This window comes from Chaetodon trifascialis, chromosome 12 (genome assembly GCF_039877785.1).
Source record: "Chaetodon trifascialis isolate fChaTrf1 chromosome 12, fChaTrf1.hap1, whole genome shotgun sequence".
NCBI classification, from domain to species: domain Eukaryota; kingdom Metazoa; phylum Chordata; class Actinopteri; order Chaetodontiformes; family Chaetodontidae; genus Chaetodon; species Chaetodon trifascialis.
This window is the reverse complement of record NC_092067.1, coordinates 19,743,605-20,005,751: the sequence shown is the minus strand read 5'-3', so window position 1 is coordinate 20,005,751 and position 262,147 is coordinate 19,743,605. Positions and strand designations below refer to the sequence as shown.

The following is a 262,147-nucleotide window of genomic DNA, read 5'->3' as shown; positions in this document are numbered from 1 at the left end:
CAAACAAACAAACAAACAAACAAAAAACTAGCTTAGACCCTCAAAATGAGGACATTTTGGGCAGGTCTTCTCTTCTTTATAAGATTATTTAAGGCATAAGTGTTGCTTTTTAAGGTCAAGATTAGAATTTGTATTATAGGTGACAGTTTTTTGGAAAGGGCTGGAATAGACAACTAGTACTGATGGTTGAGGTAAGAGTTAGAATGAATGTAGTCATTCACATGTCACATGAAGGACCTCATATAAGAAGAAATGCAAACTGTGTGTTGGGGAGGTGTGCTCATCATCTGCCCATTATAAGCCTATAATCGTCCATATTCATAGGCTAAACACACAGAAAAATTAAATAAATAAAGGAGTCTTGATATAATGCAGCTTACATGATAGATGAAAACCCCAACTGCAGCTCATTCTCAGCCAGCCTTCACACTGTCTCTTCTGTCTGCTTCTGATGTTTCTCGTCTAGCAAACACAAAGCAGCTTGGGGTAAGCCATTCTCTGAAACAATACTCTATAATGGCTCCCTGTAGGCCTGTGATAACTAATTCCCTTTCAGATGGATGGACACTGTTCTGCAGAATGAGCGATAAATGGCTCCTCTGCACCAATCAGTCTACATTCATGGACAAAGTACAGCACAGTCTGTGAATGTTTGCACTGTATAGTGACGACAAACACCAAAACAGCTACTTATGTAAGTCAGTTTGGGTTCGGTCAAATATACCGTAAACACAGCAGCAAAATGTCACATTCTGATTCTGAAGCCTACATCAAATGTCTTTAATATCATAGTGCTGATACTCTGACCCATCTTGAAGTAGAAGGGATGGATGATAAGATTGCGGTTGAAGAGATACTGGGATGCTTATCGGGAATTTAAGTCAGTTTAATTCAAGGGCAGGGAAACAGGCTTTACTGAATGTGTCCACGGACAACATAGTCGAACACTTCAATAGCAAGGCTAAGGAAGGATCATTTAATTGCATTCATCTTCTTTTAATTCAGTTAGCAGGCGTTGAGCGCAGTGTGAGCTACTGGTGACAATAAATACAAAGCTTTTTTAATTTCACATCAGTCATATTTCTATTCTATCGTTTGGCTTCAGAGTGAAAAGCAGTGAATACCTGCTTTGCATCTTTGTCCTGTTCAATGTGTTCATAGCCCTCTGCATGAATATCTGCTTAAACAATGGCCGTGACAATCCCCTACCTCCTATCTACAATACTGTTCTAATTAAGAAGATCTCAAAATACCATTGATATTATTCCTGACAAGTATTCAGTGCGTTCAGTGATGAAGACTGATACAGACAGGACTCATGAGCGGGAAGAAAAAAGGCTACAGAGACGAGATGAGCCCCAGTGACCTTATCAGAACATGGCCATACAGATGTCGAGAGAAAAATTGAGTCTGACTTCAGTCTCACTTTTTCCCAGTGTCTTGGAAATAGTCATAATATTGAGCAGAGGAGATGGTAGAAAACCCCAAAGATTCCAATTTCATCTAATTTGATTAAATCTAAGTAATAAAATATATGGTAATGCCCAAATGCAGAGTGAATGGATATGGAAAATAGCTATTAGTTGATCAGATTATGAGTGGTCCTGATGAAAGTTCAGTATTCACAGGAGTGTTCAACGCAAATCACACAAGAACTATTGTTGTAACTTAAACCTTATGCATAACAACATGAATGCATTGCATTCTACTGTATTGAGTCTGCTGTTATATCAGAGAAATACATCCCTCGGTCTTGTCTCATTGATTTCTCTGTGGATAATGCCTGAATTTTGAAGAAGCCCTTGATGTTTGGTTCTGAGGGAATGACTCTAAAATATGACAGTGACTGGTGATTTTTGACATAAGTGGAGATCTTATTATTGTCTGTATATATTTTATATGTAAGAAAAAAAAAATACACCATCAAACAACAGTCAGTATACACTGAAAGTAGCTTTTACATGTTCTTTATCTGAACATGGTTTGATGAATCCAACAACATGGAGTGACAATTATTCTGTAGGCAGTCATTAACATTACCTACTGCATCACCTTGAATCTCCTTGCCAAACTAATCACTGTCTGACAGAGAATATATGGAATATTTCATGAAAAATATGCAAAGTGGAAAAATGAGTCTCTCCTTTCACTGAGAAGATCAGCTTTCACTCTGTGACATCTGCTGTGTCCTTTACGTCACTTCAGTGCGCATCAGAATTTTGCATACACTTTTGCACACCTCTCATCTGTTGCCTGTATTAATGACACTGAAATACATGTGACATATTAATCTTTATCATTTGGTTTCATAAGCAGCTAGAAGAAGTTGCTGTGAGGTTTAGCATTTGAGAGATGCCAGTTCTGTCATGATTTTAGCTACAGCTTTAGCTAAACACCCAGTGCTGAGGTGTTTTGCGCGTTGAGTCCCAGATATGGTGGTTATTGCTGTTCATAGTACTAGGATGCATACTATAATCAGTATTCCTTCTATGTATCGCTTATGTTGGAGAAAAAAGGACAAATATTACACTGCCTCAGGGAAGCCCACTCTCTACTATTATCTTCATGAAATTGAGGTAATCTTTTTAATGCACAGCAAAACACAGCAGCAGTTGGAGTCAAGCAGCATTTCTGTGTTTGCAGTAGTCAGTTTCCCACGTGGACTGACTGTAAAGAGTTGAAGTGCTCATAATCCATGGACAGATATCTGAATAACTTCATACATAATTAGCTTGATCCAGTGTAATCCATTTTTTCCCCGATCAGCCATGCGTACGACTCCTTTAATCACAGTAACAATTATGTTGGATGTGTAGCACAATGCCACACTGATGACTACATTTATGCACTGATGATTCACCTCTTTGAAGTACACTGATAAGCCAGCCATTCAGAAACGAAATGTAAAGTTCAAAAGAAATGGTTTTTCCAGCGTTTCACAGAAGGTAACTTATAGACCTAGACTTTACTTTATTGATTCCAATTTGGGAAATTCTTTAATTTCTCTATACTCACCAGATGAATTCACTCTTGTGTCACGCCATCGGTGAAGGTCTGGGTTTGAATTTTGTTGTCACTGAAAAACTGAAATCCACAACACAATACTACTCTCAGTGCCCATATTTAAAATGTGCGGCTCCATTGAACCTGAGCGCTGGACCGGGACTCCTATACTTAGATGTAATCACTGAAAAAGCTTTGAAAACCTTTTTTCCCTCTTATGTGTAAGACCCTCCCACTAATGAAAAGAGATTTTGCTTCCTTCAGTGAGTTTGCTAGATTCTGCTAACTGAGCTGTTCAGTAGGACCTCCATTGCTGCTATATATTATGCTTTGTGAAATAAAACAAGTGGATGGCTGAAAAAAAATCCCTTTAGCGCTTGAAGCTACATTGTAAAGTTACTGTCTGTCCCCAGAGACAACCTGTTAGTGATTCTGAAACAGCCAGAAAACAAGACTTGTTTAAAAATGTGACAATTTAAAACTAAATTTGCAAACTGTATGATGCGCCAAATATCTCCAGGATTATAGCACCTGAGTTTAACACCAGTAGGGAGAAAATTAACTGTGAGGGGAGTGCAAGAGGGTGAGTGTAATGAAACTGCAGACAAGATTAAGCTGCACTTTTTTTTTCTCTCCATTTTCATTCTCCTTAATTAAGTGCTTTCCATGTTTTCCTTCCCAACAATCTTTGAGCCTTTTCAGGATTTTGACAGGGCTGATTATGTAGCATGAAGCAGATGCTCTGTTGCCAAGATGTCCATTGACAATTATTGCTATTCTTCAGAACTCATTTCCCATGGAGCAGTGAGAGAAATTGCACACTGGCTGCATGTTATTAATAGTGCCGCTTGGTATGGAAATGAGACACTAATTTACCCAAAATGCGCAATTTTTATTCTGGTTTGATTATCAAATGAACTTTGACATTCTTGAAAAATGTATTGCAGTTATTAGTTTTATAATTAACCACATTCTTCCATATTCATTTGATTAGAGAGAACATCTCTAATGTGATAATCTGTCCATGTTTCTTGGTGCATTTGGCATCTCGGTCTTGCACTGAGCCAGTTGCACGTCTGTTTACTCGTTTGTGTGTCTCTCAAACAGCAGAATACAAATACATCTGGTTAGTCAAACTCATATGGACTGAAGTGCTTAGATGTAATCACTGAAAAAGCTTCTTTGTCCTCATACACTCCCTTTTCAAGTATGACAAGTATGAGCTCAATTTTGACATTTATAAAGGCAGCAGCTATTTTAAAGCAACTTTTGCACAAGATTTAAAGTGACATTTGTGATTAAATGTGATATAAACACAACATCAAAATAAAAATATGAAATCTCGATATTGAATAAAACATTTTCATTTTTTTTCCAATCAGTTTTCAATTAAAATATTATAAACTAAATAAAGAATATATATCCCATAAATTGAACTCTATGTACTTTATACTTGACATAATCCAAAGGGGAAAAAAGTTGAATGTTGCTTCTACACTGAAGCTCATACAGTATTAGGACAAAGGTTTGTTTTGTTGGCTCTGTACCACCAACACACTGGTTCGAATTAAAATGGCAGTAAAATGCCAAACTGCAGCCTCAGTTTGCTGCTATTTCCAACCACATCAGATGAACAATGCAGGATCAAACTTATAGATGTGATCACAATGTACAACATTATTATCATTCTTCATTATAGTGTGTTTTATTGGAGCAGAAATATTAAAGTATAAAGAAGAATAGAGATATGGATCGAGTGTGCTGTTACTTCAAGGACCAACCAGAGAGCTCTTCATTAGATTTGTGCCTATTTAAGTATAAATTTAGCTTTGAAATGCAATTAACTGTTTTTGGATGAAAAGACCAAGGTCACACATTTATATGTCAAATCATGTAAAGGAGCGGCTTTACACATTCAGACTGCTTCTTCAAATGTTTGGAGCGTCAATAACGGCGGCAAAGTGAGGATGTTAAATTTGAGCACGCTCCGCCGTACAGTCAGCGTCTCATATTTGTAAACAGCATGCCGTCTGTCTTGTCAGAAGTGAGGATGATTGCGTGCAAGAGTTGAGGGAGAAATAAGACATCATGACTTGATGATGAGGCGTCTCATTTCTCAAGCAGGGAGCTGATGATAACCTGTCGTTCTTCTGGTCTGCTACACCTGCACGCTAACTGGCTGCTGGGACCGGCTTCTTCCTGACAAGCTCCTGTCTTCTCTGCCCTTTCATCTCCTCGCTCCACAAAAGAGAGTTTAGAAGTCTTTTATCTATGCCTGAGGGTACAGTTCCTTGTCTGCCAAGAGAGGAATTCAACCAATTAAGCCTGAGGTACTATTCATATGAACCATGCATCACAGGAAGGGCTCTAAATGTTTTTCAGTATTTCACTCTGCATAATTGGCACACCTCTTTTGAGTCACAGGAAAACTAGTAAAATTTAACACAACCTGCTGTTTTACTGTGTGTAAATGTGGATCTTGTTCTGTCATCTCAAGGTGCTAGTCTGAATTAACATGTCTGATCGGAGCGCTCACTCACTGCTGTTTATGGGGTAATTTACTTACTTTTTATCAGCTGCTCCGTTTTAAATTCAACTTTCACACCAGCATTTGATTTTTGAACAGAGAAGATATCTAAAAACTTTCCCATTGTAAGCAGTTGGACATTTTTCTCTCTTTCGTGACTGTTAATCAGGCTGACCTGCTAACACAGACATCATGGTGGTCCAGAGGTCTAGCATGTACGTAAACCTGATGTCCTCATTTCGAGCCATCTCTTGCACTTTATACTTCCCCGTTACTTTTTACTTATAACCATCCAACGAAGGTGCCATTTTAAAAATATTGCCTTTAGTAACATTTTAAAGCTTAAAATATTCCTCTTCGGGATGGTACTTGAAATGCCCCGAACTCCCTCCACCCCACTCTCTCTCTTTCTTGTATTCACTCCTTGTATATTTCATTTGCAAAGCACACAGCCGTGCTCCAAAGAGATACCCAGAATGGATGCATTGCTGAGAGACTGTCGGTGAGCAATTGCTGATCCAGGGGAGTGATAAAGAGAGCCGGGCTGTCTGAAACCTGAAAAAAGAACCTGGAGAGAGTCATGGAGCATACAGACCAGGAAGGTCAACAGCTGCCAAAGAAGGGCCGGACCGTCTCCACAATGTCCTCGGCTTCTCCTCTATTTACTGACACTTGCGACATTGGGAACATGCGGTGAAGGAGTGTGTACGGAGAAAGAAGAAGTGTGTGTAGGACAAAGAAAACTGCAGACTGATGCACATTAACACTAAGTTAGACACCTCATGGGCCGCAAAAGCAGAACCCACACAAACACAAGACTGATTTAAAATCATGACACAATGATCTTGGCCTTTACACATGAACGTCACAAGTGGATTGATTAGGAGATATGCAAACGCGATAATCCGCCGGACAACCTCACTATCGCTACCTTTGCATATGGTCATTTTAAGGACGTGCTTATCTCTGGCACCCAAATTTACCATGCTAATAGATTTATTTCCTTACAGCCCTTGACAATAAGTTCCCCGCACATTTGCATTCGTTTGGCCTAAAAGTCACATTTTCTGACGTGAGAGTTTTGCATCAATAGAGAATAGGTGTTGTTTGTTGAGCGCTACGCCTTTTTGCCAGCTGCACCCTGTGTTTCATAAATCATTCCTTTCAAAAGGATTTTACATTCAGTCCTCTGTCATCTCATCATTTGACAGACAATTGGATCTGATTTTGGATCACTTTACTTGTTCTAGCTACCAGGTTTTCAGCAGTGTTAAGCTACTTATTTATCTGCAGGCTTCCCCCAATCACATTTCTAGGCAGGTGCATGGCTGCCTTCCACAAATTACATCCAGGATAATTTCATATTGATTAATGCAGATGCGTTCCTCTTGGCTCTCATACCCTACCTGCAGTCTATTTGGTATAAATTACTGAGGCCATTTTGCTGCACAAAGCCAGCCCTCTCCAATAAGGTGCTGGCTCATGTGTCGACTGGGGCCCCCAAACTACCCCTCTGCCTGCAGGAACCACTAAAGCTTTTAATTGCCTTCTGTGCAAATGGTCCTTATGCACTTGATAAAGTATCTGGAAAGTCAGGCACGGGTTGCTAGAGGCTTAGGGGAGTCTGTGCACTTGCAGTATGTGCAAACGAGATAGAAAGTGTGCGTGAAAGATAGGGTGAGAGAGAAAGAGAGAGCGATACGAGTTTATAGATAGTGAGACTTAGTGACGGCTGGTTGGTGAATCCTATCCATGATATTACAACCTTTATGAGTAGGGTGTTAAAGTTACCCTTTATGAGTGCAGTCACCACTCAGCAAAATACTTGAATAAGCCAGCTAGTGGCCCACAGGATTATTTCCTTCTGTGTACATTTGCTACAGTAGAGTGGCTGATAACCCTGGGTAAAGCGATAAACAATCAAAGTGCGGCTTCAGTGGAAATGATTGCATTCTGTGCCCTGCCCCAGAGATGGGGGCCATTATTAACGTGGGTCCTGTCCTGACAATGCTATTTTCTGGAAGGTAATTGCAGATTCAGATCTCTGAGAAGGCCTGACTGAGAGTAAATGCCACCTCTTTAATTATGGTCTCCTCCACGTCTCCTCTATTGAGCCGCGGAGATGTCTATCGCTCCACGGGATCCTGGGGAAAATGACTCTAATGGGAAATGACCAGTGTCTGGGAAGCTGGCTCAGATTAGAAGCGACGTTTCTAATTGATGGCTAAAGAAATCCCTGGCCGGATGACTGGGAAAAGTCACTTTGGAGCAAATGTAATTGGAGTGATTGGAGTTCTAACAAGAATCAGTGGATAATCTCTCCTGATTTAAGCTGGTGCTAACGCAGACAACAAGCTCAACAAGAGGCAGCACAGCATGGACGGCTGTAGAAATTCATAGAAGTCAGTTTGACACTCCATATGCTTCAAACTGTAGGATCAAGGGGATGTGCAAAGTTTCACACTGTATTGTGTTCTAGCTCAAGGTGACATGCCACATCAGGACACATGAAGGTGGATCGGTTTGAGACCATCTGGTACCATCTGATACCAAAGTAGAAATCAAACATTTAGGAGGTTTTAAAGGATATGTTCACCTTAAGACACTTACAGATATATCATAAACCTGCTGCCATTTCAGTGATTGGTGGTGAAATGTTTTATTCCCGTTGATAACTTGAAGGGGGATTGTGAACATTTGTCGGAGAAAATTATATAAGTTAGAGTCTGTGTTCTGCTGTTCAGACTGAGAGAGTGAGGCTTCACCCGTGGTTTTCTGCTTAGCATTGATGTAACACAGTCACACAAGTATAAACACATTAACAGGCAAAGCTGACACCCTCTCCTCAGTAGATCAAGACATGAAACCCATATAATCTTTTGAGTTTTATTTATTTATACATGAATAAATATCCTGGCACGCTGCACTTCTGCCTCAGATATGAGGTATGACAGTAGCTCTCACACCATTCCACACTAGATTATAATCTATTAATTGATTTATCCCACAAGCTCAAATCAATTAACATTTGGACATGGGTCAATTTCATCAAAACTCGTAGGTTAACTAACTGTTAACTTACCTAAGATAATTAGTAATGTATTAATGTATAATCTTTGAAAATTAAAAGGTTTGAAGTCTTTGTAGGATCCAGATTTGCAAACCATCCATCCATCCATCCATCCATCCATACCGCCTACCGGGGCTGGAGCCTATCCCAGCTACCATGGGCACCCTGAACCGGTCGCCAGCCGATTGCAGGGCCACATTCAAGGACAAACAAACATTCACACTCACACTCACACCTACGGACAATTTAGAGTCATCAATTAACCTAATGAGCATGTTTTTGGTCTGTGGGAGGAAGCCGGAGTACCCAGAGAGAACCCACGCATGCACGGGAAGAACATGCAAACTTCACACAGAAAGGCCCCGCCTGACCCGGGGATCGAACCGGCAACCTTCTTGCTGTGAGGCACGCGCACTACCTGCTGCGCCACCGTGCAGCCCGATTTGCAAACCATGTTGCCCTATTTAGTCAATATTATTATCATTAGAAAACACTTGTAATTAAAGCCTTCCATTCAGAGAATACAGTGTTTGGCTTAAGACAGGAGAGTCAGGAAAAGTGAGTATACCAAAACCAGTAACACATAACAATCTGTGATTTACTTATTTTTTCATTTCCAATCTTTTGCTTCATATGTCATCCAATTAGAACACTGAAGACGACCAATGTGACGGATACAATTACTGCATGTAAGAGGGACTATTTATATGATTGATGATTATAGAGAATAAAACGATAGAACCTTAAAAAATATTTTATGAACTGGCATAACAAAGCTGGAATCATCAAGCGGTGGCAGAAATCAAGACATGTTCAAAATGTCACAAGAGCATCTTGTATTACTGTGTTTGTATCCATCATCAGGTAAAACCAGTGGCAACAGTGGCAAACATCACTATTTTAGAGAACAATGAAAAGGTCTTTTTCCGTACAATGGGCTTGATTTCTTAATGACAATGTTTGGACTCATCCATGATTTCAAAGTGACTTCTTTCTGTTATTATTATTCTCCCATGTTTGGTGTGTATCTATGGCCGCAGTAACAGCTTGTGCATCGGCTGTGTCACTAGACCTTTAAGACTGTCTGCAGCCTGTTTGTGTTGTGGATGTTCACCAGCTCTTGAATCCATCACTGCTTTCTGTCAGTGGTAACAAATTTGCTGCTCTTTTCCGACTGTCCGGTCATTAGTTGACATTCTGGTGCAGGGAAACAGGATCTCTGAGGTTCTCCAACTGGTGCGAAATGTTGAAATGACAAAATAATAACAACATCTGTCTTGTGTCCAGAAGTATTGACATAACATTACAGGTACCAAATTGTTTGTGTTGTGAAGTGTGTCTCGAAGATACCTCAAGCTTATGACTCTTAAAGCTCCAGACTGTGTCAGGGTTTCATGAGTTGATGGCTGATGGTTGCCTGGCAGACAAATATGTAACAAGATTTGACAGTGGACATACGTGCAGACAGCATGTACATAAAAGTACACGTGACTCCAAGTGTACATATATGTGTGTAAAATTCAGTATTATTTAATATTTACTGTGATGTTTGATTGTCTTAGAAGTAACCTTTGTGGGAATTTGAAGTAAAATACACCATATTAGCACCAACTCAGCCTGTGAGACTGCAGCAGAGAAGAGACTCTCCTCCCAATTAAATAGACTTCTTCCAAATAATTCTCCAATCATAGCAACTGCAACTAGCATTTCTGCACATGGTGTAGCAGTGACATTGGGACTTAAAAAGTTTGAGGTCTTTTCATTTTTTCCTTTCCAAAACAATGAATGCAAGAACACAAGTGTATGGACTTAATGAAATTATGTGTTTATCTGCTCTAATGTAGGCTAAGCTGCAAGTGTTAGCATCTCTGGCTAACAGTAATGTAACCTAAGCCTATACTAAGCAATCAAACAGGGTTATGTTATACCAGACTGATATTATGTATATTTGTCCATATCATACTATAATACTAGGACTGACTCTGCACTGCAATGTAAGCTCATGGAGCTAACATTAGCTTAATTAGCCGAGTTCAGGGGATCAATCAATGGTCATCAGATAGAAATGAGAAGCCTGTCAGTCTGTCTGAAATCAAGGACCCATGTGTGCAGACAGTATGTGCGAGGAAGGAAAACACCTTCGTCACCAGGATCTCTGGTTAAGGTTAAAAATGTTGAAAGCTACACTGCCAAAAGTTGAGTGTAGCTTTAGTGGAAACTGCCCCTCAGTGCAAAGGCTTCATCCACTTCCAAAACTGAAATATGTGAACTCTCCCTCTCATATATATGTTTTGAAATTATTCTCATTTCTACCTGTTTTCAAAGGTCAACATTCACGTCTTATTCAATGAGTATTTACTGACCTTGTCACCTACTTTGTATTGTGTGTGGACAAATGAATTAAGATTCAAGGGCCTTGGTAATGGAAAAGTGTTTAATTTCCCCCTGACATTAAGGTGTTGTGCCTCATAGGCATGTGGTGGCACATTACTCGGCGCCTGCTCTCTGGCTCTGCCGTTGCCCCCCATGTTCCACTTAAACACCTCAATCACAGCAAAAGATCAAAGGAGCTGTTAAACTAATCAAGTGGAGACACAAGAGATGAAACTCCCCCTGTATTCTGTGTTTTTCCTATTAGAGCTCTCCTTCTCTCTCTCTCTTGCTCACCTCCTATAACCCTATTAACGAACACTGTAAATTCAAGGAGGAGGTTTGCTCGCTCAATTGTCTGCAACACATATAGAGCAAACAATGATCCTAAACAAATGGGCGTGTACTCTGTACGAGCTGCATTATTGAACAAGGGGCGAGAATCATCTCGGGAGTGTTCTGCCTCTGCAGTATTTAACGATAGGGAACAGCAATTTCACCGTCATCCTCTGTGCTAGACTCATAGTCTGTGTAGTACCTACATAGTATAGAATGTACTTAGAACTATTTTTGGCGACAGCTCTATTAAAACAGAATACATTTACTTCTGCAGTTATATCTGCACCAGATCAAACGCATGCATGTACTTTCTAGTGTTATTAAATTCTAATGATACAAATAAAGCCATAGGCAATAATGGGAAAAATGAAATGAACAGATCTGACAGTAATACATTCATAAAATTCTGATCTATATCTCCTGTCAGAAGGCAAGCTTAGGAAGCAGCACTGTGAAATATTTCCTCTGTAAAATAATACTGTAAAAAGACAAGACCCAAACTGAATTTGAAGCTGTGTGGTTTCATAATAAAACACTTGGAGGTTGAAGGACAGTTCTTAAGAGTCCATACCCCAGCTTAATAACACACCGGCACAGACCCTCTGCCACTTTTCACTAGCTCTCAAAAGGCTGCCATATTGGATAATAACTTGTTATCAAGCAGCTGAAAAGGAGGTACATTTTGGAGAAAAAGGTCAGGGGGTGAGCTCCATTTTATTTTCTCCCTGAAGAAAACAATCTCAGAGACCTAACACATCTCATTGACTGTTATTTCAAAAAAAGTTTAATAGAGGCTTTACGATACACATCATTTCTAAAAACAATGAAAAAAATATATGCAACCTTAATACAAGCATAATACAAAGCAGATTCAGGTTCAGTAATTCTCATAAACTCCTGAGTGTTATGCTACATTTAATAAAGCTGGAGCGATGCTTTATATGTATCAACATTGCTGCGGGCCATTGCTTTCGCGCACAGGAGCACATGATGACATCTTTGAACAGTGTATTCTTTCTGAGAGCTTCATCAAGCCCAGATTTATCATTTGTTTCAAGTGTGACCTATATACTGATACGCTGTGCCCATGTAAGAATTCATTTGGGTTTAATGCAGAAATGTAATGTACTGGAAAAAAGGTTAATTTGACAGGTCTTTACATTTCAATCACTAATTAAGTGGTTTCATTTAGGAGCCTAAATAAAGCAAACAATCAGTGAATATATGTTATTGCAGAAATAAACATCCGCAGCACCGAAATGAAGCAATTAATGGTAAGAGACAGAAAGTCATTAGTTTAATGGGGAAATTACAAAATAGAATAACGCCTAGGGTGGTTTTTTTTTTGCCATTGTCCGTTTGTTTTTGTTGTTGTTTTTTTAACTGATGATAAATGTGTCTGCATTAATTACATGACCACACTTCTTTGTCATTTTAGCAGGTTTCTTAACTCTGTAATCATAATTGCAACATTTGTTCTATTATTGAATGGCGTCTGGATGAGATTAATTCATTCATGAAACATTTTAAACAATTAACTAAATATTGCATTCCTAGCTTTCAGGAAAGGCCTTTCAGGACACTGTCTTCCATCCTAAGATAGTGAAAACTGAGAACAACAATTAAAAGCAAAAAAAGTACATAAAAGAAGAAGAAGTTTCGATCTGATTACAGAGGAGGGAAAGCGGCTCCTGACAAGGCACATAAACTCTTTGGAGCCCTGCTTTGAGTCTCCTTCTACCAGTCCTTTCACAAGAAAGTTAATGATGCTGGCAGGAAGATGAATCACCTCAGACAGCACACAGAGCAGCTCTGACAAGTGAGCACCAGCGAGTCTGACACCTGCAAGTACCAGAAGAAAGACTAATAGTCATGTCAGCTGCTACCTGTAGAGTTGAGCTATGTCTGTCTGTGCTGAAAGAAACTGTCCCTCCGATTGTAGGTGAGAAGCAGCCTGAGGGATGCGGCTGGCTGCACTCTAACAAAACAGAAAGTCGTAGGCCAATGAGAAGAAATGTTTGGTTTATTGCAGATTTCAGAAGTAGTTTTAGGCAAAGTATTTGTGTCGTGCTCTCCATGGGGATTTTTTTGTGTATTTTCTTCTTTGCAAAATAATTCATTACTTATTTGCTTATGAAACTAGGCTTAAGATGAACAGTCTGACTCTCACAACTGAGATCCTGTTCTGTAGATTCAGCCTGTTTGCACTGGTGAAAATGTGCTGTTTGTGAGGTATAATTTTATATCCAAATGTAATACCTGATCCAAGGTTTGGCCAGAGAAAGCTTAACTTTGTGCATATCTTATATAATGCATGATAGATCGGTACTCATGTGTGTGCTGTATTTTATCTTCTTCAGCCTCATTACAAACAAGTGTGTAACCCACAGAACTTAATTACAGTAATTTCTAGAGGAGATTATGATAATAATACAGATAATATGTGAAAACAGAACTTTCTTTCTTAGCATACTAAGTATGTCAGGCTGAATGTGGGAATGTACATAAATTGATGCAAATGAGGGCTACAGTGTTTCTAGTTGTTATTTTGCAGGCATAAAAATGATGACATCCTAGATTTTAAAGTTTCAGTCAGTTTAATCATCAAACAGATTCAGTGAAGTGTTGAGAGCCTACAGAAAAAGCAATGTTGTGAACACAGACTGTACAAAACAAGGACGTGGTCTTTTCAGCCCTGGAGGTTGCTGCTTGGTTGCGAAATGGTAAGAAAAAGTGTGTTCCTAACTTTACTTAATGTCGAATTTAAGAGGAAAAACTGTGTTTAAACTGTGTCACAGGCTTGTAGATACTTAAGTCATTGTACTGGAAAAGTTAATTGTGCCCTGTTGTTGCTGTCTGTCAGGGATGCTAACAAATGTGAGTTCAAATTTGACATTGCCTTTAACTCTGTTTTGGTTGCCACTGACTCGTGAGGGAAATATGTAGCTGCAAGATGCTGCTCAATGACAGTCAGCCACTCTGTACCTCTGTTTGATGCAGGCAGATAGCATCCACTGGGTTTTATCAGCACATGTTTCAAAAATAGTGGCCCACGGGGACTCGATGAGAGCTTTTTCGACTCAAACATGCTGAAAGTGTGCTGGCAGTAAAACCAAAACAATGAACTCAAAGAGCCCAAAATGCTCCTCAGGGCTACAGTGTTGGTATTAGTGACTCACAGCAATTTCATAATATTTCAGATTTAAAAATACCAGCCTGTCTGCTAAAATCACTTAGTTATGTGTTGCTGATCATGCAGTAGTCACACTGTGGATCTTGCTATCAGATGTGACAACTCCAGCAACAGCTCAGAAAACAAAAATACTTGATGGCCAACTCCATGGAACAAGTGTTAAACTGAAATCATCCCATGCACAGCCACACAGCCGATGGCTGATTAGACATCTGCTCAGGCTGAAGGTGGGTGAAGCTGTGCTCAGGATTACATGAGGTCACTGGACTCCATGAACTCATAAGAATGATAAAGGTGTAACTTTTCCTCCCCAACAGGCGCAACAAAGCTAACAAATAAGTCAGGAAAACATCAGTCAAGGACAGAGTGTACATGCAGGCACAGCCCTAAGAAGAGGTCTGATCAACCAAAATAATTGAAATCACCTGTGTAGGTTTACCAGGGGGTGGGGGTGGGGCACAGGACCTTTAAGTGGAACACAATCAACATATACAAGTACTACAATGCACTAATGTATGAGCACAATAATAATGTGGTAAGACTTTTGCTGCTCTAAACAGCACTCAGCTATAGAGTGATGTTAGTCTCTGAAGAAAAGAAATCAGTAAGTTCATTCAAAAATTCATGGCTCATTTTCACTTGAATATAATCACAAGTTGCATCTTGCAACAGTGATGCAGTCTGCAAGATGAAGAAAACATTTAAGCTACGGTATGCCACAGCAATATCTTGTTCAATATCAGATGTCTCCCAGATCCAGGTTGAAATACTGTATACTATAAAAACAGTGAACATTTTTTCTTCAGTTTTCAATTTTCCAGTTTTTTAGTAATAATCCAACACTAAATCTTTTCAGTAATCGCAAGATCAATTTACGGCTTGTGCCGCGCAAATCTTCAGTATCAATAAAACTGAGAGAGCTGATCCAACTTTTGGGAAACTATTTTGAACTGATATAAAGATATTCAGCTCCTGCTTTCTCGTAAAGGTGTAGGCAGCATGAATGATAGCTGCGTTCCCACCCAAAATACAAAAGTGTAGTCAAACTGCTTTTCAAGGATCTAAATGGTTTCTTCAGCTCGTTCTTGTCTGCATTTTCATCATGATCTTAAGACCAGTGAAGATTAGGCAAATTAGTCCACTGACATCACACACATCATTTTTGACTTGTCAGTCTATCTGCTTTCTTCTGTATCTCCATGCTGATGTGTTGATACACAATGAACAAAAAGCAAACTGGTTTGTGGCAGCAGATTTTTAACGGCGGCTGAAACAAAATGCTGTGAGTGTTAAACCCCAAAGTTCCTGCACTTTTGGCATGTACAACCCCCTTGAACAGCATTTTTTTTTAGTTAAAATGATGGTGAGCATTTGTGACTCTCTGCCACAAACAGTTTCATAATTAGAATTAAAACAGAACTGAAACTTCCATCATGTAAAACTAAAACTAAATTGAAATTGAAATCAGCTCATTCAAAACTAACCAATCACATCTGAAACTCTGATAGTTCTCAGAGCCCTGCAACACCTCCCTCCCCCATGAGCAGGAAGCATCTGTCAGAAACGCCTTGCTCACTCAGCATTTGGGTTAGATTTTATGATTAACTTATTGGGATTGATGGGTTTGATAACATCACGGATTTTCCTGCTTCAGTGCAAGACCTAACCATCCCTGTAACGTTCACATGCCTGCACAACTGTTTCCCATTTGCTTGTTTCCCGCGACTGAAGATTCAACATTTTCTGGTGATCTTTTCTCAAACCATTATGCCTTTTAACTCTGTATGGCTTTACCTCCAGGCTCTTATAACACACACTCATATCTACAATTAATACCTCATATAAGGAAAACTGTATGGATTCAGGTGTGGAAATGTTACTAAAATTGTTGTTTAATGTGTGCATAACAGTACTGACTGGACACGTGAACTCAAATGTGCTGGGTTTGCTTTCAAACTGTTTCACCTTTCTGATTTCAACCAATTGTTTTCACAGAAACTTAACATTAAATTTAAGAAAAAAATCACCTCAGCACAGCACTCCACTAGCACTGGCATGTCTCGATGAAATAAACAACAACCAACAGAGCTGTGGTCTCATGTTAGCTGTATCGGCTCATTATCAGTGTTTTTGATATGACTTACCAGTCTGTTTTCTCATATTTCATAAAGAACCAAACAGAAGCAACAAAAGCATGAAACAGATTGTCGATACCACTCTGCGACAGTCCGGTTTTATTAACATTAGAAGATGTCATCACAGCTAAAATCACAGCCATGTGTTAATGAGAAATTTCTGCATGTATCATCTTTTAAAAGGGAGCCATTATCAAAAGCGGTAAAACAAATGTGACAGCCTCGAGAGCGTCCTTTTTCCCTGGACCCTCGTAAAGTCCCCACAGGGATGGTGTGATGAACGATTCAAGGCCAGCTCTGGCCCAGGGATGCTCCACTGAACCATGCTTTGATCTATCATCCGGCCTTCCCATATTAATGATGAGGTCACAGTGTTGAGGGTCACGGCATTGCTGATAAAAGCGCAAAGCCCGCTATTTGTTATGAGCCCAACTTGACTGATCATAACTCTTTTGATGAAAGGGGACATGATTTCACACCCCCGTGCTGTCACACTCAAGACATGCCCGTGTTCTTTATAATATAATGTCGTTCGAGGATCACAGTGAATGAGCCCTATCATAGTCAATGGAGAAGTAAATGAAGTGGTTGTTATCACTCACAGGACGATGATTATAGTCTTCTGGGGGCACTTTGCGACACCCACTATGCTGATATAACACATGTACTTACTGTATGCACTGTTGAAAGTTTGCAGGTTGGGCTTTTTGTTAGGTATTACTGTAGCTCAGAGCCAAGACGAGAGCACCGAAACAGCACTGAAAACTGCTGTGAACTGATATCTTAAGTTCTCATTTCAGAAAATAAGAAATAAAGTAATTCTACATTTTTTTTTAATGCTAATTTTCTACTTTGTTACGAGTTCTAGAATCAGAAAGTATTTGACATGGTCACTCTGAACCTGCAGTATATGATTTATGGGACAGTCATGGAGAATAATAGCAAGTGCGTAATGCTATCAGAGGCCCAGGTTACTAGGACAAATGAGCTTAATGTGATAGTTGGATTGTAATATTTTTGAAGTATAGTAACTTATAATAATAGTAAACAGGCCCTCACCCCACTTCAGTGCCTCATCAACGTTTCTGCACCTGCAACATGCATCCTCAGATTATTGCTTTTAAAGGCAAACAACCTTTATCGTACACAGTTGCTAAAAAGAAGTCTGATGGATGTGTGGAGTAAACATTGGAGGAGAAAACAAAGTAACCGTGTAGCAGTATTGTACTTTCATTGAGCATGCATTCACAGTTTTCCAATGAGCGATTATTACTGTCATGGGTACACTAACATTTACATCATTTAGAAACTCTGGCTAAACAGTTGGTGTTTTTACTGCCTCTCTCTCTGGAACATTTGGTGAGTATAATGTTATCATAACCAATACGAAAAGATGTCCAGTGCGGTCACAATGGGTTATTTGCTTATAACACACACATCTCATTCAAAACCTGACTATAAGTATTTGCCATATACTTCTTCCATAGCTTCAGCTTGTAATTGCTGTTAACATTTGCCAGTGCAGTGGGTCTGTGTATAGCTTTTGTTGATTTTCCAGACTATTCCCTCTGACATGTTGAATAAATCTGCAGTGTTTCTGACTGATGTTGCAGCCGATGATTCGCCCTCTTTGGAGTTCTTTCAGATGTCTCACGTTGCTTTGAAAAACTCACATATCAAAGTGCTGTTTGCTCCTGGCTGACAAATGCTGCTAACTGGCATTCAACCTTATATGACCCACTTTAGTAGCAGCCACTGTAAATGTGATTAACTTACTCCAGAGTTAAAGTAGCTTCCAAGTGTTTCTCAGGATGTACGTTCATACAGTGACTCACTGCAACCTGCTAAAAAAACTATCCCAAAATGCCACTATCACTCCTCTATGTACTGTAATTAATTTACACATTTTCAGATTGTTTATAATTGTGTTCATTAAATCTGTATAAATGTATTCTAACTTGTATATACATAGCTACTTTGTCTGAAACAATACATAAAGTCAAAGTGCAGCCAGTACATCACACACATGACTTTGACAAGCATGCTGGTATTTAGCTGAACATGAGAAATTCCCTGATATTTATTAATATATTCTGTGCTCCTGCCAGAATCAGCCTGTGATAGAAAGCTAAAATCTAAAACAAAGCATTTCAACTCGGGATGATGCCGACAAGAATAAGCATAAGAAAAAGTGTATGCATGCGTCTGAAAGCCAATCAGAATATTAAACTAGGTGAAGGGTTTCCCATAGACAACCAGTACATGTTTGAACAATTTTACAATGTTTGTTATCACACCCGACATATCAGAGGCAGATGACACAGACTACCTGTTGTCTTACAAAAAGCAATAATAATAAACATATGGCTTCATCTACGGGGAGTCAGATCTCTCTTGGAATGCTAATGAGATCTGCTGGATGTTGAGTCAGTGAGGTTGAATGAAGATGGCCTCTGCTAACACTGAATATTGGTGCATCAGTGTGAGAGCTGGCCTTGAGGCTACATGCATAACTCTTCAAGGTCAGGACCTAAACGACTTCAAACCATTTCCGAAGCAGCTTTTAATACTGTGCCATTAGTGCCAGCTGGTATCATCAGTGACTTTGCCCACTTCCTGCATGTCACATAGGTCTAACACAACTAGAGTTGGAAGTATCTAAAGTCATCGTTATACCAGTGACCACAAGAAACAGACATTGTGAGAAAAAGCCATGCCACCATTCAGCTTTTGGTTGACACTTAAAAAAGTTTGAATTGTAAAATGGAGAGAAGGAAATGAACATCTGAACTGCATTTTTTAAAGTAACGTTTTTACCGGGAGGTCTTGAAGCACCTGACAATTAAATGACGTAAGCTTCCTGCATCCTTCACATTCGCTTCTCTTCCTGTGTCGATGGTACAGTAGGTCAGGTAATATCTGAAGGCTAGTTTGCTAATGAAAGGATGAACGCACCGAGCTCTCTAATGGTTTGCTGTGAATGTCAGCAGGACAATAAATTAGGCCGTGACACAGCACTCTGACCCAGACGGGCATGCTTTCCAATCAAGTGGAAGTCATCTAACAGGATCATTGCAATTTGTACACATTAACTCATTGATGTTTGGTATATTCAGCTCTCAACGTTATGGTTGGGTCTTGTCATAAGGCTAAACTCATTACTCTTCAGAAACACCGTCCGTGGAGCTGTTTGACGAGCCCATTATCAGCAGCTTATGCTTCTGTGTGCATGCAAGCTTTACTAAAGGCGCACAACATGGTAGATTCAATAGCCTGAGACAATGTTGAAATGCTACCTGCATCACATTGTGAAACAGGCACTGCTGTGCCTTTCTATCCTAATGTCCTTTCCAGTTTCTAAACCTTAATGTGAACTTTTAATGTACCATAAAAAATGTGTTCATTTGGACTGATGTTAAGCTTGGCAACGTTATAATCCTTTGAAAGTTGCTTCTTCTCCAGTTCTCTGTATTACCTTTCTTACAGCATCATCTTCATACATATTAAACTCTGTCTATCAGATCCATGTAGGCTGCAACCTATTCTCTCACCCTCAGGGATCTATAGGGGTTCATTGAATGAATCTCAAAACATCAGAGCAATCATTGCTCGTGCTGAATGGCATTCCTCTCTGCACACTCAGTCTAGCAGCCATGTTCCGCTTCACTTGAGCCAGCATCCGGCCAGAGAATGATCTGAGCGGCCAGAGGAGTCTTCCCAGCCGTTTTGTGGGCGTCTGGACGTCCTGGGCTCCTCTGTATTCATTAGCAGGCGAGTCACAGCGGTGCGATGGAGCGTATCCTCTCAGCGGCCCGCAGGGACTGTCAGCAGAGTGACGGAGACGGATCGCAGGTGGACCAGCGAGGAGACCTGCCATAGATTAACTCGTCTGCCAGCAGGGGGACTCCGTGGTATCATTTGTTTTCAGCTCAACAGATAATTTTTCTAATTAACCTTTAAATGCATTGCTTGATGTTGCATTCAGAGTGTGGAAAGACCACCGAGCACCTGCCAGACTTTCTTTTAGTCCAATAAGAAATATCTTCTCAAGAACAGAGAAACTAGTGCTTGAACTGTGTGTCTTGGCCACTTTGGGTCAGGCCTCTTTATATGAACATGTTATATGTGCCCACTGCAAAATGTCATCTTGGTTTTGCGGCAAAAGGGAACAATGTAGTATTGATCTGGCATAAATATTGAAGGACCTATAGATGTCGCAAATCTTGATTTTCTGTTATTTAAGAGAGCGAGAATGGAAGAATCGACAGTATGGAAGTGTTTCTATCAGTCCACAGCCATCAGTGTAGCTTTGCACAAGCAATGCTCAACTCAACACTTGAACTCCAAATACAACAAAGGTGAAGTCATTAACAACGGAATATTTAATGTGTGGTGATACAGAAGTTTGGGAAATACATTTAAAGGCCACTTAAATTATGTTTTTAGCCTTGTTAACATGGCCATGGGAGGTCATAGAAAGGGACTGAAATGCTGAACACCAAGGCAGGCAGGTTGAAGAACAAAAAGTGAGTTTTAATAACCAAAAGCTGAATCCAGACAAACAAAAGGCAGGCAAAAACTGCAGGAGCAGCCAGGGGCAAAACTCCAAGAAAACAAAGAAGAAATACAAATGACCAAACTAATATCAAACTGGTGTGGCACAGGGAAGAAGCAAATGCAGAACAAAGGAACAAATGCTGATATCCTGACAACTGAGCGAGGAAATACACAAGAGAGGGAAGACTAACGAGGTACAGGTGAAACTAATCTGCCATCACCAGGGCGGGAAACAGACAAAGGCAGGAAGTAAAACAGAACACGGCACACAAGGAGAAACTCTTTCAACATAAAACAGGAAGTAACTCAACTAAAACCCAAAATCATGACAATATCAACAGTGGAATAAGGAACCAGTCCTGTCCACTTGCAGGGTGGGGCTCTCATTCATTATAACTTAGTCAAGCTGAGGCCTCATGTTATGTGTTACTGTTACATTTCTAATGTTAATGAGAGTGACACATGAAATACTGCACCATTCTGATACATGGGCTTGTAGGCAACCCTGTAACATTTCCTCTTCCTCTTCTTCTTCTTCTTGAACCATACAGGCTCCAGTTCAGACTTGTATGGCTGAATTGCTGCTGCATCAATGTTTGCCATTGTGTGGTGTACAGTAGCTAGCAAAAACAGAAAACATGATGAGCAGGTATGCTCGGAGCTGCAGCTGAGCATGGAGGAGAGGGTGGAGATAGAAGAACTATTAGAGCCGTGCATACAAAATGAAGGCAGAGGTAATGTTTTTTTGGGGTTTAATCAATACCAGGAGAGGAACTTACCCTTTTCATGTAGCGGGAAATGAGTAGATTGACAACACTCTCAGAGATCAGTGCATCAAATTTCTCAGCTAGTGAATGAATAACTGTACAGTATTTCCCAAAATGTCAAATATTCCTTGAAATATTTAAGGATCTCTTCATATTGATAGCATATCTGAATATATAAGACACCAAGTTTATTTCAAACTAACCAGAAACATAGTGATTATTTGTTCAAATCAGCAGCCCGGTTTGTGAGTTTGACTTATCTCTCAGAGTATAACCAAGTGGACTTAGGACATTCAATGTCAAACTTCATATTTACCATCAAATATTGCCCCCGAGGCAAGAGACTGCCTCTTGTACAAATAAATCCAAAATGGCTATCCCAAGAAGATTTCCCCAAGCCTAGAGAGGTTCATGCTTTAGATTAAAAAATGTGTAATTCCATAGCCATCTGGCTCGAGAAAAGGAATTTAAGAGCTGTGTGGATGCCAGCTCGATGCCACATCTTGGAATGGGCTATTGCTTTCCAAATGGCTCTGGGCTGTGTCCCCCTCCATGTATTTGTGCAATATCATTAGCTTGTTTTCTGTCTGCACTCCCCTCTTCCCAAAGTTTAAAAAGTAATCTTTTCTCAGAGCATGACTGTTTTTTGATAAGGAATCTAAACTAGGTCAAGGACTCAGAGTAAAGTCATTGAACAGTAATTAAAGCAGCCGCTGATGCTACAGTTCAAACTGTCTCCACCATGAGCTTTGAGATAGAAATCCATTCAAGGATTTGGAGAGCCATTGTTTCACTTTCCTCATGAGTGAAATCATTTTCTTGCTATTTTTTTTTTTTCTGTGAAGCCGGGCCTGTAATTAAGAAAGCTGAGTTATTATCAAGCCACTGAGGGACTGAGGAAGTGCCGCCTGTTCACCTATAATGTGCAACGTCCACTCGTTCAAATGAGTGGCAGTATGCTGGTTGCTGCTTGGAAACAGTTTGGAATAAACACTAAGTATAGAACAGATTATTCCCTCCACTTGTTCCACAAAGAAAAAAGGGCAGCAAGCCTTTTTCATTTTGTGAGACTTATATTTGTCAACCAAATTAAACAATTTAAACAGCTGATTTCATGCTAATAAGCATTTTGTGACTTGCAGATATATCAGTGTCTGCAACATAATAGCTTTATGGAGAGTTATATAATCATCATTCTATCATCAGTTTCAGTTTTGTTGGCCAACGTGAAAACATTGCCAGAGTGTTTTCTTCCAGTAACTTATTTTATTGGTTCCTCATGTAAGTCCAGAATGAATGTTGTCATTGTACATATCTGCAAAGAACATATTTTTAAACTTTACTTTTCTTTATGTTCCTTTATGTTTATGTTTCTATTTTATGTTTATGTTTCTATTTTATGTTGCGACAACACTGTGGTTAAGTTCTGGTTCAGCTTCGGTGCAAAAAAATGCTTGGTTAGGGTTAGGAAAAGGTCATGTTTTGGCTGGAAATACTCATTTTGTCGCCACAAACACAGCTCGAAAATGTCCCAACATCTTGTTAAAATACCTGCTTTGTCGTTGAACGCTGTTGTGCTGCTTGGCAGTCATCTCGTCTAGCAGTGACACCACCACCATCCCCTTTGCCTCCTGATAAGAAAAACTCAGATCATATAAATGTACTGGTAATGTGAACTCCATCCCTTTGACATCCATTATAGAAACAATATACATATGAAATGTACAAAACATACAATGGCAACATTGTATTCTAGCTACTGTGCTGTGTAAGTCTTAGTCAACATATTATATACCATAAAAGTTTTCTATAAGAACTAAACATTTCAAAATAGTCTGCACAATGCACTCTTTTTCAGAAGGCAACCGCTGCTAAGAAGTTCTGAAAGTCAGGAAAGGAAAAAATAAACAGAAATATATGCAGATCTGGGGAACAATGTGTGAACTAATATTCTCACCAATGGGACCACCATTGCCTTGTGAAATTCATAATCCCTCTCTGTAAGAAGATGATATTTGGCAGCTACCTCCATCTACTGTAACATTGTGCCTGTGGTCTTTTTGTTTCTTTAGGAGAGCCTCTGGCTGAGCATTTGAAGTTTTTAATCTGGCGTTCCAGAGACTAAGGTCACCTTTCACTATCCCCCCGCTCTCTCTTTTATTTGCTCTTGCTTAGTTCTGGCAACCCCACTATTTCACACACTATTAAAAGAAATCTGCTAATGCAAGGAGCAGGGTCCTTGGCTTGTGGAATGGAAAATGATGGCATTTCTGAATTCTGTCTCTAAAAAGACCCTAGGCATCCTGTGCAGGGTTTATGACCCTAAGATTAGTCACTTTTTGGAGCTGGATGTACCGCCTTGGGCTATTTCTGCCAGAAACTGATTTTCATATTGATGTGCGACGTTGAGCCCTCTCCAGTCCACATATTGGCTCATGCATCACCTGGACTCTGCAGCTGTCAAGCCTCAGTGATAGCAAGTGAAGCAGACAATTCCTGTGTTAATAAATAAACAAGTGAGACACTGCTAGTATGCATTATATTCCAAGGGCTCGAGGCATGCAGCTACGCACCGCACACTTCATTACCATTAACATTGCATGATTTCCAATCTCAATTTTGTCCTGATTTCCTTTCACAAAGCATAATTATGACATTTTTATGGATTACTTGCACACCAATCAACAATGCTAATGAATAACTATACATTTTGAGCTGCCAGTGACTGCTGTTTAGCTCACTGGGGCACATTTATTTTTCTTGGGCTTGGTTTTTTAATCATCAGAAAGTGGAAATAGTCCAGATTTAAAAAATAGAAATGTGTTATCAAGCCCCTACTTGTACTTTTGTAGTTCTTGTTCTGTCTTTGGTTTAAGATACTTTTGCTTGGACAAACTACTGACAGTGGTAACAGGAGGAGTAGGTTAAAAACATTCAGTAATAACTTCATACTACTGGCCTTCTTCCCCCTCTCAGGGGAAAAAAAGAGCAGTTGGGGAATTACACGGAGCAGAGCTTTGCATGTATTACACAGTAGAAGACTAAAGAGAGATTATCCAAGGCCAGATGTGTCTCTCTCCAAGGAAAAAACACGCTGTCCGCTAAGAGGCTGCCACATCGTGCCGCTGGTAAGCATCAAGCAGCAGGGCGTCGGCGGTCGGCTGTCTGGAGCATCACGCCGACTGTCTCTGAATATGCAAGATTTCAGGTTTAGGAAGCGGTCGCCTTTTAATGTTGTCGACACATCATCCATCATACTTAAACAAACATTTACCAAGTTGACTGATTGACGGTAATGCAGCATTAGCCTCTGTTTGCTCAGAGGCAAATGTCATGCCTGTTTATGCATTTCTGAGAGGGGAAAATGTGGAGTTCAAATTTGCCTGTGAAAAGACATGTAAAGCTATTTTCCCAGCAAGAAAGAAATATGCTGCACAGGACACGAGAGAGCATGACAAGACTAAACCTCTCTAAAACAAAACTGATATATCACTCTTTATTCCTAATATCATCACACCCACTTTTTTCTGGCTTAATTGTGAGGAGAAAATGTTCTTTGAGGAGCATCTCAAGGCAACGACACCCTGTAGTTCATGAGCTATGACTCCAGAGCGAAGAAACCAGCTTGCTTCTCTCGGTACAGATTGCCTTTTATTGAACCAGGGCTTGTCAGCATTTTTGGTGAGCTGGTAAAATATAATTGTGTCATCCTTTATAAAGCAGTGTTGGGGTGACAGCACCCACAGAAGCTTCATTACTCTGCTTTTTATTGGGGTGTGAAGATGGGACATTCTCTTGGTGATGAATAACGTCTCTCTCGCATGAAGTCAAGGTAAAACACACTCACAGTGGTGGTGTGCTCCACTGGATGTACATGGATCATTTAAAATGAAATCAATTCAGCTGAAGAATTAGAGCTGGTTGCCATAATGGTTTTTATCTGACGCCCATCAATACCTGTATTGATTTGCTAGTAAAATCGAACCTTGTGAGAAGTGAGAGGAAAAAAATGCTATGCACACAAATATCTGAGCAACGCTGCAACAAATGTAGCATGATGTGACATCTGTTAATCCATCATGATTTTCCTCAATCTGCTACGCAGCTCCAGATGCAGGGAAACCCAACCTTAGCGTTGTGAATGTCTGAAAATACCACAGCACCAGAACTCTAAAACCAAAACCCCGTCCTGTTTTTATAATAACATCAGACACGTGCATATGTTCATAACTTGCTTGCCTGCTTTTATGTGCTTCAAAGCATCCACCTGTTTTCTATGACTCGAGCTGTAATGGTTTCAAACAGTCCAGACAAAATGAAAGTGCACAAAGAATATAATAAAATACCAGCATTTGTGGTTTGCATTGATTCTCACTTGGAGTCAGTGTTGCAGGGAAACTCCTCAAATGGCCCCAATCTCTATTAGAGGTGTGCTAGCTTCAGAGTGACTCAGCTCCTAAATGAGGCAGATAATACCCCCATTCACCTGCTCTGTGAATTATCAAGTTAAACAACCATCTTTATTGTGTTCAGATTCTCACCAGAGCTGTAAACACCTTTTTTATGGATGGAAAACAGAACCGTTTTACAATTTAGCAGAACATTTCATTAGAATGGGTTTAGTTGGGAACACCGGCGGGGCGAAATAAAATGGAAGGACCCGGGGATCCTGATCGTAAGTTATTAAGACAGAGGGGTTGCTCCAGGGACCCGCACTTTAAATAGAGCTCCAAAGTTTCCAACTTCATTTCCTATGCACAATCAAGCCCACACCCCTGAGAGGGAGGATATTTAAGATCCAATGAATGGATGTGAGCCAGAAACGGCATTTAATAAAAGCAAAAGACGAGATACTAGTTGATTACTGCACTGAAGAATAATAAAACCACAGCAGATCTGCAGGGAAATGTAAGGTCTTATTTTCTTTTTTTCATGACAGGGATTAAGTACAAATATCCCCGCTACTGGTATTAACTTCTGGCAGGACTGCTCTGTGTCATGATCAGTTTTTAGCGCAAGTCCTGCATCTGTTCACCAACATAGCTGCAGGAGGGACAGACATCATCCTCAGTAATAACAGCAATAAAACACAGCAGATATCATCTGTAGGGTTTAAATGATAAGGATTTTTAGAGGCCTCTGCCAGTACACTGAAGTCACTATAGAAATATTCAGCGTTTTTCATTTGAAGATTTTTATGCCATAATGTGGTGTTTACTAAAGATTCTTATGCTTATTCTCCTCACCAAACCTCCAAACATTAACTTATTTATTTTCTTTTGAATCTCAGACTAATTAAATGTGAACAGCTCATTAAGGCAGACTGATCTACATCACCAATGCAGTGATTAACTCTGGGATACATTAAAGTTAAATATAACTGACTTAGTTAGACTCATAGTTATATAAACATAGAAAATGTGCAAATTAAAAAGAATGTAAACACAATATGCTTTTGGAGGAAGTCACACCACATTAGAGGTATCTGTCAGCTATCTAAGAACTACTCCATTGCTGATAACCAATACATCGCTCTAACCTTAGTCATCTGAGCAAAAACTACATGAGCAAAAGAGGTGACATTGCATAAGGCTTTTTTTGTTTTTTCATCCACATCCAACAACAGTAACTGACAAGCACAGCCCCAAACACTGCACCATGCGAGGGGAACTGGGGTGTTTAGTGAGGGTAAACGTCACTGAGTGTAATTAAGGAGGATCTTGCCCTCAGGAGCTCTCTCAGTTGACAAAGTGAACAAGTGACAGTGAGAGTCACTGTCACTTTTATCAAATGAGCAAATATAGGCTTAAAAGAGCATGGCTTAGAGTCAATATCAAGTTGTTTCTCCGAACTGTTATCACCGTTTGTCAGGCACACATAAAATTCTTTAGAAGTAGCCTATTTTTCACTTGAACTTTTCCTCTCGACAGGAGAAGTTTCACAGCTGCAGCACAAAAACAAAAGGCCTAAACTGGAATATATAATTTCTGAAATCACTAAATGTGCTGAGTTATCTGTAATTGATCAAGATATGAACAGAAGGGGTCAATTAGTGGCATTTTTGCCCTGGTTTATCTCTTGCGCTACTGGTGCAATATGTGGCATGCAGAATAAATATGGCGCCATCGCTTATCTGTAGCAATTCTCCATATTCACACCCACAGGAACAGTCCTGAAAATCTGACTACAAGGCCTCGAATCACTAGATTAATGAGACAGACAAAGGTAAACTTGATTAGAGCAGAGTCACTTCATTGCGCCCTTTCTGATTTGTGGTTAATCGCCTCGGATTGATTTAAGCCTGCGAGGCTATAAGATCACTTTTATGCAACACAATTCAACCTCACTGGCAGAAAAAGACTGAATTCAGCAACTCGAATTTCCACTTTGTTTTATTTATTTAATTGAAGTAAGACAGAATTTTAAAAAGAGGGGTGGAAAAATCCAAAGCATCATCATTCAAATAGCCTTATTCTGCCTGACTCAGACCTGTGGAGGACAGCTGCTATATAACAGCAGCTGCTAAACAGGACTAATTCTCCAGAATGAAATACGCGGCAGAGGCCAGCCATTTACAGGACTAGTATCAGAGCTATATTTCACGGCCCGGCTGCAGCCTCTGCCCATTAAAGTGTGTGTGATGTATTTTAGGGCCACTGTATGTCCTGCTCTGGTCTCAGAGAGGTCTGTACACTGACATGATGGCTGATAAAAGATACTTCTGGTCTGATACTGGCTCTCCATAGAAAAGGGGACCAGAGAAGGGGAGTATTAAAGCAGATAGACATCTGAAGAGTCAATTTGGCCAAACAGTGAGCTTAGAAACATACCAAAATGGCATCATTGCTTCGTCTTAAAGAATAAGTGGGATGTGGGCAGTTATGTGCAAACGACAGATTAGCTTTAATCCTTGTATATTCTCACAGTTTGATATTACAGATGGTGATTTGTTTTCAGAGGCTCTGGAAATAAAAATTATTAGGGGGCGACATGCAGGGAAATGAAGCTTCATGTTGTTATTTGCTGTATAAGGGATATGAACACTGATTACTTCCAGCAGTATCAACATCTATTCACTGTCAAACCATTGGCTGTGAAGTTACCTTCAACAAAATTCTTTCATTTAATATTGGTAATGATTTTGTCAGGTGCAGTGCGCGTTAAGGTGTTTGTCGGTGTCAAGATGTTGTTAATGATGCGTTAAGTGCTATAAAGAATAATGTTTATGCAAGTTTTGGAAAATATGTGTCGCTTTAGTTTTGTGCTCAGATGGTGTAGATGTTATTTCTTTTACTGGGGAAATTTGTGTCCTTTTGATACCTTGGCCCCTTCAGTGATTTAATTTATTCCAGGAGAATTAAAGCAACCTTGGCTTACCTGAAGTCAAGTATCGCCACTGCACTAAGCCTCAGCACTGAAAGGCAACAAGTAGACATAATGCAAAGACTTTTCTAGTCTGCTGCTCGCAGGAAGTCTTTCATTTTAAAACAAGCTTCCTATTTAGGAACGAGCAGAGAGCAAACTGCACGTACAATGCATGTGGCCCAAATTGTCTTTACTGTGTGAAACAAGTCACTATATTAGAAAATAGAATAACTGAGATATACTCGGGTCAAGATGAAATAATAATAATAATATTCACACTTTGAACACATGCCCTGTTTCCTCATTACGCTAAAGATGAATGATGGTACACTGAAAGCTGCTCAGAGCCAGAGGCTGGAGGTTCAGCTCTGCTAGCTGGCCAGATGGACTGAAGGAAGCTGCTTTCTTTTCTGATGAAGGCTTTCACCGGGACGTCTCACACAGCCATGTCAACATTTTGGCACGGCTGCAATGTCTGACCTGTGCACAGTGGCAAAAGATTCAGTATTTCACGCTCACACCACTATTTTCACAGCACAAAACAAAGACAGCGAGCTCCGTAGGGAAACGGAAATTTACATCAAACACTCTGGAGAGACACGGCTTCATTAAGCCATCAACGAATGAGCAATCGGCAGACTGTAAATAAAAACAATATGCAGCTAACAATATAACAGCATCCAGCTGTTTAACACCTCTGTAATCAGTCATCTCAAAAACAAGGTGATCTGCGAACATTTCATCACATTTATCTAGCGGAGAACTTCTTCTCTGATAAGACACCAACTGGCATGTGAAGTAAATAGTTCTTGAAGAGCATTAGCGGCAAACAGTGTCTTGAGGTTGATTATCTCAGTGACTAATGCTCTGTCACTCGGCAGTATGAGAGGGCCCAGCGAGGACCCCCGGTAATGGAGCCTGAGCAGGTGCTGAAAGCCCACTGACATCAGGGGGGAGTACACTGACAAGAATTTCTGATGAATTTCAATTACTGATCTATTAAAGCTAATGAGGTAAATGAGCAGCCAGAATACATTTGCCGGATAGCTTGAGACAAGGCCTCGGCAGTTTGACGGGATTTTGGGCACGTGCAGCCGTGGCAGACACTGTGTTCATGCTACTGTCACAAGTGTCTCAGTGTTCTCCTGCTGAGTGAGGACAGAGAGCACAGGAGGCAAATAACAAATGGCTCCAAAGCAATTATTTTCCACACATTAGGCAGATTGTTTTTGGTTATGTTTAATGTTCCTGTCCTCACTCTTGGCTGTCATGTCATGTCTAAATGTAAGATCAGTGTGCCATCTACTGGATTACAGCAGTGGAGCGCAGCTAGAGGATCACCTGTATCCTCAGACACGTGGTACCATCTGCTGGCTTTAAGGTGAATAGCATGAAGTGGATGTAGTTTGGGCCAGACAACCAAAGACGCTCCCAACGTCTGAGGAAACAGCCTCTGTATTAGCACTGGAGAATGGATACGGTTTCAAAAAGATCATGGCATGCTTCAGATTTTTTTTGTCACAATGTAAAAGTGGCACGAACTGAGGCTAACTGCCGCCTAGCTAGTAGCTCTCTTTGTGGTCCCACTGAGTGAATGTGACAGCCTCAAGCAGGGCTGCCTAGCTAGCAACTTGGAAACTACCATACCAAGTGCAATTGGAAAAAAAAGTAACTGATAGCAGTTTCACTTTTCCAGGCATGAAGTTTCGTCCTGCAATAACTGATTTATTTATTTATTTTCCACTCTGGGGCATCAGGAACAAGCTGCACTGAAAAAACAAAAATCATAAAGACAAACTTGCCAAAGTTGCCAGTTACTACATTACAGTTAAATATAAAAAGCTCCATAAAATGAGCTTACTTGTGTCTCCATACAGTCACAAATTAGGTTTTTTTCAAGGGAAATATGATAGTGTCTAAAGCTGTTGCTTAGGTAAGTAAAATAATGTTTTTCAAAATCATCTCATCACAGCTTTAGTGTGTATCTTTGTCTTATTACATCGTATTGACTGTGAATTTTACGGAACATTTTTATTAAAAATGACTTTCCTTTCCATTTCATTATGGAATTGTTATTAGGAATTTACAGCAAATGTGTATAAAAACATAATGTTCTGTATTTTTTCAATGAATTTTATGCTTTAAGGCATCAAACTTGCCATTTAAAGCCAATTCTATAGATATGGATATAAAGTGGAGTCCCATGTTCATACAGACTAATAAAGCACCATTAGCAACCCAGTCAGTCACTGTGAAAGGACTTAATCTAAGTAAACCTTACCTGTGGTGTGCTTTGATGACAGACAGTAAGTAAGACAGAAACCTGCCAGGCGTCACACTGCATTTATTTAATTTGTGTGAAATTTCACCCACTCTTGTTATTTGGGCTCTTATGTCTATTTCTTGTGTAGTCTTGCATTGTGTCAAACAGATGGTTAAGATTGAAAGACTGTGTACAAATTGTACCCAGCCTGAAGTTTCACAAATCCGGTGTTCCTGTCCTGACGCGACACCCCATATTGGTGAAAAACACCTGAGCCAGCTAAATCCTTCTGTACGCAGCGTGTGAACACAGCTGACATATCACCTTTTGTGTTGATTTTGCAAAACTTGTTGGCAAACAATTGCCCCACTTCCAAATCCAGCAGAGCAAATGGGGTTGTGTTTCTGGCCACCTGAAATAGTTACTCTACATTTAGCTCTTTTCACCTTCTTATGTTTGAGGATAAAATCTGGTCCATTAGCAGCTAAACGCTCCACTATGTTCCCCAGCTAGTCGCTACCTCTATCTGTTTGGCATGTGGTAAGTACGTATAAATAAAAATAATTTCTATAGCCCGTTTCTAGATCAGATGCCGCAAAGTAATTCACAATAAAAGACATAAAACAAAGACACAACATAGTGAAAATAAAGATAAAAGTAAAAACTAAATAGCAACTGAATTGTTTTTATTGATCATATTGATCCAGGTACAGAATAAATGGGGTGAAAAGGCTAAAAACAAAAATCTTAGCATATATACTGCACTTTTGATCGAAATACAAAAGCGAATGCAAGAAGAGGAATCAGAATGTATGAACTCGCTCAAGCATGCACCAGTATACAGCTCATGTTACTGTTGAAGAATACCCTGCCATCTTTCTCCGTGCTGCACTTGTTTCTGAGAAGGTCCAACATGCCCGTTCTGATCTCTGGGGTGAAGGACTGGTAGAAGTCTTTCGCCGTCATGAAATTCAGCAGACGTTGTCCAGTCTGGCTGTTTGGGTCGAAGCACTCGGTGATGTCGAAGGTGTTGGGAATGGCGTGCTCCTCATACTTCAGACCCTGGCTCTTCAGGCAGGCGATAATGTCTCCTGATGAGCGGTACTCTGTGATGACGTCGTCTTGGAGGTCCTTTCTGTATGTCTTCCACAGGATGTCCCAGCCACTGTTAGCTGGATAGTATGAGATTAAATTAAATGAATTAATGCAGAATGGTACATGTCTTTGTGCTTAGGTAAAGATTAATGCGCAGGTTAGGAGGAATAAGCTCTACTTACCTGCTTCAATGATTATCATGAGCTTGCCGTTGTTCTTCAGAAGGCTGTGGTAGAACTTGATTGTATTGGTGAGGTTATCCACATAGTAGATCATCTGTCAAGCAGAGAGTTGTGGGGAAACTTTAATTGGATTTTTGGGATTGAAGCTGCAAGCCCACAGTGCGTTCACTCACTGTAGTTAAATCAGGGAGACGTATGTCGGAAGATACAATATACAGCTATATATACCTCTTAATAGCACTAATAATTATACACTTGTTCGGTAGAAGCTCCCCAATGAATTCGAGGACTTAGTGGTGAGCTAAATAAATCTCATTGCTCACGCAGAGTGAGAAACAGACATTCTAGTTTATGTACTTGCTAAAATGGCCCCCAAAGTAAACTCCCAAATCTCCTTGCCATTACACCATTTTTAAATTGAATGTCCAAAAAGCAAAGTCAGAATACCTGAATCATGTGTATGAAGTCAAATCTCTTCACGACTGCCTTTGCATTGACTTGCCTCTCATGTTCCTCACTGTTCATGATATGCCAAACAAATGGGATCCTCTGAAGGCTGGTGCTCTTTGCTACCAAAGCTGTAAGTTGGACATAAAAAACAAAAATACTTATGTGTATGGTATAATCACAGATACAAAACCAATGCAAAGTTAGCGCTATGTTCAAAAAGAGAATAAAAAGAGAGATCTTTGACTGGATGTTCAGATCTGTGGATCACATGGATTCAGATCTGATGCACTTCAGCAGATACCTCATGCATGTTCCCACATACATGGATGATGGTTTTCCCCTCTTTTACACATCTACCAGGCAGGAAGTTCGGTCTGATTTTACAGCTACACCTGATTTTGATGTATTTTATTAGGAATATACATCAACTTCTGTTTTCTGCATTGTGTCTCATGACAAATTGGTAGCTTGAGAAAATCTACAGACCTCATGGGTTTTCTAACATATACACGTATGGAAAGTGTTACATATGTAGTTATACACACACACACACACACACACACACACACACACACACACACACACACACACACACACACACCCATCCCAAGCTTAGTCTGGATGTGTATTTTCAGCAGTACAGGCGCTAGTGAGTGATCATAGGAATATTACAGGAATACTACAGGTGGCAGTGTGCCTCTACGATCCTCTCACTCTTCCTTGACTACATGTAGCTACTTGTCAAATTTGACCACTTTGACTCGACTCTCTAGAGTATATAGGCTACAATATAGTATATAATTGATTAATTGTAGAATATAGTTTAGAGAATATTATAAACACAAGACAAAAACTGACAGACAGGCGTAATTGCCAAGCTGTCTGCTACTTCAGCACCATGGACAGCTCCATGGATTTATCAATACACAGCACAGTCAGGCTACAGGTAATTACTGATAATTCAGTCACGGACATATAGCTTGGAAATAACACAAACCTCAGTCAGATGAAGGATCAATGAGTCAGGCAGACCAGACTAACATATTAAACTCAGCAACCTCTCTGCACCTGCACTCTCTGCTACTAGTGGATGGAGAGTGGGGATGACAGGCTAACAAGAGGCCTGTATTTAGGTCATTTTGCTAATAAGGGGGTGACTTTTCCCCTCAAATCTCCAACTGGCTGTAGGTAACTGTGTTATTTTCTGACGTTTAATGCACAAGTTATCTGAAAAAGGACTACTACTACTACTAAGACAAAGAGAGAGAAAAGTACAAATCCCGACATTATAAAACCGTAGCATTTCACTGATGGTGTTTTGAATCGTCAATACCTTTGAAGTTGGCTGAGAGCTGAGAGCTGCCCTCCACAATTTCAGCAGTGATCGGGACAGCAGGGAATGTGGACTGCAGCAGAGTGAGCATCTGGGTGTCCACCTCACCTGGAATGAACCAGGAAGCCTCAGTGCATTGCTGCTTCAGTCTGAAAACCCCATTCCCCAAATTCTATTTCAACATTCAAACATTCAAAACTAGTTTAAGGTGGACATGTAAAGTATATTTAGGTCAAGTGTGTGCGTGAGAGTGTGTGTGTGTGGACATGTGTTACTCTTGTTGTGGGGACTCGCCTTTCTTATGGGGACAAAATGCAGGTTCCCATAGCATAAATCATTAAATGTTAGGGTGAAGACTTGGGTTAAAGTTAAGGTAAAGTTAGGTTTAGGTTAAGGATAGGAAATGAAGTCCATGTAATTTCCCCAAACCTGCTGGAAACACAACATATGAGTGAGTGAGTCTTATCATCACAGTCTTATCACCTGGGACATGTGCAGTGACTTTGATCTTGCTGCTGTGCAATAATCATTGTTATTTATGTCCTAAGTTGACATGTAGTGGGACCTTGTACTAACTGCAGGAGCTTTGACTGAACATGCAAAGCCCAGAGGCTCTAAGGTAAACCCCAAAATCTTCTTGTCATTGCACAATTTTTAAATTGAATGTCCAAAAAGCAAAGTCACAATACCTGTCCTGAACTTGTACTAACTGCAGGGGCTTTGATGGAACTGTCCTCCTATAACCTATACCTATCCCCCACAGGCATGGTCTTTGGTCGTGTCTCTCATTATTAGCCCCATGATGATGATGTGCAGATCATTAGTTTACATGGGCCCTTCTGTTTAACGTACTTTACATTTTAGTTCAGTATTTGGACAAACTGAGAGAGTCTGCACACAAACTAGTATTTAGGTCCTACAACAGGAAACAGGACTCTTCCTAATGTGCTTCCGATGTAAGTGATTGGGGACAAAGTTTACAGTATTTTTGTAAAACAAATATGAAGTAAATATGAGGTTTCAGCAGTTTGACTCACTCATTAGACACTTGTATAAAAAATGCTGTTTATTCTGGCTAACTCGCCCCACCACCTGAGTCAACTTCCACCTCCTCAACTGGTAATGTATTAATATTCAGGAGCATACATCTAGCATGCATTTATGTTCAGAGACAGTAGTGACAGGGGTTTGTTATTAAGAAGCCATGTTGTTTTAGTTTGATGTATGCTGAAGAAAGAAAACTGCTAACAGTCAGTGGTGGTACATTAATTCAGGGTCTGTGATTGAATGAGTAAACTCTGGGTACATCCTGTATCTAAATAGGGTATTTACTTCATGTGGATTTGCGTACCTCCTGATTGCAGTAAATCCAGCTGTTGGGGAGATTTAAGTCAAAAGAAATACTGCAGAAGAAATACTGAACATGATAAAGCATAGAACAATGTATTTCCTTCTGGTCTTTACTGTATCTAAAGCCACTTCTTTAAACACATAATGCAATCTTGAGCACTCGTAGATCTTTGCATTGCAATAACAAGACACTGTAGTTAGTAACCACAACAGCAAGTGTCCATACAACACTTAGCAGTTGCTGTATCTCATCACATACCTCCACCACTTCCGACACCGAGAACATCCAGACTGCTCTTATCTGTTCCAGTTCTGCCTCAACACATGATAAATGAAAAACTTAATACATACATTTTCATCATCGATAGTACATGAAAAGTGATATGTATGTGTGTCACTAGAATGTTAATTCGCACCAATAATTTCGTAGCTTCTGATTTGATTGCTGAGATTTCTGACTTTAACAACAGCAGCGTCTTATATTTCCTATTGACATACATTATACTGAATAAAAGACTGCAAACACTACAGTTCACGTTAATCATGTGAGGACAAAAGAAGAGAAGGATTCATCTCAAACTTTGCTCCAAATTAAGAAGATGTTAGTCATTCACCTTGTTGTTGTTTTTAATTTCTTTTTTCCAAGTCAAGAAAACTCATTTCTCTACTCTGTTTGCAACTATTTCAGTGTTATCAGGGTTGTTTGGATAACGAAAACTGGCACAAGCACAATAAAATAGATTTTTGCCCAACAGAAGGTCATTTTGGTTGTCTTTGCCAGCTTTATGCCCGCATGAAATCACTGGCAATTTTGTCTCAGTCTGAAAGGAAAATTCTCCAACTTTTAACAGAAGTGAAATAGTTTTAAGATAGCTGAAAGCTTTTCTTGTTGTACCTTTTAAATAATCCTGGTAGGATGTTGTGAACACACTGGAGAATGGCCTCATGCTCTCCTGACTGTTCCAGGTAGAACTGAAAGCTTTGGACAGAACTGCCCTCATAACAAGTCTGCTTTGCTTCTGCAGCCATGACCGATTCCTGCTGGAATACATTACACATATAGGTTCGTAATCAGACAAATAGCATTGACTCATGCATGCGAAAACCGTAACAACTATGCAAAGCCTAACTTTAAATAAGGTAGACATCAATTATGCGTTGTAAATATTCAATTACCTTGAATACAAGGAGAGTAAGGACAGTTGCTTGCTCCTCCACTCTTGAGTTGCAGAGTTATGCCCCCCTCCCACAGCCTGGCTGGCTCTGCTCTCATTGGCTTTTGTTGTGTAACTCTTGAAAGATGAACTTTGCTTTTCCAGCAGAGTGGGCTGCAGCTGCTACCAGAATCCTATCCATGCATGTATTCCAGCATTTCAAAATCAGCCTCATTAGTCTTTCAGGAGAGTCCAAAATCTCAACAGAAAAATGTTTCAAATGTTTAATATTTAAATTTAACCACTCAACATACTTACAGTGATATATAAGCGCCCACTTTTATGCAGTTAAAAACCTTTGCAGGCAGGATCTGGAGTGTTTTGGGCTTCACACTAATAAGGGAAACATCTTATTAGTAACCAGCTAAAGCTGAACTTCTGCAGCTCCTGCATAATACTAAATATAATACTAAAAATTCCGGTCATTTCTAACAGAGAACCTGACATGTAGCTTTATGTGGACTGACCTCTAAAATGAAAGGTGTTCTAGCAAAGTTGTGAAAAATGAACACATATGTGAAAACATGAGGATGAAGTGTTTAACATGTATGACATCACAAAGCTACCTGTTTCAGCACTTTCAGTCACATTACAGCCTCGTCAAACTTCATGTAAAAACAACATCATGCCGCAAACAACAGATCACTAGAGGGCACGTACCTTCACCAAGGCTACCCAGTCTTTTAGTCTTTCTTCCCAGTTATTTAAAAAACAAAACATCGAATCTGCATTGCTGCAGAACAAGAAGGGCTTTGATTCCATCGGCTGGATGGAGCTTTTTCTCAGGGCACTCCAGTTTCCTCCCACAGTCCTGAAAACATATGCAGATTAGGTGAATTGGCCAGTCTAATTTGCTGGGACTATGAGTGTGTTTGTCTATGTGTGTATGTGTTAACGCTGTGATACACTGCAGGCCTTTTCAGGGTCCCACATCTCGCTAATGTGAAATAGGACTGGCTCCAGCCCCGTGCGACCTTCCACAGGATAAACTGAGTGGTTTAGATCCAAATCTGCATATTCAACCAAAATCACTCATAAGTGAATCAGCACCAGATTTCGCAGGACTGAGCTGATATTCTCCTTCACTTCAATGAAACTTAGCAGTTTGTGAGGAGAAGCCTGACAAAGTAAGAAACACGTACGTATAACAAACTCCTGGGCAGAGGTGAAAATGGCATGGACAAAATAATAGAAACACTTCAGCACTGAAATGCAATTCGGTTTTACTTTTATGAAGGTTGGAAAGTGACTGTGCCAAAGAGGTGTTTCAATGGTGATTTACAAAGGGCAGCTTATTATTTGCTTTAGATTGCTCTACACTGGTGAAGCACATAGTTTACTGTATTTTTCAGTTCAGTCATAACAAGTCAATACCTTTATTATGACTGAATCCTTTGACATAACTCACGACTAAATAACTGCTTAGCATGAGAACTTTTCAGCAGTCTTTTCTGCTTTTTAAAAAAGCTGGATAACATCCAGTTTCTTCCTGTTTTGCCATCATCTCAAAGAGATCTCCCACAAATTAAATTAATGTGCAACGAACTGGCTGTGGAAGAGCAGCTCGTGTTACAGATAGGTTTTACTGCCCTGATTGCATCATCATTTATAACTCAAGTTCCAAATACTAACAAGCCAAAACACAAACAGGTGTGCTCCCTCACTGGTGTATAGCGAGTCCAGTCATTCCAGGTTCAAGGCTGAAAAAAAGATGGTAAGAGTTTTGTTCATTTTCAGTTTTTCCAGCAGTATTTCAGGTATTTTTAGTGTTTGTTGCCTAGTTTTGTGTTTGTGTCAGAAATTTCTTAGCGTTTTTGATGATACAGGTGAGCAGTGATTTATTAAAGTTATTTTATTTGTCCTTGATTTGTCAGCTAGTATTTCAGTTACACAAGCTGCCCACAAGATGGTGCCAATATTTCATATATAAAAGATTATTATTTTGGCTGAAGACAGTCACTAAGTGTTTATCTAACCAATATAATCACATTTACACAGAAGTGGTGCAGGTTGCAAAGCTGAACAGGCATATTTTTCAGAGTATAATCACATTTAAGTTGTGTAGAGTTACTGCAGTTAGAATACAAACCCTGCTGTCCTGCTTACTTGGTTGATATGTTTAATTTTGCATCTATAAGCCACACTAGAGCCCCAAAACCAGTTACAGTAGACAGTTTGGCCAGTACACATCTATATAAACATCCATCTGACAGACTTATCAACTGCATAATAGTAAGTGGTGTGTATTTTAAAGTCTAACAATGATTAATATGGAAATTATACTGCAGCTGAAACAATTATACAACATATACATATAAATATTCTTTTTTTATTTGACAAATGTTAATTTTTCCACACAAATTACAACAACAACAGTGACTGTGCAAAATAGAAAGAAGAGAAGAAACAAGTCCTGGTTTTTAATTTGTCAAATTCTCTCAGTGATGTAAACAAACTTCACTGTGTATCGTTCATAGGCGAGGACACAAAATCCAGACATTTCCACGTGTGTTCACAGTTTATCTAAAACTAACAGCTCAGTCTCCACAGAAAATTAAATGTTCAATTTTCCATTTATTTTAATATTTCCAAAGTATGATGATCCAGTGAGAGCAGCAGTGTAATGGGGTTGGAAGCGCAACCTGCCAGCTGTAGCTCATAAAAATGATATGACGCTCGAATCTGAAGCTGATGTCTGAAGCTGATTAAAACTCTGATCTACACATTTTGTTTGGCTGGCTCATGACAATGAAATAAAACATGTTTAGAGAAAGAAAAATTACAATCAAGCCACTTTCATTTTGCACGACCATGGATTAGACAACTATTGACACTAACATAAACATAAAATTAATAAAAACGGTTTTTACAAAACGGATCATGTAAATCAAGGTGTTTGCACACAGTCTAAAAGCTTGTTCATATGTGTAGTCAAGTATAAGCAGTGCAAATTAAACATGTTTAAAATGAACTATGTTATTGATCTGCTTGCTTCAGATTTCACTATATTACCAGTCTGTTTTTAAGTGAGCTGATCTAGGACTATCACTCCAAGGTTGTTGTTAAACATAATTTTGCCGTTGGACTCTACACTGCAGTCTGGGTGCCTCAGTAACTCCATGACGCCAGCTTTCAGCTCAGGAGAAGCTGTCTTACTGAAGTCCAGCACCTCTGTGAGAAAATCAAGCAGCAGCTCTCCCTTCTCATCGCCCTCAGTGAAACAATCTGTGATATCTAGTTGTGATGGCAGCTCGTAGCTCTGGTATTTCACTCCCTTGGAGTCCAGGAAGCTTTTGATGTCGCTAGTGGTCACACACTGACTTAATTCTGTGTGACAGAGCTGGTTCCTGAAGGTGCGCCACAGCTTTCCGAAGCCGCTCTTACCTAGAACAGGTGACACGAAAACAAGACTGAGAGTCTGCAGCCAAGCCAGTAGCTCTGTGAGGCTGTACTACTTCCAGCTAAATGCTAACATCAACATGCTAACATACTGACAATGACAATGCTAAAATGCTAATGCTAAGCAGGTATGATGTTTAGATGAAGGGCTTCCATGCACATCTTCCAGCAGTATGCAGATAGAATCAGGTGTCAGCGGCACGGCATGCTGACATGTCTGTGGGATTTCGTTTATGTAGGACAAACTTCAGGCTCTAAAGATTTACATATTTGAACATCAAACTGCGAAAAAGACACAACCAAACTGTGCTGCAGCTTCATTAAAGAAAAACAAATCTCACCCTCTTCTGGAGGTGGTGACATAGTCGTGGTATACTGGATGCATATTGTTAACCTTTAGCCTTTTGGCCTAAATGAAGAATTACACGTGTTTCCTCTTAATGATTCCCCTTGATGGATGCAGAATTTTCACTTTTTGTACATCTTTTTAACTTTAAGATAGATCTGTGTTCTTTTTTGACTCTCTGGCATTGGCTATGGCAACTCCCACCCTCGGATCCATTATGCAACAGATCTGAAAGCCTGTTTAACCTGTTCTAGCTTGACTATGTATGTGTTTGTGCCTTATGTCTTTGTCCACTTTGGCTCTGATGACACAGCACTGTGGAAATGTTGGTCTGTTTGCAGTATTAAAGGCTGTAAATCGATCAGTTTGCTGAACTCCTTGTTTTCCCCTGGCAGGTATAATGTTTAACACGTTCATCATCTTAGTTTAGCTTGTCGGCCCGCTAACATTTACTAATTAGCATTAAACATAGGAGCAGCTGAGGCTGATGGGAATGTCATTAATTTTATTTGATCATAAAACAAAAGTCTTGGACAAGTTGAATTTTTTGACCTGCACTGGATGAAAGGGTCATTAGAGTTATTAAAAGACATCCTGAGGTGAATGTGAATGAGTGAACCAAATTTTAGGACAATGCATTCATTTATTTCACTCAAAACAGCCACAAGTCAAGGGTTCAAAGTCCTGAGTGTGCATCATCTGACAAGCATGAATATCTGCAGATTTTTTAGCCCATCCATCCCCTGAATGTTCAGATATTTTACTGGATAAGTAAAACCTTTGCCCTGTTAGTGGTGTTCAAAGTGGCAGCAGAGGAAAAGCCAGAGGATCAGTAGGATTCATCCTTTGTAAACCATGAATGTCTGCATAAAATTTCAAGTGAATTCATCTCAAAAATGCTGATATGTATATCAGTCTGGACCAAAGTGGTGGACCAACTGACTGACTTGCCATCCATGCTGCTGGTGTGGCTCAAAACAATGAAGTACAGCTTACCAATGCAAAGTCACATCAACAGAAGGGTGAGCTTGGTAATTAATCAAATTCAATTTTTAGGACATAATTATGACTAATTGTGTTGCGAGTGGTTGCATTATTTCTCACACTTCCTGAACTGAGCAGAAGAAAATATGTATAAATAGCTGCTTTTCCCACTACCTCCATTATAAATCAGACAAGAGGTTTTCTTATGTTGGTCTATACTAATTCTGATCACCACAGTAGTATTTTTTTACTGATATACACAGTTGAACTAGTTTTCATCCATATACTGTATATATGTCAGCACTAGGTACTGTACACTGACTGCAAACAGCCCAGCTAGCCTGAGACCAAAAGATCTAATGTCTTGATAATTTAAGATTAGATCCATCCACTTACCAGACACTAGAATGATAAGAAGCTTCCCATTTTTGTCGAGGAGACTCTGGAAGAAGCTGATAGTAGCTCCAGGATCCTTCACATAATACAGCATCTGTCAATTTCACCACAGATAATGAGCTGGTAACTGGATTCATAGAGCACCTAATTATAATGCTATGCTAGACAGATGTTCTAATGGGATTAATTGCTGTGGAGCACCACCAAATGAATATGACCTAGATGTGTCAAAAATACAGTGAGGGCCAGAAGCCCCGTGTTGGCAACACCGACCTGTATCATGTGAATGAAGTCAGCCTTCTTCGTCATCTTCTTCACTTTCCACTGCTCCTCAAACTCAGTGGCAGTCATCTTGTTCCAGTTAAATTTGATGTGATCTAAACCTGGTTTCTGTGACACCAACACTGACACAGAGCAGAGTTTCCAAATAAAGATATTTTTTAAGTAATGCCAGCAATAGATCTGTGTTTGTCTAATTATTATTATTATTATGAGTTGATTTGAGTAATTCCCACATCTTTAGATTTACCCCCGCTATGTTTGCTTTCCTTTTGTTTCTCTTATTGGCAAGTTTCAAGATCTGACCTTTATTCTTTTCCATAAAATCAATGAGGTAAGTCTTATGAATATTAACTTCTCTACAAACAATAAAACTCTATTTTAAATGTCATAATTTTCATTTTATTTGTTCCACCAGGATCTCTGGTCCTCTGAGTCTTTTTCAGAATTCTGGTGTTGCACAATATTTACACAAGAATGAACAGCAGGGATAAAACAAACAATAATGCTATTTAATGATGTTTACTGCCATCAGGGAGTGCCATTGACATGAGGGGTATGCTCGGTCTGCAGGTGGGTGTTATGTGTCAAAGTAACATCCACATGAATGCCAGGCCCCCAGGTGCCCCAGCAGAACATTGTAACGACGATCAGTGTTATCCACTTCACCTGTCAGTGGTTTTGTTGTTGTGGCTGATGGGTGCATCTAATTATACATTTAGCTACTAAGAAGCAACATTGAACTTATTGTGTTGCAGCTGTCTTACGCAAACCTGTGACTTTGCTGTGAACATAATGCTGATTCAAAGGAGGCAAATGCAGGCAAAACACAATTTGCAAAACTAAACTCCCAAACAAACAAAACTAATTCTGGCAAAGATGTGTGTCAGCAGATACTGAATGAGCCACTTACAGTACCTCCAACCGCATCAACAGAAAACCCAAGAAATGTGGTGTGAAAATATCATAAACACTCAATGCATGAGAGAAGCCACACAAGCGATAGAAATGACGATCCTCGGGGTCACATCTTCACTTTCAAGTTTCATTATGACAGTTTTGAATACATTTTCTGTATATATGAGAATAACTGGCAGTACTAGAAACATGTGAAACTTCTGGCCAGAGAGCAGCAGACATTTTTTTTTTTACTGGATTTACTCTAAGACTCTTCAGAAAGGTGGATGCTTGCTGACATGAGGGTCGAATCTCCAACGGGTGGTTAAAGGACCATTCACCCACTAATACATGAATAACTGTATTACTAATGCTAAAGTGATAGCCAAGGGCCACTTTAAGATTTATTCGCTGCATTAAAAATACAACAAAAAGTAATGTATATCCCTTATTTGCTGTTAAATTAAATATGAAAACATATTTTGGAGGGCATATGAATACGCACACACAGTATGAATTTGTGGTACGTGAGATAAGTGTGTGCCTATGAAGGAAGTACCTCTGTAGTTATGTAGCTGCTGGCCGCTTGGCTCCACCACTTCGTTATCCACCGTCACCCCCGGGTGCTTCAGACGGAGCTCAGAGAGCATCTCAAGGTCAATCTCACCTACAGGCACCAACAGAGGTTTTATATTGAAACACATATTTTTTGCTAAAAGAAAAAAAAAAACTGACCTACTTACCCAACCCTACCCAAACTGTTCAATAACAAAAAAAAAAGCACTTTTAGTCAACCAGCAACTCATCACAATCCTCTAATTCAAACTGTGCTGCAGAGTTAAGCAGGAAATAGCTAACAGCACTTGTCAGCTCTGCAGGAAATTAGACATTTTATGTTGCAAGAATCACAGTTTAAAAAAAAAAAAAAAAAAAAAAGCTTGACTCAGACCCAGAGAGTTATCACTGTGATATTCCTTTCAATCTCATTCAGCCCCAGGCAGGTCATATTGTTCTCATTGAAGCTGACAAGTTGCCATGTATAAAGAGATACGTCTAAGTAAAGAAGCTGATCTGGACAGGCGCTGATTAGATTGAATAATACCTTACGGGGGAGTTTGTAGTCATCCTAATGGATTTTACAGTCCATTAGAGAATCTGTAACATCGCTCCATTATGATACTGACATGACAGCTCAGGTAAATTAAAACGATTGGGGTTTGACATAAGTGAAGGGTAATAGCACTCATGGGCAAGTCGTGGGTTTGCTCAGAGGCAAATTAACCTTGCTGTATCATGAGCACTGGAAGCAGTAAAACCACGCACTGTTGAGGTCACTTTGCGTCTAAAGTTCAGGATGAACCTGACAGCTGGACAGATGCAAACCCTTGACAGTTATAACAAGGGCAGAGGTTTTTACTGCAGCCATAAATGACAGCACAGCAATGGGAACAGCTCGAGCACGCCGATTCAACAACGCCTCCTCACCTTCGCTGCCTGCCACAGATACTTACTGTGCCACACAGCACATAAGGTAAGTTCAGCAGTGAAAGTGTCCTGTAGTGTGCATTCTCACCAGCTCCACTTCCAACTCCAATGACATTTAGATGGGACTTTCTATCTCCAATGCTGAGGGGAGAGCAGAAAAACGCTTTGAGTCTTCAGAACAGTCAAGTCGGGAAATTCACATCCTCCAACCTGCCAAATGTGGGTCACATTTCTGGGCTTGTAACTGTCAGTTCTGCCTGACACTTGGGTATGTGAGATGTTCTGATCCGGCGTCTGAAGCATCTCCAATACCGAGGCTTTGATTGTTGTTTTGACACGTTCTGTCACTCACTGTCTGTTTTTTTTAATGACGCTATTACACTTTTTAATTAGCCAGTGAGTCACATCTCTGCAGATTCCTCTCTGATCTGCTTCTTGTCAGCAGGAGCAGAGAGTTGGGGTTTAGTTCTCTGCAGCGTGGCACTGGCCTCCTGCAGCTCGAGGTTATATCAACATAGAAGAAATGCAAGAAGAGAAATTTCCATAAACACTCACTCATTGTTATTCACACACGCACACACCTTGCTCAGCTGGTTAATGTATGCACATTTGTGCAGTCAAATATGTGGTTTTGTGGGCATAACAATAACCAACAGCATGATGTAACCCATGTATAATATTTACAGATTCTGGTTTGAGTTTAACGGTTCTGACTGTGCTGGGCAGTAATGATTAACACACGGTGCGTGCTGGTTGACTTTTATCACGTTTCTTTTATCACATTTCTAAATGTCACCAGAGTGACATACAGTATATACAAAAATAAAAGCAATATACTGATAGAAAAAGCTGAATCGTAACACTAGGATGTCCTTCGTTTTGGATTTGGGTCATTTCTCTTTTAACGCTGCATGTTTTGACAGATAAATGCTGATCAACTCATTTTCAACCAATGAATATAACAATGCATGTACAAGTTTCGCAGCATCCCAGATCCCTCCTGATCTCTGTCTTGATTCATTCATTTATTGAGTCTGTCTGTTTTTTCCCTGTTACTAACCCTCCTGTCATGAGCTGTGCCAGAACATGCTAACTGCACCTAATCATTATGCAAGAGACTGCAACGTGATTGGTTCTACACACGGTAAATGTGTAGTTCTGTTTCCTGTGACAATTGTGGGATATTTAAGCATGGCAGAAAAGAGAAAGAAATCATGGTTTGGGTTAAAATAACTTTGTTTAACACAGGGAATGGACCCTGGTCTCTGCTGTTAAAGTCCTGTGTTTATGAACTTCTAAGTGCTTTCAAAGGAAACTGGACTTTGGATGCGTTTCATCCAAAAGGCTTCTTCAGTTCTGGGGATCCAGCAGGCATTTATCCTCCTGCAGGACTGTTCACACCTCGGGAGTCGTTGAAGTCACAAGTGAGTCAATGACTCAGCCGGCCATCATGCCAGTCATTAGTCCTTTTAAGTGCGCTTACAATGCAGTCCTCAGATCCCTCAACAGGTGACTCAACACCCATTCACACCATGACTCACATAAGGACTCATGTGACCTCAGTGACACCCATGGTGTGAACAATCCTGCAGGAGGATAAATGCCTGAGACTCCCAGCAGTCACGAGTTGATTTCTATTTCTATTCTGCACCTTGTACCCTTTTTCATTTTGACCTCTTGATGCCACTGCACTCGCTCTTTGTAATACTTGCTGGCTGTAAAGACTAAATTTCCCCGGTGTGGGATCAATAAAGGACTTATCTTATTTGTAAAGCACATAGCGGCACCATGACCTGGATGAATTGGAGTCTTCAGCCATGTTCTCAGCTACTGTTTTCTCAATACCTGACATACCTCCCCGTCATTGCAGACCCACACACACCTTTACCCTGTTCCCACCACTTTCATCACCTGGCCTGCTCCACCCACTAACTCAGCTGCACTGCACTCCCTCTGATTATCTCAGTGGCATCAAAACTGGGCCACTTCGACGTGTCCTCTGCCATGCTGTGTTTTGCATTTTGATAAATATTCATTGATGGCTATTTTCTGGATCCTGCCTGCCTGAACGTTGCTTGAACCCTGCCTGATTCTTGTTTGATTCTTTGCCTGCCGCTCACCTTGCCAAGTTTGCCCTTCTGGTTTTGATCTCTGCTTGTTTTGGATTAAAGATTTTGGACTTTGCTCTCAACCTGTGCTGCCTTGTGTCATGCAGGTGGGTTTCTGCCATTACACATTTAGAAATATGAAGATGATTAATCAGTTGTTCCTCTCTCACGCTCTCTCTCTCTGTCGTGTCACTATATACTGTACTGAAACCCGTTTCTTCTGCACAGTGTTAAAGGTTAAAACTGCCTCATGGTAATCTAGTTATCAGCAACATAACAATCATATCATGTCATAATATGAGTTACACTTGAGTTATATCTTCAACTGGACTCTGATGTGTTCTATTCTATTGTCAATGTGGCTCATAAAAAGTGTGCGTGTGTGTAAGATTACCTGGCCAGTATATCTGGCAGCAGATTGTGGATAAAGTCCAGCATACACTGATGCTCAGAGGAGCGCTCCAGAAAAAGCTTGAAGGATTTCTGGTATCTGCTATCATCATTAACCAGACTATTCAGTGAAGATGCCATGGCAAGCTGATCTGGCAAAGGAAAAAAAAAGGCAAACATATCCATTTTCGGCTGAGGCAGTCAGAACAGTTATCTGCAGGAAGTGTGTGTTTTTCTTTTATTTTAGCTTCAACAGTTGCTGAACGCTTCTCCCGATCACACATCAGTCAAACAGCGTGGGTGTACTGTGACATCTGTATAGGGAGTCAGCTCAGCTGTCAGATTTGTCATTCTAAGATTCACCGTGGAATACAAACTTATTCCAGTCCATTCGTAATAGACTGAAAATTAAAATGTTCTGTTTTCATATTGTACACTGCACTACACTCACATGCTCCACAAAACATATGTTATTTTTGTTTAAAAATAGAAATTAGACTTTGCAAATCAGCTTTCATTGTACTGACATCATGCACTTGAACTTGGAAGCTGAAGGGAGCGTATCCGCCGACCGGAGCGCAACCCAACATGAAACGAACTTCCGTGTTCAGGGGGAGAGCTGTTATTCTCTCCACAGGAGCGCTTCTCCTGCAAACTGCGTGTCTTTATAGTCGGACAGAGCCTCCCGTGCATTCACATGTTACCAAGAGCAGCGGAAACGCAAACATCCCCAGACAGAGCAACGCACCGCCTGCCGCGTTCCCCGACATGTTTACAGCTGATCGGAGCGCCAAGTGCAAACAACAGGTTGTTTCTGGCTCAGTGAACGCCGTAACGACCTGTTTGACGTCATATGAACTGTGCATGTGGTGACTGAAGTGCAGACAGATCGTGACAAAATGCGACATTTTCACTTACGTGGAGGATACGTGCAGCAGCGCGTGCGTTCGGCGAGATCTGCAGGGCTTGAATAAAACCCTCCCACAGCCTCGATTTTATGGAGGGTCAAAGGTGGCAGAGAAAATGCTCCTGAAAAATCAATCCAATGAAAGAACGCGTCCTTGAGCGCCTGCCAGTGTTTTAAAGCAGGGTACTGACTGTTACATTACAAGTTCAGGAATAAAAGGTAAAATATTTTAAAAGCATCTGCGGTGTTTCTGAATATTGCTTAAGTGCACAAACATTAAATAGCGTTCGATATATAGATTAGGATTTAGGAGGTTCCCATATGTTTTCAGATCTTTTGGTTGGTTTAAAAGGGACAGCTGCGTCAAAGGTGATTGAAAAAAAAAGTTAAAAATATTAATGACAGTAATCTCTATTTGCATTGTTTCATCTGTTGCTAAAAACTTAAGCAGTCCGCCATGTCAATTTCACTTTGGTCAACATTTTTGTTGCATATCAAGACACTTCTCTGTTTGTGGTGCACTTCTGTGCCACCACAAACAGAGAATGTATTTTTGACAAGGACAAAGGCAGACAGTATTGATTGTGATTTAATTCAGCGAGCCAAGGCAATTTTCTCACTGTGCGGAGACCGATGCCTGGCAAGATCTTTTTAAAAACTTTATCAAGCTTTGATAAGGTCAGCAGAAATGTTAGGTCTGATACCGTAATGTGCTTTAAAAGACTACTTTAAGAAATCTGATATATTGTGTACTTTCACAACAGATTATGATCAGTTTGGGATGAATAAACAAGAGTATATGGTTTAACTTCAAGGAGAGAGTGTCTCCTGGCTTGTACATGTCTCCCAGATTTCTCAGTTGTTATAATGTCAGACAGGAATTAGGCCAAGAACTCAAATTAGATTGTAATTAGGCCACAGACCCCATCTGATAAGGATTTAATCCAGGGAGTGAATCCCAAGAGCAGGTTTTATTCAGATATGATTTAGCAGCGAGTTGTCCAGAATGGAGTTGTTTAGACAAACGACCAGCACCAGTCCAAATCCATTTTTAGACATTTACCCCTATGTTTAATATTTGTCAGGGATCCCAGTGAATCCTTGTGACATCCACTTGATCCTCCTGTCTCATCTGACGAGAACTCACACTGACCTTGTTTTGGGACATATCGTTTCAGTGTCACCTGGAGACTGTGGCCATTAAAGTTTTATTAGAGTAAATGCTTTTTTTGTTTGCTTCTGAGTTGAATTTGTGCAATCCACAAATTAAAGCATCACCATTATGACCTTTCAAGCCGCTTTTCATCAGACCAGTGAATTGGTGTCCTTTGCCTCTAAAACCTGACAGAAGCAAACAACAATCAACACATCATAATTTCTCCACCTTGAAAGACAACAACCACATTTTCTGCTCTGTAAACCTGCAGCTGCTGCCAGAACATGAACAATAAAGACAGGAAACGTATTGCATCACTTCAGTCGCTCAGAGTTCAAACCGGACTAAACTTCAAAGTCCTTTTATTAATTACATGATCTTGCACCATCTAATCTATCCAACCATTGTTCTCCATGTGCCATGTCTGTGCTCTCAGATGGCAGGGGCCTGCTCTTTGTATAATTAGGACAATTGTACCTAAAACCAAGAAGACAAAAAGGCAGTGGGCGGAGAAGTATTTCCAGCTTCACATCTCTGGGATGAACTCCCTCTTCCAACTGATGAAGCAGAGATATAGTCTGACTAACTCGAATTCACAGATACTCATTAGGATATCAAAGCAAACAACTGTCTGTCTCTCTGTCTTTCACACACACACATACACACTCCCGTGCATGGAGGACAGTCTTGCTTCCTTTGTTTGTGTGATTATATAATGCTGCACACTAAGGTATTATTTAACGCAAGTCCCCAGTCACACTCGCAGATCTACGAGGCAGTCTTTAGGCACAGTGGTGCTTGGAGCTAAATGATAGCATCAGCATGCTAACATAACGTTCATCTCAGTTTAATGTGCTAGCATGCTAATATTTGCAAATTAGCACCAAACCCAAAGTACAGCTGAGGTTGATGGATCCTCAGCTGCACCTCATAGTGGTGCTTTAAAAGTAGGGGGTTCACCAAGGTCAATAGGGTTCATCACCTGAGGACCCTGAATGTCTGTACAGTTGCATCAGGCATTTGGCAAGTTATTTAATTCTGAACCAAAGTGGACCAACAGTGCTACCCTCAGTGCCATGCTGCTAAACCTTACCCTGAAGCTCCAAACATCTGTTTCTTCTGTAGTAATTTACTGAGTCAAAAGCAGCTGCACTTACTGTTTGATACATTTCATTATTAATCCAAGAGGCTTGATCAGATCTATTGATCAAGCCTGACTGCTGGAGAGGTGCAGGCATTTAAACCTCTTTGGATTTATATACAGTCTATACGAGGGGTCATGTTGATCTAGAGGTCTTTGATGTACAAGAAAAAGCAGCTATGATTCCTGGATGAATTCCAGCTTGGGACTTCTGTGGCATGGCTTCCTATTATGTCTGCTGTCTACCATCAAAAATTGATGATCAACAAAGGCTGAACTCCACATATAGAGCACTAAAAAAATCATTTAAAAAAAAAAATCAGTATTTTTCTGGAAAAATTGCATTTTATATGTGGTATTTTTACTGTATTTAACACATTAATAGATTCATTGTGGGAAGACAAAACCATCACCAGCTAAATGATGAAAACTGTACAAATTTTAATCTCTGTACAAGCACATAATAAATCAGTAATTAATTATAATAATTATTTTAAAAGGTTATGCATTATTCTGCGTAAATATTCATTAAGCTCTCACTCTGCTCTGTCAAAATACAGCCTACTGCACTCCATTAGAATGATCCATGTTGCAGAGACAGATGAATCCTGATTAAAAACAGACACTGTCGTTGTCAATCTGTTCACATAGCTTCACCGAAACCTGCAAATATGTCTTGAGAGCAACTAAAATGAGATGAATTGGACATGACAAGATCAGCCCACGTCTCTGCCACCGATCAGATGGCCACGACACAAGCATTTGGATTCAACCTTCTTTTAAACAAAACTGACAGTCTAAAACAAATGAATTAGATGAGACAAAAGATTTAAACACTACTTCCCCTGCAACCTGCGAGCATCCTGGGATTATCGGGCTGGGAATCTGACTAGAGGGCAAGATGAATCTTATCAGCTGCTTATCATTCTGGGCTCTGCTCGGAGCCTGTATCAGTAATTACAATTTATCAAGACTTGAGAGGCAAGGAGCTGATGAAAATCACAGCGGGTATGGAGCATCCCTCTCTCGAATAGTTTTCACTCACTCTGAAATGTACAACGAAGAGGAAAGAATGCAGTGTTTTATGTTCACATGGTTCCACAATTTATTTGCATTTTTGTCCAGCTCTCCATGTACACACAATAGTAACACAAATAGCATGGTACTGTAAACAATGAGTGAACATTATTTTAGATTTTCTTGGACATAACCCAATAGTATCCTCTTATCAGGTCAGAAGTTGGCTGCTCTTTGTTTTATAATGGAAATGTGGCCAGATAATCGTCAATTAGTTGGTCACATTAATTAGAAAATATCAGTATGTCAGAACTGGATTTAACATTGACTAAACCTTTACCATACAACCTTTCGTTGGCCAAATATAAGAAATTCCTAAAAGAATCTACACTAAAATGTTTGGCAACTTGTAAAACAGAATCTCTGCAAGGCCACTCGGAGCACTTTCTGCCAAAATGGATCAAGCATGCCTACGTACAATCAGCTGTTGAAATACAATTGTTACAACATGTAACAACCATATTTGCACAACCATAAAGATTATAGAGTTACTGGTAAAATACATTCAGAAGGAGGTCAGATAACACAAGACCAAATCTTTAGTTTGTGGAGGCAGAAAGAGAAACAGCATAAACTCTGGTCAGCGCCGAAACCACCAAATATTAGGAGCTTCACTCTCCGCTGGGTCGTATGAATAATGCACTGAAGGATCCATGTCTAAATGATACTAAATGTAAGTGTTTACGGTGCATTAAGATGCTTTGGGATGGTGCTCTGGCAGAAGAAATCGTACTGTAAGTGGAAATCAGAAAGAATTTCAGGGATGAATAAATGAAACAGCTTTACTTTAGAGGGTGAGTTAGAGAAATGCTACAAATACTTGGTACGTGCTGTCATGTGTTGAGCCCTGTCTGTGTGGTGCAGAAATGAAAAAAGCGCAATAATGTCAAAAATGGTTTTCTTCCCTTGCTCTGTCAGCTGATCCTGCATCTGGATGAAATGTTATGAATGAAAAGATGTGAAAAGAAAATGAAGTATGGCATCCGTGTGGAAAAAGTAAAGCATATTTGCTCCAGTAGATAATTCTTAAGTTCTATTCTTCTGTATGTTTTGGTGATCACTGCTGTTTTGTTTTGCATTTGATGAAAAAGTGTGTATGAGGTATGATCTTTGTCATGCTGGTATTTGATAATTTGCATTAAAGGTCTGCGTCTGTTGTTTGACGTTAATTCTTGACTGAATTCCAAAGCAGTCTGCCATGTTTCAGAGCAAATTTCCACAATTTTGAGGTTGTTTCCTAATTTAGTCCTCGGTGGCTGGGAGTCTTTTTGAGGGAGGAGAAATTACTGCATCGTTTTATTGTTAAATTCAAGGCAAGCCTGCTTTTGGTTTCCACATATACACAACATATGGCATCATCAACAAAACACAATCTGACAGCAACAACTTGCATTACAATTGAAACACTAGAAAAGTCATTTGAAAGAAAAAAAGTGAATCAGCACTAACGTAGTGCATAGAGCATCTTGTTTATTCTCAGATATTCAAAAAAAAAAAAGGCTGTTTGTTTACCCAAAAGGCTTGTGACATTTCCTTTTACAAAGATCCAGCACTGATGAGACAAAGTCAAATGTCAAACGTTCTGTTGTTCTGCATCTGAATGTCATGAGTGACGGCTGACTCGAGGTGTTTCTTCTCCCTCACGACACAAATACGAGAAAAATAACCAGGTGGTCCCTCTGATTTTTCACACATACACACACAACTCCCCCCCCCCCAAAAAAGAAATCAACAACTGTAGAGCCACTCTGTCTTTGTCTTTGTCTTCACGATTTGTGGGTTGAAAACAGTGCTTCAACTGTGTGTTCACAATGCTAGCAGTAAAAAAAAGAAAGCAGTGGTCCATTTATTTCCGACGTCTAGAGACCTTTTATCTCATTTTCACCATGTTCGGCTTTGGTTCCTCTTCTGTTGGCTGCAGCCAAAATTCTGGGCTCCATTGCCCTCCGGCTGCAAATCACGCGTGAGCAGCGCTACTTGTCCGCTGCATTTTTTGCAACACGATTGGCACTACAGCAAAGAGTCTCCCAGCTCAAACTGGCCAACGATCAGTGGTATCTGATGGACGTCCTTGTGAGGTATAGCAGCCCGGTTACATATCCATGTCACCATCGTAGGCCAGGGTCAAGGGCTTCTGCGGAGGAGGAGACGTCTTAGTGGTTTTGGATGGCTTGCTGAAAAAAAAAAAAAAAAAAACAGACAAGAAAGAGAAGCTGACAGGTTATCTGACTTAGCAGCTCAGAGCAGCCCAACTTGATTTCAGTCTTTACAAAGAATTCCATTATCTGATAGCAGCAGCAGCACACAGCAGACAAAAATATTGTGAGGAATACAACTCATACTTGACAAGGTTCTTCTCGGGGGAAGCAGATGGTTTGGAATTTGTTTCTCACTGTTCGGTTTGTTCTCATCCACAGTGTGTGCGACCTACAATGGGGCTTTTGTTCTTGAAATTGCACAGTGAGGAATCTCCTAAGAAAGCAATATGGTACGTACCAGACCAGGAACGATAACGCAATAATGAAGAGTATTAAGATGAATCCGACGGCAGTCACGGCGTAAACCCACAGCTTTACTCTTCCATCTGTGCAATCAAAAGGCAGCTTTAATACAAAGTTTTAAATACATGTATGTCTGCATCTTTTGTCTGGAGATCCTTTGAACTTTCTAACGTTTCACAATAAAGCAGAAGGTTTATTCTCTTTCCACACGCACTGCAGAGGAGACAACTAGCGTTTCTTGACGTTTTTATAAGCCATTGATTTTTTTCTAGCATTCTAATAACGAGCCCAAGAAAAAACATTGACCTAGAATGGATTCCACCCCCGGCCCATTGAGCCTAGAGCTACAAAGCCTGGTACAAAGGCGGGAGTGATCTCAGGCACGTCGGCCGAGCTGTAAAGATGATTTCCATTTCACTACCTGGGCCAACAGGTCGTAAGGTCCACTTGTTGAAGAGGTCCTGGGCTTGAGACGGCCCGGGTTTTAATCTTCCAGAGCTGGTTTTCACATCAGCTTTCTTGTTGTTGTCCACCCCCGGGGTTCTGGTGCAGTAGTCCAAGAAGCCGTGCGTGGTCATCACTTCAGTGTAACCCTTCTCACACCCACACACTCCGCTCTGCATGGGGGGAGGCGAGGCCATAAGAACATCATTTGCAGCCAACACAATATGACTGAGATCGTTACTTTCCCATTGATAGAAAACACAGCTGACAAAACGCTCTGCCACGTATGGGGACTACTCTGCTTTCCTCTACTCCTTCAAAAGGCTCTCAATCCCAACACTGACATTAAAATGTGCTCCTCAGGGGGTAGATTACACCAACACTTCCCAGGCATTTCATCTGCATTAAGCACCTAAAATGTTATAAAAAAAAAGAGACATGAATAGAATACAGCTTATTGTCCACCAGAGTGGAAATTTTAATAAAAGCGGTAGCAATATGTCACCAAGACAGACAAAAAAAAGCAAAAAAGCCTGGAGTGCACTACGGTGCACAAACGAAAATTACAGATAAGACACCTAACACAAAGCATAAAACATTCAAATACAACACAAAATATTGTGGGGCAAGATGTGTGGCTCAGTTTTTGAGTTTAAAATGCTGATTGCACTTGGAATAAAAGACTCCTTAAACATATTTCGCGTTGCCAAAGGCTCCCTATAGCGCCTTCCACAGTTCAGAGTCTCAAACGGAGAAAATGAAGGATGAGAACAGTCTGTCAGAACGCTTAAGGCTTTATCTCTTGTCCTCACAGTATACAGCTCACTCAGCTTCATCTGCGGCTTCCCAATTATTTTTGCTGGCAATGCCAACTATTCCAGCCTGATTTTACACTGGCACTATGTTGTGGAACAGCCTTCCTCTGCACACTTTTTAAATGTGAGAGGGGCTTACAGAAGTCAGGTTAGGAGCTTCTTATAGATGAGGATAACATGATTTTAATGAAATTCTTATTTTCGCTGCCCTTACTTTTGAGGTGGGAGTTATATTCTATATCTTACACTGTGGTGATGTGTTTTTGTCCTTCAGGATTGTGTTTTAATGCTACATCTCTTGTGCTTCTTGGGACCATGTTGACACATTAACATGTTTTGTTTTTCCCTTGCCTGCTAATCCATAAATGAAGTAAATCAACCAATCAAAGAATCTAGTGGAATGCCTAAGCAATTTCTAAGATTGACTGACTCACTTGAAAACTGTTGTGTCTCCTAAGAAGATGAAACTGCCTTCATAAATGCATCACTTTTTTTTATTTCTGTGCAGTTACATGGAGGGTACTCAGAGGGGCAGTAAAACTTCAAGCTTAGGCCCTTCTTTGTCATTTTCATGGCTGCTTCTGTGCAGTTTTCCCCCCAGATAGGTGTAGTCCCTAACTGACACTGAGCCCACATTCATTGCTATTAATGTGATCACCCTTGAATGGCAATTAAAAATGTCATCTGTCAAAATCCATTTAACTCCTCAGCTAGAATGTGGTAGCAGCTGGAAACAGAATTGCAGAGATCACAGCAGCTTGATCAAAGTACAGTGATCTTACCGGCGTGCAGTGTGAGAAGGGTTTAGTGCACGGAGGATGGCAGTGTCTGACCGCGGCCGGCCTTTTCTGTGGGAAACACCCCCCTGGAGAAAAACAACAAGTTCTTATTTCTGTTCCTTTACCCATTGATCACTAAATTAATGTACTGTCACACCTGATTAATGGGCTCAGTTGCCTATCAGGGTCCCTGATCAATCTGTGAACATTTTAATTCCAACATGGAAAATTGCATGTCAAAATATCAAAGAGTAATGCCTTGGGTTCTTGCCGTCTCTGCAGAGGGAGGTTATTCCTTCTGGGCTCATATTTGCCAGAAACACTTCCTTACAGCGATAAGATCAAATTCACCCACTATTTACAGCACATGAAGCTCGCCTAAAGCTTCCGTTCCCACAGCACTATTACCTTTGTTCTGTTTCTCTACGCCTGCTTTACTTCCCACAAAGACAAATGCGTGATTATATTTATATGGATTGAAAGCCTCGCAGCTCAGAGTCTGGCTTATTGATTACTTATGTTAAGAGGGAGACGAGAAATCAATAGGGGCTGTACTGAGAACGGGCAGATCAAATAAGGTGTTAAATTCAACTAGAACACTGTACTAAAATTATCCCTGCATGTGTGTGTGTGAGTGCATATACATGTACTGCAGGCCATCACGCGTAATTTTGAAACCATCTGATTTTTTTTTTGCAGGCGGTCAAGTCACAGATCATATCTATTGAAGGATATAACCCATGAAGAGTGCACTAATATTGTAAACTGAGATTAACAATTGCAAAAGACATCGCATCCGTTTTTGTATCCACCCTTCCAACTCGCTTCCAAACGTTTCAATTATCTCCTGAGCCAACGAGGAAATCCATTCTAAATGTATTTCTAAACCACCTGCTACTACCACCTCTGCCAAAATTACCAGTGTGACAGCTTTCTCAGATGAATGAAAGAAGATTCACTTACTGTGATGGCAGCGCTTACAAATTCATTTTCCAGCGATCAAATAATCTGATATTGTAGCGCATGTCCATGTGGTGGAGACTGAATTAAAAAACTGTGACTCCATGCGGCTTTTTGCTGTTCTCACTGATTCAATTTAAGACAGGGTACAAAACTGGGACACTTTCAGTTGCTTATACATTTATATAAGAGTGTGTCTGTGTGTGTTCCCACGAGAGCTTTGGCACAACCCCTCACAGGTGTCCAGACGACACAGCAGCTACTCACCTGTGACATTGACACCATCTGAGCGCTGGCACCACACTGCTCTCTCATTGTTGCTCCATCCTCCCGTCCTCCACTGGTAACTGTGACATTTTCCTCCTGCAGCAGGGGCAGAAACGATGCTCAGCCGCAGTTTGTTTTGGGCATCCAGCCCTGTCATCAGGCTGCGATGGACATTAACCATCGCTTCTTTTGCCGCCCTGCTATTTCATATTATAAGGTAATTACTGTATGTTTGCAGTGAAAGGAAAAGGACAGCTTTTCCTCTGAACTGTTAGACAACAAGACATTTCCTCTTCGGAGGAAATGAGAAAGTGGTTCAAAATGCATCAAAGACACCCCCTTATTTTCAAAGAAGAAGGCTCTTATTTTCTTGAGGAGAGCTATAGGTTAAGATTGAAAGATACCTGAGCCTGATTTTATGTATTGGAGAAAATGTAACCACACATGTAGCGTTGAATTTCATGCCAAGATCACAGTGTGAAGAAACCCCCTACAGACAATACAAACACAACAGGAAAGGACTTTAAAATACAGTCTCTAGATTAAAATTACATATTTAGCTGCACAGGTGTGCAGTATTACAATGAATGACAAGTTCTGGACAATTACCATTTGAAATGCAACTTCTGAAAGCAGCTAATTAATGAGGGAAACGGGAGCTGGCAGGAGACAAATACTTGGTGGCTGATTGGATATATGAAGGTAAGTAGGTACAGCAGTGACGAAAGTACAAGATGTAATGAAACAGCGTGAAAAGGTAAGAAACATGATAATATACATCTAATAAACTCCATCAAAGAGTCAAATTAAAAGCATGAACATTATTCCTCAGTGAAATACACACAGTATGCATCCACCTCCATCTGAACTGGAGAAGTACTGCAGCGGTTCTGACTTTCATTTTCAAATGCAGACACCTCGATAGCCTTTTCAGGATTTTTGTAAATTTTAATCGCACTTGTAGAATCAGATTTTTGACTGGGTGACACCTGTCAGACAGGTTTATGGTTTGTGAAACCCAAAAGAAGCCTCCAGTCTATAACTGTCTGTGATGAGCTGTGGAAGGGCTGATGAGTGCTCTGTCGTGCAAACACTCATTAATTTCCAATGGAACAGTGCTGCGATAGACACTAATAAACATTAGAGTGTGCTTTCAAAGCAGGATGACATCAAACCCTTTCTGTGGCCCTCATAAGGAGATCTGAAGTTTATTGAATGTTTATTAGAGGACGTCCACTCCATTGATCCATCTGGAGGATCAGAGGCTTTGGTTCTTCCATGTGCAATGTTCAAAATCCCCATAGATGGAGAGTAACAGCAGGGAGGGAGGAAGGAGGAATCCAGCTGGTCTGAATTAAAGCAAATGTGGAGCTTCAAGATACTTGATATTTAGCTTGTGCCCCTATTGTTTGTGTCCATTTATAGGGAGAATAAAAGTCAAGTTAACACCAGTTAAAGCCTAGTTTTTGCTGACCTGGCTGCAGTGTGTCACAGCGGGGTGTGGTAACAGGTGTAAAAGCCTTCACATTCAACCAGAGAAGAGGCCAAAAAATGCTTTTCAGCTGAGCGTAAAGTTAGCTTTTAAGCCTCTTTAGCAGATTTTTGGTCTACTTAGGGTCAGTGGAAACAAGCTGTGAACACACCGACAACAGCTGATATGACTAACAGGCTAGCAAACAATTTATTACTTACACATCAAGCTCAAACAAACCAGCAATAGCATTCATTTGTAGTTTCTGTCCAAAATCCACTTTACTTTTTCTTGACTCCACCATGTCTGTCTGGCTCTTTTGCTGCTTTAGTACAGCAGCTACAGGCTAACTTTGCATGTCTGCTGTTTGGTGCTGAAAACAGCTGCAAGAAAACCAAAAGGGAAATACAGAGTGGGGTAATAACTCACTGCAGGTTCATCACCATCAACACTTCTCACAGTAATGACATGATGCATTTTTATTAAAAAATCAATGATTGCAGTTTAAGTAAGGCTTTCAAATGAGGCTACGTTAAGACCTCCCTCACCACTGTCTGACTTTTGTGTAGAAGCGGTTTCCTCAGTACCTTGACAGGGCTGGGTCTCAAAGACTTGATGTGGGCAGCTGCCCTGGTTCTCCATGACCTGAATGATCACAGCTCTTGAGCGAGCTTGGCGCCCGGTGGTCTCAAAGCTGCGCCCCTCCAGGCAGGTCAGCTGGCAAGAGCTCCAAGATGACCACACAGTCAAATGGCAGTCTCCTGAGAGGAAAAAGAGACAGAGAGAACATCAGTGACTGGCTGTCGACGGATATTCAGAATTTGAATATATATTTGAAATGTAAAAACAATACAGATATTCAACTGTGAAAATTAATATTCAGTTGGGAAAAAAGCAGCTGTGCTGAACGCACTGCATGACGGACAGGAGTCACAAAACCAGAGTTTCTGTTGTCTGCTAATTACCATTTTTTACCAGAAAAATCTGTTGAAGTCTGACATATTTAAGTTTCTCTGGTCAAAATGTCCGGTGGAAATAATTTCCCAGTTAGATGTGAAAATATTCCAGCTCTACACGCCGTTTCCCCCGCTGCTCCTCTGATGTCTGCCCTTTCCCTCACTCCTCGTCGTTTGTTTCAACCAAACCAAAGTTGGTGATGATTGTTGGAACAGCGGAAAGACGAACAAAGAAGGTTTTGATGAGTTTTAGTTTGTTTCTGTTGAGTTTGAGTGAAGTGTGCTTCATGATCATAAAATTATTGTTTCTGTGAATTAAAGAATCTTACTGTTTAACAGAAAGTTCTGTCTGTAGAGACTCTTTCCACCATGTTATCAGACAACAATCTGAGCCTGTCGGTGGCAAAAACGAACTCTTTCAGTGGACGTACATCGACGGTTGGCAAACAGAATTACACTGCAGCCTGTTTCGTGCTCTCTCTCGCTAAATACTGGAAAAACTTCTTGTTGTCTCCACTAGTCACTTGGCCACAGAAACATGGGAAAATAGGGTTCATAATCAGATAATATGTGACAGGCATGTCTACTGCTTGTCTGGGATTATCAAGATCTTCTAAGACAACAAGGACTGGCACATGTTTAAAACTCTGCACAAAATGTCGCTTTAATTGACTGAAAATTAAATTAAATATCAAAAATTAAAATAATACTTACGCGTCAATAATTCATGTATGTCTCTCGTTACATTGGTTTTCCCTCTTATGGACACAATGCACAAAAATAAATATTTGAATGCTTCAAACCTATGTGCTTTGGCAGAGGGAATAATCTAATGCAATTTCTGGCCAATTTAGGCAGCCCTACACCTTAGTCAGCAACACTGTGTAACACTTTCTTGTCAGATATTTGAGGGTGTTGTTTGTCAGGGATCATTTTGTTGGCCCCCATGATCGCTCCTGGGACATTTAAAAGACACTGAAAACAACTTCAGCATACATCCGCGGCTGATAATGTACCAAATGCACAAACAAATTACTCAGACAGCCCAGTGGGTATTCCGAAGTAATAGACCAATCAGAGTTATAAATTATACAATCCAAGCTATAACTCTGAGCGCAACTGTAAAGGCAACGGGTAATACTGAATCATGCCTCGTAGCTTAGGAGATGTGAACTTCATTTGGTTTGGGAAATGCTTTTAGTGGATAAAGGCTTGTTGATGTATTTCTGTGAGTCTACAAATACCACACCAACACTTGCTTCCTTGAAGGTCAAGCATTAATATCCAGTGCAATCCTTGATAGGGTCAGCTTGTAGTGATAATATCACCCACTGCCACAGCTCCTCAGCCAGAACAACCCTCTGATTCTCTGCCCTGAACGCCCATTAGTGACTGTCTGCAGATTCACGCATCTCATTATCTTTCATCTTCACACAGATCCACTCAATCAGCTCTTCCCCCATGCTGCTCTGGCTGTGGAAACATGCTGTGGCAAAAGCTGCAGTGTACAGCAAACAGCAACACACACACACACACACACACACACACACACACACACACACACACACACACACACACACACAGTGTAAATCACATACATGTCAACAGCCCCTCCCCAGGCCCCCTGTGCCGTGCCTGCCACCTTCACACCGACGGACACATGAACACAAACACACACACACACATCTGCTCCGGCCATCAAACACTCCTGATCCTGAGCCAGGGCTCACAGCAAAGGCGAGGCTGAGTGATGAATCAAGGCAAGGATCAGAGGAGGGTGAGAACCAGATGAGCAAGAGCAAGCACTGCAAGATGGTGTCTCTTCGTAGCAAAGTTAACAAGAGCCTCGCTTGGTGAGAACCATGCCGAAGGAAATCAGAGCTGTCTTTTTATCAGATGATAATGATTGTGTTTTTCGTTTAAAAATGACAGAAAATCTGATTTATGCAATGCTACTTGTGGAGCTGGCTTGCACGTCAGCTAAGCGTGCAGGACAGTAAAGCTTCGTTGTAGATTTTCGGTGTGGAAAGCCTGACAGTGAGAAGTGATTTAGATCACAGTTGTCAGCTGGCCAGAATCTTCCCTACTGACGGCAAAAGCTTCATTCACAACGTGGCCTAAAAATGGATTTAAAAAAAAAAAAAAAAAAAACACCAATTGGCATCATGGGATGTCAGGCAAGTATGATGTGGTGATTTTCCCAATGATGAGATTGACACTGTGATATAATTAAAAACCATGCTTTATGTTATAGGTCCCTAATTTCCTCAAAATGATCTATTAAAATTGCTGTGTGACATTGTGATTTCAATATAAATGTCTAAAAGGTGAGATTTTCTGTTTGACGCTAATGGAATAGCTCCATCAAGCCTGCATTTGGCATTACACTGAGACGACGAGAAAAGAAACAGGAACATTAAGTGTTTTTTTACAAGACGTCACTGTCAAGTTCTGTCCACCCTGAAGGTACAGGCAGTGCCAAGACACACCATGTTTTTACAGCTACAGTACAGGCAGCGCTCTGCAAGCACTGATGCACTTTTATCATCATCCATCAGAAAACAGCGTGCATGCGGAGTGATGTGTACCGCAGACTGCAGTGAATGCAGTAGCACTGTTCAGCCCTGTCTCTGAAAAACGACGTTTATGTACAACTAATTAGCAACAGCAAGTACGTTTTGAAGGAAACGTAATGCTGATTTCTGGATTCTGGTGTCACAGTCCTGCACTTTGTACACCCATCATTCAAACTGACCACCTCCTTGCAACTCCAGCGCGATGCATAAAATATTGTGTTTCATTCACTCAAAGAAATGCTGACTCTGAACACCATCCAGGCAGCAATTACATTTGTCACCACCATTACATTTGATGTAATTATGAAAGCAAATTAGCTGTATATAAGCCTAATTTCTAGGAAGCAGGGTTGCGCTGTTAAACTTGCAAGGAAAACAAGTTGATCTACATCTTAATGTCTCCAGCAGTGGCTGTAAAGTACAGCTCAAGCACATGAACATGCAGCGCCACTCATTCAAGTTTGGTGTGTGATCTCTGTGTAATTAGCACATTATTTAAATGATGCAGTTTAGCGATGTAATTTGTACAAGGTCAAAATCTGTTGATGCACCTGTGACAGACAAATGCTGCTAATCTCCATTTAGATGCTGCAACAGAACATACTTTATTATAGCATGTCAAAAACTCAAGTGGTTGAGCTCACAGCCAGATATATTTGTTTATGATTGGAATATTATTAAGGGCTTAAAATGCTAAATTAAGTAATCTATTCTAGTGCTTTGAATTTTCAGAATGCTTCAGTACCTCTGAGTGTTTTCCACCTGCATACTGTTTTCATTTTTCATGTAGTTTTGTCGAATAATAGGCCATAACACGTCCCCTGCAGCTTTAATGAGACAGAAATTTAATGGGCACAATCAATAACCAATCTCAGTCCTGGCTAGTTGTTATTTGCCACTTAAAAAATACATATTTGATGGTGCAGAGAGCAAATCTCCCTATTTTTAACATGATTGTCAGTGTTTCCCGTTAGAGTTCCACATAGGATCTCGAAATAAACATTTATTTTTTGGGGCATTTCTACTTTATTTAGACAGTGACAGCTGGAGAGGTGCAGGAAAGGCAGGGGATTACAAGCAGCAAGAGGGCATGAGCTGGAGGTGAACCCAGGCTGTTGCTGTAAGGACTCTTGATAGACGTACGCGCTCTACCAGCTGAGTTACTGCAGCGCAAACTCGAGGTAAACATGATTAGTTTCTCTAGAGGCCGGTGGTTCTTAGCGGTCATTTTACAGATCTCAAATTTGTGTTAAAGTGTGATGAGGTTCAGGGCATCAGTACCTGTTTTGCTGGTACAGGGACAACACATGCAGCTCGTTATTTTCAAGTACCCCCAACACAGCCGTCTTGTACCTTTGGGTACCATCGCTGCTTTTACCATCAGCCCACACTGCTGTGGCTGCACTTTGTGCTGAATAATGATGTGTTGCCAGCAACTTGTAAAATCTTGCCTCTGAATCAGTGTGACGCAAAAGAAGAGAGCAGGCTAAGTTAGAATACAGCCAGTTTAATAGTTTTATTCTATCTCATCGTATGTCGTTCTTATTTAATGCTTTTGCAGCACAGCTGTTCTTCAAACTGGTTTAATTCTGATGCTGGAAAATCGCTGTCTTTGCTCTGGCACACAAGCTCTCCCCATGCTGAATGCTGATAGCTGTTAATTGCATGGTTATCACAGGTGGAGTGATTTCTCTCTGCATTTTGATCAGTTAATTGTTCCAGTTAGCACAGGATTTCTCACTATTTCTATTTCTGGGTTGCTACGTGATGTAGAGTAAAAAAAAAAAAAAAAAACCAACTAAAATCAACGTAAAATGAATCTCTCTTTTAATTACTACTAATCTTTGCAGCCTTTGTGCTCTTATAGGTACCATATTAATATAAGATATGAACTTCGTCTATCCAAGTGGATGTTGTGTCTTTTTTTCCTGGTAGTTACTGGATGTGCCCATCCAGATAATGTAGAGCTGGAACAGTCATTAGTTAATCTATGACTTTCATTGATTTTGCAATAATTATTTAGCAGCTGAAAATGCCAATGACTTGAAGAGGAGAGAATCGTATTGGCAGATTCCAGCAAATGAGTTTGTGTTCAAAAACAACATTATTGATTAGAAAAAGACCCAGGCCAAATAATTATTGGTATTATGCACCCAAAATGAATACAGTAATAAATAATGCATGCAATCATGTAGTTTTGCGGAGCAGATTATAAAATGATAATACACTGTATATTTCATGCAATTACATCAATAACTTAATGTACTGAATGTCAACACATTTGAAAAGCAGAGATGTTAAACGGGTGTGTTAGAGTGCAGCTTTACCCGGGCAGGGAACGAAGCACGGCTGCTCCATCTCCTGTTGAATCCGCTGCCTCAGTTTGTCTCCACAAAGCTCCTCCTCCACCGTCTGAGGAGACGACCCCAGTCCCCAGTGGACCGCACAGGACAGGTTCCGTCTCCGAAGCCCCTCACCACACTCTGCACCCTGCACGAACAAATATGTGAGATTTACCAACAGATGTTTCCTCACTTTGACTCAGGTAAGAGGCGCTCACAGAAGCATTTATTTCACTTGATTAAATATGAATGAATTGAAACTAACTGGGTGTTGCTCCTCTGTGGGATTAGAATTACTCACAGGTTCACACTGGACACCATGGAATATCTAATATGTCACTTAATGACGGCACTTTTAAAATATCACATATATACAACCTGAAAGTTGGGACGCAGTGTAAAACGTAAATAAAAACGGAATGCAAATCATTTGCAAACAAACTGTTTACTGACGTCGATGTCACAAAGTGTTCCTGAGCCCATGTGTTCATCTTTATCCAATCATGTGTTTACAAAGTGGTGAACCTTGCTCCATCTGTGCTTGTGAACGACTGAGCCTTTCCAGGATGCCCCTTTCATAGCCATTAATGATACTATCACCTGTTACCACAGAACCTGTTTACCTGTGGAATGATCAAACAGGTGTTTTTGGAGCTTTCCACAACTTTCCCAGTCTTTTGTTGCTCCTGTCCAAACTTGTTTGAAACAGGTTGCTGCATCAAATTCAGAACAAGCACATATATTAGTAAAAATAAACAAATTGAAAGGAGGCTATTTATGTTGAAGCAGAGAAACCATTCCTCAACAGAGGAGGAGGTTTACGGCACCATTCATCCGCCTACAATGCTGTTCTTTGTTCTCTTCCTAGAAGAGTCAACAACCATTCACATTTGGCCTCATGTGATAACTCCAAGGACTCTAACGACTGCCATTACAACAGCAAGGACCACGAACAAACCAGGTGACCTTGACAACCCCACAGATGAGGTTCAAGGCTTGATTCAAACCTGAACTAAAACACACATTTCGGTGGGTTTTAACACTTTTATGCACAACATTCTTATAAAATTTAAGAGATTAATGGTGCCATGTGGAGTTGCCTTGTACATTTTTTATTCAGTGGAACTCACAAAAATTCTGACTTGTGTGCTTTTGAGGTGTAACAAATATGTTGAATACTTTTAATTCTTCATAAAACATCTGCAAATTATGAAACTTGCATTGTTAACATCCACGTTCACTTGCAAGCAGTCTTCTTTTTCCCTGCGTTTCTCGGTGTGTTACCGCCTCATTTAGCTCAGTAAAATAACATCAGCAGGAATGTGCATTGTGCCACCTGTTGCGTGCTTGTGTGTGCAGGCACATGTGCAAACAAAACAGGGACCATGAAAGCATTGCTCCATGGTGTTATGCCCCAGGGTACCTTTAAGAAATGTGGCACTTCAGAGTGATGCCGTTCCAAACTGCACCAATTAAAAAATGAAGCTATGCATGGAAAAAAGTGCAAGTGCCCCCCCCTTTGTGAACACATGAAGATCAATTAGCCTTAAATCTAACATTCACAGTGCAGGTGATACCTCTACGGTGCATTGAGACCAGTTGCTCAGCAGCCACGTATAGCAAGGCCTTATGGGACATGGTTTGGTCTGAATGAGCTGGTTGGGACACGGCTGACCCTCCTCGTGAGCCTCCTGCAGGATTCTGCGGGTACGAACAGACTGACCTGCAGAAGATCAAGGCCGGAAGAATAATAGATCAGAGGAGACCAAGTACATTTGCAAGCTGTATTTATAGAGCTTCAGAGCGTGAGCTGATCACTTTGCTGCCTTTATATGTATGAATCTCAAAAATAGCAACAATTTTCAAGGCCACTGTCGATATGACAAACTTCTAAAGAATAAAAAACCTGTAAATAAAGAACACAGACAGTAAGATTCATACACTCAGGGCTAAACTACATGCAAGTCAGGGCAAGAGTACATGCATCATTGCACAGACATGAGGCTCCAGGAAATAACAGTTAATAAAATGAGCGGCTGAAATGAATGATGATGATTTATTGAGGAGTGAATGGAGGCTGCGCCTTCTCTTTAGCCAGTGAAACATTTTCCTCATGACAAAGAGGAATTAGTGCAACAGCGCCATACATCTGTGTCACCGTGCCACTTTATGCTCACATCTAACAGTTTCCCGCACAAGTGCTTTGTTCAAGTGAGCCATTAATAATGTGTGAGAGAAAAAGTTTGGTAAATGGCAACACCAAAGAAGGCTGGTCATGGGGTGGCTTTGCTACGTCGTAGCAGCTGGGTCCTCTGAGTGAGGCTCAGCGAAGGCATGGCCTCCACCTGCCATCCCCACAGGACAGAAGCCGTGCTTGTTTGTGTTACGCCGGGGGAGGTGCGGCGCTCCCTGCGCCCCAGGCGGACACGGCAAAAGGACGTTCAGCTCTGCCATCTCAAAAATCAAACCCAAAACATTAACACTCCCATGGCATCCTAAAACACGATAAAACACGATCCTTGCGTCGTCTGACACAGATACGACGCAAATCCCTCGTCAAGGCTGACAGATGTGCTTCACAATGTGTGAGAAGCAACTGAGAGCGCGACAGAGACACACTCAGTTTGAGCAGAGAGAGAGTGTCAGGTTTAAAATCCCCAACCGACAGCCTGTGTTAGTGTGAGCTTATTGGAACGAGGGGTTAACTGTGAGGAGACACAGCCAATGACAAATTAAAATTAATGAACTTAAGAAGACACTGTTGAGTCTCTAATTAGCAGAATAAGAGGCTTTCTCCCTGCCAGATTGGCTTTAGGAGGCCAAAGAAACAACGCATGCATCCAGGTTAAATGATTAACTTTTGTATATTGCATGAGGTCATAACACGCCTTTCTCAAAGTGATACCCAGCATGCCACAGGTTGGTGCTTGCTAATTGTATTTTTGAAATCATGCACAGAAAGGGTATATATTTTATTTAGGAACACTGAATCATTTATGATGTCCATAAAGGTCAGCTGTATAAAATTTAGTTAAAATGAACCTGCTGTTCTTAAAATATCACCTCATAAAGTAAAAAGCAGCCTGTATTAATTAAAAAACACTGGGCTTCATACAGAATGGTAATGAAGTGGGAATATCAATATATACCTTACTGAAAAAAAAAAGAAAAACTCGCCACGCTGTCTCTCAGTATAATAAGGCTTTGGATTGCACATACTCGTAAATATTTTAATGCATTTAAATGTATTCATGCACAATTCAACATCTTGGTGAATGCCTGAGTAGACGGAATAATGAGGTGCTGCACATGTGGCCCACTCTGTGTCTGTTCATCAGGTTGGTGTTCCCATTGGTTTCAGTTTAGGTTGTTTACCCGCATGTTTACCTTGGCTACCACAGGTGTGCGAGCATTCCACCCACGGCGACCAATCGGAGAGTATACAGCTGACAGGGCAGTCAACCACGCAGCTCTCTGCCAGCCTCCACTTGTTGATCAGACCAAACTGCAGAGAACAAGAGCGGAGCTGTGAGGAGGGCTAGTTAATTATTTCCTCTAACAGGAGAGAAGAAGCGCCCACATTTCCATATTTTAAATAGGCCACAGTTCATTTGAGGACAGCGGAGATGCAGCAGCGAAGCTATTTTACCATTAACCTTCCCTCCAAATGTTATTTAGCTGTAGTTGTACATTCTCTGAATTTTTATGAAAGAGAATCACAGTGTTAATGCACATTATACTGAACACAGTGCCTGCATCCCCATACAACTCCCCTCACTCAGCAGTTCAACATGACTGTGGATATCTGAACTCCAGACTGATATCCAGTTTGCAACCCACCACTGAGAAATGTTTAAGCCACTCCTGTTATGCATCTTCAAGGCCTCCACCTACATCAGAATGATTAAGTCAAGGCAGTACAATGAAGTCGTATATGGCTTGGTGGCACACTGCTTAGTGAAACATGAAACATTTACACAAACCTCTTCAAACAATTCAGTACAATTTCGAGCTGTAACATGATATAAATTGCTGTTATTATTTGTTTTAAATGTCATTAACTTCCCCGTGCATAACCAAAAAATCTACACAGTAAATCTGTTGTGGGAAAACACAATTTTGTACAACTTTAAACTGCCACTATGAACTCAAGGTCTGACACACACTGATTACCTGCTCACACGTCTGCAACTCCACAATCTTGGTATCACTGCGAATACAGTCCAAGAGACGCAGCCGTGAACCCTGACCACAGATGGCATTTTCCCTCAGCTGGCATGTGCTCCACTCTGCAACACACACACACACACACACACACACACACACACACACACACACACACACACACACACACACACACACACACACACACACACACAGCATATCTGTACATTAGACTCACTGTCAGACCAGCCCATGCCAACAGGATCACTGTCAGTTCCAACCAGCTACATTGTGCTAAACTCACAGTGCCTTATTTTGGGAATCTCTATTTTTGTCATCTTTGTTTCCTGCAGGCAAACTTGGCTCAAGCACACATACTTCGCTTCACGTTCACTCAGTTCAATATCTTTCCACTGGGATTAGAAACTGTCTCCACTGCCGACCGCTGGGCGCTTTTCCAGCTCAACGCTTCATCTTGTAGCTCAGACCCGCTGTGCTGATCGTCCTACCTGAGACTCTGTACTGGTAGGTGAAGCAGGTGCTGTTGAGGACGCAAGGCTCTGACTGGACCAGCTCTGGACAGGTCGAGTTGTCTGAGGCTGGGAGGCGGAGGATGTGTCTGCTTCTGTTCCTTGTTCCTTGGTCACACTGCTGCACAAAAATGACAACGTCAACAAAAACGTGGGTTTAGTTTAAGACTTAAAGGGGGTGAGACGGAATCAGCTGGAGTCAAGGGATGCTTGATCAGCAGCTCCTCTTGCCTCCTGTATTCATTCATGCGGATAAACTGAAGGCAAATCCTTTAAAGTTATGTAAGTACCTACTGTTGTATGTACATAATATATGTAATGCTGTTTAGTGCAATGTGAATAAATTACATTATGTTTGTGCGACTTAAGAATGAACAAGCTCACCAGTCGTCTCTGCATCATTGTTGCTGAGGCAGACTTTTTTCCCTTTGACTCACTATCAAGTGAGTGGCGAGTAATAGAGGGGTAACGACAAAATCAAAAGTAAAAACATGAGGGGAAAGGAGGGGCCTGTGCATTTCACTTTTAGCCATTATCATTAGAATTTTGTGGAATACTATGAGGAGACTTTTCTCTTCATGTTACTGAGGTGCTATCAAAGCACAGTGCACAGATGTTGGTAATCTGATTTCCAACAGATTGTGCCTTCTTTGAGCAAAATCAACCAAATACAATTTTAGAAGATATTTAAATTATATAAATTGTCAACTGAACAACTTTCATGAAAAAATCCTGGATTTTAAGAGAGAATTATCCAGTGGAAAAAAAAACACTGACAAAAATAAGCAACAATCTTAAAATGCTTTGAATAGCTGCTACGGTATGCAAAAAGAAAAAGAAATCTTTAAAGAGTAGCTGCTACACAGATCAAATAATACTGATTATACGTTGAAAGCCATGGAGAGATTATATCTTATGGAAATGAATGTTTTGGAGTTGACAAAGAAGCTTGTGAACTTGTGGAAACTGTGTACGAGAACAATTTGTGCTTATTTTTATCTTTTAATATGATCAAGTGAAACTTATACCCATAATTTAGCCAATTACAAGCCACCCAAATGCAAAATGAATAGCAAATGTGAAGAAGACCTCTGGAAGTCTTATTAGGACTCTTTTTCCAGCTACACCTCATCATCCCAACACTGCACTTCTTATAATAATGTTTTAATATTAGTCTCTGGCCTGTAGTTTCTCTGTGGTGTCTTGGTGTTGTTTTCACTCCGTCTGGAATGACAAAGGAAGTGAGTTGGTGAATTAGCTCCCCAAAACTTGTTTCAGTTTTTTAAATAATCAATTACTCGTTAATGGTGTTTCCCACCTATAGAAGCCCTTTTCTGCAATAGAAAATACAGAAAATTAGATAATATCTCACAACTGAAGTGTACTGAAGCTTGCTTTTTTTATCTCAAAGTGTGGCGGAATCTGTGTGACAGTGTGTTCACACTTTGGTGCGAACAGCCTGAGCTTTTACAGAGTAGGTCATGCAAATTTACTGATACAAATCTTGATAAACTCCTTTTATATCCCTTCACCGGAGGCCTTGGAAAGAAATAGGGCACTTGTTTGAATAAAATTCAATGTTATTTGTCACATAAACGATAACTGCCTTCATTGTGCTATAAATACTGTATTTTCAGGCTGTCTGAATAAGCCTGCAAAGTGGGCAAACTGGAAGAAAACTGAATTTACTGAAGTATTGACCTTTATGAAGGAACACTGGTGTGATAATAATCGACAGGGCAACTATGAGAACTGTATGGATACAACAAATATCTACCACAAGACAATGGAAGACTGATGAGATTTGCAAATCACTTAAGCCATGAAAATGGAAGTCTGAAAATGTGTGTAGGAGGTGTCAGCCGGTCTCTGGGAAAGAAGAAAGATTGTGTTTTTACTCCTGATGCATCAGGACTCGCACCTCCGTCACTCCCACATCATAATGAGGCCTCTGTGTGAGGCTCATGAACCAGCTGCAGTCATTTTACCCTTAATGTTTTCACACCAACTGTCACGCAACCACACACATGTATTTGTATGCTATATTAAACAGAGGGCTCTGCAATTTGCAGGCTCAATTGCACCTTTGGTTGTTGACAGATTAGAACCAGGTTCAGAACAATTTTCACACCACCTTAAATACCGTAAAACAGCCACACAAATAAAAACTATTAAGTTCACAAAATCGATAAATTAGGTCTGTTTCATCTAATGAGTTGCCGTAGACCGCCATAAGTGCTGAAACACAGTAACATTATGCATATCTTTTGCACACGCTGCCTCACATTTCCGCTCTCTGTCACACACAAAAGCACACAAACTGGTTGGGGATTCTTTGCCAGCGTTGTTCATTATCTATAACTGGAACCAATGCTGTAATCCTGACCTGAGTTAAAATAAGTTTGTGTGTACAGACTGCAGAGAACTCACGAGCTGTGTTGAAACAAGCTGTAACAGGCTGTGCAAGAGGAACAGAATGGGACGTTCGCTGTACCAAACCCCCCCAAAATCTGAGAAATAATAATCCAGCAACTCTTCAAATGTGTTGCACAGATCAGTGGATGCACACAGTCTGCTTGTTTGTCTCCTGCCACATCCTCTCCTAATCTCCTTCACTTGGTACAGCAAAACACAACCTGGAAGGGACAATTACCTTCCTCTACAGAGCCACAGGATGGCCTCTGTGTGTTGATTCTCATCCTGACCATCCAGACCCCCCCCCCCCGACGAAACAGCATATAAATAGACGTCTTTCTGAATGTGAATATAATGTCTAGCACAGCACCGATGCATTAAGTGTTTATTCTTAGAGAATTTGTCCAGTATTGTTTTTTCTCGGAGGTCTATGAGGAAAACGCCCAGGTACCCTCCTCTGAAAATCACAGTTGTTCACAAACCAGCATTTTAACAATATTTAGCTCTACAATTTAAGCATTAGTTACTTCATTGCCCAACATTTTGGTGCGGTGCTGTGTGTTTTCCTGCCTGTCCGGCCATTTGTTTTCTCTTCATTTCATTGCCACTGAATTGCATGTTCACAATGGATGACTGGTTCCTGAAATGATCTCTGTGACCATCATGGAAAAGGTGAAAGAAAAACACATTTCATTGAACTGAAGAGAGAGTCAGTGAATGGGTCTGCATGTGTGCATGTACGCTTCTCTGCTGGTATCCTATGAGCATGATGTAAACACAGAAATTGAATGCAGTGCTTCGTCTGCTCTGGGTTCATTCTTGATAATATGCAATTTGTATTAGTACACAATCTCCAGTGATTACATTTTTATTGACAACGTTGGCTTTACCTAACTAAAGCAAGGCTATGGGGAAGGAACATCACTGGCCATTATGCCATTTTGAATGTATGTGGGCAGTGTGGGGAACCATTGTGGCGTTATTAACCAGGATGCTGTCCTTCATCACTTTGCCACCCTTGGACTCCACAACACTGCTGATCTCATCACAATACTGCACACACTACACAACATCCTCATTGCAGCTGAGTACAGGAATGGCCCACAGCTACACAGCTATCTCCAATTACACTGGACCAGCATATTTTCCACTAAGCGTCACTGTCTTCACTAACACCACACATCTGTGAAGAAACACTCTCCTTCCTGAACGTCAAGAATTGAGATGTGTCTCTTCAACATCTCTGTCTCTCATTAGCGTCTCAGAGCACAAAGTCCCAGACAGGTGAGGGTGAGACATGCTTGTCTGAGAGGGAAATGGAGATGCAGTATCAAGAATGAGTCAGTGATTGGGCTCTGTGAAGGAAAACATGGTGGTTCATTCGGTGCTTTATGAAGAGATTTGCTTTTTGCAAAGGTCAGGTTAAAGAAAGTGTTGAATAGTGCCAGAACTGCACAAAACCTGTGACTTTCATTAGTACAGTGATGTTTTGCGGTTTGCTTTTAGCAGTGACTGCAAATCAGCTTAAACGTGAAGGTAAAACTTTGATAAAACAGACCCGTTATTCATACTGGACATGCATGCATTTGGCAGTTCATTGCATTCATGCGAGCCAAAGTGCGTAAAGTAATTTCAGGTGGGCTTTTGTAATTGTTTAGAGCTCTTTGGGGTACATACAGGACTGTGTTTATGGTATAGACATCTCGACTTTCTTTTTTTACTATGGCATGAGTTTCTCTGCATCCTAGTGTCCAAAAATGAATCCATCCAGCTCCACCATGTCAGTCTAAACCACCACGCTGAATTCTTTTTCATGAACAACTTCAGAGGTTTGTCTTTTGGTTGGATGCACAAACAAACACAAATACCACCATCTCTGCACGCTCCTACTGTGCTGCACGTGTTAAATGTTTCAGGGTTGATTTAACTGCGCAAACAAATCATCCATAATAGGTTTATATGGCTGTTATAATTTAATTGGGTCTCAAGTTAACAGTTTTAACATTGCTATATCACCAAATGTATTCGACGTCTGCATTTTGCTGATGTTGAGCGCTGCCAAAACTTGCAGACTGAAAGAGACAAAATGTTTGTGGAGAAAACTCAAAGTCATTAAGTAATCTGTAGATCTCTTTTCCCACCCTGTTCTCTGTCTGACTCCAGTGTTCCAGTCCACTGAACTGTTATGTTTGACAGGAAACCTATAACACGGCTACATGCCTGTGTGACCAGTAGCCTGTGGCTAGAAACACTGGGGAACATATGCTACATATTTTTAGCCTGAGGGTTAACCTTCAATGAAAAATTGAAGCACATTAGTAGACCCAGTTTAATTTGCAGTCCATGAAATCATTGTGTAAAATGTGACTTCAAACTGTACAAGGTTACAGAACAGCTGTGTGGATGCACACGAGCTCTTCAGACGATGAGCTTTCATTACTAATTATTACAAACACTTCTCTGATGTGTAAATAGGCCGTGAATGTTGTTTTTAACCTTTAGGAAACATTTTGCTTTTTTTAAAACTGTTGTCTCGATGACAACAGAATATCTCTCCATTGAGTAGATATTGTTGAGTATTTAATAGACCTGCAGCTGCTGATCATTTTGATTGATAAATCTTTCAGTTATCTTGAGAATGAAGTCTAGAAAAGTGACAAAAATCAAAAGTTTCAAAATTGGAATTTCTTAACTTTTTACCAGCAGTCAAAAAACATTCATTTTATATGATATGAACATGATTTTAATAGGAGGAAAAGGGAAAGAAAGATGATTTTGGCATATTTTGAACTAAAACTATCACCTACCTCCTACGGAAGCTTTATTTGAGCATGCTTTTAGTGAGAACAACAAACGGCACGACCTGTCAAACAAACCAAGACGACAGTCACTGCTTCTTACCAGAGGGCAGTCGCTCCACGGTCCCCAGGGTGCCACAACGCAGTCGTTGGGGCAGGCCAGAAAGCAGACTTGTGCCCTGGGTGGCATTTCCTCCTGATCACACAGACTGTCCTCCACTCTGGTAGCCTCCCAACTCGTTTTTCCCTTCTTCACACACCTAGCAGAGCAGCAGATGCAGCGGTATAACTAGTCTCTGGGGCACAGCTAAGTTTCTTACTTAAAATAGATTACACAGTTTTCCACAGGTGAGATTTGGCAGCTTGTTTGTTTGTACAGGGTCTCTACAATTTGTCCCACATGTCTGGCTTCTCTGAGCATTTTGCTGTGTAAAACTGAAACATGAGTTCAATAAGATTATTTACTGTTTTCGCAACAAAAATGACAAAACTAATTAAAAAAGGGTGACTGCTAATCCAGATTTTAGTGTAAGAAATTGTCCTTTTTAAAGGGTTTAGGATGTGAGAGAGGTGAAATCATCACAAGTCTTTCACTACTGAGTGTACAAGTGACAAACCTGGAAATTGGCAGGTATAAAACTGCATTTCTGAACCAGACAAAATAATGGACTTTTCTAACTTGCAGAGTTATGGCTGTGTTTGTGTTCCCTGTGCTGTTTGTCCCTTTTCTTCTGTTGTCCTCTCTCGCTCTGCCCACATCTGATTGCTGAATGTGGTGCACCTGATCGGAAATGCTTAAAGCTCCCATGCCAGCATCTGAAAAGAGAGAGGTTCCTGGTGTGGGGACTGCTGGTCTGGCTGCCTCTCGGTCTGGGTTTCTGTGTTGTATTTTGAATTTGTTTTTTTTTTTTTGGCCTTGATTTAGTGTTTGGGTTGTTTCCATGTGGGTTTAGTGGTTTTAAAAGTGTTTTTCTATGGTTGATTTGGGTCACTGGTGGAGTGTTGTTCATTCCTTAGGGCTGCCCAGGGGTGGGGTGTAACACTAGAAAGAGGCTCTCTATAAAAGAAGCCCTCTGGGTGGTTGATTGGGACCAGTGTTAGATCTGTGTTAGTGACTCACACTCAAACGTAGCCTTATTCTCAGAGACCAGTACTTTTGACACAACGGCCCAGTTGCCCAATTTGGCTTTTCTCATTTCTGATGCTGCATGTAAAAAGTCAACACTTCATTGCTTTCCTCTGTGGTTATTTTAAGTAGCACTAAAAAGGCACTGCAAAAAATCAAACAACACTCATTAGGAAGCAGTAGCTTGTTTTGACTGTTTGTTTTCCCCTGGCATTGCAAGTGTCAGGACCAGTGCTCGGTGCCAGCTACAGGACCGTTGCCAGTCTACTCCTCCCAGTGTGTGTTGCAGTGCCAGGCGAGCAATCTGCCAAGTGTAACCCGCTCACTGACCTGATCTTGCGGCTTTGGACTCCCTCCCCGCAGGCTGGCAGGTCGTCCACAGCGTTGATGGTACAAATGGACCAGGGCTCGGTCCTCCACTCGTATTGGCTGCATTCGCTGTGGCATAGCACAGCCTCGTACACCTGCGCGCGTGCATGCGCAAACACGCGCATGGGCAGACACAGACATACACACAAGGAAAGGGACACACGAGGGATTATACAAAGAAAGCAGCCAAGTGTGTTACCTGAAAAAATGGACACGCATACAAATCAGCACACTCACACACTTAAGTATACTACATGTATAGGGTTGGTGCATACACTTCGGGATTATAAGGAATGTAGAAGATATCAGGGACACTCTCTTTTCGTAGTACACTAATGAGGTGTCTCCAGGTTAAAAACAGCCCCTCTTATGGCCTTTTTCGTTTTCCTTGATAGAACAGAGTACCTCTTTGTGGTTTCAGGTATAATTTCTTGCCTCAGTCTCGGAGCTATAACGTGTCAATGCTGTTTTTACATCAAGACCCATGACAAGAACACAACATGTGCTCACATCAAGCATCTGTGCAGTTCCGGACGTGCACATTGCTTCCCTGGGATGCTTTGAAGTCTGCACTACTCCCAGCTGAGGGGAGAATTATTTAGAATCGCCAAAGATGCTGGAGTTTAATATCAGGATGATGTCCCTTATATTTCCTACATCCAGAGTACGACAGGCTGAAAGGCATAATATGAAAGGACTGTGAATCATAGAAATTATAAGGCATGTTCAACACCTTTCATCACAGAGGAGTTCTGAACTAACTGACAGGTACTTAACATGCTATCACTGCAGAAAGATTATTCTTCGCATTGAAATAAATGTATGCATGGTATGGAGAGAACAGCATGGGATGTGCAAAAACGACTATGACCATGGCAATAGGCACTTCTGCTGAGGATGTAATTGGCATGGATGTTGAACCGATTCACTTCTCCCAACTCAACCAGTGACTCTGGCATGTGTGTATAACCAAGGCAACAGCCAGTGCAATGCTGCTGTAAACACATGTTTACTCTCAATCTATGTAACAGTCTGCTGCAGTAAAAGGTATACTCTAGAGAACAATTTGTGGGAAAAGCTATGACAAGCTGTAATGGGTGTCTGTAAGTGTGTGTGTGCAGACTAGAGAGAGGGAATGAGCGTGGAGTAGTCCCTCCCCTACGGGCCACACAGATGCCTATTACACACCCTCATCATCTCCCATCTGTCCCTGCAGATGCCCCTGCTGGGTAAACTGGCAACTGCTCTGCGCCCACTTTCTCTGCGACTGCTGTAGAAACAATTCCAGTTTAACAGCTAATTTTCCTCACCAAAAAAGCAACTTTCTAGCTGCTTTCTGCAATATATATACTATTTTATTTACTTTAACTTACACCATTTGTTCAGGGAGAGATCGCCTCTCAACTGTTATGGTGCCACACATAAGGTGTCAGGTGATGCTTAATCTTTTGCTGGCAAGTAAAAGCTGGGGTGCTACAAGACACACACAGAGCAGAAAAATACAGGATTTGCTCCCAAGTACATCTTAGGTCTCAAACATTTACAAGGAGTTCTCAATGTAAAGAGGCTATCAGTCAGGATGAGCTGGTTCAAACTGGATTCTTTCATTAGTTCTACATTATATGGACAGTCTCTAGCTTCTGCTGATTTGCTATCATTTAGAAATCAAATATATTTTCATTAGATAATCAATACTGACTGAAATTACTTTGAGCACACTCTCAAAAGTTTTGCTGACAACATAATGAAGTCCTACCATCCTTTATAAAATGTCGATCTGAGTCCCTCCGGTTAAAAAGCAGATGGAATATCATCCAAATGCACTTTACATAAATTATGTTGCACTCCCTCCAATCACACTATTGTTCTTTCTCTCGACAAAAAGACCAAAAGGGTCACAGGAGTATGTGACTTGCACAGATCTGGCATGCATTTTGTCTTCATTAGCTAAAGCAGAGTGTATGTACAGAATGAACGGCACTGACCTGAGCCTGCGTGGATGTCCATATTAGCAGTGCATGACAAGCCAGAAGTTGGGCAGGGGAGAGAAGAACAATGATATGATCATTAGTTTAGATTTGGCCTGCAGTGACAGAAATGTATAATTTTGCTTAGATTTGATTCAAAAATACTGCATTCTGTTCTGACTCATTAATGGGGGTAAAGGATGATTAAGTTCTTTATCATCTACAGTGAATCTAGCAGAGCAGGATATTTTGCCAAAGTGAATGATTCATAATGTTGAGAGAATTTTAAAGTGCTGCAGTTGGTTGCAACAGCTGTGCAACGGCCAGACCTTCAGCTGAAGGCAACTCCGATAAATTAATTTGTCTGGAGATGGCGAGAGGGAAGTCTGCGTGAATGAGCATATGCTCAGAGAGGCTGTGTGCTCTGTATCTAAACAAGGTTACGGAAAGTAACTGCTTGGTTGTTGAAAATAAACTGTTAAGGCTGTTCTGATTGATTTTTCACAGCAAAAGGGACGTTTAATAGAATCCCCTGACCCAAGACAGTACTAACACTGTAAACACAGATTGCTTTGAACTGGACATTTACTGGCCTCACTGTATGCTTGTTTGAGCCAAATAATGTACGTTTCATGTAGTGACAAATGATCAGAGCAAGAGCATGCATCCATATGTATGCTTCAAATCCCCCTGGATCCCCAAAAAAGTCACTTTTTCCATCTTCATTCATTTATGACTTTGCACAGCTGAATGGGAGAAGCTCAGGACTGGATTAAAGCCTTCTTTTCATTTCCTTTTGCCTTTTATTAACAGGCAACAGTTAATGCTCACTAAATTTAAAGTATAAGTTGCAGAAAAAAACCCAAAAACATGTGCATAGAAACTGCACATGCATGACATGGGAAGTAAACTGCACTATTATTAAACTCTCTCAACTGCAGGATGAGATAATGGTTGCATCCAAAAATATAAAAAAAAAAAAGCATACACATCTGCAAAGGCTTGATGAAAACCCCATGCAGACAGAGACAGAAACATACATTATAATTGCCCACACAATGATGCATGTGCATACAAAGAAAGCACTCATACACCCATAGACAAATGAACTCAAATAGAAAAGGACACGTGAAGTGCGGGCCCTCCAGCACGGATAGCATTAGAGGGAAAATGGGACAGAAAGTCTTAAGGAGGAGCACTCCTCTATAAATCTCCCTAACTGTCATTGTGTGACTGCAACTTCAAATAAACTGCCCTATTACTGTCAGCAGTCCCGTGGATGAGTTAGAAAACAATGGCTCCTCTGAGAAACACCGTGGGATCTATTCCCACGCGATGATGACCTCTCAAATATACTCACGCGATGATATAGCCAATATATAATGCAGCAATTAGGATGACTGCCTGTCTGAGCTGGATGTATTTTGTGATTTTCAGAAAAGACATATAATACTGCTGCAGAAACAACCTTTGTTTGGCTGAAAACTGAAATATAAGCTCCTGGAAACGATTTAGACAAGAGAAGATTAGATGAAATGCAGCCACAAGGCCTGAAACATTTTGCAAAAAAAGAAAAAAAAAAAGAAAAAGAAGTGTGTGTTGGCTGTCCAAATAACCAACACACTGTGCCAACAAGCCAACAAATGGAAAAGCAATAATTTGGAAAACCCTGAATCAAAATGACAATATCCAACATTTGCGACTGTGAGCAACAAGAGACTCTGTTCCAAGGCGTTAAAAAGTCTGAGTATGTCATCTGCTCATAAGCCCTACTGACACAGTGATCCTGTCACACTTCCTGATGATTTAAGACGAGGGATAATGTAGATGATCTCTGGAGGGGAGCAAGACTCTGCCATGAGAGGAGAAAGGGATGAGAGCACTCATGATTTTCTACAAGCAACTTGAAACGTCTAATGTGGATGCATGAAGCTGCTTGCTCTCTTACTGTATTTGAAGTAAAGCTTCAAGCTTGTTTAAAGTTTCCTGGCAGACATAATAACTCGACCCATTTTATATCCATCTACAGCACAGTATTACTGTACTGTAGGACTGTAATAAATTGCATACTGTGCCTTAATTATATACCAGACACTGTGAACCTGCGATGATCAATCAGCTGTAATTCCATATTCCACCAGTATCACAGAAACGCCTACACGTGGCCTCAAGTGACACCACTATAAGCGCTCTAAAATTGATTTCAGTCCTTGACAACTAAGTTGGTTTGCATATCTCTTTCTCCTACTGTCTTCCAATTAGGACTCTTACTAATGAGGACATCAATGAATTAAAGGCCTGACAAGACTTATGTCCAACATCCTCCTTGGACCCAGAGCTGTGTTGGCTCTACCGCAGGGCAATGGCGTGACTTTCCATAATTACACAAATTATTTCACCATCAAGCTCTATTTCGGGCTCTGAAAGAATCTCCTTTTCTCTTTCACTTTGTGATCCATCACCAGGACACAGCTCAACAAGGCAAGAATGCATTAGATGAGACATTTTGCAGGCACTTAACCCTGCACCGGCTTTTAATAATAGCTATGGTCAAAGATCTTTTTCACATACTTGGACAAAAAAATTTGGAATGAGATCTCCTATCACATCAGAGCCAATAGCTCTCTTTCACAGTTCAAGTGAGTACTGTATATGAGCAATTTGTACTTCAAGGAAAACACTTGACACTTAAAGATGGTCACAACAACACCTGGAGGCCCCATCTGTGACTTTTTGTCTGAGGATTCTTCCTGATAACTGTTTGTCTCTTTGCTGAGTTATCGTTATGATTTTAGCTTTGCTTTAATGCAGTTGGCACGATAAGAAATATGTTCTTACATGTAAATACAAAATGTGTTGATACACTGTCAAATAATGACTATACCAGTCTAATTCAACCAGTCTTTTATTGGACCAATGTAGGCTAAAAACTAGAGACTGGTGGCTATATTTATGCTTTATTAGACTGTGAAGCTCACAGCAAATACGCAACAATTGTGCCTTTAAAAATACCTCATCCCAGTTATCAAATGATGAGCATGTATTTAATATTCACCCAGCCACTTAATATAATTTGTTTTTCTAATTACCAGATAAAAGCTATGATTAACCCTTGGAGTAAGTGCTAAAGGCCATCTGAGTGGCTAGAGGCTTTAAGCAAAGATAGAAAGGCTCCAGAATTCAGCCTTTCTGGGTGGCAGTCTGCCTTAACCATGTGCATTGTTGCAATGCAAGGACACACCTCACTTTTTTGGCTGGGCCTACAGGGGGAGAATAACCCGTGCCCAAGTGCTGCTCTATGTTAATTACACCTCGCTGGCCTCAGGAAGCTCCATCATCAGCTGCTTCTAAAAGTCTTTCATTCTAATGAGGAAGAGAAATGGGTTTAGCACCTGGGTGCCTTCTGGTAAATACCAGAAATCTAACATTTGTTCCCTTTTATGTTTTTCTGATTCTTGGTATTCAACTATTCTGTAGACTTGCTCTGGGCTGTTGTTGGCTATTGACAGAGGGAGAGGATGCAGAGGGATGAAGGAGACAGAAGATTTGGTTAGCTTTGACGTTTCCTGTAGATATTAATGGTTCCCAGAGGATGAATCACAACTTCTTTGGGAACGCCCTTATCTTCAGCTGGAAGATGTAACTTAGATAACTTATGTAACTAACATATTACCTCACACCATCTTGCCCCAACCTAAACCAAACCAGCAGTGATGGTTTCACACGTTAATCACGTGTGCCCAGTAAACCTGTCGCTGGTACTCTCCAATAGTCATGAACATTATGACATTTTCGACAACAGACATATATGTTGTTTTGGCAGACAACTCATTCTGTTGTTCAGGTATGAGGACGTCTTGGAGTTTTACTTGTTTACTGTAAAACCTCAAAACTGCACTTGAATAAGGTAATAAACAGACAATGATAATGCTGAGTCCCAAGACAATGCAGTTAAAAACACCTGGATATTATGGTTATCCTATAGCTCAGGTTTTATTATGGACCCCTGAGGGTAGTGATGGTTGTAGAGCCACAGAATAGCAGGTAGAAGGTGCCTCTTTCATATATTGTATGTGGAGCATCCTGGCACCAAAAGAGCTGGAAAAAAACTTATGGTCCTATACAGTGGGTACCTTTTACACTGCCTTGTCGTCCCCAATAGGCAGAGCGACACTATCCGTTCACTATCCATGTTGTCAATCCAGGCCACCTGGTTTTGAGGAAGCACTCAGTAATGTATAGGGAGAACCTGTATGTCCACTTTGATACTCCTGAAGCTCAGAAAGTAGAGAGTTGGCCATCAACTGCACGGTTGGTTGACTGATCCCCAGCTTCTTCTGTCCACATGTCAAAGTGTCTTTGAGAGAGAAACATAACCCTAAATTTTGCCAACGGTTGTGCCAGTGCCTTCTTTAACTGATGCTTTGCCCTGCCTACACGCTAAGGTCATCCCCTGTATTCCTGTGCATCAGTGATGCAGTAGACACAGGTATGACTGAGTTGTGTGACAGCTTTTGCAGATGCCAAAAGTGAATAGAAAAGGAGTCATGACTGCACACCATCCTCAGGATAATGACTGCATGTCTGGGAGGAAAACAGCAGCAAATACGCAGCTGTGCTCACCATGCAGGGGTCCAAGGAAGGAAAGAACAAACCTCTCCAGAGTCATCATATGCTTGGACTAGGAGCTGAGCACTGGTGTTGTCTTCCCTTATAATGTACCTCCAACCATCAGGGGAAATATACCATCAAGTTAACTGAATAGAGTACATCCACCTGATACACAGCATAATCCTCAGACACATCAGCTTTGCAGAGGATAATTCATTAACTTATTCAAATTATAAGCTCGAGAGTCTTGCCTTAGAGCACACAAAATCTCCTCTATGAAAAGCAGTATCGATAAACAGCAGATGGCCATGAGTTCATTGAGTGTGATCATAGCCCAGCAGCTAATCCAGATAAGTTTAACAAGAGCTCAGCTGTTTAGGCCTAATTTATGATACGTGAACAGCAGAGCAAGCTGTTCTGAAACTCAATGTTTTGACTTTGTGGTAGAAATATGGATGTGATGACCTAAAAAACGTGTTGCATTTGCCTTCAAGCCAATTAAACAGGAGATATGCCAGCATTAAGAATTTAAAGCCAATACACAAATATTATTCTCCACTAGTAACCTCAGTTTACCAAACTAAGACAAGAGGAAACTCACAAGAACAATGCCAACAACACTGAATGAATCATGAATTCCTCAAAACTAACCAAGTGCTGACATGAGAAGTCGAAATGTTCCGCTGTTGTAACCAGTAGCACGAAGCATCTCAGTATATGTTGCCAAGCAAGAACCAAAAGACTTGGCATGGACAGATAGCAGCACCATAAGAGCTTAGCTTGGCAGCTATACCAGCAGGCACCATGACATCGGCCAGAAGCAGCTCTGTGGGAGGCAATAAAAACCCCCTCAATGAATTAATGCCTATAATGGACTGTATTTGACTGTTTTCAAGCCTGTTCCTCTAAAAAAGCAGTGCAGCAAAGCTCAAAGTGTTATGAGAAAAACAGAGAGCATCATCAGCACTCTCACGGCTGACATTTGCCAAGAAGACAAACACCCAGCTGAACTGAGCCAAGACATCCAACGATGATATGTGAGCACAAAGCAAGCAAAAATGCTTTTTTGTGTGTTGACAATGGTGATACATACAGTGAATAAAACCATTTGTGACACTTGCAATGATCCCGTGCTGCCGACTGCACGGGCAGAAAAGCAGACTCGCTGAATGCTGCCAGCAGCAGTGAATGTGGAGCACACGCGTTTATTTCTCTGATAAATCTGTCCTGAAGTGACCTCATCGGACTGTCGGCATGCCTTTTCAGAACATCAGCAGGAAGGTGCAAAAGAAGAGTCAGGCAGCCTTAATAGGTTGTAAAAAGTGCGTTGCAGGAGCACCTTGGTAGCCCAGTAGTTATGCCATGCTGCACAGTCACATGGTTCCAATGCTGCTGGTTCGAATCCAGCTGGTGACCTTTGCTGCATGACATACTCCTCTCTCACCTCAGTTTCCTGTCTGCTTCCGTCCCTGTCCAATAAAGGATCCCATGCAATGATGGATGGAATCCTTTATTGGATGAATCACATCCATCATTGGTCCCCTGGACCCCCTCAAAAACACACAAACAAGCAAACAAAATCCTTAAAAGGTGTGTTGAATATGTGTTGCAGATTTTGGCATGACAGGTATGTCGGGTGTGAACGCCACTTGGCTTGTTTGCCTAATGCTCATAGGCTTGCTGGCGATTCAGATTCAGAATAACTTTATTGATCCTCACAGGGAAACTGCTTATTCCAAGGTGAAAAAAACAGAGCAAAACTCTGTCAACAAGCCTGTTTACAGAGGCACAGTTAAATCAATAGCTAGTAAATATTTACACGAGTAACAACAAAAGAAAAGCACTGAAAAGTAGGAAAAGGTAAGAGAACAAGCCAGACCAAGTGCAACGAGCCGCATGCACGGTGGCGCACGCACAATAGATCGTGATGTGATTTTTGTGTGCTATGATTCACAGTTATATTTTCTTATCTTCATCTGTCATATTACAATGTTTTTGGTAGCACAGACCAATTTTAACAGTTTCAAAACAACCCTGTTCACCTGTGACATTTAATTTGAGGGTGCAGTATTTTGTATTTACACACACGATATGAATGTCCTCTCATGATCCGTGCCCTTGCTCAACATGCGATACACATGGTTTGATTGATGAATGAATGGGGAATAATTATTAAGTACTGATAATTATCCGATAATTATGTTCTGCAGAAACAGACTGTAGCTGTGTATTGTTAAGAGTGGTACTTACTAGAAACACATTTACAACTGAAAGGTCGTATCAAAGCACCGCAGTGCTTATTAAAAGTATCATAAAAAAGCCCATCCATCCATTATCTATACCGCTTATCCCTTTCGGGGTTGCGGGGGGCTGGAGCCTATCCCAGCTACAATGGGCAGGAGGCGGGGTACACCCTGAGCCGGTCGCCAGCCGATTGCAGTGACACATACAAGGACAAACAAACATTCACACTCACACTCACGGACAATTTAGAGTCATCAATTAACCTAATGAGCATGTTTTTGGTCTGTGGGAGGAAGCCGGAGAACCCGGAGAGAACCCACGCATGCACGGGAAGAACACGCAAGCTTCACACAGAAAGGCCCCGCCTGACCCGGGGATCGAACCGGCAACCTTCTTGCTGTGAGGCACGCGCACTACCTGCTGCGCCACCGTGCAGCCCTTGTAAAAAAGTCTTTATTCGCAAATCAAAGCAGTTTCTCTCTGTATGTACAGTAGGTAGCATTTGAAAGACTAAAGCCTTCTTCAGCAGAACAGAAGGCATCAAGACAGAACACCTTAATCAACAGACCCTGTTTCATTTCCCCTCTGACCTGCAGTCGCAACAAGCAGATCACATCAAAGAGCACACATGGACCATCCATCCATCCATCCATCCATTATCTATACCGCCTATCCCTTTCGGGGTTGCGGGGGGCTGGAGCCTATCCCAGCTACAATGGGCGAGAGGCGGGGTACACCCTGAACCGGTCGCCAGCCGATTGCAGGGCCACATGTAAGGACAAACAACCATTCACACTCACACTCACACCTACGGACAATTTAGAGTCATCAATTAACCTAATGAGCATGTTTTTGGTCTGTGGGAGGAAGCCGGAGAGAACCCACGCATGCACGGGAAGAACATGCAAACTTCACACAGAAAGGCCCCGCCTGACCTGGGGATCGAACCGGCAACCTTCTTGCTGTGAGGCACCCGCACTACCTGCTGCGCCACCGTGCAGCCCCCACACATGGACCATATATTGATTTTGCTGGATTCCATAAATAGGAGGATGTGATTCTGCGGAAACGGGGATCTTACAGTGACAGCAGGAGGTGATACACTGAGGCCAGAAATATACAGAAACTCCAACTGGTGATCTGCTCCACACAACTCCAATTAGCAAAATAAACAGGATGTTATGCGAGAATGACTAATCTGCCAATACAACACAGGCTGACAAGATTACTGGAAAAATTGTCCATGTCTGTTCCTGCTGCTGGTATTTGGTGATTATATTATGCTTCTAATTGTTGGATTTATAAAGATAAACTCTGAGATGGCATGTTTTTGAAGGCTGATTTATAACACATTACCTTATAATCAGGTGTATTCACAAGAACACACGCCTATATATACACTCAATAAAACAAAGGTTTAAAAACAAAAATAAAGAAACAAAAGCACAAACAACAATAAGCTCAGCACTGAAAGTAAAACAATCAACTCGAGCTATGCAATAAAAATATAGATGAGTGTTGCATAAGTTACATAATGCAAGAGTTAACTGAAAAACTAAAAAAGTGAAGTCGGTGCCTGATGCCAGCTCATCATCCCCACGAACAAAGGCACCTGTCTTGAACCCTTATAGACCCCTCTCACACTCACACAACACTGCACACACCATATAGCCGAGGAGCGTCGGACGTGGACAGGAGAGATGTTTCTCCATAGGACAGAGTGGATGGAGTAGAGGCCCCAGGTGTTAATATAATGAAAAAGAACTGTCTGACTGGCACAGTATCTGGCAGACAGAAATATAGCACATATACCACTTGATATCTCAGCATTTGGCAACAAACCCTTGTGGGAGGTTTGATGAAATTCAAATGTCTCTTGTAATTATAGATCAGCTTGTGTGTTTCTCCCTGTGAGCTCTGCTTTGACATCTTTGAGCCTTCTGTGGAAGTCTCTCAGGGAAGCTTATATAAAGATATGGGCCCCAAATAGCTGTGTCTGTGAAGATCCAGCACGTCATCAGCAGTTGGAGTGGTACATGTGTGCAATATGTGACGTAATATCACAGCAAAGTTTTGTCTAAATGAAAAAAATCTCATGTTATGGACACACCAGACACATAGGAAGGAAACATCCTGCATGCATCGACCCTCAAACACTGTGCGCAGGAGTGAAATATTCAGAATATGTCACTAAGAAAAGAAGTAATTTATTCTTACAAGACAGTATATTTGGACAGTAGAGATAAAAAAAATAAGTTGCCCTACTGTGACTCTAGTAAAGTAGAGATGTTACAAGTTTGATATTTCACAGCAGGGATAACAGGCATGTCTGTCAAACAGCCCTTAATCAAGACGCCGAAATGCTACTTTCCGAATATGCAATTGTTTTTCTTCTGTCTGAGTCTGATCTAACACGACTGCGTTTGTCTGCTTGCATAATTGGCCGAGAAACACACCGGTTATGATTCGTCATTGTCCATATTTTCAGACAGCGTGCTTCACTTTTAGTGTTACGAGAGAAACAAACTAACCGATGTGTTTGGCGAACGCCGCTTCAGATAACGAGTTTGGGTGGGTCTGCTGGAGTGTGAACTTCACCAAATCTAATTAAGAGCAGAACAGAGCAGATATGGAGTGTAAGTCTTATTACAGCCCTGTGCACACTGCCTCAACATGCGGAGAAATCAAAAACTTGACATGCCTGCCGTACGGATTACGGTTTCTGAGCTATGATTCTCTGTGGGGATTTAGTAAACAGTCAATGGAAAACATACCTACAGTGCAATTAGTTATTTGTTATGTTATTTCCCATTTTATGCTATGCATTCTCCACATCCTCTTTTCCTCCTTGTTTTACCTATTTATTTTCCTATTATTATTAAATATGTCTTATTTCCCATCTTATTTTTGTTTAATTATGTCACTCTATCCCTGTTTAATGTTCATTCTGTCTTTTCTTACGTGAAGCACAACATTTCTTTGTTGTGAAGCACTTTAAGCTGCATTTATTGTACGAAAGATGCTATACAAGTAACTTTTATTATTATTATTATTGTAAAAAGTTTATTCTTTAATTATTCTTTTCCCACTTGAACATTTGATTTGCACAATGACAGTTTTCAGAGAGGTAATGCATGAATTATTCATCTTAATTAAACTTGCTCTTGATCGTATTTACCCAATCCACCAAAATCTTACAAACTGCCTAATTAGCAGCAACAGCTTACATTCTAGCCCACCTCCTGAGTGTGGTCATTTCTGCTCGTTATTTTCATGGTGGCACTCTCTCTCACTATCTTTCTTGCTCACTCAGCTATGTGATGAGAGGATGAGTTTTGCCGCACTGTAAATTTTATCTCTGTCACTTTCTGCCCGCGGCCCGAGGGGAAACATCTGCTGGAGGGAGCGAGGCCACGCTTTGGCTGGAAAGCAGTTCACAGTGGGTGATAAGAGAGTAAGTGTTTGAAAGAGAGGAGGGTAGCCATTAGGAATGTGAGCATCCTCATGCTGCACCCTAACAGAGACTAAACGAAGCATTAAGGACCAAATGTGTGAAGGCTGAACAGCAAAGTGAAGCGGCTCAAGAGAAAGCAGGTTTTTTGAGACCTATTCAAGAGTTGTGGAGTTGCTAAACATAACAGTAACGCTTACTGAACTAGAGTAGAGGTTATAGTATCTTTCCACCCACACTTTAGACAGATGTACTTCACTTTAAATGGCCAATTTGATAATGTTAACAATGAGCCCTAGTCCGCCCTCAGGATAAATCCGTGAGGGCATTGGCAATAGCAACTCCAATTTCAGTGCTGAGGGTTATTACAGGGCATAACTACAGGGGCCATATAGACCTTGTTAGTGGGCACTTAACCATCTGTACACAAATCTCCACTAGAACACACTGGAATATTTTTCACACAGCCGTGCCTCATTTTCATACTGACCTCTACAAACTGAAGTGTCCTTTCAAGCCCATTCAAGCATACAGGCAGCATTCATAAAACACTTCCCCTCTTTAAACCATGACCCCCATGAGAGATGTGCTGTCACAAAATATTCCGAGCTATGGATAAAGCCTGAATATGGAATATCAAAAGCTCCCATCTGTCCACTTTTCCCTCTCTGCCCCCCCCTTCTTTTTGTTACTAAACAGCACCCTGTTTTTATGTCAAGGAGAGGGCATGCCATGCAAGGCAAATGATTCGGTGTGACTGAAGAGACCAGAAAATGAACAGGTCACCCAGGAGCCCCGCTGGCTGATGGGTAAAAAACCTTGTCGTTGAAATGTGAGCAGAATTCAACAACTCCACTGTGTGTTTATGTGGCGGCATTGGGTTGCAACACAACCATGGCGGCAGGAAAAAGTGTCACAAACTCATACTGGAGATGTGGAAAAAATTAAGATGCAAACAACTGCATGCACCAGACTAACGCTCCCAGCAACAATGCTGTCTGTCTGTATGAAACATGGACCACTGTGGACGCTATCTGCTATGTGGTAAATCATTTGTTTGCATTGAGCATGGCCTCCCTGGTACATATATTATGGTGGTGACTGACCATGGATGGACTGCATATTATTATATGGTACTATGTTTCCCTGGAAATGGGAAGAAATGACTTGAGAACAATGTAGATGGAAGATGAGGTCAGCTCTGTTTACTGTGTCTCCATATGAAAACTAAAATGCATTATTCTAATAAACTGTCCATTAACTGTACACAAGCACCTAGATGAGTTCATTTCCACATTAAAGACTGATAGCAGATGTCAGCATGCTGTCACAATAACAGTTACCTTCCACAATTTGTTTCCCTCTTGTGCTGCACAGGATGCTACTGACATACCAGCACTGGTGTGCGTCTTACCTGGTTTTTCAAATCCAGCCTGGGACACGGGCGTCCCCCGTTGAAAGCTTTCTCCCTGAGCCACTTGGACCTGATCTTTAACCCGCCGCCACAGGATGCACTGCAGGCTGACCACGCTGACCAGTCACTGAGCTTACAGTCTAGGGGGCAAGGGATGTGGCAAACCTCCACCATGTAGCCTGAAATTGAACATTGGCAGACAGGAGGGAGAGGCCTGGTTCAGACTTGGTCAGCGTCTGCAGTGAGGATCACATTAATAATGTCAGACAGACGTGCCACTGGCCTGCGCGCCGCCAGACCTTGGACTTGCTCACCGTGACACCAAGAGCTAATTATCTGACTAATGAGTGTCTCATCCTTACACTGTGCCAACACAGCATACTGAAACTGCTGAAGAGTTTTCTCACTGTATTATGTTTTGTTTGCTTGCTGTCTTTGGATAACTTAGCATTATTCAATCAACTGTCTTACACACTGAAATATGAAGAAAAACAGGACAAAGACTCAGCAGCGAAGCATTTCAGATAACCACCACCCACAAGCGGGCATCACAAGTAGGGTTTCACTAATATTGCGGTTTCATTTCTGATTGTTCTGATTACTAATGTCTAGCCTACATACTGAATTAGAAATAGCTAATGTTACAAATGCATTTTGGAAGCGCTGTCACTTGAAAACCAAGTCCTTGAAACCAATACAACACTGTTAGTCTACTTCCAGACCTCTGAAACGCAGCCCACATCTGAGAATTGTTCAGTGAATTGTCTGATGTCGTGCCCACTGATTGTGAGGACAGTCGACGAATCAGATCTTGGTAGAGGGATTGAGAATAGCAAGCTGCAAAGCTATAACAATGAAAAAAGTGACAGAAGAAGCATGGATGAGGTCAGTGAAAACACGTCATAAGTTGACTTACTCTCTTAAATATACACATTTCTTTGAACTAATACAGCTTCTATGTCAGCTGAAAATGATGTAGGATGGATGTGTCACTTTTTATTAGAACCAAACAATATAAAATAACTCCCCCCTCTCAACAGGAAACAACTAACATGAACACAAAGTCGGGCTGAATGAAGAAAAACAAAATGCTGATTCAGTCTCATTATCAGACTACAGTTTTGGCCAACATGTTGCACTAGTGAGATATATTTCAGTACTACCTGAGTCTGTACAGAGTGTGGGGTCGACCAGGTGTCCCTGCTGGTCAATGCAGGCCACTGCTTTGTAGCGCACACCTTGGCCACACTCCTTTACCTCCCGATGGCTCATCCAGCCCTTCAGGGGACCCGGAGCTGAAGGGTCAGGGAGGATGCAAGCAGACCAATTCCCATAGGGCTGAGAGAGAAACTCATCACAGGGACAAGCCTCTGTTTCCTCCAGTGGGTACAACTTCTCATTCAGGCAATGTTCCTTCTTTTTGCTGCGACCTGGGAAGAAGACGGACAAAACAATGGAAAGTTAGTGTTTGCAGCATTTTTTCCCCTCAGTGGAATAAAGTATGAGCTGCTGAATGCATAAATAGATTTATTGTGTGATTAAAACATCAATTGATAAAGAGCCAGGAAAAGTGGGTTGGCAAAAAAGGAGAACTGAGTGAAAATATAGATAATACTATTAAGAGCTTTTGTTCACTTATCTATGATTTGTTTTATAATGCATTTGCAATCATACCGTGTCAGCAGGTCAGAACTATTATAAACTGATTTGGAAATTGATATTTTCAGTGACAGAGGCCACATACAGGCACCAGCAGTCCACCACTCACTTTCACTGCCGGTCCAGTGATGTCTGCAAGGAGGAAAGTCTACCAGGGCTGAAGAGAAGCAAAGAATAAAATATATGGGCTGTTTGGCTCTGACTGGGAGACCGTGCTCCACACCAGAAAACAAGTCCAACTATGTTATTACAACCCATATTTAAGTTTACTGCTAAGTGGCCTCTAGTGGCCGTAATCATTATGTGGAGAGAAACCAAGGAAGTCGGTTTACACATAAAGAGAAAGTCTGCATATGGAGGAGCTGGAGTGGATGAATGGAGCGAACAAACACTGGACTTTCCCCCAGCAGACCGCTGTTTGTGTTACCTGTGAAACTGAAAGTCAACCCAAGTTACACAACGTGCTTAAGTTACATCACGTATGTAACTGTAACATACTTATTAATCCATTACCTTTTCCTGAAAATGACCAAGCAAGTTTTGGTGCCTAAACCTGAGCAAACTGCGACCATTTCACAACGTTAAAGATGTTAGACTGAAGGTTTGGAACGACAAAAAGCTGTTTCCATCATACCTGCTTGTTGCTGGTATTCTCCAACAGTGATATATATGTCGTTTAGGGAGTCGTTGGTAATAAAGCTATTATGAGCCTGTGTTGGCTCCATGCAGGTCATGGCTAAACTTCAATCAATCATGTATTTCATGTGGTTTTAGACCGATAGTATTCCTTCACTGTGATGCACTTAAATTAAGTTTAATTTGCGCTGAGAAAAAAATCCAGTGAATCATCAACATATAATTTTGCATTTTTGTTGCTAGAACAGGCAGTTGAGCATGAATGTTTATGTTTACCACTTCACATCTGGCTCCATCACAGTCACAGTCAAACACATGGCTCTCTCTAGATGTCTGGTTACACAACACATACTGTTGCCAAGATATCGGGGTTGGATTCATTTACTCTCCGGTTCATCTTGCTCTGCTCTTCCCACTAGTTTGACCTTATTTCATTTCATTATTTAGAGGAAACTAACATAGCAAATTAAATTGCCAATTAAATGCTCCATGACCAGTGGTGAAGAAGACCTTTTTTGTAATGCATGTTGAGAAAGCACTGTAATGACCCCAGTGAATGATTAATGCTATTTGAAAGTATGCTAAACTCTAATTTTTCTCTTTTGTCGAAGCCTCTTGGCAATTGTGCACAATTAATGTCTGTGTTACATCACAAATATACGCTGAAGTGTAGACATGGCTAATTGTTTTTCTACACAACATAGAAACATCTCATTCTGCGTAAGCAGAATGCACAATACAAATACGATGATTGCTTTATTCAGCTAAAGGTCTTATATGTCATTTGTATGCAAATGCACATATCTAGGCAGACAGTACAGACACTGTTTGTTAGCATGAAGACCATAAAGAGTAAAAACTGCTGTAGCTGCGTTTGTCCGCCGAGCACGAAGTTCCTTTTAAAAATCTCCTGCCTCCTCTTTTTTCTCCTGATGTGCATTTATTCCCTGTCTTCCTTTTTCAAGCACGACTCCTCACCAGCACACAGTGGCTGCTGTTTATTATTAATGATCGACGTCGCACAGACAGCTTTTGATTCAAGGGGTTGACAACAGTGGAGAAATAGCAGACAACAGCGAGCTGCACAGCTGTCCACACACTGTTATATCATTAGTCAGTGATGTTCAGCATAGGACTTATTTAATGATTAAGTGCTGTAATTCTCTGCCAGTGAACCCATTTTGCCTCAGCTGGCCTCGTCTCATTTTATATCACTTAATAATTTCATATATTTCCCATAATGTCCCTCGTAACTGTGTTAACAGAGTACACTGTTTATTTTTATTTTCTTTTTTTTTTAGTACTGTGCCTACAGCCCACAAAGCACAACATGCCAAAATGTTTCTGTGAATTCAAACAGGATTACAGCGACAGTAGAATCATCATGTCATCAACATTTATCAGCAAATATCAGAAAACAGATGGAGTGATGCACCATGGACAGACAGCAACTATTCCATCAGTGAATTTCTCCTTTCCAGCTCTAACTCTGTTGTCTAATGAGGGTGAAAATGAATTTTTCATCTCAAGCTGAAGACCTCCATTAAGACCTCCATTATGACTATTAGAGCTAACCTCTCAATGCAGTTCACTTCAGGCTTCAAATAATTAGTCCTGTCCATTATATCTGATGGGTATTAATAGATGAGCGTGTGCAGGAAAGTAACATAACAGCTGAAAGGCATGTGTTCCTCTCAGACACTGTCACTTCTGATTTCTGGACAAGTAGCAGATTCATCCTGTCAAGCTGTCCAGCTACTCAAAAATCTTTCTCATGATTGATTGTCTGCTTCGCATCATACTCTTACATAAGAGACCCGTGTTGTTCTGCTCCGACAGCTATTAATATCCTGCTTTTGTCAACATATTACCACGATCAAAGAGTCACTGCTGTTAATGTCTCTTCATGTACATGTCAACACTAACCAAATAATGCATTTGCTATGAGCACCGGCCCCCCTGCAGGATTTGCATTCAGCTCATATGTAATAGAAAGAGACAATCCATGCCAATGCAACTGGCTGGACTGGAGCGTGGCAGATAAAAGCTTTTGACATATCTTTATATTTCACAATTCTGCAATGCAATTGTTCAAATTCTGTTTTATTGATTGGATGGAAAATGTCTTTCAAACAGTATTTAGATCAGCAGGAATCACAAACACGATCCATTAAACCTGTAAGGACTTAAGATGCTTTAGGTTTGAATGAAGAACTAAAACATTATCGTAAAAGCAAATGAAGGGAAAGAAAGCCAAACCCAAGGAGGACTTGTAATGATTTGATACGTTAACTCATCTTAGCGCCATCTTTAGGTCAAAAGCACTGCTGTGCCTCACAGAGCTGCAAGCACAGCTGTAGACTCACTGGTCTTATTAATATAATTACATGTATCAGCAGCGGACTCACAAACTGGCTGGTATTGATTAAAATTTTATAAAATGCAATTATCAACCAGATAATAACCGACAAACTGTTTAACAACATAACATTTCTACAGCGTTATCATTAGATAACTTAAATGTGTGCTCATGGAATGGGACCACAAACAGGAAACACTAAACATATCTCCTGTTGAGTTACGCTGTGTTTACCTCTTTTTTTTTTTTTGCTTTTGTGATAAAACCAGTGAAATGTGAGTCTCTTTCCAAGGTCGTCAAACAGCCACGTTTTGTCATGCTCCTCTGCATCTGTATGAGACGCTCCGGGCTTTCAAATCACTCCAATGTAAATCGATCCATGGACAATATTTGAAGCTCAGAGCAAAGAGATGTAAAGCAAAGAGTGAAATAGTCCTTGGAGGGATGGAGGTCAGGGTAAAGTGATGGGTCATATGGACAACCTTAACCCAGGAGGCTGCAGTTTGTGTCCTGTGAGATTATTCCTGAACCTGAACTGCCTGTGACTGTTTCACAACATTAACCATGTGTTAGAAATGCTTTCCAGCTTTGCACATAACACAGAGGCGCTGTAGGGTACTCTGTGTGATGTGCATCTCTTTAATGGCCGATGGCGATATAATGCATAAGAAGAAGAAGAAAAAGAAAGAAACGTACTTTATTAATCACATTGTGTTAGTTGCACACTCCACGCCATGCTTTCCATGAAATTCTTTTTCTCCGCATTTATCCTCAGTCTGTCGATCCTCTGCGGCAGACCAGGAGCGGTGGGCTGCCATCCGACTGGCGCCCGGGGATCCAATTTCTGGTCAGGTGGTGATCTTCTTGCATGTTTTTAGTGGGGGTTATTAAGGAGGAAACCCCTGTTAAACACGGGGGAGAACATGCAAACTCCACACGGAAAGGCCCCCTTTTTCCTCGAGCAGCTGGCACCAAGGGCATGATGGAGGACACGCCCATAGCGGGATTCGAACCGGGGACATTCTAGCTGTGAGGCGACAGTGTTACCACTTGTTCCACCGTGCTACCAATAATAACATAATGCAGATATCATGTTGTTGTTGGTTTCCATCTGACATTTATGAACATTTATTTAACAGGAATGTCACTGTCTGCATTGTTTCTGTTCGCTTAAGTGGATCTGTGCCGTTGATAAATTTTTTTTTTTTTTTTTTAAATCTATCAACTAAATCTCCATAGATAAAGATTTGGTGCACTTAACAACAACATTTACCAGCAGACAGCAGCATCTCCTTGTTTCTGAGAATTTATAAATTACATTATAAATCAATAAATTATGTCATTATCCCTTGAACACAGAAAAATATTTGAAAATTAAAAATGTGCATTGTTGCATCGGCTGTTGCTGATTATCTCAATATGCCAGATATTAATCAGTCTATTGGAAATATTTGAAGCATGATGTGACAGTAGCACAGACAGAGATGAGCAAACTGACCCAGTAATGTGGAGTTTGTTAACATTAGCTAACATTAGCCACCATAAGAAGCTGGTTGTACCAGACCAAGTAAGGATAACAGCAAGACCTCCCAGTGTAATAAATATGGAAAGGATGTTTTATTGCTTAAGAATCAAACTTTTCATTTGTTAGAGGAATATTGTTATTTTTTCTTTCACACCTGTCATCGTCTTGATTTACAGGGAAATAAATGAGACATAACCTGTTGTTTTTATGTTTGTACAATATTGCTTTGTAAGTGGTTATTTCCTTGTTTGTTTAAAACAGAACAGAGCCAGTCAACACTTTGTGCATCATGCCGAAGCGTGGCTTTAATGTGCAGCCTCCAAAGAACAAGCAAATTACTATATAATTGTCAGAATTAAAGTAAACACCTTGTTTCTGTCCTGTAAAAGAAAAGTCAAACACATCTAACACACAGCCTGTTAAAATAGTTGCATTGCAGTTTTGCTAATCCTGCTATACTTGTGCACCCCTATTTGTTTCATGGATCCTGGGTGTCCTCGGCATCCTGTGCACCCAATGAGCAGCCCATCTGTTTCTGAAGTGGCTCTGATTGCAAACATTCCTCTCAGAGTGTGAACTCACTGCCACCGCACAGCAATTCACCAACAATCTGTTCAATCTATACGCCGCTGCTGGTGGTTGATTGAGGAGCGCCAGTGCAACAACACTTCACTTTGACAACTACATTACAGCCGATAGGACCACACAGGCCAGCAGGCGCCACAAACAATCTGCATTTAAGTCTGCCGTATCCAACTTGTTTTTACATTATGTACTTGAATTAAACATGCGGTAATTTAATAATTCAAAGTGATCTCTATGTAATATTTGTTGAGCTGATGCTCCATTAGCAGCCATAACACTGTGCAGTATAGTGCCCTGGAAAGCATCTGCAAATGTGGAGTGAGTGAAGGAGCCTTAGCTTATTGTGGAGAGGCCAGGTCATGGATGAACTAGCTTGATAAAGATGTCAATAGAGAAAAATCGACAAGAACCTTTCCTCCGCTTGACTGGATGAGTGACCCACACCCTGGTTTCTCACTGATCTGACTCATTTTAATTGATTAAAAACATAAATTGCTATTGACACAGAATCATCTTTAACGTTGTGAAATGCAATGTTAAGTTTTCATACAGTAGCTGGTAGTTAGATTTGCAAGACACAATATCACCTTAATGTTAAATTACTGGTTGATGCATACCTGCGCAGGCTGAACTGATGGTTCAGTGTTTGTTTCAGAACTGAAAATTGAGCGCATCAGATGTTTTCTGACATCTTTGTTTATCACTTCCTGACAGGTGTGAAGCCGCTAACTGCAGCTGTTAGCTGCAGAGCAGTAGGAGTTAACATGAAGAGTGGCATGCAGAGGAAACAAAATGGGTGTGACAGTTCCAACCTTGACAGAAGAGCACTGAAATACATAATTCAAACTTTCAAGCAGTGTAATGTGTGCTCATATTGGGAACACAGCAAACATAACTGATGCTATTCTGTGACTTTATATTGCTACATAATAATTCCTACATATTACAATATCTATTAGCTCATAATGCAGATCAACAGTGTCAGAGCAGTTGACATAAAAGTCATGTCATAAAAGAAGAGATCTCTCTATTCTAAGGCGGTCCTCCTCTGTAATATAATGCCTGATAGTAAAATCCATGTACTGTGAGATAGGTGCATAATAAATCCTGCAGAAATCTCTTCCTGCACTCCAGCCCGGTGCGATACGTTCAGTTAGTCTTTTTTCAGCTTTCTTGTAGGTTTGAGTGGATTCCTCTAGTCAATCAACATTCATAAATAAATACAATTAAAGAATTAAATTAAATAAATGAGAAATAACAAAATAGAGACAATTTATTCCCTTGCAAATTGACCATTAGAACTACAGTATTTCTGCAAAAGGCCAGGCTAGAATGATGCACACGAGGTACTTAAAAGCTTAGCCTGACAAAGAAGCGAGTCGGAGCAATTTGGAATGGCTGAGTAACAAAGCTGGATAGTGGAGCTAAACCATTTATCTGCAGTTAAGCGTTTATAGATACACACATACAAACTCTGCTCCCTGATCTGTGGCAGAAATAATTTACAGAACTTAACGTTTGAACACCCATACAACAGTCAACATGCTGCTTGAGAAACAAATTAGCTGCAACTCAATACTTGCCAATAAAGCAATGGGGAAAAAACATTTCTGCGCGCATCATTTCCTGAACTTTTTCCCTCCCAAGCCAGCCTTGATTGTGACAGGAGACAGATTCACGATTACAGCTGCATCAGAGTAAATATGTACCATTTAAGCATCAATACATTTTTACGCTAGTAATGTTAAGAGATTGGTATAATTAAAATAAACAAAGTAGAAGACTGCCATCCCTTATGCACTTTTCAGGGCTCTTTACAAGGAGTGACACCAAATTTGCAGCAGAAAACCAACAATGAAAATTAGATCGTAATTCTCTGTTTTGCTGATATGTGATAGAAAGGGGCTTTCAATCTTCTTTATCATTTATTCTTTGTAAATACATCAACACATCAGTATCAGTTAAAGATGATATATGATGTTAAAAATGCTACTTGAAGCACTTTTAAAGATGCAAATCATCTGCCGAGGATCATATTAGTCTGCAAAGGGGTCGACTGAGAAGCCTCCACATCCAGCGTGCACTTCTCTTACTTTAGGGCAGTCGCAAGTTCTCATTTAACTGGTTTAGGAGTCTGTCCCAGCAAGCGAAATGCATCTCTGACCACTGTATCGGGTCTGTTCTAGTCTGTGGCCGCTCTCTAACATACAGTGTGTGTAAATGAAAAAGGTAATGACTAAAGACAAATGCAAACAAATCTGGGGGGGATTCATCTTGACGGTTCTCACCTAAAGGTGTTCGCTCTCTCTCAGCAGCCCAAAGTGAACTCTCCAATGCTGCTACACATGAGCGCTGCTGTAAATACACCTGGATCTCTGAGCTAACTGATAAGCCGTGTCCACTTCCAGCCAGCCAAGAAGAAAGAAGGGAAGTCATAATGTGACCTACTGCACAGAATCCAAACACACATTAGGCCAGAAGCATACAGACGGTGTGTATTCTGGACAGCAGACAGGTTCACCTAGACAGACCAATGCATTCACACCTATGGGCAATTTAGAATAATCAGTTCACCTAATCTGCATGTCCTCTTTAGACTGTGGGAGGGAACTGGAGCACCAGGAGGAAACCCGCATGCGATAAACATGCAAATTCCTCCGAAAGGCAGCAGCCTCCCTGTGGACTCAGATCCAGAACATTCTTGCATTCTTTAAGAGGACAGCGCTAACTCCTGAGCTGCCACCGCCGTCCTCATATGGATAGAAAGTCACACATACAGTGCGCACTCATTCACGCAAACAGGTCAGTTTACAGCCTCCAGTTCAAGTGACTCACGCTGTGTTTTGGATAGCAGTAGGAAAATGCAGAGAGAACATCCGAACCCAAACACCAGGAGTGAGACATTCAGAGTCAGAGGTGTAACATCAAATGTGTGAAATCCAAATCCGGTGATTTGCTTGTGTGTGTGAGGCAGCGGGCGGCAGGTTGGGGTGTCACACATTGCTGAGGAGTGACTGCTCATTTTCCTCCTCCTTCCGAGCCCTCAATTTGATTTGTTTGCACCGTTGTTATGGTTGATAAGTGGTTTGATACGACGGAGGATGTTAAATTACGACAGCCAAAAAATGATATATGCAAAACTTGAGAACGTCTGTCATAATGTACTCAATGCAAACTAGAGAATTATATTGCTTGTGCTGCGTGCTTTGTCTGGCACGAACACCTTGCTAATTTGCAACCTTATTTCCATGCATCAGTAATAGGGCTGTTGTGTTTATTCTGTAACATTCACAGCACCTCCCGATGTTCTTTGTATGAATCTCGTTATAGGGGTTCAGCCAATCCACAAACATATTACTTGAGCTGATGAAGATTTTATTGTCTTCTCTCCATTTTCAGGAAATCCAACAGCCTTCTGGACATTTAAAACGACTTTCATACAGACTACACTCTTACATGACCTAAGAAGGCTAAGCTGCCAGCTTCCTTAACTACATACTCGAGCTTAAAACCCGCAGTGGGTTTCCTTTCCATCAATTTACCTGACAGAGAAATTTAAGGAAGTCTTAAAGTTAGCATAAAATAGTTGAAATGCTGATCCATTATGACCATTACGGCCCTCTGAACATGAACACACACAATTTCCAAATAAAACCCACCGCAGAGCTGAGGCTGATTTCATGTGTTGGATTCTAAGAGCATTATAGAAGGAGACAGGGTATGTTTACTACAACCCCTCCGGCATCGGATCAAATATTCATGAAGACAAATAGTATCCAGCCTGGTCTGCAACCACAGCATGTAATTCAGATTTCGCCATCTGCACCGAAATAAGGGATTACAAGCTGTGAGAGACCTAATTTAAGACCTGACATAACACTACAGGGACAGTGGGAAGTTACAGTAACAGAACCGGAAGGAGAAAAGAGGCAGGACTGGATTCCTGTATATGTGTCACAGCACAGGGGCTTTTCAGCACATGAATACGCTGGGGTGACGACAACCCTTGAACATGAAGGAATGTATTTGATTTCCTCATGGAAGAGTGTACAAGGTGACTATGTTTCCATACTGGGTTCTCGCAGAGGCGGATGGGGATGTAAAGCAACATAAACAGCAACCAACGTGCGGCAAAAACACATCGTTTGCGTGGATTGAGATTGTGCATAGGGATCCAGTCATTCCAGAAATGGTTGACTCTGCGTCTCACAATATGGGAGTGAAGGGCTTTACCTGTGAGCGAGCGTCTCCGACTGCGGGAGCTGCCACATCCAGCGCATTCAGAGAACTTGGCCCACGCAGTTAGTGTGCAGTCGTCCTTGCAAGCCACCCGGCACTCTCTGCTCTGAGGAGGCAGGGGGCCAGCCCACCGCAGGCACTCAGTCATATTGGCCAAGTCGCCGCTCTCCTCAACGCAACTGACTCCTGCAAACACAGGTCGAGGCAAGAATGTCACTCTAATTATGCAGAACAGATCGCACCTCACCAGCTTCAGTCATTCAGTTCAGTTCTGTTCAGTCACTGTGTTGCTTTAAATCTTCCTACAGATATTCTCATGGTCATCTGTGTGAGAATAAGCCTGATTTAAGCACTCAGTTACATTCATATTCACAGTTTGATTGAACGGGAGCAGGGACAGAAAGATCTATTAATAATTTTTTAATGCAGGATTTCACGGTCTGCAGAATAGTGAGTGCATAAGTCATAGCGACAGTGTAAAGAATATCCCTGTGCAATTCTCATGTCAAGATCTCGTGAAATGCTAATTCAACCTTCAAGCACAACACCTTTATCAGACTTCTTCAGATAACTATGATTTATTGGACAAAAACAAGGCATTCGTGATAACAGATTAATGTGCAAGCTAAATACTTCTGACAGAATGGTGCATAAACTCTCTAATCAGAGTATTTGCACACGATCAATGAGGAATAAAGAGATCTCAGCCCAGTCTTGTACAGGTAGCTGCAACATGTGCCTGTATGTGCAAAGAATACTCAAAACACACAGCAAGACCAGGTGGGTTACTAAACACCTGATGTAGCATTCAATTTACTGGAGGCAGACTTCTCGGTCCGGCGTGGCCAATACCCCTGAACACGTTTTCTTGACATTCTTTTATATCTCTTACATCAAAATGAAAGCTATGAAAGAATTATGACCACTTTTTGTGAGAAAAAAACACAGCTATCTGTAGTTAAGGAAAAAACTCTCCACTTAAATACGAAATGAGGGCAGGAGGCATAATCAATATAAATCTAAAAAAAATATAATACATCAGAACCGCTGCATAATAGAGCAAAAGTCTACCTTGAAAATGTGAACATTGTCCTTGTCTTTTCTGAAAGAAAAAAAAAACTGAGGAAAAAAAAAGAGAAATTTGGCATGTTCTTGTGAGAGCCATATCCCGAGAATACTAACTACAGTAAATTTCCTTACACCACAGGTTCCCTCTGTAGAGTTGATGATTTGATTTTGGAGCACCTTGCTGCATACTAAAGCAGCAAGGTGCATACTGATGAGGGTTCCTGTGACACTGGCGTAATGTCTTTGCTTTAAGATATGTATTATCTGAAAACATGTGTGTGAGCATACTAATATTTGGTTATTAATGCATAGTTCTAACTAGGCCCTCATTGCACAGAACACAGACTTTTTGTTTTGTAATGTAATAATCTGTCTCGTCCCATTTGATATCTCGGATGTGAGTTTTATTTTGACAAAAACTGAATAATGCATTTGCACCGTGTCTCAGCGTTGATAAATTGTGCTGCTTGGTCTAATGAATGGTTCAACATGCAAGTTGGGGACAAAAAAGATCTAAATTTTCATCTCTGGAAGGATATTTAACCAATTTGTTTTCAACAGAACATAAAGAGACGAAGCAACTTGTGAAATGGATTAAATGTTCATTTCACTGTATCGTTTTTGCAGAATGTGAATAGCGACAGTAATGTTGTGAATCAAATACAACACTTAATTCAAACACTCCCCAGGTAAGACATCATTTCCAACACTGATATTTCAGTCTGCATGGCACTTGGCACGAATGTTTGCAGGAATAATCATCTCAGTGGCTCAGCCCGAGCTAAGAGGGAAGCAAATAAATGAGAAACCTCAAAAATGGTGATAAACCTAATCAGAGTTAATTAAATAAATCAAATAAAAAGGAAAACAAAGAGCAAATCAGTAGGTGTGTGGACACTCTGCTCCTGCACAGTTTGTTAGCTGAGGAGAGAGAGGAGGAGGAGGAGGAGGAGGAGACTTCTGTAGCTTTGTCAGGCACTGATTGAACAGGAGCAGCTGATTGGACTGTAGCTTCTGTAAAGAGGAAATAGGAGAGGAGGCACACACTACAGACAACATAAGAGTGTTCAAATGCATCGTCCCTTCATGGACACTCTGGGATTTCAGTAAAGCAAAGCGAAAGAAACTTCTCCTCCACACGGCGCCTCAGTGTCTTTGAGGCTTTACTGATATACAAACATGCCTTTAATCCATTTTATTGATTTCTATTTGACTTTTAAATTTTGACCTCTGACAAAAACTGTTGGGTTTCTACACGTCTGTCGAGAATGTGTGGGATGGTCATTTACATACAAGGCTTCCACAAAGGCACTGAAAGGGAAATGTTGGCAATTACCGAAGTGCATTTACGTAACAGTGACAATCGCAGCTATATAAAAAAGATCTTGTATTTTTCAGTGTACGTGTTAAAGGCTGATGATATTATGGGGGCCCTTCAAAGGTGAATCTTATTTTCCTTTTAACAAATCTGTTTGAAAAACAACAATTAATTAACAGCTGGTATTGATACAATTAGCAACACTGTGGGATGATTATGCATCCGTGTAGACATTCAGCTCTGTCCGTCACCTTGAATGGTCTTCTGTCTTACCCAACTTACCCCACCAGTTACAACCCCATTCTGTCATCCCCAGTGTCTTGTATTAGCAGAGCCCATACTGCAAATGCTGACATTCTGATTTTGACCTGGATGCCATCCATTTTTAACAATAATTTCAGCCTCTGGTTGCCCAAGCCCATTTATGTGGCCTTTCACATCATCTCCTCTGGAGAATTTTTGTCACGGTATCTCTGCCACCGACAGGGATCGTCTTTAATTACACAGTTACTCAGAAAGGTGAACATTTCTGAGAGCCAGCTGAAAGAAGAAGCTTTGAAAAGGATTGTCACACTCCAGCTTTTTAAACCTCAATTGATACTTTTTATCAACTCGAACCAGAACGTCCTCTATTGTATTGAGGATTTTACCCACATCAAACCCCTCTCAACAAATATAATCTTTATGTTAATCCAGGCGTCCTGCTTGTATACTGTTCCTCTATGTGATGCCTTGGTGAGAGTAATGTGGATTGGATTCAACATGGCCATTAAGTCTCGTTTGTCCTGCAGCAAAAGATCATCAGCATGACTCATTTTCTGTTGAATAATTTCTCAAAACAGTCCCTAGTTCTTCTCAGGGAGGGATGTAACACATCCAGCTGGTTGTGAGCCACAGGTTGGCAGAATTTTGACACAGTGCGTTGTAGTTGCTGTGAAATCCATTAGCTCATTGCATACTCCAAGTTATCAGCTACAACTTATACAACATACAGCTACAACACTCCGAGTTGCCTGTTCTATTTAGTGAAAGAGTTCTTTTTGGCTGTGGGTTAGGATTCTTGGCTTATTTAGTCACGCCTCTTATCCGTGGCCCCCAGCGTGTCAGGTGAGCTCATGTACCACAGCCCACACCTCATTTTACACTTGTTAAACATTAGCATTCATTCAACATGCAGCCTTGATTCTGGCTTGGGACATTGCTCAAGCCAAGGGCATACTGGCTTTGGAAACCACAAACACAATCACACGCACATGTCTGAGACTTGGCTGTGATTCTGACCTTACATTACATGACTGAGCCAACGTGTCCTGCAATCAGACTGCTCCTGACTGTGCTGAAAATCCATCGTCGCTGTTTGAACTGTTCTGTAATTGCTATTTCTTTCATCATCACTTGTCATCCAATTTGCAACCAACACTCCTGTAATTCTCACAGGAAAGCCAACCTGGCAACCAAAATGACGCTTACTTCAAGGAAAATTAAAGAGGTTTCAGCAGTGGTTGTGAGTCTGGTGTTGACTCTCGGTTAGTGTTAGTTCAGACAGAATGTCACTGATGATACTTAACACAAAAACTACCTAATTAAGGCTGAAACACTCTGGTCAGCCCAGAGATTGGTGCAATATACACCATACAGTTTATGGTTTGATGCACTTACATCCTCTGCTTCATGCTGACGCAAACCAATATTCAAAGAAAATGTGAGAAATGCTGTCATTCAGAGATATTCGGATGCAGCATGAATGCAAACAAAGTCATTGTAAAAGATGCAAATGACAGACAGATGCATTAGCGGCACAAATGGAAGCAAAGGTGAGCTGAAAATAGAGGAAGGTTTTGGAGTCACGGTAGGTTGTATGACTCCATGAATGTGCAGAGGAAGAAGGAGCAGAAAAGAGAAGATTTGGGAAACTGACTTCTGGTCAGTTAGATGGAAAAGACTTCTGTTTGTGGCCAGAAGACAGAGACATGATTACACCCCTAAAACAGTACAGTGCTATTCTTAAGGACTGCATTGTTGGTCATGATGAGAGTGAACATATGATGGACAGGATGAGGCTAATAAGTATCCGTAACCTTTTATTCTTTAATGTTTTACAAACATTTTGTTACGTTAATGCATGGTCACTACTCACAGTTGAACCATTTAGTAACGTTATGTTCATATAATAACTAGTCTTGCTGGAGCCAATCCCAGCAGACTAGTCAGTCTGACACACAGAACACTTCACTTGCTCATATTCACACCTACAGGCAGTCTGGAGTCACCGCTCAATCTAACCTAGAGACAAACCAATGCAGGCGGAGGCAAATGTTTTACAAACTGTGTATATGTGTGTGTGTATATATGTATGTATATATGTGTGTGTGTGTGTGTGTGTGTGTGTGTGTGTGTGTGTGTGTGTGTGTGTGTATGTATATATGTATATATATGTATAGAGAAGAGAAGAGAAGAGAAGAGAAGAGAAGAGAAGAGAAGAGAAGAGAAGAGAAGAGAAGAGAAGAGAAGGTGGGAATTTTTCAGCTGAACAGGATGAATGTCTGACATGATAAAGCTGCACAACTTGCTTGTTCACATTCAGTTTCTCAATGAAGAGAACTATTTGAAGTGCATACCATCCCACACTCCATTCCCACCGGTGTGAATACAGACCCTGCAGTGAATACCGAGCGTATGGAAAATAACATAATGTTGAATGTTATGAGTGTAACCGAAATTTATGTCAAGGAAAGCTCAATTTCAAACAGCATAACAGAAAAGCAAGAAGTGTTCCAAACGGAAAAATAAAAAATGGATTTGATTTCATTTATCTGGCACATCAAAAATATATGTATAACAGGTCACAAACACTGCGATGAATACACATTCATTGAAAATGTCGAGGATAACACAATAAAGTTGAAGGATAACCTATTTCCTTTGCGGTCCTCTTTCCAGGAGTACAAGGATAGCAATACAAGTCACAGATGACTGAAGAACCTTGTACTATCACATAGGCTACATTAAAAACTATAGATTTTTACATGTAAAACATATACATCTCTATCTATACTGCATGCATCAGCACACTTACCATACATACATCCACAGGACTCTCCATACATACCGACACATGTCCACCTGTTTCATCCATACTGTATATACAGTCTATGCAAACACCCTGCAGCCACCTCGGCAGGCGTCCCCGCACACCCAGCGTAGCCTCCATCTGTGAGTGTGGCGGCTTTATTAACCCACCACACACAGTCCCCCAAGTGCACATACCTACAAGATTACTGTAAATACACACACACACACTAATGCGTATACCTACATACACCCACATATATTTCTAAGTCATTCTCTCATTTTGACCAATAACTATTTTCCATGGGCATGTTTAAACCTATAAGAGGGAAGGAATTTTGCCCAGAACATGTCTTAAATCTCCTCATAAAGCACAACGTGTAATTGGACTTACAGTTATATGTATGCTGAAAGCATCATCACGTGGAAACTGGACACTTCCAAGAGTAATTACATTTGTTCTGAGTGTGGGTGGATGATGCCATATGGAGAGCTCTGTCAAGGCAATGCAGTCAATCTTTAAATGTCCTTGAATAACATAATTGTTAGACCCATGCTATAACTTGCTGTCATTAAATCTTTTGATATGCCTTTATTCGAAGTTTCTCTGCCCCTAAGACGACCCTATTCCCAATTATTGTGTCCTAATTATGCCCCACTTTGACATTTCTATGTATGTAAGTTTCACTGAATAGGTTCAGGCTTCCACTGAGCAAAGAAAAACCCCTGGATAAATTCTTTAGCTTGGAATCTATATATAAATTCTGTATTTCTACCGACTGCAAATTTCACACTCATACCTCAGTTTTGGAAATGTCACAGGTATTTAACTTTGTCATTTTGTAATCATATTCAAATAGGAAGCTCTAAAGGTCAATGAGGGATGCTCTTAACCTGGGAAAACTACAGACACTTTTCCTCGCCAAAAAGTCATAGAAACTCACTTGAGAAATGCCAGTCATAATTATACTGCCAAATAAAAGTGAGCAATGGTGAGAGCAGAAATGCTAGAAAGTTCAGGCACAGGAAGCTGCTGAAAACTTCACTTGATTCGCATCAGTAAATTAGATGGAACAGCCAGTTTCTGGGATTTATTGGGACATTTGCTTTCCTCTAAAAGAGTCTGAAATGATCCAATTAACACTCGGGCTTTTTAACGATTTGAGACAGTGGCAGTCGTTTTCACAACTCCACTCGGAGAAACACAGTTCTTCATGAAGGGCGCTGCTCAAGACTCGTCCCGAAAACACACAACACAGCACACTCACACACCCAGGAAACACAGTCAGTTAAGGGTGCTAATCACAGGGGCCCAATACAATACTTAAGATATGCTGCCGACAGTCATGATGCATCATGAGCTAATTCTGCTACACAGGCTGCGCTGTACATACACCCAGTCTTGATTTAAAGGCCATCCAGCCAATCACAGCCTTTTGGTCACCAAGTCAGGGAGCAACAAACAGTCATGATTCATGCCTGCAGTCAGAAATGGTTCCTCCGTCACTGAGTGGCTGTGATGACAGATTAGGAAATAAGAACGATCGTATGAAAAAGCTATTTAACTAGTTTGGAACAGAGAATTTTCTTTTGTAACTTTGTCTTGTTATGTGATGTGTTGGTGAAAGCTGCTGTGTGAGTAACGCGTATGGCCGAGCTGGACATCATTATTCAGTGACATTTCCAATACTTTGGGTTATACAAGGATTTACGAGTGAGGGTTTTGTTTTTTGGTTTGTTTTAGAAATGTGAAAGCTGCTGACTTCTCGCTAACTTCCACTTTTAAACTGTGGCCTTCCTGTATATTTTATGCACTGTAGTCTTATAAGTAATATTTTCTGACCTATGACTAGAAATCATTTTGATTTGGCATGTTGTGGAGACAAATGAAAACATCTGCTTTCTATTTTCATCCACATAGGTCGCCAGTGACAAAGTTCCTTACTGTTGATTATGAAAAATGTCTGTTTATAGCTTTGCTTTTATTGTGTGACAATGGATTTTATGCAGTGAGTGTTCGTTTTCAGTGTTTATTTGCAGACTATAAACTGCAGAACTTTCTCAATGTCAGACTTTATAACCCCTGATTCTCAAGCTGTGAGGCACGCACTCATCATTGCATCAAAATCCTCTTTGGGAAGGGCACCGTTATGTGAGCCAAACAGGTTTTTACATAGTTTTTTCAAACTTTATAGTCAGACAGTCCACGCACGTCTGTGTCTGTATGTAATATGGCTGATTGTTTTTTCAACCTGCAGCTGCGATGTGTTTGTGGCCATCAGACTTGCTGCATTCATTAATAAGGAACCAGTGCTGTGATGAGATCATCTAGACAACAGGCGGAAAGGTTCATCTCGTTACACTCTCTGGACAAATTGCCTCCGTCTTTTATGTTTCCATCACTTGCTTGTTAAAGGAGCAGTTCTGAAAGGGCTATTAGGTCTCATTAAATAAGGATGGTAAATAGATGGAAGAGCGAAACTGGAAATATAGTAGCAGTTGACGAGTGCAGAGAATAAAATAGGTCAGCAAAGAAAGAAAACACTTGCCTCTTGTTTCCAAACCATTTCCACAGGCCTCTCCTGGTCCAGATAATCCACGTCGAACAGAGTCTGGAACCAGAGTGCAGCTGTGCCACTTGTGTGTCTTCCACCTACATGGAAACACAAAGACAGAAAGACTTTGGAACGCAAGTGTATTATTCCAGCCTCATTTGTGCGACAGGCAAAAGTTCCCCCAATTTTGTAATTAATCTGCTCTATAATAGCACAACGTGACAAAGTGTGCTGAAGGTGCGACCTATTTTTGCATAATCAGTGTCACAAGGGGGCAATAATGTTGTGAGATGCTTGAGATGTATAAACGTGTTTTTATAATGGCATATATAATGGAATACATTATAATTATGTTTGACACCTACTCTCATACTGCTTACAGTGAAATGCTATTATTGTCAAACATGGCTGCATTTCTGAGCTTCATTGGGCACACTGTGTTGCAGCAGGGAAAAAAAGGGCAAAATTACATGAAAATGCAGGAACAAGCAGCCTGTTGAAGAAGGTAAGAAGGCCATTTGTACAATTTTGAAACATCCCTGATTATTTTGAGTTGACAATGTAAATAGATTATTGCTATTATTATGATACGATACATCTGTGATAGGAATCATTAGATAGGGAGGTTATAATTTCAAACTATAAGTGTCCCAAATTTCTTTTGAATCAGGGATGTGAAAAAGGACAAGGGTTGGTTATAAATGATGCTTTTACCTATACAGTGGACATACAGGAAGTGAGTCACACTCTCTCTCTTCATACAGTGTGTCAGGACACTCTTGACCTCCATTAGCAGACCTCTGGACGATGGTCCTGTATCGAGACTGTGTGGCGGCAGTGGCGTTATCTGTTGAACATGAAACACAATCTTCACAAAAAGGCTGCGTTCAGTGGCACAGCTGAGTTTAAGTGAATGTTTTCCAGGAGGCAGAGAGAGTAAAATAATACAGAGAGCAATGGCTGACATATATGGTCTGGGAGACATGTTATCGCCATCGTAGTCTAACAAACAAGTGGTCTCAAAGTTGATCTGATCATGATGAGCTTGCCCTTGTGGCTTCACTGCAGTCTGTTTTCGGACACGCCACACTGCAGTGGCTTCATTTGGCCCAAGCTCCAAGCCTCATTACACAACACTAATTACTAAACATTGAAAATGGTGCAATTAAGAAACTGATTACATCATCAGCAGACCCAATGGACTACAGCATATTTACAGAGACGAGATGCCTGCTCAATTCTTTCAAAAACAATTACATACTTTTTGATTTCCGAGATACTTACAGTACACATATTGAAACACATTAAATGTCCATTTTCCTCTTGATGTGTCAGCCTAATGTAATGGACAGTTAACACTGTAATTTACACTTAAATGTAATCACTGACATCAGGGGAGAGCACATTTGCGTGGCAGCATTTTGAGTCTCTCGTCTCTGGTGACATTATTAACATACACTGCCAAGCTAAGTGCCTCAAACCTTCTGAGACTTACATCATAGTCTTGATACTGTAACTAAAATGAAATTATACACTGTCCAGAGGTGCAAGTAATTATTATTTTAATTTTGGATTAATCTGTCAATTATTTTTCTCAATTTATATATATCATTTTATAGATATATCAGTCAATTGATCAAAAAAACATTGCATTTTCCATGAGTTGACATATAATATAGGACATGCAATGACCTTTTTTTTGTCTGACCAACAGTCTTCTTAGCTTTAATACTGTGTACCATACAGGTATGTGGTTAAAGGGCAAACCTCATCTAAACTCAACAAATCAAGCATTTTTAACATGCTATTACGATTAGGTTGTGATTCACTCTATCCCTACGCATTACTCATCTACCTTTACAAAAATGTTGATATTTTACATCCACCACCGCTAGTTAGCAACAGTGATACAGTAGGAGGTTGTCTGTATCAGGATATGTGGCTAATTGTCAGAAGGTTGAGGAGCTGTAAGGCAGGCCAACAAAGTTCATAGAAATTCATGAGAAGGGCTACCTGGCATACAGGTTGATGGGCAGGCGGTCCATTCACTGAAGGGTGTCACAATACAGTCTTTCTTGCAGGGATGCAAGCAGGGTCGGACGGTTTCTGGACGAGCAGGATCCGAACACCTAAACATACAACAGACAAAGAGTGGTCTTAAATTCTCTTCATCCCTCAGGCGATGAATGATAAACGTCCCGAGTCTCACTGGTAACAGGACATTGCAGCGAAACAACTGCCCTGTCCTTGACATCACACATCTCCCCACAGAACACATGATAGATGACATGTCCCCCTGCCTGCCCGCTCAGCCAAAAGGTGGACAAATATAAAAAATTACAGTTTTCGCACACATTCAGTTGCTGCCCAGGGTACAAATATTACTCCATGAAAGGAAAAATCCTCCCACCATTGAAATGCAAGTGCCTGTATTTTATGGTTCATATAAAACCGTCAGTTTTAAAACCCAATTATCTTAAAGCTGCACCAATAAAAATGCTTTATACCAACAATGGATCAAAAAACACTACATGTAATGTGAAAGGGGTTGCATGCAGTGAGGAATTCTCACCCAGCTGTGCAGTTCCTCTCAGCTCTATGGAGACTTTAAGGCTGTTCTTGTTTTGGATTTCTGTCCTTTAGCTTCATTTTAATCAATCCCCTCGATCACAAAAGGCAAGTGTTTTCAGCTAAAAGAGGTCTTGCAAACCCATTGCACACTATGAGCCAGTCACCAAGCAGCAGACAAAGTTAGCAACTGGCTGGTGAACAAAGGAGAGCATGGAAAAATGTTTAAGACCCAGAGTCTGAAACAGAGCGAAATGAATCCAAATGAATGCTTGAACAGTTGTCAGATTTATTGTATCAGGATAAAGATCTATCATCTTGTCTTCAAGGGGTCACTCTGAAGAACAAGCAGAAATTATCCGATGCAGTTGTATGTGTTAATTAATCATCATCATATCAACTTTATCAGGCGATAGTATGCAAATGTTGTGTTTTCAGCTTGTTCCATTTCCCCAGTTTGCCAAAAAATTAATTAATTCAACTGTAGGAATTACTCATTTGCATTGCTAATCAACAATATTCAATACAGAAATAATTACGGTACTTGTGTTTGTGTTAAGATACATAAAACATGGAATCGATCTCATTACGAAATTTGTTACCAGGACTGTGTGGCTACAAGTAGGGGAAACAAATTTAGGATCAGTTTAAACAACCAGGTGAGTGCATTTATCTCCCCATATGCATGTACGGAGCAGCCACAGTAGTCTTTTGTTGCCACCAAGGAGACAGAGTGTTCTAGGAGGAAAAATCAATCAAAGTCCACAGCATGGCTGCTAATTAAACCTGAGAAAAGTGGGGATATGCAAACTGTTTACCAATGAATCATTCCTGCCACACCAAGGACACCCTTACCAGGTTTTACAGAGCACTTTGCAGACTTTTACTAATTTTTTTCATCTTATAATAGAAAATAATCACACGCTTCCTCTGTGTTTCGGCTGCTTCACATCTTGTGTAATATATCTGTAATGCACCCTTTGGCTGTGTTGCATTTTATGTGTTGTGCAACCTAAGAGTGGTGTGGATTAATGCAGCTATGTAAAATCAAATAAGTCTGAGCTTTGATGTCTTCATCAACAAGCACATACACACAAACATACACATGAACATCCTTTATTTATTTATTTTTTTCCCTTACAGTGAGTAACTGCCTTCGCTAGACAACCAGATCCAGGTCTCACTAGAGACCCAGCATGGTGCCACATCCTAGCAACTGCAGAAAGCCAGCACGCACAGAAAGGAAATCAAAGTATGCCAAAGCATAAGGAGGCAAGATACATAAAACCCATCCTTCCTCTGCTTTATCCCTCCTCTTCTCTCTCCCTCGTTGCAGTGATGCGTGCCAGAGGGCATGGCAACGCATCAGAGCAGCTGGGGGAATATTGTGTGCTACGCCCAGAATGAGCGAATCAGACTTGCAGTCAAGGCCATGGTGTTCAGCTGTGACATGCTTGGAAACATTAAATGTCTCTCTCTCGCTCCTGATTAGCTCCTCAAAACTGCAATGCCTAATTCATCATTTTCATAAGATACCAAGTTAGTTACAAACTTCTCCAGGTTAATATTTTAGTTGTTGTCACAGCGTAGCACCAACTGTTGTGCTTTTTCGACTGATCATAGTTAATACCAACAGCAGGAGTCCAAAAAATAATTAGAAACTAAATATTGAGTAATATTTCTTGGGGGAACTTTTAAGTGGAGTCTTGATGTTACCACTTACAATTATCATTACAGTGTGTCATTATGAAAAAAAAAGATCATTACCCATATGGTATATAATAAAAATAGTTAACACTCTTATTTCCACTGCTTTAGTTTAATGAATATTTTATCTTCAATATGTGACAAAGGGAAGGACAAATTAAAGTGAAAATCAATCTGCGGTTGTCCTGAGGGCTCCATACTGATACCAAGAAACACCTACTAACCTTTTATTGAGCCACTGCTCACTGCAGAGATTATTGCTAAGCATGAAATCCTTAGATGTTTACTGACTGAAGTGACCCTTCTCAAGTAGCTCAACTTCAAATATATTCAGGGGGCCTGTGCTCCTCAGATGGGAACGATTTGGAAATATGAAGGGCATTCCTGTATTTCGAACACAGTTTAAGGAAGAAATGGCAGAGTCTGAACACTCCTGTCAGTCCAGGAAACATGCTATCACTGTGTATTAATCTTTATGGTGGATTTGCGCAGTTTTTTGATGCCTGATCATGTCTTACACTCTGCACATGTTGGAAAGACAACATGAAGATCAAGTAACATGTTCCTAACAGTCAAAATCAACCATAATGAATAGCAACATGCAGGGCCACGTGTTGGGTCCCTGTTTCATTAAATGAACGTGCTGCAGCTCGCTATGAATAGCAAAGAAGTGATTGAATTCACAGGCATACTGTACAGGCGAGATCTGTTGGTGGAGCAGAAATGACAGCTTTCATTAAAGCCTCTGTAGTGGGAGATAGGACATTCATAAGAAAAAAGCCTCTCCATAATCCACTTTATGGCCCTGTCAATAATATATCGAGCTAAAGAAGGGCAAACTTTGTGAATTATTTATAAATCTATCTTCCTGGTGTGGGCTATAACATCATTATAGTGACAGCACAAAAGCCCTTAGCAGTGTTTGATATTGTATTGCTGAAAGAGGAGTAGATAATGGTGGAGCATAAGCAAAATGAATCTCAGGTTCACATTAAAAAAAAAAAAAAAGAAATCCTAAACACAGGTGCAAAGCACAAAAGAAGAGCTCAATGTACAAAACTCAGGGGATATAATTTCACAGTGCCTTGAGTCCTCGGGGTCATTTGTCAGTAAGTAAAAGCATACACTACATATCCTCAAGTTAGACGCTTTTGGAATCTTAAAACTTAAATGATTTTTCTGTGAGAGAAACATGATCACCTCTAAACTCGTCCCCCAGATTTCACAAAGCCCTTTTAATCCTCACCCATAATTTTACCCTTCATTTCTCTCGGGACCCATTTCCTGGTATCTAAAACTAAGCAAAGCAGCAGTGTCAGATACGGCTAGAAGAAAATATTCTGGTGTAAAGTACTATTCTTATAGTGGCATAATGACTCATGAATAGGCATTTTAAATTGGCATAAGAGAAATACAATTCTTATTAACTATGCTCAGAAAAGGGAAAACACTGGTTGGCTTCTTTTCTTCATGATGTCACATACTGTCACATATTACTTTGAAAAAGACTGGTAACAGGTGAGAGTATCATGATTGGGTACGAAAAGAGCGTCCTCGAAAGGCTCAAAGCGAGGATGGAGCAAAGTTCATCACTGTGAAAAACTGCGTCGACGAATAGCTCAGCGGTTTAAGACCAACCTTTCTCAATGCACTGGGATTTTCTTATCTTCAATGCATGATATCATGAAAAGAATCAGAAAATCTGGAGACATCTCTGCATGTAAGGGGCAAGGCTGAAAACCAACATTAAAAGCCTGACCTTCAATCCCTCATGTGGCACTACATTAAAAACTGACATAACTGTATAAAGGATATTACTACATGGGCTCTACAACACTTTAAGAAACCATTGTTGGTAATCACAGTTCATCTCTGCGTCGACAAATGTGAGTTAAGACTCTATCATGCAAAGTGAAAGCCATATATCAACAACGCCGCTGACGTCTCTGCCCTGAGCTCGTCTGAGATGGACTGATGCAGAGCGGAGATGTGTGCTGTGGTCTGACGAGTCCACATGTCAAACTGTTTTTGGCAATAATGGACGTTGTGTCCTCTGGGCTAAAGAGGAAAAGAACCATCCGGATGATAACCAGTGCAAAGGTCAAAAGCCAGCATCTGTGATGGCGTGTGGGGGGAGGGGCTGTTAGTGTTCATGGTCTGGGTAACTTGCACATCTGTGAAGGCTCCATTAAAGCTGAAAGGTTCATACAGGTTTTAGAGCAACATATGCTGCCATCCACATTCTGCCCAATTAACAACAGCATTGCTTCACGGTAAAACAGCGCAAGCACCAGGCTGGTCTGCCTGCAGCCCAGACCTGTCCCCCACTGAAAATGTGTGGCACATTATGAAGTGCAAAATAGAACAAATGAGACCTCGGACTGCTGAGCAAATAAAGTTGTATATCAAGCAAGAACAGGAAAACATTGGACTTTCTAAACTTCAACAATTAGTGTCCGCGGTTCCAAAACACTTACTGTTGTTAAAAGGAAAGGTGATGTAACACAGTGGTAAACAGGCCCCTGTTCCAACATCCCATCCAACATCTATTACACAGCCAGTTTGGCATGCCCTGTTTAGAAATGGCTGTTATGTGCCCTGAAAAGAAAGTTGGGGATTTAAAACTACATGTGATGCAGCAAATAAACTAGATATTGGTTTACAGTCTCATAATGTGTGTTTGTATTGATTACTGACGGTGACTGATCAGGCTAATTATCAGCTAATTTTACTCACTTTCTAACAGCAGCATGCAGTAAATGGTTGTCCTTTGTGTACATGTGTTAAACTACTTTCTTAAATGAGACATGCTTGATGGTGTCATTAATGCCTCCCGATTAAAGCTCATCAATCTTCACCCGTTTTTAGCTTCCCTTTTATAAATTACATTGACATTTATTCATCCAGAAACAGCTAATATTTCCCTGTATAATATGACCTCCTCTTTCTGTCACCTGCTGTGTGTCTGCAGTGTCGAGATGAGACTCGTCGTCTCGTCTGGAGAAGTTTCTCATCAGTGTGTTTAATGTTTAATGTGTAGAAGTCTTTTTACGACTGCTCTTATGATCTCAAATTCTGACAGTTGAAACTTGTTCAGATTAATCTTGATCACCCTTAGCCCATCGGCTTAATCATTAAAACACAAAAATAGCTATTAATATAATGACATATAAAATGATATATAAAGTCAAATATTCAGGTTACAGTTTCAATAAAGTACTCTTTTTCAATACACTGACTCATAATTGTTGATTATATACTGTTTTGTCTTCATACAATGTAATTATCAGTTATTGTTATTGCACAATTAGTTTTGGCCCATTGTCCCATTAAATTTGTATTAACAAAGGCCAAAGTGGCCTTGCCTAAACATGATTTACTTCCAGGCCGGTGAGTGTACATTTCCAAAAAACATTGAGGTTTTAACACAAATATGTTGTTGTACTGCACTCAATTTGGTTCCCTGGGTGCCGGTTGGATGGTAGCCCACCGCTCCTGGTCTGCTGCGGAGGAAGGACGATGGGATAAATGCGACAAGTTTCACCGATTGCGTGGCGTGTGTGTGCATGTGCATGTAACATCGTGTGACAAATAAAGGGGATTGTCCCTCCGATTCTTCTCAATTGAATATAGGTCAAAAAGGATTTGCAAATCATTGGCAACTTTCTTGGAATATGGTTTTCTAGTGAAAAGACGACACAGAGCTTGAAATCTCGTGGGGACAATAAAAAAATCAATATGACAAAAGCAGCAGGAAAAGCCAAGTGTTACAAAAATGTAGCCAACATTCAAGCACATCTGACTCAACACTTTGTAAAGCTTAACAGGGGAAAGAAAGGAAGAAGCTTATTGATCCAACAGACCCTGAAAAACATGCCTGTAACAACATGCTTGCAGCTGAGAACATGAGAGAAATCTCACTTTTCATATGGAAAATCATTGAAAGTGTACATATAAAATATATCTAAATATGCACAAAATCCAACATTGACTTATACAGTTGCAATAATATATACATTATGCATATATACAGTAGAAATAAGATGCTTAAGAGATGCCTGGACAGAGCGTGTACCTTTTACTCATGACAGGTCCAACGTTCATCTTCATGCAGCTGACTTTACGGATCTGAACACCCACAGCACAGGTTGGGGTCCCATTCCAGAAGCTGGTTCCATTGAGACCCATGGAGGCATCCTCAATACAGGGACCCCAGGCTGAGGCCTCCCAATAGAATACCATGCAAGGGTGGTCATTGCAGACTCTCCACTCCTCCAGGGCAGGAGCAGCTGGGCACTCCTTCCCTCCTGGCCACCACCGAACAGGAAAGAAAACACAGGGTCAAAGACCGCAGCAGTAGTGCTACTCCATCAAAAATATCATGCAGGGTACATATGATTTTCACAAAATCTGAAATGATTTTTTTCCTAAATTAACAAGCTGTAGTGAGTTGCTGTAAGTCAAATGCTAATATTAAGCTGGCTGCTTAGCGACAAAACAAATGTTTGTTCGGCTTTGCTGACGCTTTACAAGTTACAACTTGCAAAAGTTTGAATCACAAATGAAAAGTCACAGTGAGGTCACTCTAACACGATCCACGGGCCATTTCAAACAGTGCCCACAGGCACATCATAAAAATCTTTCCCAGTTCCGGCTCGCTGTACCCTCGGTGTCTTCTATTTAGTCATTATTTGGACACATACTGTACAGTTCTATATACAACCTCAATGACAATGAGGCAATGGCAACGCTGAAAGCTGTGAAAAGTTGGTTGTGCAGAAGGGTACCACAGCAAAAATAATATCACAGTTCAACATTATTATTGCACCAGTATGTGACATTTCTCCTCTCTATTTGAGAAAATTGGCACTGTCGGTTTAATATAACCACTGTGAAGCAAAAACTCAGCTGAAGGTACATAAGTGTGACGTGTGATTGAGCACATTATCACCATGAAAATAAGAAATTATAACATTTAGTACAAAAGTTTTCACACTGTCACCTTTCACTTTTATGCAATGACAGCCTGATTGTGTGAAGCTGCTTTTTGTGTTTTGTCTGTTAATCCTATTTTTCCTATATTTCACATCTGCACAGGCGAATGCACTGTGTCTGTACTACATACACATATATGCAAATATGTGCACCTAACATACACATTAAAGGGTGTGCTGAGATTTAACAATATACATAATGTGTACTGGGACTACATCAGTCAGTGCAGGGTCTGTACGATCTAAATGGAGGTAAACCAAGGGACAGATCACATAAAGTCAGATCATAGGTGTCATTTGGAGAATGGAAAGTGCACTAAAGTGAACTGTGAGTCACAGAAGGGCTAAAATGAGTTGTCACTGAACCATGGCCGAATAAACACCTGCACCTTCCAGCCTGTTTTGCATTCTCCAATTCTTCTGTGCTGTCACACAGACTTACAAACAAGTAGGCATATGAAGAAAATACAGCACACACACACACACACACACACACACACACACACACACACACACACACACACACACACACACACACACACACACACACACACACACACACACAGCACCTCTGCCAGCAAGCAGATAGCCAGCAACATGGTAATAAACAACACAGTTTGGAACCTGACTTAAGCTGTGAGATTCTTTCATCAGCTGTTATTGCAGATATGTGTTTGGTTACAGGGATTAATGGGTAGTAGCTGGCTGCCAAGGCTCTGCTGTCTGACTTAAAAACACACTCGCAGAAAAATACTGGCTCAAGAAAGAGCCCTCGATAATGGATGGTCAACTCAAACCTCAAATGTTTTTGAGATGAAAAATGTCGACAGTAAACAAGACTCCATAAGAAATCCACAGAAATAAGAGCCAAAGTAAACCAGCAGTGTTGGTGAAAAGCATTCTGATAAAGAGTTTGGCTCAATCAGTCTTTATTTTTTTTATTTGGTGAGTTAGTCTATGGGTTTCTTAGATTTGATTCCCAGGGACAACATAACATTTGTTTTCTTAGCACAGCAATTTCTATAAATAAATTACAATTTAAATGGGTGTTTTCAGAAATCAGTGTTGTGATGTGGTTTTTCCTACACTCTATTTTGTCATGCAGTAACAATATTACTAAACTAAATATTTCACATGTACCAGAGAAGTCCAAAAACTATTCTTAAGGTGTAATTTATCCCTGTCCTCCAGTCTTAGTAATGGTGGCACTTTATTTAATTAGTACCCCTTATGGAACAAAAGTAAAAGTTGTAAATCAAAACTAAAGTTTAGAATCTAAAGCAAAGCCACCTACAAAAAGCCATGCCTTATTAACAGACAATATGAGGAAAATAAACTATCCAAGTTGTGACAGTTTGTTTGCCTGAAAGCTGTTATCACATAAACAACACAGCAAGGAGAGAAACTGATTGTCACAGGGTGAAAAGCCAAACAAGTCACCTTTCCCCGGGAGCGCCAACACTGTGCGAGTGCGGCTCTGTCGGCCCTCCGCGGTCTTGGTGGCACAGCTGTGTGAGCAGGGTGACCAGGAGGACCAGGAGCCAACCACACAGTCTGCAGAGCAGGCCACCTCGCAGGCCACTTGTGTGGGGGGAGGATCGTCATCGCAGTGGGAAGCAGGCACATCTTCCCCTGAGAAAGGCAGGTTGAGATAGGAAATGGAGACGTCAGCGTCAGATGACCTGATCTTGACCTGATCTGACAGCAATCAGATAGTGATGCAACCTTGTACAAGTGGTACACAAATGGGCTGCATTTAAATCCACATCCCAGAAAGGGATGCATGAAATCACGAGTTTATATAAGAAGCACAGCGAAAGTATAACATTATAAGACCACTATGCATCTGGGTTGATCAGATTAAAACTTAGATGGCAGTGTGCACCCATTTAAAACGTGAATGAAGACAGATGACAGTGATCCAAATCCATGAACCACCTGCAGCGGCGAGCAGGTTTTCATTCTGATCACATCGAAAGAAAGTGTAAATGCAGTTCTCATAGAGCACAACTAGAAATATACAGTATGGCCAGCTGCTTTGATGCTCTGTGCCTGTCTCAGCTGTCTCATGTTTCAGTTGTTCGCCGTTTTCTGTGAAGCCTGTATTTTCTGTCAAGGGCAGAGAGGGATGTGTGGTCCTGGAGAGGTGTCCAGCTGTGATGTGGACATAGATCAGGATGTGATCTCACTGCTGATGCATGTTGATGCCAATGTACATATAATCACAGTAAATCTGGATACAATCTGAGTGTGAACAGGTGGTTATGCAGCCCTGTAAGAGGCCTATGTGGGTATTAATAGGAGCACGTTCACAAACTGGTGGCTATAATTTATAGCATGATCATTTTTTCTAAATGATTTTTTTGGATTTTTTTTTTAAAATCCCTAAATATTATGTTTGTCTATATTGGCAAAGTTTGCCAAACGTCAAACATTTTTGATGCTTTGGGGGGAAAAGAATTTCCTCCTCAATAAAAGATTCACAGCAAACTTAAGCAAGCATCCTGCTTAAGTCTTCAGGAAATTCTGTCAAACACAAATAGAATTTCATTTTATCTAAAGAAAATTATGAGGCCGTCGCATTGGTATTCTGAGCTGGTTTTAAAAACTATCCTTCAGCCTTCATCTTGCAGTCATGTTATGAAATATTTATCACAGCTCCCTGTTAACTCTTCTTTCAGGAGTGGGACAGCTACAGGAAAGACAGAGCCTTTCCTCTTCACTGTACTTCCATGATAATGACTCTCTTATTGTGTGATTAAACACTAAAATTACAGAAAAGTATTCTCACATGAATGTTAATGACTGAATAATACCCTTGGTAAAATATGATCCTCTATATTTTTTGGTTGGAGCCGGCCCAGAGTTAGAGTGCCACAGTTTTCTTTAAGGTCTCTCTGTCCACAAGAGAGAGAAACAGAGGGAGATCAATTTCAGAAACAGGGGTGCCATCCTGATGTCAAAACAATGCCAGCGGCTGCCGAGGCATTGTTTCAGGATATACGCTCACACACAGCTGTATCATTAACTTGGTTGAACTCTGACACTACATCATGGAATATGGTTTAACAATAACAACCCCAGGGCAAATTTGTCATCAATTTGTCTTTTATTCCTCTCAAGGCGAATCCCCTTGACGCACAGGAGGGCAGAGGAGAGAGAAAACGTAGCTATCGCCTCATCAGATAAATGTGCAAGATTCCCTTTGGGAGGTTGAAAACCTTTCGCCCATAAAGTTGCACATCAACTGCAGAGGGTGATGATTCAGGCTACTGTATTGTATGCATTAGAACCTTTTATTAGAAACATATAACTGGACATAAGATGGAGAACTCGCCAGCTGAAACTCTCATGCATGTGGTGCAAGTGATTCATTTTCACTGTTGGTATTAGCACAGTGTGACTGTAGTATGGGAGACATGAAGGAATTATGTGGGTGATGATGAAGTTAGGTTTATAAGGTACAGTAAAATGACATTTAAAACTCTGGGGAAAAGAGAAAGAAAGAAAGAAAGAAAATTACCTTTGCGCAACCACGAAAATTATTTATAATTATATATATACACCAACTGAGCAAAGATCTGGAGGCTGCAGCACTTGAATTGGAATTGTGAGCGCTCATACTTTACATAATTGTTTTGAACTGGCAGGGCAATTTTAAGCTGTGGGAAATATATTGTCTTGGTTCACCATGGCTCCCACCCAGGTAATTATTTCAGGCATTTGTGCTTTATACAAAGTGAGCATAAAAGGAAGCAAGGTATGCACCAATCGATTCTGTGATCCACATTCAGAGGGACAGACTGAGTGCTTTATATTCACCATCTATAAAGTTTCTGCGCAAATGTTATGGAGATAAGAGACCCATTTTGCACTTGGAATGTGAAAATGGACACGATAGAGCAAGTTGAATAACTTTAAAAGGAAACTGAAAAGTAGAGAGTTCTGTCTAAAGTTAAGGAAACATGTATTACTTGTATTACCTTTACAGGAATATCTGGATGACCAGTTTGTCAGGCACAGAGAACTCAAACGTATTGCTTTAAGGTAGCGGACATGCCACATAGAAAGCCTTACCAAACAAAAATGTGACAAAACAATATTTTCAGCATTCTTTCAACAATGACACTTGACACTGAAAAAGTGGAGTTTGTAAAGGTAGCATTTCCTTTTGTTCACAGCATTACACATTCAAACATTCGATTTAATGCCTTTCTGAAAGACTGTGCTGTGGCCCTGAGGTGGAAAGCACAACACGATTGGCCAAAACAGAAAAACAAAACAAGAAGATTTCATAAAATCCATGACCAGCAAGCAGGAATTTAGATAACGCATTAACAAAACATAAAACAGTGTAACAGCGTAACATGACCTTTTAGAAACAAGTCAACATTTAATAAAACATTAACAAATTATACAAAACAAAAACTTTAAAACACAATATTTCAGTATATTGAACTATTGCATATCCATTGCTATGCAAATGCATACGTCTCACCTCCTACCACACATCACCGTACATCCCTATTTTCACACATGTGAAATTAAAGCCTTAGCTTTAACGTTGAACAAACATACAGATGAATACTGCAGTATGCACCGTCATAAAAAATATAACAGGTTTCCCTGTGCTCTTGGCATATTTTAAGAACTGTTTAGATGTATTATTACTGACAGTAGAAGTATTTGCTATCCCCTTACAAACAGTAGATGATCAGTAATTATTCAACAATTGTAATGCTTGAAAATCACAAAGGACTAATGAATATGTTAGCAAACAAACCTAACAAAAGACTCACAAAGCTTTGCCTCCCTGAAAATACTGCCTAAAGAAAAATGGTATGATAACATGAATCCAGAGCCACACACTTTGTGTGTGTGTGTGTGTGTGTGTGTGTGTGAGAGAGAGAGAGAGAGAGAGACAGTGTATGTGTGAGACTCCATGTTGGGCTCTGCAAATAGATGGCTGCCCTAGGGGTCCTTTTGCATTATTAATACAGGGATCTGTAGTTGGGGCTCTTACTCAGATATAATACCACTGCCTCCTGCATACAATTTCAACATGATTTCTATTCTGCTCGCCCACCCACCAATTAATCTTATTCATTGTTATTATTCAGGTAGATGTAGAAAAAAAACTAGAAGTCCTCGCCTTTGCTTAAAAGTTAATAATGACATCCTCTCTGTGCGGGCAGCTTTTAAGACAAAGCTGGTGGGCAAAAGTAACAAGGTAAATTGGACAAAATCACTGTGAATATCAAAGTGGGCTCTGACAAACTAGCTGGGGTCACTAATTAATGTTTTGGCTGTATTCGCCTGTCAGTCATATAACTTTACGATTGCATTATTAGAGACTGTCAGAGAGCCAAGTTTAGGGCTGCTTTCCTGAGTTCATCCTCGCCGAAGAACTGTTGACCAGTCTATCAGAGCTGCTGTAGTTTAGACTGATTGTACCTATTCTACTGACTTATTGTCGTTGGCTTCTGAAATGTGTCTGTAGGTTTGGGAAGGTTGGCCGGTCTGCATATATAAGGGGTCAAATCTGACATATCAGATGCCAGTCACAGGTGCATCTAGTATGTTTGATTCAGTCTGCCCTGTGGTTGGTAGTTTGGGAAATGGAGCTGACTACTCTGGAGTGAATGGTTGCTGTGTGGTGATTTGCTGTCAAAACAACTTTACTAAGCCTGGGGCAAAAAGCCAGTGGGTTAGGGTAACATAGTTTTTTTTTTTTTCTTTGCTGTAGTTTATAGCCCAGTTAAGTTATTGTGGAAAGCAAGAAGTGCCTGTTACCTTCCCTATTATTTTAAACTCATTTAACTGCAGGTGGACTTCTTTCCATCTCAAAACTACATGTACTGCAACTTCTTATTCACATGGCTTCCGTGGATAAGAGGATGATAGTTTTATTCTACAAAGTTGAAAGTTGAGAGTTTGGAAGCTTTCGTCTCTGCATGATTGCCACATGATGAGACAGGAGGGATTTTCTTAATTGGATAGAACAAGCTAACTCTCTCTGCTGTCAACATAAGACCTGCCTTATGTCAGTCATAACCCAGTCAAGCTAAGAGGTAAATAAAAACAGATGCAGATCTGATTCTCAGAACTCTGCATAGCAAATACAGCTATATTTTACACAATTACAGGTCCTTCTTCACTCAGCATTGACAGACTCATTATTAGAAAAAAACATGCTGAATAATGAACCACTGTGAGGGGAAAACTGACAATATCTCACAGAGTAAAGCGCAACATCAAGTAAACGCCAACCAATCAGTTCATGAGGTGTGTTTAAAAGAAAATTAATAAAGAAAATTTAACCAGGCTGGAAACTTCCCATGAGGGACAACACAAATGGTGACCAGGATGAAGTTACAGCGAATATCTCATAGACACAAAGGAGTGAGGTAGCCCACTAAGTAGCGACATTAGCATAAAACGGACTGTCCGTGCAACAGGCCAAAACTGGAGAAAACTGGAGCCTGTCATGGTGGGAAGGTTCTTCTTATAGTCAAACTCATATATGGACAAGATATCACAAATATTTTTTAAGTTAATGGGATCACAAATGCAAATCAGGAGAAAGCCATTTGCTCAGTTCAGAGGACAGTCAAACTTACAGTCTTATCAGGAACCTCATCAGCCCCGTGAGGCTGGGAGACGACTCTGATGAGCTTGTTAAGCTGCTGAAGGTCAGTTTTAACCCCAAACCCTGAGGAAATTTATCACAACTTCAACTCTGGAGAAAGGTTATCAGAATTGGTCTGGGTGAGCGGAGATGATCGTATACGGTGGCAGTTGTTTTCAGAGCTGGAACTGACCTTTGACAAAGAGCTGGCCAAGACTATTGAGATGGCCATCAAGGATATGAAAGACATACAATCGCTGGAGTCTGCACTCTTGCACATGAGGGCACCTCAGGCAGTGAACAAAATGTCAGCAAAGCAGGGCCCTAGTCAGCAGCAAGAGCATAAAGCTTGCTACAGTTGTGTGAGAGAGCAGAACAGAGATGAGGACTGTAGGTTTGTTAAAGAAACATCTCAACAGCGTAGTAAGTAATGTAGCAAATAACTGGCAATATTTAGAAAGCATGCAAGTCCAAAGGCACAGGTAGCACAACAGACAAGAAAGCATGTGAAACTCAGGGAGCAAACTATGTCAACCATGAAGACACAGACAAAGATGAGGTCATGTTGATACTGTACTGTGGGGAGCACCTGTGGTTCACCGGTGGTGTTGAAAGAAGATGACTCAGCAAAGCTGTGCAGAGACCAACCCCAGAATTTACAACCCCTTAGCCAGCTATTTAAGATGGACAGAAATTTGCAAGATTAGGTCTAAGTCAAACACATCACCAAATCCCTTTTGACAAGGAAGCGAAAAAATATGTGGCCATGGTGCTGGTACATTATGACCGAGGGAAGGACATCGTGTTATCATGTGAGACCTCACCATACGGAATAGGAGCAGAGCTGTCACATCAGATGCCAGATAAAACTGCAAAACCCAGAGGATTTACATACCACAGGGTAGAAGTACTCACAATGTGATAAGGTAGGACTGGCAGTGAGGTTTGGAATAACATGCTTCCACAAGTACATTTATGGACAGAAGTTCACCATAGTGACAGATCATAAACCCTTGTTGTCACTTTTCATTAAGTTCAGAGCAACACCACAAATGGCATTGACCAGGTTCCAACAGTGGTCTTGAGAGCCCAGAAATACACAATGGAGTACAATGAGCAATAATACTACCACAATGCAGATGTCCTGAGCTGCCTACTCTTATAAACCTAACTTGAAGAGGCCAAAAGGCAGGGCTCTCGTACTGGATAGCTCAGTGATGGCTGATCAAGTGAAAGTATGGACAGACAAAGATCCAATACTCTTGTTGGTGTAGAAAATGGTACACAGGGGCTGGTCATCAGAACTAAAAGGGACTGAACTCAGTATCTGCAATTGGTGTGTGTTGTGGGAAATGAGAGTAACTGTATCAATGCCAGGTCAAGACAGTGTCTTAAGACAGCTTCATCAATGTCACCTGGGAGTGTCAAAATGAAGGCACTGGTCAGGAGTTATATATGATGTCCAAAGCTGGACTGGGAGGATTCTGTCAAGGCTTGCATGTCAAGAGCACTGAAATATTACAGCTCCATCACACCCCCTGGGACTGGCCTGACATGGATCCTTGTGGATTATGCCAGACTGTTTACAGGAAAGATGCTTTTTCCACTCATAAATGCCAATTCAATATGAATGGACGTGTATCCAGTGCGTTCTACCACTTCAACTCTTGGTGTCTGATAATGGCCCTTGCTGTCAGCACATTCAAAGACTTTCTGAGAAAAGAAATAGTATCTGTCCTGTGGCCTCTGCACCCCACCATGCCTCCAGCTATGGGTTAGCAAAGAGAGGGGTGCAAACAGTGTGATGAAGAAAAAGTCCAGAAGGTATGCTGACTGCCAAGGTAGCCTTAGCTAGAGAGTCACAGCTTTCAAGTGACTCCTCAGACTACAACAGTCAGACTACATGTTGCACGTTGGATTTACTCCAACCAGACCTAAACATGAACTTGCAGAAAAACAAAGACATGACAAAATAACCACACAATGGAAAAGGTTGAGAACTGACCCAGATCTTCAGTCTTGGATCTAAGTGGATTCCAGGAATCATAGAGTTGGTTAACCATCTCATACAAAGTGATGTTGGGAGAGTACCGTAATTTCCGGACTATAAGCCACTACTTTTTTCACATGCTTTGAACCCTGCAGTCTAAACAACGAAGTGGCTAATCTATAGATTTTTACAGGCTAACGGCCTCCAGGGGGCACTCTAGCAGGAAACGCAAGAGCAAGACAGACGCGTGGAAGAGATAATGCACCGAGGAAGACGCTAGTTTTCTAGCCATTCTGAGGCTGTTCAATTCGGACACTAAAGAACACAACGTCAGTGGTTTCAGTGCGCAGGAGGAAGATGAAGATAGTGACCAATGACTTTTCTGGTAGGCTAACAGTAGCTACTGGTAGCTTCTGCAGTACTGTGTTACTGCAGCTTTACTGTCGTTTTACTGCTGTGTTACTGCCGTGTTACAGACACTGTTTGGAAAAAAATATTTATTTACGGTAATTAAAAATTTAAAAAAATCTTTCCGTGTACCATCTTTCTGTGTAAATATCTCATGTTACAACGGGGGCACCTGCGACTTATAGACAAGTGCGGCCTATATATGTACACATCTTTTTTTCTTTCTAAATTTAGTTGGTGCGGCTTATATTCAGGTGCACTCGATAGTCCGGAAATTATGGTAGTTAAGAGACATGTGGACCAGATCCATGCTCACCACCAAAGATCAGAAAAAGGCAATGAGAGATGACTGGTTGACTCAACTCAGCTCAGCCAGATCGCCCCAAGGGAAGAGACATGGCTGGAATGGCTGGACATTGAGGATGTGGTGCTCATTGGAGCTAACAGATATAGAAGCTGCAGGAATGTCATAGACAGACCAAGAAACTGTGGCAAATACAAATCCAGTGCGGAGACAGTCAAAAATGGAAACTGAGTTGGCCAGTAACCTTCAGCTGAGCAAGGAGAGGACTTATTAACAGTGTCGGTAGGCACCTGAAAAATGTAAAAAAGGAAAAAAAAAAAAAAAAATTGTACATGTAAATTTGAGTGCATTGAATGCTAGTCCACTAGTCAATTATGTGGCACTGTGACACTGAGGTTGTTGCCAGCTGGTAGTTAGTCAGACAAGCAAAAATAGTTTGTGTTGTGTAATGCATAAAATGTTGTCACCAGACTGTGAAATAATTGTGCTATAAAACTGTAAAGCCTGCTCAAAAAGAAGCATCCTGCAAGAAGTGCTCAATCACACCTTGAAAATCACACCAGTGTTATCAGCCAATCAGCACTCTCACACATCATGTGTTAACAGGAAAAGATTATATTATATTATATTATATTATATTATATTATATTACATTATATTATATTATATTATATTATATTATATTATATTATATTATATTATATTATATTATATTATATTATAACGCTTTCCCTGTTCTTTGAGGACTGTATTGTTTATCTACACAACCTATGTGGATCAGCAGATGGCAGGAGGCAGGTGAGGAGATGGATAATTTAAGTAAACTGAAAGTATGTCCAGACTGTGCGATGCACCAGACCGATGCATTTTCATCAGAAAAATAACAGTTTTCTCCCCAGGGGTAGATCCCTCCGGGTGATCCTCTTGGCTGAGCCCCAAAATGTCCTTGAACACTGGGCCAATCTACTCTATTTCATCCATACCTAAGTGGTTTTAGGAATTACCTTGTGTATTTGCTAAGCAATAAAAACAATCATTTAGGTGATAAAGAATGTTTTCTGATTGCTTGAGCAGCGATATATAATAATTCAAATCCCCATGAGATGAACTTCGCTGGGAAAGTGCTGTCTCTTACTCTCTACAGGTACAGACTTTCCTCTGCCTCAGAGTTTTCAGGTTTGAAATGCAGCAAAGTTTTTTGCTGAGAAATTGAAACCACATACTTACTCAATAAGGGAGTAAATTGGAGAAAAAGTTCCACATCTCTTGGGCGCCTGTCACTTCACTGAAGTTCACAATCTTAAATGGTACCTGCAACCTGCCAGTTCAAACATCAACTTGCCTCAGTCCACAGTGGAAATGTTATGCAAACATCAACAACAATTGTAATATCCTCATCCAATGCAGCTACACACTGAAAACATTTAGAAATCCATGCTGCAAGTGTCTCAGTACACTGACTATAATCTGAACCATTAAAAAAATGTCAGCACTTCTGTTCAGAAATTGAACAGCGGGCTCCTAATGGATAAAGAACAAGCTTGTCAGCCAGGAAAGCCTGGCCATAGCTGACCTTCCCACACTAAACCGCCACCAGCAATTAGTGAGAGCTCACACTTGGATGTACTGTAAAGAGAGGTGTCTATTTAAGGATCTCAACACAGAAAACGAATCTTTCACCAACAACATTGTCAGAATTCACAACAACTTAACATACAGTAGCCGATGTGAACCAGACCTTATTGTATTATATGAGAAAGTAAGGTTATAAAAGTTGAGTTTTTCAGTGTAATTTGAAATCAAATAAAGATTCAGCCACTCTTTAATCCAAAGGTTAAGATCCAGAGCTGTGTATGAATGACCTATGGTTTGGTTGAGGGTTAATGCATGTAAAGTGGGACAGCATGAAGCTAGACCACGGCAAAAAGCACTGACTTAATTAGTGGATTCCTTCCAATTAAAAATATCTTTCCTCAAATAACGAGACAGGGCAAGTCCAGATGAGCTGGATTGCAGATGGTCCTGTTTTTTCTTTTCCCAGAAACCCTTCACTTCTTATCCGTGAACAGCTGTGAACCCCATTTCAAATGTCTTTGATGAACTCGGGGAGCTCCGATCACAAATCAATATCACAGATGCTTACTTTATATGACCAAACATCAGACTACTGTAAACAATCGTTTCATCTTTGCAGATATGTCACTCCTACCTATCCTTTCTCTCTCCCTCCTCTCCACCTGTCTCACTCTGTCAAGTATTTTCTCCACTTTTGGATTAAGTGAAGATGATTGAAACCAAGCCAACACTGGCTATGTATGCAGGTATTATACTCTGCACAGTCAGTCTAAGCATTCCTGACACAGCAGCTCAGGACTCCCATGGCTCTCTCCATAAAACTGTACAATATTATTGGAAATTCTTCACAGGAACCCAAAGATGTTGCAGGTAACGTCATTCACAACCCCCCCCCCCATTCACTTGCTTGGATTGAAGCTGTAAAAAATATCTGGGATGAAGTTTGAACATAACTGTCAGTATTTGTTTTAAAATATAAAATATGTATGGAAATACAGTGTATTGATTTCAGTCATTAACTTAAGTCCTGAAATGACTGAATTAGTAAGTCCAACACTCAACCTTTTGTTTAACTGAAACGATCTGACTTTTGAGTCAGAGCTTTTAAGTCCATGATGCACTAAAAATTCTCATCCTTCATGTCCTCTAATCACTTTCTTGAAATGTTTTGCAAATTTTTGTGCGACAAAGGTAGTACACTAGGTGACCATAACAAAATGATCCATTACTTTAAAAACTGAAATTGCAGCATTTTTTATAATTGGTGGTGGAGATACAAAGAGAAACATGCGGGAATAGTTTCCATAAAATATGATGAAAATATGATCAAATATGATTTCTTTGAGTAGATTTCATGAAGAATTCATAAACTATTGATTGATTTCTCTCTTATTTCTTCTCTCAAAACAGCCTTTCCACGAGTTAACTAACACCAAACTTAACAGAGAGGTCCAAATCTAATAATAAGCACAGACAAAGACACGGACAAAGTGTCCATCTGAGGAGCAGAGCTTGAATGTGATGAGTCTGAATGCGCAGAGAGGCTGGCAATTAGTGGCTGTTTTCTCCAAGGTCTGCTAAATTTATATGTCAGGCATAACAGAAAAGTACCTAAAAGCATATTTCATCTGGAGAAAAACCTGACCACAATCAAAGGGGGTCACTGAGATGTTTGCAGAAAAAAAAATAATCATGGCAGCAGAACTTATTCTGTCCATCTAATTTTCTACTTTCCCATCTGTCCACCATTCAATTCATTAAAGAAAACACAGCAGCACTCTGTTTCAGAACAGTACTTGGTGTGGTTTTCATTTGGCATAATGAGAGTGCGGATGGTGCATTTTATTTGAATAAAATGAACTGGCAGTGACAAATCCTTGACACGAGCACTGCCAGCCTGCCAAACATCTTCTCTCACCAAAGTTGTATTTTATCCAATCCACTCACAACAAAAATCATGCTTCATGTGTCTAGCAACATGTATTTATCAAGTTATGACACACCATTAGAACATTATTAAATGCTTGCTTTATGTAGACATGACATGCAAGTTTGGTCGCAGACTTCATGGATGCAGAAAGACAATATGTACTAATGGCAGTTTAATACTTTTCCACTTCAGTTCAGCTCCATTCCACTCAAAATCTCTCTCAATAATTGCATGTATCTAAAAATGGAAGCAGTTCTCAAGCCATTAACTGCTTTTCATGTGAACAGTATTTGCTGCGAGTTTGTGACTCATATTGTCAAGCTTAGTGGTGCTTGTAGTCCTTACCTATATCACTGCTACACCAGCCTACAGAGACACTGTGTGAAAAACAGAGCTCTTTACAGGATTTTGCATCACTTAACAACTTGGCTCTGACACTGTGTGCCAACACAAGGTGCTTGAATGGTACGTCTGATAAGCCAATTAAGGAATGAACAGTGAACAACTTGTCAACATTCACTAACAATAAATCCACCACAGATAATTTCATAAGCCCTTTTCCTCAAACCCGCCAAAGCTCACATTCTTAGTTGTCCTGTCAGAACTCATTAGACTCTCTCAATGGCTAATACATTTGGACCCTCCACTGCCTTCCTGATAAACATACACATGATCCATTGTGACAGAATAATAAAACACAGGGAAAAAGGGGTGCAATTAGGTTTATAATCTATGGAGATGAGCAATTAATGCCTGGTAGGAAGCTCTGATTCTGACTTTTAATCAGGCCAGCGTTTTCTGTGCCCATAAACATGGTGATGGACCCTCATGAATAACGCATGCTTCGTTAACACTGATGTTCCTATCACCCAACGTGATTATATGGCTGAGCACAATGGATGACATTATACCTGATAGCTCTTGTGTCACAGTGTTACAGATAACATTACATGTCTGGACCACAGCACTGATAGTTCTACTATGGCCTTGATGAATTTTACTGCTAATTGTAGACGTAGTCTAATTATGCTTATGAATGTGTCACAGCCCATGGGAAGCTCCGTTTTAAAGTTATAGCGGCCATAACAATACTGAGCAAAGGCAAATAAATATAGCTTAACTCAAATCCCAACAGAGAGAAATACAGATCAATAACTTATTTTTTCTGTAGTAGAATACTTTTATTGCTGAACATGTGGACTATGTGGTCATTTTATGAATATTATTGATCTTTCCTCACCAGAAAAACAGCTCTATAGGTCGTCTGTGCAGGTAGCTTATTACGACCCCATGCATTCACATTTATTGTCAGGTTGCAGCCTCTTGTGGCTGTAGCAATTAAGACAGGAGTGAAGGTGGAAGTCAGGTGACGTGGCATGGAGAGCAAAAAAAGTTTGCATCTGGAGGAAAGTGGGGTGGATAGACAGGTCAAACAGACATGACTTAAGTAACATAAGTAACAAACTTGTAACAGTATTGTTTTCAACCTAAACCATGATCTTTTCCTAAATCTTACCAAGCGGTTTTGAGGATGACGAAGGTGCGGTACACACTCTCTAACGGTTATATACATCGTTTTGGGAGTCTGTGACAGTCACCCTATTTAGTTGTTTAGGTATTAGGATGTGTTGTTTTACGACATTCATAAATTGTGAAAGGACATTTTGGAAAATATCCTTATTCGCTTTCTTGGCCTTACTGATGAAGCTACAGCTTTTTAGCCAGCTTAGCTTAGCTTAGCCAAGTATGATGACAGGGCTGACTCTGTCCAAAAGTCCAAAACAGGGTGGTCTCAATATCCTCATCTAACTCTTGGCAAGAAAGCAAGTACACGTATTTCCCAAAGTGTCAAAAATCTTCTTATGAATCGGCTTTAGAAGATGCAAACTGCTCCTTCATGACGTAAACTGGGGACATTACCTTCAGCACTGACACAGGTCACATTCTGGACTGCAGTTCCAGGACCACAGGGGCTTTTCGTGGGAATGCATCTTTCCTCTTGTTGGACCTGCCACAGGTAGCAGGCGGGATCCTCACACGGGACGGACTCCACCAGATGAGGGCAGGTCTCCAGAGGACTGCTGGACTCCCACAGCACATCCCTCCTCCTATGTCTGAAACCTGTCAGAGAGGAGGAGGGGAGGGAGTGTTTTTAGAGAAGTGGCTTTCATTCCTACACAAAAAACAAGGCAACAATGTTGTCTCACACAAAGCCAAAACAGTATTAAGATGTGGGCTTTTTTGCTGTGATCAATTCTTCAAGTCTTTCTTTTCTTGAACTATGCCTTTGTCAGTAGCAGCACCTCCCAACTATTGCCATCATGTCTCACTGATGATTATTAAAGGCGAATAATGAAAACAGGAGTTTGAAAGAAGAAAGGGCAGTCTGTGTTTATTGTAACCTTGTTAGCCACTGCAGGCCATCATGGTTTCTTTACAACAAAACTGTTCTAAGAAAAGAATGTAATTTTGGTGTAATTCTCTTTAGATGATGCTCTAAAGGTATACTCTAAGCTGAATTAAGTGGGTTTTTTTTATTCATTTGTTAAGCTACGCTCTGAGTGAGATATCTTGTAATGGAGGGACAAGTGGTAAATCTATTTATTAGACTCAATTTCAGCAGCAGGGGCTGTCCACATTATGATCTATTAAGTAGCTTGGTACTGAGAGGGACCCCGAATCTGTTTCCACTCTCTCCACATGGAAAGCGTTAGATATGAGATGATAAATTAGGGTAATTTTCATGGGATGGGGCCTTGTATTTATGAAGTCTAATCTATATAACACTGTTCAAGCTTTGATATACAAAAAAGAACATTTTCACTGGTGGATCTGACTAACAGGCTGGCACTTGTCATCTTGTGTCCTTCTCGTCCCCGTCTCTTTTACCGGCCAGTGCAGAGATTAAAGCTGATGACCATCACCTGGTTCCTTATCCACCAGGCTGCTGCCATCGCCATATTTCCTGCAAACCTCATAAATCTTGTCAGCTGTATGATCCGTAGTGTCAAACTATTGAGCATATAACACTCTTTGAAAACTCAAATTCTTTCACATTTTGTTTTTGCTTCTCCAATTTTAATATCCAAAACAAACACCTAAAAGATTAAAAAAATATTAACTACCCCCCAAAAGATAAATGAAAGGAAAACACACAGAATAAATACATCTTTACTTGGATCCCATTCGCCAGGTGAGAGGAGAGACAAGGGTAGGTGAGGAAAATAATAAGCCAAATAGCGCGGCAAACGAGAAAGTGCTTTAAAAAAAGTGGGAAAGTCTGAGTGACTGGGGTCAAGCTAGACATTGGCAAGAATTTCACAATGACACCTGTCTCTCCAATTACCGAGTCTCACTGTCTTTTCACTGCTGTTGCTGCTGCTGTTACTAAATTGGGAGCTGCCAGCCGAAGCTCCACAGTGGCAGATACTGAACATCACTGTAGCGGTAGAAAAGAATTGTCCCTCATGACCACTTATTGCAGCTCAAATTCACATTTTAATTATTTATCAACCCTTGAAAGTTAATAACTGGTACATAGTAATAGTCTAAATTATGACCAACACTGTGTTGTTTCAAGGTGTTCAGAGTAATATTTCTTGTGTGTGTGTGTGTGTGTGTGTGTGTGTGTGTGTGTGTGTGTGTGTGTGTGTGTGTGTGTGTGTGTGTGTGTGTGTGTGTGTGTGTGTGTGTGTGTGTGTGTGAAAAATCAACATTTTGAAAAAGCTGAAATCTTTCTAAACTTCATCAGAAAAAAAATAAGTCCTCCAAAACAGTGCAAATGTTGAAATGAAATAAAAAATAAAAATACCCTAATCCCACTGTTTGGTACTCGCTTGCCACAATAATTTTATGACTCTCCAGTTGTTGCAATCCATCGTTTTGCACTGATTTTATTATCATTTGCCACATTTTTTAGTCGCAATCAGTAAATCTTCTTCAGGTCAGACAAGGCAGCAAATGTCCACTGCAGTATGGATGTGAAATACATATAGAGTAGCCTCCAGCAGTAACTAAGAATAGGACATACCATATACAGCTAATCTATTTTATGATGTCATTTAGATCTAATATCACTAAATTCAAGACTCAAGGATGAGCAGCAAATCCAGCCTGTCCTCACCAGAAAAACGGCCATTTAGGTTGTCTATGAAGTGAGGTTATTACAACCCATATTTACATTTATTTTTATGGAAGCAACCTCCAGTGGCAGTAATTATTATAATGGGAGCAAAGGAGGAAGTCAGGTAATGTAGTATAAAAAGCATGAAAGTCCACATTTGAAGGTGGATGGATGGGTCAAACAAAGATGGGTCACCCAGGAGGCCGCTGTTCGTGTCCCACGTGAAAACGGAAGTCATCGTTGACTTTTGATTTTAATTCTCAAAATCTCTAAGGTTACATCCTGTATGTACGTTCTTATTTTAAGACAAACTAGGATTTTTTTCTAAACCTAACCAAGTAATCTTGGTTCCGAAGCCTGAGCAAACTGCAAACGTTACACAATGTTAATCACGTGACAATGAAGATTGGGTACAACCTGGTATAGCTGTCACTGGAACTGTACAATGGTCATATGTCTCTTTGGGAGACATTGGATTCAGTAGTTTAGGTATGTGGACATATTGTTTAATCTTAACTTAATCTTAAATTAACTTGAGAGGAATGACAATGATGGTGGATGTGGTGCAGTAATGAAAGATACTTCTGATTGAAAATTGTGCTGACACAAAAAAAGAGGAAAATTCCTGTCCATGGACATGAATCCTATAGATTCAATTCAGTGACTATTTGTTGATAAGCAGCTGCTGTAAGAGCTGCTGTAAGACTGTTTTGATTGAAAAGTAGTGCGCTGGTTTTGTGCTGAAAGAGGAAAAGCAGTGATCGCAAAGATTAGAGTCAGAGGAATAAGCAGTAAAGATCTGCAGTTTGAAGTAATAAGGAAACATAAAATCTAGTCTCCCCTGTGACAGGGTGGTATAATTATCTATCTTCCTCTCTCAGCTATTTTTCCAGGCTTTATTGTAAAGCCTCAAGCAATGTGGGGAAAAAGGTTTAGGGAGAAATGGGAATGACATGTGATGAACGTCTCCAAGCAGACCAAAACTGGGGATATCACAGCTCCATGGTCTCCTATGTCACATGAGAAGATACACTAGAAGAGAAAATATGTCCAAACATTAGCGGACACCTCTCGTTAAGCTCAGGCGTTTCAGCCACAGCCATTGCTAACAGATGCATAAATCTAGCACAGAGCCATGAAATCTCCATCAACAAACATTTAGAATGGGTTATAAAGAGCTCAGTGACTTTAAATGTGGCACAGTCATAGGATGCCACCCTTGCCACGAATCAGTTCATGAATTTTCTGCACTACTGGAACTACCCTGGTCGGCCGTTCCATTAATGTGAAGTGGGAGCACCTAGGAGCAACAACAGCTCATCCACGAAGTGATAGACCACTCAAGTGCTGAAGCGCACAGCAAGTAAGATTTGCCTGTCATCTGTTGTATCATCAACCACAGAGCTCCAAACTGCCTGTGGAGGCAACATCAGCACACGACCTGTGCGTCTGGAGCTTCGTGAAACGGGCTTCCATGGTCAAGCAGCTGCTCAAAGGCCTCATATCATGATGAACAATGTCAAGCGTTGGCTGGAGTAGTGTAAAACAACTGTACTCTGGAGCAGTGGAAATGTGTTCTTTGTAGTGATGAATCATGTTTCACTATTTGGCGGTCTGATGAATGAATCTGGGTTTGGTGGTTGCCAGGAGAACACAATCTACCAGAATACGCAGTGGTAAAGACTGTGGTTGGTTTTTCAGGGACTGGGCTCGGCCCCTTACTTCCAGTGAGGAGTCTCCTTAATACTACAGGATACCAAGACATTTTAGCCAATTGTGCACTTCCTAGTTTGTCGAAACAGCTTTTGGGCCCTTTGCAGTTCCAACATGACTGTCCCCCTGTGCACAAAGTGGGGTCCATAAAGACCTAGTTAGATTAATTTGGTTCGGAGGACCTGAACTGTCCTGACCTCAAACCTAATACCTTTGGGAGGAATCAGAAGGGCAATTGTGAGCCAGGCCTTCTCGTCCAGCATCACTGCCTCATCTCACAAATGCTCCTTTGGCTAAATGAGCACAAATTCCCACAAATCCACTCCAAAATATTGCATAAAGGGTACCCAGAAGAGTGGCAGCTGTTATAGCCACAAAGGGGGTCCATCTCCATATTAATGTGCTGGTTTTAGACTGGGATGTCCAACAAGCTCATGCAGATGTGATAGTAAGGTGTCCACTGACTTTTGGCCATATAGTGTGATTACTGAGCCTACCATAAATTATTGTCAAGGGTGAAAAATTTTAGATCACTGCTTTTTTTCCCCCAATTTAGCAGGATAAGATTTAAGATGTAAATGAGCTGCAGTTCATCGGATGAGTCCCTCTAACCTGTGAGACCTGATGCTGTGGCGTGTAAGACACACTTTATGCATGTCTGGAATGCAAAAGATTGATTGAAAGCTCACTGATGCTGGAATATATCGATGAGAAGACAGTTGTTAAGAAAAGGAAGGCAACGATGTGTGAGGAAATATTAGCTGAAAGGTTGTTCAGTGTTGTTGGCTCAACAAAAACATCAGTGAAATAAAAAGGCCTCCTGGAGTTCTAAAAAAATCAGCGTTGGAGACTTTTTAGTTGTTTTTAATTCCTTGACTAGATTGCCGTAAACAGATAAAAAGCAGGCCTTTTTAAGTATTTAATCGGCTGATTCACTCGTATCACACTATGGTGTACCAGCTGTGAGCCATTCATAGTTGGGAGAAATACACACACAAGTCGGAAGCTTGGGAGGCAGCAGGTGAAAATGTGCAAAGATATTCTGTTGCATGGCTGGTCTTTGGTCTTGTGTTGTTGTCCTGAGCCGACCTCCTGTAAAGTGACCCTGTATGCATCATATAATTTGCTATTTGTATAAATGTTCTATTCCCTCTTCCAATATTTTGTGTCTAAAATACTTATTCATATATACTGCCATGCACCAATATCTGCCTGTTTATAAGCATGAATATTAGGAGCATATTGGCTTTCCATCAGTCTTTATAAAGCTTTTATTAAATCCTTAATCTGCATGACCGTATTCTGCAAGTACTAAGACATTAACTCAAATCCAGAGTTTTCCCTCAAAAACCCTTAATTACTGCTTGTTGAAAGGAAGTGCCCAGAATAAGTAACAGTAAGAACTAATAAGCGTAGAGGAACAGAAATTGACTATTATCACCTGAAGAAGAATTCTGTGTGGAGAGGCATCTTACACTATCTTTTACCAGTGTAGTTTCAGCTTGTTTACGTTAATACGTATTAACTGTAGGTAATGAAGTCACTCAGCCACCTTTACATTGGATCATCTATGTCTGTCGACATACTGTGTTGTCGGATGATACGTCCTGTTTTTAATAAAAAAAGATAATGGCAGTGAGATCTGAAAGAGGATATGACATGACACGAATAGTTAACAGCTCTAAATATGATTTAAATATGCAATTAGCAAAATGTCGAATAACATTATTGACATTTTGAAACAATCGTTACAGAGAACTGACGCAGGACTTTGTGGACTCGTGCCAGTGGAACTGCCTCCAGATCAACGCAGGGAAAAGTAAAGAACTGGTGGTGGATTTCCACAGATGAACACTCTGCCCCCTGACACCGGTGAACATCCAGGGAAGGGACATCGAGATGGTGACATCTCATAAGTACCTGGGTGTTCACCTGAACAATGAACTGGACTGGACTCACAACACAACCGCACTTTACAAAAAATGATCGAGAACGACTCCCACCCCCTGCAGGAGAGAGAGCTGGAGAGCTCCTTCAGCGAGAGACTGCTTCACCCAAAGTGTGTGAAGGAACGCTATCAGGTCCTTCCTTCCTGCAGCAGTGAGACTTTACAAGCACCAGTGCTCCCAGTAGACCACACACTCACAAGACTTTCAAACTGACTGCACTATAACACACATCAACTGTGTTCACTTATACTGTGAAGATATTTAGCTCAAGTGAATTTCAACTTAAGGTGCAATACAGTACGTCAATCTTTCAATCAGTTGTATTATTACTCCTATGTGCAATATCAATACTCCAGTCAGGAGTACTATCATCCAACTGCAGTATCAGTACCTATTGTTCATATTTTTATATTCCTTGTTTATATTGTTTATATTGCTTGTTTGATATTTAATGTCCTTTTCACTGATTTTTCACTCTATTTTGCTATCCACTTTGCTGCTGTAATACCTGAAATTTCTCCATTGTGGGACTAATAAAGGTATATCTTATCTTATCTTATCTTACATTAAGCCTTTCACCTAATGGATTACCTAACTGTTCCATTTTTTGATTCATATGCCCCTCTGTATAACATTGATTCTCTTAAAGCTGGATTTTTCATTAAATATTTATTTCTTTATGAAAAGGTTCTTACTGAGCGGACACCTCATCTACTAATCTACAGTCTCTATCGACTACTGCTCTTCCAAATCCCTGATGACAGAGAAAAATGTTTTTGTCGATGAGAAATGGTAGGATCAAAATGCTTTTTCTAGGCTCCAGTACCTCTTCCAGTAAATGTCCGTGACACTTGAGCAGCAGCAGCTTTTCTTCTGGAGTCATTCTCACTCTACCACAGCTCTGACACTTGGTAGAAAGGTCCCACATTCTTTTCCTCCACAGGTGAACCTCTGTAACCCCAGGATACCCACTCTGCAAATTACATCCCCCGACCATCCACCTGCGTGAGGCACCAGTTCAGGAGTCTGATCCGCGGTGCTGCCCGAGTGTGCTCTCCGAAAGCAAAGAGACTATACAGATCGATTGCAGTTTTGCCCAGAGCTCTTACTGCTACTCACATCCAAACCACAAAAAAACAATTTGGCGTTGGCATGCCCCCATGGATATTAATAATTGAAAGGTTTCTTGGTCATAGCAGGTTTATTTCAGGGAAACAAGGGCCATCCAGTGATTTTCAGCTCACTGTTATTCAGAAATACGCCTTCCTTCAGCGTTGTGACTTCTAGTAAAGGTATTACTAAAATTCTATCAAGTAACCTCCCATGCTCAATTCATTTCCCCGCATAGCTGCAAAATGTGATAGGCTGAGATAAAATGAAAAAAATGTGAAAAGCACATATAAAGCTACCGCAAGGCAATTTAAATTTGTAATTTTCCAGAGAGCAAAGCTGGGGCAGCATAAGCATCTTGGCTGGTTGGTTCTTCTACCTGTACACTGAGATCCCGCAGGCCTTTCAGCTAGAGACGGATCACAGTTTATTCTAATGTTGTGAAACATAAAGGCTAAGTGCACATTCAACAGGAGCAAGAAATTCTCTGCGGTTCAAGGACCACAGGAGTATGACTTGGATGATAACAATGCCTTCTCGATAACTGTTCATTCCTTTGAATGCAACAGAGCTCACTGCAAGTGATTTTCTATTGTTTCATGCTCTATCTGCTGTGGGCTGTGGATCTTTATGAATGCCATCACAAGACGGTATGCCTCAAGAGACAGCCCTGTGCAAAACAGCATGTGCTGTGTTTTCCACCCCTTGAAATATATTAATGACACTGTCTGTGAAAGGAACTCGCCCATCCCAGAGAGATCCGGCGCTGGAGAGTGTGGGCACTGACCTGAACAATCCACACTTCAGTCGCTCCCCGGGGGGCTTTCATGCACATTTACTCACGGCAGGGGCGAGGTCATGCTGCCCTTTTAGTGAGGCACTAACACACTAACGGCTCCGCCAGAGCCACACACTGGCTGAAACACACACTGCACTACACACACAATGCATAACCTCTCTAAAGCAGCGAGATATGACACGCGTTCACCTGTGAAAAAAAGACAAGAACATTCAGGCAGCACGAGCGCGCTGAATACTCGAGCACATCCACCCGCATTCACACGTGCGCACACACTGCACAGCAGCATACACACACAGACAGGAAGCATCTTGTCTGCCGATACTCCTTTCACCCTCCCGGGGACTGAGAGCTGAACTACAGGTGCGCTCTCTTTCTGTCTTTCGTCTGCTGTGGTTTATACATGTAGTCTTCCTCCAGAGCACGCTTCCCCTCAGCCAGCCGCTTATCAACAAACAATTTACGATTCAAACATGCACTGCCTCTCCCTCCTGCTCTGACAACATCGCTCTCTTGCACTGTCATTCTCTCTCTTAGCCTCCATCAGCCTCAATAGCTCGCTCTGTTTCAGTTTCAGTGTTGCCAAAGCACGGCAGTCTATTGTTTAGACATTCAAAGCAAGGTGCGATGCTGAATTGAAAACATACAAGGTGCAAACAAGGTTAATATGAAGCCTCTTGTCCAGATTTAATGTACTCAGCATTTAAGCAGTGATTGCTGCGAACAGCTGATTGTAAATGTACGACATGCCAATCTGCAATAAAAACTCAGCAGTTAATTGTTTTTTGACTGAGTGCTTATCATTTCACTACTGGTCCATCTGTGCAATTATCAGCTTCAATTTTAAATCATACCCGCTTGTTAGCTAGCTATGTGAAGTATCTTTTGGATGGGCTGTATGTGCCCATCCCTCTGTCTGTCCATTTGTCAGACGTGATGCTGAGAGAACAGCATCCTGCTTTTCATGACAGTTGGAAGGATGATATATCTTGGGACTTTTTCTTTTTTTTGGCTTTTATAAGAATACTGTGATCTATTTTTTGGAGGATGGTCGCATCTCGTTACAGCAGCTATCTGATATCCAATTTGCACATGAACTAGCTGGTGAGAACTAGAGCTGGCAGCAGTTGGTCGTTACATCTTTACATAAACATCAGTTGCTTTGCTAATTTCAGTCCTCTGGGTGATGTTTTAGGCAGAAGACTAGTCTGTGAAGGACAAGAGAAGACGGTTGAGTTACCATGACTCATTTCACACATTAAAATGTGAACTGTGCGTCCAAACCTCTTTCTACAAGCTACAAACATTTTCTGTTAATGTCATTTTGACAAACCATCACTGATGGAAAGAGGTTTCATTTTTTTAAACTATTTGAAGACACCGTGCTCTTTTGATGACATTTTGGGAGACACATATAGCTCTCAAACTATTCCATTTACAGTACTGCTGTACTTTTACTGTATCTCTTGAACTCTGCAATCAGACAACCTCAACATTCATCATCATCCAAACCCTCCGGGTCTCACTTTTCTCTGCACTCTCCACTGTTGATAAATTTACATGTGGTTCTGTGAATCTTTTAAAAGCCAAAGCTTGTTCACTCTCATATCCAATTTACTCCAGCGTACCTTTCTTCCCCTGTGGCTCTTTGCAGTTGTCGTGTAGACAGGCACCCCATGGTGACCACTGGGAGAGCAGACAGCGGTGCTGGCAAGGGATGGAGCAGTGTTGGACGGCTGAGGGCTCTTCACTTGCGCATAGCCTGGCATTCACTGGCCTGGACACTGGACAAAGAAAAGGAACACAAGCAAAGATATACCGGGTTTAAGTCAAGCTTAGACACAGACTGCTGTCAAGTAGCATGTTTGGAATTGGTATGCAAACAGAAATATGCTCGCTGTTATGAAGACAGTGAAAAAGATGAGGAAGCATCGCTGTCATCAGATGAAAAGTATGGATATAATTTAGTTCTGATTGGGAAGACAGTGGTGTATCTATTGGTGAAGGCTACGGCATCAAACGTTGAGCACTGTGGTGGGAAGCACGGTAGGTTTAGCAAAGCTTATTGTAGAATAAAAAATAAAGGAGAAAATAGAAAGAACAGAAAGAAAATTGCTCTTCTCATCTCATGCCTGGCTCAGGAGAATATTAAATAGAAAGCAGCGGCCAGCTTAGGGAGTAAACAGGAGCTGAACAGGGGGATATTAAGGCAAGACACGCTATAACCAATTCACTGCTGAGCATGGCTGGTATCATTTGTAGATCACAGAAAGTTCAGCCACCTGTAATGGACTCAGACATTAGTCTCTCACACAGAATGAGTGGGTATTTTTTGCCTGTCCACAACACAGAGATTTATTCAATCTAATATTCCATTTTGATGCACCTCCACACACCATTGAGTGGCAAATTTCCATTTAAATGAGAGCCCAAAGAGGAATTCACTAAATATCCATTGTGCATTTGGTCTTCTTACCAAAATAATTTACATGGTGTTTGATCTCCTTTGTAAAAATGAGATGCCCGCTTAAACACATTCATAATGTGCGTAATATAGATCTTTCTGCTTTGTTCCCTAAATTGTGGTTTCTTGATTTGTCAGTTGCATTCCTGCATTAGACACTAAACAAGAGCAAATTGTCCTTCACATTACCAGATCAAGTAACTCTCCATATTTCAAAGCATACAGCCACATCTGTATACATTAGCTCAAGCTGTGCAGGTCACGTCAAGGTAAACATTATAGCTGACGTATTGATCATTCTCCCTCACATACATTGGTTCAAAGAGCCGGCCCAATTGATATTCTATATTCACATTTACTGTCCAAATACACCTCTGGTGATTTGAAGGGGTATCGCACAGCAACTGTCAACACCTCAGCTACTCAAAGAATCCACCTGGGACTCATCAAGTTGGCACTATAGCAAATATGGATGAGGCAAATTATTAAAGTAGTTAAATAAACAACTACTATCATCCACAGATAGTGAAGAAATAAGAGTTTTGATGTTGTGTCAAAGGCTTTGTGCTGTGTTGCAGATATAGCTAGTGAAGCTAGCATGCTAACCAGCTGGCCAAAGTCAGTCCTGACTGATAGTACCACTTTGTATCTCAAGAGGCGACAGTGAGTCCCTGTAGCTCTCAGTCTGCCCTCAGTCCAATATGAGTGCATGACACTACTCTACTCCGACGCTACTTGAGGCTGTAACCTAACCTAACCTCTTGTCAGTCATGTTGAAGGTAATATTACTGCCCTGGTGAAGCAATGAAAGCAACAGTAAATGTTACAGTGGCTGAAGCTCTTGGCAAGCGACCATTATCACCACCACCACCACCACCACCTGCTCCCAGCAAGAAACCACATTCAGCGCCAAAGAAAAGAGATGATAGAAACAGAAACAAAAGGAGAAATAACACTGACATCAATGGCAAGCAAACAACTGTTAATGTTGGCTGTTTAGTGATAGCTTATAACAGCAGCTAAATGTAATAATAATATGTTTGCTAAAGCACCATCAAAGCAAGATCTACGGGAGGGACTGTAGTCATGTGCAAGCAACTTTCTGGTGATATGCTGTCCCTACATCTTAAATATAGCACCTTTAAATAAATGGTTATGTTTATTAGGCAGGAACGGGTGTGATTTGCAAAAGAGGACCGTATGGTTGAAAGCCATTAAAAACTACTCACTCTGCTTAATTAGAAAAATACAATTTGATATGTATGTGCTCCTGGCTTTTTTTGAAGTGATTGATTTTATAAACCTAAAATTTTCATTTTGTTTAATTGAAATTTTGTAGGAATATTGCTTTTCAGAGCAGTCGTTTGGAGTTCATAAACACACAGTAAGACTGGTTGCCTTAGTGATTCTGGCACTTGCATGCTTCATCATCTTGATTGATATTAATGTATTGACCAAAAGTAATTTGCTTTGGCTTCACCTGAACCCTGATTAGCCTGCAGTGGTTCTGGGTTGTTTACACAGCAAATTATACTAAATCACAGAGGGTCTGAGTACATACAGTATATGTACTGTATCTATGCTGTTGCTTACCAACTTTTAGGTTTTCTCATTTATTCTTAATTTCTGATGACTGTTCTTTCCAAAATAAAACTTCAAATACCAAAGAAGTGAGTTGGAGTTTGTTTGGAATAAAAAAGAAGAAAAAAGACAGAAAGAAGTTGCATGATCAGCACGAGCTGATATGTAAAAGTCACATGAATACTGAAAAGTCACTGACGAGTGCTTGCCAGAGGTAACGGTATTCTCAGCACCTTATGACAGTGCCTCTCCTCCACCCTGTGGGGTGGAGCAAGCTGGTTCATCCATGAAGTGCCGAGGAATATTTGTAGCCGAGGTACTTTCTGTATCCTGTACACTGTTTTGTGTTGACCTTTTTATGCCACTGTGTTTGCTTTTTGTAATACTTGCTGGCTGTAATGACTGAATTTCCCCGGTGTGGGATCAATAGGGTTTTATCTTATAGATTTCTTAACAGCTTTGTAAGCTGGGGACAGGTGATGTCTCAGAGCCCCCTCCTCTGTTGAGTGAGGACTGCTTCACTCTTTCAAACCACCTGTCATCTCTGTCCAGCATATGTACTTCATTGACATTAAAACTAGGTTTCTTTTGTTGTAAATGTGTGAAAGCTGCAGAGTCCTGTCGGGGCAGTTTGCTCGTCTGTGTTGAGACATGCATTGATTGAGCAGCTGCTTCTTTTGTTCTGTGTAAAGGTCCATGAGCTCCACACTGCACTTGACTGCATGTACAACGTCGCTCATGAGACATTTGGGAATCCAGTTCTTTGGATGGACCAAACACTGTCTTAGTATGTTCATAGGTGCGATCACTGCAATCCCTTGTCCTTGATTGTCTAGATATCTTTTTGTATTTTGTGTGTGTTCTGATGACTGTCCACTCTGGATAACCACAACATTGCAATGCTTGCTTCACATGATTATATTCCTTCTGTCAAGCCTCAGTGGGATGCTGTAAACATGAGATATCGGTCAGTGTGGTTGGGCTTCCGGTAAACCTCCACTTGAAGGTTTCCCTCACTCCCCACCTTTATAGCACAGTCCAAAAATGGGAGTTTGTTCCCATGTTTATCCCCTAAGTTATTGTGATCTGTAAAGGACTTTATCTCCTGGCTCTTGCTTTGTTGTCACCCATATACTGAACCAGTGGCTTGGACGTCAAACACTTTCCTCTTGTTCCATATAAATGTTAGCCATAGGGGATACAGGCGACCCCATAGCACAGCCATGTTTCTGTCAGTACATCCTTAAACTCTACAGTTCGAGCAACGAGCGCACCTGTTCTGAACTGAGTTGTGTTCTGTCACTCAGGTTATTGTCATGCCTCAGTCTTTCCCTGAGACACCATCTGTCCCCAGGTTACAACGCTGTGCTAAAAACTACACCTCGGCACTTTATGGATGAAACAGCTTGCTCCACCTCACGTCGGGGAAGAGAGGCACTATCATAAGCTGCAGGGAACACGATCTCCCCTGGCAAGCACTTTTCAGTGACATTTCAGCAGTCGTGACTTTTACATGTGATCATGTGACTTCTTTGTATGTACGTCTTGTCAGAGTTACTTCCTGTCACTTTTTACAGTCAACGATGGTCTTTGTATGAACACCAAAACGTCTTGTTGGCTTTTTCTGGTTTTAATCGTCTAGTGATTTTAATAAACCTGTGCAACAGTTTACAACTGGATGTCTTAGAAAATTAATCTGCATAGACACAGCAGCAAATGCTTTCCTCACATCACAGTTGAGAGCAGCAAACAAACTTAATGAAGGCATGACAACCAGCTAAGTTGATTTGGTTCAGGGGAGGCCCCCTGGGACATTACAACAGATACAAAGTTTTAATCGATTCAGCCAACAAATTAATAATCTTCAGTTCATCATCTTGCATCCAAAGACAGATATGCTATGAGATCTACATTTTCTATCAGGTGGGGATTATCACAACAAAACCGATGTAGAAATCCTGCTTTTCTGCCGTTGGCACAGTTGACGCTGTAATCTTGTGTTATTATGGAAACAATGTAGTGACAGGTTTTCATTCATGCTATTATGGATTTAAGCATAAAGACTGAAACAGGAACGCCACAGGCTGCAATTTACTGTATGTACTTGGATATAGGGCTGAGTATAATCTGAATTTATACCATATGACTTTTGGTACTGATAACAAAATATGATATTTTTTTTTAAATATATTTTAATTTGAGGAATATCCACTTAGTTTTCCTACAGAGCCCCATTTTTTCATGAGGCTAACACAATGCATAATAAAATAAGTATATTTCACAGGAGGAGATTTTCAAAGTAAACAAATGTATCCCTTTTAATACGATAGCGAATACACAATTTTGATTTTATGTGAAAACTGCCCCGCAATCCTAGGTGTTCAAATTACTGTGTCCTCCCCCACATTAAAGTGATTTAGTCAGATTTCTCACACTAACACAAATGGGAGAAGGAGGTCAGACTGAAAACACTAAAGACATTATACTGATAATTATGTCTGTCTCTGAACATAATTAATGTGTGACTACACTGGCAGATTTTAGGAAATATCTGCTACTGTATCTGGACTTTTCTACCATGTACTGTATGTCTCAACGAGGAATCTTATGAAATCTTGTGCCAAACCAGTTGCTGGTGATAACCAAAGCCCACCAGGCAGCTGCGCATATGTGCAGGTGCTTGGTTTGGACTTTGAGCATAAAAACACTGTGGGTGGCAGGTAGACGATAACAATGGTAATGATGCCTAATAATATTAATAATTACCATATATCCTCTACAGTGCACTGAAAGAAGGTTTTTTTCACAAGGGTGGCAAAAAGATTTGCCTGTTATCTGAAAAAAGGATTTAGAGTTCTGATATAATAGAAATTACTGCTAAATTAAATTCTAATGATCCCTCATCTTGCACAAGTTTTCATTTTACTTTTATTATTAGAATAAGGCTCTCAGAACAGTGAGTGCCATTTTTCATGCTCAGTGGTGCACTTCGTAATATCACACTTTTCAAACTCAGCAGGAAAAAGTCATTCACAATGCTTCTTATTCACCTGGTGGCGAAGCTGCTGTGCTCACCTGATTTAATTCAGTCTTCAGTGTCCTGCTCAGTTATTTTCTGGTGGCAACATTAGTGCCTCACAAGGCCGCTACCTTTGCTGTAGATTGCTTGGCACAATGCAGTCATTACCAGGTGTCTCCACTGGTTCCTTTGCAAACTCCAGTTGATGTCAAGACTCCAGGAAATACAAGAAATGTACCCCCCATACAACCAGAATGTGTTGGTTTCATACAGATTAAACAGAGGAGACAGGAAAGCAAATAACAGCGTTTCCCAAAACGTCAGACTATGCCAAGAGGTGTGGCACTCCTGCATAATAAAATGCACAGATTTTTAGTTTTGAACCAAGTGCGGCTTTACTTGTTTTGCAATAGGGTGTGAGAGTATCTTCATCAAAGCCATCAATCATTTTTTATGCTGCTCTGTGGTTTTCTGACCTTCTACATGTGCAATAAGCGCAAACAGTTTATATGAGGTAAAACATTGTACTGATGCTGCACCAAAATGTTTGTTGCTCACAAGTTTTCAAGTTCAACTGAAAAAAACATTAAACCTTTAGCAGTAAACTGAGCTATGTCACATGGAGGGTCCCTGTTGTTCAAAACTTCAGCTACAGTTTATTGTAGCTCAGGAAAACACAGCCTAAATAAAATGATAATCACTATTGTCTACTTGCTTCAGCAACGTAATGCTCTGCTGCTTTCGCTTTAAAAAATTTATGCGCACAGCTTATATCAAAACACACCGCAGAGTTTACTTGGAATTTATTTATGGTGTATCTCTTGAGTCACCATGTGCTTCCAGCGAGCTCTGGGTCAGCTGCGATGAAGGCAGCTTTTCTTACCCTCTTTTCTGTGACGAGGTGCTGAGTCATCAGGGACTTGAACACAGTAGGTCTTCCTGGTCTGGATCCCCCCTCCACACAGAATACTGATGTTAGCTAGCCGCCGATCCTGCTGGCTCAGTAAAGGGAGGATGCGACATTCTCCCCAGTCAGTGGTCCTCCACATGTACCTAACAGAGCATACACAGACACCAAAACACATTTACAAGGCAAACAATCAAACAGTAGTTAAAGCGAGTCATTGCTGGAGTGGCTGTTTGACACAGCTTAGGACGTATAGAGGAGTATCATGTTTGTGTATTTTCAGAAAGAAAGCTCAACTGAATGGATTAAAAAAGGCAAAGTATCAGTATATACACACATCAGTGGCACTTGTTTCTGAAAAGCCACACAAAGCAAAAGACAGATTAGCAAGAGCAGTCTCCGGCAAGGGCCTCTCTGTCAGGAGGAGCGAGGCATGATTATTCTGATTTCAGAACTTCTAAACAAATGTTTGGTTTCAACTATGAAAAATGCAGTGGTGCATAAAGCAATATTATTGGAGGGGTTTACCAGAACAACAGCCTGTGGTAATCTATCAAATGCTTAAATTCCGTAATGAGTTTTCCCTAATCAAGAAAATCCTTTGCTCTCAGGCACTCCATGTAGATTTAGTGAATAAAATAAAATCTACCAGCAGGGAAAATTATTCTCTATTGATTAATTGTTGACTGCATGTAATATTAGGCTACAAAATCTTAACTCAAATGCTCCTGAAACAATGAGGTTCTGTCAAACACTGTTTGTCATCCATGTCATGTCCACTGGGCCAGAAACTCCCAAAAGTAAATGAGGTTATCATAAGTGTCACAGGATAATTGAGGTAATGCCAAAATATATGCACAAAGCAATTCAATAGTGAAATTATGAATATTTGCGTCCTCTTGGCTTCCTCATAATTGTTCAGGAGGAAATGCTCCAGGAAACAAATTTAAAAATCATTATTTGATTTCAGACTTTGACATTTTATGCATAAACGTCTGCATCAGGAGATTGCAAGTGCACAGTGTGTTTGTTTCACAAATACCTGGGGCAGTTCGGAAGTAAATCTCCTATGATGTTGCAAGCTTCTTTTTCCTCAAGGGCAGGACATCTTTTGCCCCCTTGCACTGGGATCTGGGTCATGATCCGTGATCGGAGGCGGTAACCGGGAGACAGGTCGGTGGACCGGCAGGTCTTAGAGCAGGGACTCCATGATGACCAATCAGATGTCTGACAGTCTTTAGGCATCACACATGCCTGGAAGGTCAAAGGGGAGTTGTCCTTGGTACAGAGACTGCACATTGAGGAAAAAAAAGAGAAATTCATGAAAAACTACAATTGTGACACATTAAAGCAACTTTACATGCGATCACAGTTTGGGAGCAGAGATTAACAGAAGAGTGACAGAAGTTAGGTGCGGTTTGGATTTAAATGGACAGGTGGACAGATTTTATGAAGTAAAATTAACCGTAAGAAATACAGTTTCCACTTCTATGTGACAATATTCAAAGCCACAGTATTTTACATCATGCTAGAATAGATCTCAGACATGAATTCCAGCCTTTACAGAAATGCGACAAAGAGCCAACTGTTCACTTAAAAATATGGAACACATGCATTAGACATGTAATTACAGCTCCCATTGTTTAATTTGGACAATTTAATTAGTTAGGTTATTAAGATGTGAGTACAATGCTCATTTTAGAATTTTACTTTGTAATTAGACTGTAATTAGAAAAGCAGAATGAGGCAGAACTCAGGTGGGAAATCCATATTCAAAAACTGCTTGGTAAATACCATGCTAATCAGGCACTGTACTGTAAATGGTCCCTTCACAGTCAAGCCAGAGAGGGAGTGAACCCTGTGTGCCTCGTAGGGGATAATAACATGCGAGTATCAAACACATAACAAGATACCCAATTTTAAGCCCCTTCATCCAAACGGCATGGGACAAACAAAACTGAACACATCAAAGCTGGCATGATACTTAATTCAATACGGTGCCCATAAAGCTGACACTGCTTAGCTTTAATTTAGCTGCGCGCGATTGCAATGTACTGCTCATGACAATTAATTTAAAATGAATGTCAGACAATAAAAATACACATTCCAACAAGATGGCTGGAAGTGGATACTGTAGATTTCATGAATGGCAGTCAACAGTTGATTGAATCAGGTAGCTAACAGTGTCACTTTACACCAAGTAGATGGTAGCGTGGCATTTAGTCAATATAATACACATGCAATGATTTTCTCTTCTCTAGAAGAAAGCACAAGATGAATGTTGATTATTTCTGCATGTGTGTGTGTGTGTGAGAGAGAGAGAGAGAGAGAGAGAGAGAGAGAGAGAGAGACAGAGAGAGAGAGAGAGAGAGAGAGGGTAATTGCTTGGTTTGTGTGTGCGCACGTGCAGAAAAATCCATTCTTATCAAATCCAAATACCAGAGTTAGCTCAAACAGCAGGGACAGGAGGGGAGCGGCACTTGACATTTACCACAATAGTGCCTCACCGCCATGCTAATATGCTGGAGAAACACCAGCTCACACATAATCGAGTTATAATTGAATAAATAACCGCCATCGATGAAAACCATTTTGTTTCAGTGAATACACCTCCGCATGAAGCAAACGACCCACTGGGATCGTGAGGGGGATGACCATTGATCACGTCCCTGTCTTGTTACGAAACAGTGTGGAGTGCGGAGGAACCATGAAAACAATCAACTCCATTAGGACTATTTCACCTGACGCCCACGTTCAGCCACAGAGCACTTTCTACAACTCACCTCATATGCTACAGCGGTGGAAGAAGAGATTAATGTAAGACAAATCCAGTTATCTGTACAGGTCTATTCCCGTAGACAACTACAAACCAGCTGCTTTCACACAGCCACCCCGCTTCCATTATAATCTTGGACTTATCTTGAGAAATGCCTCATTTTTCACTGTGTATTAATGTATTCACCTCAGGTTCACCTTCTTTGTGCTTGCTGTATGAAAGGTGCAGCACCTTGCAGCACCCGTGATTGGCTTACCTCAGCATTGCATTCTTGCCGTCGCTCCGTGTGCAGCGGACTTGTCTTGTCTGGTATCCCACCTCCAGCTGCCATGACATGGGGTAGTTGTGCATATGAGGATGGTGGTGGTGGTGGTGGTGGTGATGGGAGTGGTGTTGAGAAGCCTGTGTGTGCAATGTGACCGTGTTGTTCTCATTGGAGCTGGTGCTGAAGTCCACTGTGGTCCTACCACTTAACAGGGCTTCCTTGTGATGGGGTAGTCTGCACTCACTCCAGGCCCCTACTTTAAGGCTGTATTGGTACTCGCCCTCCCCAGCAGGGCAGTCAACAGGGTTAGAGCAAGTCCTGATCTCTGTCAGGTTGGGGCAGTTTGCACCTCCATACATTGGTGTGGTCAGGACATCTCGAGTCCGATGCTGCAGGCCAGCTCCACAGGTTTTGCTGCAACTAGACCAGGAGGTGAAGTCTGAAACTACGCAGTCCTGGGGGCAGGGGATGAGACATGCCTGCTCCACAGGTGGTTTCTGTGAAAAGAACTCACATATCCGTGAGGTGACTGTGGTCCGGTTTGACGTGCGTACACAGTGGACTTTGCGCCTCTGGATGCCATGCTGTGCTGTAATGCACTCGGTCGTCCTCAGCGAGAACTCGTTGGTAAAGAAAGGGGCAATAACGCAGCCCCCCCAGTCCGACACCTCCCACTCAAAGAGGTCCTGGTGCCAGTCGCACACCTTAAAGCAGTGCCGCTGGCTTTCTGGCTTGTCCATGTGCTGGCAGTGGGTGTGGTGGGTAGTCCAGCCCTCCATGTGGACGCACCATATTGTCCTTGTCTGAACCCCGCCAGAGCCGCACTCCTCCCCAATACAGTGACCCCACTGGCCTGCAACAGAGAAAAGACACACAAACAGGGCATTTTCATTAAAACCTGGAGCTTTAGAAAAAAATGATTTAAATTGCAGCTATCCGGCAGCTTGCAATCCAGCACAATTCAAGGCCATTCACTTAACCTCCATGATTGCTTTATTCATGAACTGAGGAAGAAAGGAAGAAAGGAACACAAAGTAATCAAACCACTAGCGGACATCAATATATATATATAAAAAAACTTTGTTTCTCAGTCACAAATTACTAGATTCACAAGGGTTCTTGATCAAAATCTTCGGTTAAGACAGCCAGCTGTGGAACCACACTTGTTTGGTCAGGACTTATGATAAGATCTGCTATCACCTTGCTGAACTGCAAAATTTAAGCCTGACTTAAGAGCATATCTTGTTTTTAATAGAATTTTATCTTAATGATCAGTTAATTTTAACTCAATAAAAGTATCTCTTCAACAGTGAAAGCATCTCATTAACAAGCAGTATTGATTTTTATTAAAAATAACCCTAACCAACCAAGGACGTGCTTGGTATTTTGCTGTGGTCTGACTCTTTGCTTGCAGCACACTGGAGATCGGAGTTATTTTGATGTGCATTACCATTGCTGCTGGAATAACACGAGAATACAATCAGGGCCTTTAAAGGAATTCCAGCGGTAAAAGAATTTCTCTCTGCAAAAGAGAAGAAATTAATATAATGCGATGCTGCCTTTTATCGAGTGATTCTCAGTATACAGAGCAAGAATCCAAAGCCGGAGAGAAACACAACTTTATCCTTGTATGCTATAGCTTTAGGAACTGTTAACATCACAGTTCAAAAGGGGTAACTGGCAAACATGTTTAATTATGGTTCATATTTCACAGGTTCTTACAATTGACTCAGTCAGTGCCTGACAGGTCTGTTTGCAGAGTTCAAAAACAGGGTAAGTGTTGAATTCACAGTCGATTGGCTAATCCTTTTGTCACTATAGCTGCTTCAAAAATACATTCCACCAAACTGTCAGGTACTCTGAACTGTAGCTCTCTCCGCTGGTTACATTTTTATAAAACAAACTCTAAACAACAATAAATATTGCAGACACAAAGTATGACAACATAATGATCAGTTATATTGATATTCGAGGTTTAGAGCCACGCTACGAGTTAAACAACTAAAATTAACAAAGCAACCAAGGTAAGCTTCACTCCCAAAGGGCCAAAATCCTGTTTTCACTCCCCATGAAAACTCTCACTACGGTAAATGCAGTTAAGCAGTGACAGACAGAGGCAACTTCATTTTCAGGCATCATATCTGAGTGATGATGTGGCTGATCCCCGCTGCGTCAAACAAAACCACATTTGGCTGTCACTCCTCACAACAGCCGTGTGCGTGTGTCAAAAGCACAGTCATTTTCCACCTCTGACAAACAGTGGAAAGTGGAAGTACTCAGAGGTGGTCAGAGAGGGAACAAAATTGCTGATACCTCTCTCCCATTGTAAAAACTTGCACAGGCATCAAATTGCAGCTTAAAATGTAATGCTTACATGAATTCAAGCTGACCACAGCTCCTATTTCTGTGAGGAACTCCAGACTTTTCACAGCCACCTTCAAGTCTACAGATGATGTGATACTCAGTGAAAGCTCGATTTTGGATATAACTTTAGGTATTTCAGCTGATGTACTCTATTTGAAAAGAAGAGAAAGCGGTTTTATTTATTCATATGGGGCAAAAACGTTGAATTAGAATTAAAGTGATGGATAGATGAAGGTGTCAGTGCTATTGCCTCACGGCAGTGAGGTTCAAATCAACGGGCTGGCTGTGTGGAGTTTGGTGCGTACTAAATGTTGCTGTGAATAGCTTTCAGGCTGTTCCTTGCTCACTGTTCCTTCTGCTGGAAAAGATCTAACACAAACTGATGTTTAGCCTCATGAAAATAGCTGTCATCGTGAGCAGCCTCACACAGTTTGGCTAACGAGAGGCTGATGTCTGTAGCCTATTCAACGAACCTTGGCCAAAGTTCAGGCAGGAGTCTCCCTGCAGATGCCCTCTAAGTCACCCTGCACCATTTCCTGCTACCTCTAAGCTCCACAAGCTCATTCATCTAATCACAACCTGACACGCTCACCTTTACCCAATCATCTGTAAGGTGTCAAGCTTCAATGTTCTCTCTCTCCGCTGCCATTCAGCTGCATGTCAACACCATGATGATTCTTATGACCCTCCTCAACCCTTTCACCACCTCAACTGTGGATGACAGGCGAGCTCCAATCAAGTTGTCCAATCAGAAGTGTCTCTCTCATGAAGTTGCTTCAATGTCCAGCTCCTTTCTCTGCACCACCAGCAGTGTTTAGGCTCCAGGGGAATTTCCGTCATATTGGAAGTTCCTAATCTGGAGGACCGCTTCCCATGGTGATGTACTTCCTGCTGGGGTCTGAGCGCCAAAGTCTATTTCTTATGTCCACAATAAATTATCATTTCACATTTCTACTTCTCATTCACAACCACCTACTGCGCTGTTTTTTCGTTGCTTCTTTTACGAGGTGGATCACTCTCATTGAACGTGCCTTTTATTGAAGATTTCAATCTAGGTCTAGTTTCTTAATTTCAATATGTTCTCAAATCCATATCAGAATCTACCACGATACAGTGATCCACATTGTGTCTGCAGAGTGTGTGGATTAAGGCCATTAAAAAGGATAATTAAATTGCAATTTGACAAAATGCTAAATTAATTTGTGATTCATAAAAAGCCAATCGAAAAAATGGACCCGTGCCCCGTTAATTTAGTTTTTGACCTTTTGTCCTCATATTCAAAAGACATAAATCAGGAAAGGCAAAAAAAAAAAAAAAAAAAAGAAATCAATTTGCTGATGCAATGTGATTATCCACGTCGGCCACGTTCACTTCTCATCCAGTTATTTTGCCACATGCTATGAAAAGGATAATTTGATTCATTTCTTCTAATTGGAATTAAATTGATGTAATAATGAGATCCTACTGCTTCCTAAATTGCTTTCGAATGACAACTCGCTGAAACTGTTTTATGTCTTTTCGTGCCACAGAAATCTGTTGTTAACACTTAGTTCCCTGGCCAATAATCGACAGCGCTGCTTTGGAGCTGTTGCTTTCTGCTTAAGGGAGCAATATTTCAAACTGCTGAATTGTTTCATAGTTCAACGAAGCACATCATTGAGTTTATTCTTCCTGGCTTTACAATGTTAATGGGGACTTATAGTCATTATGCTCATATGATCTTTTTGTCAGAGGAACATATCAATGACAAACCTCAAGGGTTAAGAAATCACAAACATTCATTTCATTACTTTAATTCAAAAAGAGTACATATTTTTTTTACACTTAAATGGAAATAAATGAGTCATCCATTGGTTTAATTTCAGGAACTACATGCAAATAAACATCAAGAGGTGCAGTAATGAGACCATGACCATCTTTGTTTGACACTGTGTGAAACACACTGAGGCTATTCAAGCAGAAGCACATGTCGCATGTGGCGCAGACTGATAAATACTGTCACAAAAATTATTATCATCCTTTTGTCTTCATTCACACTGCAGCTAAATGTTTAGAAGATCAGACCTTTTCCCTCACAACACGTTTGGCCTAAAGAGCAAAGAGCCTCGTTTTTCAATTCCAATCCAAATGGCACAGATGTGGAACAAAATATGACCTACAACATGTAGTTTTTCTGTGCTGCATGACTGCGTGCAAATATTTTATTTATCATTTTGCAGGATTCTGTAATTTGAGCTGATCTTTACCAGAAAAACGGCCATATAGGTCGGCTGTGCAATTAGGCTATAACAGTCCACATTCACAGTGGGCTGCGACCTCTAGTGGGTGTAGTGATTGTGATGGGAGCGAAGGAGGAAGTCTGGTGACGTAGTATAAAAAGCAAGAAAGTCTTCATACTGTATGGAGGTGGGTGGATGAGCCAAACACATGCATCCAGGACAATCCACATGAAACAGACAGTCAGTGTTGACTATTTTTAACTTACAGGATGTAACGTACATAACAGTAATGTTTTTAACCAAACCATGATCTTTTCCTGGACCGAACTAGTTTTGCCTAAACCTAAGCAACCCGTGACCCTTTCACAATGTTAAGCGAGTTCAACCTTAACCACAGACAACACTGACCACCTATCGATGGCACTCTGTTTTGGGAGTCATTGGCAATCAGCCATTGGCAATTCAGTTGTTCAGGTATGAGGATGTGTTGGGTAATTTTTGCTTTCTGACAGCATTTACATGGAGGACAACAACAGACAGTAACGCAGAGAAAGCTGGGCTGGACGTCCCTTGGGGAAGGAGCCACAGTTACTGATGACTGATACTGCGCTGTTGCATGGTTGTTAGACTTCCTCAAAGGTGTAGCGCTGTCTATGGCAGCAGTACTGAATGCAGCAGACTGCTAACTGATGAGGTTTATGGGGAGAGAGCTCTATTAAGAGGTCAGAGCAAAGGCATTTGAATGGAAAAATATTTGGTTAGATTAGCATTCATAAACAACAGGCCATTTGTAAATGAAGGCTGGCTATTTAATAATGTTCAAATTGAAAACGAGCTGCATAAATCATGAGGCCAAACAAAAACAGCTAAAACTGGAAACGTAGGCACATGGCCAAAATGGAGCCGCTTGGGTATGAAATGGTTTCATTGTCTTTGTTCAAGTTCAAGCATAGCAAAAACTGACCCTACACCAATAAATGTGCACTCTAAATACCACATCTGTTTAGATTCTCACTACAGCATATGCCACTGACCATCCTGCATGTTTTCATTGATATTTTGTGTATGCATTATTAGGCTGAAGCATGTTGTATTAGACTGAACAAACAGGATTTTGCTTCACTTTGAATTGAGCTCTGGCTTAACATGACATGATGCCCTGCCAGGCTATTTGTTTACAACCTCAAAAATGCTTGAAGCACTTTGAAGAGGGGAGACATATTATTCCTGTCAGAGGGGAGAAGAGCCCATGCAAGCTCACTCACAGCTGTGAGAACACCTACGTATACGGAAACATTTTGATCAGACACATCAGACAGAAGATATCAGTCTTTTTTTTTTTTCTTTTTTTTTTTAATGTAGCCATAACCCCACTTCCAACATTCCTGCTCCCTAATGGGCTTAAAGAGATGCTCTCAATTCAGCCAGAGCTGACAAGACCAAAAAAATCTTATATGGGTTACACCCTAAAATAGACATGAAAAGCCCTCCACAAAAATAAGATATGAGCAGCAATTCACAGCTGAGCTTAAAGACCTTCAGTGTCAACACAGCTGAGCGCGCTGCTCCTGTGGTCAGTGATGGCACACTTTCCTGATAACTACTCTTTCATCAGCATGACCACCTTTGCTCAATGGTGCTTTTTTCGCACTGTGCCAGGATATGTGTGTGTGATTTATGGAGGTGTGATTGGGAGTGATTCCGCTGCCAGGGGAGCCAGCTAACACAAGCACTAGTTCATCTCCAAAGCTCTGAATAATCACTCTCTCGATCTGTCAGCATCAGCATCTGTCAGCCCCTGAGGAGGAACCAGTCACCCACAGCTCCTTCATTCCTGTCGCACTTAGTCGCCTTGCTTGCACCTCCGGGGGGCTCTGGTACCCCCGGGGGCCCCTGCTATATTTACTATTCCATTTGTGTTCTGGTAAAAGAAAAAAAAAACTTGATAAGAGGCTCAAGAGACTTCACTACATTACAAGAAAAGACAGAAATTAAATTTAGCCAGTGTAGCGTGACTGAATACGTATTCTCTTTTTCAGCAGTGTTCAGTTCAGGCCTTAAGTTGAACAAATGATAGCAAAGCTGCACGACAATAACAAGTAACACAACAAAAGAAATCTCCACTATGCCCTGAAACCAGACAGCCAGAGACAAAGAAGAAGCAAACAGCACGGCAGTAAACTGTCGTTTAAACTGCAGCGAGTGGCGCTCCGTCTAGAGAAAACTGCGCTCATTACTGTTAAATCTTTTGCCTCTCTGGTCCCTTTGATTACATTTGGTAAAAGCATCACTGAGTCAGGTCAGTAAAGTCTTTATAGGATGTATACGATTTCTTGGTACTGAACTTTCCAGTATCATGCAACCATGTTGGGGCTGTTAATGTTTACTGACGTACCTTTAAGTATACACTCAAACAGCTGGACTTCAGACACCCAGAGATACCTCTGTATGAAAACTTGAACAGAACAGCAACACCACGCTTTTAATTACATGTTTATAGATGTGAGATTCATTCGGTGATACATTTTTCTGTCTACGCCGCAGCTTTTTGTGCATTTTCCTCACTAACATCTGCTGAGTTTAGCCACCATCCGTCTTCAGCTACTCAGCCAGAGTTAAGTCTGACTGTTTGGATACATGTGTCTTTTGTCACAACACTTTTTAATTAAATGATACCTATGCCACTGAGCCTCATTATGCACAGAGTCGTCCCCCATGCCACACTTCCATCATTTGTAATTTATGAGCAGTGAGGTGCATCCTCAATTACAACATTCATATATGCAAAAATTCATCAGATTATCACCAGGCAGTCAATCCATCTCCAGAAGGCCTGAATCAGCTTATTTCAACCAAGTGTTTATGTTGCAGGTTGTATATAAATTTGGAAAATGTGAGCAAAAGGAGTTACAAACGATGGCTAGAGGACAATTCACAAGCAAATTACGTGTCAAAAAACACTTACCACCAGCAGCTAAAAATAATGGGTGATAATTAAAAGAATGATCAGCTACTGAGAGAAGTTTGACCTTCCTGCTTGAATATAAATCATCCATTTCCATAACCGCTCAATAAGTGAATGCATTATAGTATTTGTCTTTTGGCTTGACAATGAGATACATATTGCAGCTTGCATTATCCCAAGGCTAAGCATCAAATGCAGCTTCAATATCCCACACTAATGAATTACGTACCCCGGGGCAACAATGCTATACACATGGTCCCAATAGGCTTTTGCTATAATTTAGTATTCAGCCCTACAGCACCAGTGCCAGACCTACTTGAATGCCTAATCACTAACTGAATGGCCAGCAGTATAAACAAAACACCACTAACACATGTTGTGCCCATTGAGTGATGTAATCCCCATTTGGGCCAATCAGTAACTAACCAAATAAGCACTGTAATGGAAGCCTCTCTTCAGCCAAACGGTGTCATTTTGAAATGCCAAAGGGCTGCAGTGAGACCCGCTTCCTTCCATTAATGACAATCTGATTAGAGTATAATGCATGATAAACAGACAGACGAATGAATCCACAGACTGACGCTCAAGCCTGATTTCACCAGGTGTGTACTGTAAAACCCATGCAAGCTCTGCTGTGATTAATTCAAATCAATACTGCAGTAGATCATTAAGACAATCATTTTAATAACAGCGTGAAGACTTCTAAGTGAATAATCAATCTTCAGTCAGTATTAGCACAATTTCTTCGCTGTGAGGCGAGGACAGCATTTAAATTGCAAAGCAGGCAAACAACACACAGTGAGGTGGATCCACGAGAAATAACAGAGGTCATAAAGAAGCAATGCCCTTTCTGATATAATCACTTTCTGTTTCGGGGGGTATATTTCCCTCTTCAGCCAGAGCAAAACAAACAACACAGTACTGTGAGCGGCTGCTTGAATATGCCAATGATCCACGGTTCCTGTGTCACGCTGACCGTCACTGCACAAACACACTGATAGTGTTATATCACGGCATCCAGAAATCAACCACAGCATAGTACTTCTCATTCAAACAGCATGATACTGATGGCTGATTCACTGAAGTTGTGTTATGAGTAGCAGAACCTAAATAAAAGTCTTTATTGGTCTCCCCAGGGAGAAATTTGTGCTGGATAAACGGAAATTGCTGCATCATTTACACCATGCAACACAAACATACAAACACAGAATATATAAGTCAGTAAAAGTACAGTGAAAACTACAGCATATTCATTCATTCATTCATTCATTCATTCATTCATTCATTCATTCATTCATTCATTCATTCATCCTTATACTCAAGAGATTATTGAGTGGTAAACCTCATTTATACAGTAATGACATCAGGTCAATTATAAAGTCAAAGAAAGGGAAAAAACATCAGCAAAGAGATGTACTAATAAAAAAGGCAACGTCACAATTAGCTAATAAAGTCATCATTACAAGTAGGGAAGATAATTTGATGAATTACATAATCAAAATGTAAAATAAAAAACAGTTGGGAGATCAAACTTCTAAAATGTCCAAAAGGTTTAAGTATAAAGATAAAGGACCTGCTGTATTTTGATCCATGAGTAAAATGCAGTTCACTCGAGGAACACGAAGCCAGTGAGAAGAGGAGGCAAAGGTCTGGTATTATCAGCAAAACTACAAACAAAATGCAGTCTGATGAATGCATGAAGGTAAACAGACAACACGCACTCTGGAGCTTTCGGTGTCATTTAATTCAGGATTATTGTCACACACAGCTGAGTTGTTGCTCAGAGGAAGGTTCAGGCTACTTTTAAAGATAATGCAGTACTTGCTGCATGCAGACTGTCACACTTCACACAATTACAGAGAAGTAGATAAAAATAAATACCGTAGACATACAGTATATCACATAATCAGTCTATATCCAAGCACATTATTACAGTATTTCCGTTTATGTAAATGAAGCACATACACTGTACTGACTGTGCTAAATTTGAGGCCAGAGTTGAGGTTTACCCTCCTTCAGCTGAAGTGAAACTTTTGCTCACTGGTAGTCTGAAAAAGCCTCGTCTGTATATGGCCACATACGGTATGCTGAAATATTTTTGGCGGGTCATTGCTTGAGTCACATTTGTCTTGCCCAAAACTCAGCCCACCACTGTGGAGTTTCTAATGGTTCCTGCTGAAAACACAGGCTCCTTTCGGTTAAGTCAAGACATCGTGGGTGGATAAATGATTCAAAAACAGCTGGCATGAGCACAATTTTCATGCCTCCCTGATAAAGATCCTGACCCAAGTCATTACAGGTTACCTATTGATGAGATGTAGTGAAGGCGGTAGATTCTGAATAAAATTGGTGTTATTTTTTCTGATTTGGCTGTCACTTCCATACATTTAGATGACACTTTACATTCAAGGAGAATTGCTGATATCTGGGGAAGTGGTGACTCTGCTAGACAAGAAAATACAGTTACATTGGGAACCTGTTTAAAACATGCCTGATTGCTCCTATTGCCTCTCCTGTCAGATTCTGTTGTAAATCAATTGACTTGGTGAGAAAAATGCCATCATAACTGCAAGGTGTAAAGTCCAAACTGTAACATGCTGGTATCGAATTATGTGTAATGTCACATCAGCACGACGCAGCAGGGCAGGTTTTTCGATACTCGAGTTCGACAATAAGTCCCAAGCCTGTGACATTTTACTTTTTCCGCATAGTGATCATGGCATGTCCCGCTGTCCTGCTAAATATGTTCATGGTCAGATCTAGACAGGACGAGTTCTCCCTGAAATCAATGTTTGGCTGTTCTATTAACTGGCCTTGGGAGACCTGGTAGTTCATCTACAAAGCAGATATTGTATTTCCTCTAAGATCACGTTCATACATATCGATTCCACTTTGATTTTAGGCTGGAAAACCCCTCCAGGGGTTTCTCTGACAATCAATGTGTTTACACTTATAAATGCCACAGTACTTTAATACATGAAGACTAAAGCGGGGGCCAGCCAGAGGTGTGCCGTACCTCCGCAGTGATCAGAATCTTTTTCCGTGTAATTGCTTGTCTCATGTGGTCTCCTCAAGTCTCTGCACCAGGCTGTGTAGAGGTGACAAGTAATTGGATGGGATGTCATTCACTCCTCTGTCTCACTGTCTTCTGCTGACCTGGGATTTCTCTCCCGTAAGCACAGGAGCAGAACTAATGACCATATCTACAGGCAGCAACCTGAGGAAAGACCCTGGTGTATTGATAACGCAGGTGACAAGGGCCATGGCAGGACAGAGATTAAGTGACAACTGTATCTGTGGCAATGCGGCACAGTCTGTATCATACATCTGCTGATTATTCTAGAACAAAAAATAAAGTCAAAGCCAGCGGTGAAATTCTGGGAAGTGTTGAGAGGTTTTCATCTCTGGAACCCTCATGCCTAAACGACTGAATACACTCATTGCCAATGACTCCCAAAACTGACCCTGACACCTGGAGAGTATCAGCATCAAGGGCACGTTTGTCGTCATGTGATTAACGTTGCGAAACGGTCGCAGTTTCCTTTAGTTTAACCACAAAAACTGTTTGGTTAGGTTCAGGAAAAAATTCTGTGTAACTGTTACATCCATTACATAATTTATGTAACTTTTCTGGTGAGGTTGGGCTGCGTAATCTGTCGATAAATATTTTATTCACTCTAAAACACCAAAAGAATCAATAAAATGTCTATTTATTCACAGGAACACAGGATAATTTCATATAAACCCCAGCATTGAATTTATGGATAACAATACAAGTGTAGGTGAAACGATGGACTAAGAGAAATTGTTGCATAGTTTGGGAATAGCTGGAAGAACAGGGAATAAGCTCACTGTACATAAGACTGTGAAGCAACACTCCTCATATCTGTTTGAGGGGAGCCCTGACAAGGTTGCCTTCATGGTTGAACATCTGCTGAAACTTCATTTGAGCAGTGATTACTGATGCACCCCAGAGGTTTTCCTTGAACTGCTCTCAGATTGAGCAGCGATTCCCGAAGTACTGCTCTATTTCTGCTCTGAAGTGTGAGGTGAGAGCACTTCAAACCGAGGCACGCGGGTTTCATCTACCAGAACAATGTAAAGTAACTCTGGCAAGTGCTCATACCTACACAACAAAAACTGGCCTGTCAGTGCTTGAAATGACCCATATCAGCACGTACTTGCTGTTTCCTCGGCCAAAACTATTCGCTTAAGATCATGGAGAGGCTACAGTTATATTTGTGATGTGAGAGGAATCACTCAAGAACAATGAACCAACAGAGAATTATCATCTCACAGATTCTGCAGATTTCTTTCAGAGCGTCCTTCCTTTCTTTCCTCTTTTAGCAAGTTTTACTGTCGTGTTCAGTCTCACCACTCTCATCAACCCATTTTCCATGTGCAGCAGGCAGCAGATTTCTGCAAAAAAAAGCTCTGATAAACCCGCTGTGTCTAGAACCTGCTCAGCACCAAACAGCAAACAAAAAAAGTTAGCAAGTAGACGGTGAACACAGTGGAACATTCAGCTGCTAAGGGGCCATATTTCATTCAGGAGTTGGTGGAAAGCAAAACAGAGCTACAAATGAATGCTAATGTTTCTCCGAGCCTGCTAGACTCACTGTAGCAACCTTAAAAGGTGATAATAGGTCAGATTTGAGTTTGACAGCTGGTTCCGCTGTCTCCAAGTGGTCATTTTAAAGAAAGATTGGCATTATTACCATTACAGGAGACAGGATTCAAGCTCCCCTGTCAAAACCTTTGCACACTCTCCTGACTTCCAGACCCTCATTTTTCAGTGTCGCTGCATGTCCTGCGATCTGCCTTGTACTTTTAGAGAGGACAGTCTCTCCACCACACAATAGAAAATCACACATATATTTCACAGTCGTTGCTCTGGTATAGACAAACTGCCAAAGATCTGAGCTCTCTCCTCTGTTTTCTGTTTAATAATTGTAATTATAAAGATGTCTATATGTTAAACACCGTTCTATAGCAGTCAGCTTTTTAAAAAACCTTTCAATTGTTATAGACATCATACAACTTAAATCAACTCAAAAAGCCTTAAGTGAAATCAGCAATAAAACTCCCAAGCATGCTTTGTTATTTCCAGCAGAGCAGAGCTTGAACCTGCTTCACACCATCTAATTGCCTTTTTTCGCTGTGTTTCTGAGTGTGTGCCATGAGTTGATGGGAAAAGCAAGGAAGACGCATTGTTCCTGTCCTAGATTTTAATTGGCTGTTCTTCAAAGTATTTCGTTTTGTGATTCATTTTAACTAAAATCACTTGCTAAAAAAAATACCTGGTATACAGTATTTCTGTAAGATTTGATGCTCAAAAGACGACATCGGGATGAGAAGTGTTGATACTTCAATGCTGATCCCGCCATCCCAACAAACATCTGCCTCACCATGACTGGAAATGTACGGCGACTCATGAATGCACTGCTGTCTTTGAAAGCATCTTTGTTCACAAGGTTTTTGATGTACCAGATTCATTTCATGGCGCAGACTTAAATCAGCGTAATTTGTTTTTTTCCCTTTAATCAACCACAAAATGGCCCCGGAGCTCAGCTGAGGACCAATTCAATGAGGACACAGAGCCAGGAGAGTTTCTCTGACACAAGAAGCAATTACCTGAGTCAGGTAGCCTGCAGAGTGTAACCTGCAGAGGCTAAATACTTCACCTATCCTCCATCTGTCATTTCTGTTCCCTTTGTCCCTAAGTTATTAATCAGATGCTGACTCATTTTATGGTCATCCACAGGAGGTCAAATAAATAATGACTGGACAAAACAACACATCTTTATCACTGCTCATCCAAACTATGCTTATTTCACCGAAATGTGGCAACAGAAGAAACCACCTGAGTGAGGGAGAAGCAGCAAAAGCTCAGTCTCAGCTACAATAAACCCACGTTTCTATGGTATAAAAACAATGCAGTATGCTTCAAATGCCAAAGGGGAAAAAAAAAAAAAAAAATCGCTCAATGCACTCTGTAAGCCTGTTGTATGCTGAGGTATACATTGATACCCACAAGATCACCTCAACCAAAACACACAACAGTGTCTACCCTGTCTTTATCAGGGATCCAAACAAAGCCATCAGACACTGTGAAGCCACTGCAGTTGTTATCACGGAGTCCATTAGAGATGTGCAGACACCTCAGTTTCCATTCCTCTGGGAGAGTTATTGGAAAGGACAGAAAACTAATGGATACTTTGGGAGTTCTGATAGTTGGAGGTGTACCTTCATTCATCTCCCTCAGATAACACAGAGGAGGATCCAGCTGTGGTGTGTGAATAAGCCAAAGCCAAGGACATGAATGAATTGCATAAATCATTCTGTTATTTTTGGCTGGTCGTCCAGTCACTTGGTCCTGTATCTTTATTGAGAGACAATAAATACAACTGTCGAGAGATTATAATATTTATTGTGTCATTATGCTCATGATCGTGATCTTAATCACTCTGGTGATCCCTGCCTGTCCATCTTGCGCCACCTTTTTGGTTCATAGCTGCATGGACAAGAACTGACTTTCACACTGATGCACTACAGTCAGTACCTTTCGTGCACCAAGTGACCGCCATTCACATCCAGTCAGCAATAATAAACATGCCACGCCGAGTAGGACTTTCAAAATAAAGCTTGCTGAGAAACATTTCAGCTGACGGTGGCACGATAGGTTCGGTTTGAGCACCAAAGATCATGGTTTGGTTTAAAATAACTACTTTAAAACAATCATCATTGGCTATTGACTTACTGTGTCAAAGTACTGTGTCCTCTTTATGTTCATCCTTATTAGTTTGAGTTCATGTCCATGTACACAAATGTATACATTACATTTTGTTTCTTTTGCACAAACTGACATCATACCGAGCCCTCAGGATGAGTTTTGTGAGCCTGATCCCGGACTCTTCCTCTACCGACATCATTAGGTCCAGTATTTTGGTTTTTTGATGAGCCTCTTTTGGCTGCTGGGCTGGCTGCTCTTTGTCTTTGTGTTGTGTGCTGCTGATACCCAGCACATGTTGTTAGTCACTGATTATTGGAAACACCTGGGCCCCCTGTTCCACCTATAAGAGTGCACCTCACTTGTTCCCTGATACAGAGAGACAGGGGAAACTGCTCACTTACTATCCTAACACTCACGCATACACGCAAACTCTACTGACTTGTCACACTTCACAGAATTTTGGGTATTTCTAGTCATTTTGTCTTATGAATGTTTTCTTTGCTTAACGTCTTGTGTCACCTCTAGTCATTTGTCATGGTTTTTGAGCCAGTCGTGACAGTGTTTGTCTTCTACAGAAGTAATGGTATTCCCTCCAGCGCAAACTGTGTGTTTAGAGCTAATCTTTGTTATTCTGACCACGTTAACACTTTTTACATTTCCTTCAACACAACTGGTAAGGGCTATTGACCTTCAGACCTCACTTTTTTTTTTTTTTGCAACTGACACAAAGTTTACACAGGCTTCATGGTGAAAGCAGCAAGTCATAGCAGCAGCAGCTTAAATCAGTGCTGGGTGTAGGTCAGCTGTGCTTTGGCAGCAGTCACAGGCCAATTTACAATCACTGTTCCACACATAAAATGGGGGAAAGGTAGTGTCGAATGCGAGCAGTTACATAGCCTATTTAGAGAGATGTATTGGTTAAAATGTGCTAATCTGCTCTGTCAGGCACATGTGAGAGGGACAACTGAAAAATGAGGCTGAAAAGCCCCCTGTGTAGATAAGCCTTTAGTCCTCTGGTAGTAGGTATCATGACAAGAGCACTCACTGCCAACTGTTTTTCCTGTCGGGTCAAGTGTCCCTGACAAAACCAGTGACTCAGAGTCACAAAAGACCAGTCAGTAAGTCAATAGCTTAAGGCTAAAAAGAAAAGTATAATGTATAATGTAATCAAGGCTTGTTTGGTAACTGTAACCTATGGTATCAATCACAACATCGTTCACCTGTCACACTGTGATGCAACTGCGTGCACCGAGTCCTTTACTGATCTGCTGCCAGGAAGCTCGACATTGTCTCTTTCATTGTTGAATACGCTCAAAATAAGCAGTTTTGCAAGCGTGGGCACACATCAGGGAGAGGTGTGGGTGTGATGCATGGATTCTAAATGACATTAAACCTGGTGCAGCCCACCCTGAAAAGCAGCAGTGTGGCTTTGATTTTGTGGCTCATAACTCAAGGCAGAAATGGAGACAAGGCATTCACGGTTCTGAATATGAATTGAGTCCTCCCTGCTATGCACTGTGATACCAGATTGTTATGTACACCTGTAATTAAATGGAAAACAATAGCCATGCACCAAATCCTCCTTTTATGAATTATTACAGATTAACTTTTGTTGATAATGTGTTGGTGAGCTGTTGGTTCACATTTATGGTCATTTGGAGGCTGTGGTTTGCAGTGCTGTATATAGTATGACACAAAATGACTTCATAATGACTATTGGTTACCTGAAGTTGTGGTTATAGCTGCATCTGTTGATGTGAACACTCCCCGATCTCATGTTGGTCTAACTGAAATACAAAATCCACATCTTGAGGTATCCAATCTCTGCAGAGTGAACATACTGTAAATCTGGCAAGAGTCACGATACTGCCTGCAGCAACATTCACTTATCACATGCCCCACTGACACGGTGAAGGAATAGGGAGGATAAGTCGGTGTTGCTGAGGCTCTCTTGTGCAACAGTTCTGTTCTCATGCTGTTCTCTGCACAGATCAGAGAATACTTTGGTCCAACACTGCAGAAGAAAACTATTGGGAACCTTTTTCTCTCCATGGGAATCCGAAAGACGCAACACGAAGTTCCACACACACTGTACTCTGAATAATGCCAAGCTATGCAGCCCAGAGACACTAAAACAATTAGCAGAGGGAGGTTTGCAGTGCCTGTATTATTACAGGGACAATTAAAATCATAAAACAATTTTTATTCTTGTAGCCTTAATGTACAAAGTACAAAGTAAAGTACAATTGACTTATTCTTGAAACTGTTACAAGGTTTTGTGTGCGGTAATGAAGCTACAGTCAGTATACCTGGTAGTGGGACAATTTCTGTCATTTACTGAAAGATCAAGGCTTACAAGCAGACATGCGGGCAGGTGTGTACAGGTTCAGGTAACATTAAGTTAATGGAAACTCAAATACAAAATGCGTGAAGCATAAACCAACAAAACAACTAACTGAATGTGAGTGGAAATGGACCAGTATCTGCAGGGCTGATGAGGAAATGGTACAGGTGAGGAAGTGGGCGGGATGTCAGGTGACTGCAGGGCGGGAAGCTAACCCTACGTTTACACGTAGCAGGGTATTTTTGAAAACGGATATTTTAGCCCCTCCGTTTTCAAAAATGTTGTCGTTTACATGAACATCAATAAACACGCTGTCGAGCGCTATGCCAGACCTATGGGCGCGAGTGTAAGCAAGGTCGCTCACATGATGTTAAGTACTTTCAGTCACATGTCGTGACGTTTCGGAACCTAAAACGCCATTTAACCCTGTTTACACGCCGACAAATAACTGGCGTTTTCAGAAATCCCCACTTTGGCCGGAGTGTTTAAAAATGATCGTTTTCCGTGAAAAAAACTCTGTTTACGTGTAAATGAGAGGCCAAACCGCATGTAAGTGTAAACGGGGTCCGAATTACAAATCCTGCTAATGCAAAGGCATGAACCGCCTCTGGCGCTCTGCTGCTGCTTGGCCAGTACTCACTGCCTTCGTTGATTGGGTTGGTTAAGTTTGGGCATGAGACGTGATGATTGGTTAAGGTTAGGGTTAGAACAGCTGCCAATCAGAGGCACATTTGCCTCACTTGCATCCTCTCCTTACATCTTATTCTGCATTTCAGTGAAAGTCAGACTTTTCTAGTTGAAAGTTTCAACTTCCGACCTCCAAGTGCTCCAGGTGCACCACCACAAACATAAACAAAAGACATGGCTGACCATGACAAACTGGTTTCAGTGGCAGGCGTCCACACATTTGAACTCTGTGCAGAAGAGAAGACACGAGACACAAGTATTAACTGTAGACATAGAAATTTAAGACTTAACATATTAAACACAGACAAATATACTTTGTCTGTGTTTAATATGTGTTTTATATGTGTGTGCTGTGTCCTGCTCAGAGGCACAGGAACCTTTTCTACCGGCAGAGCACATTCATATTATTTATTATTTGCATCTGGATTCATTGATATTCTGATTGTGAATTAATTATTTAATAACCCTGAATATGATTATGGTTTCTTTTAAAGGCTGGAAAGCGTTTATTAGTCTAAATGTTTCATGGAAAATTGAAATGATGTAACCCATATCAAACGTGACGCTCATCAGCCTCATGAGAATGGAAATGACAATAAATGATGCAGAAAGAGTTCCTTGCTGACTGACAGACTCTCCGACTCTCTCTCTGACTTTAATTGCATCCGTAATAAAAGTTAATGGGGGGAATTACAGATCATGAAAAGAAAAATCTCTCTCATCAAGGAATAAAGTTGTTTGTGGTCCATTTGTTGTTCAGCACTACAATTAACACAGATTTGTAATTAGATGGTGAATCAGAAAACAAATAGAACGTAAAACTTGGGAGTGATACGCTTGAGTTTAATCAGTTATCTGTCTTCACTCTGATATGAAACTCCAGAGATTTCGTGATGTATCATGTCTGCAGCGTCCACTCAATAACTGATATCCAATAAGGGGGGCGTGTTGGCCAGTAAAAGACTTCTGTGAAGGCTGGTCTTGTGTGTCCTCGCTCATGGCTCCTCAGAGATCCCTCCTCGCTCCTTGGAGCAGAAATAAGAGCTTTGGGGCGGTCTTCAAGGTGGCGGACCAGAACGACTTCAAGTTCAAGCGAGGATGGAGGAGCGAGAAAATATCAAAAAAGAGACCTGAGACATACCCACAGATCGAGAGAGAGCAATGCAGCCCTTTGAGTCAGTGTTGTGCTTTAGGGTGGGGAGGGTTAGGGTCCACTGGACATTAATCAAAAGCACTTCCACATTAGCCGCAGAGTAAAAGATTAGAGAAACCACAGCTAGGCAGAGTTTTAGAGCATATTTTGCTTCTGAGAGCTAATCTAATGGGACTCTCCACAGATTCCACCTGTCCTCTGTTGGAAATCTGCAGCCATCATGTCATAATAAGTCACACCGATTCTGAGACAGTTGGATAATGAAAAGTCTTAAATATCCCGTTCTGACTTCAAGGTAGCAGCTGCTATTTCCCAGCGGGTCGCCCTAAAAAGAGCATGATTTGTCATTGTATTTTCAGTTCCTCCCCAATACACTGAGCACATTACCCAAAAGGAATACTTGAAAACTACAGCAGAGCTATGATTATTAATCAGCTTCTACAGACACAGCAAGACTGTTTCTGGATAAAAGGCTGAAAAATAAGATAACAAGACAAAACTCAACAAATGAGAATCCAAGTCAACCACTAATGTCTGTCGCTGTCGCTGTCCTCCAGAAGAAAGGTCACAGGGTTAATATTATGTTATTCCATCACAGGAGCAGGACTGTGCAAATATTGCACCCAGGCGAGCAACAATTCAAGAGACGTAGTCATTAGTTTGGCCTCTTGGTGACATCAGGTAAAAGTTAGATGGTCATTAAACTCAAAATGTGTCTTCCTGTTGGGAGCATCAATGTTCACAGACAATGTCCAACATGCACGGAACGGCAGACACCATCATATTATCTCCACGGCGAAGGGGAAAAAAAAGGATCAAACATCACTCCACAAATCCTAATTAAAAGCTCACCTGGCTTCTCTCCTCATGATTAAGTGCTGGGCGTTTGGGCTACGAAAATGATGCATGGCATACCCAACCGATATTAATTAAGCGCAATGAGTTTCTCTCACATTGACACCCTGCCAACTTATGGTTACGCGTCCTTCCTTCCTCACACTTTTACAGGACACCCCAAACATAATTTCAGCCCATCTGGGATTATGAAACGTGATTATGGACAGTGGGCTTTTTGAGATAATGTGATAAACAGAAGATATATTATGGGGTAACACCTCTCCAGAGAGAAATTGAAGTATTAGTACTATTTGTCCTCTCATAGTTATGGGAGAGAACAGTACCAGCAGTAGCACTTTGTCTCTTTTTCCAGTTCAACTAAACCTATATTTAGAGAGAGAGAAAAAAAAAATATATTTCCTTTAAAATAACAAGTATAGGTAATGCAACGTATTCTTGAAACATTGTATTTAGTCTTGATTTTTTCTCTATTTGACATCTAAAATAAAAACACTTTTCAGTGGAAAATTACAGGCTCCACAGTATGAACAGGCTATGTCTATTTCTGCTCCCATAATGACTTCAGCTTGTTAGATCAGCAGAGGTTCAGTCCCTGCAGCACCTATGGTCAGCTAATGACCAGGATCATGTGACTGCAGACATCTAAGTCTGATGGTCTGTTTTTAATGAGAGCAGAACAGCTCTGGATAAGAGCCTCTGCCAAATGAAAATCTAATCATAAACTATGATTCCGAAAATAATGTAAGTTTAATTGACTTTTTATTACTAAAATGATTCAGGTCTCATAGAATATGAAATTCATTTTCAAGCATAGTTCCATAGTTTAATCAGACCAACTGCTGAATGTGAACCTGTTTATTGGGGTAAAAATAGGCTTCTTATTGTGCTCATAATACAACATTATTGTTATCTTTGGCTGTTTGACATCACCTCTTCTGGGGACGGAGGCATAAAATACAGCCTTCAGGACAAAGGAGTCACATAAGTTACATTTCAAGTTTTATATGTGCTGGCTTTTAGCAGACTGCTTATCAATAACAGCAGTGCATGAACTCTTCTGACAGACGAGGCTGATGCATAGTTTTAGCAACTTTTGACTTTCTGTCTAAACTTGCTTTTCAGGCGTCACTAAATTTGTGATGAGTAGCATCTTTGGATATTCTGACTTTGTCATCGAGTTGATGCTGCCATTCTTTAGCTCAGGCCTCATGCTGCCAAATCAGCCAGTCTGAGAGCATGATCTCTGATCAAGGAAAGCCCCCAAGCACCCCTACAGCAAAACCCACCAGCACCCTTTTCCCATCGCTGTCTGTTTATCATTACACTAGTGTTCTCTCCCCTAGTTACAGCTTATTGAAATGCAACTTTGTGAGCGCCTCATTTAAATCTCTGTGAACTGCACTCCCACTTGAGTTCCACACAAGTTCAGCATTACAACTTCAGGTTTGTGAAATTCAATAATTTTTTTTTTTTTTTTTTTCAACAGGATCCAGGGTTTGAAGGCTGAGGAGATGTAGTCCGGAGGTAAAGTCACTCTGCTGAGATGAATAATTATAAGACCATTTGTGCCAACTCCGCCTAAAGACATTAAGAGACTTCTGGAGATCTGCAATGTGGCATTATTTCAACATAATTGAAATTTCTGGGGAATAAGTTTTTGGAATTACTCTTATTTTTACAAAAATGGCCTTATTTTCACAGTGAATAAGACTACAGTCCTGTTAAAAGGGCATGTTTTATCTCAGGATCGTGCTGTCTGTCAGTCAGCTGGTTGGCTGGTCGGTCCCCACTTTGCTCAAGAATGAAATATATCTATAAGGACTGTATTGGATGGATTGCTATGAAATTTTGTACAAACATTCACGTTTCCCACAAGATAAATCCTACAGACTATGGTGATCCCCTGACCTTTCGTCTAGCGCCACCTGCAGGTTGACAGGTGCTACTGAGTAAAATGTCTCTGGAAGGTTTACCTTGAAAACTGGTGCAGACTTTCGTGCCGCCCTCAGGATGAATTGCAATAACTTCAATTATCTCTGGCTTTTTTTTTTTCTAGCGCCATCATCAAGTCACAATTTTTCAATCTGTCTAAAACTTTATGACCAAATACCTGCAGAACTCACAACATCCCCCAGGAGAGTCAGCCTCTCCTCTTCTTTCCTTCTCTCCCTACTTTGCATGTTGTCCTCTGTCTGTCCCTTCCATCTGTTTGTGTGTATCTGTGTGAATGCTGTGCTGCCTCATCTGTGTTTGTGAGGCCCGTCCTTTCTCCAGGTCTCCACAGCGGAGAGGCGGTCACCCATCTGGCAACACCTGAAGTTGCTCAGCATCCTCCTGGATCCATACTCTTCACTTATGTTTTACAGTCTGCATATTTCTCTATTTTTATCATCATGATTTATGTATACTGGGTTTCGTTGCTGTTGCTGTTGTTTGTCTGTTGCATGTCTGATCTGTCTTCTGCTGCTCCTCCTAAGGTTTCTTACATTTTTTTTTCCCTGTTGGGGGGTGTTTTTCTGTATTCAAAGGAGGGTCCAAGGACAGAGGGTGATGTCCGCTAACATGCTAGCATGTGAGCATAGTAAGCATTATATCTGCTAATCATCAGCACATTAGCATTGTAATTGTGACCGTCTTTGCATGCTGAATTCATTTAATTAATTGTACTGGGAAACATGGCTATGGTCATAAAATATATACCAATTATAAAACTGGAAAAAATCCCCTCATAGCATGGCCTGTTTGAAAGTTTTCTATTATTATTATTTGCCGGATGTGTGTGTTAAAAGCATTAGCAACCATAGTTTGGTTTCGTTTAATCACTAGTCTAAATTTAAATATGTTGTTTCATACTCATATCGCTGAATACACATTTAAAGAGCTTTTGTTCTCTGTTGTCCTTCCTTCTCTCCATAATGGCCATGAAGTGGTCCCTTTCTTACATGACTATATGCTTTAAGAGATGGAGGACAAACTGCACAGCCCTTGTTCTGTGTAAAAATGCATTCTCAAGTTCAGCTTAAGCAAATACGAGGCTTCAGCTGTCTGAGTTAGCCAAACGAAATGACCTACCAATATTATTTCGAAATAATCTTGTGAGTGCTGAATAATTACTGTATTAAGTGATGGAGTTTACTCTGTCTGAAAAGATAGCAGAGATGTCTTTAAAACTCCTGTGGAATTTATTCCCTTTGCTCATTTAGGAAATGGCCCTCTCTCACCTCCTAAGTACAGCACATTGCAACGACACTGTGATTAAGAAGTCACTAACAAAAAAGAAATAAACAAAAAAAAAAGAAAAGAAAAAGAAATAGGAGGATGAAAGCCAAGCATTAGGAGAATTAATTAGTTTGGTTTGTTGTGCCCATTGAGTCCAGCAGGTCGATCCAGCTCTCCCTCTACTCTCAACAACAAAGAATTATTTGGCTGCTCATCCCAGGGCAGAGCAAATGAAAATGAGCAAGACTGAGTAAAAACATGACATGCTGCAGAGACGATTAATAGAAGTTATTGCAGTTTTGAGCAAAGTCATGAACAAATCCTTAATGCAAATAATACAATGCAGCATAAATTCTCCAAACCTCATGTATATGTTAGTGTATCCATCATGTCTGCGACATACATTGTTGAATGTCATGCATGATCGATGAAATCAGCCTTGGTTACTTGCTAATGTACCATTAGTCCTTGGGTGTCAGTACATGCTACCATCTTTTAATTACCACCAGTGTGCTTGAAAACCCAGTGTGTAATCTTAAATTAGATATGCAGCCGTGAGAAGCATTCAGTGAAAGGTCTGCCCTTGCTCAAAACACGGTCTATTGCAGCTACTCAATGCAGGAGTTTTATGACTCCCTGTGTAATTGTTAGACTTCAGCAAGCAAGAGAGAAGTCCTCAAAATATGACATTTTGAATGTATGATGTTAACTGAAGCTAAACAATATGTTACTAAACTGCGTATTAGCCATGCATGGATCCAACTCTGAAGGGTAATATGTACGGGCTGGTGAAAATAACAATGAAAAATCAAACATTTATGCTGGTATCTTTGGTATATTGGAGTGATTCTCTATTCAAATTGGCATGACTGAAGTCTTATTTCCCATTAATTTGGTAGGATTAATGTAAAAGACGTACAGGCCCCCACTCCAAGAGTCAGGTTTATGAAAAGCCCTCCACCAGTGTGGCAAACTCACATAGGTAACTTGAATTATTTTGGCTGATTAGGTCTCTGCCCAGGACTGTGTGTATACAGACTTCTTGACATCTGCCCGACTCTATTGTTAGCTTTGCTGCAACTGTTAGAGTGGGATGAATTACCTGTGGACGCTCTGGATTTCTCTCCACGTTATACGAGAAACTGGGCAAGACAGATTCATTCCACCCATCTCGAGTTCAATCCGACTGTAATTTAACACGCAAAATCGCGAGGTTTTCAGGCAGTCAGAGAAAGTAGGTGGGCTTGACCTCTCATTCAGGAAATATTGATTGGAAGCTTTCTGTACCGCTCAAAAGCCATAGGCAGGTGTTTGGGGTGGATGGTTCGTGTACAAACAACAGGACTTTGACCTCAGAGATCGGTATTCACATCATGAGTTCTGCATGTGGTTAGGTTTAGGCAACAAAATCATTTTAGTTATATGCAAACTTAGCCTTGGTAGCTAGGCTAGGTTGGGAGGACAGAACTGCCCCTGCCAGTATTTGAGTGAACTTGTTAGCCTTTTCTAACAGCCAAGCACACAGCACAAATAAACACAGCAACAGCCAGTCAGTCTGCAGTTTTAACCTTGCACATCATGTCCATTCCCTACCGCAAAGTATTATTTGAACAGGTGAAGAAAGTGTATCTAAAAGTGGATGTTCTCTAGAAAAGAGGTAAAAAAAAAACGAGAGGAAGCGAGGGGCACGACAGCAGCTTTTGCCTCTCTGCCTCTGCTGTGTGTGTTACTGGCTGTATGCATGAGGGCGGGAATGAGCTGCTCACACAGACAGTGGACACCAGCGAACCTTCAGAACAGATCCCACAGTGGAGGGAATGAAACTGAATTTAATATATAGTTCAGTGAAGTCAATGACAAAATGCTCTTTATCCATAAGTGCCACAAAAACGAACCAGTATGATCAATTTAAAAACACCTGTAAAAGCAGAACATAAAAGAAATGTGACGTCTTTGGTCACTCTGCAAGCTGCAAAAAGCTTTTTCTACATGCCTACCGCTGCACAAAAAAGTGCTGTAAGAAATGTGGTTTGAGTATCTAAACCTGCTGTGGTTGCTGTTTGGGCAGATATTGTATTGCGTGACACTGATAAAAAAAAAACTTGATCCACACAACATTACGTTTCCTCCAAAGTGAACTTGCTGTTGCAAATTAGTAATTTCTAGGAGACAGGATTGGCACAGAGCTACTCTGCAAAGTCATCCAGATATCTCCATAAATCTGCCTCCTGGACCAGAGCCTAGACTGTGTATATGCATGTTTTTCAATTTTAACTTTTCTGCTAGATGACTGACATGCGTCATAATTCTAAACTTACGTTTTACACTTACTACCGCATTCATGCTGACAGGATAACTCCACTGCAATCCCTTCCTCACAGCCTCACTCCTCCCTCTTCCATTTTTGCCTTTTATATCCTCTGCACTGACTAGCCTGTTTCAGCACAGCAGTTGATCAAAGGGTAAAATAAAACAAGCGCTCTTGATAGACAGCACGCTGCAATCAGAAAATGACTCACATGGGAGTTTTTTCTCAGGTAAGAATAAAATCCATTTGGTTTCACCTTGCTGTCTCTCCAGTGTGTTCCCCACTGGGTCAAATGCACAGTAAACAGAGTAGGCTATTTTAACAGGTCTCTGCAGAGGCTGCTGTTCAAACATAGGGAACATTATTAACATTTCCCTTTTTCTTTTGCTGTGGGTAGTGCATCAGTAAGGAGTTCCCATCCTCCATGATTCTGTGATCTTTTAAGTGAAGTGAAACATCCACCCCAGGAGACAAATATCATGTCATTAATTATCAAACAAAGGAGGATATAGTGATAGAAATGGAGTGGAACTTCCAAGAAGAAATGAGAACTCTTATCAGTTGGTAACCTATTTACTTCCAGCTCTGTCTGCAGTAGGGAGTATACGCACTTGTGCTGACAAAGACAGAGCACTCCAGCATGGAGAGCAGCTTGTCAGGGAAACTGCACCATGAAGAAGATGAACACAAAAGAGGTTTTTTTTCCCTTCATTTTTTTTTTTTTAAAGACATTTTTAGCATTTAGGTTTTAGCTCCCTTGTCTATTCTGCAGCTTCCCCCTGGACTCATACTGACTCAGTCTGTCTGGGAACTTGAGGCTTGCAGCTTTTGTGAAGCTAAGAGGGGTTCATCTCGTTAAAACTACTGTAATTATACCAGACTAGCTATGTTTTGTTAAAGCAGCAAATAGCCTTTTTTTATGAACTGGAATTACAAGGAAGCTTCTACACTAGAGAGTATTTATAGAGCAAATTAAGAACCTTGACAAAAATGAGGAACAGAATGATAGAGTAATAATGCTATGTGACACCGAGGCTTAATTTATTTTGTAGTGTGCAACAGAGGATGTCAGATGCTTTGTCCGTTCATTTCACGCAGTGACAAATTACTTTTATGGTCTCTTTATGTGCCCGACCTTCACACAACCATGTATAACACACTAAGTACAAGGTCATTTACATCAGCCTCAAAAGTGAGCACTCCCAACTTCTTGGCATCAAACAACAGGACATGCTCCTGCCTGGCTCTCGTCACTGCTGATTTACTGAAATCTCTGCTCTCGGGCCTGTTTGCAGCAGTGGAACAGGAGAACCTCCTGTCAGCAGGTTTGTCTCATTAGCATTGAAGGAGCTGAAGCTGTTGACTAATCACATTTCAGTGTTGTGACTTTTTTGCCCGTGAGGTACAACTGTATTCCTAAAATTCATCATAAACGACTAATCTGGTTGAACTTTTATTTCAACTCGAATTATCTGAAATCTTGACAAGAATTACTGATCCTGAGGCACAACTGCTGCACACACAGCTAGACACCACTGCAGCGTCTGAGCTCATCTGTGTATTTGTTGCTGCATGTGAAAGTGGAGAAATTCAAAGGATGTCCCCAAAATAACCCACAAAATGTATGAATTCACATAAATTTTTTCATCAGCCATCACATTATCTAAATTAATTTGAGAATAATGTCTTAAGGCAACACGCTCCCACTCCCAACTCATCACACATGGATGCTTGGTCAGTGGCCTTAAGCATCAAACTATGACCGTCCGCCTCTGACAGTTTTGCACGTGCAGGGCTCCACGCTCAAACTTCCAATAATTAATCTGAAATGTCAGATTCGACATTCAAAGTAAAGCTTGTTTAAGTTATGTTTGTTACCTCACTTACAAAAGAAATCAACGCTCATTTCTGGTTTCATATTGCACATGAACCTCGCTGTGCGATGCCAAGTGTCCTTGATCAAGTGTCCTGATGTGACTAGTTGGGAGAGAAAATGGGTTGAAGGAATCTATTCTGCACACACAACGCTTCATTGAACAAAAAAATAGAAGAGATCCTTTCAATATTTCAATATTAGTATTAATTGAGGCTGCAGGAGCCATTCAGCATGAGATGACCTTTTATCTTTGATTACCATCATTTACACAATGGCACTTCAGGCTGGTCATTTCCAATAGCCACAGGAGCTCTTTATAATTACTTCTGTCCCCAGATACAAACTAGTCATGGCTGTGTGTCTTTCCCTATTCCTCCTTGAAGCCTCTAATAGAAAAATTCAAGTGTGGGAGATTTGACCAGAATAGGGCCATTTGTATGAGGGCGATGTGAAAGCCCTGTGCTGCTTGAAAGAGACTTCTGAGAGGAAAGCTGCTCTGAAAGCTAACTCCTATGTGAGGATATTCTCATTGGATTAAGGATCTGACTGCTAGGAATCTCCTGCCTTGTGGCTCTCGTGAGACTAGCCACCAGCTTTTATGACAACCTCAATCAGTTCCCTGCCACTCACAAGGAGGGACATGAGTTCAAAATGAGATCTCAGTTGCATAATCAGTGTAAAGGGCTTTTGAAGAGACGCGTCAAATTTTGTCAAGGTCGCTTTGATAGCTGCAATATGTGGTTTACCATTACAAATAAGGTTTCAATGCTGATTAAACTGAAATCAGACAAAGCGTAGCATCCATTTGTCACTGACAACATTGTTAAATGTTTTCTGTCAACAGTATGCCCAAGGCACTGTTTAAAAAATGTAGTGTACATTTGGGATTTGATTTTTTAAAAAGCTTGAGATATGGAATATCTAATTGGAGCAACATCACTCAGCCTCAGATCAATAGTCAACTTTGAATTTTATTCACCATGATCCTAATCAGGCTGACTTTGTGTACTAGATTCAGCCTACCCAAGGGAGCTATGCATGGAGGCAGATAAACCATATTTCTTTATTTCAAATTTTAATGAGACAACATTTGTGCACATTTGCAGGAATTTGCTGAATTGTACTGCCACGCTGCATAATTGATACTATATGCATAGAACCAGGGAAATATCTTGAAAGCTTGAAAGAGTGTTTACAAAAAGCAGGGGGAAACACTTCAATTAAAAGTGTGTCACAATAGATGCTTGACTTAGAAAAAGGTTGCGTCAATGTAAGTCCTGCCTTGATTTGGTTGTTGGTTTTAGAATTTCAAAGAAAACCTTTCTGACTCCTTGATATACACACATATGAATGGCTCACTCAGAGACAAGTGGTTTTATCTCAATAACAAAGAATTCTCACCACTGAAGTTAGAAAGAGGGCGACTTAATGAGGAATTATGTGACGCTGATGTGTGGCTCCAGGAGAAAGCAACATGTCGTGGCTCATTTTTCAATTTCCATTAAAGGGCCAGTGTGTAGAGTTTAGTGACATCTAGTGGTGAGTGCAGATTACAAACAGTTGAACGCACGTAGTCTCACCCTTCCCTTTCCAAGCATGTGGGAAAACCTATAGTGAATATCTAGAGCTAGTGTTTGATTTGGCTGCTGGGGGCTACTGTAGAAACATGGCGGTGCAACATCATAGACTCTGTGGAAGAGGACCCGCTTCCTTTCTGGATATAAAGAGCTCAGTCTAACGTAAAATACAATTCTTGTTTTCAGGTGATTTCACACAAATGAACATAACAGTAACAGTATGTTAAATCTCTCCCATACTCTGCCAAAACATCACCCTGTAATCAAGCGCACTGGTCCTTTAAAGCACTCAGATAATGGAACTCACTACTAAAGTCACTCCAATATAAAACCTGAAATAGTAGTTTGTTTTGTCTTTCTAAATTTGTTTCAATTTTACATTTTGCTGCTTCTAAGAGTCAAATGACTGTCACACTCTGCTGTGACATCCCTGATTGGCATGTTGCAGAAGTTCTGGAGTACTGAGAGCAGTACAGCAGTAGCAGTTTTCTATCCTGTGTGTACCATTGCTTATTTACCTTTAAAGCTTGCTATGCTGCAATAGAAATCTCAGTTTGACAGCGATACACAGCTGTTGTCAAACTGCTGACAACACCAGAGCCCACAGGACAAATCACCTGGCAGCAGTCATGGTTGTGATTACACTGAAACAAACAAGTGAGTTTTGAGAGTGTATTTGCCAAAAACACACAAAAAAAAACATGTCATCTCCAGCACATTTTGTATCTTTCCATCAGAGTGGACTGCAGTGTTTCTATAAAAAGACAAAATCAGACTGATTGATGATTGAGTAAATCTGTTCACTGAGCTATGAGGGGGTCACTGAAGGGAAAAGCAACATTTGAGGTTTGCTGTAATGCTGTAAGCTATCATCATGAATCAAACAAATAAATAATAAAACTATTTGGGATTTAGAGACTGAAATGTGAGCATACAAACATCAAGAAAAATTATATTTACACACTTTCATTACAGCACCTTCTAACTGCAACAAAACTGTTTGATCTGTTTCTGCCATAGAAATGCTGCATCGCGCTAACATGCAGTAAATTCAACCAGTTTATCAGCAAAAAGACTGCAGCACCAGGATTGCCAGTCATTGAATATATGGTTGCTCCTTACACATTTCCTGGATTAAGTTGTCAGGATATGTGGCTTTATAAGGGATGAAGTCAGCTGGAACAGCTGGATGAAGGAAGAATATCTGGTTCAGCTACACTGTAAAACATCACACAGGAATTTAGTGGAATGAACAAACTTTTTGCTATTAACTAAATGTAAAAAAATGAGCTGAATGAAAGACTGGCTGAGAGTTGAGCCAACACATTAAATGAATTCATTAATAAAGGAAACAATGCAACTCATGAGGGTTAGAGCTTATTCCAGTGCCACTATTTCTAACAGGGAGACTGGCCTCACGTTTCCTTTTAGAACTCTGCCACAAAGCAGCAACGACAGCTGTAAATTCTTTGGGTCAAATGAAGAACTGACAAACAAAACGCTCAGTTAACTCAAGGCAGCAGGGAAGCTTTTCAACTGAACCAGCGTAAATTGTTTTCGAGTGGTTTGGAAAACGGCCTTGACTTTGATGGAGAATTCGCGATCAGTTAAACAAGCAAACTCAGAGAGTTCCTCTCAGGTAAGCATCTTTTACAGCCAGATGGGACGTCCCATCACTGGGATTGGAGCAGATGTTAAGGGCCTGATGACGTTGTCTATTCATTAGCCTTGCTTATGGTGTGCTGAGGGCTGCAGATGGTGCAAGATTTCAAAATGTTACTTATTACTGTCAAAATGTTACTTTGTAATCCATGCAAACTTTATACTCATTTCCTGAATTGGATTGTTTTTTGTTTTTTTGTTTGATTAAGCTACAAGTTCACGACTCATACGTCACATTTACAGTATAGCTGATTTATCTTTGTTGCTGGGGAAACTGAAAGAAAGGTCACTTTTTCAGTCCACAGCTGGATAGTCACCTCCTTGCGTGGGTGGTGTTAAAGGTGAACTATATTGCACATAGGTTCAGATGTTCATTTAATAAGTTACATTTCCATTACATGAAGGTTCTGACTTTTCTTATCAAGTTAACTGTGTTGCTCAGGGGGATGAGATGTCTCAATTACTCATCTGATCAAGAGCAGTTTCAGGTGTTCGCTCATTCAGTAGCCAGATTCAAGCTCGCAACCATCCTGAGAAAGCTAGTTAAAAGATGCAGCTTACACTCAGGTTTGTAAGTACATATTTATAGTATTTATAGTTTTATAGCAAAATCTTTAACAGGTTTGTGTAAAGGCAACAGTTTGCATCATGTACACATTGATGTTACAGAAAGCTTTTATTTTCCCATCGACATTTCAAGTTTGAGAGCGTATTGAGAAGGGAGTTTCTAAGGTGTGAAAAATGTCTGGTTTGTGTCAATGGAAGGCCAAGATCAAGAGGGAAAGATGCACTTGTTAATTAAGCCATCTTATACTGTGCACCTTTCAGTGACAGGACATTTCCATGACCAGGCTCGCTACAGTATCGTTCAGGCAATAGTCACAGAAATGGAAACAAAGAACATCATGTAGCTGTATCAAGATCTTTTCAGACTACAAACACACATGTATACAATTAAGTCTAAATAAGAGTTTACAGTTGAACTCAGACTCAGACTCATGCACACAGTGAGGAAAAACTGTGCGCTCATATTAGGGTTTGCCAGACTCAATTTGCATTCAGATCCATGCGAGTAATCACTTATGGCAGTGCATGTAAACACATTTCCTACAATAACGTGTTTTCCATTCAGCATGTCATTTGTCATTTACAGCTGATCGGCTCTGTGAGGGGTCTCTATACCTACAGCACTGATCACATGAGGCCCAGGTTTATGATTTACTGTTTGCGTTATTCTCTGATGCTTCACTCAAAGTCAAATATCAATTGAACAGACGTCCTGGCCAGTTCTGTACATACAGTATGCAGAGGAATACTCCCAAGAAGAAGAACAGGGTAGGATCTGGAGAGCACTTGAGTTAACCCCCAGTACCACCATCAGGACAAGCTCTGACTCTTTTTATAAAACAATTCTATCATCCACAAGATATAATATTGACTGTGACAGTAACAGCAGACAGCGTGGTGCACCTCTGCTGCGAGAGGAAGCCAGAATGAGAGTAACTAGATGTTGTCCACTTGCAGTAGTGTATCCAGTGATGCTAAGTGGCTAAAAAATGCATTTGCCTAATGTGATTTTTTTCTTTGTCACCATAAAGTGAAACAGCCCTCTGTAAATTATTCAGTGCCATTTGGTTTAATGTGAAATCGTGGTAGACTTCATCTTAGCACACTGCAGTCCTTTGAGCTTATTTTTCAGAAACAACAGAAGCTCACTGCAGCAGTGATGTATGATTTAAGCTTTGATGGTGCAACAGTGTGGTGAAATTGCAAATAAATACACACAGACCCTGAAATGAAATGTAAATGTTGCCTGGCTGTATCAGTGCACACTATGGGTTTATATTTTCTGACAGCCACAAGGCCCCAAGAAAGACCAGGTCCTGGGGCTTCAGACCCATAAGCTCTTTGAATAGTAGAGCAGGAGTCGGGATCCCTCTCATTAAGGAAAACCTTTATTGATTTCTCAATCTTTTGAAAATCATTGCCCGTCAGCTGATTCTCGCTGCTCAAAGTTCCCACACAATTTAAACGAACAGTCGACGGCTTAATTATTCAATGCTCCAGAGAGCCCCGGCAGGATTTATGAAAACAACGACATATGTAATTTTATTTTCATTGCTAAAAAATAAATATGAATGAAACAAGCATGTAAATGAGATGACGTTCGCTACATCAATACAAATGCAGTATTTTAATCATGGTGCGAACTGTAGTCGTAATACTGTACACAGTCTCCAATGTATTGTTAAATTGTTGGAATATCACAGTTGTCTCCGCAGAGAGAAAGCTACCTCACTTTCCCGAACTGGTTGGATTCCCTATAGTCAAAAAAAGGAAATTAAAGGTTTTCTCTTTTTTATGAAAAAGACGCTTTGAAGCACAACGCGGCCCCATCTGGGATGAGCTTTTGTGTCTAAGAATAAAGCAGTTCTTTTCCTGTTTGTTAAACTAAGCAGCAAAAACACAAACAATTTCTGATGGGTGAATCCCAGCATTTTCAAGACCTTTTACACAGAAAAATTACACTCATCTCAGAGATGACAAATGAAAACCTTAGAGAGAAGATCTTACTTCTTCAGTAGACTAAAGCTGACACTGGATGAGCACGGTGTCTTCCTGTCGTGTTTAAATGCAGATGCTTGTGGAAGTCAAAATAAATCCAATTTGAACGCTCTGTTTTGGAGGATATCAGCTTCCTGAAGCTAACAGGGCCGCCGTCTATGATCTCTTGAATTTCAAACACGAAATTTAAGAGGCAAAAGCTACAGTATGCAAACGCTTATTTGTCTCCGATTATATTCTAAAATCAATTTCCTCAACACATGAACAAATTGTATGCAATCTACAGCAGTGCAAGAACCCTAGCGTAATGAAGTAAAACAAACAGAGCAATGCAAATCACACTGTGCTGTACCGGTCGACAGCCCTGATGTGTTGTGAGGGTGTTTGCGGGGGGAAGCATCCAGCATCCAGTCCTTGTGATATTTCCTGGAGCATTTTTCTCGCATTTTTCTTGATATCAGAAATATATGCAGGAGATAACTCATTTCTTCCATGTGTAGCTGACTCCCTCTCATAGTCTATTCTGATGCACTGCTTTTAAGTGTCCTCTAAATTGATGATAAATGTGTATCTCCCTGTTTAAAAGCACAGTCACTTTAAAGAGTTAAATAACAGTCCCATTAGCTGCAATGTTTCAGCTCTCCAAGACACTGATGAAGGTCAAGCTTAAATGTCTCCAGCTCTGTGTTTGAGCCAGAGACTCCCAGCTTAGCCACAGCTGTGGGAACTGGCTCACACAAAAGATTTACCCCACAATGCTGCTGGCCTAGATAGACCCACCAAACACACAATAGGGTGGCTGTGCATAATTTAGAGCACATCTTTCCTGCATTGACAAGTCTGAAATTAAAAGGGAGCTTGTCAGCCAAATTAAGTATTCAAATATATTATGTCCATGGTGGACGTGGGGAAGTTAAATCAATATTTGCCGAAATGAATGTAATACTTGTGACATAAAGCCGGGAGCTGCTGCAGAAACAGTCAATGTGAGACAGATGTGAGGCCCCAAGAAATGTTTGCTCATTTTAAGCCAAACTACACCAAACACACCCACATACTGCAACTCAACATATTTTATTGTACAGTGTTCCCCAGCTGAGGTTTCTGTTGTTAGATATCAGTTCAAAGCATTATGGTACCAACTGTTACAGTCCCTCAGTTTTCCCAGGAGTCAAACAGACAGAGGGAGGATATATTCTAAGGTGAGGCATGTTAGTTTGAGATTTTCTTTCTTGTGTCGAAAATGGTTTTCATTTCCAGTTAAGCAACAACTCATAAACCATCTTAGTCCTGCAAGGATGTCAAATCCTCACACTTGGTGTCCCGGTTACATCCCTTTTGAACATACGCTCTTTCAAGTGAAATTAATCAATCTCTTTATCACTTGGGCAGTGTCATTACCCAACCACAGAGTGAGAAATGAAAGTGCTAATCGCACAGCAAGTGGGGCTTTTGTGTGGGAAGGCCAAGTTTTCCTCCACAAGCTTGCTTTGGAAATGCATTTTCAATTGAATTTGTTAAGGGAATGAAGGATGAATCTTGAGATTACCTCGAATTCCCTTTGTACAGGGGTGAGGTATGACGTGAGCTTTCAGCATTGTTTCAAAAGGTGATTCACTCACAAACATGACATATCTCATATATGTAGATATATATATGTAGCCTCTGCAACATTCATTGACACCATTTGAACCAGATATAACTATGGTCATAAATCCTTATCAGAACATACCAGGACACGATTATTTACTGTGCACCAATGTCTCATTACCTCTGTCACATTACCACAGCATACACATCATTACGGCTCCGCTTGTCACCACGGGGCCGAAGATGGACAGTCTGTCAGACAGAAGGTATTATTATGCTAACTGCCCAGGCGTAAGGGCTCTCCAGCTAAAGCAGCCCGGGGTTTACGCTCCCAACAATGTGTGTCAGAAAAAGGAGGATTACTTTCCCAACAGAACTGGTTGTACTGAAAATGAATGTAGTTGTATAGTATTTTTCTCCTATAATGAGAAGTAGTAATGACTGTCTGACTCCGGTGGGGGCTCACAGTCTCTATACTGGAGTGTGTGTTTGTGTAGGCTTCCACATGTTCAACTGTATGAGCTGCAACAGGTTGTTCTGTTACATCCTCACAGTTGAATGGTAAGAAAAATAAATGTATATCATGGAATAAACTTGAAGCAGCCCAGGCAAATGAAGTGTAGTTGTGTATCTCAGTGTGTGGAACTACAATTGACTGCATCCAATCATTTTGCTTTGGAGGTGAAAAAGGTCTGACCTGGATGATTCAATTTGAAAGGTCAAAAAGGGGCGTTGATGGACACATTCATAGTGAAGAGGGAAAAAAAAAATCAACATTTTACCTGCTTTCCAGGAGAAATGATGGTCCTTGGGAAACACAATGTCTGACTGGACTGAAAAGGAAAAGAGGGACAAGAGGAGGAAGAGGCTGAGGTAGTTCCCCACTCGCCGTGTCCAGGCAATGACCCCAAAGTCATCTTTTAGAGTCATAGTCCAGCCCATTGCTTCCTCTCTTACTCCTGTGGGAAGAACATGAAATTTATCAGCATATCACTCACGGAAATCTCCAGAGAACAGAAACCAGAAGAAGAGTTTGTCACTCTGCAAAAACAGGGAAGTGGAGAAGGTCTGAGACGCTCTGAGGCGGTGTAGAAAAAGTCCCAGTGAAACCTCCGGCCCAGAAACACGACATTCAGTGTCACCTTCCAAAGTGTATAACACTCTGTCACACATGAATCATAGTGTTTCATTTTGTTAAATCCGGCATACGAGTGTGATACCATGTCCGCTTCTCCTCCCACATAGACCAAAAATAATTAGTCAGAGAGGCTTGAGCATCTCAGCCTCCCAAGGCAGAAGTGGAAACATGTATTGAAGGAAGGGGAGACTTTAAGCTTGGAGTAATACGGGGTATTAGTACCTTTTTATTGCAGCTCATTTATTCCTATCTCCTGCTACTGTGATTCATGTCCTAGGAGTGTTGGGGATTAGTCCTGGATTCACTAGGCCTCTAATTGTGTTGCACCAACAGCAAAATTAATGAGTATGGAATTGAATCTGTAACACCTGATGCTTTGAGAGAGTGATACTATGGTGTTCATGACTACAGTGATTCATTTTCCAAAAACAAATCTTGCTGCACTGTAGCACTCGGGTATTGTGAGATTTGTTATTATTGGCTTATCATTCAGTGTACTCCCTGCAGTTTTTTTGTCATTCTGCGATGATGGAACTTGACGTAAAAACGAAAACACTTCTTGATTCACAGCAAACTTATAATTGTAACACATAATTTGCCATAAAATTAAATCGGCTGAATTGTGCAACACAGAGTTGTTACATGTAAAAGGAAAAAAAGTGAAAAAGATAGCTAGTTTATGCAAACTGAGACATACGACACTGATATCAGCAAGCTATCATTGATACACAGATGTGCATTGATTGAGAGTTTGAGATTTTAAGTTGTTTGTTTCCACAAACAGGAAATTAAAGTGCAAAAAACTATTCTGAATATATTTTTCTTTTAATGCTGCAGCAGGTTTACATTTTATCTTGATAGCCAAATATCTGATGGTAGATTAACGGCTGAGAGGGAGCAGGCATTTGAGATTAAGGATTATCTACACATGGCGTGTCTCTGAAAACGGTGGGTGCTAGACTATTTTTGCTTGACTTAATTCGGGGAAATTAGATTTTCACTTTGCTGCTTTAGCTGTGTTTTGGTGGTGGCAAAATTTGTTTAATGAGAAAGAATTGCTGGGTAGAGATGGCTTGGTGCCCAGAAGGGGGGCTGCCAGATGCCCAGTTTTTGATGAACTGTCCAATTTTCCTCTGGGTTTGATGTGTTATTCTATAGTCGGCTAAAGTGTTTTGGTCTCTTTGTGTCAGAAGCTTTTAAATGACAAATTCAGGGTTTGGCATTTCAACATACAGCTCTTCTTTGTATCCGTCCTCAGTTCTAATCTTTCACACGTACTATCCTGGCACATATCATATGAAATCAGTCAACTCGTAGAACAGTGAGAGTTAATTGTTCTCTCAGCTTTAAACAAATCCAGTTTGAATTGAATGTGTGCATTGTTTTTTTCAATTAAAGCAGCCTTTGTCTCCCCCTTTTTTGATGGCCGCAGAATTTATTCGATTTGGTTGAATGAGCAGCGTAGTCTGGCACTTGCCATATGCCAATTAGACACCTCTGGTTGCTGATTACTAGCCAGCCTCTCGGGCTGCACTGCTCTGGAGGCCATACCTGACTGCACCCAGATTACATCCTCCCTGCAGCCAGTCTAATTTGACTATTCATGGGACAAGCAGGGCTCTCCATTGACTGACAGAACATGTCACGATATGATTGGAAAACATGGTCTGGAACAAAAACAAGCACTGAAAACGAGCATGACCCCGAGGCATCCCAGCATTGTTGGCCGAAGACGTTTGATACTACCACGGCGTTTGATACGGTTTGCGAAATCAGATGACTGCTTGCTTTTCCTCAACCCCGTCACTTTGAAGAGATGCTGGCAATTGTGTTCATACAGCTCAGACTCATCCAGCCTGTTCCTGTCAGTAAAGGAGGAATACAGACTATCCTGAAAATCTTAAAAAGGAAAAGCTCTTAAGCTGCTAAATATCTGGGTCAAAGGAATCATGCCAGGCTCTCAGTGGCCACTGAAAACCTGGCAAACAGCAGCATGGTTCAGATGCTGCTGTGCATCCTATTAGATACTCCGTCATCTGATGGAATGCAATCTGCCTCTCTGTCTCCTGTGGTCCTTGTTCAGGGCTCACTCACCAAATTCAGAGAGTAAGGACCCTGCAGCTACCATAAGGGAACAGATGAGCGACACTCCACAGCCTTCTCTTTCACAGGTGGTCACAATAATTAATGTTTGATTAGATCTTTCCAAATGAATGGGAAAAGCTAATTTGGTATGCCAAGGCTCAGAACAATCACCATGTGATCCTCCAATCTCTCTTTAAATAAGCCAAACAGGCAGTTCTGTCTGGAGTGGAAACAAAGGCATTTGATCCCAGTACATTAACCAGAGATGCCACCTTCTTCCCTGGGTTTCCACACAGCCAACCAGCTCACTCTCGGCTTAAATTCCTCCCCATGTCCCTGAGCTCTTCTTTGTGTTCTGCATCCAGTAGTTAACATAGCTGCAAGTGTTTTCTCCACACTGGGGTACATTCAATTGTTTTAATTGGGTTTGGCAAAATAAAAACAGAAATCTATTCTCACCAAACTGATGCAGATGTTTTCATTGGCAGGAATGGCCATGGCTGCACTGAAACAATCCCAAATGCAACGCACATCACAGTTTTTGTATTCCTTTGATCACAGGCTTGTGGGTGCAGCTGCATTCATTTGTCACTGTATGGACTGATATTTGAGAAAATTGCTGTCCATCTCCATTTTATGCCCGAATTCTCTTGACACAGTTTGTGTGATTCTATTCAATACTGTAACAAAGAGGACTTCCCAATTTTGTTAGCTGAACAGATGATGACATCCCTGAAACATACTATGTATTTGATGTTTCTAAAACGAGCCTCGTCTGACTTTTAATCATAAGTGTACAAAAAATGGGCACTGCACACAAGGAATGACATTAACAGTGGATGAACCAGCACCCCACAATTTACATCCAATGCCAACAGTCAGTGCCAAAGGGAGGTAGTGTGCCCTGAATGCAGCAAGGCGAATTGTAAGGATATGTTGGTTGGGGTGGTGGATGCCTTTCATGCAGGAGAATGAAGTTATCCTCTCAACACAAAACATTTGCCTTTTCATCGACTGTACCCACAATCTGGCCCTGACCTTCACAGGGTGTTTTAGCTGCCTAACCCGAACCATAACTTAAACATAATGAGGCACCAGCTGCTTTGTTGCAGCTTCCTGTCTAACTTTCAGTGGATTGTGGATGAATTTAGTCAGTTAAATAAATCAGTTTCTTCCAAGAACTGCTAACATCAGATTACATGACAGAATGTTACTGAATGTAAGATGTTTCCCGTTAATGGTAGTTCAATAAGTCACGCAGCTAAATACATTTATGAACAACAGTTATTTATACCAGGATACTGTTTAGCTAGTCAAGAGCTAGAGGCAACAGTGTGTCATCCCACAGATGCCTGTAGGTAACTGAAGCAGATTTTGCATTAAATTAGTAGGAGATTTAGTCTATTCGTCCATCTTTCAAAATTTAGACTTTATATGTTGATGAAAAATGCCCTACATTTCATCACAGTTCTCTTTTTTCTTTAGCTTTCATCTATTTTGGTGTGGGGAAAAAAAGGCTTCAACTAATGTATTTCATCATGCTTTTCATTGATGAAATGAGAAGATATGACAAGGCAATGTAGCTTTACCCTGGAATAAATAATCATATTTATTTTAATCGTAATCAATTCTCAAAGTGCAAACACACATAAGTGCACTGTATGTGACATAGCATGATTTGCAAGGCGGACCATACCTGAGCAAGATGACTTCCAGTCATCCCTTTGGGTGATCTGGTTGGTGCAGTGGCAGATGCTTTTCACTAGTTCTTCCACAGAGGACAAGAGCAGGGCAGAGGAGGCCACCAAAGACGTTAAGGCTGACAGGGATGGTAAATCAGCTGCACCAGCCCTCCCGCCTGAAGCATCATGCAGTGGCTTAATCCTGTGTGAATCAATGTGTAGAGGGCTGGGACTGTGTCACACCTCCAGCAACACTGAGTGGTATTAACTCCCTGGTGTTGGCTCTGTCAAGCACCCACCCACTGATGTTCCTGCTGGGGTTGGCACAAGAGTCAGCCGGGGCTACAGGGTCTGAGGTAGAGGAAGATGAAAAGAGAGGAGAAAAAAATAGACACTGATATAAACATCTGATACCACAGCAGAGTTAAATATGACACTTCTCACAATGACATTCTCGAGATTGTGTTTCTTTCAGATGATGCATTGTTGATAGCTATCTTGCATCGCAAAGATGTGCGAAAACAGCAAAAAGGCGTGAATGACAGTGTGTAAGAGGCTTCATAAAGATGCATGACCTGAAGGCAGCGTCCTTCCCTTTACACACTATCAGTGGTTCAGAGGTAGGAATTTGCTGTGATTCATAATCCATTCATCTGTTCTGTCATATTCATTCTGCTATTCATCTTCGCAGAAAGTTCCCAGAGAAAGTTTCTGTGCATATAAAGAAGGATTACTATATCTCACACATTTTGACTTACTGCGGTTATAGAGGGGAAGGGCAATGTCACTTATGCATCGCATTAGCTGATGGTTGTTGTTTGTGAATTTTACAAGAAACTGCACGACTTACAGTGATGATTTGTCATCGCATGTGTCATTTTCTGACAGTGATAACAAAGACAAGAGTGCGGACCAGGAGGCGCAGCTCGGGTTTCTGCTCCACTATGACATTCAGTGATTACATGTCAGCCAAGCCTGTTCTGAGAGCTCATCCAGAGGAAGCTCTGATTCTATTATCACTTCCTGCCATTGTCTCCCAGGCACCCCTAACCCCTTCCTCAATGACCCAACCTCTAACTCAGCTACCTTATTGACCTTCCTGACCACGCTCTTGAAAACCCCAGATCCCAGAAACCTGGACCTTATTTCCCAAGGCTTTTAAGTGCTTTGCCTTGCCATTACATTGTAACTAAAACGTGCTTGTCTCTGTGGCTGCACTTCTCCTCCTCTGGCTGACTACTAACTAAATAAAAGCCAACAAATAGGATGGAAGAAAGGTGTTTCTGGTAGAGGGTGCAGAATCAATTGCAAACACGCTGTTTCAGGTAGGGATAAACAATTCATTTAATCTTTATTCAATCTCAATTTAAGATTTCTATTACAGTCAAAGTGCTCATGCTATCTCTTACTTACTGTTGTCTCACCTCTTGTGGATTTCTGCATCTAGTTGATAGGGCAGTTGTTGTGTACATACACATAGACAACATCTAAGAGATCAGAATAAATTGTTTGAACAGAGGCTATATGTTGAAATTAATATACCTATAAAAGTATGTCTCTCGCTGTATTGGTTTGCCCTTTTATAGATATAATGAGCAAAAATGGAGATTCAACTATAATTTAACACGTTCTCATTCCCAGCTCGTTATATGCAGATGTCTGGTCAGGACCCCCTTGGCATCACTTTAAAGGCACTGGGTACCCCTTCAGCATCAGTTTTACAGGGCTCTGTGGTTAAGTTAACAATAATAAATATACATTGTCGAATCATAATAATGTCTGGTAAAACATAACCATGCTGAGAACAGTAATAAACACATTTTGGTTAGATTAACACACCAAAACTACATGGTTAGGTGAAGAAAAAGATTAAGGTTTGGCTGAAATACATCATTGACGTGTGTGACTAGTTAAGTTACATACATTACTTCACTTCCAAAGGAAATGAACCTTCATTTTCAGCTTCAAACGGGACCCTGGTCCCCTGAGATGAAAGTCCTGTGCTTGACCCAAACTAACCACCCCACCTTTGTGCAAATGCAGATTTTTCTCACTCTTTATATTACATCCATTTGACGCATTGGGAATGAGAACGGGCTGTCAATCAGGCTACCCTGCAGACTACCCTGCACGCTGATGAATGACACTAAAGGGGTACCCAGTGCATTACAAAGTGATGCCAAGGGGTCCTGACCAAGCGTCTGTATGTGAAGAGCTGGCAGTCAGAGCGGGTTGGTTAATTAAATCTTATGATCAGTTTGGAGGCTGTAGTTTGTCGTGCTGTTGGGCTGTACTGCATTATCCTGAGTGTTTCTATTATTTTGTCCACCATGTTTATGTCACTGAGTGTAGACTAACTATCAGACAATCCTTTTGGCAGAGTTCAGCCCACAGACAGAAACGTCTGCCACTCTGATGACCTCGACCTCAACCTGCCTCACGCTTTGCACCTTCCTTCAGGAGCTGGTTACATCACCGAGCTTGGCACTATCTTCCAGTCTCACAGCCAAAAGCCTTCTTGACATGACTAAAGGGCTTCTGCACGACATCACATGCAGTGGTTTTCTTTAATATCTATCCCAGGGAGTGTATTTAACCATGTACCCTGTCTCTGTGGTGTGCCTAGCCTGCCAGTGTTTCACCATCTCACAGCACACTCATTGTAGTTATGAGACATTTCTTCTTGTTTTTAAACCTCTGTAAGTTTTTAAAGTTGCAGACATCTGCAAGTTGGTACAAAACAGCCTGACAAAATCCAGATTTTTATCCTGAATAGATGCTAATATGACAACCTGCACTATTCTCAAAAACCTGTATAAACACTGCACCAAAGTGAAAGATTTATTCCAGGGGTGCCACCTGCATCATTCTGGGAGATCAAGACTGGGATATCTTGCTGATGTCAGTGTAAGACAGTTTTATTTACTAACATAGTATTGTGGAAATTTTCTGCGCATGTGGATGGATGTTGAACTTGACCATCTACTCCACATTACCATCTGTCAAATGGTTTCCAGTTGCCTTCTCTTACAATTCATTGTTTAGTTTGAAAAGTAGTTGCAGCTAAGACCTTTATCGGAATGTGAATTCTCATTCATATCATCCGTGAGTGAGAATTCCCGGATATGAATATGTCTTTTCGTGAATATGCTTCGCTACTGATAGACTCAAACCTTTCTACACATCATACGTACAACATCAAACTCAACTGTGGCGCTTTGCCAATAGTTGCATCACTAAAATCAAGCCATATACTTTCAATTCTTCCAGAAATTCACAACCGCTTTCCCAGTCAGGATGTTGTATGTGGCTGTATCTGAAAGAGAGAGGTATCTCTACTCTGCCAGCACCTCAAACAGTCTGGCAGCCCGAGCAGCTGCTCCTGAAGCCAGGGTTATGAACTCAATCAGCTGCATGTTTATCGTTGTGGCACCAAACATACTATGGCTCTTTCTGTCTGCCTCCGTGCACTGTAGGTGCAGTGGTACGGCTAGTTAAGCAAGCTGACAGGGTCACAGCATTGATAACAGCAAGAGAGAATTTCAAGTCAGCCGTGCCCACCAGGCCTCACCACACAAAGATCAGTTAAAAGATAGCGTCCACCTACTCCTGAGTGTCCTTTTTCTTACAAAATTGGGCAATTGGATTTAGTGTGGTTTTAAATCTTTTTTAATCTTTATAATGTGATATTTTTTTCTTAGTTTCTGAACGCTCCCGAAAAATTGCTTTGGGTTGGATGGGAAATTGAATCATTGAATTAGCTAGCCTGGAAGCACTTACTTCTTTGGAAGATTGCTGAATTGTAGTGATTAATTACAAAGCAGATGTGATTAGACAGTAAATTTGAGAAAGGGAAAAATGTGGCACTGGGATGTTTAGATATGGACAAGCTGCAGTGAATCTCTTAATCAAATTAGCTACGTCAGATGTTATTACAGAGAGGAAATCTTTACTTCGGTGCAGTGTATTTTTAATTTGAGTCAAGCTGCAGATTCCTAGATCATCTGAATTACAGTATTTCTTGGTGAGTGATTAAGATCCAATGAAAGGAAAAATGAAACCAGGCAAAGCTGAAGCCCACAGCTGCGCCAACATACAAGCTCCTCCACTATGTTGCTCAAAATCAAATGTCTGATCCAGAATAAGAATCAGTGCTCGGTGTGATCGATTGCAGCTCAGCCTCATATGTTTATCCAGAGTCAGCCTGAGACAGGCACACATTTAAAAAGATAAATTGACGTACAGAGTGTTAACAGGCCCTGATGTTTAACACAGAATGCCTTCATACATCAGCGCTGCTTTAAGGATATAAAAGGTGTTTTATTTCATAGCGACATATTCATGCACCATTTACTCGCACACACATTTCCTGTTCAAAGTGAATCAATAGCCTTTAGAGTAAAATGACGCTAATTGATGTGGTGCCTCAAACAAAGCCACAGAGGATTGTGTTGTTAGTCAGATAATTCTCACTGAATATTTTTATAACACCATAAATATTTCATCAAAGACATGAAAAGGGATCTCAGAGAATGTCAAATTAGTGCAGAACAATAGCTGAACAAAAGCTGCAAAATGATAAGCCTTTTGCTATTTATTGGTGTGAACACGCTTGATAAGAATGAGACAAATCTCCTCGGAAAAAAGTGGAAATGGCTTAAGTTGCTTTAGGTGAAAGGACATCTTTCATCTTCCTTACGCACCATTTTAATTGCTTATGTTTCAGGTAGTTCATCCTCAGTGAAAATAAAGCAACCAAACCCCCTCGAGAAGCTGCAACAGCATGTGCAAAATAGAGCAAAAAAGGATTTGGAGCAAAAACACCAAAAACAAATGTCTGTGCTTTCTGAAGCGGAGCTGGGAAATTATTCCACAAAAGACAGAATGAAAGAGATGGAGAGCTTTAAAGAGAAACAAACCGTTCCTGGATAATCGGATTTGTTTTGTGTGGCTGTTCCACCTGGCCTCCCAGCCTCCACCTCCCCTTCATTAAAAAAGCTTATAATTAACGCAGCACTGGCTGTAATCCTGGTCACTCTGTCTCCCCTGTTCAAGTGATAGGAGCGTCTCGTGGGGCTGGGGGATGCAGGTGAGCGTGTCTGAGTCCTGACTGCTAAGGGACCAGAGGGGATTGTCGCCGAGAGAGAGAGCCATCAGTGTGAGCACGGGGGGTGGCGTGACGGCGTCAGGATTAATTTTGAGGAGGCCTGGTTGCTGAGGCGGGCTGATAACATGGGTCAGCAGTTGCAGAGACACCTGGACCCTGAAGCCACACGTGTCTCTCTGGAAAATAACTGTTAATGTACTGAGAGCTGTGTGTATTTATCTGTGCGTGCGTGTGTGTGTGTGTGTGTGGGCGGGGTAGAGGAGGGGTTGATACCTGCCTAGCCTGCAGAAGATGTCCAGAGATGGCTGAAACCTGCAAAAAGTCAATTATATAGAGGGGAAAAAATGTGGAAGAGAGGGGAACCATGGGTGAAATTAAAAGCCTGGTTCTTGTGATAAGTGGCGGCGATGTGAAGTCTCCACCAAAAAAGCGGTAATCTGAGGTTGTGTGAAAAAAAACCAAAATGTCAAAATGTTCCAGCTTGTTGGAGAAAGAAGAATTGCGTGAAAGAGAGCTGAAAATGTACTATTGTAGTTTGACACAAGACTGTGTAGCTACTGTAGTTTTCTTTGTAAAAGTCAATACAATATTAACAATTAACAACAAAGCTTCACTGGACTTTTCTCTATGAATAGATCAGACGACAACACACCGACCTAGTCACCGCCCAATATGTTCTGCAGCCTGACAATAACAGATGTAAAAGAAAAGTACTGTACAACTAAATGCCCCCATGCCACTTCAAGAAAGGCTTTGCATAATAAGCGTGTGCACCGTAGTCTTTGAAGCAGTATTGCATGTTTTTAGACGAAGGCGCAGTCGAGACATTGCAAAGGTTTGAAAATAGAAAGTCTGTCAACAAGGTTATAACAAGCCAGCAAAAGACAGGGGCACAGACGCTCGAAACACAACAAACCAGGACTTGAAAGCATAAGTCAGGACTTCATATTCAAATGTTACTTTGCGGATTCTAAGATGAGACTTTGGTTCGCTCATAAAGGCACCACTTTTGTATTTTGAGTCATCAGAAACATTATTATTATCTTTCCTGCTGTCTCAGTTCTAAATGTCAGAACATTATGTTCACTTTGTTCACTGACCTTTCCAAACCCATCAACACTGCCAGCAGCACTAATAACGCGGATACGCACAGCCATGTTTCCAGCTCATGCTGCGCTATCTACATATTTGAAACAATGAGCCAATTGCTGTGTGATGAACTGTTGTGTTTATCAAAGTGCTGAAAGACAACACATGTGTGTGAGCACCATTATCAGCCCAAAGCTGTGTTGGATCAAGAGCAAGAAGGTGCCACACATCAGATACGCACAGTTGTTTTCCACCTAATTGAAAAGACCCTTTGTTAGACGTCTGCTATGCATAGCATTCGTAACAGCACCTGCCATGGGCGCCAACAAAACTCAGAGTTTTCCTACCATCAAACATGATTTGCAATCAATGAAACAACACAGAGAGTGCTAATAGGCACAGGAAGCCTACACACACACACACACACACACACACACACACACACACACACACACACACACGCACGCACACACACGCGCACACACAGAACTCAACCGAACACAAAGAACTTTTGAAGTCTCTTCCATGAAATGGGTAGAGTCTAAGCTCCACTGCGTCAGAGCTCAAAGTTCACATTTTGAGGGGTGAGGGGAAACAAGTTGGCGCTTTGTGCTCTAAGGAGGCACCAGTATTGTGCTGAGAGATAAGGGCTCAGGACAATAGAGGAAGGCTGCCTGAGAGACCGAATGCTATAGCTGTCTGGATTATCAGAGTGCAGCCGTGGATGGAGAGGAGAGAAGACGAGAGGAGGCTGGCCCGGGGTCTGTTCCATGTAGAGGAAAGGCACTCAAACGGGTGACTTCCTGTATTGATTGATGGGTGTTCCCAGGATTAAATCTTAACCTTATATTGATCCAGTTCACTCTGTGTGTGTGGATTCAGCAGAATGGCAGCAGTCTCAAGGCAGCTGTTACATTTCCTCTCACTGGTTTCTTAATTTTAATTGATGCTGCTTAAGGGCCTACTTGTCCTGTTTGTATGCATGATCCAACAGACAGCGCGCTAAAAATAATAAGGAAAATTCCTTTGATGGCTGAATTGCGCTGCAATAGTAAACTCTACCTGTCAGGTACTTCAGCAAAGAAAAAATGTATTATTTACAAACAATGTTTGACCCAGATCTGACAGGCAGCCATGTACACTGCAATAAGGCAGCACTGTTAGCACACCAATAAGATAACTGATGTTGCGCACACGTGTTGGCGCTACACAAGGTTGACGAGCAGAAAATGGAGATGATAGAATGCAATTTGTCACTCACTCCACGGGTGTTTATGTAGGGTGTAGCATGAAAGGGAATAAGTGCCTACTCTAGTATCGAGTACGCAGACAATGTTTTGGCAGCTGCAATTAAGCTCTTGGATGAGCGTGTGAGCATTTGATAGGAATTGCCTTCACTCCTCGCAGCCTTTAAAAGAACACACAATCATTCGCGAGGATCAGTCTGTGCATGATGGCAACATAATGGCGACAGGAGAAGGTGGCACTCCTGAATGATGGCAACATGTACATTAAATCATTCATGTCTTCCCTATAGATGATTGGTTCCAGTGTTCAGTGCTCACACTTCAGGACACACTATGGCTGAATCTCATTTACATGAATTAGTGGAAGCATTCATTTGCATAAATCACTGATTGTGATTGTGCTTTTGCTGCTGCAGCTTCGTGACTTCAGAATAGCTTCGTACAAGGTCTCAGAGAGGTACAATGGTATAGAGTGGACATTCTTAAAAAACAACTTCAGAATTTCTTGTTTCCTTTATCTTTTTCATGATCTCAGAGTTGGATTTTTGTGATTTGTACAGCTAGTGACCATGTTTTTATGTGTGACCTTGTGCGTCTGTCCTGTCTACTCTCCTTTTCTCTCCTCTGGAAAAGCCATTTATTACTTATGACTGAAGTTCAAACAAGGTTTTAGTGGAAGTGCTCTAAACAGCATTTATGTACTTCAGTTGTATGGAGGCAAGGTGCTAGCTTTAAAAACTACTTTAAATGTCAGACTGCACTGTTCACTGCTAAACTGTAGCCATTGTAGACATTTGAGACATCGCCAGCTCTAGGAGGCGATTCTGTAATGGACACTCCCACAAGAAAAGACTCATTTTCTGGCTGAGAAAGGACTCGTGATATCCACTGCGTAAGCAAAAACCCTGTATATTATCACACAGAACTAATAGTGCACACTAAACAGATACATTTCGAACAGGAAAGGCCAATCTTTTATAAAAATCTCAAGGATATTGCAGGTAGGACTTCAGTTATGCAAGGACCAACAGGTGCACCAAAAAAAAAAAATGGAAATTGTGAGTGTAATTATTCCTTGGGTAGGTGGTAAAAGTCACCCCACCTCCCATAAAGAAACAAATCCCACTCAAATGGGCTCATGTATTAAAAAAAAAGTGACAATCAAAAGCTGATTTGTCATTGGAAGGTGCAATTTAGCAAGTACAAGTACAGCAATGCTGTCCCCTCCACGAAGAGGTTTTCTAGCAGTACATACCCATTTAACTCAGAATATGAAAAGAATTTCATGTCTCAGGTTTGCAGAACGATGGATGACAAAAAACATGATATGAAAAAAATAAAAAACATTTTTTGGGAAAGAGCTCAGAAGTGGTTTCGTCTTTCTGTATTCCAGACCTGCTCCATCTTGTTCCAGTCACAATGTGTGAAATTCGAAGGTTTGACAGGCAGCTGTCAGCCGTTTAGTTTGTGTCAGAAACTGGGTAACAGATGTGAGATATTTCTGTAATTCCTCTGTAAAAAAAAAGAAAAAATCTAGTTAAAAAAAATGATGTCGAACTAAATGTTAACTTGGCGCTGGCTGTGACAATTATACAACACAGAAAGCCTGTGTCAGCCCCAGCATGCACTGTGAGGGCAGGCAAGACATCTTTAGTATGTGGCACTATGCTAGAAGTCCCAGAACGTGGCATTTGAGCATTTTAAATGGAAAAACCTCAGAGGGAAAACCTACAGTAGAGAGTGAAGAGTGAGTTTACTGAACTCACCATCAATTCCATTATTAAAATCAATACAAACAATCACACAAAACACTTCAAAAAAGCAAATCTGGTGGCTTCAGATGAGCTTTTGAAAGAGCGACACCAACAACAAGGAAGTCAGTTTGACGCAACATATAGTGATAGCAGAGCAGCAGATCTAAGATGTAATGGGGTGAATTTGCTCATGACAGCTAAACTTAGAGGTGGGATAATCTTTTAATGACTATAATAAACATACAATACTAAAACCAGTATGTCCCTTTCATTCTTCCTGGATAATAACATGGTTGAAATGCATACAGCTATTGTTTTCTGTAATATACGCTTTTATGTTTTGCAAGTTTGGAGACACCTGCAACCAGTCTGTCAGGTAAAATAAAGAGCAACTTCACTCGGCCTGATAGAGATTAAGATGTAGGGAAGGGTACACCAATTCTGGTCCAAGACAGGCCTGTCATTTTTTTCTCAGTCTGTACTTCATGTTACAAAAATTGCACCTATTGTATTTGCTGTAGAGACTTGCACAAAGTGAAAATACGCACGAAAGAAGATTTCCTTTCTTAACCAGTTAATCCGCCACACTGCCGAGTCAGAGCATGAAAGACCGAAATAGAAAACCTCAGAGAATCAAGTGTTTCCAGTGTGGATACCGTGCAAAACTGGCACATCCGAAACACACTTTGAAACGATGCTGGATCAATGCAAAAGTTGAAACTGTTATTTTGAAGTTTGATTTGAAATGCAAATTTAAAGTGACCTTTATTTTTTGTTTTGGCACTTAATGAGTGTGTCAGATTTGATTTAACAAGTTATGCAGATGCCATAGGGATGGAAGCTTATATCACCCATACAAGGACTTCAATAATTGATTGCTGATTAATAACTGCTTAACCTTTGCATGAGACATTCTGCATCTCTGAGCTCAGTTCCAGGCCCCTCACTGTTCAGCCTATATATGCTGCCTCTTGGTTCCATCATACAGGAACTCAATGTATCTTACCATTCACATGCGACACAATATCCTCAGCCCTATACAAGACCTTGGCGACTGTATCAGTGAATTTAGACAGCGAATGGTGCAAATCTTTCTGCAGTTAAGCAAAGAGTAGATCCTCATGGTCGACGCTGGAGGCCAGAGACAGGAGATCAACTCCAAACCGATCTCGCTTTCTCTGAATCCCAGTGAGAAATCTAGGTGTTATCTTAGATCCAGAAGTCGACTTCACAAGCAGCCCTATCAGCACATCCAGACACAAGCCCTGTCTCCTGGAAATTACATGTATATACAACTCATTAGCAACAGCAAATACTTTCTGAAGGACACATAATGCCGACCTAATTATGGTCTCTATTAACATATTGAAGGAATGCTGGTAATTAATGTGCCTGGCAAGTTGCAAAAATGTTGATAATGAATGTGTGTTTACTGACAACGTTTTTCATCTGTGCATTGCAACACTTTGTTAATGTTAAGGAAAGACCATGCTCTTTTAATACATACATAAGCTTTTCTACCAACATTTAACTGAAATCAGGATCTTTCCTGAACCTTAACCAAAACGCTTTTGTTGCTAAAACTACCCACTGGTCTGAACATGAACCCTGGATTCTGGTGCCACAGTCGAGCACACACCCCCGCGCTTCCAGCGTGGTGCATAAATGTACCATTTCATTCACTCGCCACCTCTGAACATAATCCAGGCAGCGATTATATTTGTCACCAAAGTGTAATTAGGAAGGCAAATTAGTCGTAGATTAATGTAACTTCTCTGAGACAGGGTTGTCACAAGCACCATTACTAGTATAACTAGGACGGCATTTTAAAAGATATTTCTAAAGTTAAATCCACAATGTCTGAGTCAGACGATGAATAACTGGTTCATGCATTCATCTCCTCTAGGCTAGATTACTGTAATTCCCTTCTTGTGGGACCTCCCAAAAAAAACTGTGGGATGGCTTCAGCTCATTCAGAATGCTGAGTACTCGCTGGCACAAGAAAAAAACCCACCTTTCACTCCTTATGCTTAGATCGCTTCACTGGCCACCAATAAAATACAGAATTGACCTCAAAATACCGTTCACTGTCTCACTTAATGGACCAGCTCCTAAATGCTCACTGCTTACAACCCAGAACTCTCAGATCATCAGACAGTGGTCTTCTAAGTGTGCCAATGACCACAAGTAAATCTGGTGAAGGTGAAGGTCCTGATGATATGAGATGTACCGTAACCTGGGGAAATTAAGTCGTTACAGCCGGCAAGTATTACGAAAGGCAAAAACAGTGGCACAAAAGGGTCAAGATAAAAAAAAAAAAATGTCCAGGATACAGAATAAAAAGCAAATATGTATTATGAAAATACTGAATGCCATTAAAGTACTATTGCGAATATTCTTATGAGAAAAACTACAAATATAATGTGTTGTATTGCATTGAGAAATACTAAGTCTATGTGTATGCACAATATATACAGTTTATACAAATAAAAATACTGCTGCCATTATGGATAATAAATAGTGTTATTGCACAGTTAAAAGAGATATACAACGAAATTGCACCAGATGAAATGGGTAATGTGAGCATATATTAGCACTGATAACAGTCATGCAAAATAAAGTAGGTTTATGATGTAGAATTGGGAAAGACAGCGTCAGCACAGTGCTACATTACACGATGCCGGCATTAAACACGTCCATGTTTGGTACATGTGGAGCACAATGAGCTTGTACTATATAAATAAAGTTTCACTTGATTAAGCCACGTTACCTTTAAATTACCTTTAAATTAGACTCATTCCTTGCCTGAGAATAACAGTCTAGAGATTCCTTTATAAACGACACCGCCTGTCACTGCACTGCAAGGTCCTATAAAAAAAGACTCATCTCATTTGCACCCGACTTGTCCCGTAGGTCTGACGCATATGTGAATATTGCTTCATCCAAATGATAAAAAGAATAGACATTTTGATCGAACGTGAAATGTATACTCTGTAATTAAAGAAATTAAGTTATTCTGATGGCAAATTTGGAACACAAAGACGGCTCATTAGACAACGCACCCACACTACTACTTTCAGTGGGCTTTCGTTCTCTGATTACGACCTAGCAAATGAGTTGAATATGAGAAGCAAAGTCTCTCACGTCATGACATTAACTGAATGGTCTACAACATCGCAGCTAATTAAGTTTACTCGCAAGAGTCAACCTTGTAGAGCATAAAGACATTTTTAATAAGCAGAATTTAAGTCACATGCAAAACAATCAGAGCGTAATGTAATTAGTCAGCTTTACAGTGACTGAGCAAATACTGTATTCAGTGAGTCACGCAAAAGCAGGTAATCGGACTAACCTGAGCCGAGCAGGAGAGAAAGGTTTTCAACATGACTTTGAGTCTGAGAAAGAGAACAACGGGCTTTTAGTTGAGGTAATGTACCATCTGGCGGTGATGTCAATCTTCAAGACACAACTCCTTGTTCTCTGAAGCAGAGAGTCAGAAGGTCAATGGCAAAAGACAACTTACAGGCTATTCCTGTTGACGTGCGTTTGTGAACTGGGCTGTGTTTATCAAGCATCTAAGAGTCTCCCTTAGGATTCAGGCTGAAAGTTAAAGCAGCACAGAAAGCACTACCTCCAACTTGGAAATGACAACAAGCTGGCAACAGCTCAGCATGAGCCTGGGCTTGAATCTATACATACATAAAGAATCCACGTCTCCAATTTGACTCTGACCAGGGTGCCTCAGCACGGCATAAATCTTTCACGGCTCCTGCTTTACAGTACAACCCAGAATTCAAAGGCTCTTTCAGGGAAGCCATTCTTGTTGTACCGAGCGGCTCCTAATGCCAGTAAGACAAGACAGAATCAGGTACAGCTGGCCAAACAGTGCTTACAATAACTGCACCGTGTTCAATAGCATTGTGATTCTCTGACTCATAAAACTCTGATCTCATGCCAATGATCCATGAAATCTTTGCGAATCCTCAAACCTAAGTGGAGCTCGGAGGATAATTCATGGTGCTTTGAGGTGTGAGCGCCAACATGAATGGCTATGCTATTACTGGAGCTGACTTTCTTCAGAGCTGAAACACCAATACAAGGAGCAAGCAAACAGATGAGAAACACATAGAGCACATGGAGCACTGAAAATCATGAGCAGGAGATGTTCGTCTGCCTGACCTGAGCTGGTTTGTGTGCAAAGCTTTCCATACTTTTTACATCACCTAATTACGTTTTATGGTTCACTTCTATTTTTTCCTCGTATATCACCTGCTGTAATACAATGAGAAAATTGACTGGGAAGCAAATTTACTGGCAAGATCTGGTCACAGAAGGCCTATATATTCTTTGTGAAATAAACTCGAACTAGATTATTCATCAAAGTGGCCCGAGTAATCACAAGGAAGTGTCCCTTATAGCACAAATCGAAATCTGGAGTCAGAAGTGAAAAGACCACTGGAACACAGGGGAACACAGAGATCAATAAAGTTTATCTTTTCAAGGCGTTGGTGGATACTCCAGCTTGCAAAATTAGAAGATTCTAATAACTTCATCGTGATTGTCACATTAGCAATATTGAAGCAGGACTACAGTTTTCACACAAACACTGACGTAAATTACATCCACACAAGTTCAATCTACCAAATCTCGATTTCCATTCAAATGATCGGCTGAAGCCAACAAAGTGAGTGGACAACAGAAATATGCACCAAGAGCTGATGTTGTTTGTTATTGCAAGTTAAAAATGGAGCACAGATAAAAAGGGTGAAGGTCAAAAAATGTGTCAGGCAGGTAAAAAAAACAGAAGAAACTCTCCAAATATTGGGAACATTTAAATCTGACAATAGTCAAAGCAGCCACAAATCTCTACCTGGTTGGAGGTGGGGTCTGTCACTGGAGCACAGAGAACTGAACGGCAGTGTTTTACCAACATATATATATATATATATATACACTGAAACAACAGTCACACGTGTAAAGCATTCACATAGGGTATTAATTAAGCATGCTTTTAAATGAACCTGTTTACAAAAGGCAGTCAAACCTGACAGTCTGGTGTTACCTCAGCAGAGAGAAAAGAAAATGTTTGACTGGCATGCACTAATGGCACCTCTCTCAGCCTGATAGCGGTCTAACCCTGGAGAGGAGCTGAAAAGTTTCTAGGTGTGTTGTGTATAGGTTGTGACAGGGGCTGTGCATCAGCAGAGAGCTCTGTCTGACCTTCCCTGCTGTTGAGCCCATTACGCTTCAATTAACGACAGCGGCCTGCTGCGACCAGAAGGAACAGCTGCTGGGTCCACATGGCGGTAATTCAATGAGCGTGCCAGACAGGGGGGGCACAAAACTTGATCCACCAATCAGACACACCTATGCGCAAGGGGATACAAATTTACTCTGCTGTGTTTGGCCTTGAGATGGAGGAGCGAGAACCGTGACCTGGACTCCATCGGGCTCTCACAGTACGCGAGAGCTAGTCGGAAATATTGCTGAGCTTTGCCATATGGGTAATTCAATTTCACGTGCAACAAAAATCTGATTAGCGGCTATGCTCTCGACTAATGGATACTCAAAGTTCATGTAAGCAATGCAGAGATTCTTTTCAATTGTGCTTTATAATGATTTGAGTGGGTGATTATGGTCTCATCTTCCAAATGGGCTGTCTGCTTGTCTTCTTTTAGCCTCATAATAAGGGTCGGCGAAGCCAGAGACGTTCTAATCTGACAAATAGATGCTTTAAACACACAGAACACAACTTTGTGCAATTAAGGCAGAGTCTGCAAACACTGAAAAAAGTGAAATCTAAGTAAGATTGAATATCTTAAGGGAATATATGCTTTTGTCTGACAAGATCTTCTTACCAAGCACATTTTGTGTTTTTTGTGCATTTCACTTGTTTCAGGCTTTTCAGTCCTTCAGTATCTTAATAAGATTTAACTTCTTACTGACTGATTTACTATTTAATTACTGGTTGTGAGTAACTTGATGCTTGAAACTAGAATTTCCAGAATCATAAAGCTGTTTGATCAACACTGAGCACAAAACACATTTTTGCAGTGTGGGTGGTTAGATTAATGGGTGATTGCCAATAATGTCACTTCTTCCAGAAGTTTCCAGAAGATGAAGTTTATGCGGTGACAACATACAGGTTAGAAAGCTTTAAGCTACATTCAAAAAATGTGTACAGACAAAATTAATATTTTTCTCATCTCTGGCAACTAAAATTTACTTGGTAACAACTCATGAGCAATTGCACCATAAGTTTAGGTAAATTGGAGGTTGTTCTGAGAGGGAGCCAGATTAAAGGTGTCAATTTTTGATGTGCAATAGAACTGAACTGAGTAACTGAATATGCAAGACAGTGAGAAGTGAACTGCTTTTCGAGGCCCTGATTAAATAATCAGCATAAAAGACATGCATCTCTCACACAAGGCTTTTTACAGCATCAACTTGTAGCATGAAAAGTCACCTTGAAACTTTGTGCTTATGATGCAAAGCAACACCCAATCCTGACAATGCAATTAACATGAAAAATGTGAAACAATATGTTTGTGTAGACATGGTTTCCCCAAGTCCCCTAACAATGCCTACACCTTATCTGTACCTTCACCAGGAGTCTAGGAGGGTGTAATTACACCGGGAGCCGCCAGCCTGGGACAGTGCTGTTGGCCTGATTGGATCTCACCTTGACTTGACCTCTCCGACCCGGGCTGACTGAAACAACTCTCTACGTCTCAACGAGGAACAATGCATTAGTTAATCAACTGATAAAAACTCCAGATAAAAGTGTCCTGATCCCATTAGAGCTGGAAATAACTCTCCACTCTCTGCTGGCAGTTTTATTGTTTGCAAAGATATAGCGTAGCAACCTATGGAGCGAGTACGCTCGGGTTGGGTTCTTAATGAGCAACATTTTTGAATGCAGTCAGCAGAACATGTTCAGAGGGCAGACAGATGCAGAAATGAAACTTTGTTGATCTTATCAGTGGTGTCTTGTATATAGGTCACCTGAGAAAACTACAGTTCTGTGTTTACACCCATACAGATACAATGGATGTGGACAGTGAGTCCCGCGCTAACTTAATTATCCTTGGTTGTCCTCGTTCGTCTTTGTTCATGCACATTTGCAGAGCTACTGCACGCCACACTCACAGTCAAAAGAAAGGATAAATGAAAAATCCAAACACATTCACGCACTTGTCTCAATTGCAAACGACCAGAGCCAAGATCAGAGCTGCTAAAGGGTGAAAAGCTTTCCCAGTAAACCACAGTTAAGTGTGCAAATGCCTTAATTTCTTTTCATTGTCCCAACATGTACAGAAGGTGGAATTCACTGTAATCTTACGAAAGTAATTTGAAATGGCTTCAAACCCTGCAAGTCCAAACACACCAAGTTTGGCGAAAAATATAAAGCCATCGTTGTTTACTCAGGTAAGATGTAAGGTTTTGGGTTTCTTATGGAGCTAATGAGAATATGTTGTGACTGATCAATGAAGGCCTTAAGGTGTGTATAATAGTGCCATCTGCAACTGAAGGAATGCAAATGCCATTGTCGCTGTAATTACTTTTGTCATCCACTGTCTGTGATCTGTGTGTAACTTCTAAGATGGTTTGAAACAAGCAATTACTTCCAGAAAAATATCATCATCCTGTCACTGTTAGTAGATGAGGCGTCATTAGAAAGATACAGGTGAACGCTCTCAGGGGGACTTTACCAGCATGTGACTCATCTGTCTCACAACAGTCTACAGTACAGGGACGGGACTGCCTTTGTCTCTTTGGATCTTATAATCTACTCAGACCTTCGGTAGCAGAGCGTTAAGACAGCTCCTTCACAACTGTCGCATTTGAATAAACGAATCTGAAACAGGAAATGGAGTCTTGGATCAACACTCACTAACCGAAAACTGCTGTACTGAATAATGCATTTCTCATAACAACAATGTGCCGCATAGACATGTGAGAATGAGTAGGGGAGGGCACTGCCTGCTGTGAATTAGATGGTAATTGAAAACTTGACAGGTAACACCACTCTCAATTTCCCAGAAACACTTATGAAATACTGAAAGTGCAGCTTGTTTACAGACAACAATGAAAAAGGTTATTCGGCCATTTGGAGCATTGTCTTACATGCATTTTAATACAGCCAATAAAACCTTCATTTAGACTGTAACCAAATCAGTGCTTCACAGATAGAAGAACAGATGGAAGAGTGTGTGGTTAATACAGAGAACACAAAAAAAAAGAAAGTGAAGTAAACCCTTAAAAGGTTTAAAAGAGGACACTGAAATGCTTTCGTGATCTCAAACAAGACACTTTTGAAGAACTTTGGCGCCCTGACAGCATAATGCCCTCTGTGCCCTCTGTCTCCAGCATGGCGCTGGTGGAAGTGAACAACAAGAGATCAGCAGACCTCAGGCTGCAAGCACAAATCTAAGAGCAGAAGGTGCCGGGCAGACCTACGCCTGCAAGATTTTAAAATTGACTCTACAAGAAAAAGCAAAATGCCGAAATATGGCCAATGTGCTACAATGTTCCTCATCCTGTGAATACCATCTCTGCTGTGTTTTCTATAGGCTGCAGGCAGTCAATTGATCTCTGGAGCAGTCCCAAGAATAAAGAGCAACAGAAATCTAATCAGGTGGAGACCAGGACATGATTAAGAGTTCGCTCATCTTGGAATGAAACGAATGATCTTATCTTCACGACGTACAAAACCAGTGGGCCTCCAGCAAGCCGCTCACGTTTCCTATTTACTTTGGAAACAAACACCATCAATTCAGTTTTATCAGTATTTAACATCAAAATTAATTAGCCTCCAGACGATGCCTGTTTGACAGGTCAGATGGGCTTATGGAAAAGACGAATGTAAGCGTTTTGTAAGAGTTAAGAGGAGCGCTGTGGTTCTGAATTACTCAGGTAATGTGTTCGGTAGATTAGAGCCCTGGAGAGTCCCATAAGAGCTTCTGGAGGAGGTGCTCTCGACTGACAGGAAATCTCATAAAGGAGTCAGTCGTGAAACAAATACTGCTGTGCTAAATTTTCAAGACCAAGGATCTTTGACATTTCCCTTCCACCAGTAAATATGATTTAGGCTGGACGGAGGGGGCGAGTCACTTGCAAAGTTTTTGACTTCTTTTCTGACATTGTGTAAGCTCTGAAAGACAGGAAAACAGGACTTTTCAATAGATAAGCAGCCGTATGAGTGTCAAAAATCACTATTTCACTCACACTTCATCTTGGCTGCATTTGACTTTAAATGCTGTTCTGTGAGATTTATTTATGTGAGTAGGAAATTTAAGTGAAAATAAGCGATCCCTGAATCAATCCACAGCTTCATTATTTAACATAAGCGTCTGTTTCCTGGTCACATACTGCACATGATTCTTCAGTCCTTTCTTAAATCAGTGCTTCAGAAAAAAAAATAGAAGGTCATGCTTGATGCTGTCCGTTACATTTCATTTCATGAGCAGTTCAGGAGCTGCAGCACTGAAATTAGTATAAAGCTCTTCGCAGAAATACAGCCCTTGAGCTGGGAGTTGCTTTGCCACCCAAAGCAAAGCAATGTGCTCTTTGACAATTTCAAAGATAAAAAATGAAATCAGCTCCAGATAACCAAAACACTGGGTGATGTGGTGGTATGGAAATGACAGTTGTATAAACATGCAATTAAACTGAGAGCAGCTGACATTCATTAAACATGAGCCTTTCTAAGAATAACTCTGTGCTATACGGTTCATAAAGCCCAGATTAGCTGTTTGTGTCTGTGTGAATTATGTCCTTGAGCAGCTTTAAAAAAAAAGAGGGAGGAACAAACAGCATCTATTTTAATTAATTAATTATTTAACCCGCTGTTTACACAGATCACGTTTTTCTAAACCATATACATTTCACTTTCAGAGTATCAAACAGTCAAGATTCCTGACCACAGACGGTGTAAGTGTGCTATTAATTCAGCTCTTTCCTGTTGACAGAAGTGTCTTTCTGTCTCTCTTGTCCCTCTTTGCTGGCACAGGTGTCCATGTTTGGCATATGCTGTCTTATCGTTGAGACTGCTCCCACTGACATGTTAAATAATTCTGCAGTTTGTGTGACTTGTGCCTGCAATTCGAATTCCGTTTGGGCCATTTTGAGCTCTGTTTAGCCTTGTGTTGCCTATCACCTGTGGCATTAATATTACCATCAAGCCCTCTGATGTTATCCATGAATTGATCTGAGCGAACCCACGGTGCCGACCAAGTCCACATTAAACAGAAACAAAGTGAAACAGTGTAATCTGTACAACTTCAACCCTGATATCTCATGTCTCACACCTATTGAACCATATATTTTCTCTATATCTATTATAGATGTGCACAACACACGGTATTAACACCCTCTTGCACATTAAAGAAAGATCGTCTTTAATGTGCAGTTTTAATATTCTAGTTAAGATGAATAAAATGTTGAATCATTCTCTCAGCTTCAAAGTACGTTATATCCAGAAAATTGCCGATAATACAGTCCCATTGAATAAATGCACACTAATAAAGTGTCAGCCTGCAGGAGAGGTAGCCACAAGGGGTCTTCCATTCTAACTGCGTCATAATTAAACGTCGCACTTTGATAGAACGCCCTCAGGACTATATTACACATTGATAACAATTAAAAGAATATTTAACTTCCCGAACGAGAGCTCTAATTGTTGCTCTATCAACTCCTGGGTGGGAAGATGCTGCATGACATATGGGCTCGTAGTGTGAGAGCTCTATCTCCTTTGTTGGGTGAGGCACTTATCTGATTGTGCTTCCCGGATAAGAGAGGAAGGAGCAAGGGGGTGGGGGGGTGGGGGGGGGTGCTGAAAGTGGGACTTTATTGAACATTCTGTCTCCTGGGCTGGCTCACTTTGTGAAAGCAGAGACCTCACCGTGGCCAAATCCAATCAGATGTTTTGAGGGCTGACAGGTCCAATCAGTCAGCGGCTGGTTGCTGCTCACCTCTCAGGTTCAGTTTGGGAGGAAAGCTTGTGGTTTAAGAGTTTCACAGATGCAGAGGAGAAACAATGCTGGTGAAAAATGACGAGACGGAGACCAGGGTAAAACTGAAAAGACTGTGTTTCTTTTGCTCTTCCACTGTCTTGATGACATCCTGTTTTTTATTGCCTCGTAAAAATTGCACCGCTCCATCATTCCAACAAGACAATTTGCTTGTAACACAGCAAGTATAATTTGGAAACATAATCTTTTTCACATATATAGCATCTTGTGGCCATTACTTCAGATTTATATTGTGAAAGCTGTCCTTCTAGCAATTCAAAGCAGTTCATTGGGGCTTTTAAGATTGATACTGTGCCAGGTAATGCCCCTACAGACTTTCCATCAATGTCTTTGATTAATAACGCCTGAGGCCAAGAGCAGATTGCTGTAACAGAAGAACTGAACCCATGTCAAAATACAGCACAGATCAGCAGGTGAGTATTTTATCTTACAGAGCGACAACAAATGCAGCTCGAGGCCTGCAGCAAAGGTGCATTCATGTTATTCAGCATTCTTTCCTTTTTCAGTTTGGTTCAGTTGCTAGATATCAATGGTGGCCTTCCCTCCTCGGGTACCATCGAATAGTACGTGCACTGGGATGGCAAAATACGAGAGCTGCTGTGCTTCAGAATGCCTGTGGAGTTCATTGGGAGTGAAAATACTATGAGTATTTATGCTTAGCGTAATTCAAAGACACTTGCAACAATCATAATACTGTCAGTTTCTATTCAGATGGATTTCCAGTCCCAGTCCTGCACATTTTCCGCCAAAACCCTTGGCCAGATTGTTTCACCATAGCGCAATGCCAAAAACATGCATGCAACAAAGATTTTTGTTATAAAAGAAAACACAGTTGTGATGTGTGTATTGGCGTGATCACACCGTGCTAAAACACCACAATAAAAGCTCCTGCAAAAGACGGCAGTGTGAACAACAGTCCTTATTTCCAAATAGGTGGCAAAAGAGGGAAAATAGCACTGTGTGAGTCATTCCAATCAGGGTGCAATTAGGTTAATCACTTCATAAAGAGAAACACATTGTAATGATTTTCTTAACAGTGAAGTTAAAGTGTAATCATAATAATATAATCCCACCATTTAATCACTTAATCACACCATGCTTGTTAGCTCTGGACAGTGATTGACATTCACAGTCAGTAGCAATAACAACCCAAATGTTTTTGCAATACATTTTTTATGATGTACACAGCAGAAGAGGCACATTCAGATGTTATGTAGGAATAATAAATTATGTCAATAATAATAAATAATAAATGACCTGATGGCTTAGTTTGTTCATCATTGCTGATGCTCCATCTGGCAGTTATAGTCACCCTGAACCATAATCAATATGCACGCTAATCTAGATTAACATACCATCTGTGGCTTGTGACCACCTGAATTTTCAGAGGACGGCGATAACATCAGCCTATCCTCGAAGACAGCGGCTCAAAAGATTTTATGCAATGCTTCATCCACCTTGGAACAGGAACTTGAAAGAGCTGTAAAAAAATAATTTAGTTTCAAACTGACATCTTATGTAACGTGTTTGATCAGTGGTGAGTCTGGCTTTTGTACTTCCACAGAATGTGATGTGTGGGAAACGGACAAAATATAGCATTAAACTGTGAAACACTTAAGTTCAACCGAGCAGCGCGATTGGCTGAGACACGTTCAGTTTAACAGCAGAATTTCACCAAGCAACACCCCCAACGTGACAACATCTGTCTGGACCGTTTTCATCACAGAGTAATAGGAAAAAGCTGACATTTAATTAACTGCATTTTTCTTTGAATTAGCACAATTGCTTTTGGCTTGTCAAAGTGGAAACTGCACAGTGACAGTTGGCAAGTAAAGTTTCTTCAAGTCACAAAAAGGTTGGTACCTCTAAATTGTACTTCCATACACTCGTAAGCGCTTCCTATCCATCACGTTTCTGTTTACTTTATCCAACTATAGGACCACACTATGTGTTTGTCGTCTGGTAACAATTGAAGTAGCCAAACGTGCATTAAATTTTATAGCAAATTTGAATATTTCATGGTAGTCAGTTGAGAGTTAACGCACCGATATATTTACCAGTCAGAACTCTTCTTCTTCATGTGAGATACAATTAATTAAGACTTGCTGGGAAGCATGATATAAAATTTTGATCCCATGCTGTAACACATTACACCGTTTACACTGATTAGTATGCAGTACCAGTACTGTGATGGTAGCCACTTCCAGGTAATGCTGGGAGACTGAGGAGCATGTGCTACTATCAATATTAATATAATACACTTTACAATATTTGTGGAGGCATCATGGTGGAAGCTATAAGAGTGTATCACACTGAGCACTGTTGAGTATGTGAGAGCTTTTACACACACACACACACACACACACACACACACACACACACACACACACACACACACACACACACACACATTCTGAATGCTGTTTTCTGAATGGACCTACAGTATGTTGCAAGACATGATAGAGTTGCTAATTTTCTCGTCAAGGGTGTGAGGTCACATCCACTTCATCCTTGACAATATACTGTATAATTTACGCCTGGGTTGTGCCCAAACTGTGCAAGCATTTTGTTTCCTTTTCAAACTTCCCAGCTTACATGACAGATGTTGTTATTGTTAGTGAGAGCAGCCGGCAGGTGTTTGTTTAGGATGTGGGCTGTGTAACCATAGCTTGAATGAGCCGTTTCTCACCAGGGTTACAAAGTACCAGCCTTGAGCTGTAGATGTCTCACAGCTTTGATATGAATGCAGAATGCTTGTTTTTATTGTTGGAAGAGTGGACAATGTCTGTAACATTAAAAATGTCCAAGAAAGAAAAAAATACTTCCTTATGTATATGAAAGGTGCCACTGGCAGTCACTGAGTTTGCAGCACTGTGCAGCATCATACTCGCAATAAATTCGATGTGACTGTCGATCAAAACTCATTTTATACCAGAACAAATCGAACAGGCAATCCATGTCTTGCTACATGTTTGCATTGATTCATTCTGTATACAAGTTAATAAAGCCAACCCATAATTAAGATCCATATCTGTCTCTTAAATACAAGCAGATCAGGCATGCCTGATTAATCAATTAAACGACATCGCTTGGCCTATGGACTAGAAACCCCCACAGTAATTGGATCGTGCAGCTGAAGTGATGGGTCTGTAACAGGATGCAGAGCAAATGGAAGTCGATGACATTTTTAATGTGTTCAGATTTTAATAAAACGACATGCCTTCGGTCTATTGGAAAATTCCTTTGATGAAAGGGCATAATGTGCTGTAATACATAATAACCATTTCAGCATGTAAAATAACAGGCAAACTGAGTAATGATCTGATTGATCTAATCTAATCTAATCCTAATCAATAGTATTTGGTTGTGCATGCGTGGATCTATGGATGGACTATGACCATCAAAATGTTACATTTTAAGGGTAAATAAGATGAATATTTGACATCCTACTTTTCCAAGTGTAGACTTCTGTTCTCAGTCTTGAAAAAGGGGAAAATGATGAGCAGAAGTTAACAGAAAATACGCAGTCAGACGATGAAAACATGTCACATTTGTCTCTATATGTGTTGCAATCCACAGCAAAGTATTATCAGTGTTCGCTTACATTTGTGCTTGTGCTCGTATGACTTATTTAACAGTCCAACCTGTGTGTGTTACTTTCATAATTAGCCCTAAACGTCGGCATGTGGTGACATTTATCATACACAAGGTTTCATATTCAAATGCCTGTCAGGGTAATCTAAATATCCGATTAAAAAATAAAGGATTTATGAGCCTGGGAAAAGATTTGCCCCAGGAAGTAAAAAGCTAGGCCTATTTGAAAGGGAATCCATGGGGCTCCACATTTTCAGTGAAAGACCAAGGGGTCTAATCCTCACATCCCCATGTAATTTATCAAGGTTGGCCATGGCTTTGTGTGGAGAGCTGACACAATAACTCAGGACTTGCTTTCATTTGGAAATTTTGAATCTCTTTTCATTAGGGCAATCTTGTATATTACCTGCTGTAATGATAAGAAAAAAAAACAAAAAAAAAAAAACACCGCTAATCCCCCATTCACAGAGCAAGCCTTTATACACATGGAAAGTCAATGAATGCACCTCTTAAAAGTCAAAATTACCTTTGATTAGCCAAAATTACTGTAAGCAATTATGTGGCATGAGATCAACTGGGGACAATTTTGTCCTGTGTGATATTCATTTGTAACTGCCAATCATGCCAATCATGTTCGTTGGAATTTCCCCTCGCGGGACGAATAAAGGCATATTGAATTGAAACAACATGCCACAAAATTTGAATGGCTGTCACTCGACCACTAGTGATAAAAATCCGGAATATGTCAGGGTGTCTGTTGCCTTTGCATACAGTCATTCATTCCTTTAAGGCAGTAAGACAAGTGATATACAAGCAGCTGATCATTGCGTTTTTGTAACTAATACAACAACAATGCATTAAAATGACTTTTAATAGCAAGAATGAGAAGAAAAACAGCTTTGCAGAAAGTGAAAAGCTGGAAAAACCAAAACTTAAATGAAATATTAACACAAGGAACAATGTTTGCTATAAACCTAACCAATGTGTTTGTGCTAACAGTAAACACCAACAAAATGTATATGTAGTGCTGTTGCATTATAACAAAAAAAAAGGTAGATACAGAGAAATTATGTCATCCTGCTGATAGCGTTTTCGAGGGAATGGACAAATGATGAATTTGTCATTTCATTTTAATTACCTTTTGGCAAGCTTACTTTCCAAACTTATATCACACCACTAGACAAAATCTTGGAATAGAGAGTCGAGTAAGTTGACAGTCAAAGCAGCATCTTGTCCAAAGCTCCTCCAGGGCCCATGAGGTGATGTGGATAACCAATAAGCACCAGCAGGCCCTGGCACACATAACTGTGCCACATTTGTGAAGGGAGTGATTCCCATTCCAAGGCTCTGGCGCTTTGCCAGGAGGCACTCAGCACCAGCACAAGACACCAGTCAGTGCCAGTCATTATCCCATTGTTTGGAGGCACAGAGCCTGTCCTAATTAGATGCAAAAGAGCAGAGAAACTGTATCTAGTGGCACTGCAAATGAGGATAGAGAAATCAGCCTGCTGCTGCAGGTTGGAGCGCAATGAAACAATGAAGAGCGAGAGAGCACATCAACAGGCAGCGTTTTGTACCAAGAAACTGCAGCTTAGAGCAAAGGTTCAGCACAGGAAAGACCTGCAACACTGATCCTTGCGCCCCAGGTGTCCGGGCATGGGTGAAATGTTATTGTTATAAACTGATCCTGGAGTTGCTCATCCGCACATCTTACAGCTGCCATTCCCAAAAAAAGTTTGGACGCTGTGTAAAAAATAAAACAGAAAGAGAGAACTCCTTTTAGAGGAGCAACAAAAGACGAACACCTGTTTGGAACATTCCAACAGGCTCATTGGTAACAGGTGATAGTGTCACTATCAGGTATGAAAGGGGCATCCTGGAGAGGCTCAGTCATTCACAAGCAAGGATGGAGCGAGGTTCACCACTTTGTGAACACGATTGTATAAAGGATATGACTACATGGGCTCAGGAGCAGTTCATAAAACCTTTAACCATTGAAAACAGCTAATTAGCAAATGACTGCATTCTGTTTTTATTTACATTTTGCACAGCGTCCCAACTCACAGTCGGAGCTGTGAAAAGAAGACAGCGATGGAACAGCTGTAAATAAAAGCCTCAGCCTGGATTCCTCACAAGACTTCAGGCATCAGAGGAGACATAATTTTACTGTCTTTGCCTCAACTTCGCCTCTTGCCCCTCGACGGCGTATCACAATAGACAGGATGATCACTGATCTAGCATCCATTTCTAAGAGTGCCAGAGTGTCTCTCTGCATACAAAACAAGATAAGCACAGCTTGAAACTGTAACTAGGTTGTGTCTGTCAGTTCTGCTTGCCATTTGGGCAGGTAGCCAAGACTTGGCTCTAGCACTCTGTTTAGTCTTAACAGAATTTTTTTGCTGCTAAATCTAAGTCATACAAAGGAATTCTGCATGCACTTGTCACAGCGGGCAGCTGATTAGAGCGTTTCATGGCCTGATTACACGTGCTCAGATTTCCATCTTTACAGAACAGTAAGCATTTAAAATCAGGAAGTGTTATGGTGAGATTGGACTTAATAGTTCTTAGAAAACACTTAACCATTGTCCATAAAACCCTCTCCCATGGAGTTTGCCTGAGTGTGAGTTTCCTATGTTCTTGAATTAATGCTGTCATTTAGCGTATGCAGTGGGTTGAGAGACAGAGAGAAGCTACAGAGAGAGAGTGCTGGAGAATGTGAGGCAGGGAGAGACTGGGACAGAGGGAACACTAACATCAGTAGATTACCAACTTCTAAAGACCAGGGCCCTGGGCTACCAAACTATCACACTCGCACACACACACACACACGCACACACACGCACGCGCCTTTTATACACAGTGATAGGATTTTTTCAAAAATGTAAAACTGAAGGCAAGGCCTCATTGCTAATGCACTCACGTCACATAAAATGTTCTGTCAGAAAATGTGAAGGCTGTTGAAAGAGACGCATCTGTGCGTGAGTGTGTTTGTCTGTTTACACGCCCACGAGCATGGACAGTAAGCAAGTGTAACTTTAAAATAAGGCTATGTATATGGGACCCATTAAAGTTACATCATCAGGAGGAACGAGTGGGCTTAGGGCTGAGCGCCTGAGGGATTAATGCATCACTGGCTTTGGTCTTTTTAAGGAATTTGCTTACAATGAGAAAAACACTGAATAACACCACCCTTATGGTATTGGAGATTCAAGTATTTTCCTGTAAGAGCCCCTTTTTCCTCAACATTACTAACTCTCACAAACAGTCCAGTCATCATCATCATCTGCTACATTAAGCTGCTCAAAATTGTCCAATCCCATTATCTTTCTACATTTCTTACAGTTTTATTGTGGCCCTGTCCTGCAGTGAAGATCAGTGCATCTGTTCAACCAACAAGTCCAATCAGCATTAAATATTAGCATTTGGGATGTCTGTAAATGTGTCACTGGATAAAACAGCGATGTGCCTTCCAAGGGAAATCATCTGTGGCCCTGGTAACACCACGTGTGCAATATTAGAGAGTTCAAGATTCACATTACATATTCCCATCTTACTTGTAATAATTTCAACTTGGAGGCAGCTACTCATCGTGGTAAATCAGACACGATGCAACACAGAGGCTGAGTGAATCAAAAGAACTTTCCTCTTAAGCAGCACCAATGGGATCACTCTGAGCTCTCCAGTTTACATCTGCATTACTAAGTGAAAAGGTATACATCTTCCATTTAGCGGTCATGGCTTGTGACATACGCCGAGGTAAAATATCACCTCTCTCTAAATCCACAAGAACACAAAAGGGTGTTTGAATTCAAAACCGGCCGCAACCCCTGAATATCAAAGTGGCGTCACATCAAATCCAAGTGACTGCAGCTGCACATTTCCATTAGAGCGATAGAGGGAACAGCGTGTTTTCACCAGAGGTCATGTGTTCTTTTCCCTTCTCATTAGATGTAATTACCAGTGACATCTCAAAGACAGCAGGAGAATAACAAAAAAGATAACGTCAATTGAGACAGAGGGTCTGTTCGGGAGGCGGGGGGGGGGGGGGGGGGGGGACTCGTGTGACCATTAAGAGGAAAGTGTAAGGCTGCGCTAATTCTATTAGGTGAAGGGAAGATTTAGTGAATATAGCTAGTGATCCAAGCTTAACAGGGGTGACAGAAGCAGGAGAACCAGTGGGCCGACGGGAGGCCAACTGGGTATTGTGACAGCTTTCCTCAGCTGCCTGACACCTGCGTAACGCCCAAAGAATAACCTGTGCAGCCGGTTGGAAACAGCTTCAGACAAATAAGCCGGTTACTTGACAAAGACTCATGAGATAAGGCATGCTCAAGCTCCTACATCTGTATTCCAAGTGGGGTGGGGGGCTGGGGCAAATGTAATTGAAAAGTGTTGGGGTGTTGGAGGTCAGCAAATTCAGTATTCTCGGGAATAAAAAAAAAAAGGTGTTTGTGCTCTGAGTAGCAGTGTGAAGTAGCAATAGCCCAGCTGAGCATAACGATTCTTCTGGTCAAATGATAGCTTCCAGATCCTGCCCTCCATCAGACAGATGTGAAGAGGGATGGGAGCGTGAAATCATTGCTGCTAACCATGCCAAGGGTAACGCTCTTTAAGAGAGGTTTCTTCTGAGGAGGATTTCTTTATTTGAATTTATTTTAAGCCGCGGTGAAAAAAGGTGACAATTGTTTGCCACAACCAAGATTAGATAGAGTTTGTCTCCAGGGTACTCGATTCAGCTGCGTTCACATTTCTGTAAAAGTGGAGCAGCAATGAGTGACAGAGCATCGTTACGAGGTTTGATAAGTAAAATATTTACTAAAAAAAATGAGTTGAAATGAATGAATGAAACAAACATATAAAAAAGGAAACCTTCACTACAGTGAACATCAACAAAAGGTCCACCTTGAGTGGTTTGACCTTCATCTCAACTGATTAGATGCTTTGCCGCCCGGGGAGGTGATGAGATCAAGGAATGCTCCCACCATGGTAAACCACTTGACAAGCCGATGTACATAACAGCATGCACACTCAAATGTTCACATGTAAGGCAACTAGAAATGCACCCTGAAAGAAATGCCAGTCCATACAAACATGCTGCTTTGACCAGTTCGTTAAGCCCCTCACTCATTAAAATCTATATGGTAAAACTCAATGTGTAACTTCAGCATCACAAGAGTAAACGGATGTATAAATCCAACTGGGTTTTCTCTATTTCCATTCTTAAACATTCAGCTTACCCCAGTGCATGTGACTGAGGATGAATGTGATGCATATTAAAATCTGCGATTATTATTCATATTCCATGCATACAGTATGTTTACACTAGAAGATCCTCATGTGATGTGAAGCTGTACTCTCTGTGGAGCGGAAACCTGCCCATCCTACGCTCCACTGGGTCTGGTTTCCAGAATAAGTTTAATTTTCTCTATGCACTTTTCAGATAGTTGAACTGAAATCACAAGCTAATAACAGTCATTTCTACGAAGGAGCAACAGGGAGGCTCTCTAACACGAGAGAGTGTAAACCAGTACACATGTTCAAAAAGAGGGAGATGGAAGCAGCTCATTTTGCCACTTTTCACTGCCGCAATCCGGTAATTTTTGCTAGCATTGCTCTGCGGGCTGTGGTCAGAGTTGGTAGTAAAATATATCCTGGATGACCACGGTAGCATGGCTGTAAATGAGGGGATGATTGTGAGTGAGCTATCCCGTAAGAGCTTCAAAATAAACAAGTGGCAGCCAGCAGTTTAATGATATGACTGCAAGCCTCGGCAAGAGATTCAAGTAAAGCAACACTGAGTAAACGGTGGACAAAAAAAAGACCATTCAGCAACATTTTTCTCATGCACCACAACTCTCCTGTTGGTTTATAAGTGCATTTGAACTTTAGTACTGTTTTCATGGTGGAGATGAAGAGGTTGTCACAACAGATACATCTTCTCTGTTCACAAAGTCTGAAACAAACCAGCAAAGGAAAGCTGTGATGCTGGTTATATGTTCTTAATATAGAGCTTTTCATCTCTCAAGCACATCTTAATTACCTTACAACTGTTTACAGCAGATTCACTTTTATTGAGGAAATAGGTCAACGAAATACACTTAAATTATGTCAGACTTGCATATGAGAAAAAAAAAAAAAACGTGACAGAGACATCTCACTTTCAGTCACATCAGTGAAAAGTGGGCATATTTCCAAGAGACAAATTTGGTGTCTCTGATGACTGCCTTACTGACAGAGCAGAAATTACTGTATTTCCATTTCTATGGTGCAATCTCCAGTGTCTAATTTCACCATGGAAGATGTGTGAATCAGTAAACTGAGCTCTGACTGATCGGGTAGGGAGTGAGATCATTACAGAAGGATGCAGCCTTGAGTTTCTAACTACTATGAATTCATGTATTTGTTAAAAATGCCTGAGCAGAAAATGTGAAAACTCACATTGTTTAGACATCAGTGGTGCTGCTCTTGGCATTATTTCAATATAATACATAATTCTGGTGTCAAATCTAAATAACATTTTTAACCGTGAATAATTACATTTATATTCATAATAATTCTAATTGCTTTGTACACATGAAAGGTTTTATTCCATCGAATGCTTAACAGTTGAACACAGTTCACTGCTCTGACCATCAATCTGACTGGTTTATGTGATTTTGCATACTGTCACATCACAGCACAGTGTGTATGCTAGTGGAAAATAATATCATTTATCTTGTTAAATCACCATATTTTCTAGCATTTATGTAAGTGATTTCTTAAGAAAGCTTGAATATTGATTGATTGATTCAGTGATAGACTGACGTCTTATAGTCTGGTAACAGAATTGGGTCTATCTTACACAATATGGCCAAAAATCCATTTTCCTCATGAGAAATGTGACTTCACCATTTATGTGTCCAAAGCCTGTGTGTGAGCCCTGTATCTGTTAGTAAGCATCATTGCAGTGATATGCATATTAACTTCAACCGGCTCTTTTGAGCGCTTCTCAGATGCATCCAATCCTATTAGCAGAAGGATGTCATTGACAAATAGCTTCCTACTTGCTCTGCCCCTCCATTGCATCATATCATGACAGAGATATGCTTGAATTCAGAGAGCCCTTTGTGCTAAATATGTATGCACTAAACTATCTGTTCCCCATTCATCTATTTGTAACAAGTAAATCTCTCAAATAAAGGAAACAGAGGTGTAATGTTTCATTTGCAACACAGAACACCTGCTCACGGTTCTGAGCACAGATCTTTTTTTTTCTGAACAACTTGATCACAACATTATCCTTTTCGTCTTTTGAAGTGGTCTCACACACACACACACACACACACACACACACACACACATATATATATAGATATATAAAATGCAAGACTTTGATTAGCTCTGTTACCATTAGGGCATTCAAAGATTATGTACGCCTACTCCATGCAGAAATTGCACTTGGGTAAGTTGTAATCACTCAAAGTGCTTTTGATCATAGTCATGTTACTGTATGTGTTCAGCTCAGAAGAATAAGACTTTTTATTCATAAATCACAATGCAAAAATGGATGGTAAAAAGGCACTGAACAGCTGGCACTCGTGGTGGAAATGTGGGACTGGAATAGTCTCAAACTTTTTTTGAGTGAATCTATTTTTATCTGAATATTATTATTCATTTGAAACATTTCAGTAGGTTTTATTTGGCTGAATTTATTTAGGGGATTTTTTTTTTTTTTTTTTGAAGTTCTTGTCAGATCAGTTATCTGTAATGTGTGTTTTTTAGGTCCCATATGTACACAAATAGAAAACATACCTTTTCATCTCACCGCACATTATGGAACCTGTCAGCCAGCTGAAAGTCAAAATAATCAGTGTTGGTTTGTTTTAGCTGTGCTAGCGGCGTGGCTCTGCGCATGGCAATGTTGGCTGGTCCGCCACTTTGTTGCAGACTAAAATATCTTGGCATCTACTGGATGGATACCCACATTTCTGGTCCCCGGCGATTGAATCCTATTGGCAACCATCTGACTTTTTATCATGTCCGACCAGCAGGATAAATTTCCATTTATCTGGCAAAACACCTTGTAAGATATCTCTACATATACCAGATGGGTTGGCACTAAATTTTGCACTGACATTCATGTTTTCCAGACAAAGTATCTCAATGACTTTCAGGAGCCCCTTTTGTTATCCCCTAATGATTGCGCCACTGGCATAAGGTCATTTTTTTTTAATTCATCTAACCAAATGCTTGCTAAACTATTGACACTCCCATCAGTCTCAGCTGCTCTGTGTTTAGTGCTAAATAGCAAATTTTAGCATGCCAAGGTGGCGAACATATACCTGTTTAACCTCAACATGCTAGCATTGTCATTGTGAGCATGTTAGCATGCGGATGTTAGCATTTAGCTCAGCAGTACGTGCAATAAGTGCAGCCTCACTGAGCAGCTTGTGTGGCTGTCATCTCTTAATCTTGTATGTTTTTAATTGAATAGTGACATGTTATCAAACATTTAAATGCTAATTTTGTTAAATGAGCCAGCTGATGTGGGTGTTTTGTGACTAGCGTCTCTCGACAGGTCTGTGAAGTGAAATTGTACAGGGATGTCAAATCATATAGGAGCCCACGAGGGACAAATATACAGTTACCGGGAGAGTTCATCTTTCCTTTGGCTCTCCTCTGAACAGATTGGCTGCCAGATGAAGTCTGTTTGCCAAGAAACACTGCTCTACTGTACAAACTGTAATGTAATCTCTTGGCCTTGGCTCCTGGTTATATGCCCTGATAGGCTTATAAAAGATTAATTATCACATAAAGTCTCCAACATTAGTACAAATCCCCCATGATGCTGTAGGAATCAAATTAGTAAGCACACACACACACACGCGCACACACACAGAAAGCATGTAGAAGTCATGCTTTGCATTTGAAATGTTGTTTTCTGCAATCAAATCATCGATTGCTCATAGTTGCTCCGTTACGTTGCCTGTAACTTGACCACCAACCCCGATGGGGTCGACACACTGCCTGCCTTCAGGAGTCCAATAGACCACCCTCATATTTCAATCAATAATCTGGGTGGGATGCAATTAGCAACTTGGAAGGGTTGTGAGAATCACGTGACAGATCAATCGAGCAGAGAGGCGGCACACTCATTGGGGTGATTCACAGCCCAACAGTTTGTCCCCCGCTCAGCCCGAATCCACGCCGTCTATCTTCTTTATATGAAGCATTCAAGGCTGGAAATATGCATCTGTCAAACGTCCCCCATTACTCCGGCTGCCTGTCACACCTGGGGCAGCTCACAACCAACCAGGAAAAAAAAAAGACGGAGTGTGGCTGTCAGCAGAGAACCCTCAGTGGACTGAAAAGGCAGCCGCTCCCCCCATTTCTCTGACTCTAATTTCGTCAAAACGTGGATATTTTTCTGGGTCTCTGGCTGAGTGCTGGGTTAATGACAGAAGCTGTGTCAGGCGAGGAGCTGAGGCAGCTTCTTTTTGCTCCAGATACCATGAACACATTGTTTTATGCCGAGGTATGTTTAAAACCACATGACCATTACATATACACTGTGATAGCATTACCCCTCTGGACTGGCGGCTGTGCAGCTGAAATTGAAGAATGTGTTAACATTGCCAAAGTTGTTTGTCGTGAGAAAGCCCATAGCATGGATTCCTTCTTGGTGCTGTGTGCAGTGTGGGTTGTAGTGCCCACCAAATGGCATGAGTGCTACAGAACTGCCACACTGTGGCTCTGTGGTTGTGGAATGGGGCCGGTATGGCTTAAATGTCTTTCTTTCCGATTAAAGTGCGTCTGATGCTTCGGCTCCTCCTGTTAATGGCAGCATGTCTGAATGTTCTCTCACCTCAACAGCCAATGTCTTTTCACATCACAAAGCTATTTCTCTCATTTCCCTCCACAGTCCAAGAGAGCGCTGCAAACTATGTCATGAATGAAATATAAGCACACCGCTGTATTACTTATGAGACCTAGCGCAACTTTGCTCAGAGCTATTTTCAGATTTCATTTGAATTCATCAGAGTGATTAATATTCTCATACCACAAACACAGGCGATAGGGCATCAGTCCGTGAGAAAATATTAGCTAAAGATGAACTTCAGAGATTACTTATCAGCAAAGACCACCTTTCAACCAAGCAGTAATGTCTACATCAATCATCATAGTAAAAGTCGTTTTGCAAGGCACCTCCAAGTAATTCTACGGCAGTGCAAACAGCGGCCAAGCTCGACGTGAGGCATAATTCAAGTGACACTAATGTGCTTCAGATGCAACATGGCATAGTTCTATTGTTTATTTAAACTTCAAAGGCTCAACATTGCTCATGGGCAATCTTAAACTCATTATATGTACATCTCCTAAATTAGAGAGACAAGACCAAAGGGCTACTTCAGTCATTTACGCACATTCATGAATTCATTTCAAAGTTTACAGTTTGAGAAGGAACTTTTCCTAAACGCAATAAATAATCATATAAATATAATTAGAATATAGCCTCCTCTATGAACTAACCTTTTCCTGTATCACACATCAGTGGACTGAATCTAATCATCCTCTTTCTCGCAGTTTCCTGCACATTAAGAGTTAATGTTCCATGTACAGAGATTTGCACTTTGTGTCAATTAGTTGGAAGCAGAAAATCCATTCAAATAAATGGCCACACATGTCCACACACAGAGGGTCTGTGCACGAGAGCAGCCGTCCTGCATCCCTCGTTCCTGCACCACGCAGACCGACAGACTCCCCGGCAGGGTTTTCTTTGCTGTGCATGAAGTCACATCCGAACACTCCATAAACGTACCAAAGGGACAGTCTCTCAAATCAGCTTCGCTGGATTTAGCCTCAGCTTAGTTCGGGAAGGACGCCGGCTGGAGATCAATAGAGAGTCCACTCGTCACCTGCTGATCTTTGAACGAACACCTGAGCTCAGGCTCCCGCAACTCTTAACTCACTTCCCACCTCCAGCTTTGATCAGCGAAAGTCTGTTTGTCTGTCTGTCTTTGACTGCCACTCTGTCTTTCTCATTGCATCTGCCTCGCTCTCTGTGTCTGCTCCTGTATAATGATGTCTATCTCTTTTTTTAATAGATTTTACAGTCCTGCACGCATCTCTCAGGTACACTCTTATGACTGAAGCCTGATTCCAGCAGTTGTCACTGTCAGAGCTTAGCAGCAATAAAAGCACTTAGAAAACCACCTTTGAGTGCCTCATTAATGTATGAAACAACTTAGCTCCCACTGTTCCTCTTAATAGTATCAGATCTCCACTTTAAATTCATCACGGCAAAACAGACCAAGGAGAAACTAGAAATGCAGAGAAATCAATTTGTGCACATTGGAGAGCGAGCAATGAGGTTGTCAGCTTGCAGCATGATAGCCCCTCAGCGCAAAGTGAATAAATCATAAAAAAAAAAAAGGTCTTACCTGGGCTCCTGGTGAGGCTGATGCTGTTTGTAACAGATCCTATCTCTGCCTATGGGACAGAGTCAGAGAGAAGGAGAAAGAGGAGAGGAGGAAAGCAAAAGCGAGAGGAGGGGGCGAGGAGAGGGACCACGAGCGTGGAGAAGGAGAGGGAGAGACGGCAGAGGGGAGGTGAGAAAGTGTCTGTGGACAATGAGAGAGAAACAGAGACGGAGAGCAGAGAGCAGTGACAGTGGTGCTCCCGCACAGCGCTGCCTTACACTGAAGGGGATGTGCTGGCAGTGGGAGGTGGTACTTCTCAGTCAAATGACATCTGCCTCACTCTTAAAATCCATTGGCTAAGAGGGATGATTTCCTAATAAGCCGTCCCCGCTGTCTCCAAGTGAACACACCCCCTCCTTCTTTTTTTCACTGCTCATGCATACGCAGATGCACACACACACACATGCACACATACATCACATGCACTGATGTTCTTCTACTGTGGAGCCTCCAAAGATTGTCTTTGTCATGGCTTCTGTCTTCTCTCACCTCTCCCCCCCCCCCCCCCCCCCCCAGTACTTCAGTAGCTCTCTCAGGTTCTTTCCGGTATGCGCATCCTCGTTTTTCACAATTGTTGCAGGAAGTTTTTTTCATCTTGCAATTCAGAATCGCTTCAGCCTTCAATTGTGGTTTCTTTTAAAGGATATTCCCAGCCTTTTTCAATAGCTTTCAAAAACTGAAAAACAATGGTTGTCTTTCCATGTTCTTTTCTGTGTAATGGAAGGACGTGCAGTTGAAAAGGATGTATTTTTCAGCTATTATGGATGGAGCCAGCGCAGTGCTGTTTCCACCGTGCATGTGCATATCTGCACACACAAGTTGTGGCCCATTTCAAAGGTTATGTAGGGCCACTGTTCCTACAGTTTACATATATCAGTCAGCTGAACTAACTTTATGAATAGTTTATCTTTTTGAGAATATTATACGACACTCTGTCAAACCACTAGCTAAGTAGTATCAGGTGATACCATGGATGTAGGTTGTAATTAGCACGACATCAAGCAATATAGGCAAATGAACGCAAGTAGTTTGTGTTTTGAAAGATCCATTCTGAGGAAAAGTTGCAGCGCAGGCAGAGGTCAAGCTCCTCCAAAAAAGGCTAGACTATGAAAATGTGGAAGCAAGGTTTCATTTCCTGCCCAGCTGGCCCAGTTTAACAGAACGGCTTCATAATGTTTCTTTGGAAATGTATCACGAATACAGGAACCATCAGAAGAGCGAGTGATGAATGAAAAGATGTTCTGTTGCCTTTTCATCTTAACTTCTGTTAAGGCTTTGCAGCCGCCAAGTATTAGGACCCAGAGATGCAGAACCAGGAGACAGGAATTGTGTAAAACCAAGGAGAAATTTATTACAAAACGAAGAACAGAAAACACACTCAACGAGTGGAATGATAAACAAACAAAAGGCGCACTCAAACGGAGTGGATGAACTAAGGGAGCACCGACGAAGCGGGTATGGATCGAGGCACGCGTGGAAGCGGCAGACAGGCACTGAAACAAAGGAAAACACAGCACAATAAATGGCTGGAGAAAAGGGACAACAAAAAACAAACTTTCTCTGAGGATGTGAGCAGACAACAAGACTAGTACTTACGAGCCAACTGATCAAACTCGACATGGAGAAGAGGAATAATCCGGCGACGAGAAGCAGGAAGTCCACGTCTTAAATACTCTCCCATATCAGGGAGAGTGGCAATAGGTGAGTAGCAGTAGGAGGAGCTAGCAGCAGGTGAGGGGCTGCCCAGCCATCGATCCAGGGGTAGACAGACAGACACAAACACAGGGAAAAAGGAGAGGAGACACACAGGGAGAGACAGGATCCTAACAACTTCTTAAAGTCAGCTAGCTGTACACTGGAGAACAAATTACTTCATTCATTGCGTGTCTCAAAGGTTAGCAGCAGCTTTTAAGGTGAAACGTATTCTTGCATGTTACTCAATGCTCGAGTAGGCATAGCGAATCAATCAATACAGCTTAAATGTCAATATGACAGCTTTGACCATTCCTAAACATCATCTTGAGATTTTATCAATTCTGCCAATTATATTCAGTCAATTAACTTATTAAAGTTCATTTTTAGACTTGTTTCAACAGTCCTAATGTTTTAAATGTGTGGGAGGTAAAAATTAATGGAATGCTGGTTATAAATGCACAACGTAATTAAAGTTTTCGAGGAGTATCACTGGCTAAAACGAACAATTATGCAGTCGCTGTTATCGCCTACTCACAAAGCAATTGTTATTGGAAAATCTGGGGGAAAAAAATGTGCTTTAATGCCTTTTCACAAGAAAAAAAATGTGGTGTTATGAGATATTTAGCTGAAAAAATGGAGAGAAATTCATTTCTTGAACACGGAAATACATAAAATTTTTTGGCACATATTGCACTACATAAGGATGTAAATAAATATTGTACATAAAGAAAAAAAAATTTCATATTGTAATTTCTGTAATTTATTTGCACTTTCAAATTAATTTCCAGGTCATTTTGAGGTGAGTGACTTCAAAGCTGCACTAATGAAAATGTGTAGGCTAATGGAGACAGGACGCACTCATAGTGATGAAACCACTGAGAATTATCACCCAACTTTCCCTCAGCTTGACAGTGTTTTAGTGTCAGCCGCCTCGTTGTTTTGGTTTTACAGGCCCCAACTTGGCTGTTTTAGTGTTCACTGTCTAGCAAGTAGCTGGTGAACATAGTGGAGCATTTATCAACTTAACAGCCAGGAGTCTTTCCTCAGGAGTTAGTGGAGACAAACATAGAGTAAAAAAAAAAAAAAAAGTTAATATTAGACTTACATTCAAAAGGTGGCCAGAAACCTGACTCCAAATGAATGTTAATGTAGCTCTGTGGATGCTGGATGTGGAAATATGAAACTGTTTTCTTAACTGGAAACTGTATTTCTCCATATTTTTGTACCCATGTGACTGATGGAGAGTTTTTTCAGTAGTGAACGAGAGCGCAGCAGCTGGCAGCCACATAACGCACTGCAGTGTAGTCCCTGCAGGTATTTGCGCACCCACAATGTATGTCCACTAAAAGTGTTTGTTTTTGCCACCGACAGGCTCAGACTGTTATAGTACGTGTCTGGCAACATTGTGGAAATGATGCATTTTTGTTAAAGAGCAAGAGAGCTCAGGCCAAAGCCGCCAGACTCCATTCAGAAAAATAGTCGTGAAACACTCCTCATTCAAAACTCACTAAACCCTTTTAGTATGTCTTTTCACTGTTCCAACAATAATCACCGACTCCGGTTTGGTTGAATCTGTGGTTTGGTTGAAACTCTGGTTTGGTTGATTTGGGAGAAAAATGAGAGTGAGGGCAGACCTCAGAGGAGCAGCGCATGGAGCCAGAATATTCAGTATTTTGACGTTAAACACCTGAATTATTTTTACAGGACGTTATGACAGAGTCAGAGTCTGTCTTCGACAGATTTTCCCAATAGAAGAAAAGAAAAAAAAAGACAGTAATTGCTGGCAATAGAAACTGGTTGTATGACTACTGAGTCCAGTAGTGTCAATGCAGCTGCCACAGCAATGCGTCCCCACCAAATTCAAATTCAGCATATTCGTTGACAGCCCTAAAGTGTATCAGGGTGGCCCCTGTCTATACTATATTATTATCACACTGACCTCTGCCATGGCCGGAACTGCTTCTCTTTGGTGAAATGTCCGGCTGCGACTTGCAGCTGGTTTTGCAGGTTTGGGTCAGTCAGTATTGAGCTGACCTGCTCTCAGTAGTAGCTCATTGCTTTGCAGCTCAATGATTTCATGTTTGAGGTTGTCGGGCACTTCAGCTGGTTGCACATTAACTATAGCAAACATATTAAGTTCCGTTTGTTTGCTTTTCATGTCCTGAAATCTGTGACCAAACAGCAGCATATTCAGATGTCATAGCAGGCTTTAGTTCTTGCAGAGCAGGAAAATGCACAGTGTTTCCTCTTTCCAGTTGCCACGGCTTTAATTTCACTTCAAATGATTTCATATTTGAAAGCAGACAGCTGAGTAGCTGGTTGGAGCTTGAGGGTTAGCTCTGAGAGGTACTTGGTAACGTCAGGTTTTCTCTTCATATGAATGAGTCCAGACAGAATCATGCCTGTGCTGCATTCATGGACCGCTCGGTAGAACGTGTTCTTCAACCTTTTTCTGCTATTTTCCTTATTACTGAAAAAAGAAATCACCTTTCCACACAGTTTTCCCAGGTTGTTGTTGGCATCAAATTCAAATTAAGTATATATTTACAAAAATTCATGACGTTAATGAGGGAAAACATTCAATTTATTGTCTTTGTACAGTTTCCATTTGGGTCTATGTCAAAAAGGATTAGGAATTGATCACATTCTGTTTTATTTATATTTATCCAGCTTCTGTGGAATCAGGGTTGTAGAGGCGATGGGGAAAATAACAGAAGTGACTAAAACACATTTACAAACACAGCTGCAGTTCTATTATTTTGACTGCATTTAGCAGGATGAATGAACTATAAATAAGGTCAAACATCAGCTCTTGAAGGAGGCCAATCAATAATCTCTCTATAACACTGTACACAATCCATGGAGGAATAAATACCAAACCAGAGGAAAAAAAAAAAAGTGGATGCAAGTCAAAGATTGCCAAGAGGAATGGTTCGGCACTTAATGGCACAATAACTGTCATAGATGTACAGCCTTAAAATTACTACATGATTGTTGACAAACCTAAGAGGCATCCAAAAAAAAAAAAAACCCAAAAACCCAATGTGGTCTGGTGAGTCATACCTCTTTGTATTCTCTGAATCTGCAGGGGTTTCATTTTTAGAAAGTCAATGGGTGCCTGCAATCCACCATGTCTGCTTCCAGCTGTTAAACATGGTCGGGGCTCTGTTGTAGGGATTCATTTCTGGGCAACCACAGCAATTACACCGTCTATTCTGTCATACAACAGCCGAGCAACACGAGATGGTGCAAACACTATTCCCTCAAGGTCTTGCTGATGCACTACGTTTGTGGACACTGAGAAGTTGAACTCGCCAATCACATCTATATATCACTGAACACTGGCACAAAGAATGTGACAGATTTACTATCTACCACCTATTTACTAACCATTCCACTGTTATTCGAGTGTGAGAGATGTGAGCTGCAACAGTGGCAGCAGGTTTTCTGCAGCAGCGTTAGACATCAGTGGGACACAAACAATGAGCATATTGGACTTGAACAGCTACAGCAGAGTTTCTTAATTCTGGTTTTTGGGCCCCATTTCCCTGCATGTTTTAGATGTTTCCTGCTCCAACACACCTGATTCAAATGAGTGGCTCATTATCAGGCCACTGCAGAGCTTGATGACGAGCCCATCGTTTGAATCAGATGTGGTGGAGGAAGGAAACATCGAAATCATGCAGGGCAGTGGGGCCAGAATTGAGAAACACTGAGCTTCAGTAAAATGTGTTATGGGATAGATGTTGTTGGTGTTGTAGCAAGTAGAGTATGTCATGAGCCAAACAATATTTTTTTTGCATTAAATAGGTCTTAGCAGGTAAATAGCATTTACCAACTTATAACCAACACATAACAAGACCCGCAACCTAACTAACAACAACAACAATTGGAGCACTGGGAGCATTAACACCACACCAGCTGTAAAATTATTAGAAAAAATGTTTTGTTGATTGACATTCTTCATGTGTAAATAATATGACTTTATTTGCAGTCATAATGTTTACTGTCCTTTTACCAGTTGGTGCATGTAATTGTTGTTATAAAGCATTTAGAGCAGCATTTGTTATATGAAAGGTGCTATACAAATAAAGTTTCCTCTTCCTGTCCTTCTTCTTCTTCTTCTTCTGATTATTATTATTATTATTACTCAAAGGATTCGTATTGACTGTGTTCACAGTACAAGACAATGTACTGTGATGTTAACTTTCAATTTTTCCCACCTGTCGACTATGTGGTGAAAAACGTGTGAAATGACCAACAAGCAAATCTTTTCAACTTGAGGACACTGTGTCAATACACATTGAACAACTGAATGACTGAATGACTTTGACCCAGACACTCTATTCATACACCCTCATCTGAAGATTGCTTCAGAACAAAATAAAAAAAGCCACCAATGATTATGGTAAAAATCATATTTCAATTGTACAATTAAATTCGAGGACATCAACAAGTTCTCATTGTTAGACAGCAAAATTTGTTTTATGTATGACTACTCTAAAAAGTCATGCAGGTTATGATCTGCTGCCCCTAAGCCACCCAAATTGTTATGTGTGTAAAACTAGCTGTTTATGGTTAGGGAACAATCACTTTCAAGGTTAATGTTGCTCAAAGACTGCCTTTATGGGTCAAAGAAACCGAGCCTGGCTGTTGGTCAGAGAAGGACCAGACTTGTCTTTGGTCTCCAGGTCATTGTTGAGGTCATTTGATGTGCGCAGACGTTTTATCTGACTTTTGCTTTTACTGTTGGCTGTTTTGTGATGCAGCACTTTCAAACATCCATCCATCCATCCATCCATCCATCCATCCATCCATCCATCCATCCATTGTCTATACCCGACCATCCCTTTCGGGGTTGCGGGGGGGCTGGAGCCTATCCCAGCGGCGGGGCAACATACATCATTCATACGACATACAAACATTCACGCTCACACTCACACCCAAGAACAATCTTAGAGTCACCAATTAACCTAATGAGCATGTTTTTGGTCTGTGGGAGGAAGCCGGAGTACCTGAGAGAACCCACACATGCACGGGAAGAACATGCAAGCTTCACACGGAAAGGCCCTGCCCGACCCGGGGATCGAACCGGCGACCTTCTTGCTGTGAGGAACACGCATTACCTGCTGCACCACCATGCCGCCACTTTCAAACAAATATTGTAAATCATAATGTTTTAAATACTTTTTGAGCAAACTTACACTACAGTAAAACTTTGGGAAAAGGCTGATTGCCTAAATGACCTGTAGTGATCTTTTTGAGAAGTTTCAATCAGATTTTAGGGACATAACACTAAGACAGCTCTAAAGTGATCAATGATTTGCTTTTATTTGCTGATGCAGAGAAACCCTCAGTAATCATTCCTTTAGACAGTAGTGCATTTTATCCTTCTTGAATGCCTTAAACATTTAATCGCTTTTTATCTACAACCTTGACAGGTCTTTCTGGGCAGCTCTTGATAATGCATGGTCTTCTGCAGAGTGCAGAGTATGAGTTTTGGGATCAAGCTAATTTTCCATCCATCTGAAATGCCATCCTCTAACACAATCATTTTCATTTCATGTCAGTTTTCATTGTTATTTGGATGCCATTTATATACAAATAAAGTCAAACAAAAATAATAGCCTTCCTCCTTAACTGTCCTTGACATCTGCAAGATGTGCTCGACAAATCTAAAGCTACAGTTGTAAGCACAAAGATCAGCAAACCAATCAGCAGAATAAATGTTGGTATTGTACATCTGCAAAACACAAGTATGTTGAAGTGAAGCTTCTTGATGTCCAAACTTTAGCTTTCAATTTTCAATTTTCTGTTGTTCACACTGGGGTTATGGTATATTTAGGCTTAGGCACAAAAAACACTTGGTTCAAGGTTAGAAAAAGATGATGTTTTTTCCTAAAATACCAGCGCTTGTAGCTACAAACATGGCTGGAAAATGTCCTTTTCTCTCATTAAAAAACAAACGGTGGTCTGCTGCTTGGCAGTCGTCTCACCTATAGCAGCACTACCATCCCCCTCCTCCTCCTGATGAGAAACTCATATGCATGTACATGTAGAAATGTTGATATGATACATATGAAATGTACAAATTTGATGTATGGTGGTTTGAAAGAAACATTTTATCCTGGAGTCTGGGCTGATATTTAAGATAAGATAAGCGTTTATTGATCCCACACTGGGGAAATTAAGTTGTTATAGCCGGCAAGTATTAAAAAAAAAAAAAACAGCAGAAACAGTGACACAGAGGGACTGAAAAAAGCATAAAGCAAATCATCATCATTTGTACATCCGTACGTACACACCGAGACCGAGACAAGTGATGGAAAAAACACGAGAAAAACACAAAAACACACTAAAACAAAACAAAACAAAACAAAACAAAAAAAGCCCAAGCTGCTGTGACAAGCTGCCACTCGTCTCAGATTTAAAATATGATAATAATATAATAATCACGAATATGGTTGAATGATAAATAATTTTAAGATCGGGATTTGCAAGAAGACAGTTTGCAAATTGCAAGCCTCTGCCCTACTCACACAAACTTACACATCTTTTGACCTAGACGCCCCTAGTTTGCAAAACAGGCTTTATGTTGGATCTATAGAAGCCATTACTACATGTTTTTAGCACCGGCTGAGTTGTACTGTTGCACTGATAAATTGATTGTGATGCACAGTATCGGTGGCCCTTTACACAAAACATTATATTGTTGTCAGTAGCTGTCTGTGTTGTGTTTTTTTTTTTTAATCCTTCAAAGCTTTCTCTGTAATATCTTTATTCCATGTTTTACAATTCAAATGCTTATTAATGACCAGGCATCACTAATGTCTTTCTTTATGTATCAATTGTCCTGTTGGAATATCTCACTGTTGGGACACAAGCTTATCTGTTGGCAGTTTCATGTCCTCCATAATTGCATTTTTTATGGACTCCTTTTGTTTGACCCATACTTTTCTCTCTGACCCATTGTGGGGTAATTGGCTGAGCTAGTGATAACCCCCTTGAGTTCCTGCCATTCAGCCCTGACATCCCTCTGCCACCCCATACCAAAGGGAATATAACCTAGGATAATTGGAATTTTTCTCTTTCTTCAGTCTGTCAACTTGCTTTACTTGCTCTTTAGAAAAAAAGAAACTTTCCCTTTGACAAGAACCACAAAACAGCTGACCCATTGCACAGTAATCTGTGTGCTGCACAACATCTAACAGAGTGATTATAGATGGAACAACGCTAATTAATCTGACAGCAAATGAGGTTTTACTTAACATTTCCTCAGGTATACTGTAGAGGGACAAAAGGTTTTATCATTTCCCGAAAGAGCTGGTTTGCTAATTTATGAGGTGGAAATAATATTCAAAGCTTTCATCCTTGAGCAGCAAATAAAAAAAAAATCTGAGCTGACTTCCAGTGTTGTCCTCTCTTCTTCATTTTCACACAACGCTTTGCTGTGTAGTACAAGTGGAAGACATGCTTTTCTTGAGGTTTCCCCCTCACAAAGGGCACATGGAGAGAACTCCCACAGCATTCTCCCGTGCTACATAGATTGGAAAACACTCTCTGAATAATCAGCCACAAACTGAAAAGCCACAGACCAAATCGAAATCTAGGGAAGGCATTAATCCTGACAGTAAATTCAAATCACCCGATGCTGCTGGGGCTGATAGCTGACTCTCTGCATCTCAGCCTCTAGATGCTCTTTTTCCATCCATGGAAACGCAGGGAGTCCTATGCCTGGCTGCCTGCGGTTTGCTATCTGATTATGCGTTTTATTTAAAGCTGTTCTTTCTAAGTACCAATCAGGCTTTCCATCAGGTTGCCTGTCTGTTTGCCTTTGAAGCATTTAACCTCGCACGCCAGTGTCAGCCAGAGGCAAGCTCCAGAAGACATATCTGAAAATGGTTGTGGTTAAATTCACTTATCATGTTAAGTACTATTGGAACTCATTGCTATCAGCTTATTCATGCGCTGGAATATCTCCTTAATTACACCCCAGCTATGGTGAAGGAGATAGCTTATCATCTACTTTTAAAATAGAATTTGTCACCTAAGCCCTGACATTTACCGCAGTAATTAAAGTCAAACAAGGGAGAATGTAAACACAGTACAATATATGATTAAAAGTATAGGGGATAGACGTATAAGAGACAACAAAAAAAGACAAAAAAAAATGTTATTATCAACATTTACACATAAATAATCCCTCTAAGAGCATGATGGCATGTAATTCAGTAGGTAGGTCTCATTCAAAAATCCTGTTCAATGAAAGCAGTGGATGATTTAAAAATGAAAGGAAAATCAGAGTGTGCATTATTTTATAAAACTGTGAACATCTGCAACCATATTTTGGGTAATAGCTTAGATTTTAGTCTTTTAAAATTGTCATTATAAGAACATAGAGGAAAATGTGGGATAAAAGGGACAAAACTGTTCAAAGTGCACGGTGAAGGATGATCATTTTAGGTCGTTATTATGAAAAATTATTATTAAAAAAATATGAACGATGAATGATGAAATACGATGATTTCGGTTCATGCTGCTGCACCATTTATCAGTTTTCATTCAATTTTTCATGGATGGAAACTGGTCAGATTTCCACAGGTGTGATTAACTTTGTGAAAGGTAAAAACATTGTTCAGTGAAATGATGTACATGATAGATTTTTCATTAATTTATACCACTTCAATAGTTTTGTTGAAGACTGAACCTTCAAGCTCTGTGATGTTTAATAAAACATTCCTGTTAACGGCTCTGCTCGCTTGATTGGTTTTAACAGAGCTTTAGCCACATCTCACGGCCTTCATCAGTGGGTCGTGCCTGCTGAGTTGTCATGGAGATCATCACAACAATACAGTCACTTGTATTTTTTACTTTTTATTTTTTTTGTCAAACTGCCGTTGTCAAGGTCAAGAATGAATGTTTAAGCCCAGCACAGTATGTGGATTGATGGTCTTATGATTACTGCTGTTGCTAATGTGTGTGTGCTCATATGATGTATTTCTAGCAAACTTTTGATGAAAAGGAAATGCTGACGTGATTGATGGGGCGAGTGCAGTCTTTCATTGCTCTGTTGGACTGTATGTGATAGGATGTGGCTGGTTAGTGAGGGCCACAGCACGTGTCCTGTCAGCGCAGTGTGATATGGCTATGATTGAGCGAGACCACCAATGCGGTTCAGCTGCAAATGGTTGGAGATTTTGGGCTCAGTGATGTTGGGGAGGAACTGACAGTAGATAAACTGTGCCTCGCCGGGTAATGTGCGACATTTTGTCCTTGAACTACAGAGTCATGGTGAAGATAATGATTGATTCTTTTATGGTTGTGTAAAAATGGACCAGCGGTAGCCCAGAAAGGTCAAACTTCTTTTACTCTGAGAGGTGCTCATGGCTTTAAAGGTGATGTCCACTACCCCAAGGTCCTGAAAGGTAAATGTTCCCAAAACTTCAGTTGATGAGGTGGAGGAGTGGTGGTAGTTCACAGAGAATTTAATCAAGGCAAAGAAAATCTGGGACCTTAATTACTATTTGATGTGAACTGGTTTGTTGCCTTTTTAAGTTTTCAACATCTTTATTGTACGTTCTTTTTATTAATACACAAGCTTTTCACCCCAGCAAAATAAAGCTTTATGCAAATATTTATCTGTCTTTTCTGCTATTTTCACATTAATTGTATGCACAAATTCAGACTGAGTATTTCATGTTGTTATTATACTTTCAATGCCAGCCTGGACACTTTTACATGAAATGGCTGGTCGATACACTTCTCCATGGTTAATGTGAGCACAGTAAACAGTCATTATATAGCATAATAAACCTTTCTGAGTGTGAAAACACTAACAAAAGACAGTTGTATGCTGACATATGTGATTCTTCTTACAGCATCTGTAAACTTCAGTCTAGAGCTGACATTGTGATTATTAAAGATACATTATAGGAGAAATAAGGAGGAAAAATATGTCCTTTGTATTTTCATTGGTTGCCTTAATAATTTTGACATCATTTTAGGGTCTGGCTGGCTGTTTTTTTGTTCTTTTTTTTGTAATCACATTTTCAGAAGAGAGTAATTTTCTAATTGCAAAAGCTGCAGTTTGAATTGGTCTGTGCATTATCAAAAATGCTTTAACCACCATTAAAAAACATTTTCTCTCTCTCGATCTCCAGCTATAAAGAAAACAGTCGCTGATACATTTAGTAAGCTGTAGCTAAATAACATTCAGGTGTTTTCACTCATTCTGGCTAATTAGACCTTTTCTAGGGTTGAAACTAGGCCAATGCTTCTTCATAAATCAATACTAATGGAAAAGGTGGAATCCCCCCCCCACCAACAAACATGTCAGAAAGATATCAGTCAAGCACAGTCTGTACACATCCACCCAGTATTTAGATGAGGCCTAAGATTAAGATTAAGATTTCACTTTATTAATCACTGCACACACATGCTACAGGGAGGAGACTGCGCACACGCCATGCTTTGTGAAATTATTTTCTCTGCATTTAACCCATCCTGGTAAGTCTTCCTCCACGGCAGACCAGGAGGGGTGGGCTACCAGCTGACAGCGGCACCCGGGGACCCAGTTCCTCTTTGTCACTGGTCAGGTAGTGATCTTCTTGCATGTTTTTAGTGGGGGTATTTTTATGGAGGATACCCCAGGTGAGCACGGGGAGAACATGCAAACTCCACACAGAAAGGCCCTTTTTTGCAGCAGGCACTGAAGGTATGGTGGAGGACACGCCACCAGCGCCCACAACGGGATTCGAACTGGGACATTCTAGCTGTGAGGCGACAGTGTTACCACTTGTCCCACCGTGCCACCACACCAGGCCAAACTGTCTAACTGGGCAAAATAAGAGAAAACACCCGCGCAAACACAAATTTTATTATGTTTCATGGCAACAAGGCATATTTCCCAACAGGCTAATGAAGTTAGCTGATTGTTAGCCTAAAGACATATACGCGTTGCTCATTAACAGTGAGCTAACTTAGCAAAGGCAGTTTTAGCTAACAGTCAGCTAGCTAATTATCTGGCTAGTTAACTGGCTAGCAGAACTGTAATGTCTGATAGCATTATTTAAACACAGTTAACCATCGCTAATTTAGGAGTAGTTTGATATCAAATTATTAACTAGGTTTTAATACTGAGTAGCTACACACCAGTTAGCATGCTGATAATGGTCACTTACCAAAATTTAGAGCTAAAATCTATGTTTTAGCACCTGTACAGACAAAATTTATGAGACTTACTCAATGTGTGGTACTGAGTTGCAGAACTGCTGCTTTTTAGATGTTTTGACTACTCCTGTGAAGAGACAAGCAGTAAATGGATGATAGGTAGTAGGGTAGCTAGCTATAAAGGCTACCTACCTTCAAATGTTGATGCAGTTAACCTGTAACACCTCTTGTGGTATTCGCAATTTAGGAGGTGGAAATTTTCTGAAAGCTCTAAGGTCACGAGGTGTGACGACAAGGGAACAAGGAGTCTTTTGGTCTCCATGTGCTGTTGCCTACAACGGTGTAACCCACGAGCTAACAAAGTCCATTTGAAGGCACTACTAGTCTCTTTAGCTACCATTTTTTAGCAAAACTAGCCTGCTGCGAAGTCCGCTTAATTTGCCTGTATTCACCACTGATGATTCACAAACAACTGACATATCAAGTGGGAAAAGTACAGGTGTAAATTATAAAATTAATGACTCAGGCTCAGTCTCAGGCTCCTCTTGTAGAACCTTTTTTCACCGCAGACATTTTGACATATCACAGCAGGAAAATCACCAACCAGACAAATTTTGTTAACGATGGTTCAGCTCCATTAGCTGTGACAGTGAGCCAGCACATGAAACCAGAACCCTGGAACCAACTTGTTTCCAGTGTTATCAAATACATCTGTGCGTTTCCTGCTATGATAAGCCAAAATGTCTGCTGTGAAAAAGATCTATTGTTCGTGCTGCCTCACTGTCACGCAGTCATGGCTTACTGCAACACTTAGAACTGAGCAACTGTTAATGTTATGTGTGACTCTAGCTTTTACTACAATGACAAATCAAAATGTCTGAGTGGAAAAGGCCGACGTACTTGAATCCACAGATGCTAAAAGGAATTCAGCAATTATTAAGGAAAATAGTAATAAAATTGCCATTATTTAACAACTGAGAATTATTTCATTATTATTCAGTCATATTAGATGAATTAATCACTTTCTCATTGGATAATTATGTAATTTTTAAGATATTTCTAATTTATTTCTGTTTTATAATATGCATCACAGCTGTATTTGGCATCACACTTTAAATAATTAAAGAATTTTTTTTGCTATTTTTAATTGTATTAAGGCTCTTTTGAAATGCAAATTGAATCTCTGACTGACCCTGTTTTTATGTATCAATTAATCTATCAAGCCTAATTCCCGCAGCCTAGCAAGGGTATCAATTAATCACAAGGTGGAAGCAAAAGATGTGGCTGAAGAGGTCAGATCTTCAATAGGGTCATCAAAACATCAAAATAAATAGCCTGCATTTTAATTTTTTTTTTATTTATTTTTTTTCATGGGCCTCATTCTAAAGGGTGTAATGAAAACAGTGCAGGCGAGAGACAGTGAGTAATTGCAGGCTTGGCAGTGTTATCCATTACAGCTGAGACGACTGGGAGGAGGGTAAGCTCACCCAGAAATGCTGTTCCTATTTACATTTAGACAAGCCCTTCCTTGATGCCAAACCCCCTCCACCTCATGACAGGGTTAACAGTCTTTTAATCTGCTGTTGACGGGCAACATCATGTGACTGATAAGCCAAGGTTCAGGTCTACAGTCTACATGGTGCCTGTGCTGTTTGTCAAAGTAGTGAGCAGTTGTACAATATTGGCTTTCCTTTTAACTGAAAGTCATAGGCTCTCATTGTTTCCACAAACATTAAAGGCATCTTACAGAGTCAGACTGCTGTACTGTTGAGCACAATCCATCATAATAAATTACCTATTTTACATTTTTCCTGGTATAATTTATAAGGTCATACATAATTATTGCAGTTGCAATCACATCCCAAATTAATTCCTTTTCTGCCAGACGTGCACGTGAAAAGAGCATTGCATGACGCCAACGTGTTTTTTTTCTCTCCATTTTGCCTTAAGTTTTGTTATGACTCCTCACTGCCAACTCTCCATTTACTGGAAAATGCAAAGGACAAACACTATTGAATGAAAGATAAAGCAGCTTCTTTTTTACTCCAAAGAACATGATATCCTGGGTAAAACCATATTCTCATAAAGACAGAGAGCAAGTGTGTGAAATGAACTTGAATACACCTCAGGAGGACTTTTTAAAAAAAACAAAAAAAATGAAAACACAATATTATGGTTGGCATTTAATTGCACAGCCTGAATTTTTAATATATGTCAGCATGTGAATAAAGAAAGTATACTGTTTTGCTCTGTCTGCAGAACAAACTGGCTTGTTTGCTGTAGTCATTCATTACCAATTTAAGCAAATATTGTGTGCAACAAAGGAGAGCTGCATTTTGAAGAGGACATTTGGTGGGGGTCAGCTCCGAGTCGTTATTCTGCTCCCATCACCTGACCATCCTTACCCACCTGCTCACCTGTTCCCCATTTCCCTCGTTTGTCTCTCAGTATATATACACTGGCCCATTTCCAGTCTGTTTTTCCAGCCTTTGTTCTGCCTATCTGGTCGATAGATTGATGATTCTCTGAACCTCTAAACCCTTTCTGGTTCAAGCTGCCTCCTGTTGGTCCTTTATTTATTTATTGTGGATTCAAATAAAATGAGCCAGGTGCCTATATTTCATGTATTTTACAGCGATTAATAAATATGCTAAAAATTGTTACGGTTTGCGGCCAAGCAAAAGGCAAGGAGTGAACCCAATGATGCAAAGTTTACAAAAAGCTGAGAGGAAACAGTCCAAATGATTTATTTAACAAAAATAAGGGTAAACTAAATCCAACTATGTTCAAAAATCAAAAAACAAGAAGGCTACAGGGAAACAGAACACAGATCAAAAACCACAGATACCAGGGACTGGACTACTAACAGGACTTACTTAAAAGAATCAAAAGGAACAAGGAAGGCCACATATAAGGGATGATGCCACAAAGACAAAGGGAAACACACAGACTTAAACAGACTGAGAGGCGAACTGACCAGACACAGGTGAACACAATCAAACAATCATGAGGGTGGGAAAAATACAGAAAGTAAAGTCCACTTAGACACATGAGGGACGGCTACAAAATAAATCAGGAACTAACAACTAAATAGTCCAGATCCAAACAAAAATAGTAGTTAATCCTACTTGTATCTGTCCTTGTCCATTTGGAACTATTCTCTGTACACACAACATATAAGATGGGTAGACAAAAAGCCAGACATTGTCGGTAACCTTGAGCAAGATCAGTACGCAGCAGTAGCTTGCTATGGTCTTGGATCAAGCCCGTTACTCTAATAGACTGTATACAATGAAAGGAACAACAGTCCTCACCAAGCATTAAGCCTCACATGCAGACAGTCCATATTTTTCTGCCACTTGCTACTGATAAAACGCAATCACAAAGACAAGTGGTTTCTTATTCAGATGGAGGTTTGCCTTGACGACCAAAAGCAAAACTTCACCAAGTGGATAACTCATAGAACTACCCTCTTTGACCTGAAGAGTCAGTGACTTATAAAACTTAAAAGTATTTCATTCGTGAATGACTCTTTCTGGCTCTAAGGTACTATAAAATTGGTGCCAGCTTTCTCCCTTTGCATCTTTTATAACTGTTCTTGCCATGGCCCTTAGTCTCCTCTATTCCATTGCATGGTTATCTAGAGGGCTTTTCCTCCAACGTCTATCAGTTCTATTACAAGCACGTACAGTGAAAACAGTGATCTTTTCCCCTCCACTCATAAAAGTCCTCCCAGCTTGTCCTGAATAACTGAATCTCCTTGATTAATTATGCTGTTTTCTCACTTATGATCTACTTAATTTTGCACCTACTGTCATCTAAGGACAAGTAAATGTTTAATCCAAAAACTGCTCAAGCACAAGATTCTTATCCCCCAAACTGAAGTATGTGTATTTAAAACTCCATGGTCAGCACTGTGGCATCTTTCAGCTCCTTGTTTTGGTTTTCAGGCCAAAGCTTTACTGTTTTGGTTCACTCTTTCCATTGAATACTACCTGCTCAGTATCAAATGGCAGACAAAGTCAGCAACTTGCTGGTGAATATAGTGAAGCACTGGCCAGAAAAGACAAACAGAAACAGACAAATTTGCAATGTCAACAGTAAATATGTCAGTTTTGTGGTGACCAAAAATCAGTTACTGCATGTTTAAATGAAATTCATTCACTAAGCATCATCATCTTTTAAACAGAGTTCTCTTTTTGCAAACTTACGACAGAAAAACATTCTCAGTTCTGGAAAAAAAAACATCACTGTAGTTGTGAAAGTCAGCTTAAAATGATCATTGATCATGTGTAATTATTGGCTCTGGTACTTACAAATCATCAGAAAATGGCAATTATGCTCTTCTACTATATAGTTAGCTTGTGCGTTTAAGGACAGAGGCTAATAACAGCAATTTTTCTTGCCTCATTATATGATTGATTAAGTTCTGGAGTACAATGCACAAATTCAGGAATCTATGCAAGGTGCATTGTGGGAGTCACTATGCATGCATGCATCCACTATTCTTATACTCAAAAGTCTTTTTCTCTGATTGTACCATATCATGTAATGGGTAAGTACATTGACAGGTATGAAAGCTAGCTGCATGTGAGATGAGGGATCTAATCTTTCCACCACTGCTTCCACCCCATAGTGGCACACCTTCACACACATTTAGCATATAAAACAGAACTCCTGTTCGCCTCCTGATACACGTTAGCTGACGCAAATGCTGTCACTGAGCAGCGCGCGGAGCTCATTTGTTTTTGAAGATCCCGATCAAGATTGAGAGCATACTGACTACCGCATCCTTGCCGCATCATCTTAGTGAAAATCCTTCTGCAGTTGGATGCTTGGATCTGGATACTGTATCTAAGCTCAGCGTCAGTGAGCGGTGATTTGTAAAACACAGACATCCATTTCGTGAGTGAGCACAATTACAAATGTGTTTACAGAGAAGGTACTGTAGCCATCCCAATTACTCCAATGTACCAGAAAATAACTTCCATTAAACAACTACTCTGTCTTACTTGCATGGGTGCCTCTGAATCAGAAATTCATCATTTCGGTTGTGTGGAGTATTGGTATTCCTTTGGCACAGCAAGGTATGAGTCCCTTGGAGGCCACGGGTGAGATGATTAAAGTGCTCCATCTCAAGGAATCATGCTGAAAAACAAAAAACATACTGTCAATTCCATGCAGTCTTTGTATGTGTGGAGCATTATTGAATACTTCATTTTCAGTAAAACACATTTATTCCTGCATATCTATGCAAATAGCATACATGCAAGGCAATACCTTATTGACAGAGACAGAGATTCACATGTTCACCTGAAACAAAAGCTCCACTTCACACTGAAACGACCAGAGACAGAGCTGGCATAGAAAAAAAAGGCCAGTCTTAACCCAAGTACAGCACCATGGATGTTGCATTTTAATTCAATTACGAAAAATTATGTGTCGTTTCTGCAAGGTCCTGATTCTTCTCAAATACATTGATTTTCTCTGGAATCTAAGAACTAGTTACCTAAACGTACAGTATTTCTGTCCCGAGGTGTCTCTCAATCAAAGCAGACATGACGATGCTGCGAAGAAGCTGGGGATCATGGGAGTTGTTGTCTTCATTGTTAAACAACCGCCACTGACAATGAAAATCCACATGACGTGATTCAGGCAGAAATGTTAGTTGTGTCACTTTCCTCACTCATCAGTATCATCTGAACAAAATAAGGACACAGTTCAAAATATTTAAGATATACTGCTGATGTGGTCGTTTTTAGACAGTTTACTGTGAAAATGTGACATGTTGTGCTTTTAAATAAATGTCAAATTTCAAATAGGAGGGGGTCAGCTCAAAATTGGAGGTACTCAGCTCAGTAACAAAGAAATTTAGGAGGCTAAAAAACAACAACAGAAATCCAAACACGGCCAACAGTGTAAAAAGAAATTTGTAAAAACATAAAGACATTTATTCAGCCCCCACGATGAATGTGCTTCTGGATAGCTGTTATCATTGTGCGGTTTTGCTGCAAAGTGCTTTTTGTGGCTACTAAAAGCACAGCGGTTGTCAAAGAAGCTCGGTGTCACACAGTGAAACAGTGTGTTAATGCTGAGAGAGAAGAAACAAACAAAAATAAAGGCCCTGCGTGGACAGGAAGCTAAGGAAAGCCTGACAATGCATCGAGCAGTATGAAGCTTGAACAGTCGAATACATTTCTGCATGGAGATTCTATTCCACCACTGTATCATTCACATTTTGAATGAACACATCAGAAACTGCCTGTAGACTGAAGGTGATGTATTATGTGTGGAGCTCTTAAGAGCAAGGGGAGGAGGAGGAGGAGGAGGAGGGTCATCAGATTGTTCCCACAGTAGAGGCACACAGCTTTCTTTCCTGCATGCTGTTGGAATGATCCGTGAGAGCCGAACATCACACAGAGGGATGAACTTTGATTGAATTAACTCAACTCGTCTCATTTTCTCCTGGTATAGGTGGTGCACGCAGTATAAGCAATCTGAAGCCCACATCAACAGTTAAAACACAGAACACATGCAGTCTCTTGGAAAGGGAAGACTAATTTATAGATTTTCCTTGTGAGAATGCTTAAGCTTGACGGGTGTGTTGTGGAGAAGAAGAATATCAGATTTCCTCTTCCAAACCCTCCACACGCCCACAAAATCTCCCCACCCTGTGTACAGTTTATCTCATTCCCCCCACGACGAAATTATGCTTAATAAATGTCCCGAAAGAACTTTGCTCATATCAGCAGATCCAGTCCCTCCTCATCTCCCCTGGCAGCTTCAAAGCGACTGTTTGTCCCAATATTTCATCTCTGATATCTCCTCCCCTGTGTCAGGTTGGTCCATGGCAGCATTCACGCTGCAGTCAGTCTCACCTTTGTCTTGATGCTGCACTGAGCATGCTGGGACTACTTTGTGAATGCATGCGAAGATGGAGACTGACAGGTGAAGGAGAAAATAATCGGGTCACAAGGTGCGATAACGTGACGGGGAGCGAGCACGCAACAGGCATGCTGTAAACACACACTGGCGAGGAACATCAAGACCGATGCTGTCTGAGAGTTTAAATTCACTTGGAAATAAAAAAAAAGAGTTGATGGAGTTAGATATGACAGTTTGCTGCACAGTTACTCTGTGAAAGACAGAAGAAATACCACAGATGGATGTTTTTATGGCCTGTTCATTTCCATGGGCCAGCTGCTGTATGAAGATGCACGGACCTGCACACACACATATGTTTGATTCATGCAAACACATTCCCATACAACTTCCTATGATGTAACATGAAATTGGCAAATGCTCTGTCGCTCTGTCTTTCTCACTCCTCCACAACAGATGGTTTATTGACAGTTCTTACTTTGTCCTGACATCATTCAGTATTAGCATTTATTTTCTCATCCACAGCTGTAGTCTACGGCCGCGGCATGGCGACACTTACAAATGTGACATGTGATTCTGGAAATGCCCATTTATAAATTATAGGGGGACTTAAATTCAGGAAATGCCCTCCTAGTACTTCTTCACCCTGCCAAGGCAATTTCCTGTGGAAAAGGGTGGTAGTAAATATAGTTAATGTGCTGAGGCGGCGATGTTACCCCAACATGCTGTTAAAACAAGACATGAGATATTGGAGTGATTCTTCCCACAATTGGGATGTGAAATCCTGAACCATAAACCAGTTGTGGATAGGAGTAACCACAAGAGGACCACCAAGAGGGTAGGCATTGAGTCAACCTCTATCAGAAATTCAAAGTGAGATTAAAAAAAACTGACGTCAAGAACTGTCACTGCCTTCAAATTAGCCTAAATGTGTTGAAGCATAATGTTTTAATGGCTCGCTGCAAAGTGAATCAACAGGGAACTTCTTTAAACTCGGGCTAAAATCAAACTGCACACAGCATGTTAGTGTCGACCAGCTCAGCTGCTCTGTGATGCTCGGAAGGAGAACAGACAGAAAGGAGACAGGAACACAGCTAACATTGTCAAGTGCTGCTTTCTATGGACGGAGAGCTGCTTGCTTTTTAGGCTACAGATTCGGGTATGAGATTTAAATTGGAATTTAAATTGAGTAATTAAAGTGAAGTTAAACCGTCTCACTGTGGGACACGACGTTTTCTGTTGCCACCTCGGTGAATTAGGCTTTTAAGAGGGGAATGTTTTTATAAGGAAATCCTGCTCAGTGCAGCTTTAATATGCCATTTAATGAGGGAGGTAATGTGCAGTGATAGTGATGATAAGTCCTTACAGAGTTAATGATAAAAGGGCTGAGAAGCAGAGGCTCACTGTAATTTTAGCACATGGTTATATGAGACATGACTCATTCGTTCGCTACTGTACATTGTTTTAATTCTTTACCAACAGCAGCGCTTCAATACTCTGTCTGTTGTAGTTTTTCTAGGTATGGCATGACCTAAATGACTGACAACAGACACATTTTACATTTTTAGAAGAGATGGATCGCATCCAAAAAGATCTTGACGCTACCTTTTAGGAAGGTGGATCAAAATTTGACAGCTTCTTACCTCGTTCCATTCAGTAAATGTCCGTGGCATTGTGTTCCAGTTGTAAATGAAATGAACTCTCTTTTGGCTCATGTGACACACTCATCACGGTTTATTCCTCTGCTCCATGTCTGCATGTGCACATCACAATGACGTGATATGTTAAACTTGACTAGGATGAAGTCGGACAAGGGCCAGGTCCAATTTTCTCTGCATTATCAACATTACACCTCCAGCACTGGAAATTCAGTGTATTCAACAAAGCTGTAATGAAAACATAACATACTGCTAACACGGCACTGATTAAAGGTGGAGACTGTGACTCCTCAGTAACGTAACGGCTGTGGCAGGAAACTACAGTGCTCACAAACATGTTCCTCTCCCTCACAGGAAATTCTACATTTCATTTTCTCACAGAGATTTCCAACCAACCACATCTCAGCCAACTGATACAGTTCGGCAAAGATAATCCCCTTGCCTATAATAACACTGTTTAGTATATTTTCCTGCGACGTATCTCTCCACACTGCCAAAATGCAGCACTCAGTTTTATCTGAATTTTACTCGCTGTTGTTCACTACAGTATAGATTGAGTCTGAAGCTCCCTTCACCTTTAACTGCTGCATTCAAGTTCATTCAAGTTTCAGGAAAAAAGAAATAATGTGTATAGAGAATAATGAAAAGTTCAGGGGAGCTGGGAGATTTGATATTTAGGAAGTTTCAAATCTCGGCAGCCTCAAAGAGAGGAATAACAGGCATTCATCAGCAACACTGGAAATCCCCTCTCTGGCTCTGTTGTGCCTGGGGCCAGTAGAATATGACTGAAAAACCATTTAGAGGACCGGGGTGTAGGATTTAGTGGCGAAGTTGCAAATTGCAACCAACTGAGTACCCCTCCTCTTTAGAATATGTAAAAACACAAAAGGCGTTTTCTAGAGTCAGTGTCTGGTTTGTCCATTCTGGGCTACCATGCAAACATGGTGGTGCAACATGGCAGACTAGGCGGAACAGGATTCTTAGTTCTTAGTTTCTTAGTTTTTAGATCAAACACTAATAAAAACATAACATTATTTTTCAGTTCTGCCCATAAATCCCCCTGCGCGCCGTGCAATTTGTTCTTGTGATCACTTCACAACTTCTCTGACGTCAGTAAGCTTAGAAACTTAGAACTTGAATAATTTTATAGAAAAACACTGTACAGGGCAAGGGCTAAGTAAACCTAACTGTGCACACCATGACACAACCATCTCCTGCAGCGTCTGGCCAGATGAGTTGTCTGAAGCTGGGTATCATGCATCTCAGTGACAGGAGACAGATGGCGTTTGACATAGGTCAGCCATGCTGCACAATCATGGTGCCTCTCCAACTGCGACAGTTCTCAACTTGTCCACCTATCCATTATTCATAAGCAAGTCACTGGAAAGAGTTTAATTGCCACAAATTACAGCCTACTGAAGCTTAAAGATGATGCAATTTAAGTATGGAGACATTGTATTAACGACTCATCAACTGAAGGAAGTGCAAGCTGGCATATGGCTAATGTAGATTCAGAGAGGCCATTAAACTGTTGTCATTTCACTCTATTTCATCATGAAAAGCGCCATTCAGTTTCTCCATAATAGGAGGAAATCAGAACAATTTAAAAATGTTTTGTTTTTTTTTTCTTTTTGTGACAGGACTGCGCACACTGTTGAAAGACATGCAGTGACAGGAGTGAAGCAAGGTATTTCACCTTCACGTCATTAGAATGTGGAAAGCTGGAGTATTTTGTGCTGAATATTTTGAATATCCTACAGTGACAAGATCCTGCCAGCATTGGTCACAAACTCAGGAGGGTTCATGTTCAAGGTTTTCCCTTTCTTTAATTGTGTGGGGAAAAAATTACAGACATTCTCTACAATAACTCGGAGGTGTAGTGCTGTTTGTTTGAGTGCCATGAAGTGCACACATGGTTAAGCTGTGACTCGTTTTGAAGGTTGTAAGTACTGTTCCTACAGTGACAAGTTTTCATACATTCATCAGCTATATCAGACCACACCATCAAATGTTAGACTGGCTTTAGCACAGCACTCAGTCAAACATCTTGCTAAATAGTATTAAGTGATACCATGGATGTCATAGGCTGTAATTATAGTGGCGTTAAGCAAAAACAGATGAATAAACACAGTTTGTGTTTTGAGTGATTTGCTTACTTGTGCCAAGCAAATGAAGCCACATTCAAAACATCCATTCTGAGGAGAAGTTGCAGCACCAGCAGAGGTCAAACTCATCTAACGGGCAATGAAAATATATAACAACACAAGTTTTCATTCAGTGTGGATGCAGCAGCAGTTCCACAAATAGAGAAAGCATCAGAAGAGCAAATGATGAGTGTCAAGACATTTTGCTGTCTTTTCATCTTTATATATAGCTATATAAGCTATAGACAGGAGAAAAAATACATGAATTCACTTTGCTACAGGAACTTTTAAGGTGCAATTTTTTCTTGCATGTTACTCAATGCTTTAGTGATGATTACATCTTCAAGTACTAAATACAGATGAAATTCAACTGGATTATGCAAACTGTGAAAATTCTATTTCCTCATTTGGAGAAAAAGATCATCTTGACTTTTGAGAGACTGACCGTGTTATATCTGCCTCCAATTTTCTCAAGAGTTTCAATGCATTTCTTTGCGAGTGGATAATCCGGTTAAACGTTAGCTGACCAAGAGAAAGACATGCCAGGTTGTCGACCAGATGCCCAGATTCTGCTAACGGCACCTCTCAACAATCAAAGGGACCCGCCTTCAGATATGCTTTTATATCAGTGTCACTGGTCTTTTTCAAATGGGGTGGAAACAATGAGCTTATCCTCACAGCAACCTTTACAGCACCTCCCAGCATTAGCAGCCATTTGTGATTGTGCCTGGTAAGCATTTCAGCGCCAACTATGCTCATGTTTTTACAATAAACGGAAATGAAAACAGCTGAATCTGGATCTGATAATGGCCTGTAGAGCTGCAAAAAGGGGTAAATGAGTGAATGGGAGATAAGAGCCTATAGCCACCAGAAGAGCTATTTAAAGAGTTGCAGCAAGATACAAGAGGACTGTGACGATGGCAGATCTTTTGTTCCCAACCTTCAATGCAGCGACGGCTCCATTCTCTCTGAGTCTGAGGCCCTTTCCCTCCATCAACAGCACAGATAAGTGCAGGTCCCACAGAGAGATGAAGGAAGAAACAGATTAGAGAGAAAATCGGATTCACAGAAACACCAGCGGCTCCCCCAGGACAGAGCAGGAGTGGTTTAATGTCAGCCCTGCACCCCATCACTCTGACAAAGGAACAGCGTCCACCATTACAATGAAAGAAGATTCACTCAAGCAGAAATAAGACTGTGAGATTCCAAACAGTGTGGCTGAAAATTTATCATTTTTGTGAAGTTTTTGCAAAAGTCATTTGTGATCAACATGGAGAATCCCCCCCCCCCCAAAAAAAATAAAATAATGACAGCATATCATATTTGCTATCGTCAATTTTCTTTGTTTTAGCTTTAGCATGTCACACATTCCTGTTAATCAAGCATGTTGGTCTGTGACTATACATCATTTGGAGGAATAAGACTGAATGCTGAGTCTACCGTGCTCTGGCTTATGTTAACATTTTCAGTGAGCTGCTGTGAGAAAGCCTCATAAAGCCGACCGACATTTGGAGGACTCGTTTTTTTGTTGCCTCTCAAAAGCCTCGAACTGCTTGAGCTAAATGGTCCAAATATAAAATGAAATATAATACTCCACTGCATGTATGAAGTATAACAAGAGACATCTGTCTGCCTTGATGCCATGGGGCCATGATGAATAATAATAATACCTTCATGAGAACATATGAGGTGAGGCATATAAGCAAAAGAAGCTCATTTGCAGTGTTCCTGCTACTTGGAGTGCATCGCAGTAATCAGTTTTCTGACTCTGGATGTTTGCCAAGTGGATGTGAGGCAGCACTGCACTGTCGCCCAACGCTGGATGTCAGAGGAGCATTCAACCAGGAGTACCTGAGGCAATATGGGTGATAGTATTTGTGGCAGCGATTGTCCTATAACTGCTGCTCCAGGCAGTGGTATGAGTGCTAATAACAATAATACAAGTATTAATAGCAGCTGTATCATAGAGGTTCATGGACCTGAGTGCACGTGCGTGTGTGTGTGTGTGTGTGTGTGTGTGTGTGTGTGTGTGTGTGTGTGTGTGTGTGTGAGAGAGAGAGAGAGAGAGAGAGAGAGAGAGAGCACAGGTAGACTATCAAGGCATTGTTAATATCATTAGTAACGACTGTCTTGAGCTACCTTCAAGCTGCTGTTTGACATGTCTGACTAGGAGAGGACAAAACAGCCGATATTACAAATGTCTCCATGAGAGGAGTCAGCATGGATACTAGACTCAGAGTTAAGGAGTCTTATTGTCCAATCACTTAGTGTTTGAAGGTTCCTCACAGCACATACTTTGTATAATCTGACACTCTTAAAAACATCGACCATAAATGGACTATCGAAAGGTGTGTTTCTAAAGATCCAAGTCTTGTAGAATCATTTTTCTATGCGAAGGCATGATGAAGTAATATGGATCTAAACAAAGAGTGATGGTTTTCTTTTGTTGTCTGAGAAAATTAATAGAAGAAAAGTCATGGCACATCTCCTCCCACCATATATTTTCATGTATTCTTTCTTTCATCATGTGCTTTTTGCAAACCAGAAGATGAAAACTAACAAAAATAATAAACATGGCGAAGACAAATGCTCATGCTTTGCACAGCAAGTGTCAGCCAAAAACCTAAGCCAGTTATTATTAAACCCTGAGCGGGAACCAGTGTCACCACCCTCACAGGTGACAGACAGTCAATTAACACATTACCTACTGTAGAATTACCCATAAGCCTTAACAGCCAGGACATCTTCCATTTATCAGATGGTCACCTTTGGTGTAAGGCCTGGCCAAACCTCTGCTCTCTTCACAGCTAGCTCAAAGCATGATTGAGGTCTTACCATGTCCTCTTGATGACGCTAGAGTAATAATTGATCTTTTTTACATGTTGAAAAAGGCGCTTCCATTCCCACAATCAGCATGTAGCATTTGTGCTATGCTAAAACGCCACCTTAAGATGGTGAACATGGTAGAAGAACTAGGACAAAAGTGACGCTGTACGACAAAATACTTTTGCATGCATGCGCTTCAGAAATTACAACAGATGGTAATGCGGCCTCTTCACTGCTGACTGGATCATGAGCACTTTGAAAGTTATCACCTTGCTCTCTCCACCTCCCACCACTTCTCCGCTGTCACCTCCCACCAAATGTTAAAGGCATTAACGTGAAAAGAGGACTGCATGCAATACCCTCTAGGGACATAAGGATTGGAAATCAGGTTGAACTATAATACAACTAATTTCAGCACTAAACTTCCATCCATCCATTTTCTATACCTGCTCACTGTGCAGAGTGCCAGGGGGCCTGGAGCCGAACCAAGCTTACATTGGATGAGAGGCGGAGTGCAGCCTGGGCAGGTTACTAGTCCATTACAGGAGTATCACAGAGAGACAGGAAACCATTCACACTCACATTCACACCTACGGGCAATTTAGAGTCGCCAGTCAACTTAACCTGCATGTCTTTGGTTAATGGGGGGAAACTGGAGCACCCAGAGGAAATCTACACTTTCAATTTCAACACTTAACCTATCTATACAGCACAGAAAGTATAGGAAGAAATGATGCACCACGTGTCATTGTCTCTTTCCTACAAGCGATTAGGTAAAAATGTGCAATTTTTTCAGTTTAATTAGCACCAGCAGCACTCACGTGTACAAATCAATAACAAATATCTAATCAGGAACAAGACGTAGGAAGTGACACATGATCTTCTATACAGTATTTAATTTCATAATCTCTCTTAATGTGTGAAGAAGAAAATTGAGTGTCACAACTAGACAGACATTTTCAGCATGCTGCAGAAAACCTGCTGCCAGGAAAAGATTCATCACATCTGGACTGTATGTCACTGTCACTTATGGTAGAATTATCCATTCTTTCTCTTCAACTTTTGATAGCAGAACTGATAAAAGCACAGTTCTGAGAGAGGCAAGACATTTTGTGCACAGCTTGGCAGTACAAATACCATTTCATCAGGAGGAGAAGGTCAATTGTATCCATCATCCTTGTTGAGATAAATGAACAATTGTGTGGCAGCGAAAAGATCATCAATTGATGAAAGACTATCGCTGATCTGAAGGCATAGGCTTCAGAACCCTGGTGCCTAAAACATTCGTTAGGCTGTGTTTTTTTTTTTTTTTTTTTAAGCAAAATCAGCCTCTGAGGCACAGCCATAAATGCTAAGCCTTTAATTAGCATGTTAAATGAATGCAATTCTGAACTATTATACATAATTACCAGGTGTCTGAGATAAGGGCAGATTATTCATTCGTTATCTTTATTAATTAGCGCAGGGGTGACCTATGAAGAACTGTGTTTATAATGGTGTTACATCTGTAGACTACAAAGACAAATCCAAAAATACTGTTCAATACTAATGACGGTTTGTTTTAACAGCGCGCTCCTTTTTTCACTGATTATACAGTTTTGTTCCCAGGACCAGAGGAAGACAGCGGGTTGATTCTGAATGCTAACTTCCAATAAATATGTAAAAGGTAAATAAAGTGTATTTTCCCCTCTGGGTATGCTTTTTACCCTAAACAAAGCTGACACAGACACAGGCCATTTTAAAATCTCTGAGGGAAGTCTAGTTGGGGAGAGTCGTCCCCCCAGTCGATGCTTGAATAATGTATGAAGAATCTGGAGACATCACTTAGAGATGCTGTCAATATCAACTGGGGCCCTGCCCACCCCCGTGGCTGCTGCCCTTTACCACAACCTTTAAAACGTGGATTCCCTTAATGTGGATGCGCTTGTTTTCTAAAATACCCAAGTGATAAGACAAAATAAGCCATTCAGTTGCCACAACAATTCATATGTGTGTGCCATCGTGGGGGGACAGGGGAACATTTCCGTAGCGATATAGAAGAAGGGTGAATTGGTACCCCAGTTTCTTCTTCCTCACCTGTGTTTTCTGTGTTTGGTTTAACACAAAAGCTCAAAAGCTTTGACATTTTGAGCGTTATTCTTAGCAGCTATGATTGTATGATTTTATTTTACACAGCCCTGTCTAACATTCTCCATCTGCTGCTAAAGTCCTTTTCCAATAAATTAAGTGTTGTTCTTATGCAGAATGTTGAGAGGGACAACTGGGCATATGAGGCACATGATACTGGAGACCAGTGTACACAGTCTGCATAAGGAAAAACATCTTACATCTCTCACATCTGCATACTGAACTGAATTTTCATTTTGGTGATAGAAAACATGGCAGCCAATTTTATATGATTACATTTTCAAAAATAAAGTGAAGACCTACTTTAATCAGGCAAGCGTTTAGTTTGATTTAGCACCAAATCACAATAATCCAGAGCGAATCTAGAACGTACTCTTTAATGTACAGAGACCCAACAATTCCCATGTGCAAGCGCTTGGCGATGGTGGTGAGGAAAACTTCCTTGGGTGGGTGGCCATTGAGGGAGAGAGAGAGAGAGAGAGAGGGAGAGAGAGAGATGCAATAATAATAATAATATTACTAGCAATAAAATAGTGTGTCATAGTGTATGTACATGCTACATGTATGATAGTACATGAATATACTAATATATGATAATATATGATGTATGTAGTGTATTCATATTAAAACAATGATATAATAACAGGAGCGATGGCCATCAAGCAGGGCAACGGCAGTAGGCGCAGCCACAATCCACGAGAACCTGCCAGACCAGAGAGCATAAAGACTCCAGGGAAGAAACAACATGCAACTTCATTAATTAATAATGGACGTGAATGTGTACCGATGGAGAAGGAGAGGAGGAGAGAGGAGCTTGGTATCATGGAAAGTCCCCCGGCAGTCTAAGCCTACAGCAGCATAACTAGAGCTGGTCCAAGTCAAGCCTGAGCCAGCCCTAACCATAAGCTTTATCAAAAAGAAAAGTTGTAAGCCCCAACACAGAGAGGGTACCTGCCCCCCGAACATGAGACTAGAAGATGGTTCCACAGCTTGATAGCTGAAGGCTCTGGCTCCCATTCTGCTTTTGAAGACTTTAGGAGCCATATACATGTGAAAGTTTCTCACCCTAATGGAGGAACACGATCTAATCACCATCAGATGTGGTACGAGGGTGCAGGCTATATACCATACAAGTGTGTGGGTCTTACTCTGATATTTGATCTTAAAGAAGGCCTGAGGGTCGAAACATCATCAGAATAAAAAATAAGTGCAAATGGAGCCAGAGTGAGAGGCACTTCTTTCCAACTCTTTATCTCTTTCTACTGCCATTTTCACTACTTTAATTTTCAGCTTTTATATTTTCATATTTTTTGTGTTTTTGCTCTTCTTCTTCTTCCTCTTCTTCTTCTTCTTCTTCTTCTTCTTCTTCTTCTTCTTCTTCTTCTTAATATTATTATTATCATTATTATTATTATTATTATTAAAGCCTGAATTGCTGATGTCTGGAAGCAGGTTCACTGAGTTGGAAGCCAACACCAGCCTGAGGAAATGTCATGTGCCCTCTGGTCTATGATTGGCCAAACACTATCTGTTCTATCCCTTGTGTCTGCAGATTTTTTATATACATATATATATATATATAAATTCAAATATTTCTTGATGGATGTGATGTGACTGCATTCATTCCTTTGTTTGCACTCCCAAAGTCAAGACATGTTTAACTGTGAAGAGAGATAAAAGCTGATGTGATAAGTCTGTTCTCAGTTGCTCACATAAATGTTTAACATGTGACATCTCTGAATGAAAAGTTAAGTGCTCTGTTGAATCAAATCTGAAGGAAATTCTGCAAGTCTGGGAAATGCCAAAAAGTCAGCTTTAACTCTTGTGAGCTGCAGCAAACACAAAGCTGCTCTGATCATTTGTCGTGGATTTTGGTAAAAGTTAGATTTTTTTGGTTGTTGCTTTGTTTGATTTCTAAAATTTTTATTGTCGCACTTAATAGGTAGATAACTTTAAAGAAAACCATCTTTTCAGTGCCAACCATACACACAGTGCATGTACGACCAGCTGTCAAACTACATGGCTGCTATCTGAGGATTCACTTGTTTTCTTTGAGTATTTCTTCTTGTTCATTCTCTCCATTTTCATTCTCAAACAATGAAGAAGTTGTCACACTTCTGCACATGAATGCCGAAGCTTAGACGGGATAAGATTTTGGTGTTGGAGGCTAATGTTTGCAGTACGATCCTTACTGACCAATCACGTTTGGCTTTGGTTGCATGCAGGTAAACATCCCATGTGGCGAGCTAAAGAGGCAGAACGCCTCGGCTGAAATGATATCTCAGAAACCAGCAGCTATCATCTGATGACAATTATGATTCTTTTAAGCTCTTTAAAGAATATCTGCATTCATGTGCAGATCTCTGTTTATAGAGATAAGATGAAATGTCATCTGGACACGAAACAATCCAGACGACGTCTCTCAACTCCAGCTGCATTCAAGTTGCTAATCGGACCGTGAACAATGATTGCTGAGCAGAAGAGGAAGTTTTGGTGCAGATATCCGTTATCCGGATATCTGCTAATTACACTCCAATACAACATAACCACAGCAAGAGGACAATAATGTGATGGATCGAAATAGTCTCAACCTGCTCGCTGTCCATTTTGAGATCTCTACCATATATTTAACCAGTACTGTAGAGAGAGTTGTAAAGCCTTCATACAATATGCAGGTGACTGTTCTTGCACACCAACAATTTTATAATGATCTTAAATAAACAGCATTACCAGGGGGCACCATGTGACCCTCACCTGCTTCCACCTGCCTTGTTTTTCTCTGTCAGTGCTTGAGGTGCTTCATTTATGTGACACGCTAACATGGAGTAGAGAGAAGAAAAAGTAATCAGCGATTCCACCGAGGATACAAGGAACTAAGGGCATCCCAGCCTGATGACTTCATTACACCACACACACACACACATCAGTTATGTTTCACCCTAATAATTGAAATGCTTATTTCCCCTTGGTTAATAGAATAGAATAAACTTTATTGTCCAGCGAAGGCAGGAAAACTGTCTTTGGTCTCACACTGAGAAAAAAAAAAAACACATGTCCACGAGATGAAAACATCACATTAACAGAACAAAGATCCCTCAGCTGCACAACAGTCAGTGCCCGTGGAGTTCAGCCAAAATTAGAAATTTAAGTTTGCTGTAGTTTGTTGACCACATTAATTGCTTTTGGGATGAAGGAGTCCTTGGTGATCTTTTTTCTTTGCTCGGGGTATTTTACAGTGTCTGCCTGCAGGCGGCAACTCACACTCAGGGTGGAGGGAATGTGTTTGGTCACTGATGATTGACACGGCTTTCCTACATTTAATGCTGTGCAGTAAAGGTCATCCAGCAGCTTGTGTTGGTGGCCTACTATGTTCCCTGCTGTCATAACAATCCCGGTCAGCTTTTTATATTAACCGAAGCCAAGCGCCCATACCAGACAGAGATATGAAAAACAAATATGCTCTCTATGACTGACACGCTGACATACGCATTTACCAAAATGTCAAGACTCCAAGCCCCTGATTAAAAACAGTCTCTGGTGAGCTTTGTTACATGTAGACCCAACATGTTAAATGCATTTATGATGTGAACATCAGCCATATCTCCTAGTATCTTTTATTTACGGGAGAAATTCAGAATGTAGCCTTTACTACACTGGGAAAAATCCCAGTCGGCCGGTTGGTCTGTGGGCCGCTTGAGCATCCTTACCTACTCCCACCCCCTTTTTTCCACTTCAAGCACTGTTCCGGAGAGCGGTAGAAGCTGCTGCACTCTGGCCTCTAGAGAAGCAGAGGAAACGGGAAAGACAAACCTTTGACTGGACAAACTCACAGAAACAGTGTAAAAAGCTGTTGTGGGATCTCAATTTCAGGTGTGCAATAAGTCAGAATAGAGCCCTGCACTTGAAAACGTCTCCTGGTTCTGTAAATACGGTATATCACATCAGCGGTCGGTGAAATCAATGTGCAGCTTTACGCCGTGGTTGGACAAACCATCCCGTGGCAGGAAGGTCACAATTTCCAGCCTCACCTTATGAAAGTCAATGTCTCTGTCTCTGTGTGAGCACTTGATGAAATCCCAAACCTTCTTCAGGTTTATCAAAATGCCCACCATGCACTCTGATCTCTGTGGTGAAGTGGAGATATAATGCATTTTCAGAGGAATCTGCAAAGCCACTGCCTCATTATACTGTATTTTTAACATGTTGGTCGAATGTTCAAAACTCCAAAAGGATTTCACTCACTCATCTTTCACTCTGTCCCATTTTAGCAGCTTTTTCTGCCAGTGACTGATCAGAGTTTTATACATGTGGGAATCATAACAGCTTCTGCTTTGGTACAGTCTGCAAAATTAATAATCATGTTAATAATCATGATTCTGAATCTAAGCTGCGTTGTTTCAAAGTCATTCTTTAGTCCATTGACAGATCTGAAATGCTGGTGTTCAGTCAGATTCATCAGTGTTACATTAGCAAAATGAATACAGGCATCTTGATCTGTGCCTTCAGGTGAATGCTACACGACTGTGTCAGTGAGGGTTAGGTCTGTCCTTTTTTACATGTCAACCAACTGTCTTTGACAGCGTGTCAACAGACATTCCTAAAAAGCACAGCTAAAACAATCCGCATTATGGATTCAAACCACATTTGCAACCCAGTGAAAAGTTCCCCTGTCTAGTAGGAGTCTCCTGGAGAGACAAACAGGGACAGTTCAAAGTATTCTCATGTTAAAAATCAAATCTTCTCAGTGTGTTTAAATTATCCCCAGGCTGAACAAAGTAACAGGGGAGTTTCGTGCAGAGTCAAAAAACCAGAATGCCTTAAAGCGCAGTCTCTTACTCTCCTTGACAGGTGCGTGTTTGTTTTCTTCAGGAGGAGGCTCTGTTTATGGAGATCCTTTAAAAAGAAATGAGCCCCATATTCCACTTTTTGCCGTGTGCAACATCACTGAATCCGATTTTCCCATTGCTGCCATTCTCATTGTTATATAGCTTGTCATCATGTCAGTGGAAGATCTGCTGATGGCTGTTTTAGACGCTGAGTAGTGGTAAGTTGAGCACAAAGTGGGTCCAAATTGGCCCAGCATTGTCTTACCCAGCAGGCAGATTATAATAACCATGTAATGCAGTAATTAAATAGTGAGGTAATAGCATAATACTATCATCTCTTTATTCTGGATGTTTGCCTACATTTCTCTGTAAGGTTTAATTTTCTAAGAGCTAATAAATCTGGCTTTTCCCTCTTTAAGCAAATGCTGAGAAGGAGACATTTTGACAAGTTTGAAGTCAGAGCTGAGCGAAGCGGCGTGGAAGATCTAACGGAGTCACCCGTGTAGACTTGACAGTTAAACAGTGGCAGATGATTTGGCAGAGTTGAGAGGGGCGGGGGTTCATTATCTCCTAATTACCCAAGATCGAGCAGAGGCTTACTGAGCTGGAGCAGGAAAACACCTGCAGACTCAAGAGTGTCTCCCCAGATTCCAGCGCCAAGCCTGTAAGATGCTGCATACTAACCAAAGGATTACAGCTCATGATATTGCCAGGCACCTTTGGAGATGAGCACATGAGAAGTAAAAATCAGAGGAGAGAGAGAAGGTGGAGATGGATGCCATCAGTTAAGTGCATTCAGCCAGTCACTCTGAATACACGCGTGTGTGCTTTTTTGGTTATTTTGCTTTGTTCCCATTGGCCAAACCCCAATAGTCTCCCAACCACTGCAATCATGAGCATGAAGCATCTGCTCTACGGTCATGATCTCAGAGAATGTGTCAGACACTTCTGGCACCGAAATAGCCACAGGACACAGTGAACTCTTACTGCCGGACTAGATGCCACGCCGCATTGTTAACAAGGACAGGTTGTTTGTTTCCAGACCAGCTGTGTTAAAGTGAAAAGAAAACTTTCCTTTTTCCTCAAGCAAATTCACACAGCTCGGTCAGCTGTGTGCTTTTGTGAGTGGCTGACACTATGACAAGTATAATATCATTTGCTGCAGCTGAAAGTCTGAAGGGGAAAAAGCAATGTAGTGGCAGCTTGTTCCAGATGTTTGTGTAAAGGCAGGCAGTCGGCGATGCATAAAAGAGCATACAGGCAATCGCTTTCTGTGTGAAATGCTTGATTTTACCTGCATTACTCCTGCTGCGTGCTCTCTGGCCTCAGTGAGAAACAGCTGTGGAAAAACTCTTCCCCTCTCTGCTACACACACTAAATCTTTCACAAAAGGAGCACAAAAGCAGAGCATCTCAATCTGTGACTGACCTGAAAAAAAAAAAAAAAAACTGACTCATCACTTGTCGATTGCAATAAAGGTCACTAAGATTTATCTTTTTTTAAGTGGGATCTGGTTATGATAGAGACGGCGTGGTGACAGAACGATTCTTCATCCACAAGTAAGATTGGAGGAACTAAGTTAGCTGTACACAAAAGGTTTCAAATTGGATTGCAGTGTCTCATGCTGATATAGGCTCCTATCATTGAATTGAAAGCAGCCCCCTCCTCTGCTGCTGTTGCTGCTGCATAATGAGAAGATACTGTGCCATCTAGTGGGAGGCTGGAGAACGACACCATTGCGATGCTCTCAGTGGAGTAAACAAGTAGCTGTGAGCATCCAAGCTTTGCATTTATTTACCAGGCACTTCTATAAAACAAATATGTCTTCCCAAACAAGACTAAATGGCTGGCTGGTGTAATGAGGCAGGAACGGAGGACAGGAACACAGAGCTTAATCAGAGCGTGTTATTGCCCTGGTCTGCTCATCAGATTTTGAAAATCGGAAAAGGTCTGAATTTATTTTAGTATTTACTTGCACCTGTCCATCTCGACCAAGCTAAAAGAGAATCGGATGAATAGATTTCCAAAGAGCGGGCTCATTCATCGCAGAGAAATACATATTACCATACATTACCTTGATGAAACAAGGACCGACCTCCAGTTTTTCTGCTTCGTTCACTGCGGAGCACCAATGGGCTTGGCTGTGTTCACAGGGCTGTTTAAAGGATCAGATTCACTGTTTTTTCTGTGTGGCAAACAAAAGCATGCTTTATACAGAAATATACAGTGGGACGCCGACATCAAAACCCCTGCACTCAGGGTTTGTAGAGGCAATTCATTTGGCTCAATACCAGGCTAGCTCAGAGAGTGAAATTACATATCATGCCAGCGCTGTACTGGGACATATTCTCTATTATTTGATGGAATAAAGTTTGTTGGGTTGCAGGAATGCAGAAAAATAAGAGCCACCAGTAAAGCACCAGGAGATATACAATAATAAACTGCATTAGTACATACTTTCTAGCTAATCTTTCCTCTTTATATATATTCACAATGGATTTAATCCCATGAGACACTAATGGAAAACAGCAGGCAGACCTGGGTCACAGAAATAGACAGCATACCCGGCCGGTCAGTGCATCTAATTAGCAATCACGGCAAAGCCTCAGGCCGAGGCTGATGGAAATGTAGATAAGCTCCTATGTACAAATTGGAGGTAGGGTATAATAAGGGACTGGCAGATCCGACCAGGAGCCTGAAGATGCGATCTG

At 40.8% G+C, this 262,147-nt stretch overlaps 3 protein-coding genes across 5 annotated transcripts; all 3 read right to left on the bottom strand.

Moving 5' to 3' along the window:
- Positions 1 to 32,237: 32,237 nt before the first annotated feature.
- Positions 32,238 to 38,038, bottom strand: LOC139340359 (histamine N-methyltransferase A-like). 3 transcript variants are annotated; one of them, XM_070976145.1, is made up of 10 exons: positions 37,874 to 38,038; positions 37,472 to 37,546; positions 37,176 to 37,347; positions 36,895 to 37,037; positions 36,259 to 36,315; positions 36,001 to 36,022; positions 34,650 to 34,757; positions 33,314 to 33,444; positions 32,867 to 32,960; positions 32,243 to 32,761 (listed from the first exon to the last, which is right to left on the bottom strand). In XM_070976145.1, the coding sequence occupies exons 5-10, from the start codon at positions 36,283 to 36,285 to the stop codon at positions 32,412 to 32,414; spliced, it is 732 nt and encodes a 243-aa protein (XP_070832246.1). In that variant the 5' UTR covers positions 36,286 to 36,315; positions 36,895 to 37,037; positions 37,176 to 37,347; positions 37,472 to 37,546; positions 37,874 to 38,038; the 3' UTR covers positions 32,243 to 32,411. The 3 variants fall into 3 exon arrangements, with proteins under 3 accessions (XP_070832244.1, XP_070832246.1, XP_070832245.1); XM_070976144.1 differs by having other exon boundaries at positions 36,259 to 36,311; XM_070976143.1 differs by lacking the exon at positions 36,001 to 36,022 and having other exon boundaries at positions 32,238 to 32,761; positions 36,259 to 36,311.
- A 1,729-nt stretch (positions 38,039 to 39,767) lies between these two features.
- On the bottom strand, positions 39,768 to 48,468 carry LOC139340204 (histamine N-methyltransferase-like). The gene is made up of 7 exons (XM_070975924.1): positions 48,416 to 48,468; positions 47,502 to 47,649; positions 45,088 to 45,140; positions 44,074 to 44,181; positions 42,612 to 42,742; positions 42,339 to 42,432; positions 39,768 to 40,597 (listed from the first exon to the last, which is right to left on the bottom strand). The coding sequence occupies exons 2-7, from the start codon at positions 47,636 to 47,638 to the stop codon at positions 40,236 to 40,238; spliced, it is 885 nt and encodes a 294-aa protein (XP_070832025.1). The 5' UTR covers positions 47,639 to 47,649; positions 48,416 to 48,468; the 3' UTR covers positions 39,768 to 40,235.
- Positions 48,469 to 51,785: 3,317 nt separating this feature from the next.
- thsd7ba (thrombospondin, type I, domain containing 7Ba) lies at positions 51,786 to 226,281 on the bottom strand. The gene is made up of 29 exons (XM_070976398.1): positions 226,071 to 226,281; positions 190,841 to 191,177; positions 186,704 to 186,880; positions 151,793 to 152,654; positions 149,803 to 150,051; positions 148,737 to 148,906; positions 142,418 to 142,573; positions 133,016 to 133,216; positions 119,701 to 119,892; positions 117,342 to 117,573; positions 111,005 to 111,120; positions 109,706 to 109,838; positions 108,986 to 109,089; positions 100,976 to 101,167; positions 91,142 to 91,408; positions 89,979 to 90,157; positions 76,253 to 76,386; positions 74,900 to 75,056; positions 69,563 to 69,704; positions 69,063 to 69,178; positions 68,277 to 68,394; positions 66,467 to 66,612; positions 64,875 to 65,037; positions 59,603 to 59,776; positions 57,545 to 57,640; positions 56,321 to 56,403; positions 54,701 to 54,896; positions 54,275 to 54,362; positions 51,786 to 53,952 (listed from the first exon to the last, which is right to left on the bottom strand). The coding sequence occupies exons 3-29, from the start codon at positions 186,861 to 186,863 to the stop codon at positions 53,871 to 53,873; spliced, it is 4,908 nt and encodes a 1,635-aa protein (XP_070832499.1). The 5' UTR covers positions 186,864 to 186,880; positions 190,841 to 191,177; positions 226,071 to 226,281; the 3' UTR covers positions 51,786 to 53,870.
- Positions 226,282 to 262,147: the final 35,866 nt, after the last annotated feature.

Coding starts and splice junctions, on each gene's coding strand:
- LOC139340359 (XM_070976143.1), bottom strand. CDS start 37,028: ATGGCTGCAGAAGCAAAGCAGACTTGTTATGAGGGCAGTTCTGTCCAA. Junction 34,758..36,258: donor CGGTGTCGGAAGTGGTGGAG/GTATGTGATGAG, acceptor GGTTCATTCCAG/GTGAGGTGGACACCCAGATG. Junction 33,445..34,649: donor GCTCTCAGCCAACTTCAAAG/GTATTGACGATT, acceptor TCCAACTTACAG/CTTTGGTAGCAAAGAGCACC.
- LOC139340204 (XM_070975924.1), bottom strand. CDS start 47,638: ATGGCATCTTCACTGAATAGTCTGGTTAATGATGATAGCAGATACCAG. Junction 45,141..47,501: donor CTGCCAGATATACTGGCCAG/GTAATCTTACAC, acceptor CTCTCCCCTCAG/CATTGGAGATAGAAAGTCCC. Junction 42,743..44,073: donor GCAGCTACATAACTACAGAG/GTACTTCCTTCA, acceptor GCTCTGTGTCAG/TGTTGGTGTCACAGAAACCA.
- thsd7ba (XM_070976398.1), bottom strand. CDS start 186,863: ATGGGCTGGACTATGACTCTAAAAGATGACTTTGGGGTCATTGCCTGG. Junction 91,409..100,975: donor TCGGAGACGCTCGCTCACAG/GTAAAGCCCTTC, acceptor TCTTCTTCCCAG/GTCGCAGCAAAAAGAAGGAA. Junction 76,387..89,978: donor GGCTGGATTTGAAAAACCAG/GTAAGACGCACA, acceptor GCACGCGCGCAG/GTGTACGAGGCTGTGCTATG.